Source organism: Gouania willdenowi, chromosome 8 (genome assembly GCF_900634775.1).
Source record: "Gouania willdenowi chromosome 8, fGouWil2.1, whole genome shotgun sequence".
NCBI lineage: Eukaryota > Metazoa > Chordata > Actinopteri > Blenniiformes > Gobiesocidae > Gouania > Gouania willdenowi.
Window position 1 is genome coordinate 33,993,005 of NC_041051.1, and position 253,590 is coordinate 34,246,594.

General features: G+C 40.4%; 17 protein-coding genes and 2 non-coding genes across 47 annotated transcripts; 5 read left to right on the forward strand and 14 right to left on the reverse strand.

Annotated features, from left to right (window-relative positions):
• The first annotated feature begins 6,952 nt into the window (after positions 1–6,952).
• Positions 6,953–8,780, forward strand: gh1 (growth hormone 1). Its single transcript, XM_028454811.1, has 6 exons — positions 6,953–7,049; positions 7,136–7,266; positions 7,474–7,590; positions 8,172–8,303; positions 8,376–8,501; positions 8,587–8,780. Exons 1-6 carry the CDS (start codon positions 7,040–7,042, stop codon positions 8,647–8,649), a joined length of 579 nt encoding a protein of 192 aa, XP_028310612.1. The 5' UTR covers positions 6,953–7,039; the 3' UTR covers positions 8,650–8,780.
• A 4,059-nt stretch (positions 8,781–12,839) lies between these two features.
• On the forward strand, positions 12,840–30,527 carry cdc27 (cell division cycle 27). 2 transcript variants are annotated; one of them, XM_028454339.1, is made up of 20 exons: positions 12,840–13,003; positions 14,464–14,539; positions 18,977–19,124; positions 21,311–21,436; positions 21,558–21,655; positions 21,720–21,850; positions 21,938–22,158; positions 22,223–22,322; positions 23,577–23,686; positions 23,767–23,866; positions 23,960–24,140; positions 26,086–26,258; positions 26,980–27,132; positions 27,198–27,278; positions 27,774–27,901; positions 28,876–28,993; positions 29,059–29,187; positions 29,682–29,756; positions 29,834–29,963; positions 30,188–30,527. In XM_028454339.1, the coding sequence occupies exons 1-20, from the start codon at positions 12,977–12,979 to the stop codon at positions 30,274–30,276; spliced, it is 2,394 nt and encodes a 797-aa protein (XP_028310140.1). In that variant the 5' UTR covers positions 12,840–12,976; the 3' UTR covers positions 30,277–30,527. The 2 variants fall into 2 exon arrangements, with proteins under 2 accessions (XP_028310140.1, XP_028310141.1); XM_028454340.1 differs by having other exon boundaries at positions 30,194–30,527.
• Positions 30,528–34,699: 4,172 nt separating this feature from the next.
• On the reverse strand, positions 34,700–40,371 carry maptb (microtubule-associated protein tau b). Of its 2 annotated transcripts, XM_028454344.1 has the most exons (11): positions 40,304–40,369; positions 39,256–39,303; positions 38,233–38,655; positions 38,001–38,035; positions 37,847–37,901; positions 37,698–37,777; positions 36,204–36,350; positions 36,057–36,138; positions 35,881–35,990; positions 35,357–35,497; positions 34,700–35,291 (listed from the first exon to the last, which is right to left on the reverse strand). In XM_028454344.1, the coding sequence occupies exons 2-11, from the start codon at positions 39,293–39,295 to the stop codon at positions 35,259–35,261; spliced, it is 1,146 nt and encodes a 381-aa protein (XP_028310145.1). In that variant the 5' UTR covers positions 39,296–39,303; positions 40,304–40,369; the 3' UTR covers positions 34,700–35,258. The 2 variants fall into 2 exon arrangements, with proteins under 2 accessions (XP_028310145.1, XP_028310146.1); XM_028454345.1 differs by lacking the exon at positions 38,233–38,655 and having other exon boundaries at positions 40,304–40,371.
• Positions 40,372–40,435: 64 nt separating this feature from the next.
• Positions 40,436–67,324, reverse strand: crhr1 (corticotropin releasing hormone receptor 1). 4 transcript variants are annotated; one of them, XM_028454342.1, is made up of 14 exons: positions 67,211–67,324; positions 64,072–64,162; positions 63,944–63,994; positions 63,752–63,871; positions 50,550–50,632; positions 48,027–48,133; positions 47,673–47,793; positions 47,431–47,584; positions 47,274–47,334; positions 45,940–46,012; positions 44,576–44,661; positions 44,373–44,511; positions 41,482–41,523; positions 40,436–41,405 (listed from the first exon to the last, which is right to left on the reverse strand). In XM_028454342.1, the coding sequence occupies exons 1-14, from the start codon at positions 67,238–67,240 to the stop codon at positions 41,268–41,270; spliced, it is 1,296 nt and encodes a 431-aa protein (XP_028310143.1). In that variant the 5' UTR covers positions 67,241–67,324; the 3' UTR covers positions 40,436–41,267. The 4 variants fall into 4 exon arrangements, 3 of the variants coding, with proteins under 3 accessions (XP_028310143.1, XP_028310142.1, XP_028310144.1); XM_028454341.1 differs by having other exon boundaries at positions 47,274–47,584; XR_003674583.1 differs by having other exon boundaries at positions 41,310–41,405; positions 44,339–44,511; positions 47,274–47,584.
• A 1,671-nt stretch (positions 67,325–68,995) lies between these two features.
• ifnphi1 (interferon phi 1) lies at positions 68,996–71,659 on the reverse strand. The gene is made up of 5 exons (XM_028456031.1): positions 71,543–71,659; positions 70,614–70,697; positions 70,385–70,531; positions 70,218–70,295; positions 68,996–69,178 (listed from the first exon to the last, which is right to left on the reverse strand). Exons 1-5 carry the CDS (start codon positions 71,657–71,659, stop codon positions 69,014–69,016), a joined length of 591 nt encoding a protein of 196 aa, XP_028311832.1. The 3' UTR covers positions 68,996–69,013.
• A 1,552-nt stretch (positions 71,660–73,211) lies between these two features.
• rdm1 (RAD52 motif containing 1) lies at positions 73,212–81,477 on the forward strand. Of its 3 annotated transcripts, XR_003674602.1 has the most exons (9): positions 73,212–73,354; positions 73,581–73,684; positions 73,786–73,965; positions 74,619–74,747; positions 74,816–74,984; positions 78,539–78,637; positions 78,745–78,818; positions 79,914–80,142; positions 80,805–80,862. XR_003674602.1 is itself a non-coding variant. In XM_028454637.1 (8 exons), the coding sequence occupies exons 2-8, from the start codon at positions 73,586–73,588 to the stop codon at positions 81,424–81,426; spliced, it is 819 nt and encodes a 272-aa protein (XP_028310438.1). In that variant the 5' UTR covers positions 73,212–73,354; positions 73,581–73,585; the 3' UTR covers positions 81,427–81,477. The 3 variants fall into 3 exon arrangements, 2 of the variants coding, with proteins under 2 accessions (XP_028310438.1, XP_028310439.1); XM_028454637.1 differs by lacking the exons at positions 79,914–80,142; positions 80,805–80,862 and adding an exon at positions 81,358–81,477; XM_028454638.1 differs by lacking the exon at positions 80,805–80,862 and having other exon boundaries at positions 79,914–80,513.
• Positions 81,478–86,763: 5,286 nt separating this feature from the next.
• LOC114468019 (globoside alpha-1,3-N-acetylgalactosaminyltransferase 1-like) lies at positions 86,764–111,485 on the reverse strand. 4 transcript variants are annotated; one of them, XM_028454633.1, is made up of 11 exons: positions 111,242–111,485; positions 111,044–111,205; positions 110,860–110,889; positions 109,320–109,370; positions 109,128–109,184; positions 106,954–106,986; positions 106,652–106,786; positions 103,443–103,575; positions 101,971–102,166; positions 94,742–94,961; positions 86,764–87,737 (listed from the first exon to the last, which is right to left on the reverse strand). In XM_028454633.1, exons 2-11 carry the CDS (start codon positions 111,094–111,096, stop codon positions 87,569–87,571), a joined length of 1,077 nt encoding a protein of 358 aa, XP_028310434.1. In that variant the 5' UTR covers positions 111,097–111,205; positions 111,242–111,485; the 3' UTR covers positions 86,764–87,568. The 4 variants fall into 4 exon arrangements, with proteins under 4 accessions (XP_028310434.1, XP_028310433.1, XP_028310436.1 ...); XM_028454632.1 differs by having other exon boundaries at positions 111,044–111,485; XM_028454635.1 differs by lacking the exon at positions 109,128–109,184 and having other exon boundaries at positions 111,044–111,481.
• Positions 111,486–115,012: 3,527 nt separating this feature from the next.
• abi3a (ABI family, member 3a) lies at positions 115,013–126,807 on the reverse strand. Of its 8 annotated transcripts, none has more exons than XM_028454626.1 (12): positions 126,715–126,783; positions 126,568–126,618; positions 125,210–125,373; positions 124,208–124,378; positions 123,959–124,135; positions 123,165–123,226; positions 122,952–123,002; positions 119,262–119,506; positions 116,651–116,794; positions 116,450–116,551; positions 116,178–116,267; positions 115,013–115,851 (listed from the first exon to the last, which is right to left on the reverse strand). In XM_028454626.1, the coding sequence occupies exons 3-12, from the start codon at positions 125,339–125,341 to the stop codon at positions 115,703–115,705; spliced, it is 1,323 nt and encodes a 440-aa protein (XP_028310427.1). In that variant the 5' UTR covers positions 125,342–125,373; positions 126,568–126,618; positions 126,715–126,783; the 3' UTR covers positions 115,013–115,702. The 8 variants fall into 8 exon arrangements, with proteins under 8 accessions (XP_028310427.1, XP_028310429.1, XP_028310428.1 ...); XM_028454628.1 differs by having other exon boundaries at positions 126,568–126,581; positions 126,715–126,719; XM_028454627.1 differs by lacking the exon at positions 126,568–126,618 and having other exon boundaries at positions 126,715–126,807.
• On the reverse strand, positions 126,718–132,616 carry dnaaf19 (dynein axonemal assembly factor 19). Of its 3 annotated transcripts, none has more exons than XM_028454640.1 (3): positions 128,616–128,911; positions 128,402–128,532; positions 126,718–126,832 (listed from the first exon to the last, which is right to left on the reverse strand). In XM_028454640.1, the coding sequence occupies exons 1-2, from the start codon at positions 128,846–128,848 to the stop codon at positions 128,430–128,432; spliced, it is 336 nt and encodes a 111-aa protein (XP_028310441.1). In that variant the 5' UTR covers positions 128,849–128,911; the 3' UTR covers positions 126,718–126,832; positions 128,402–128,429. The 3 variants fall into 3 exon arrangements, with proteins under 3 accessions (XP_028310441.1, XP_028310442.1, XP_028310440.1); XM_028454641.1 differs by lacking the exon at positions 126,718–126,832 and adding an exon at positions 132,458–132,616 and having other exon boundaries at positions 128,256–128,532; positions 128,616–128,766; XM_028454639.1 differs by lacking the exon at positions 126,718–126,832 and having other exon boundaries at positions 128,256–128,532; positions 128,616–128,908.
• A 678-nt stretch (positions 132,617–133,294) lies between these two features.
• arhgap27l (Rho GTPase activating protein 27, like) lies at positions 133,295–154,641 on the reverse strand. The gene is made up of 22 exons (XM_028455288.1): positions 154,527–154,641; positions 147,638–147,739; positions 146,475–147,259; positions 142,578–142,748; positions 142,176–142,313; positions 141,767–141,877; positions 139,721–139,783; positions 139,554–139,616; positions 139,379–139,459; positions 139,194–139,271; positions 138,994–139,059; positions 138,686–138,747; positions 137,961–138,048; positions 137,786–137,887; positions 137,411–137,509; positions 137,257–137,323; positions 136,820–136,939; positions 136,662–136,760; positions 135,435–135,512; positions 134,581–134,715; positions 133,963–134,068; positions 133,295–133,803 (listed from the first exon to the last, which is right to left on the reverse strand). Exons 2-22 carry the CDS (start codon positions 147,666–147,668, stop codon positions 133,626–133,628), a joined length of 2,721 nt encoding a protein of 906 aa, XP_028311089.1. The 5' UTR covers positions 147,669–147,739; positions 154,527–154,641; the 3' UTR covers positions 133,295–133,625.
• Positions 154,642–154,938: 297 nt separating this feature from the next.
• samd14 (sterile alpha motif domain containing 14) lies at positions 154,939–162,860 on the forward strand. 3 transcript variants are annotated; one of them, XM_028455391.1, is made up of 11 exons: positions 154,939–155,168; positions 155,308–155,361; positions 157,198–157,384; positions 157,478–157,547; positions 157,610–157,778; positions 157,891–157,981; positions 158,143–158,211; positions 159,176–159,311; positions 159,383–159,481; positions 159,811–159,960; positions 162,557–162,860. In XM_028455391.1, the coding sequence occupies exons 2-11, from the start codon at positions 155,322–155,324 to the stop codon at positions 162,683–162,685; spliced, it is 1,140 nt and encodes a 379-aa protein (XP_028311192.1). In that variant the 5' UTR covers positions 154,939–155,168; positions 155,308–155,321; the 3' UTR covers positions 162,686–162,860. The 3 variants fall into 3 exon arrangements, with proteins under 3 accessions (XP_028311192.1, XP_028311193.1, XP_028311190.1); XM_028455389.1 differs by having other exon boundaries at positions 154,942–155,168; positions 157,198–157,355; positions 157,431–157,547; positions 162,557–162,850; XM_028455392.1 differs by lacking the exon at positions 157,478–157,547 and having other exon boundaries at positions 157,198–157,355; positions 162,557–162,858.
• Positions 159,965–166,376, reverse strand: csf3b (colony stimulating factor 3 (granulocyte) b). Its single transcript, XM_028455393.1, has 6 exons — positions 166,329–166,376; positions 165,614–165,771; positions 165,326–165,433; positions 164,923–165,054; positions 164,133–164,312; positions 159,965–160,062 (listed from the first exon to the last, which is right to left on the reverse strand). Exons 1-6 carry the CDS (start codon positions 166,342–166,344, stop codon positions 159,997–159,999), a joined length of 660 nt encoding a protein of 219 aa, XP_028311194.1. The 5' UTR covers positions 166,345–166,376; the 3' UTR covers positions 159,965–159,996.
• Positions 166,377–173,973: 7,597 nt separating this feature from the next.
• Positions 173,974–187,845, reverse strand: psmd3 (proteasome 26S subunit, non-ATPase 3). The gene is made up of 12 exons (XM_028455290.1): positions 187,522–187,845; positions 183,297–183,487; positions 182,621–182,761; positions 182,424–182,560; positions 180,814–181,004; positions 180,643–180,746; positions 179,640–179,754; positions 178,561–178,680; positions 178,391–178,494; positions 178,167–178,322; positions 176,049–176,099; positions 173,974–174,178 (listed from the first exon to the last, which is right to left on the reverse strand). Exons 1-12 carry the CDS (start codon positions 187,682–187,684, stop codon positions 174,101–174,103), a joined length of 1,551 nt encoding a protein of 516 aa, XP_028311091.1. The 5' UTR covers positions 187,685–187,845; the 3' UTR covers positions 173,974–174,100.
• Positions 187,846–188,129: 284 nt separating this feature from the next.
• LOC114468411 (leucine-rich repeat-containing protein 3C-like) lies at positions 188,130–194,550 on the reverse strand. The gene is made up of 6 exons (XM_028455291.1): positions 194,496–194,550; positions 190,288–190,470; positions 190,020–190,145; positions 189,523–189,687; positions 189,051–189,129; positions 188,130–188,987 (listed from the first exon to the last, which is right to left on the reverse strand). The coding sequence occupies exons 2-6, from the start codon at positions 190,468–190,470 to the stop codon at positions 188,758–188,760; spliced, it is 783 nt and encodes a 260-aa protein (XP_028311092.1). The 5' UTR covers positions 194,496–194,550; the 3' UTR covers positions 188,130–188,757.
• A 1,660-nt stretch (positions 194,551–196,210) lies between these two features.
• LOC114468091 (serine/threonine-protein kinase WNK4-like) lies at positions 196,211–210,799 on the forward strand. Of its 7 annotated transcripts, none has more exons than XM_028454780.1 (22): positions 196,211–196,328; positions 196,637–197,082; positions 197,654–197,826; positions 198,470–198,690; positions 198,995–199,152; positions 199,250–199,338; positions 199,405–199,624; positions 199,689–199,949; positions 200,239–200,389; positions 200,993–201,138; positions 201,989–202,062; positions 202,143–202,272; positions 202,349–202,474; positions 202,542–202,673; positions 202,762–202,816; positions 206,572–206,676; positions 206,753–207,048; positions 208,854–208,941; positions 209,685–210,015; positions 210,120–210,319; positions 210,405–210,481; positions 210,583–210,799. In XM_028454780.1, the coding sequence occupies exons 2-22, from the start codon at positions 196,648–196,650 to the stop codon at positions 210,616–210,618; spliced, it is 3,504 nt and encodes a 1,167-aa protein (XP_028310581.1). In that variant the 5' UTR covers positions 196,211–196,328; positions 196,637–196,647; the 3' UTR covers positions 210,619–210,799. The 7 variants fall into 7 exon arrangements, 6 of the variants coding, with proteins under 6 accessions (XP_028310581.1, XP_028310582.1, XP_028310578.1 ...); XM_028454781.1 differs by lacking the exon at positions 196,211–196,328 and adding an exon at positions 196,341–196,557; XM_028454777.1 differs by lacking the exon at positions 196,211–196,328 and having other exon boundaries at positions 196,621–197,082.
• Positions 210,800–210,872: 73 nt separating this feature from the next.
• Positions 210,873–217,842, reverse strand: LOC114468093 (uncharacterized). Its single transcript, XM_028454784.1, has 4 exons — positions 217,783–217,842; positions 212,537–213,300; positions 212,283–212,452; positions 210,873–212,145 (listed from the first exon to the last, which is right to left on the reverse strand). The coding sequence occupies exons 2-4, from the start codon at positions 213,254–213,256 to the stop codon at positions 211,137–211,139; spliced, it is 1,899 nt and encodes a 632-aa protein (XP_028310585.1). The 5' UTR covers positions 213,257–213,300; positions 217,783–217,842; the 3' UTR covers positions 210,873–211,136.
• A 9,075-nt stretch (positions 217,843–226,917) lies between these two features.
• On the reverse strand, positions 226,918–251,938 carry kpnb1 (karyopherin (importin) beta 1). Of its 2 annotated transcripts, none has more exons than XM_028454786.1 (22): positions 251,582–251,938; positions 250,795–250,853; positions 245,296–245,478; positions 245,024–245,224; positions 244,019–244,171; positions 241,812–241,871; positions 241,646–241,735; positions 241,411–241,521; positions 240,923–241,024; positions 240,624–240,848; positions 236,512–236,703; positions 236,300–236,430; positions 235,692–235,839; positions 233,656–233,727; positions 233,427–233,571; positions 233,260–233,342; positions 232,466–232,573; positions 232,247–232,390; positions 230,844–230,949; positions 230,416–230,530; positions 228,804–228,965; positions 226,918–227,549 (listed from the first exon to the last, which is right to left on the reverse strand). In XM_028454786.1, coding segments are annotated over exons 1-22 (2,631 nt in total). In that variant the 5' UTR covers positions 251,622–251,938; the 3' UTR covers positions 226,918–227,548. The 2 variants fall into 2 exon arrangements, with proteins under 2 accessions (XP_028310587.1, XP_028310586.1); XM_028454785.1 differs by having other exon boundaries at positions 226,918–227,623.
• LOC114469098 (small nucleolar RNA SNORA79) lies at positions 227,722–227,865 on the reverse strand. The gene has a single exon (XR_003674723.1). It is a non-coding gene; the product is annotated as a small nucleolar RNA SNORA79 (small nucleolar RNA).
• On the reverse strand, positions 230,666–230,809 carry LOC114469099 (small nucleolar RNA SNORA79). The gene has a single exon (XR_003674724.1). It is a non-coding gene; the product is annotated as a small nucleolar RNA SNORA79 (small nucleolar RNA).
• Positions 251,939–253,590: the final 1,652 nt, after the last annotated feature.

Here is a 253,590-nt window from a genome sequence, read left to right on the forward strand (position 1 = left end):
AAGGAAAAAACAGTCTGTCTACTTTCTCCTCCCTCAGTGATGCAGCTGGATGTTCCTCGTTGACCAGCTGCTCCACCTGTTACGCTTTCACATGCTCATCCATGGGCTCCTCATGGCCCATCCTCCCCACCACCAAGGCACGGTCCTCTGACGGTCGGGAGAGGACATGTTTCACAGGAAGTTCGGCTCACGCCCCCTTGTCCACAAACACACATCCACCCACATGCATGCTCAAATAAAAATGATGTGTACATTGCCCAAGCACCCCGGCCGAAAGCCAGGGGCGCAGCATGTGAAAGCAAAATCCTCTACTATAAGCAGCATGGTAATGGTACCTGGTGTCTCCACTCGGCCATGGGTGCAGGGGACGATATCAAGGGGTTACAGGCTGCAGTTTGTGGATGTCCCTCCCCGTTTTGCTGGTGTAATACACACTCAGGCCCAGGGAGACCCGAGATCCGGTCTCTGCTGAGCAGAGGAGCTATCTCAATCGTTCCACTCACACTGTCCCAGAGCGTTTTTTACTCCAGATATTTTCTGGTCCCCAAATGAGGGGGCAGATGGGATTTGACCAGATTTCTCAGGAAATATAAGTTCAGGATGCTTACGCACGCCTCCCTTTTACGCCTGGTGCGTCAGGGAAATGGGTTCATGTCTGTCGACCTGAAGGATGCGTATTTCCACATTCCAATATATCCCCCCCACAGAAAGTACCTGAAATTTGCTTTCCGGGGGATATGTTACGAATACTGTGTGATACCCTTCGGCCTCTTTTTGAGCCCGAGGGTGTTCGTGCGATGCACTAAGGCTGTGATCCTCAGCATGGCATTCGCTTGGCCACCTATTTGGACGATAGGCTGCTTTTGGGACAATCTGAATCGGAGGCCACAGCGCGCACAAGCATTCTGTTACGTCACCTATCCAACCTAGGATTCGTGATAAACGTAGAAAAGAGCATGTTGAAACTGTCTTTCTGGGACTGTCTGCGCTCAGTGCATCTCACCGCGCACCTGTCAGCGCAGCGAGTGGAGACATTCAGGGTTTGCCTCATGATTTTTCAACCGGGCACATGAGGGAATTCCGGCTGTGGTTGACCCCTCAGGTCTGCGGCTGCCTGAGGGCCTGCACGCACACTCAACTCGATGTCCTGCTACATCCTGGGTCTTGTTCAGGGGAGTGTCTGTTCAGGACATTTGTGCAGCAGTGAGTTGGTCCTCGCTCTTCACATTTGTCCGGTTTTACATGCTGGACTGTGTTGTGGATTTCCCTTGTTGATGTGAAGAGATTGAAGAATTCTCCGATGACATCTTCATGATGTAAATACAACATTTATTATTACATGATGAAAAAGTCAGATACAGACACCATGGCTTGTTCGGAGAGTGCGAGGTTGAAAGCAGCTCTGAAGCTCCTCTGAGCAGCAGGTGCCTTTATACTTCAGTGATACGTTACATGACATCTGCTTTTCACCTTTACCATTAGCTTATATATCGGAGACTGGTTCTACTGTCCTTGCAATAGATTGGAGAAATACAACCTATCAATCATTCGATAACGGTGGCCCTCTGTGCCTGGTGCCCCTCAGGCTTAAATGTAAACCAGCTTAAATGTAAAAGAGATGGTACAGAAGACGTGTTCTAGAAACGTAAGGATATTACTACAGCCATTATTGACACTGAGCCTCATTCTCTGAAAATATCATGATACACTTACTCAAAAATGAAGGCCTCTCAAGTCTACTGAGGACATACGTGTGTTGAAATTGTTAACGTTAGTTCAAAAGAGTATAAACCTTTTAATATCAAAATGTTAAGTACATCAATACACTACAACTGCTTTGCTGTCCTGATGTATAGCACACTCTGCCTTGTGGGCTGTTTTTTGCTCAATAAGCATGTCTGCACTACGAGAGCTGCCATATCCCATAGTGAAACATCTCACAAAATATTATGAAATATAACTTCAGGTAATATGACTGCGATTATTTCACACAAATTCTATTAATTTCACAGAGCTGTCTTTAATTTCATCCTTTTCCTGATGGTGTCGGAGTATCTCGTTTCTCATGATTTTGTGCGTACGGCAGGGTCAGAGCTGCTGTGGAGGTGGAATATCTTGCCAGGTTTTTTTTTTATAAATCCCAAACTTTGCTTATATGTGGCTTACGCTTTCTTTTGTATGTATGCAGCGTGTCAATAGATCTGTGAGCTCTGGGCTCCACTATCTGACCTGTGTCCATAGATCTCAGAGACCTGCTGGGTTCATACCTGACTAACATCTCACTGATGTATTCTGGACCAAACCCATTCACACATTTATAACCAGCAGCAGAACTTTACAGTCTCCTCTGAGGCTGACTGGGAGCCAGTGTAATGTGTTCTGACCTCTTTGTTCTGGTTCAGACCTGAGCTGCAGCGTTCTGAACCAGCTGTAGATGTTTGATGAAGACCATTACAATAGTCCAGTCTGCTGGAGATAAAAGCATGGACCAGTTTCTCCTGATCTTTCTGAGTCATTAAACCTTTCACTCTGGAGATGTTCTTTAGGTGGTAGAAGATGTTTTTGTGATAGATTTGATCTGATGCTGAATGTCAGATCTGAGTCAATCAGAACACCAAGGTTTTTGACTTGGTCTTTATCTTCTAAAGATCCAGACTCAGATACTTGCTGACAGCAGTCCTCTTTTCCTTGTTACCAAAGACAATCACCTCCATCTTGTCATGGTTTAGTTGAAGGAAGTTTCACTCATCCATCAGTTTACTTTTTCTAAACAGTCACACAACACCTCAATGGGACCATAGTCATCTGGGTTCAGTGATAGATATAGTTGTGTGTCATCTGCGTAGCTCTGATAATCAACCTTACAGTTGTGTAAAATGTGTCCTAAAGGAAGCATATAAAGGCTAAACAGAAGAGGTCCAAGAACAGAGCCCTGAGGAACCCCACAGGACATTGGTAATCTGTCAGATTCAAAGTTTACTATGTTTACAAAATAACTTTGATCCTCCAAGTAGAACTTAAACCTTTGCATTACTTTTCCATATTCATGGTTTTTATACATGTTTCTTCATCCAAATATTATAAATAGTCATTTACTTTGTCTGTTTCTGCACCGAAAACAGTACAACTCAGAGGCAGGTGTAAACTTGCACACAGAGATCATAGCTGCAGTAAATGTTGACACAATACACAGCGGAGATGAAAAAAGGCTCCAGTTAACCTTTCTAGTATAAGAAATTATTTAAATAAAAGTTTATTGAACAGCATATTATTTGTTTATTTAGTTTTCTACATTATTAAATGTTTGTGCAGCAATTTAACTTCTTCAAATGTAATTTGGTGCTTCTGTGCACTCATCTCTTCATATTAAACCAGTAAAATGTTCATTTAAACCACGTCTACACGCCACCTCTTAGCGTTACATTGTGAGTGAATTCACCCACAGCAGGTGAAGAAACAGCTCCACCAAAAGATTTAGAGACGCACCTGGTTCACAAGCCATTATTTACCATCTTAGTCAATACACCCCTATGTGTGTGTGTGTGTGTGTGTTTGAGGTCATAGTGTTGATAATCAAAAAAGGTCTGAATAATAGACACACCCGAATTGGGTTTGCCCTCATTACCACTGCAACCGGACGGAAGGTGATCACAATATACGACTGTATGTAGTTTTAAATATTCACACCAAGAAAGGTTACACAACATTAATGATCTTCATAACAAACACGCTGTTAATATGGAGCAGTGACACCGTGTTTGTTATCACCACACAACAAGACTCATTAATAAACAACTACACACACGCACACACACACACACACACACACACACACGCACACGCACACGCACACACACACACACACACACACACACACACACACACACACACAGCACTTACTGTCTGTTGCGTTGTGTAAACACACTCGTTTAAAAGTTCTCTCACAAATAACATTACCACTAGTAACTTTAAAGCAGAACTAAGTAACTTTATCACTCTAATAAATCCTTCTCATAGTCCCTGTGAGGGTAATACTAGTGTTCATGGGGTGATTGGGGGTCTTTCATCTCCCCCTACTGTCTCTGACCAGAAAACAGCACAACGTTCCTGCCTCTGACCCGGTGGCAGACGTACTGCTTTACAGCTCAATACAAACTAATGCTAGATTATGACCAGTGGCTGCTCATGGTTGTCTATGAATTAACTTTCCTCAAACTTATATCAGGGCGGAGCCATCATAAAAAAGGCAGTGAACACCTTTGTCTGAGGAACTCCATCAGTGACTGCTCTGCAACAACACACAGCAATTACACACACTGTCGTCACGGAAACAGGCATGCACACACTAACAACCCAGCGCTCCATCAGGCAGCACACACACAAATATCCATCCATCCATTCATTTTCAGAGCCGCTTTGTCAGCACACAAAAACACACACATTTCCACACTCCCTTCCGTATTACTCCCACATCATTCATTTATTTTACTTGTCTCTCTTCCTCATACTGTTCACATCGTCTCATGGGACAATATGTGTGACAACACCCTTAGTGTCACTGTTGGATTAGGATTTTTCAGTGATCAGTTGCTACTGTCTTGGTAGAGCAAAGGTGTGCATGTAGCTGTGGGGTGGGGCAGGGGGCGGGGTGTACTGAGTTTTTATGACAGTCACATAACCAAAGGGACATTTGGGGGGGGGGCTTAGCTCAAGTTACTTAGTTCTGCTTTAATATTCTTATTGATTTTAGGCTGTTGAATGTTTTCTGTTGTACTTTTTCATCATGTGAAGCACATTGAGTTGCCTTGTGTATGAAATACACGATACAAATACATTTGCCTTGCCTTACTTTATTTATTACACAAAGATCTGCTGTTACCAATGTGCATTACCAACATGTGTTACCAACGTGTGAATGACCAATGTTTTACCAATGTGTGTAACAAAAGTGTGTAACCAATATGTGTGTAACCAACATTGGGCCTATCGTCTGAAGCTGGATAAACTTATCCTGATAACTCACATGTCCTGTGATACTATGATATGGATTGAAACAGGATGTTTGTTCCAGTAACTGGAAATGTTCCACACAGTGTTAGTCCAGACAGTGTCCAATCACACGTCACTTTATTCCACTGTGTGTTTTTCTGTCCAATCACACGTCACTGAGTGAATAAACAAATCACAGCCGTTGGTCTCACTTTCACAGCTTTGAATAAATTCAGCCTCAAATCAGCCTGAATACATTCACATCTGTTACACCACAACATCCAACAGAACATCCAACATATCATCCAACAGAACATCCAACATATCATCCAACAGAACATCCATCCATCAGAACATCCAACAAAACACCAAGAACATCCATCATAACATCCAACAGAAGATCTAACAGAACATCCAACAAAACATCCAACAGAACATCCATCAAAACATCCATCATAACGTCCATCATAACATCCAACAGAACACCAAGAACATCCATCAGAACATCAACAAAACATCCGTCAGAACATCTACAGATCATCCAACAGAACATCAAACAGAAAATCCAACAAAACATCCATCAGAACATCCATCAAAACATCCATCATAACATCCACAAACTTTTCAATGTTCTGCATCAACAAAATCAAGTACCTCGGACACATCATTACTGAGGACATGTCAGATGATGAAGACAATGCAGAGTGATGTATGGCCAATACTCTGGCCATAGTTAGGCTGTTGTACAGACAGAGTAAAGCAGACTTTATTTAAAGTGTACTGTATTCCCTTGTACATGGCTCATCTCTGGACTCATTTTAAGAAAGCCAGCATGCACAGGTTACAGGTGGCCAATGATGCTTTACGTGTTGTTCTGAAGAAGTCGAGATGGTCAAGTGACACAAAAATGTATGTATGAACACTTTACAGGCCATGCTACTAACTTTGATGTACAGCTTCATGTGTCGACTAAACAAATATAAAATAAAATAAAAAGTTGAACTTGTGGAGACATTGGCATAATTGCCTTTTTAAAATGCCATCTTAACTATTTGTCTTGTCCTTTTATTTTATTTTTAATGGACTACGAGTCTGGAATAAAGTTGAATTGAATTGAATCCAACAGAACATCCATTTGCAGATTCCAGGAGCTGTAGGTTCTGGAAGTCAGTGGTTCTCAACTTTTGGGTCAGGACCTCATTTGGTGTCACGAGACACTGGGAGGGGGTGGCTAGATGCCTTCAAGAAAATAAGACTATTTTTTTTAACAATTTGAGCCCATTTTTGCTTATTTTTACCATTTTTCTGCAACTACACCAAACTTAACATATTTTAACCTATTTTCATCACTTTTGCTCCTTTTAATGTATTTTTGCTACATTTCTCCCATTTCTGACACTTCTACATCACGTTTATTGACTTTTCTACACATTTTTCTACTTTCCAGACATGTTCAGCACTTATAAACCCTTTCCACCACTTTTACACCTAATGTCACATATGTTGACCTATTATTGTCACTTTTAACCTCTTTTCACCATATTTCATTATTATTTTTGCCACATTCGCCATTTGTCATGCCAATTTAAAGTAATTGTTCCTACTTTTTAAGTTACATTACCCCCCTTCCCCCCATTTCTGCCACTTTTCACCCTTTTTACTTCTTTTTCTGTTTGTTTTTATGCACCTTTATTTAGAGGGTCACGGACTGAAAAGGTTGAGAACCACTGCTGTAAGTTACTTGTGAGGTTCTCTTTAGGTTCTCCAGGCTCCACAGGTTGTAAAGGTTCTTTAGGAACTCCAGGATCTGTGAACTCTCCAGATGTTCAGACTATGTTTTAATTAATACTCAGATTACTTTGTTTTCGGCAGATTATGACGTGTAAGCTTCACACATGGGTTATGTTTCTGATGATGAATAAAATAATGAGGTTTTCAGCTATAAAATGTAAATGCCTGAGGGAGGACACGCAGAAAACCAGGACCACAGAGAAGACCAGGACCAGCTCAACAACCAGTTTAAAGATCTGAACCACACAGAGAAACATCCATGGAAAGAAGTGAGACACAAACATCTGTCTGTGTATCTCACCTGTCTGTCTGTGTGTATCTCACCTGTCTGTCTGTCTGTCTGTCTGTGTTTCAGTCGTGCTCCTGCTGTCTGTCCTGTCTGTCACCTCCTGTCAGTCGATGATGGATCCTCAACGTGTTTTTTCCACCGTGGTCAGCAGAGTTCAACACCTGCACCTCCTCGCTCAGAGACTCTTCAATGATTTTGTGAGTCTGTGTGTGTGTGTGTGTGTGTGTGTGTGTGTGTGTGTGTGTGTGTATCACATGAATGGGAACACACACATACACACAAAAACTGATGACAAGCAGAAGTTCCAGGAACTTTTTAATCAAAGCGTAACAAAACTGTTTCATTCATTTCTTCAATCGTGTGTGTGTGTGTGTGTGTGTGTGTGTGTGTGTGTGTTTGTGTAGGAGAGCTCTCTGCAGAACGAGGAGCAGCGACAGTTGAACAAAATATTCCTTCAGGATTTCTGCAACTCTGATGACATCATCAGCCCCATCGATAAGCAGGAGACACAACGAAGCCCCGTAACTACACAACACTACACAACATTACACAGAATTACACAACAGAACAATTTGAGCCCATTTTTTACCATTTTTCTACAACTCCACCAAACGGCATATTTTATTCTATTTTCACCACTTTTTCTCTGCATATTTTTGCTTCTTTTCATGTATTTTTGCTACATTACTCACATTTCTGACACTTCTACATCACATTTTAATGACTTTCCAGACATGTTCAGCACTTATAAACCCTTTCCACCACTTTTCCACCTAATGTCAGATATGTTGACCCATTATTGTCACTTTTAACTTCTTTTCATCATATTTCATGCTTTTTCCCTTTTTTTTTGCCAAAACGGGATATTTCACATTTCACCTCCTTTTCCACCATTTTTATTCACTTTGAACCATTTTATTAGTGATTAAAACCACGATTTCCATCTTTAAGATGACTATAATAATAATAATAAACGTTCCTGGATAACAGTGGATATTATTCAGATGAATAAATAAATGTGGTTATCACAGATTCATAGAACAATGGACCATCATTTTGCATGTCCACGCTGTGCCCTGATTGGTTGGTTGGTTGATTACAGATCCTGAAGCTGCTCACCCTCTCCTACCGATTGGTCAGCTGCTGGGAGGTCCCCAGTGGATCTCTGACTGGTTCCTCATCCATCCCAGCCAAGCTAAGGGAGCTGAAGAACGGAATACAGTGGCTCATCAAGGTGAGACACGCACATACACACACAGACACACACACACATACACACACACACACTGACCATGTGACTCTGCAGGCCAGCACTGACCCAGTGGAGATCATCTTAGATTCCAGTGAAAGCTACTATCAGAGTTTTGGAGCTGAAGATTCTGTGACTAGAACCTATGAGCTGTTGGCCTGCTTTAAGAAGGACATGCACAAGGTGAGGCCGATGACATCACGGGGGGGGGGGGGGGGGGGTGATATGGTGTGACATCATCACCATGCTGCTTTGTGTGTATTTGCAGGTGGAAACCTACCTGACTGTGGCCAAATGTCGACTCTCACCTGAAGCTAACTGCACTCTGTAAGCCCCGCCCCTACCCTAATCTGCTCTGTAGCCCCACCTCCAGAATAGCAGGAGGCATTAGCAATAGCATTAACTTCTAACTGACAGGTTTGATGGCATAATGTGGAATAAAGTGTGTAATGTTGCATTAAATGTTGTGTCTTTATTTAACATCAGTGATTACATTTTCATTTTTTTAAATCATGACCCACACAAAGCTAATGCTAGCTTAGCTTAGCTTATTTTTGGGCTCTCACTGAGGGAACAACAAACTATTGCCATTGAGCATTGACTAGTTCTTAGTAGCTGAAGAATCAAAGTGGGCTCATTCTGAGACAACGAGTAAAACTGCAAAATTTTTCCCCCAAAAATTTTATTGGGTTTGACATATATTCTTCTCAAGGTATACATACAACCCATTTTTTTCATTTTTAAACACACACAAATTATACATATATATATACACACAAATAAAAATAAAGTAATAATAATAAAATAAATTGTATACATATATATACACCTGAAACGGGTTCCAAATACCACAGGTGTGTGCCTCTCTTATTTTGGAGTAATTTGGTGTTGCATAACGTTCAAAATGTTCATTTTAAGATTACGGAACACTCAATAATGAGCACGGTATTGAGCGCGCAACTTCCGGTTTCGGGGTCATGACGTCACTGTGTTGTATTTTGTTTGGGTATAAAAAAAAGAAAAGGTCAATATTAAAAACATTCAACTACATCTTCATCATCAAATTAAAAATCGTCAGAATAGTTTTTTAGATCTGAGCTTTGAACTGTGTGTGTTCCTCTTGAAGAATCAGCACTTTGAAGTGATGCACTTTGAAGTGATGCACTTTGAAGTGAATTTAGAACAAGCAATACTTTACAGTATATAATTAAGTAATGCAGACTTGAAAAATAGGATTTCAAATAAAAAACACTTCAGAATCAGAATCAGAATCAGAATCAGAAATGTTTTATTTGCCATGTACAGTTTTGAGGACAGTACAAGGAATTTGACTTGGTGGTTGGTGCACAAAACAAACAACAAAAAGAAATAAAAGAAATAAAAACAAAAACAACAAAGAACAACCCAGCAACAATAATAATAATAATAATGATAAATATAAAGGATGAGGGATAAATAAAGGATAGATAGAGAATAAAGGATAAATAGGATAAATATAAATATAAATATATATATACAGTGCAGCAGGTATCAAGCTGGTGGAGGTGGTGATCGGGGGGGGGGGGGGGGGGGGGGGGGGGGGTTCAGTGGGTGACTTGGGGTGTGTTCATGTGGATGGTGGCAGAGGGAAAGAAGCTGTTTTTGTGTCTGGAGGTTCTGGTCCTGATGGACCTAAACCTCCTACCAGAAGGGAGAGATTGAAACAGTTTATGACCGGGGTGGGAGGGGTCGGCCACAATCTTTCCTGCACGCCTCAAAATCCTGGAGGCGTACAGGTCCTGGAGGGAGGGCAGATTGCAGCCGATGACCTTCTCTGCAGAGTGGATGATACGCTGCAGTCTGGCCTTGTCCTTGGCCGTAGCTGCAGCGTACCAGATGGTGATGGAGGAGCAGAGGATGGACTGGATGATGGAGCTGTAGAAGTTCACCATCATCTTTGTTGGCAGACTGAACTTCTTCAGCTGCCGCAAAAAGTACATCCTCTGCTGAGCTTTTTTGATAAGTGAGCTGATGTTCAGCTCCCACTTGAGGTCCTGAGTGATGATGGTCCCCAGGAAGCAGAAGTACTCTACAGAGCTCACTGTAGAGTCTCCCAGGGTGAGGGGGGTGAGGGGGGCTGGGTTCTTCCTGAAGTCTGCTATCATCTCCACTGTCTTTAAAGCGTTGAGCTCCAGGTTGTTCTGGCTGCACCAGGACACCAGCCGGTCTGTCTCCACCTGTAGTCGGACTCGTCTCCATCAGCGATGAGACCGATGATGGTCGTGTCGTCTGCAAACTTCAGGAGTTTGACCGACTGGTGAGAGGAGGTGCAGCTGTTGGTGTACAGGGAGAAGAGCAGAGGAGAAAGAACACAGCCCTGAGGAGATCCAGTGCTGATGGTCCTGGAGCAGAGATGGTTTTTCCCAGCTTCACGTGCTGCTTCCTGTCAGACAGGAAGTCTGTGATCCACCTGCAGGTGGAGTCTGGCACGTTCAGCTGGGAAAGCTTGTCCTGAAGGAGAGCTGGGATTATTGTATTAAAAGCAGAGCTGAAGTCCACAAACAGGATCCTGGCGTAGGAGCCTGGGGAGTCCAGGTGCTGGAGGATGAAGTGGAGAGCCAGGTTTACAGCATCGTCTACTGACCTGTTGGATCTATAGGCAAACTGCAGGGGGTCCAGGTGGGGGTCGGTGATGTCCTTGATGTGGGAGAGCATGAGGCGTTCAAAGGACTTCATGACCACAGATGTCAGAGCGATGGGTCTGTAGTCATTAAGTCCTGTGATCCTCAGCTTTTTAGGGACAGGAACGATGGTGGAGGCCTTAAAACAGGCTGGTACGGTGCATGTCTCCAGTGAGGTGTTAAAATGTCTGTGAACACTGGAGACAGCTGATCAGCACAGTGCTTTAAGGTAGAGGGAGAGACAGAGTCATTGGCATTCATTTCTTAAATAAAGATCATATGCCTTCTCACATTTGAAAATGCTTGCTTTTTCTCTGGACAAACGAGGTCACAAACTTCCATCATGCACTTTTTCACAAACTCTCCCTCAATGAAGGGTCAGGCTGATTTTGCGATCTCTGCTGGTCCAATGAAACTAGCCTTTACAGCAGCTTCACTTTGTGATGTGGCTTTTTTTGAACATAGTCTGTTGTGAAGCCAAACGTCTTTTCATGTTTTCTACTTTCTGGCAACTTTGAGTCATGTCCAGGTCCCTACGTGAGGAGATCCTCCGTCTCCCCATCTATACAATCACAATTTAAAAGAAAATGAAGAGCCAGATGGCTCAGAACTCATGGAGTGAAATGTAAACAACTGCCAAAAAGGAGGAGAACGCCATCACTAGACATGGGGGTATATTCGGGATTGTTATGTTACTTTATGGAATACACGCGGACGTATGCAATCGTCAGCACATTGGCGGGCCAGCCCTAGTAATCATTTGGTATTGCTTTGTGGGCCAAATATAATTACACTGTGGGTCAAATTTGGCCCGCAGGCCAGAGTTTCACCCCCATGTTCTAAATTATTCTAAATGCTGATTGGCTGCACCTGTGTTTGCCTTATTGTTGTCATGGTTACAATTCACAGTACAAAGTTTCTGAATGCTGATTGGCTGCTACTAAGAAGCACCCTTTAGTATTATAGTTATTTACATTAAACATTCAATTTGGATTATTCAATATAATTAATAATCCAATCCACTAAATTTATTGAGCAGATTTTATCAACAAGACTCAATCAAAGTGCTGCACATGAGTTGCAAACAAATAATAAAATAAAAAATCTAAACAGGGCAAATATCATAAAAGACAATAAAATAAAATAACTCATGGTAAATAAATTAAAAGCCAAGAAATAAAATTGGATTTAAAGCAGGATTTGAAACTCTTGTAGGGGCCTGTTAGCCGTTGGAGGTTAGTTTGCTCTAAAGTGGTTCCCAAAGCACAAATTGTCCTGGGGTACGTGAATAGAAATTAAAAACACTGACAACATTGAAAACTAGAATATAAATAGAGCAGTTAATGTTAATGCTATGCTAATGCTAAAGCTGGGTTAAAGTTAATGTTAGGTAAATGCTAATGCTAGGTTAATGCTAGGTTATTGCTGAGCTAATGCTATTGCTAGGCTAATGATAATGCTAAGTTAAAGCTCATACTAGGGCAATAATAATGCTAGGCTAATGCTATTACTATGCTAATGTTAATGATTATGTTAGGTTAATGCTATTGCTTGGCTAATGCTAATGCTAGCTAATACCAATGATAAGCAAATGCAGTGTGACATGGGCCAGCATCTGCATCCTCACTTGAAATGCAAATATTGGAGTTAATATTATTATATATTATTCATCAACGGGATAGGTAAAATTCAGGGTAGGGCTACATTGTATATAACATTACATTATTGTGTGTTCTCAGTTTGCAGGAGTAGGGGGTACATGACGGGTCTGTGAAAAGTTTGGGAACCACTGCTCTAAGGATTTGACCTGAGCTCGGGTTCACGTCATTTCTTCGTTCTACCGCTAGGGGACGCGCAGCAGCTTCGGTTCTTTCCGTCGTCCTCCTCGGGATTCCTCGGCTATGTTCGGCTGCTAACGGTCGGTGTGTTCAAATGTTCGGCTGCAGCTCGTCCTGAAGCCTGAAGTAAGGAGATAGTTCGAGGGACGGCCGCGGCGGAATGACGGTGCTGCAGGAACCTGTCCAGGTAAAACCGCTCCGTCAGCGACTAACCGGGAACATACACCGGTCGACCTGCCGCCTCCGTCCCGGCCTCAGCGGCTCGTCCCCCCCGCCACAGGCCCGACAGACGGGGGCAGCAGAAGAAGAGCGGAGCTCCTCTCTGTGTTTGTTTGATTTAACGTTGGTCTGTTGGACACATTGAACTATTCTCTGTTAACGCGTAGGTTTAACGTCAGCTTTGGGTGAAGCTCAGACAGGTGACACCAGACTCCTTCTAAAATCTGTCCAAATTAAGCTTCGGATGGTGCCAATAACGCAGCAATCTAAACAGGGTTGCGCTTGAGGTTTATTATAATCCATCTCACAGCTCACATGCATTCGGCTTGTCTTACAGGCTGAAAATACTTGAAGTTGTAAAAATAATCACGTAAATATTCCCCTCACGCTGCTGTGACCGTCTTACAGCCTGTCTGAGGTCACAGCTTCCGAGGCAGCGAACCTTCCTATTCAAGTTCAATATTCACACAAACAGCCTTTCAAAGGTTCAATATGCATATGCCGAAAATAGTTCCCAGAATAAGATCATGTTTGAGCGCATGCTGTGTTGTTGTGTGTACAAGTGTAGAACTAGGAAACCCTAATCTGATATATTTGCAACGGAGTTCTGTACGGACTGGTTTGCTAAAGCTAAATAGCTAACAGCAGCCGGCTATCCTCGGTGTTAAGCTTTGTGGCTTTTTGACAGCCAACGTTGAGCTTCATAATTTGTCATTTGTGGACACAATCTCTTCTCCGACTGTAAAGGTAAATGTTTAATCATGATTTAAGGTGTTGAGAGACAGATAACTGCTTAGTTTTTCTCTGCTAACAGAGGCTAGCGCTGCTAGCCTGGACCATAGCTGCTGTTAGCGTCTGAAACTCACAAGCTAACATCAACAAAGGTTTTAACCCTTTAAATCAGAAAGATCAAGAACATTTCCCTCCAATGCACAAACTTTCTCAAGAATATTTAATATATGAAACTTTGATTCAATTACAACATCTGGCCAAAAGAAAATACATGAAGTTTGAACATTGTAAGAGGAAAAAGTGCAATCCTTACCTTTTTTTTCACGTAAAAACGCAACAAACATTTTCTGAACTGAAAGGAAGACAAAACCAGTAATTACCACCATTTGTAATGGTGACCAGATGAAGTGATCCACCAGTAAAGAAAGGAACCAGTCAGTTTGTCGAAAAGCCACTGGTACATGTTAATAGTAAATAATTCTAATTATTAATTAATTATCCTGTGACTAATTTTAAGGGTGGATGTCGTAAAAATGTAAATTAATGTAGAGCTTGTAGTGGCAGCATCACCAGTTATGATTAGTTGGAGTCAGACGCCAACCTTTGCATTAAAGCATTATGGAAAAAAGTCAATATTTTGTCAGTTTCTGATGGATCTGAGAGAAAAATGACCAAACAAATGTCTGTGTGTCTCAGGCTGCAGTATGGCAGGCTCTGAACCACTACGCCTACCTGGACGCCGTTTTCCTCGCTGAGAGACTCTACGCTGAAGGTATCATCATCATCGTCCGTCTTTTCCTTTAAATGCTGTTCTTTTACCTGTTGGAGAACATGTAAACCCTGCATGTTCTGTGTAGGTATCATTTGATAAAGTTGTGGAGGGACAATTCATTGCTGAGTTCAGTCACATGTTAAACACGAGGAGAGAAGGGACATTCAGAGATGTCCAGAAAAAAGGTAGTAAGCTTTAAAAAAAAATGTGGAAGGCTAAAACTTGCGGCGAGTTGCCGCCGCTGTGCTCCAATGACGCCCTATCCCTCGGGGAGTCAGGAGGGTTGGGCACCAATATGGCACCGGTTCCGACGTAAACGTAGTAACCAGACCGAATAAGAAGAAACTTTTTGGTGCCCCGCCACCAACCCCCGCAGTTGTTAATCGTGACGTCAGTGCCGCTACTCATCAGATTCAGCACACCCGGTACTTATCACTGATAGCGAGAGGATCAAAGACCACATGGAGTTTACTTAAAAGCTGAATAATGCACCGTGTTTGATAACCTACGTGACCCGGAGCCAAGCACGTCGTCAACAGCAGCAGCCCGTGTTGGCTAATGTTAAGCTAGCAAACGTTGTTGCCGTTCAATGTGTGACAATAACATATGAATTATGTCTATTGAGAATGAGGAGTTGTCGTCACGGCCTAGAACCCCTCCCCCCGATCCTCCCCGCCGCCATGTTGGCATAAGTCCCGCGGCAAAATAGATTGTTTACATGTGTTTTTAACGCGGTAGTAGCAGAGGTACTTGCTATTCCGCACTGTTTGACCATGCCTGGAAGTCACTGCTGCATTAAGAACTGCTCCAATACCTCCCACGATAGCCATGGAAGACGGAGGAACAACGGGATACAGTTTTTTAGGTTACCAAAATGGACACAGCATCTAGGAGAGCAAGTGTCTGATCTGACGAAGAGATGTCGGATTGCTTGGTTGGCTGCAATTAGAAGAATGGACCTTACTTTCGATCGCACACCCCCGTGGATGAGAGTGTTCTCTGTATTTTCATTCTGGAACGTTCTCTTAAAATATCTTTATGTAGTTGTCTCTTAAAGGGAACATATCATGGTTTTAAATCCTTCCTTTTTAGATATAAATCACACAGTTGTGGTCTATATAAAGCAGAACTGTAATGCTTGGGTCTGAATTCCTCATTATTATAGCTCCACCCCTTTTCTACCCCTTTTCTGATGTGCTTCTAAGAGCAACTCGTTTTGGTGCTGTCTCTTTAAATGCAAATGAGACACTTCATACCCCGCCCCCTCTCCAGGTTCAACTCCACCCTGTTCGGCCATTTTTGTAGTTTGATAGAAGAGATACGGCTATGTAGCGGCGCAGAAAATGTTTATTCACACGTTATTTACACAATGTCAACAACGTTAGACTTGTCCATCCAGCCTTACATGTTCCAGCCAGAGTCTGACCCAGTGGAGCGAGATGAAAATGAAGATGATGAACCTGCAGAACCCTAACAAGTGAGCTAACACAAGCACCGAGCTAACGCTAGCGCCAAGCTAACGTCACGAAATGCATTTTAATACAGTCTTTTCAGAGACAAAAACGTCAAAATGAAATGACTAATGAAAAATTTAGACTTAAATTAAATCACGTAGGCCATATCATCAAGGATCTAAAACGAGCACACAGCGCTAACATATGAAGACGGTGCAACTGCTAATGCTAACAAAACAATGACAGGGACGTCTTATCATCACACTTTTTAGCGTTATTTACAGCTTAGCGAAGTGCTCTGTTCATCGTCTCCAAAGATAGAAGGAATTGAACCCTCAATCAGACAAAGTCTTTCTGTAAATCCTTCTTTATACTGGTGGAGGTTGATGAAGCAGTCATCATTGAAGTGCTTCACACACACAAAAATGACCTTATCCACAGATGTGGTACATTTCTATAAAAAATAAAACTCAACCAGACACTTTGAAAAGGTTCTGATGCTGGGAGACGATGTAATGAAGTGTGTGGGTTACTACATCCAACAACCCAACATTTAGACTTATCCTCTCGTAACTTCTGCATCCTGGAGCTTGGACTACAAAATAAAAGCCAGAAATAAAAATGGCGGATCGCTCGAAGTGTTGGGCCTGGAGTCGATGAACTAATTTGGCAGTTCCGCTGACGTTATTGTTCAAAAAACGTAATAGAGAATCTAAAAATCGAAACAGATTGAAAAATATGACCAAAACAGAATATAAAGATATCAGCGGAGCACCTGAAGAGATTAATTTGAACTTTTCTGTACTTCTAAACAATCTAAATATACATCAAAATGCATTTAAGGGCTAAAAAAGTGGATTTAGCATGATATGTCCCCTTTTAAGCTAGGAAGTGTAGGTTACCTTATGTGATTGTGGACGCTGTAGTGCCTTTGTTTCTGACACACTAAAACACATGTGAAGAAACTTACTTTTGCCAGTACACGCTGTTTTCACCAGCTGGAGGCCTGTAGATGACCAAGTCCTGGACTCAGCCGCAGCAGAAAGTCTCGTAACTTTCCAGAGACTTGTGGCTTTTGAACTCCTGCATTGTGTAGTAACTTACACCAAAAACTAGGTAATTTACGATGTCCATGTATGTGCACGGAGGTAAAAGGTCCAGGTCTCTGTGCCATTCCGCTGCAGATAGCTCGTACGGGTCGATGTTGCGAATGTCCACTAGCTTCTCCAAATACCTCTTTTTTGCGCTTGGTATCAGTTTGTCCCTGTAAGGTCCCTTTTCTTTCGCCTTCTCTTTTTGCATTGCTTTTCTTCTTTTTCCTTGTCGTATTCCTCTACGTAAATGCGCAAAAAGTAAAGCTCTGGCGAATGTGTGAAATTCTGGGGGCGTCTACCACCATCATGGCTGATGGGCTCAGACCCCCCCAAAACAATCCAACTCACCACGTGACTCCTCACTCTCAATACTTCAACTCAGTGTCTGCGGACTTTCTGTTTAATGTTAAGCTCATAACAAGTCGTGTTTGTAAACAAAAAGTTGAACTTAAGCTTCAACACCAGATTTAAAAGTCACAGTTTAGCATTTACACAGCAATGCAACAGATTAGCTAGCTTAGGGGTTTACTGTAACCTGTGGCTCAGGAGCCACATGTGGCTCTTTGACTCTTTTGCAATGGCTCCATATAGCTTTAAAAAACATATTGAAAGAGTTTTTTAACAAAGGCTATTAATGATTTTTGACAAATAAAATCATAACAATATTCATCTCCAGTATTATATAGTTTAATATAATATTGTTTTATTTGATATTGTTTCAAAGTTTTTGTATACATATTATCTAAGGTAATATTGTCTTGAATTTGGTCCTGCAGGGTTCTACACTAACTTTCTCAGTTGGTCCACCCAGCATATAAATTTGGTCGCATGCTGTTTTTTTTGGGTTTTTTTTCAAGCCAACTATGCTAAAGAATAGTTGACTTAAGTGGCTGTACATGAATTAATTTAACAGTAACATAACCAACTTATCATCTGCATTGTTTCACCCCATGAATTAAATTCAGAGGGTCCAGCTCTGATAGTGGGGTCTCCTAACCCTCTTCCCCTGGTCAGGGGTCTGTAACCTTTACTCTACAAGGAACCATTTAACCTCATCTCACCTAGATTACATACATGCAAATCAGTCACTTTTTGACGAAATTTGCTGTTTCGAACTCAAAATAGGTACATTATGTGAATCGTATTGATTCGATGAGTTTTTTAATTTTAGGTTAATAAATTGTTATATCATGATTTTATTTGTCATTAATCATTAATAGTTTCTGTAAAAAAAAAACACAACTATTTTAATAGTTTTTTAAAGCTATAGGGAGCCATTGTATAAGAGTCAAAGGGCCACATTAGGCCCCAGAGCCACAGGTTGCAGACCTCTGCTCAGAGAGAACCACAGCTGAACATCTGTCATGGTATCATAGTCCATCAGTTCTGGTCCCTCCATGATGATTCTGATGAGGTCCTCCTCTTTGGAGGAATCGTGTATGTGCTGTGTTTGGGGACATGACAGTGTGTGTAGTTTCCATGTCAGACCCTGATTCACAGGAGGAGGACTCAACAGGACAATGCGACTAGACCAAATTTTTTACTCGCACACACTGAAAAATAGTCGCATATGCGATTAATGCCCATCACTTCTCCTGCTGGCAGCCAATCCTGGGAAGCGTCATTCAAAGTTGCTCCATTGATGAGGATGTCCCACTCTGTCACAGAAACACAACCCAAGCAGCAAACAAACAACAAGAGCACAAACTGAACACTAAAGTGTGTGTGTGTGTGTGTGTGTGTGTGTGTGTGTGTGTGTGTGTGTGTGTGTGTGTGTGTGTGTGTGTGTGTGTGTGTGTGTGTGTGTGTGTGTGTGTGTGTGTGTGTGTGTGTGTGTGTGTGTGTGTGTGTGTGTGTGTGTGTGTGTGTGTGTGTGTGTGTGTCTCCAGTGCACTCGGAGGAGGCTCTCTACCTGTTGGCCACGTGTTATTATCGCTCTGGCAAAGCGTACAAAGCGTATCGGCTGCTGAAGGCTCACAGCTGCTCCACGCCACAGGTTCGATTCCTGCTGGCAAAGTGCTGCGTGGAGCTCAGCAAGTAAGAACACGCACACACACACACACACACACAGTAGGTGCATCACTCGGAGCAGACTGTTCAGTATTGATCATAACATGATGCTTCCATCACTGCTCTCTCTACCTGTAAAAGTCACATGACTCATCAGTATATGATCTTATGGATTTGTGCTGACCACTATTATAATTGAAAACTGAGCAAAGCAAAGGTCTCCACTAAACCTACATCTGTGTAATAGACACTTTTGAATCCTGTGAGCCTTTTTATTCCATATAAAAGGTGAAACAATACTTTCAATATCTTTAAATAACTTTATGTAAGTAGAGTGGGGTACATTGAAACAGAAAAAGCAATCTTTGCAATACATTCATCTTTATTGTGTTAATCCATCCAATAAGAGATTATGGTAAACTATTCTATCTTTCCAAATCTGTTGAATAAGCTGAATAATTAAGAGTGAAAAATTAGCCAAAAATAAAGAGGACATAGTATGTGTAATATTTATCCCTAAGTACATAAAGTCAGTGTCATTAATTTTGAAAGGGATATCCCTCTGCTGCAGCTCCAATGACAAGTCATTTTTTGGGTAACAAACACTTTTAAGCATGTTTATTTTATATCCTGAAAAAGACCCACATTTCAGGAAAATTGTTTGAATGAAAGGTATATTTCTGATCGGGTCGTTTATGTATAATAATAAATCATCAGCAAACAGTGACGATTTAAATTCCTTAGTTTCTTGAGTGACTCTTTAATACAAGGTAGATGTTCTAAACATGTTCTAAACAAAGGCTCTATCACCAGGGGACAACTCTGCCTAGTTCACCAAGACACTTCAAATCATCTGAACACATGTTTGTACAAACACTAGCCTGTGCATCAGTATACAGAAGGCCAATCCAAGATATGAATGTTTTGAAGATATAATATTGAAAAGTATTTTTATGTTAAAAAAGTTGGCGTCCTTAAATAAAACCTGTTTGTTCTGATATTAAATCAGGAAGAAACTTTTCAAGTCGTCTCGCTAGTTTCTTTGCCAGAATTTTTGCCTCTACATTTAGCAAATACATAGGTCTATAGGAGCAACATTGTGTAGGGTCCTTACTGCTCTTCCAGAGTACAGTAATGGATGCCTGGGTTAATGTTTCTGGTAGAAAACTCTCTCTAAAGATTCGTTATACATCGAAATAAGAAAAGGAGCCAATTTATCTTAAAGATTTTTAAAGAATTCCACTGAGAAACCATCCAGACCTGGAGCTTTGTTATTCTGCATTAATTTAATTGATATTATGACTTCCTCCAAGGTCAGTGGAGAGTCCAGTTCTTCTATAGCCCCAGCAGCCAAAGTAGGAATTTCCATGTTCCTGAGAAATGATGTCAAAATTAGTGATGTCAACCAAACATTCTGAACTGTAAAGAGATAAATAAAAACCTTTAAATGCATCATTCATTTTCTTTGAGTCACAGTGCATTGAACCTGAAGAGTCCTCAACCCATTACTGTCACTTTTAACCTCTTTTCACCATATTTCATGATTATTTTGGCCAATTTATTAGAGGTATTGACAAGGATGTTCCAATATGATACGTATCACGATACTTGGGTCACGATACGACATTATCACGATATATTGCAATATTCTACCCAGTTAATATCAAAATTAAACGTAGAGAGGAAAAATCAAGTTGCTGTTTATGTTTATCAGAAGATAATGATCATTCACAGGACAAATTGAGTCAAAACTATTTGCTTCAAAATATTGTATTATTATTATTATATCTATGGTGCGGAAGTGGTACAATTTAAGTTTTTTATGGAGGAACAGGAGCTGGTCAACATGCTCAGTAGTTTGGCTAATCAGCTGAGAAGTGACAATGTCTCCATCGGTAGAAAACACATGTCCACGAAAATGTGAAAATTACAATAAGAAAAAAATTGATTAAATATCAGGGAAAAAAGTTTTTTTTTTTTTTTTTGTTTTTTTTTTTTAAATCGTGTCATTTAAAACCCAAAAAAAGATAGATATATCGTGAAATTGATTTCTTTTTTTCACACCCCTACAATTCACTAGTTGTCATGTCCATTATTTGCCAGTTTTAACCAATTGTTCCTACTTTGTAATTTACATTACCACCCCGCCCCTCCCTCCACAGATTCATATAACAATGGACCTTCTATTAGATGTTTCCTCTGCTGTTTGTCAGGCTGGCTGAAGGAGAGCAAGTTCTGATTGGAGGAGTGCTGAACAAACAGAAGAGCCAGGATGACATCGTCATGGAGTTTGGAGACTCCGCCTCTTTCACGCTGTCTCTACTGGGACACATTTACTGGTAACCACACGTAGAACTGGTTTTCTTCCTTCCTTCATTCCTCTAAACACACTAACTGAAGCAGGAAGTAGCAGCTTTTTGAGCTCTCTAATTGGTCGACATCATCTCTGTGTTTCTGCAGTAAGACGGATCGCGTCGCTAAAGGAGCCGAGTGCTTCCAGAGGAGTTTAACCCTCAACCCTTTCTTGTGGTCGCCTTTCCAGAGCCTCTGTCACCTTGGTAACGCACTCTTCACCTTCATCACCACACGTGACCTTCAGTGAGACAGTGCTTTCTGTTCCAGGAGAGAAACTGGATCCAGACCAGGTTTTTAGGTTGTCCTCTGTAGCTCTGCCCCCTCCTTCTGTAAGCCCCGCCCAGAACTCCTCCCACCGTCTTGACACCGCCCTCATGGAGACGCCTCAGGACACCCTGGTACGTGGACGATGATCGATTAATCAAACGATAGAAAACTTGATAGGATGGGAGTAATCAGATTACTGTGAACCATATGTGTTTCAGGAGCTGAATCGTTTGAATCTAGAATCTTCTAATGGGAAGTTGACGTCTGATTTGTCGGTGTCCTACATCGATTCCTCCCTCATATCCCCAGAAACAGGCTCTCTATTGGCCAACACGGTTTCCATGGCGACGGCAGGTTCCCTATTAGTCAAACAGAACAAGCCCAAGAGTGGGCGGAGCCTTCTGGGAGGCCCGGCGGCCCTGAGTCCTCTAACACCCAGGTGAGACTAAGGAGGAGGAGCTTAGCCTGACCTTTGACCTTTGATCTTCGACCTCTGTCTGCAGCTTTGGCATCCTGCCCCTGGAACCCAGCCCAGGAGACCCCACGTATCTACAGAACTACTCCACCACCATGGAGACGCAAAGCACAGCGCCCAACAAGAAGGTACACACACACACACACTCGAGATGCAACAATACAGACAGTTCAGTCCTTATGGCCCGGATCGTTAAAGTGTTCCCACTGTTTAACGCACCAGTATTTGAGGTTTATCTTCCCAAACTCGCCTGTTTTCTGGAGTTTTAGCCTCTGAAAAGTCACTTTCATGACGCTTCTAAAAACAGGCTGTTTTTGGGGCCTTCATGCATTAGCACAAGTGGGCGTGTCTGTAGACGCTGACATCATGTCACAGCTGATTTTCTTTTGCTATTCACACTTGTTTTTTCTTGTTTTCAGCCAAAAAACTGCACATTACAGTAAAACACGAGGATATTTAAGAGGCTATTGTGATTGTGAGTCAGACAAACACTGCTTCAGGGTGTGTGTTTATCGCAGCAGCAGAGTCAGTCAGCAGTTTAAACTGCTGAGTCACTTTCTTGTCATCCTCACCTCTTCTAACCACTTAAATAGTCTATTTAAAGTGATCTTCATTTTTGTTCAACCGCTGCATCGCATTAGGTCACAAACACGTCAGATCAAGTCAAATGTGATACCAGGCGATATAACGGCTACTAAAAATGGAACTAATTGTGAGCTCTCACACTGCACTACGTATTACCTATATACTGGATTATCTATATATGTAAATATATAATGTGTGGATAAAGGGGCTAGTGGTTAAGGGAGCAGGTTTGTAATTGTAGGGTCACTGGTTCTAATCTTGTTCATCACTGTGGGATGTTGATCAGTTCCTTATATTAACCCTAACCCTTCTCTGGGTGCTAGAGCGTGGCTGCCCACTGCTCCTCAGGGAGGGGTTACTATATGACAATAAAGTATAATGTATATTTTATGTTAAACCACAGTGTTTGTTTCTCACATTCTTATAGGGTAGGAGGAGCCAGGGATTGTCAGGAGGAGGAGTTTCCAACTGTCCTATTTGGAACTGACCTATTATTATGAAAAGTGTAATAACAAGGGAGGGAGAAAACAGAACATTTTTACACTTTGTTCCTCTGAATGAGGCTAAAGGATGTTTATCACTGTAGCAAAACCATTAGAAAGGGAATTTTCATAATACCGCCCCTTTTAACTCACGTTATAATCCCTGCACACTGACTCACAGGCAGAGAGACATACAATGGGTGGAGTCTATATTTTTGTATTGAATCGTGGATGCTGTATCGAACGGTGCAATATATAATAATGAGAAGTGTTGCATGTCCTCTATACACACTTCAGTCTGTTTGTGTGTTCCAGTCTGTCTCCAGGATCAGTCAGTCCAAGTCTGTGTTTAGTCAGAGTGGAAACAGCAGAGACGTCCTCCCCATCCCCTTCAACCAGACACAGACCTCCGCCCCCCACACCAGGTAAATATCAAACCTATGACCTGCCCCCCCCCCCCCAATCCTCCTCCTCTCATTACCCGTCTGTCTGTCTTGTCTGTCAGTGGCTCCCCTCAGGTCCTCAGCACCAGCATGTCGGGGCCCCCCAACGTTCAGCCCAGAAGAAGCTCCAGACTGTTCACCAGCGCGAGCTCCACCGCTAAGGTACGGCTTTACAGCCCAGCCCTGCAGCCGCTACTTTAGCATTGAGTGCTCACGTCTGTCTGTCTGTCTGTCTGTCTGTCTGTCTGTCTGTAGGAGAACAGTAAGAAGCTGAAGATGAAGTTTCCCACTAAGATTCCCAACAGGAAGACGAAGTGTAAATCAGCAAAGACGTCCAACAGCAGCAACCTGAACGAGAGCCTGGACATCCTCAGACTGGACTCTAGCCTCAGTCTGCCCGACACCAAGATACCCCAGTACCAGAGGGCCGCCGCAGGTACACACACACACACAATGCTGTGCAATATAACGTTATATAACGTAGTGTTTCGAGACACAAAGATGCACTAAATGGATCCTGTGGTATGTGGAGGTGAAACGTTGCTTTTTTCACTCAGATTGGGTCATCAATTAGTCTGGTTACTAACTGTGTCACTACTCTTCAAAGCAAAATTTCTGCAATTGTGTTTCACAAATGTTAGTGTTAATTTATATCCTGCTTTCAAATTATAGAACATAGCCTACTATCATACATGATCTTTGATGGAGTCAAATTCACTACAGGTACGGTTAAAAACCATAGCAGTGACATTATTGGTGGTTTTTGCTCCCTTTGGTGGCATTTATACAGACACATTTACAAATCACAACACATGTAAGGGATCAAATTAAGGTTAGGGATGGAAATTGATAAGAATTTAGTGATTCCGATTCCATTATCGATACTGCTTGATTCGATTCTTTACCAATTCTCTTATTGATTCTCATTGGGTGAGGGAATTAAATACTGCAAATTGATTTGTTTACTTTAACTCTTTATTATATTATCTTTGTCTCTTTAATTTCCTGCAGGGATATCGGCTCTTTTAATCCACCAGGTATAGATTGTTTTCACATAATATATACAAAAGCGCTATATAAACTTGATGAATTATTATTATTACAACATATGACACATTTTGGATACAAACATTTGAGAATATTTACAGTGGTCCGTGTGTGTGAAAGATCAAACTAAAGACAACGATCAGTACCAGTCCGTCTCCCATGTCTGATTACTTGCTATGAGGACATAAACTGGTGACCAGGTGTGTGTTTTTTCTGAAGTTTGTTGTTTTTAGAAGAAAAGTTTGTGCAAGAAGCAATTTTAGCGCGAGTTAACAGAACCAGGAAGTGAGTAGTGTAGCAACAGAGACACTACAAACACAGCACAGAGGACAGCACAGCTGTGGGTGGAGGAGGTGGATTCTCCGTGGTGGACCGCAAACAATATATGGTGGGAGGAGCTTCACTTGGTGCTAGCATTAACACAATATACAGGACCTGGAGGAGGTTATCGTTACGTATTTACGACGTAAGAGGAACCGATAAGTAGAATTGAAAAATTAAGGAAACAAACGATTCCTAGGAATTGGATTACTGGGAACCGGTTTTTGATTCCCATCCCTAATAAAGGTCATAAAGATTTTTTGTGTAAAAAAAAAAAAATTGTGTGCGTTAAAAAAAACCCGTGTGTGTAGAAAAAAGTATTTGTATTTGTAAAAGACATTTTTGTCTGCAAAACAAATCTGTGTGGGGAAAAAATATCTATATATATATATATATATATATATATATAGATATTTGATATCAATAGGAGCGTCTGCTGGATATCCAGAATCTTACATTGTTTTAAACAATAGTGAATTAAGAATAGAAAATGCAGCTGTATGTAATAACTAATAATTACTAAACAAAAAGGAACTACGATGCGAACATGCAGCTGCTAAACTGTTGTAACTGTAAACTGCTCCACCATCGTGCAATGAAGGGGGCGTTTCCAGCAGGAAGCCCTCTGATGGTGTTTAGCAAGCTGAGTGCTGATTGGCTGCTCCACCAATGCAATTAAACCAGGGTCACAAGAGAAAAGTTCTCACATGCACACAATGTCTTTTACAAATACAAATGATTTTCACACACACAGATTTTATGATCCTAATTTGATCTCATACACATGTAACAAGAAGATTCTTAAAGAGAAGTATTTTTTATATTGGGATATTTTTTAATAATAAATATAATGAATAGCAATTTTTCATTCATTTTATGTAATTTTAAGGAAGAAATACTATAGTGGGATATACATCATTATCAATATATAAATCTACCTATATGGTGATATAAAATGTCTCCACACACACACACACACTGGACAGACGTGTGTTTCCTCTATGTCCCTTCAGACAGCGTGATGGCTCTGCTGAGGGAGCTGGGTCGTGGTTACCAGGCTCTGTGCTCGTATAACTGCAGGGAGGCCATCAGCGTGCTGAGCTCTCTGCCCCCCCAGCACTACAACACGGGCTGGGTGCTCACACATGTCGGCAGGGCCTACTTTGAACTGGCCGAGTACACTCAGGTGATTCAGTAACACCAGCACTGTTTCACTGAGACACACACACTGAATGATCACGTTTAGATCCTCAAACACACATTTATCCAGCTAAAATGTGACCTTATTGCATTTGTTTCACAATGAAAAACAGAGAATAATGTCGACTTCAGAGGTTTGTTTCAATATTAGTTATATAAGTAACATATAGATAACCAAGACAGGCAATTAAAGACTGAAAACAATTTAACAGTGTCACTTTGAGAGAAGTCAGAACAGTCTTAACTTTGTTGACTAGTTAGATTATAACTAGATCATGACTGTGTTGTAAATGTCCCACTAACCCACATACTCAATGAGTATATAGAGACACGACAGGAAAAAATGCAAAAAATAACTCCAAAAGCACACAAAATAACAGAAAAATACACACAATTATGGAGACATACAGTAGCACTAAATATCAACATGTGCTCACGTAGACATATTTCATTCAGAGACCCTCCATTTGTCTACTGACTAAACCTTCTGTTAACTTTAAAACAAGAGCCCTAGAACAAAAGAGTTAAGAAACTAATGAAAGACAAGAACAGATGCTTTTATTTTGAAAAGAGGATGTTTAGCTTGAAGCTGGGCCTAGGACTATTTTACATTCAGCTCCCAATGCATCATGGGACGGTTGAGTAACAACTGTACTAGTAACAAGAAACAATGAGGCGTGTGTGTGTGTGTGTGCGTGCGTGTGTAGGCGGAGCGTGTGTTCAGTGAGGTGCGTCAGATGGAGTCGTACAGGGTGGAGGGGATGGAGATTTATTCCACTACACTGTGGCACCTTCAGAAGGACGTGGCTCTGTCTGCTCTGTCTAAAGACCTGACAGACATGGATAAGAACTGTCCCCAGGTGCGTGTGTGTGTGTGCGTGCGTGCCAGTCAATCAGTACCTCACGTGTGTGTTTCTGTGTGTAGTCCTGGTGTGTAGCAGGAAACTGTTTCAGTCTGCAAAGAGAACACGACATTGCCATCAAGTTCTTCCAAAGAGCCATTCAGGTACATCAGTGTCTTCTTGTCTGTCTCTAAGGGTTCCTACGGATCCTTAAAAAGTCTTTAAAGTCATTAAATTCATCATTCTAAAAATAAAGCCTTAATTGTCATTAAGTATGATTGTAATTAGTGTCACATTTCAAAATAAAGGGTAACATTCAGTTGGTTTTTGGTCTTTTTTGTGTAAATAACATGGAAAAATATAAATTTAACAAAAATTGCTCGTCCAACAAAGATTTTTCCTAAATGTCTTTTCTTACAGTATATCTTGTATTTTTTAGGAGTGATTTTGATTATGTTTAGTTTGTTTTTTGGTGTATTTTACTGTCATTTTGTATATTTTTGTATGATTACTTTGGAGGCCACCAGTTCCCCATCAGCACTAGACACTGGAAAATGTTCTACCCTAACCCTATGTAATCAATGTGGTGGGGTCCCCCCCCAATTATGTTTACTGTGAAGTTGGACTTTAATTTAATTTCAGATTGTGTGTGTGTGTAGGTGGACCCATCCTTTGCCTATGCCTACACGTTGCTGGGTCATGAGTTTGTTCTGACGGAGGAGTTGGACCGAGCGCTCGCCTGCTTTAGGAACGCCATCAGAGTCAATAACAGACATTATAACGCCTGGTAACACACACACACGCACACACACACACACACACACACACTAAACACAATCAAGCACCGAACGCAAATTCAAAAATCAGACTCGCCACCTGCTGCTCCATCTGGTGGTAAACATGTGAACTGCATGTGTCTGAATGCATAGAGCAGGGGTGTCAAACACATGTTGGTTCAAAGGCCAAGTACGGACCACTTTCATCTCAAGTGGGCCACAAATTTTAGATGGGAAAACAAGCAGTTTTAACAGAGTTCTGCCCTATAAATATATGTAAAGTAATGAAGTTACAGACAATAGCCAATATGCCTTGAGTTTATGACCAAATTTTTACTCCATTTGGGACAATATTGTGCAATAATTTTATTAAAATTGCAGGATTCTAGATAAAAGCGCAGGAGAAATGTTGTGGATATTCATTGAATTTATGTATTTAAAAGAGCTGAGATGCACAGATCCCAATAATGACATGACAATAATGAATAATTACAATACAAATAATGACAATCAAACAGATCACACACCCCCTCCCCCAGACAGTCATTTAATAAAAGAGCACAAAAATACTGAGGTAATAAACAGCTATTTGTGAAAAACTAAATTTGGTTGATTGAATAATAAAAAAGTGTTTAATGTCTGTGACAAAATGTGGGTCTCAGGATGAGACTAGATGAGAACACCTGCTTAAAGGGCCAGATTTAGTCCCTTTAACACAGCTGTGGGCGGAGCTTAGTGTGCACTTATGTAACTTGGCCTAATATTATCTGTGATCCTAATACACATGATTATTTAGTATTTTAAAGCAAATAGTTGAATATGACTCATAATTTACTAAATACAAATCTAATGACATTATCATGCTGCATACTGCGGTAGAACTTTGAGTCTCTGGGTCGGGTTCAGGATTAAAGAGAGAGCGACTTCATTTGGGTTCAGATGTGTTCTGTTGGGCTCTTTACTGAAGGTCTGTGCGTGTGTGTAGGTACGGTCTGGGGATGATCTACTACAAGCAGGAAAAATTCAACCTGGCAGAAATCCACTTTAAGAAAGCTCTGAGTATCAACCCTCAGAGCTCTGTGCTGCTGTGTCACATCGGAGTGGTACGTACACACTGTGTGTGTGTGTGTGTGTCTGACTGACTGACTGACTGTGTGTGGGTGTGCAGGTGCAGCACGCTCTGAAGAAGTCTGAAGCTGCTTTAGAGACTCTGAACAGAGCGATCAGGATCGATCCCAAAAACCCGCTCTGCAAGTTCCACCGAGCCTCCATTCTGTTCGCCAATGACAAGTACAAGGTAGGACGTTAGGGACATCAAAGGACATCAGGGGACATCAAAGGTGTTTTGGATAAGATGGAGTAGAGCTTTAGGGTTGCTGGGCATATGTTGACTCTGGGTTTATTTGGTCAAAGGGTTTTGGGGTAACATACTGGTTTGGGATTTAGAGGTAGACAGGCTTTTAGTGTGTATGTCTTAGTAAATCTGATGTTGTTAGTGCTCTGTGTTATGTATGTTGCTGATAGCGATAGTCATAACTTAGCAGAGCCTTCTCATGCAGAGACCTCGGTGAATACTATCAGTGTATGATGGTATTTGTCCTGATTAGGGCAGTCTGACCAGGAGAGATTCTGTAATCACATGATGTCTGCAACATCAAAGGACATCAGGGACATAAAGGGACAATGGTGACATAAAAGGATATCAGGAGAATAGGGACATATATGGACATCAGGGGACATTATGCCATGCCCTATGACAGCAGTGGTGTTCATGTTGTCCTCGTTTTTCAGGCGGCTCTTCAGGAGCTGGAAGAGTTAAAGCAGATCGTTCCCAAAGAGTCTCTGGTTTACTTCCTAATAGGAAAGGTAGGACATCCTACCTGTCTGTCTGTCTCTGTCTTTCTGTCTGTCTGACTCATGTCCGTCTGTCTGTCTGTCTCCAGGTGTATAAGAAACTGGGTCAGACTCATTTGGCTCTGATGAACTTCAGCTGGGCGATGGATTTAGATCCTAAAGGAGCAAATAATCAAATCAAAGAAGCCATCGACAAGAGATACCTGCCAGAGGACGAAGGTACGCACGCTACATGCAGCTTCTGCAGACGCACACTGACCTTCCACTGTGTGTGTGTGTGTGTGTGTGTGTGTGTGTGTGTGTGTGTGTGTGTGTGTGTGTGTGTGTGTGTGTGTGTGTGTGTGTGTGTGTGTGTGTGTGTGTGTGTGTGTGTGTGTGTGTGTGTGTGTGTGTGTGTGTGTGTGTGTGTGTGTGTGTGTGTGTGTGTGTGTGTGTGTGTGTGTGTGTAGATGGGGACAGTCAGGACAGCAGTGTAATGACGGACGCTGACGACACGCAGCTACACACAGCTGAGAGCGACGACGTGCTTTAGCCTCCTCCCCCTTAGGCCCGGCCCACCAACTCGAGCCAAATCTTTCCTCCCCCTCCTGGAGAAGTACTGTTGCTAGGCAACACTCTGACGGACGGCTCCTCCTCCTGCACTCCACCGTCTGATTGGCCGAGACAAACTGCTGCTGCCCTGAAACCCCACCCCTGTGTGTCTTAAGCCCTGCCCTCTGACATCACAACTGTTTTTTATGTTTTTATCATCGACCAATGATTCAATAAAAACCTGTAAACCCCGCCCACCTGTCTGTCAGCTCAATGTTCAGCCAATCAAAGCCAAGCACAGGTAAGTGTATTTTATACACATTCATCACAAAGATCATTTATTTAAAACTAGGGAACACCGTCATTAAAACTGAGCCCCACCCTTTTACCCTTTGACCCTGCTCAGTCAGTGCTGATGCTTGCTAGGCTAACCAAACATGTAAAGAGGTCTTAATGGAATATGAAAACTACCGCTGCACTTTACTTTAAGTGCAAATAAGCTGTATTTAATGATCCTAAAGCTTAATGAATGAAGTGAGAGTGTAAATGCTGTAGTGAAAGTAGGGTTGCCATGTGTCCTCCATTAGTTTTACTTTGTCTGGGATACGGTGTATTTTTAGTCATTTTGAGGCGCAGTGTTTTCTTTTGTCCTTTTACTTTTTCTTCTTCCTCTGAGTACCAGAAGAAGACGTATGTGATATAATAAAAACGAGCACTTGTTGCCTCCATCAGATTCTTTCCCTTTTTGAGTTCAACGCTGGTGAGGCTGCGAACCTCAACAGGCTACGGGCCCAGGAGCAACTCGGGGTGGGGGGGTTGTTTTATTGCCGATAGAAAGTCGAGACGGACAGCGTGCTAACGGCTAACAGATAGATTCATGGATCCGTGAGGAATGAGCAGGTTGCCTCGACTGATATTTGTCAAAGATGAACTAAGTATGAACTGTGGGAGACTAAAGTAGATGCAGCAGCAGATGTTAAGAAGAATGCCGTTGCGTATGCTGAATTGATGCAACTTTTGGATGACAAGAGCCTCGTTAATAATGAAATGCACCCGACAATGCAAGAAAAGCATTTAAGATGAGCAGTGGCTATCTCTACGTAGCCGTATCGTACGTAGCGCCCCTCATTGGCTAGTTTGCTATTAATATGTAGGGCTATGTACCGACAGCTGTGTAGTGTTGCGACATCTCCGTTCACTCCAATGGTTCGTTTTTTTCTTGTTTGCCTCATTAGTTCAGGAAGTGATCAGTTTACTATTACAGCCAATGGAAATAAAGCGGAGTAGACAGATTGTGATGCACTTTTGAACAGTAAAACATTTAAATGATGAGAGGAAAAGGAGGGGGTTAGATGCCCCCCACAGTGGAGACGTTGGAGCAGTGATACTGTATCTGTCTTAAACGTGTGTGTGTGTGTGTCTGCATGTGAGTCCACATGTAAGTTTGAGTTTGGCCTTGATGGTCGGATGCAGCTTCCGTGTGCGTAGGTGAAAGAATGAGTCGTCCGTCTAAACCCTGTGAAAGGCATCAAACAAGAATCACATCTTATTATACGTAGACACTGTTATCAGAGCTTTGGTATGAGACCTTCAGCAGAGACTGTTTGTTACTGGCACTGTGAATACAGCACAATCTCACACTGACCAAACAAAAGTAAAGGTTGTTTCTGTGAAAATTGCGGAGGAGGGCAGCACATGGCACAGGGCAGCCATCTTTCTTTTTTAGCTCGTTAGAAAGGCGATGAATCTCTTCCCGTAGTTTGGTAATTTCTTTGTTGACGTTTAGTAGCAAAATGTCTTTCTCTGACGGCAGGTGATGAGCAGCGTCTCCACGTCTGTTATCCCTATTATAAAGTGTTTCTAACCCTTGCTTAGGGAGGGCTGCTGATGGTCACAATTATACAGTAAAATAAATTAATGTATTTATTTAGCATGTGCAGAGAAAGGGGAGAAAAAAATGAAGGAAAAAGTCAAAAGTGACACAAAATGTAGTTATTGTGCTCCTAGTGATTAATAAAAGGTCTTTGTGGCTCCACTGACTTTGACCTATTATTGTTTTTCTTATGTTGAAAAAAATTAAAATAAATGGTTTATATCACCTATTGCTATTTAGAGGAAAAATATATAGATATGAATATTGGTCCATATCACCCAGGCCTAATGTAACCAAAGCAGTAACGTTTTATCTTGTAAATGATATGATTGTATAAACTGTGTGAAATGAGGCGTTCAAACACTGTTTAAAGTATGATTTTATTAATATGAGTGTGTTACTCAATAACTAATAGAAATCACTAGACTGATATGATGCCTTGTTATGTAGCATGTGATGCTAATGCTAACGCTACACTACTTTAGTTAAAGTAAAAAGACTGACTATAAGAACATGTCAGACCTTTAGTTTGAACTTAATTGTACTTAGAACCAGTTTGATAAATTACTTACATACATTAAAAAAATTTTTTTTAAAAAACTACCCTGACTTTAAATGATCATTAATCCTTTTTTCCAGTGATGGTGTTAAGAGGGTGAATTGGTTTGTATTATTGGTAAATAACTTTAAAATAGTCTAAATAATCTGAATGAAAAAAATTGACAAAATTGTGAATTTACAAAGAAAAATATATGTATGCAGCCTATTGTGAATTTAATAGTGATTTAGTTGCAAATTCTGACTCGTTGTTGTTCTGTATGTGATGTTGGTTCATGTTGTTATTAATCTGTGTTGTTAACTGGCAGCATTAGTTTGTGATCTTTGAATCTGAGGCTGAAATGTGCACAAAGTCAGCTTCTCTGTGTTGAATTACATATTCATACAGAGGTGTGTTTACATAGCTCTCCTTGTTTTACCCACAGAATGTTGTGGAGTAAATAAATGTGCTCACACGTGTGTCGCGGGTATTTCAGTAGAAATAAAACTGGTAACTGGGGATCCCTTGAGCACCCTCGCTGAAAAACACCTCCAAAAGTAACTCCTGGTAAAAACAGCTGACTTACACATGACGCACCAGTTGACTTTGAGATCTACACTGATCAACCAGAAGGTTATGAAGAAGGTGAACATCTGGTGTGGTCTGAAAACAAACTGGAACATGATTGTTTGAGTGCAGATGATTTCAGAAAAACCCAGCAGGTCATTGTGTATCTGCTAAAGAGACAAAACATGGAAAGATGATGATCATCTAATTATTGCAGCAAGCAATGAAAAGGTCATGGATGATACAAAATAAATACTTTCTGAAAAAATTGAGATGAAAGATTTAGGTGAACTTAAACATTTTTAGGTATTGATTTTACTCACACTGATGGATGTGTAAAAATAACTTATGTTCTACAATATTTATTTGTGTTTGTCGTCTAAACTCCTTCCTGTTTCGTACAACATTGAATTTAGGCAAAGCAAATGTATTTGTATAGCGCATTTCATACTCAAGGCAACTCAATGTGCTTTACATGATAAAACATTCAATTGTTTAAAATCAATAAGAACATTTAAATCAATAAGAACATTTAAAATCATCAGTAAAATCAATTAAAATCATCAGTAAAATCATCATGACATCAACAACATGACAAAAAATCTCTCAATCATGCAATTTAGGCCTTTTCATTCATTTTTTTCTGATGTTTTGATAGTTTTAGAATTTGAATTTCAAAAAGTTAGTGTAACAAACGGAGGCGAGCACTGTTAATGAGCACAAGATTTATTTAGTAGAAAGCACTTTTAGAGCCTGACAGGCAGAGGGTGCACCTTTCATCCCAAGGCATTGTGGGTAATGAGTTAATTCAGACAAATAATGAACTGAACATCAGGGACACTTTGAGCTCAGGAAGATTTTAATCAATGAGTGAGTTCAGTCCATGTTTCTAATACTGCATCTAGTTTCAACCAGAGCCGTTTATAGAGAGTTGTGACTCAGTTCACTTCAATGGTTTGTTTTTTTTTACAGCAAACGCGGCTCATTGAGCCTCACAATAGTTCAGTTTACTATTGTGGCCAATGGAGCTAGAGCTGATTAGACGCTTTGTGATGCACTTTTGAACAGTAACGTTATTATTATTATTATCATAAACGTGTGCATTAAGGCATGTTAGTGGATTATCCCGCGCTATTCTAATACATTTTTATTTTTTATGTTTATTTTTAATTACTATTATCATTTTTTTTTCTTTGAGATACACTGCTGTTGTTTTCATGTTAAAAAAAAAGAAAAGAGAAACAATTCTTTTTAGAAAATGAAGGGATCATTTCTATCATTTCTATATTTATATATGTATGAACATAATATGTTTTAATGTGTCCTGTCTGGATGTGGTGTTTTTTAATGACTCATTTTTTTTAAGAAAATTAAAGAAAATTCAAAGCAATACATCCTGTATACAATACATATTAACACATTTTTTAAGAAAATTAATGTTGGTCGTAACTATGTCAAAAAAGCAGGTAAGCTGTTTACATTAATTATTAATATGAATTTACATTAGGAAAACAAATATTTATAGAACCACATAAACATATATTGTTTATACACATACATATGACAGTGTACTGTATACATGTTGTCAGTCAATGCAGTTATTGATGATAAATAACCTAAAATCCCAGTTATGTCACTAGGAATCAATGGATTCAAATGACTCATCAATAACTTCAGGGAACAAATTCAATTTTACATGAATCACGTGACGGTCAAATATTTTGGACTTCCGTTGTCACAACTCTCTCTTTATAGGGCTCTGGTTAAAACAATGTCACTTCCTCCAATCAGTGGCTGATTTGGAGGTAGGAGGCGGGACATGTTAAATGAGCCAATCAGTAGTCATCTCTGTGTGAAGTTAAAGAACGTTTCACTCAAACCCTGAAATCTTCCTGATGAGTTAGAAAAAAAAAAGGCAAAGTTGGAGTTCCATTCTTTTTTGCTTGATAAAGGTTTCCTTGGTAACCGAGGGGGGCGGGGCCAGCTGGCACAAAGGTTCATCCAATCACAGGGTTTGTTTGGCGATGGAGGCGGACACCTGTTGGAGAAAAGGAAGCAGTGGCTGTTTGTAGCATTAATAACGTAACATTTATACAAACGTACCTGGTCAGTCAGTGCGTCAGGGGGCGGGGCTTCAGCAGTGTCCAGGTCTCCGAGGGAGGAGTCATCCTGGACCACGATGACGGCGCCGTGGTCAGTGCGAGCTGTTGCGTTTTCTCTGAACGACAGTTTCTGACTCTCAATCTGTGAACACACACACACACACACACACACACACGTGTTATTGTGTTAAAAACATGTTAGTGTGTAGCTTGTTTACTTAGCATATTCTTTGTGCTACCTGTGTTCTTAGCATGTTTTTGATGTGTTCTTTGCCAGGTTTTGGCATGTTGTTGCTCTATTCTAGGCATATTTTTAGCATGTTCTTGGCTTGTTGTGTTAAATTCAATTACACTTTATTTATATTGTGCCAATTACAACAAAAGTCATCTCAAAGCACTTTCAAAATATAAAATTGGTAATAAAAAGGAAAAAACACAACAAATGTTGTGATGTTGACATGCTCTTAGTTTGTTTTTGGCGTGTTGATAATGTGTTCTCAGCGTGTTGTTGACATGTTGGCGTACCTTCTTCTTGCCTCCTCCTGGTGTGTGCGTGACGTTCTCCAGTGAACCGACCTTTGACTGAACACGTGTGAAGTCGACCTTGTCAGATTTTATCTCTACTTTCTCTCCACCTGTGAAGCAGACGGATCAGGTGAGCGGGGCGAGCTCTCTGATTGGTCGGGAGCAGCGGCGGTTACCTGGCTTGTGGCGGATGTTGTCCTTAGAGCCACACTTGGAGGTGACGTTGCTGACGTCCAGCTTCTTGTGGACGATGTGAACCTGCAGATGAACATGTGACCTCAGCGTCATGTGATGTCAAATGGTGCTGAGGTCACATGACCAACCTTTCCTCCTCCGGGCGAATGTTTCAGGTTCTCCGTGGAGCCGATCTTTGACCTCACACCGCTCAGGTCGGGCATCGGATGTGAGGGTAGGGGCGTCCGTCCTCGGGATGTGTTAGGGGAGCGAGGCGGAGTGCGAACCAGTGCCACCTGCAGGTTAACCACAGCTAGCTTAACTACTGGTTAATGTACATTGGTTAATTAAAATCTGGTTTGCAAACCAGTGGATAACCAGTGGATAACCAGTGGATAACCAGTGGATAACCAGTGGATAACTAGTGGATAACTAGTGGATAACTAGTGGATAACTAGTGGATAACCAGCGGATAACCAGCGGATAACCAGCGGATAACCAGCGGATAACCAGTGGATAACTAGTGGATAACCAGCGGATAACCAGTGGATAACCAGTGGATAACTAGTGGATAACTAGTGGATAACTAGTGGATAACTAGTGGATAACCAGCGGATAACCAGCGGATAACCAGCGGATAACTAGCGGATAACCAGCGGATAACCAGCGGATAACCAGCGGATAACTAGCGGATAACTAGCGGATAACTAGCGGATAACTAGTGGATAACTAGTGGATAACTAGTGGATAACCAGTGGATAACCAGTGGATAACCAGCGGATAACTAGCGGATAACTAGCGGATAACTAGCGGATAACTAGCGGATAACCAGTGGATAACCAGTGGATAACCAGTGGATAACCAGTGGATAACCAGTGGATAACTAGTGGATAACTAGTGGATAACCAGTGGATAACCAGTGGATAACCAGTGGATAACCAGTGGATAACCAGTGGATAACCAGTGGATAACCAGTGGATAACCAGTGGATGACTAGTGGATGACTAGTGGATGACTAGTGGATGACTAGTGGATGACTAGTGGATGACTAGTGGATGACTAGTGGATGACTAGTGGATAACTAGTGGATAACTAGTGGATAACTAGTGGATAACCAGTGGATAACCAGTGGATAACCAGTGGATAACCAGTGGATAACTAGTGGATAACTAGTGGATAACTAGTGGATAACTAGTGGATAACCAGTGGATAACCAGTGGATAACCAGTGGATAACCAGTGGATAACTAGTGGATAACTAGTGGATAACCAGTGGATAACCAGTGGATGACCAGTGGATGACCAGTGGATGACCAGTGGATGACCAGTGGATGACTAGTGGATGACCAGTGGATGACTAGTGGATGACCAGTGGATGACCAGTGGATGACCAGTGGATGACCAGTGGATGACCAGTGGATGACCAGTGGATAACCAGTGGATGACCAGTGGATAACCAGTGGATAACCAGTGGATAACCAGTGGATGACCAGTGGATGACCAGTGGATGACCAGTGGATGACCAGTGGATGACCAGTGGATGACCAGTGGATGACCAGTGGATGACCAGTGGATGACCAGTGGATGACCAGTGGATGACTAGTGGATGACTAGTGGATGACCAGTGGATAACTAGTGGATGACCTTCTTGACATCTTTGTTGGGCGTGCTCGACCTGCTGGCAGGAGAACGACTTCCTGGACTGTTCAGTCCATCCGTGGACTCTGGAACACATGAGGTCACTGGTTATACTGGTTACCTGTTTAAACTAGTCAGCTGGTTGCTATGGTTACCTGTGCTCCTGGTCGAGGTCATCTTAGCAGCTCGCACGTTTCCTACAGGTTTGTTCTGAACCAGAAGCGGATGTGAGTCAGTGATGACTATATTATTATTATTATTATTATTATTATTAATAATAATAATAATAATAATAATAATTATATTTACCTTCACTGGTTCCTCAGTCGCTTCCTTCTTAGAAGCTGAAAACACAGGTTGAAATTTAATATTAATAGTCATAATATACGTGTTGAAGGAAAATAATGTAGGTCACATGATGGACAGCAAATAAAATGAAAGCAGAGGTCAAAGGTCAGGGCGGCAAGCTTGTATCCATGACGACCAGGAGGAGGAGGAAGGGTTGAGTGGCAACTAAAGAGGAAGTGAAGAAGGTTCCGACCTTTAGTACGAGAACTGTTCCTCCTCACAGCAGAGGAGGAGCTCAGAGTAGAGAGCTGCTCCTCAGGGGGAGGAGCCAATGAGAGGGAGGACCTGGCAGTAGAGAGCTGCTCCTCAGGGGGAGGAGCCACTGAGAGGAGGTTCTCCTGGACGTTAGCATCAGCAGGAGGAGGAGGTGAAGATGAGGAGGAGTGATGCTCCTCTTCCTCCTCTTCTTCACCCTGTGGTTGCTCTCTTGGAGGAGTGGAGGAGACACAGGGGGGTTTAGGTTGACCCTCATCTTCATCACCACACTGCTCCTCCTCTTCCTTCTCTTCTTCTTCTTTAGGCTCCTCCTCCTCCTCTCTGATCTTCTCTTTTCCTCCAGGTTCCTTCAGCTCTTCTTCATCAGCTCCACCGTTGGTGAGGGTCTCCATTACACAGTCTGTGTGTGTGGGGGGGGGGGGGGGGTGTCATCACAGATGGAGACCAACATACAGTGACTCACAGAGACAATGACTGAATGTGGGAGGAGTCAGTTCACTGTGACTCAGTGAGGAGTTATAGTGATTCTGAGGAGTCATTGGGTTTAGGGTCATTCCAAACATTATATTTATTATTAACGTATATCTCATCATCTACATTTTCTCTTTTTTGGAGTGTTTTTCCTTGTAAATACTAACCAGATGCTTCCGTCATGAAAAAGTGTTCCTCACAAAGTATGAATGAGGAAAAACACCACAAAAAACAGATCAAATGTAGAACATGAGAAATGTGTTCATAATAAATATGTTTAAAAAAGAAATGTTTTTCTGATGCAATGGTTTTTATATTTTTACATTATTAGTGATAAATGAATAAATAACAAATGATTATTAGACACAAATGATGACCTCATGTAAAGGATTAAAAATATCCACCAGTGGTGAAATAATCCAAAGTTTGGATCCAAAATAAAATAGAAGAATTCACAAAAAAATATTTGAATGTCCCAATAAAGAGTCACATTTATATTATAAATAAATTAGTTAGTTCTTTAACTGACCTGTCACCATGGTCTGATCCTCAGGGGCGTGTCCATCCATGGTCAGTCCTACACACACACACACACACACACACACACACACATCAAAGACCACCAGCCCAGATCCTGAGAGCACTGGTTTAAGTTAACCTGAGCTTAAATAAGTTTCTAATCTATCTTTAAATCGCTCACTGTTTACAACCGTCTTTGTTTTATTTGAAAGGACTGAGTGAGTCGTTTACACAAATATTCATGTTTCCTCACAACAGTGATTATCAAACTTTTTTGTAAATTAGATTGAACAAAAAACGGACAGAAAAATGTTTAGAAAAAAAAAGGTTCAAAGTGTCAAAACTGTATCAATTAATTTAAACTGTGAAATGGTGAATGTGGTTAAATTGGCAAAAATAATGATGAAATATGGTGAAAAGAAGTTAAAAGTGACAATAATAGGTCAACATATGTGACATTAAGTGTAAAAGTGGTAGAAAGGGTTTATAAGTGATGAACATGTCTGGAAAGTCATTGAAATGTGATGTAGAAGTGTCAGAAATAAGAATAATGTAGCAAAAATACATTAAAAGGAGCAAAAATATGCTGAAATTGTTAAGAAAATATTCTTAGTTTCTTTCAGGATTCTGGAGACCCCCTCCCAGTGTCTCACGACCCCAAATTGGGTCCTGACTCCAAGGTTGAGAACCCCTACATTGTTACCTGGGGGCCACACTGTTGGGCTCCATTGTTTCTAATAGGATATTGATCATGTGATCAGAGGGATGGTGGTAATAAATGTGCTGACTCAGAGATTCTTCTTCTCTGAGCTCGTGGACACCGTGAACACGTGACCATCCGGTCCGGTTCTAGCTCTCTGTCTAACCTCCACCAGTCTGAGGCTAACCTGTTAGCAACACAGCTCGGGGCGGGCGGTGACGGTGCACAAATCAAAGCACAGGCCTCCGCCCGATCGAGCTGCACCCGCCGATGGAGGGGGCGTGGGGTGGGGGCGGAGGGGTGGGTAGGATCCCGGTCTACCGGCCCGGCCCGGCCCGGCCCTAGCCCCCGGTCTTACCTGCTGCTGCTCTCCTCAGTCCGTCTGCGGCTCCGCCCTGATCCGCTCTGACGGAGGGATGCTGTTACCATGGCAACCCGCAGCATCACTGCATCCTGGTCCTGATGAGGTCAGACTCTACACAGAGACTGGTTTTATTCACATACTTTTATTGAATTACAGAGTGAAATATTTACAATAGTTTAATACATTTAACAATGTTTATTATTATTATTGTACTACATTCCATAGCTGTCTGACCAGCAGGGGCGCTCTGCACATGCGCCCTGAGAAGCACAGGGTCAAATCATCTTTCACTTTGATTTACGGATGCTGCTCATCACCATGGTAACCGAGGCCGTGATGGAGGGAGACGTGGAGGCGTCAATGGATCCTGATTGGACGGGGGCGTTAACCAATCACAGCCTCCCTCTGAGCTTCAAATGGTCATCAACACAGGGTCTTGGACAGAAGTCCCGCCCCCTCACCTTTGAGTATTGACTAGTTTAAAGCAGCTGGTTATAGTGAGTGACAGGTGTTTTGAATCTACTGGGGATCATGTTACCTGTTGACTGACACACACACACACACGCGCGCACACACATGCACACACACACACACACGCAGAGGCTGTTTAGTTTAATCCTGAGTTTTCTTTGAAATGACAAACAGTGGCTAACTTTACGGTTGCTATGGTTTCAATGGTTGCTATGCTAACAGTACTGTTTAAAGTGTATTTAAGTCTACACACACACACACACACACACACACACACTGATCAGCCACAACATGAGGAGCAGCAGCTTCATCCAGAGCTTTGGAACAAACATCCTGAGTGCGTGTGTGTGTGTGTGTGTGTGTGTGTCTGGCACATAGTTGAAAAAAATTAGATTAAAAACAGTTTTTGGGTCCTCGTCTGTCATGTGATCCAGTGAAGGCAGTTGATTGGTCCAGTGTGTGAATAGCTGTGCTGTGATTGGTCCAGTCAGAGGTTGGACTGTTTGATGCTGTGGAAGGAGACCCTGCTGGGGGACGTGGGGATGGATGTGGCTCGGACCACGCGACTCCGGATGGAGTGACGGTCCTGCCAACGAATCCAACGCTTCCTGACCGTGGAGCGCACCTGCACAGGTAGAGAAAGATGGGTTTCACTTCCTGTTTCCTGTTGGCCACAGGGCCATGTTCTCATGAGGAGTTACCTCACTGTTCAGGAAACAGTAGAAAACTGAGACGAAGAATCCCTGCCGAAAGAAAAAAAATGTTAGTGCGTCCCAGTTAGCATTAGCAGCTATCAGACGCTAGCTAGCGAGCTGTCTGAAGAAGCTAATCACAGAAATAAACAGAATGACCATTATTCTCGCAATCTTTACGACAAAGCTGCTGGGACGTGATATTTGAATGTAAACCAACCATACCACGTTCGTTAAATATTTTATTAGTACACGTGTACATATGTGACTGTTTTGTGGTGTTTTTAATTTTTAATTTTTTTTAAAAAAAAAGGACAAAAAGGAAAAACCACTGCAAGATGATATATACAAAAACACAATACACAACATTGACAATCAAAAACCAAACAGAAAATTAAAAAAAAAACAAAATAAATCAGAATTCACTCAAAACACATTTCTAATTATTTTTAATTATCAGGTTTTCAACCTTTTAAATAGTACATCAGAGCTGTCAAGGTTCAGAAAATAACAATAGTGAGACTTTAATGACCTGATACGTTCTGGTAAAAAAAAAAAAAGTCCTTTTTTAACATGATTTTGTTTTAACGTTGATTTCTACCTTCAGAATGATGTCATCACCTCCATACCAGCAGCTCTCCCTGCACTGTGTCCTCCTAATGATAGTTTTAATCAACCACAAATTACAAATGAAAACTAACAAGAACTTTGACAAAATCCATTTATTTGTCAATATTTCATATGAACAACTGTCCATCATTTATCTGGGGACATGTCTCATGTTGTAGGTGTTTATCACAGATGTTGATGATGACAGAGGCTCCCACTTAAAACACTGTGGCCCAAGGCAGTGCTACCTTTACCTCAGCTCTCCTTGTCTGCAACAGAAAGGACGTCATTAAAAAGATCATCATGTAAAAAACATTCAAACATCAAGTCATTTTTCATTGAATCAATGTCTATAGAAATACACTATTACATACAATAATAATCATAAGAACAGTTCAAATGAACATTAGATTAGACATTTGTTTCATTTACTATGTATTTATGATGATTTAACCTACAAGTGTAATTCAGCTACTAACAGTGATCATAACACTGCTAGTAGCTGATTAAGAGTTTTAATTTATTTAAGTTAATGTCTAACATAGACATATACATGTAGGAGTGGATGATATGGGGAAAATCACATCACGATTTTTTTCATTCAAATCATTTAGACTATTTTAAAGTTATTTACCAATAAAACAAACCAATTCGCTTCCTTAAAATCATCGCCCTAAATGGAAAAAAGGAATAAAAGATCATTTAAGACAAGGTCATTTTCAATTTTTTTTTAAATTGTATGTAAATATTGTATGTAATTTATCAAACTGGTTTTAAGTATAATTAACATCAAACTAAAGGTCTGACATGTTCTTATAGTCACAGTATTTTTACTTTAACTAAAGTAGTGTAGCGTTAGCATTAGCATCACATGCTACATAACAAGGCATCATATCAGTCTAGTGATATCTATTAGTTATTGAGGTAACACACTCATATTAATAAAATCATACTTTAAACAGTGTTTGAACGCCTCATTTCACACAGTTTAGACAATCATATCGTTTACAAGATAAAACGTTACTGCTTTGGTTACATTAGGCCTGGGTGATATGGACCAATATTCATATCTATATATTTTTACTCTAAATGACAATAGGTGATATAAACCATTTATTTTTTATCAATAGTTTTACAATAAAAACAATAATAGGTCAAAGTCAGTGGAGCCACAAAGACCCTTTTATTAATCACTAGCAGCACAATAACTACATTTTGTGTCACTTTTGACTTTTTCCTTCATTAAGGCTGAAATGTGATTAAATGATGTAGTGTTGATTTTTTCAGGGCAGCTCTGAGTTGTTGAAAGTAGTTTTTAAAGTAAATCACATTCAGGACACTGTCTCTTTAAGAATGTGTAAACAGCCCTGTTAGCAGCAGCAGCAGCAGATCTCTGCTGAGGATAGACAGAGAGTTAGTTAGAGAAGAGAAACACATGCAGTGTTTCCTCAAACATCTCTCAGTGCTTCAACACTCACAACTGATAGAGTTTAACAGACAGACAGACATCTGCACTGAGCCTCTGACAGACACTAACACAGCTGACTGTGTGTGTCTGTGCACTGGGGGGGAGGGGTTAGTTTTTTAGACGAGTAAACTAACACTATAACACACACACACACAGCAATATAAACAGTGAACAAAATTAGGTAGTTACATACCATCTCAGACGGCGTCTGTTCTCTAGAAACACTTTATTTCTGAAAGCATGTCGACGAGTCGATGCGTGTTGTGTGAGGTGTCTCAGAAGGCTCGTCAAGACCCGCCTTACGTTGCTTCTGATTGGTTATTATTGTGTGATGCCTGCCGTGGTTGGTTAGATTTAGGCACAAGGAGACATGGATTGATTATCTTGGTCAGTCAATCAGAGTTACTCAAACTACGGCAAACCGCGAGGACCAAAGTTTATCATGAAAAAAAGTATTGAATGGGGAAATATAAGCGTGAGCAATGTCAAGTGTGGCGTGTGATGTGAGAATGGGTCAAACTGCGTGAATGTTACACTCAAAGGGTGAGGCTTGGCAGCTCTGGTACACAAATTGCCGTAAAATAGGCCAACCTGATAGAGATGTGTTTTGCACATGTGTTGAAAGTGAAAGCAAAATAATCAAGCCCGTGAATGGATTGGGCACTGACAAGCAGCCAACAGCAACTAATATCAGGTAACAGTGGCTAACAGCAGCTAACAGTGGCTAACTGCGGCTAACAGTGGCTAACAGCGGCTAACATCGGCTAACAGTGGCTACCAGCAGCTTACACAACGTTTCTAATCAGGTGTTTTTGAGGAGGACCTGGAAGGACTCCAGGATGGAGTTAAAGTAGATGAAGACGATCTGAGCGATTTCATCATCTCCTCCAGGATTAACGAAGAACAACATGTAGGTGATTCCCAGGAGAGGAAGAAGAACCAGGGTCGCCTTCACCGCCTTCCTGTAGCGAGGAGGAGAACGCCATCAGAACCAGAGTGTGTGCGTGTGCGTGTGTGTGTGTGTACCTGTACTGAATGGTCTCAGATGTGGTAGACGCTCTCAGTTTGGTCATCAAGATACGAACGATGTTAAACAAGAAGACAAAATTTATCTGAAGACAAAGAGAGAGAGACTGTTCATTGGCCCACGCACTTTGGTCCCAAAAAATTACGAAATCTTTACTAATTCATTAATTATTCAATATTCACACTGTAAATGTTTAATTTGATCTGATCAATACTTTTTAAGATATAGATAATATAGGGGGGGGGTGTCCTTATTGTTCTTCCATGTTCATCTTCCAATATATCTGTAACTCCATCACATATAAAGGTAAATATGGTATAGTAATAAGCTCCACCCACTCTCTCAGAATATAGAAATAGATCTGCTATACATCATATCTGGTGGACATGTCAGCTCCTCTAAATAGTCACAAAATCAGTGTGTGTTTGGGTCTGGAACATGTTTGGGTCTTCAGTAAACTACATAGCATATGTCTCAGCTCCCTGTAATGTGATCAGCTTAGAGCTATGAACATAGACTGTTCACATTACAGTCACAGATTATGCATTCGCTTTGGAAATATGAAAATATACTTATTTTTTTTTTTTTACCATTTTCTATGGCCCATAACTACAAAAATGGAAAAAATCTAATTTAATTTATGGTATAAAGGTTACTCTTTATTGAAATATGAAACTATTTTTCTTTATGTAACTTTTTCATCTTTATTTTGAAACCCCAACTTTGGGTTATTTCACCACTGGTAAATATTTTTAATCCTTTAATTGAGGCCATTGTAGCTTGGCTTTGTGTCTGATAATCATTTATTATTTATTAGTTTTTGCATTAGAAAGTAGGTGGAGCTGTATTATATATTAGGGTTATATTTACCTTTCTATGTGCTGGAGTTCCTGAGATATTGGAAGATGAAGATAGAAGAAAAATAAAAAAGTGCAATAATTGACACATTCCCTCTCACTAAATTGTCCATATCTCAAAAAAGTCTTCATCAGATCAAACTAAGTGAGTAATTACAGAACAATTTCAGAATGATTTGAGCCTGAAGTGCGTAGGATGTCCTGAATCTTTTTTTTTATGACAGGAAAGAACAGACTGTATTTAAGGTGGACAGACTGTATTTAAGGTGGACAGACTGTATTTAAGGTGGACAGACTGTATTTAAGGTGGACAGACTGTTTAAGGTGGACAGACTGTTTAAGGTGGACAGACTGTATTTAAGGTGGACAGACTGTTTAAGGTGGACAGACTGTATTTAAGGTGGACAGACTGTTTAAGGTGGACAGACTGTTTAAGGTGGACAGACTGTTTAAGGTGGACAGACTGTTTAAGGTGGACAGACTGTTTAAGGTGGACAGACTGTTACCAGCAGCACCAGGATCATTGGACCCTGGTAGATATAATCCGTGTAGACTCCACTCTTCTTTCCAAACCAGCACCTGTGGATAGAAAAACAAACATCTCAGCGTGCAGTAAAGAGATGGTGGTGACCAGTGACTCAGAGCGACTGACAGTGATGGAGAACATGGTGTTTCAGCCTCTCTGCCCACGCACACACACACACACACACACACAGATGATCAAAGAGCTGCCAGGACATCCTCAGAGTGTGTCCTCTGTCCTCACACTAACCCCCAATTTCCACCACATGTATAACTGCTGAATCATGCTGAGCCCTCTACAGTAGATACTCAGACCTTCTATTTCTGACGGACACTTGAGCTGTCCTGCAGTAATTCAACAAAGATAAGCCCGTGACAGGACAGGAAGTAGTGCACAGGCACAGAATAAATTATCAGGTTCATTTTCAAAATAAAATACTGAGTGTTAAAGGCGGATTGTAATTGCATCCATTTTCGGTGGATGACCGACCCGGACATTTGAGCCAATCAGAGACCTGTAGGTGAACCGAGCCCTGCCTCCACACTCCTCTCATTGGGAGGAATGTACCAGGTTACCCCTGAAAGAGGAAAACACCAACTTACCAGAGCCATTGTGGACTCTAACAACTACTCTACAACTCGCTATATCACGCGATTACACATGAATTAGTGAAATCTCCTGAGTCACTGCAACAGATTCACATCACAGATGGAGGAGGTGGAGATTGAAAGACACGTCAATAATTGCAGCAGGAATGTTGCGATCAGTGGAAATCTGGTGTAAGAGTCATGGTTTAATGGTTTTATTGTTTCATGATTTAATGGTTTAATGGTCCAATGGTTTCATGAGATCATGGTTCAATGGTTTCATGGTCCAATGGTTCAATGGTCCAATAGTTTCATGGTTTTATAGTTCAATGGTTCAATGGTCCAATGGTTTTATGGTTCAATGGTCCAATGGTTCAATGGTTCAATGGTCCAATGGTTCAATGGTTCAATGGTCCAATGGTCCAATGGTTCAATGGTTCAATGGTCCAACGGTCCAATGGTTTTATGGTTCAATGGTTCAGTGGTCCAATGGTTCAATGGTCCAATGGTTCAATGGTCCAATGGTTCAATGGTTCAATGGTTCAATGGTCCAATGGTTCAATGATCCAATGATTCAATGGTCCAATGGTTTTATGGTTCAATGGTTCAATGGTCCAATGGTTTTATGGTTCAATGGTTCTATGGTTCAATGGTTCAATGGTCCAATGATTTTATGGTTCAATGGTTCAATGGTCCAATGGTTCAATGGTTTTATGGAGGCCTGACTTACTTCTCATCATCATAATACAGCTTCCCAAACGCCCAGGCAACAATGATTGGGAACGGGATTCCTGCACACACAGACAGGTGAGCTGAGACACACACACACACACACACACACACACACACACACACACACACACACACACACACACACACACACAGACCCCAGCCGATGCAGATGAACATCCACTTGCGTAGCTTGTCAGTAGAGTAGGTCAGAACTACGGCCGTGTGGAGGTAACAACCTTCACCAAACATCCAGAAGAAGTTGGTGACATGGAAGTAGTTATAACCAGCGGTTACTAGGCGACACCACACCTGAGGTCAGAGGTCACAGAGAGGTCAGAGTGAGGTGACCACAACCTGGCACAGCCGAAGAAAGACGTCATTATGGTTACTGCCTCACCTGGTTGCCCTCGGTAACAGCAGGCGTCATGGTGAGCTGGACCAGGAACCAGGTGGCGTTCCTCAGGATGAAGGCGGAGATCAGATTCCAGTGAATGATGTTCCTCAGACAGCGGATGCTCCTGGTAACACACACACACACACACACACACACACACACACACACACACACACAGAGACAGGGTAAAAAATCGACATTAAAAAACTGCTGGTGTTATGGCTGGATTAGTAATCATGTTATCTCGTGACTAAAGTAATCAACAGTTATAACAATCGCACCGGAATAACTCAAACACCAACACATTAACTGGACTTAGTGTGACACACACACACACACGCGCGCACACACACGTACCTGAGTCTCATGAAGAGTGTGAAGGCGAGCAGTAGAGCGCCCAGAGAGATGCAGTGTCCGAGGTAGTTGATGATGACGGCGACCTGATAATGAACTTTACTCTTCCTCTGAGGACACACACACAGACACACACACACCATCTAGAGATTTGCGCCAACCACAATGTGTGTAACATATACAATATTGCAAAAATGTTCCATATTTCTCATCTAAGAAACGAAGCACTGTCCTGCTGCTGGCTGCTCCACAGTTCTCCCGTTCCTGTCCCCCATGTTATATGTGATTGTCTTTTCATGTTTCTTGGTCGGGAAGTAACTGAAACTTAATTTCCCTTCAGGGGTTAATAAAGTATAATCAATCAATCAATCAATCAATAACATCACTGATAATGTTGACTATAAAAGTAGCATTGATGTGTTGTTAAATGTTGTAAATTCAGGATAAAAATCTTTCTGCTTCATTTCTGCTGCAATACCATACATGAGCTGCTGGGGGCAGTGTCGCTTCACCATTTTCATTGTAAAGAAGAATAATTGCGCAATAGAAGAAGAACCAACCTAAAGTCTCAAAAGTTTGGGACCATTTCACTAAAAACTTCCACTAGAATAGAATAGAATAGAATAAAGTTTATTGCCATATGCACATGCCAAAAAAAACAGGTACAACAGAATTCTTGTGCATGTCCCAGAGTCAGAAAAAAATTAACAAATAGACACTACACACCTGAGGTAGAACTAACATCTGTGACATGAAAGAATCAAAGCAGCAGAAAACTATTTTATACATATTTTGAATTAATTTGCTAAAACTGGAATGAAAACTCTTGACCACTAGGGGGGTGGGGGTGGGGGCAATGTTATCCCTGCCCCATATCAATCTCTTGTTCCTGTCCAAAGTTCTGGAAAAAGTCGTCACAGTTCTTCTAGAACATCTGGAACAAAGCCCACTTTCTGAAAAATTCCAGTCTGGTGTTCTATCAGCCCACAGTTCACAGACTGTCCTGGTCAGGGTCTGGAACCCACCTCCTCCTGACAGCTGATAATGTTCACCACAACATTCTACTCCAACACATACACCTCAATACTGGTCTGTCTGGAATGGTTCAGATCCTCAGCGACAGGTCACAACAATGAGTCCCTCTGCAAAGCTAGATCCTGTATCATCTACTCCAGTGGTTTCCAAACAGTGTGCCGCGGCACACTAGTGTGCCGTGAGGCAAGTCTGGGTGTGCCGTGGGATTTTGTGACAACCATACAATTATTGCAATATACAACTACACAAAATAATTATTTTTTAATTTACTACTTTGTATGCACTCATTTCATAATACAGTGGCAAATTCTATACCTACATTTTTTTTTATTATTCATTTATAAATACTTCATGAGTAATATAGTTATTTTTGTCACATTTTAAATAATAGTTTTAATAATAGTTACAGATATTGTTCATGATATGAGTGATAACACGTGTTGTAAAGGCTACTTTGCACAATAGGTGTGCCTTCAGGTTTTTACTTGTCCTTTGGTGTACCCTGGGCACAAAAAGTTTGGGAACCACTGATCTACTCCACCTGTGGAGTCCCTCAGGGATCAGTCCTCCGCCCTAACCCTCTTCACTCCACATGCTACCCCTCGGACACGTCATACGCAGACATGGAATTTCTTTCCACTGCTATGCTGACGACACACACATTTGTGTCAATGGACCCCTCTACCTCTGTCTCTCTCCCCTCACCATCTGTGACCCACCTGTGATGATGTGGATGAGTCAAACATTTCTACAACTCAACAGCTCAAAAACAAAGGTCATTCTAGTTCCTAATCAGGTCTAGTATATCCTTCTCTGGTCAAAACATCCCACTGTCATAATTGACTTTCATCTGACCTTTGACTCCCACGTCAACCAACTCAACCAGACCACTTACTTCCACCTCAGAAATATTGCCACATTCCGACCATTTTTCACCCTCCAAGATGTAGAGAAATTTGTCCACGCCTTTGTCTCCTCCAGGCTGGGCGACTGCAAAGAATCTGAAAGAACTGGTAACCCCCCCCCCCCAAACCAGCTCCAGCAACTCAAACTACCTCCTCCACCCAGAACTAAGCTCTGCTCAGTGGGAGCCCATGTTTTCTGCTCCTCTGTATCTTGAACATTCTCCCAGACACATCAAAACCCCACAGACAGAGGAATCTTTAAAAAAAACAGCTCAAAACCTTTCTCTTCTGAAGAGCATTCACTGCTTTTTGTTGTAAAGTGCATTATAAATTGTATTATGATTATTAATATTATTATGGTTAGACCTGCCTCGTGATTGGTGGATCTATGAAACATGGACCGGTTTGTGCTTGAGTCCAGATGGTTCTCATTCACAGGTTGATCAGTCATCAGTGCTTTCACACTTGTCTCTGATTGGCTCAGTGTGTTTGTGTACGTGTGAGGATGACTTTGTGTGAGTTTGTGCTTGTATTATATATCTGAAGCTGATCATCGATCATTGATCAGTGTGTATTGATGAATCACCATGACGATGATCTCTGTGCACTGACTGTAGTTTCCTCGAGGGGCCCAACTGCCGTTTGACTGACACTCTCTGAACACTTGGTCTGTGAGACACACACACGAGAAACATGTGAGCATCAGCATTGAGTGACAGTGTAATCATAGCAACACAATCCATCAGTTTGATCAACACACACACACATACACACACAAACACAATGATAAGTAGGTTGGAAGGTAAGAACAGAGCAGGATCGTTTGTATGTGTGTGTGTGTGTGTGTATTGTGTGCAAGAATGTGTGATATTTTATCGTTTATGATATATCGCCAAAAACATTCTCACTGGTAAGAATATGTCATCCCACAATAGATTCCCATGTCGGAAATTAGCGAAGGCCACGGGCCATTTGTTCCACAGTTCCACAAACCGCCGCCCCTCACACAAGCATAAGTGACAGTGGGACTTTAAACAGTTTTTCTTTTAACAGAAAGAAATCTTTATTAGAACCAGAAAATAATTTCATTATAAATGAGGAAATAAATGAATTGTATATAATAACACTAACACAGTGACCCACATGCACTATTATATGGTATAAAATAGCTCTCTGAATCAGCAGTTGTTGTAGGTTTATAATGTGTCTTGTGTTGATGTATTTAAATGTATTTGTGTTTGTAAGAAACCTGTTTACACTTTAAGTTGGGAATTGTTTTCCTGGTAGGTTCAACCAAGGCGGTAAGGTCGAAGGTGAGGTTCCAGACGAAGCGCGATCCAAAGATGTAAACGGTAGAAGTGGTGGAGGATGATCTAGTAAATCACAACGTCACTGAAGGCGGATGAAGGCTGCAACAGCGGGCGGTCTCCAGTCATCATGCCCTTGGATTCAGACCCCTTTCTGCCAAGGATCGTGCGGTGGTAGCAGGTGCATCAGCGTCCTCACGTTAAAAGATGTCATGCGCTTGTGCGACTTCAAGTGAAGTCTGGCAGTTCCTAGCCACAACCTGGCACACAGGAGGTGGGTGTCAGATTCAGTCGGTAAGTTCTTGGACTGAGGCAGAAAGAGTTCTCGGCAGCTGCACCCATGACTGAGCAGTCCTATTCAGCATCCACTCTGCTCACCCCAATAGGGGAGGTAGTTAGAAAAGGTACCCTAAACATAGCCTGCCTCAAAAAATCCTGTCTGGAATACATCCAGAGGGATCATCTCCATGCAGTCAGAAACAAAGAAGACAGTTACACATTGGAGCCTGGAATGTGCAGACCCTCATGGACAACCAAGCCAGTGATCAACCTGAAAGGCAAACTGCTATCATCTCCAGAGAACTAAGGAAATTCGACATCGCAGCACTCTCTGAGACCCGACTGGTTAATGAAGGTGCAGCTGATGGAGGAAAAAAGTGGATATACTTTTTTTTTGGAAAGGAAAGCCTGTAAATGAGCCACAAATCCATGGTGTGGGTTTTGCTATTAAGAACCGCCTCATTTGGGACGCTAGCGAGCAGGTAGTGGAATAGGAGGTGTGTTCAGAGAGCTCTGCACAAAACCACAATTAAGTCTTTTTTAGTTGGCGTTTTGATTAAGAGTGAGAAGCTACGGGATCATCTAAGATATTACCACATCATATGAGACGAATATCTCTACGGAATATGGCAAACAACATGCACAAGTACAAATACATGGGCAAGGGGTCTTCAAGCAAGACGGGCCATGACAAAGCCAGCAATACAACTAGCATTAGCAGGCCGCACGAGGCTGAGACTCCTGCGGACTCTAAGCGACACAGCTAGCATGAGGGAAAAAACTAACGTGGCGGACTTAAAAATGGAACTGCTCTCATCCATTAAAACCGAAATGACTGAACTTTTTCAAAGAGAGGTGACGAAGGTGACAACAACTGAGATCGAGGGCGTTAAAGCGGAGCTGCAATCAGTGAGGCTGAAAATAGCTAACAACACAGTAGCTCTTCGTTCCGAGTTGGAAACGGTCACAACTCTTGTATCAGATATGGAGCAGGGGCTCTCTGGCTGCTCAGATGATATCGTGGTACTGCAAACCAAAGTTCAGAAATTGGAGAAGACCGTGGAGGCTCTGCAAGAGAAATATGTGGACATGGAGGGACGTATGTGGAGGTCAAATGTCCGTATATTGAATGTAGCTGAGGAATCTTCGTGTACACCTGCCTCTGTATCCAGACTACTCAAAGATGTGTTGAAGCTGGATAAGGATGTGCTGACTGACAGGTCTCATCACACTTTACAGGACAGTTGACATCCTTCGCCACGCATGGAAGCTGGTCCACTCCGCCACAACGGTTCAACCATACTCATCTTTCCCAACCTCCCTCCGAGTGTGGCCCACACCAGGTCGGCATTTTACAATGTCAAAAAGCTTCTCCGAGGACGTCCGGGAGTGGCGCTACTGGCTCCTCTACCCTGCCCGGCTGCAGATCACTTGTGATAACAGCAGAAGTGGTTAGTATTTGAAGTTTCGGATCTGTACTTCAATCTAATAATTTACTGAATCGACACCACTGTGATAGGTTTTTTTTTTAAAAATTAGTATTATTATTATTTATTGATTTTATTTTATTTTGTATATATATATATTATTTTATTATTTTTTTTAAATATATATATATAACATTATTATTTATTTATTTTATTTTGTATATATATTTTTTTTCCCAATTATTTTGTATTATTTTTGTATTTTTTAATTATTTTTATTATTATTTTCAATTCTATTTGTGATATCACAACGCATATTCTTGTATTATTAACTCATAATTTTATGTCATATTTAATAATGACCAAACCCCTTTTACTTTTTTGATATTTGGAGAAAAAAGACAATCTGTTTATTTATTATTATTTTGATAAATTGATGCGGAGCTACCTGTATAGCTAGAGTTCTGTTAAGCACGTAATGTGTGGATTTTGTTATAAAGGGTTTATCACCATGTTCTTGTTGGTGACTTTTGGGATTGGGTACCTGTTGCACTGAAATATATATTACAACTACTTGATGTGCTTTTTATGTTAGTGATGGGATTTTCTGTTCTGACTAAACTGCATCTAATTCTACCAATATCTTTGTATTTGAAAACTCATGGTTAATCCATTGTTGAATACGTCAGGCAGTGGTTGCCAGGTACATTTTGTCTCCTGGAATGTTAAGTCCCTAAACCATCCCGTAAAACGTAGGAGAGTGCATGCCCATTTAAAGCAGTTGAACACAGACATTGCGTTTCTTCAAGAAGCTCATTTAAATACATTTGACCATTCAACACTTAGGGGTGGATGGGTGGGGCAATTATTTCATTCAAATGTCTATTCTAAATCTAGAGGTACAGCCATTTTAATTAAGAAGACGGTCTCTTAGTGTGTCGGGGGTGGAGGCTGATATAGAACGTAGTTATAATCATAGTGGGTAGACTAAATGACACTCCTGTTGTTCTAGTAAATGTATATACCCCTAATTGGGATGACCATACATTCTTTAGACTCTTTTCTTGTACACCAAATATAGATACACATCATCTCATTCTGGGAGGTGACATTAACTGTGTGCCATCACCATCACTGGACCACAGCTCAGCCAAAACCAAAAAACCACTCATTCAACACAAATGGTTAACAAGCTCCATAAGACTTATGGAATAAATCATGTTTGGAGTGGGATTACCTTTTCTATACTCTGAAGAGATTTAGATTTGGTGTGAAGTTTATATCTTGGATTTGTACTTTATACTCTTCGCCTGTTGCTGTAGTTTGTACAAATAGTAATCAGTCACATTTCTTTAAACTAGAGCACAGAACTAGACAAGGCTGCCCCCTGTCTCCCCTATTATTCTCTCTAGTAATTGAAACCCTGGTGGCCGCAGTACGCAATGACGTTTGTATTAGGGGTGTGCAAAGACAACATTTTGAACATAAAGTGTCTCTTTATGCAGATGACACTTCTGTATTTGTCTGAGCCACTTCAAAGCCTTCCAAGGTTACTTGACCTTTTGGATGATTTGGGGAAAAAAAAAAATCGGGTTATAAAGTAAACATGCAGAAGAGTGAGTTTAGGTCCATACATTTTGAAGCACAACAGAATATGTTGCGGTCACTCCCATTTAAACTGAGTAAAGATAAATTCAAATACCTAGGTGTATGGAGAACAAAAAATTACAAACACATGTATAAGACAAATTTTATCCCACTACTAGATTCTATAAAGCAGGACTTTGAACGCTGGAATACATTCCCATTATTAGGGGGCAGAATAAATATTGTTAAAATGAATATTTTACCCATATTTTTATATCTATTTCAATCTGTACCATTATTTTTAACAAAATCATTTTTCTCACACAGACAAGTTAGTATCATCACTTATATGGAATGGAAAAAGCATCTCAAAAAATATTTTGCAGCGACACCAGGAACATGGAGGATTCTCACTTCCCAATTTCCAATATTACTATTGATCATCCAGTATCCACTAAATGCTATATTGGCCTCATTCTTTACACAACAGTAGTTTTAAATGGTTGATACTTGAGAACATGTCATGCAGATCTACCTCTTTGCTTTCTTTGCTGTGTTCAAAGTTACCTCCCCCTCAACCTTTATGAGAATTTTCCACAAATCCATTTGTTAAACATTCTTTCAAGATCTGGACTCAATTCAGAAGAAGTTTTGGTTGAAATCTGTCAATTTACGCTCCTGTAATGCAAAACCATATGTTTGTCCCTTCCATTATCGATGACTCTTATGTAGTGTGGTTTGCACATGGCCTGAGGACACTGAAGGACTGTTTACCTCATTTAAACAAGTGAAAGTGATTTTTCTAATTCATGATTCTCATTTCTTCAGACACCTTCAGCTTCACAGTTTTGTGTCTGCTTCACTTAATCACTTCCCATCACGACCACCTGAAGCACTCTTTGAAAACAACTTGGACTTGAATGCAAACTCCAAAGGACTTATTGGTCAAATTTAAGCTATTATTAATTCCTATGATTTGGAAACATTGGCTCGTGTCAAAGGAAAGTGGGAGGAGTAACTTGCAACTGTAATCCCTGAAGATGTATGGCAGTCTGTGATAGATACTATTTATTAATCTTCCTTTTGTTTAAGTCATAGGGTAATTCAATTTAAAATTGTTCACAGATTACATTGGTCAAAAGTGAAACTGACTAAATTTAAACATGACCGAGAACCAACTGTGATCGCTGTGAAACTGAACCAGCGACACTATCTCACATGTTTTGGTTTTGCTCAAAATTGACACATTTTGGGAATCCATATTCAGATTTCTTTTTGATATATTTAGGATTAATGTTTAACCAGACACCACAATTGCAATATTTGGTATTGTACCACAATTTTCTAAATTTAATCAAATGCAGAAAAGATGTGATTGCGTTTACTACACTTATTGCCTGAAGGCTTATACTGCTTAAATGGAAAGACCTCCATCTTTTAGAAAGTGTTTTGTTGAATTTTTATGTCACATAACGCTGGAAAAGATACAATATTCTACAAGAGGTTTTTCACTCTCTGGCAACACATCTTGGATCAAATTAAACAGGTTATCCCTCAATTATTCTAACAGAATGATGTTGTATTCATATTTCTATTCAATTGATTTTTTTTTTTTTTTAAGGTGCAACAGGGTGGGAGTGTTCTGTGGGAGGGGGGAGGGAGAACATCTCCCCAGGCGCCGCAAAATGGCTGCCGACTGCTCCCCAGGGATGGGTTAAATTGCAGAGGACAAATTTCAATATATATGTGTAACAACATATATATATGACGAATAAAGGCTTAAAGCCCAGTTTAATTTAATTTAATCAATCAAAACACTTTGAACAAAAAAAAAAGAACTGCCTCATCAACCACCTCCTGAACTCCCTGTGGGCATCAATGAGTGCCTAATGACCATACGCCTAATGCTTGTCAGCAGTCAGATGGCCACAGTCGTTAGTGCCTACGCACCAACGCTTGATGCACAAGGCGAAGTTGAGGAGGCCTTCTACGCTGACCTGGACAAAATTCTATCTGAAGTCCCCAAGGACTTGGAGACTTCCTACTTGGAGACTTCAATGCCAGAGTGGGAAGAAATCACCACCTATGGAAGGACATGCTGGGGAGAGAAGGGGTCGGAAACACAAATCTCTGTTTTGATACAGGCTATGTCAATTTTCAATAGCCTTCTGTCCTGGGTCTCTCTGCTGTAATCCAATGAGTGGCCTAACTACTACTTCCAAGCCGGGTCTCCAACTTCTCCCAGTTGTTATCCATAACACATAGTCGATCCTTAAGCAGCTCTTGCTTTTGATATCGATCAACACATGAGTCTGAGTGTTCAGAGCTCTGCTACATCCTTCAGAAATCACTGGCAGCTTTTCCAAAACAGTTGCCAGCGTAGTACGGACTTTTCGATAGATTAGGAAACCACCAGCTCCGATCAGCAGCATGCCTACTATCATTATTCCAATCATGTAGATGTCCTCCACGTCTTCTACGGAAAGGATGGACAGACACACAACTCGACACTTGTTCCAAGGGTCAAGTGCGTATCCAGCCACAAACGTCTCGCTTGGACATGTGGATTCACCACCCCTGGTTCTTTTCGTTGAAAAAATCTGGTCAATAGCACTGAGAGACCAACTAATTAATTCCATTATTCCAGTTTTGGATGAGTCGCAGAGAGAGGCTCTTGTTAGGCTTACAGGACCAGACAAAGCAGCAGCTGGGAGAGATAAGGGCAGAAAGGAGGGAGAAACAGAGAGTGCGACTGCCTTCGTCGAGAAGCAGAAGACATCCACTGTAAGGCAAAAAGAGCAGCCCATGCCAAAGCAAAGACAGTTGACAGGCCACATTAACAAGATGGCGAACAAGATGGCGCCAGCATGTACCGGCTGCCGTCTGCCCGCTCTGCTTGAACTTTTGTTTGTCGCCGCACTGATCGGTTTTCTGTGCAAAAACATCACTGCGCTGATAGTTTACGACCATCAGGAACTTGTTCTTCTTAATCGTTCACATGATGTATGTCTGGGCTTCAACTCTAAGGATCAAACATCCAGACTTCCTCCTCACTTGGCGTCAGTACCTGACTTCCTGCTGCGCTCACCTGTCCTCCGGAGGAAGCGTGCCAAAAAATGGGGTAAATGTGGTGGAGTCCTGTTGAGGATAAAGGCGTTCTGGAGGTCAAACCCTGGGACTGATCCTGGATGCCAGTTAACATATGGATTACGGTGGATTCAGCCCGTGGCTCCAGTACGTCTGGTCTCCGGCTTGCGTCACCTGCCGCTCGAAGCGCCGCTCCGCAGATGCCGTCATGGGCATCGGGGTGTGGATCACGGGTGGCTTCGTCCGCTGCGCCGCAGCTCTCCACAGGCCGACGCGGAAGTGACTCTACGCCTCGGCTTGCAGAATGCTAGATCGCTAGCCAACAAATCTCACCTCCTGAAGGACCATTCTATGTCCCGCGGATTGGATCTGATGTTCATTACGGAGACATGGCAACGGGAAGATGACTACGTTCATCTTTATGAGCTGTGCCCTACGGACTGCTCCGTATTTGGAACTCCACGGCTTACACGACGTGGAGGAGGATTAGCGCTCGTATACAGAGACGGTTTCAGCTGCAGACTGTTGGACATAAACACGTTCAACTCCTTCGAGCTCCAGATGTGTAAGGTTGGAAATGAACACTCTTTTTACTGTGTTTTAATCTACCGACCTCCTGGTCCTGCTCGTTTATTCCTAGATGAATTCTCTGAGTTTATGTCATATATTGTTAAACTGTGTATTAATCCTTGGTGATTTTAATCTACATGTTGATAATTCCTCCTGTCCTATGGCAGCTGAGTTGATGTCTCTAATGGACTCTTTTCACTTTGTGCAACATGTGTCAGGTCCAACACACACTAAAGGTCATACTTTAGATTTGGTCATTTCTTTTGGTTTAATGATTGACCATCTAGGTATTGAAGACTTACAAATAAGCGACCATTGCTGTATCATATTTAATCTGTCAATCACACTGGTACAGACTACTTCTAATGTGAAAAAGCAGAGACGCATTCTTAATGAAGCAGCAATCAGTGGATTTTCTGCCTCTTTTGATCCAACTACATTTACTAGTTGTGATGATGTTGACACTTTTATGACAAACTTCAATAGCCATTGTCTGTCTGTTTTGGACACAGTAGCACCAGCTAAAAATACTCCAGGCTCTAATAAGAAACCTTGTCCGTGGATGAATGAAGCTATTTTTAGCTTTAGGAGAAGCTGCTGGAAAGTGGAACGGTTGTAGAAAACCACTAAACTAGAGGTGCACAGACTCTATTTAAAAGAAAAGATAATGGAGCTAAATGAATTAATAAAGCATGCCCGCTCTGCTTATTTTACTAATCTTGTTTTGCGATAAAGAGAAACCCCAAGGTTTTGTTCAATACTATTGAAAATCTTGTTGCATCCTCACCGTCCCATGTGCCTGTACACACACAGGAGGACTGTAACAATTTTTTAAATTTCTTTGTAAATAAAGTACAAGATATCAGGGCTAGCATCACTCCTCCCTTGGTTAGCTTGTGCAGTGCATCAGCCCCTGTGAGCTCATGGTCCTCCTTCACTCCTGTCAGCCTACAGGATGTTCAGATTTTAGTAGAAAGATCAAACCCTCATCGAGCACTGTAGACATTGTTCCTACTTCTCTGCTTTTAAACGTTTTTGATGTTGTTGGTCCTTGGGTGGTAAAATTAATAAACCTCTCACTTTTATCTGGCTCGGTCCCCAGCCAAAGAAAAAGAGGCCGTTCACAGACTCAGAAACTGTGAAGGACTGCATGTTGGCTGTCGTGGACGAAGTCTTAACCGACGATAAAGTTAAGAAGAGTGTTACATCTGCTATCAAACAGGTACCCCTGTCTGACACTTCCAACATTCGCAGGGTTGACGTTCTCACCACAGATGTCTTTGAGACGCTGCTAAAAGAACTCAGAAAAGCTGATAATATGACTGTAGCAGTAGACGAGTCTACAGATAGAACTGACACAGCCCAGCTTTGCATGTATGTCAGTTTTTTTGATGGGAACGTTTTCAAAGAGGAACTGCTGGGCTTGTTGCCATTAGATGGACAAACAACAGGTGAGATACTGTTTGAAAAAATATCATCATTTTTTGAAGACAATGATCTGGACATGAAGCGTGTGCATGTTTGTTACGGATGGGGCTCCATCCATGGCTAGAAAAGTTAGCGGTTTGGCTGCACGTTGGTCCGCTGTTGTGCCTCAGATGACAACCCTGCATTGTATTGTGCATCAGACTGTATTGTGCGCAAAGCTGAGCAATCATTTTAAAAAGACAATGGACAATGTGATGGCTATAATAAACTTTATTCGCTCAACATCGAGCCTCCAAAATCGCTTATTTCACCAGCTGTTGTCGGAGATGTCTGAGGAGCACCAGGACCTAGTGTTGTACAATGACGTAAGGTGTCTCTCCAAAGGCAAAGCACTGGAGCGTTTCTGTGATCTCAAGGAGGAGATAACGGCTTTCCTCCTCCGCAGCAAGTTAAAAAAGAGCAGAGACATACTGAACTCAAATACTGGATGACAACTTCATGGCTGATGTGTGCTTTCTGTGTGACATATGTAGGCATCTTAATGATCTAAATATGGGATTGCAAGGTAGGGATAGAACTGTCATTGATCTTGTTGAACAGATGGGTGGCTTCCAAGTCAAACTGGACATTTTTACAACTGACTTAAGCACTGGGAGAATGCTGCATTTTCCCACACTACGCAAATGCATCTCATCCACCTTCCAAATCACTGACGTGATGACAGGTTTCATTGCACGGTTGAAAGAGAACTTTACCAGTCGACTCGATAAGCTTGTTCTGATCACACACCAGGACTTATCCACCAAAGCAGAGAAAGTGTTCCCCTCTATTGATGAGGGGAAATTCATACTCCAGCTTGTGGATATGCAGTCATCCTGAACCATGGCTCACAAGCTTCACAGCAATGGACCTGCAAGGTTCTGGTGTAATGTCAATGTACACCAGTTCCCTAATATTAAGAAAGTTGCAGTTTACTTGCTCAATATGTTTAGATCAACATACACATGTGAATCAAGCTTTTCACACATGAACATGTTCTCTCTGACTGACACTACTCTTAACCACTGCCTTCAGATTGCATTGACATCTTATGAGCCAAACATTTATGCTCTTGTTCAAAACAAGAGGTGTCATTTCTCCCACTAGAAAAATCCACTAGGGAAGTGTTACACTCACATCTACATAAGTTGAGATGTAATGCCTAATGTTAAGTGCAATAAAGTAGTGTGCTATAGCAGGAACAAAATGTAGTTTTATGTATTTATGTGACTGTTTTCTTTTAACTTATTATTTCACTTAGTTGCACTTTGTTATGCACATTGATGCCAGCTTTATTTCATTTCAATGGGATAGTAACTGTGTCACTGTGCCCACTGTTTATTTTTTTGATTATATGCACTCAGAATGTGACTGTCTCAGATGAGACCAAATATAGACAAACTCTGTTTTTTGTTATTTCAAGAAAAGAAAAATACCTCAAGTTCTGAAAAGTTGCTAAGTTACTTTTTTTTGCACTTTCAGATGTGACCAAATCCAAAGACGTCATTTCTAATCTGCACTTTGTTTTTATGTTCACATGCACCTTAACATGTGCTTGTATTGTATTGTATCAAAATGTGTTTTGTGTTTATGTGTTTGAAATGTAAAATTTTAAGAAACCATATTTCAGCACAGGTTCTGTTGTGTTTATATCCTTTTGGATGTGGCAATACGTTAATAAACATCCAGTGTGTTCGTTATCTTTTCTATTTGTGTTTATTTTAAATGGTTAACTTTGCTCACTGTCTGCTAAAAATGTCCATCCCAGCTCATATCCTTAGTCTGAAAATCCGGCCCGAGTAAATTTTTAATTGAATAGCCCTGCTCTAGAGATTCAGCAGCTTGCTGACTCTGGTGACAAGAGGTTTCTTCGATGCCACAAGAGTGATATATAACCCCAGCTGCTGCTGCCTAGCCCCCCTTTGCTCCAAGGATGGTCTCTTGCAGCTGAAAGACAAGAAGGCAATTGCAAATAGGTGGAAGGAGCACTATGAGGACCTCTTAAACAGGTATACCCTTCCTGAGATGAGGCTCTTGAACAACTCCCTCAACAGCCCATAGTAGAAAGCATGGGAGGACCACCCAGCCTGGAAGAGGTGCGGAAGGTCATTAGGAAGATGCGGAACAACAAGGCTGCGGGACCTGTAGCCATCCCAGCGGAGGTCCTGAAGAAAGATGGACTCAATCTTCTTAAGCTCCATATTTAAGAAGGGAGAGAAGGCAGACTGCAAGAATTACTGTGGGATTTCTCTCTTATCGACCATAGGGAAAGCCCTTGCTCGGATTTTGGCCAACAGACTCACCCCCTGGCAGGAAGCATCTTTCCTGAGTCTCACAGTGGGTTTTGCCCAAGCAGAGGCACCACAGACATGATTTTCATTGCTCGAAAGCTGCAAGAAAAATGTTGGGAACAAAAACAACCATTATACAGTGCCTACATAGACCTCACCAAAGCCTTCGACTCAGTACACCGTCAGGCCCTCGTACCCCCCGGGTACTGAGACTGCTGCATGATAACATGTCAGCCGCAGTACTCTGTGGCAGTGGAGATGTAACGGAACCCTTCAAGGTTGACACAGGAGTCAAACAAGGATGTGTCATCGCTCCAACACTATTCTCCATCTTTGTTGCTGCTATCCTCCACCTCACAAGTAAACATCTGCCCCTGGGAGTCAAAATCGTGTACAGAACGGCCAACTCCATCACTATCACTGCCACCATTGCCAAAAATCAACTCGGACTGGTCATGTCATCCGCATGTCTGACTAACGCCTCCCAAAACAAGTCCTTTATTCCCAGCTTGTTGAAGGGAGGCGGGCCCTGGGAGGCCAAAAGAAGAAGTTTAAGGAAAACATCAAGGCAAACCTGAGGAAGTGCCACATAGACCTCAAGTCTTGGGAAGACAAGGCAATAGATAGGGCGACGTGGAGAAACCTTGTCCGTGAGGGTGCTGCACAATATAATGATGACCTCCGCCATGCTGCACAAGACGAGCACAGACTCAGGAAGGAGGGAGCAACCACCAAACAGGCCCAATCCAAACCCACTACCACTTCATTCCACATTGTACCAGAATAGTCGGGTCCACAATTGGCATCTTTGCCCACCTGAAGACACACAAGGTCCAAGAAGGAGGACAGTCATACTCGACCATGAGTCACCGCCAATGGAGTTTGTGTGTGTGTATAGTGTGTGTGTGTGTGTGTGTGTGTGTGTGTGTGTAGTGTTAGTGTGTATAGTGTGTGTGTGTGTGTGTGTGTATATTGAGTATATTGTGTACAGTAGTCCCTCGCTAAATCACGGTTCACCTTTTGCAGCTTCGGTGTTTCGCGGATTTTTTTTACAGTGCAATTTTGAATACATTTTTTTTACAGCGTATGAACACGCATTGTGTTCTGCGTCCTGATTGGCTAATGCTGCGTTCACCCACCAACAATACATCCAACTCAGTGAGTTTCACTGTCTGCTGTAGTGAGGAGCTGTGCTCCTTTTTCTCCTCATAAACATAAATCACCAGTGAAAAAAGCCAGCGTGATCAGCGGCTAATGCTATGCTAGCTCAGTGCTACAGAGAGAACTTTTACCTGCTACTACCACCTCCTCGCTGATTCTCCTTCACGCCTAATCCTTCCTAGTCCTGGTTATAAGGGGCGTGTCCTACAGCTCCAGGTGGTCACACACAGCTTCTACTCCATGGTTGAATGGATGAACAGACCAGTGTACGTGTTGACGTGACGTCATCGTCATCAAAGACTCTCAGCATCAATGTCTGATCACTAGTAGTGTGACTCTGAAGTGTTTGAAAAAGGTTTTATGTTTTAAAATCTACAAAGGTTTGAACTTTGAGAGAGTTTAAATAAGAGAGAAATGTTCATTGTCTGAGAAAAGTGTATAAAGTGTGTGGTGAGGGTTTTACAGCCTTAAGACATGTAGAATAATAGTAAAAAATGAAGCTGACTACTTTGTGGATTTCGCTTATTGCGGGTTATTTTTAGAACGTAGCCCTGTGATAAACGAGGGACTACTGTATATGTGTGTGTATAGTGTGTGTTCGTGTGTACTTACTGCTGGTATTATACTGTATTCCATTGAACTGATGAGGACAGGCTCTAGAGATTAACTGTCCTGCTGAGCTCCGAGGCCAACACGTCCCGATGCCGTCTACAGACATCTCGCAGTACACACCTGAGAGCAGATTAGGGTCACTTCCTGTTACTGAGCCCACCTGTGGTGGGGGCGGGGCTTAGAGTGACTCACCTGACACATTACTGACAGTGAACGTTTGGTTGAGCAGCAGCAGGGTGCGAGCTGAAAGACAGACAGAAGACAAGTGACATCATAGGTGGGCGGGGCCATCTGTGTGATGGGTAAAGGAGACGGGCTACCTGTGTGGTTGGTGGAGAGCAGGAGGAACATCTCACAGGTGAACTCGGCTGCAAACACTCGTCCTCCGAGCAACGCACACACACAGAAAACCTGCAAACATCACCAAGCAGGACAGGGGAAGTTTTCCTCTGTGAGAGGAGTTTGCATGTTCTCAACATGCGTGTATGTGTGTGTGCGTGTGTGATTGTTTGTTAGCTTCAGTGCAGTGTAAACAGTTTGTTTCTGATTGGGTGGCATCCAATAGCACAGATGGATCAGAGTCACATGACTGTGTGCACCTGTGCCTACACACACACGCACGCACGCACGCACGCAGGCACGCAGGCACGCACACACACACACACACAGAGCTAATTTTAGCGCTGTGAGCTCGGGTATAAATTGCAGCTCTGGCAGCAGCTTCAGTGGGATGAAACATTTTACTGTGACACACAAACAGCAAACAGGATGTGGGGGACAAACAGCAGCAGGATGACTTCACAGGTTTTTTATTTATGAAATGCAAACATTACCAACAGCATGGACAAACACAGATAAACCAATGATCCAGGCTCATCTTCTCCAGTATGGACCTCAGAAAGATCCTGGACCCCAGCCCACGTCTAGCCCCCTGAGATGGAGGGAGTCTGAGGACTAGCATCAGAGCTACTGTCCTGGAGGACATGGAGAAGATGCTCAGAGGTCTCAGACAATCATCAGATGAACAGCATTGACAGACATGCCCCTACACAGATGAACATGCCCCTACACGGATGGACCCGCCCCTAAATGGACAAACACAGCCCCATGTGGACGCGCACGCCCCTACATGGAGGAACATGCCCCTGCATGGATGGACGTGCCCTCACACATGCGGACACACCTCTACTCAAATGAACACACCCCCTACACAGAGGTACACGCCCCTTCACAGAGGGACATGCCCCAACATGGAAGGACACACCCCTACATGAAAGGACATGCCCCAACATTGAGGAACACACCCCTACACTGATAATCACGCCCCCTACACAGAGGAACACGCCCCTACAAAGGAAGTGTCTGATATGAAGAAGAGAGTGGACCAGCAGAGACCAGAGGACAGGGTCTACCACAGCAGGTCACACCTCCAGCACATAGTGACAGGGTGGAAGATGCAGGCAGGCTCCACCTACATCAGTGGTGTCCAACTTGTTTTGTGTGGATCACAGACTTTATAAATGAATGAGAATGGGTCAGAACCCAATCATTGAGCTTCTGACCTCAGAGTGAGGGGGCCCTAGACCACCAATCTGTTCATTTACTACCTCTAATAATCAGTAAATGGACTAAATGGTAAATGGACAGTAGAAGAAGACCCTCCTCCAGCCCAGAGACATTAACAGAACGTCATCATTAGAACGACCTCTGAGGAAGCCATGAAGTTCTTCTAAAGAACAAAGTGAAAGTCTGTGTGACTGACTGGACCCTCCACACACACACACACACACACACACACACACACACACACACACACACACACACACACACACACCTGCTCTATAACTGTGTAATAACACATGTAGTCCCTCACATCCAGATCCTTTGATTCTTCACTGTTTTCCTTTGTTTAATTGGACTTTTCGTCAGTTTTCCTGACTTTATTTTTCTGTTATAAGAACATTAACCTCTCAGAGAACTCACTAGATGTTAAAGCTGACAAGGCGTTAGTTTGTTCTGATCCAGGTCTGGTGCTGACCATCACACTTTCACACATTATTAAATGGAAACGCTACATTTTTACTGTACATTTTACAAACTTTATTTTCAAAATTTTTGTATCGATTGTATTTACATTTTAAAAAATAATAGTTAAAATATTTAAAACAGATTATTAACAGTTATAACCACCAACAAAGTAGATCGTGAAGAGATGCATGTGGTAGAAGTCTGAACTGGTCTGGACTGGGAGCTCCTAGCAACCACCACAGGATGAGGTTCAACAGCTAACACGCTAATGCTAATCAAACAGGCAAAGAGCTGTAGATACCAGGTGACTGTAGCACCAGGAACCACTGGAGCAGATGTGAAAGGTCAAAGTTCACGTGGTTCCCGTTGGAGGAGGAGACCTCAGGGTAGTGACCCCAGAACTAGGAGGACTAGGAAAACTGGTGAGTCCAACAGAATCTATTGGAATAAACACACGAAGCCTCGGGAACAGTTGACACACACACACACACACACACACACACACACACACAGGAGGAGGTGGTGATGGATGAAGGCTTGTCAGAGGCTGCAGATTCATACTCTCCTCATTTCATTATCTGTTCCATGAATGAAGGCGTGTGTGTGTGTGTGTGTGTGTGTGTGTGTGTGTGTGTGTGTGTGTGTGTGTGTGTGTGTGTGTGTGTGTGTGTGTGTGTGTGTGTGTGTGTGTGTGCGTGTGTGTGTGTGTGTGTGTGTCTATAAATAGATGCTGCAGATACTCGTCCTGTTTCTGTCTTAAAGAGCAGAGAAACATCTTGGTCAGGTGACAAAGACGAGTAGCACTGACCTTCACTGAGGCTTCGTTTTACACTAAACTAACATTTCATCTCATGTGTCACAGCAAATTATTATTATTAATAATATATATATATATATTATTATTTACCAATCAAAGTATTGATCACTGTTTAACATCCTTAACAACACTTGGTTTTCACTCAAACATTGTGTGTCTGGTTGTTTTCACTCCTCAGGAACCACTATTGTTATTGTTTAGTGTGTGTGTGTGTGTGTGTGTGTTTTCTGTTACAGGTTTGTGTGTTTTTCTTGTGTTTTTGTGTATCTTGTGGTGTAGTGTGTTTGAGGTAAGATTGTGTGAATTTTTGTTGTGCTTTTTGTGCAGTTTTGTGTGGTTTAGTTATGGTTTTGTGTTTTTTTTTTGTGTTTGCGTGTTGTTTTGTTGTTATTGTTTTTCTGTTGTGTATTTTGTGTTTGTGTGTTTCTGATATGGTTATGAGTATTTTTGTGTGTTTGTGTGTGTGTTGTGGTTCAGTGATGAGCACGTGTCCCTCGGTCCCAGTGCTGCTGCTGACTGGTCCCCAGTGAGGGACGCGGACCATCTGTCAGTCACACAAACACCATCACATCACACGTGTATGTTCACACACCCACGCACGCGCACGCTCCTACCTGACTCAGTAGTTGATGGTTCATCATCATCGCGCACGGCCCGGTCCACGCGCTCCTCTGAGCTCCAAACAGAGAGTGATGGAGGCGCGATTTACCGGTGCTGCAGGGAGTCAGAGTCAGCCAATCAGAGAGCAGCAGGAGGAGGAGAGAGAGAGAGAGGGAGGGAGAGAGAGAGAGAATTTGGACTTCCGGTGCTGCTGTTTTTAGTTTTTAAAATATATACAACAAACTTTATAGATTAGATGAAAAAAGAAATAAAGGTCTCCCTCTGCTGGTCACACTTTGAACTACATAGTCACTAACTCGTGACGTCACACACTCAAAGCATAGTTACAATTTTTACCAATAATTTCATTATTATTCAATATTAACTGTAAATATTTAGTTTGATCTGATCAATACTTTACAGATATGGATAATATAGTGTGTGTGTGTGGGGGGGGGGGGGGGGGGGGGCATGTTTCTTCCATGTTCATCTTCCAATATGTCTGTAACTCCATCACATATAAAGGTAAATATGGTATAGTAATAAGCTCCACCTACTCTCAGAATATAGAAACAGATCTGCTATACATCCTATCTGGTGGTCAGTGTGTGTCTGGGTCTGGAACATGTTTGGGTCTTCAGTAAACTACTACATTTTTTTACTATTCACCGCTTGTGATTATGGAAAGCTGATTGATCATATATTAGATATCTTTGATATAAAAGCTCAGTTTCCTATACTAGTGAGGTCTTTAACTGCACTAGTTTACTAGTAGAACACTGACACATGTACTAGTAAACTAGTAAGGTGCTAGATATCCACTAGTTAATTAGTTACATGTATTTTATGTTTACTAGTTAAACTAGTTTGACTATTTTTAACCTTAATAGTTAACTAGTTAGGATACACAGTTTTTACAAGTTAACTAGTAAAAGCCTAAATGTTCACTAGTTAACTACTAAGAGAACATTAGGTTATGTACTGTATATAACCCCGGTTCTATGAGTAATATGAGTGAGATGTCTCACTATGGGGTCTGCATTCCCATATCTGTCAAGTTTTGGATTTGAAAATAAGGGAAATTTTCAGGCACCCACTACGATCCGTCCCACCCACCCAACCAAGCTCCAGTATCACTTATATTTTAAGATCGGTGTACAAGAAATATAAAAACCATCAAAGAAACACCATCAAACATCAAAGGCTTCTTCAGTGCATAGTTCAGTCCTTTTTATCTCTATGGGCGACCAACTCTGTCATGATTAAAAACAAATAAATGGATAAATACCTATATATAAACAATAAATACATCACTTAATACCTAAATATAATATAATAAATGCTATTTATTTAATTACACACAATGAAATGTTATGCAGATGAGGAGGCAGTGAATGAATGAATAGAATATATTTAGGTTTATTTATTAATCGCATTTATCTGTATTTTTCTATTTATTCATTTATTTACTTAATTTTTAATTATGGCAGAGTTAGTCCTCCATACCCTTCCAGCAACAAAAATACTGTAAAACAAAATAAATAACACAAAAGACCAAAAAATTACACAAACTCTTCTTTGTTCTGTAGTATTTTTTTTTATTGGTTTCAAGTTCATCCAGACAGGGAGTAAACAGACAATAATAGTATACAGTCATATAAAAACTAGCTATGACACGTCCAGTGTTTCCCTTTGATCCAAATGGTCCCAATAAATAACAACATATCCATAAATACTTTTAAATAAATAAATAAATAAATAAATAAATAAATAAATAAATAAATAAATACTAATAATGAGGTTAGGTGTAGTCAGGGTCAACAGGGGGCGCTGGTGGAGACGCTGTCTATCTGTAGCTGTGGAGCGTCCGTAGGGCGTCGCCCGCTCGCCGCTGTTAGCATGTCGTTCACCAGCATCTGCATCTGATCCAGATGATGTTTGGTCTCCGTCCTGATGAACTCCCAGGATGCAACGCTGCCTCCCTTCATACACAACAACACACAGTACACAACATTACTACACAGTACTAGTGCTGAGCGATATGGAGAAAATGTTATATCACAATATACAGTATGTAGATTTATATCCCGATAACTATATATACCCCGATACAGTATTTCTCCTTTAAAATGAAATGAAATGAACGAAAGATGGCTATTTATTATATATTTTATTATATATAAAAACGGTGCCTATTTCTCAGAACAGTTAGGATTTCATGACCAACTTCTGCGATTGTTACGTCCTAAAACGCCTGATTTTGCAGCAACTTTTTCCAAATATTGTTGTGAGTAAGACTATTTATTTTTTTTAATAAGGCTTTATTATTTTCTATAACTTTACATAGACTGGTTAATTTCCCAAAAACAAAATCTGATTGCTTTTAAATTATTTATTTCAGATTTACAACAATTGACCAAGATATGGATCATTTATCAGTGTAAAGGTCTAGTGCAGAGAATATTACACAGTATCAATGTTTGTATAAGTTTTTAACACTACAATAAATGCTACTTCTCCTTTAAGAATCTTCTCAATGAAGGAATATTTGTGACTTTTGCTACATATACTGTTGTTACTAAAACCACCAATAATGTCACTGCTATGTTTTTAACCGTACCTGTAGTGAATTTGACTCCATCAAAGATCATATATGATAGTAGAGGTTTGGTTATGTTCTATTGTTTAAAAGTAGGAGATAAATGAACACTAACATTTGTAGTGACACAGTTTGGAACCAGACTAAATATTACTACAGTATGTACTACAGTGTGTTCTAAAGTGTGTTCTAAAGTGTGTTCTAAAGTGTGTACTACAGTGTGTACTACAGTGTGTACTACAGTGTGTTCTAAAGTGTGTACTACAGTGTGTTCTAAAGTGTGTTCTAAAGTGTGTACTACAGTGTGTATTGCAGTGTGTACTACAGTGTATACTACAGTGTGTACTACAGTGTGTTCTAAAGTGTGTACTACAGTGTGTATTGCAGTGTGTACTACAGTGTATACTACAGTGTGTACTCACAGTGAGACTCAGCGTCCTCCTCCTCAGTTTGTTGTAGTACCGTCTCAGCCTACAGTCAGCTCTGAGGTCCACTGACACCTACAGACCAAACACACACACAAACACACACACACATTAGTACCACACACACACACACACACACGTGTAATGCACACGCTAATACTCACACAGCTGCTGATCTCGTCTCTCTGCCTCCCGATGCTAACCAGGAAGTGCTCTGTGCTCACAGGGTCCCAGGATGCTGAGGAAAGGTTGTCATGGCGATAAAGGCCCAGGATCAGCTCCATGTTGTCTCTGATGAAAACCAGCTGAGTCTGTTCCTGTGTAGAGAACCAGTAACTGGTGAGCTCTACCACACACACACACACACACACACACACACACACTGGTGTACACACTTACCTCAGCTCTCTCCATCCTCTCGTACAGGATGTAAGGAAAAGGAAGTAGACTTTTAGACATGGATATCGCACCACCGCCCTGAAACACACACAAAGAGAGAGAGATAATGAAGACACACTGTGATACACAAAAATAAAATGTCAATACAACAACACTTAAAAACATGACAAAAAGACACAAAATAACAACAAAACTACATTTCTATGTTTTTTGTTTCGCGCACCGACGACCAAGTCAAATTCCTTGTGCTGTCCTAAAAACTGTACTTGGCCAATAAAACATTTCTGATTCTGATTTTGATTCTGATAAAACAACAACAAAAAGACACAAAATAACAACAAAACTACATAAAACAACAAAAAGACACAAAATAACAAAACTACATGAAACAACAAAAAGACACAAAATAACAAAACTACATGAAACAACAAAAAGACACAAAATAACAAAACTACATAAAACAACAAAAAGACACAAAATAACAAAACTACATGAAACAACAAAAAGACACAAAATAACAAAACTACATGAAACAACAAAAAGACACAAAATAACAAAACTACATGAAACAACAAAAAGACACAAAATAACAAAACTACATAAAACAACAAAAAGACACAAAATAACAAAACTACATGAAACAACAAAAAGACACAAAATAACAAAACTACATGAAACAACAAAAAGACACAAAATAACAAAACTACATAAAACAACAAAAAGACACAAAATAACAAAACTACATAAAACAACAAAAAGACACAAAATAACAACAAAACTACATAAAACAACAAAAAGACACAAAATAACAAAACTACATAAAACAACAAAAAGACACAAAATAACAAAACTACATAAAACAACAAAAAGACACAAAATAACAACAAAACTACATAAAACAACATAAAGACATAAATTCTCACCATTCTCTCCAGCTGGGTGATGGACTCACTGTTGAGGTGGTGATAGTCATGGTTCAGCCAATGACAGCAGAGGGCTGGGGTCAGCGTGGCGGCGAAGAGGAGAGTGATGGATACCATGTTCGAGAACTCGTTAGAGAACATGTTAGAGAACATGTTAGAGAATGTAATGTGGACATGGTGCTGCTGCTACAGCTTTTATTGCAGAGAGAACAGAAAAACAGAAAGTCCCTCATACTTTCTACTCTCCTTTTACACACTCACTCTGCTCCCTGTGTTACACACAACTACACACCTGCAACACACAACTACACAGATACACACCTGCAACACACAACTACACAGATACGCATGTTACAGACTCCAAAAAAGGTTGTTTTTATTATTATTATTATTATTATTATTGTTTATTATTATTATTATTATTATTATTATTATTGTTTATTATTATTATTATTATTATTATTACACACAACAGTCTATTCCGTTTTGTTTGTGAGTGTGTTGCACTAGTTGTGTTACTGTGTTGTTGTATTGTTCACTTGCTTTTTGTGCAGGTTGTGTGTCTTTTGCATCATAACCGTGTGTTGCATCATCGTATAGTTGTTTAACTGTGTGTGTGTGTGTGTGTGTGTGTGTGTGTGTGTAGGGAAAGTTTGATGAGATCACAGCGTTTCGTCATTTTCGCTTTTCACACAGCTGGGCTTGTCCTTTCACAATAATAGCCTCGTCCGCGGATCTCGTCTGGTTTGTTGATTGTTTGTTTGTTTGTGAATGTTTGGTGTTTTTTTGTTGATTTTTATGTAAACGTCTTCCATCACGAAGCTTTTAATCTGAAACGCTGAGGTGTTTCCTCTCTGGTTTCACACACTGAGCTTTTATTCTGAAGGCAACGTTACTTTCTGTTTGCCGGTGACGTCAGAGCCTTTTCACTTTTCAGTTGTTGAAGAAAGAAAAAAAAGAAACGGTCGGCTATGACGTCACGGTACGCAAGCCTTAAAACATTATTGTTCTTTCGTAAATAATCAGATTAATGACTTTAATTACTGTAATTCGATAACTTAAATATTAATTTATTCCTTTTAACACTTATGTTTATCTACTCCTTTAAATCCCCCCTTTTCTCTGCGGAATCCCCAGTTATTCCCAGTGTTTCCATTACAAACTATTCCTAATTATTTAAGAAAATGTTCAAAAAATAATTAAAATTAAAATAGGTTTATGAATTTATTTAGGAAGGAAAAGAAAAAACAAATCCTAAACAGAAATGATGTCTTCATGTGCACATGTAAAACATTTATGCAACTGAAATTTAGATAACATGTAATATGATTTTAATTATTATTATTATTATTATTATTATTATTATTATTATTATTATTATTATTATTAATAATAATAATAATAATAATAATAATAATAATAATAATAATAATAAATGCTTTTAAAATACAAACTGAAAACACACATAAATAGACCGGAAGTAATACAGAAACCACCTTTCCTTTCTTTTCTGTAGCTTTGATTACATAATTTTTCCACAGATTAGAAAAAAAAAAAAAAAAAAACCTAAATTCCTCAAATAAAACGTCACTCCCTGTCCCGCTCCTTATTGGCCGTCACTTTTGTTCCCGCTCCTTATTGGCCGTCACTTTTGTTCCCGCCCCTTATTGGCCGTCACCTTTGTTTCCGCCCCTTCAAGGAAGCGCGGTAAAAGTAGTTACTGGTTAAGCTAGCATCACTGAGTTTAACTAGCTAACAACGGCTGGTTAACAGGTTAGCCTTTGAAGCCACGTGACCTTCACTGTTCGTCAGGTTAGTGCTGGTCATCAGCTGATTAGCATCACTAGCTAGTTAGCATCAAACTAGCCGGACTACAGTTAGTCAGTCCACTGCTAATTTACTGCTACACAACAGTAGTGTGTGTGTGTGTGTGTGTGTGTGTGTGTGTGTGTGTGTGTGTGTGTGTGTGTGTGTGTGTGTGTGTGTGTGTGTGTGTGTGTGTGTGTGTGTGTGTGTGTGTGTGTGTGTGTGTGTGTAGCTGTGATGCAGGTGGACATCCTGGAGTTCGTACTTCCTGTGGAGAACAATAAGACTCTGTTTGTTTGGGACATTCAGCCCAATCACGGCCACGCACAGATCCACGTAAGTAGTTCATCCTGTCGTCCTCCTTGTTTTTTACGTGTTGTTGTTGTTGACTTTTTGTTGTTTACGTGTTGTTGTTGTTGTTTACGTGTTGTGGTCAGCTAGAGTTGAGCGCACTCTTCTCCTCCTTCGGCCCTCTCTACCTGCTGAAGGTGAGCCCTAACGCTCCGCTGCAGCCGCTCGGTTTCTACGCCATCGTTAAGTTCTACTCAGCAGCTCAGGCGGAGCGCGCTCAGAGGGAGACGGACGGACGCACTCTGCTGCACAGCTCCACCCTGAAGGTCAGCCTCCACCAATCACAGCTGGCTGCTGTTTATCAGCCTCATCATGACCCAATAACACCGTATATGTCAACATGCACGTCATTAATGTAACAATAACTGACAGTAATGAACCAGTACAAATGTTATTAACCAGTGTAAGGGAGAAGTACTTTAACAAGGAGTGATGAGAATTATATTATTAATATTACCAAATTAATTTGCCAAGAGGTGCCAGTATGAACCAGATTAAACCAGTATGAACCAGATTAAACCAGTATGAACCAGATTAAACCAGCATGAACCAGATTAAACCAGCATGAACCAGATTAAACCAGCATGAACCAGATTAAACCAGCATGAACCAGATTAAACCAGCATGAACCAGATTAATCCAGTATGAACCAGATTAATCCAGTATGAACCAGATTAAACCAGTATGAACCAGATTAAACCAGTATGAACCAGATTAAACCAGTATGAACCAGATTAAAGGGAAATAGAGGCACGAAGTGAAAAAAATGTCTTTCAAAGTAAAAACAAAAGAAATCGATGATGATTCTTTTATTTTGGAAAACGATTTTAGGTTGGTTGTGCTCCTTTGTAACAGGAAGTGGAAGTGTTTTACTTCAACATGTTTGAGTTGTTCTTAGGAAAGCTCTGATTGTGTTTAGGTGAGGCTCAGCACCAAGAAGCTACCTCACTTCCTGTCTGGATGCAGCAGACCTTTAAACCACGCCCGCTGTCTGGAGTTGGCCAATCACTGCCTGGGATTTAATGGCTGGACCTCTGACATCATCATGGTGAGGAACTCACAATTCTTGCCTTTTATTTTGGTCTGTGTGTGTAAGATCACTTCCTGTCCTTTCAGGTGAAGGACCTTCCTCCTGAGGATGAGGAGGTAGTAGGTGAGGATGAGGGGGCGGAGCCACAGTGGAGGAGGAGGCTGAGGATTGGCTGCGTGCTGCGTCTCTGCTTCCCTCAGCATGGCAGGAGCACGAAGGGCGTGTCAGTGATGGAGGACGAGGCCGTCTGCTCAGGTGAGACACTTCACCTGGTCGTCATCATATCCTGTGACTGACTGGTGTTATGTAGTACAATTAATTAATTAATTAAATTAATTAAACAGTCACCACTTACTGTACTGTATATCCATGACCAGTTGAACTGATACACAACAGGTGATGAGCTTTTTTTTTTTTTTAAATTAACTTTTTATTTTTGTTCACAATAACATATACTGTGCAGCAACGTTTCTCAAATGGGGGTACATGTACCCCTAGGGGTATGTGATGGCACTACAGTGGATACTTTAGAGAGAGGAAAATTAACAAATGGGATTTTATAATGTTTATTTTTAGTTAAAAATGATAATCATACTAAATATTACCACAACTCACACACCAAAAACACACACAGAGAATAATTAAAAAATACCAAAAAACACAAAATAATGATAAAAATGATGTTGATTAGAACATGAATTAAAAATACAAGAGTCAGTGTTAATCTCACATCAGGAGTGAGATGATCATAAATAATAAAAAAAAATATAGAAATAAATCTGATCAGGAAACACTGAATACTGTTTATTTTACTTATTTACAAAATGAGATTCTTTAAAATGTGTGTTATCACTTATCCATTCCATCATATGATCTATAGATGTGTTCAAATAGTGTTTTAAGCTAAATGTTGTAGTCAGACAAAAGGGGATTAGAGCTATAAAAGTCTGAGAACCACTGGTGTAGAGCACATATAAGATCTTATAAGAAAGAAAACAAACACAAAAAAGGGGGATGAACTATCTCATCATAGAATAAACAGTTTCATCTTTTATTAAAAATATATTTTTGGAGAATAGTCGAGGGGTTGTACAGCATAGACATACATGCTGATGAATAGTTGACTTAACTGGCTACTGTAGTTACCGTGTCTCTCTTAACAACCTGCGATGGTTTATGTGCAAGAAGCGCGCATGTGTGATAGATAACGCATGGAGGAGATGGCTGACACACAAACACACACTATTTATAATAAAAATATACTAAATGAGTAAAATAAAACTAAAAACTAAACAATATTTATACAAAAAGTACACAAAATGACAACAGAAATGCATAAAAATATACAAAAAGGCTCCAAAAACACACAAAATGACTCCAAAATACATACAACAAACATATGAAAATGACTCAAAATACACAAAACTAAATATTTATACAAAAATACTCAAAATAACAACAGAAATGCACAAAACGACACTAAAAAGATACAAAAATACACAAAAAGATTCCAGAATCACACTGTAATGGCAACAAAAAATTATTATTATACAAAAAATGCACAAAAACACAACAGAAAGATACAAAAATACTCAATTATAGCCCTTATGCTCCCACATGAATGCATACTTTCGACGGGCACTGTACTAGTTGGAATAAAAATATTACAGCTTTGCGTATCAGCCGATACCAATATTGATCCGATATGATATCAGCACGAATCATACATACTTTTAGAACTTATTTTGTAGTGTGGAATGTTAGAAAAGGTTTGATCATGTGATTTTACTCAAACACAGAACAATAGTGAGTAACAGTAGGTTACTGTGTTGGAGTGTGAACCACAGTCACCTATAGATAGACGTGCTGGAGCTGAACATTTTATCAGAGAGCTTATATCAGTGATTATAGATGTAGTTCGATAAAATCCGATATTCTTTTACTGGCTGACATTGAACCGATATTGTATCGGGACAGATATTCTCTAAGGGTCACTATTTTGGAAAAAGGCATTGGCCACTCAAAATTTCAATATGGCGGCCATTTTTTAAGATGGCGGCCATTGCTATTCACTGGTTATTATATAACCAAAAAATGCTCAGATTGGGCCAAACCAGGTGTCAGCAGAAAGGTCTGGTCCTCCTGAGTTCGTGGGAGTTTGGTGTTCTTCTGCAAGAGGGGCAAACTTCCACGGTTTCCTGCGGGCGCAATTCAGCCTCTAGCCTAAAACAAATCACATATTCGGACTCGGGGGAATAAAACACGTCCGCTTGGGCTAGGCGGTATACCGGTTCATTCCGAATACCGGTATATATTGTCGTTATGATGTGAATTTTTAACTCATTCAGTTCCAGCCATTTTCAGATTTTCTACCCCCTCAGTACCAGCCGTTTTTGAGCATTTTGACTGATTTTAAAGACCCACAAAATATTTTCTACTATGACTATATGAAATTGATTCTGAAAGATTGAAGCCTTTACTTTCATCAAAAAAGAACTTTTTTTTCGTTCTTTTGTAATCAGCCGTTGAATAAGCAAGTTTTACACAAATCTTCAGTTTCTAAAAAAAAAATCCCTGTCAGTGACTTAATAAGCTATTTTTTTTTTTGCTTTAGTGACAACTGTAACATCTGAACATTGTTTCCTTATATAAAACATAAAAAAACACTGAGACCAGGCTTTTGATGGCAAAATTATTATTATTTATCTGTCTAGGTCAGAGTTGAATGGATTTCTTACTGTATTTTGGCATTCCTCCAACTTTCTCTCCCATCAGTCTGCACACACGTAACTTCCTCTTCCTCCCGGACATGCAGAGTGTCATTGCTTACCCTGTTTTTTTTTTTTATTGTTTTATCTCACCATTGCCACATTATCCATGAGTTCCACACATGCTCTGGTCGAGTGTGTGCTGTTTTGTGCTGCTGGGAACGTCAACTCTCATACGTAGCGCCATTTTCTGTCTCATAAACTCCTTTCCTCCTCTCCCTCTGAGCTCTGCTGAGCATGGATGATCTCTCATCCAAAGGTGCGCTGCTACCTCCTACATGTCACCTATTATTTTGCTATCTGGCTCACAGGCTATTTTGTACACATTTTCAAACACGTTGCTTTATTGTCATCATTTCATATAGAGATTACAGGAATAATCCATTCAAGGTAGTAGTCCGAGCCGCTGCGGTCGCATTGTGTTGCCAGATTCGTGGTTCGTGTTTGGGTGTTTTTTTATTGAAATGGGCAGGTTCTAATCTGATCTGGCAACCCTTTTACTTGTGACGTCACAAATGTAGAAAATTTGAAACGTATCAATTTTCTCTGTGCCATCAGACTGACACAGACCACAAACAAACGACTGGCTGGTTTTATTAAATATTTTGTGTGCTGTGGACACTCAAGTTACCTCATATGTGATTAAAAAAAAAACTGCAAAAGTAGATTTTTCATAATATGTCCCCTTTAAAGCTAGAAATCAAGTTAATGCTGAAGCTAAACTATTGTGGCAAAAAGCCATTGGGTTGCTGTTGCAAACTTTTATTACTACTAGTGTGGAGTTATTCTACAATATTTACTCATCATGACAGTGAAATAGACCATCCTAAGTCAATCTACTGCAGTAATTATTCTCTCAACCAGTAGAAAATGCTGTGAACACCTAATTATTCATGAAGAGAAAAAATACCTTCATATACCGTGAAACCGTTAGAATTTTGTAAAATACCGTGATGTACATTTTTGGTCATACCGCTCAGCCCTAGCGTCCACTGGTGCCATATTTTTACAAAACAAGCAATTTTGTGTGCGTGTGTGTAGGTCCTGAGGACTTCCTGCAGAGACGTTGCAGACTGCAGAGGTTGGTGAGAGAGAACGCTTTGGTTCAGGCTTTCTCCAACGTTCTGCTCATACTGCTAGGTACCCCCCCACACACACACACACACACACACACACACACACACACACACGCGCACACAGATCAGGGTAACTTGTGTGTGTGTGTGTGTGTGTGTATGTGTGTGTAGGGAATGGTAAAGTGATGGTGGAGCTGAAGCACAACGATCTGAATGCTGATGATCAAACTGAAGAAGTTCTACAGGTAACTGTGTCTGTAATCAGAGGTGACAGGTAACAAAGTATAAATACTTTGTTACTGTACTTGAGTAGTTTTTTTCTGGTATCTGTACTTTACTACAGTATTTATTTTTTATTTTTTTGACTTTTTACTTTTACTTCTTACTATTTTAAACAAATATCAGTACTTTCTACTGCTTACATTTTACAAATAAGCTTGTTACTTTTAAGGCCATCAAAGATAGAGACTCAAACCAACAACCACCAAGCTGCTTGTGAAAGGCTTTTCATCAGCATGACTCATTTTCACACCAAAAACATCCATGTCTCCATTCCACAAACCTGGAGTTTTTCACTAGGGACACTGAAGGCACTGGGGTGTGTATATAGTGGCATAGGTGACAGGAAGGGGAGGTACAGGTAGGAGGAGCACATACACTTCTCACCAGACCAGCATTCATGGTCAAACCAGCACTCAGACAAACAGCTGGAAATGTTATGTTTTGTTCTCATTTTATCCATCAAATCCCTCAAATAAACCATCAACTCAACTACAAAAACATAATATTCATAATATATCTTACATATACCTTTACATTTGTGATTTTTGTAACCCAGTATCCTGGATGCAGGACATTTAATTCATGATGATATTGATCATGAATGTTTAAAAAAAAAAAAAAGCATGTTCAAATCCATAGAGAAGGATTAAAAACCCCTTAAAAATCAGCTTTTTTCAAATTTGGTCTGTGAATTATTACCAGTGACTCTTTTCTTTGTTGAATCATTCTTAAAGATCATGTTTATTTAATTGAGTCAAATTCAGTAATGTTGTGAATGTTAAGATAATTATATTATTGGGGAAATGTTTAGAGAGAATGATTGTTTTCCAGATATTATTTTGGACCAGCAGAGGGCGCTGGTAACCTAGTGTTTGGTTGGGATGCAGCTATTCTGCGCAGTGAAGAAGAGATGCTATGCTAGCAGACAGAGCTAATAGAAAAACTTGACTTTAACAGATATTCACGCAGAGCTGCCAAGCCTCACCCTTTGAGTGTGACAGTCATGCAATTTGATGCATTCTCACCACACTTGACATTTCTCACACATATTTCCGTAGCTCGAGTAACTCTGATTGACTGACTGAGATAACCAATCCCAGACCAATCCATGTCTCCTTGTGCCTATATCTAAACAACCACGGGAGGCATCACACAATAATGAACCAATCAGAAGCAACGTAAGGCGGGTCTTGACGAGCCGTGTCAAGACACCTCACACAACACGCACCGACTCATCGACATGCTTTCAGAAAGGAAGTTTCTAGAGAACAGACGCCGTCTGAGATGGTATGTAACTACCTAATTTTGTTCATTGTTTATATTGCTGTGTATGTGCGTTAGTGTTAGTTTACTCGTCTAAAAAACTAACATTTTGTGTGTTTTTCTCACTCACATTTGTATAAGGGTGTGCGGTCTGACGATATTAGATTGTTAAGGATTAAAACATGAGATCGTAGAACCATCTATAGTTCACATTTTAACTCTTGCAGTTCCGTGTCTGTGTCATATGTCTGTGGCCCATACACAGAAGCGCTTAAACAGAGCAGAAGTACGCTACATACAATTTTAATAAAAATATTTGAAAATGACCTTGTCCTAAATGATCTTTTATTCATGTTTTCCATTTAGGGTGATGATTTTAAGTACGTTTTTTTTTTTTTCCCCCATATTACCCACTCCTTCGTGTGTATGTCTGTGCTAGACATTAACTTAAATGAATTAAAACTCTTAATCAGCTACTAGCAGTGTAATGATCACTGCTAGTAGCTGAATTACACTTGTAGGTTATATCATCATAAATACATAATCTAATGTTCATTTGAACTGTTCTTATGATTATTATTGTATGTAATAGTGTATTTCTATAGACATTGATTCAATGAAAAATGACTTGATGTTTGAATGTTTTTTACATGATGATCTTTTTAATGACGTCCTTTCTGTTGCAGACAAGGAGAGCTGAGGTAAAGGTAGCACTGCCTTGGGCCACAGTGTTTTAAGTGGGAGCCTCTGTCATCATCAACATCTGTGATAAACACCTACAACATGAGACATGTCCCCAGATAAATGATGGACAGTTGTTGATATGAAATATTGACAAATAAATGGATTTTGTCAAAGTTCTTGTTAGTTTTCATTTGTAATTTCTGGTTGATTAAAACTATCATTAGGAGGACACAGTACTAAGAGATTCCACCCACTGCCTATGTTTCTGGACATTCCTGGATAATTGTTCTACTTTTTACTGAAGTACATTTCAATCGATCAATCAATCTTTTATTTGTATAGCGCCAAATCATAACCAATGGTATCTCAAGACACTTTACAGTAGAGCAGTCTTAACGACGGACATTTAGTAGCATATACTTTTTTTTTTTTACTTTTGCTCAAGTAAGGGAGAAACTTCAATACTTTTACCAGAGTCATTTTTTGTTCAAGTATCTATACTTTGACTTGTGTACTGAAGACGAGTACTTTTGTCAGTGACTGTGTCTGTTGCAGGTGAATGAGTTTTCTGTACCTGATGAAGAACCTGATGATGAGGACTTTTTGGATCTGACGGTTTCTTAGAGCAGTGATGGATTTGTTTTTATATTTCTTTAATAAATCAATATTATTGATGATTATGATTAGTGGTGCATTATTTCAATTGGTCATTGTTGCAGCTGGTGACCCTACAAACCCAGTGCAGATGAAGCTAGGCACTGAGTCACTAGATAACACAGTCACTAATCAAACCGTAACACCAAGTAAGATTTGATTGGTCAACATGAGCTTCATCCAAACACACTTTATACACGTCATGGACACACACTGATCACACAACAGGTTCAAACAAGGAGTCACTGAGGTCCCTGAAGGCAACACCATCAATTCACTGTCTGCAAAGGACTCACGTACACACACTGACACACACAGATTTGTGTTCATCTGAGTCAGGTTTGGGTTTAAAGGACTTGGTTTGGGCTGGTCCTAGTTTCCATGGTAACGGCTGGTCCCTCAGCGTGGGTCCGGCCCTCGTACAGCTCTCTGCTGCTGACTTGCCTGAAGAACCCACACTGAACAGCAGGGGACATCAGATGGAAGACTGGACCTGAACCTGGTCCTGGACTGACCTTCCACAGCAGCAGACAGAACAGGGCCCGCATTGATCCACAGGGGGGCGCCAGAGTCCACCTGCTGGTCAAACTCACGGTAAACATGGATCTCAATCTGCGGGGCGAGACCGGAAGTAGAGTTTAGTTTATCTATGGAGTTACAATCCTGACAAAACCTTAATCTGAAGGTTTAAAAATATTCATATCAAAAAATGTAAACGTAAATCGAAACACAAATAGGAGTTTTACCAGCTCAGATCATCAGCCAATCAGAGCGCTGCATTTTTAGTCACTAAACCAATCAGGAGAGCACTTCCCTCTCGGAAGCACCACCCCTTCCTCTTCCGTCATCAGTCGACCGGAAGCTGCGAACGGACCGTTAACGTTCAGTCCTCAGGTGAGTTTATTACTTAGTCTGTTCCTGGTTCAGGATTAACGCTCACTGACGAATTTACTGGTTTGTTACTTGCCTTATTATATAGTCTTATCATTTTTCCATTTTTATGCCTCACTTTATTCTTATCTCAAAAAAATAAATGTCTTTTTCATTTGTATGCCTTATTATAGCCTTATCTCTGAGAAAAAGCATACATTTTCTATTTTTATGCCTTACTATAGCCCTATCTAAAAATATATATATTTGTCATTTTTATGCCTAATTATAGCTTTACTTCAGAAAAAATATTTTTTTCCATTTTTATGCCTTACTTTATTCTTATCTCAAAAAAATAAATGTTTTTTTCATTTTGATGCCTTATTATAACCTTACCTCAGAAAAAAACACATTTTTTTTCCATTTTTATGCCATATTATAGTCTTATCTCTGAAGAATAAATCAACATTTTTTTCAATTACATGTCTTACTATATCCTTATATCAGAAAAACAATAATTATTTTTTTCATTTTTATGCCTTACTATAGCCCTATCTAAAAATATATATATTTGTCATTTTTATGCCTAATTATAGCTTTACTTCAGAAAAAATATTTTTTTCCATTTTTATGCCTTACTTTATTCTTATCTCAAAAAAATAAATGTTTTTTTCATTTTGATGCCTTATTATAACCTTATCTCTGAAAAATAAATCAACATTTTTTTTCAATTACATGTCTTACTATATCCTTATATCAGAAAAAAAATATTATTTTCATTTGTATGCGTTATTATGGCCTTATCTCTAAAAAAAATCAACATTTTATCATATATATATTCCATTTTTATGCCTTATTATAGACTTATCTCAGAAAAAATAATTATTTTTTTTAATTTTTATGTCTCACTATAGCCTTATCAAAAGAAAATATATTTTCATTTTTGTACCTTATTATAGCCTTACCTCTAAAAAAAATCATAAATGTTCTATTTTTATGCCTTACTATAGCTTTATCTCTGAAAAAAAATAAATATTTTTTCATGTTTATTGCTTACTATATTCTTATCTCAAAAAAAAATTAGTTTTTTCAATTTTTTTGCCCTATGTAAAAATATATATATATTCCATTTTTATGCCGTATATAGCCTTACCTCAGAAAAAAAAAACATTTTTTTTCCATTTTTATGCTTTACTATATTCTTATCTCAGAAAAAAATAATTAGTTTTTTTAATTTTTATGCCTTACTTTAGCCTTATCTAAAAATATATATTTTTCCAATTTCATGCCTTATTATAGCCTTACCTCTGAAAAAAATCATAAATGTTCTATTTTTATGCCTAACTATATGCTTATCTCAGAAAAAAATAGTTATTTGTTTCATTTTTATGCCTTATTATAACCTTACCTCAGAAAAAAATATGTTTTTCAAATGTTATGCCATATTATAGTCTTATCTCTGAAAAATAACATTTTTTTAATTACATGCCTTACTCTATCCTTATATCAGAAAAACAATAATTATTTTTTTCATTTTTATGCCTTATTATAACCTTACCTCAGAAAATATTTTTTTTCAAATGTTATGCCTTATTATATATAGTCTTATCTCTAAAAAAATCCTAAATGTTTTATTTTTATGTCTTACTATAGCCCTATCTAAATATATATATATTCCATTTTTATGCCTTATTATAACCTTACCTCAGAAAAAAAATATGTTTTTCAAATGTTGTCATATTATAGTCTTATCTCTGAAAAATAAATCAACATTTTTGTCAGTTCCATGCCTTATTATATCCTTATATCAGAAAAACAATAATTGTATTTTTCAATTTTATGCCTTATTATAGCCTTATCTTAGAATTTTTTTTCTTTTTTCTGCCTTTATTATAGCCTTATCTAAAAAAAATTTTTTCCATTTTTATGCCTTGTTATAACCTTACCTCAGAAAAAAAAATTTTCAAATGTTATGCCATATTATAGTCTTATCTCTGAAGAATAAATCAACATTTTTTTTCAATTACATGTCTTACTATATCCTTATATCAGAAAAACAATAATTATTTTTTTCATTTTTATGCCTTACTATAGCCTTATCTAAAAAAATATTTTTCCATTTTTATGCCTTATTATAACCTTACCTCAGAAAATATTTTTTTTCAAATGTTATGCCTTATTATATATAGTCTTATCTCTAAAAAAAATCCTAAATGTTTTATTTTTATACCTTACTATAGCCCTATCTAAATATATATATATTCCATTTTTATGCCTTATTAGCCTTACCTCAGAATTTATTTTTTTTTTACATTTTTATGCCTTATTATAGTCTTATCTCTGAAAAAAATCATAAAATTTCTATTTTTATGCCTTTCTTTAGCCTTATCTAAAAAAAAAAAATATTTTTCCCTTTTTATGCCTTATTATAACCTTACCTCAGAAAAAAACACATTTTTTTTTCCATTTTTATGCCTTATTATAGTCTTATCTCTGAAAAATAAATCAACATTTTTTTTCAGTTACATGCCTTATTATATCCTTATATCAGAAAAACAATAATTGTATTTTTCAATTTTATGCCTTATTATAGCCTTATCTTAGAATAATTTTTTTTTCTGCCTTTATTATAGCCTTATCTAAAAAAATTTTTTCCATTTTTATGCCTTATTAGCCTTACCTCAGAAAAAAAAAAATGTTTTTCAGATGTTGTCATATTATAGTCTTATCTCTGAAAAATAAATCAACACTTTTTTCAGTTACATGCCTTATTATATCCTTACCGCTAAAAAAAATCATAAATGTTCTGTTTTTATGCCTTACTATAACTTTATCTCTGAAAAAATATTTTTTTTTTCATGTTTAATTCTTACTATAGCCCTATGTAAAAATATATATATTCCATTGTTATGCCTTATTAGCCTTACCTCAGAAAAACAATAATTGTATTTTTCAATTTTATGCCTTATTATAGCCTTATCTTAGAATTATTTTTTTTCTGCCTTTATTATAGCCTTATCTAAAAAATTTTTTTCCATTTTTATGCCTTATTATAACCTTACCTCAGAAAATTTTTTTTCAAATGTTATGCCATATTATAGTCTTATCTCTGAAGAATAAATCAACATTTTTTTCAATTACATGTCTTACTATATCCTTATATCAGAAAAACAATAATTATCTAAAAATATATATATTTGTCATTTTTATGCCTAATTATAGCTTTACTTCAGAAAAAATATTTTTTTCATTTTTATGCCTTACTATAGCCTTATCTAAAAAAATATTTTTCCATAACCTTACCTCAGAAATAATTTTTTTTCAAATGTTATGCCTTATTATATAAAATCATAAATGTTCTATTTTTATGCCTTACTCTAACTTTATCTCTGAAAAAAAAAAAAAATTTTTCATGTTTATTTCTTACTATAGCCCTTTGTAAAAATATATATATTCCATTTTTATGCCTAATTATAGCCTTACCTCGGGAAAAAATCGATATTTTTTTCAGTTTCATGCCTTATCTCAGAAAAAATATTTTTCTATTTTTATGTCGTATTATAACCTTACCTCAAGAAATATATATATTTTTCCATTTTTATGCCTTATTATATCCTTACCTCAGAAAAAAAATATTTTTTCCAATTTTATGCCTTATTATAGTCTTTTTGTTCAGAAAAAAACATTTTTTTCAGAGATAAGGCTATAATGTATTTTTCAAACAAATCTTTTTTTTGTCATTTTAATGCCTTACTATAGCCTTATTTTAAAAAATATTTTTCCATTTTTGTCTTATTATAGCCTTATATCTAAAAAAAATCTATTTTTTTTTTATTTTTATGTCTTACCTCAGAAAAAAAATCAACATTTTTTTAATTTTCATGCCTTACTATAGCCTTATCTCTCAAGACAATTCAATTCAATTCAACTTTATTTATATAATGCAAATTACAACAAAGTCATCTCAAAGTGCTGAACAAAATATAAAGTCTATAGTTAAAAACAAAGAATCCAATAAGATCCACATGAACAAACATTTAGTGACAGTGAGAAGAAAAAACTCCCTCTTTTTATAGGAATAAATCTCCATTAGAACCAGGTTCAGAGGTGGAGAACATCTGGTTCCACTGGTTGTTGTTAGTGAACAGAAGGACAAACAGAATAGAATAGAAGGATAGACCATCAGAATGTTCTAGACTAGTTCAGCTGTGAACCATTGATCAGAAACCACCAGCATCAAAACACCTGAAACAGAAATGAGAACCCTCAGAGTTAGAGGAGAAGACACAGACTGCAGGAAAAAACTGGATTTAAATCTCTCAACATTTTTTTTTTTTTAATTTTTATGCCTTACCTCAGAAAAAAATCATAAGTTTTTTTTCATTTTTATGCCTTATTATAGCCTTTTTTCAGAAGAAATTTTTTTTTTTCCTCATTTTTATGAATTACCTCTGAATTTTTTTTTAATGTTTTTCATTTTTTTTGCCTTATGATAGCCTTATCTCTAAAAAAAAATATTTTTTTCATTTTTATGACTTATTATAGTCTTCCTTCTGAAAAAAGTCAACATTTTATAAAAAGTTTGGACTTGGATTATTGAACCTTCTTCACTGGAGATGCCTTAGCTTTACTTTGTGGATCAAGTATTTTCATTGATCTGATTGATTAACCACAAACGGCTTGAATACATTTCAGATGTACAGTATTATTCTATATCCATGAAGCAGGTCATGCTGACTCATCTGATCCTGAAGAAACTGTGCAACGTCCAGCCAATCAGATGGTCCCTTTCTTCTGAATAACTGCGTAGCCTTGAGGTTAATAAACTAATAACATCTAAATTATTTTAGACAAATAAGAATTTCTCAATGTCTTAATCCATAACGAGAATAAAAGTGGATAAAACTAAGATGAGACATGATATCAAATAAGCAGCTGAAAGAACATTTAGTCTGAATCTACAACACATTAAAACGTATCTCATCAACTCAGAAAAACTGAAAAATATTTGTTATAAAAACAGAAAAACTTCTCAAACATAGAATCCTTTTAAGAAACAAGGTACAAATACAACTGATCTAAAACTGGTTTAAAACTGGTTTAAAACTGATCTAAAACTGGTTTAAAACTGGTTTAAAACTGGTTTAAAAAGTGAAAAGTGCGGCTCAGTCCAGTTCAGGTCCTGAGTCTGAATCCGAGAGTCCTGAGGTGGATTATGGGTAATGCCTTGGTGTGAGATTGGTTATTTGGTGGTGGGCTGGGTGGGCGGGGCTAAGTTAGGCCGGATGGCGGCGTAGTTCTTCACGACTCCGGAGAAGCGGACCAGGCGTATCTCTGGTTCCCAGGCCTTAAAGTCCTGCCACAGGTACTCAGGGGACAGAACCTTAGTGGGTTTGTTGATCCACATGTACCTGAAACACACACAACTGTCACCCCCACATTCTGTGACCACATCAATAATGTACAGCAGGTGTTCTCAACCTTGGGTAGAGACCCCAGACACTGGGAGGAGGTCACCAGATGCCTTCAAGAAACTAAGAATTATTTTCAGAACATTTGCTTTTATTTTTACCATTTTTCTTCAACTTCATTAAACTCACCATATTTTAACATATTTTCATCACTTTTTCTTACCATATTTTTGCTCTTTTAATGTATTTTTGCTACATTTCTCTCATTTCTGACACTTCTACATCACATTTCAATGACTTTTCTTCACATTTTTCTACTTTCCAGACATGTTCATCACTTATAAACCATTTCAACCACTTTTACACCTAATGTCACATATGTTGACCTATTATTGTCACTTTTAACCTCTTTTCACTATCTTTCATTATTTTTGCCAATTTAACCACATTCACCATTTATCATGTCCATTATTTACCAGTTTAAAGTAATTGTTCCAATATTAACACTTTGAACCCTTTTTACCACTTTTTCTCTCTGTTTTTATTCACTTTAATTTACAACTTTTAACAATTTCTGTAGTTTTTAAAATCACATTTCACCTCCTTTTCCACCATTTTTATTCACTTTAAACCATTTTATTAGTGATTAAAACCATGATTTCCATCTTTAAGATGACTATAATAATAATAATAAACGTTCCTGGATAACAGTGGATATTATTCAGATGAATAAATAAATGTGGTTATCACAGATTCATAGAACAATAAACCATCATTTTACTGACTTTATGGATGGACCCCAAAAATCTCTCCTTTATTCCCCCTTATAGATGGTCCTGTCTCCACATGACTGTTCTTCAATGTTCATGTCTGTGTTCAACCACCTTCAGCTACAGTGGGGGTCCCTGCTCTATGGGACCTTTATTTTGGAGGACCCCCACTCTCTGGGACCTTTATTTTGGAGGGTCCCTGCTCTCTGAGACCTTTATTTTGGAGGGTCCCCACTCTCTGGGACCTTTATTTTGGAGGGTCCCTGCTCTATGGGACCTTTATTTTGGAAGGTCCCCGCTCTCTGGGACCTTTATTTTGGAGGGTCCCCGCTCTATGGGACCTTTATTTTGGAGGGTCCCCGCTCTCTGGGACCTTTATTTTGAAGGGTCCCCGCTCTCTGGGACCTTTATTTTGGAGGGTCCCCGCTCTCTGGAACCTTTATTTTGGAGGGTCCCCGCTCTATGGGACCTTTATTTTGGAGGGTCCCCGCTCTCTGGGACCTTTATTTTGGAGGGTCCCCGCTCTATGAGACCTTTATTTTGGAGGGTCCCCGCTCTCTGGGACCTTTATTTTGGAGGGTCCCCGCTCTCTGGGACCTTTATTTTGGAGGGTCCCCGCTCTCTGGGACCTTTATTTTGAAGGGTCCCCGCTCTCTGGGACCTTTATTTTGGAGGGTCCCCGCTCTCTGGGACCTTTATTTTGGAGGGTCCCCGCTCTCTGGGACCTTTATTTTGGAGGGTCCCCGCTCTCTGGGACCTTTATTTTGGAGGGTCTCCGCTCTCTGGAACCTTTATTTTGGAGGGTCCCCGCTCTCTGGGACCTTTATTTTGGAGGGTCCCCGCTCTCTGGGACCTTTATTTTGGAGGGTCTCCGCTCTCTGGGACCTTTATTTTGGAGGGTCTCCGCTCTCTGGAACCTTTATTTTGGAGGGTCCCCGCTCTCTGGAACCTTTATTTTGGAGGGTCCCCGCTCTCTGGGACCTTTATTTTGGAGGGTCCCCGCTCTCTGGGACCTTTATTTTGGAGGGTCTCCGCTCTCTGGGACCTTTATTTTGGAGGGTCCTTGCTCTCTGGGACCTTTATTTTGGAGGGTCCCTGCTCTCATGACCTTTATTTTGGAGGGTCTCCGCTCTCTGGGACCTTTATTTTGGAGGGTCTTCGTTCTCTGGGACCTTTATTTTGGAGGGTCTCCGTTCTCTGGGACCTTTATTTTGGAGGGTCTCCGTTCACTGGGACCTTTATTTTGGAGGGTCTCCGTTCTCTGGGACCTTTATTTTGGAGGGTCACTAAAAAGCTGAACATGTTGAGAACCACTGATTTAAAGGACTGATGTTAACCTTCATTAACCAAACACTTAAAGTATCAATCAATCAATCAATCAATCTTTTATTTGTATAGCGTCAAATCATAACCAATGGTATCTCAAGACACTTTACAGTAGAGCAGTCTTAAGGACGAACTCTTCATTTTATGGATACACACACATGCATATATACGTATATACACATACATATGTATCCCACACCCAACATGAATTCATCATGGCGGCAAGGAAAACCTTCTGTTAAGCAGCAGGAACCTTGTGTGGATCCCATTCCTATGATGAACAGCCATCCACGTTATGCTGTGTTGGGTGTGTGCAGAGGAAAGGGTGGAGACAGAGTTGTTGAGACTCTGTAACTCCACACTGAGGATCCCACGGACCTGCAAGACAAAAGCCAGAAGGAGAACAGGAGCAAACACACAAGGGAAGAAGCAGACATAGAGGGAGTGTTAGAGAGAGGAATGGGACCCTCTCCGGTCCCTCTCTAACCTAAATGACCTCTCTCTTAACGCCCTCTCCAACCTCTCTCCAACCGAGCATGCCAGACCCCCCCCCCGGCAGTCTATGCCTATTGCATCTTAATTATGAGCTATGAGCTGGTTCCTAACTAAAAGCTTTACCAAAGAGGAATGTTTTGAGCCTAACCTTAAAGGTAGAGAGGGTGTCTGCCCCCCGAACCGTGGTTGGTAGATGGTTCCAGGGAAGTGGGGCCTGATAACTGAAAGCTCTTCCTCCTATACTACTTTTAGAGATGAATGGAACAACGAGTAGTCCAGCATTTTGAGAGCGTAGTGTTCTGGGGGGATTGTATGGCACTACAAGCTCCTTGAGATAGACTGGTGCCTGTCCATTTAGGGCTTTATAAGTGAGAAGAAGAATCTTGAATTCTATTCTATATTTTATGGGAAGCCAATGCAGAGAGGCTAATACAGGAGTAATGTGATCTCTTCTCCTAGTTTTAGTCAGTACACGTGCTGCAGCATTTTGAACCAGCTGAAGTGTCTTAAGCGACTTGCTCTGGCAGCCTGCTAAAAGAGAATTACAATAATCCAGTCTAGAGGTAACAAAAGCATGGACTAGCTTTTCGGCGTCGCCCTGAGACAGGATAGATCTGATTTTAGCAATGTTACGGAGATGAAAGAAGGCAGTTCTTGAAGTTTGTTTTATGTGAGAGTTGAAGGATAAGTCCTGATCAAATAGAACCCCAAGGTTTTTAACAGTTGTGCTTTGTGCCAGAGTAATGCCATCTAGGGCAGTTAGGCTAGCATAGGTTTCTCTAAGGTGTCGTGGGCCCAGTACAATGACCTCAGTCTTGTCTGAGTTGAGAAGAAGAAAATTTTGGTCCATCCAGGCCCTAATGTCCTTTAGACAGGCCTCAAGTTTAGATAGCTGATTTGTCTCACCTGGCTTCATTGATACATACAGTTGGGTATCATCAGCATAGCAGTGGAAGTTAACAGAGTATTTTCTCATAACATTACCAAGGGGGATCATATAGATACAGAAGAGGATTGGACCTAGCACAGAGCCCTGAGGAACCCCGTAGCTTACTTTAGTGTACACAGAAGACTTATTATTCACGTGTACAAACTGGTACCTATCAGATAGGTAGGACTTAAACCAGTTTAGGGCAGTCCCTGTGATTCCAAGTAATTTCTCTAATCTCTCTAGTAGAATATAGTGATCTATAGTGTCAAAAGCTGCACTAAGATCTAATAAAACCAGCACTGAGAGTCGTCCTTCATCTGAAGCCCAGAGTAGATCATTAGTTACTTTAACTAAAGCAGTCTCTGTGCTGTGTTGAGCTCTAAAACCTGACTGGAAGTCCTCGAACAGGCTGTTGTTTTGAAGAAATTCACAGAGCTGAGCTGCCACAACTTTCTCAAGAATCTTTGAAATAAAAGGAAGATTAGATATAGGCCTGTAGTTTGCTAAAGTGCTGGAATCAAGAGTAGGTTTTTTGAGAAGGGGTTTGATTACAGCTACTTTAAAGGACTGTGGCACGTAGCCTATTGATAGGGATATATTTATTGTCTCCAACAAAGATGGGCAGACTAGGGGAATAATTTCTTTAAACAGCTTAGTTGGGATCGGATCTGAAAGGCAGGTCGATGGTTTGGAGGATGAAATAATAGAGTTAAGTTCCTGAAGTCCTATATGTGTGAAACAGTTTAGGTTAGGCCTATTTACATTTAATGGTACAGCAGGCCCAGGTGAAGGCAGGGAGTGGCTAATTTTATCTCTAATCTTGTGAATTTTATCGTTAAAAAATGTCATAAAGTCCTCACAGCTGAGGGCTAGAGGAATCATGGGCTCAATAGAGCTCTGACTTTGTGTTAGCCTGGCTACAGTGCTGAAAAGGTACCTCGGATTATTTTTATTTTCTTCAATTAGTGAGGAATAGTATGTAGATCGACTATGTCGTAAGGCTGTCATGTATTTACTATGGCTTTCTTGCCAAAGTATTCGTGACTCCTCTGTTTTATTGGAGCGCCACATTCTCTCTAATTTACGGGTTGTTTGTTTGAGTGTGTGAGTTTCAGAGCTAAACCACGGAGCTTTCCTCTGACGTTTAATAGTTTTTTCCCTCAATGGGGCAATTGAGTCCAAGGTGGATTTTAGTAGACTAGCAGAGCTATCGACAAGCAGATCCAGTTGAGAGGGGTTATAATTAATATCATAGTTATTTATTGGATGGTGCACTGAGTTTAAGGCAGCAGGAATGGCCTCTTTAAATTTAGCCACAGCACTATTGGACAGATTTCTACTCCTAACTATTTTATTGCACAGTGCGAGATCCTCTAGGATAATGTTAAAAGATATTAAAAAGTGATCTGATAGCAGAGGATTTTCAGGGTAGACTTTTAGTTCATTTATATCAAGGCCATATGTTAGAACAAGATCAAGAGTATGATTTAAATGATGAGTAGCTTCATTAATAGTTTGAAAAAAGCCAACTGAGTCTATTAGGGTCATAAAGGCTGAGCTCAGGCTATCACTATCTTTGTCCACATGGATATTAAAATCTCCTACTATCAGTATTTTATCAGAACTGAGGACTAAGTTTGATATAAACTCAGAGAATTCTGATAGAAATTCAGAATAAGGGCCTGGAGGACGGTAAATTATCACAAATAAGACTGGCTGGCAGGTTTTTGATTTGGTATGAGATAAATTTAGAACCAGGCTTTCAAAGGAAGTGTAACTGGCCTTTGGTTTAGGATAGATTAGGAGAGAGGAATGATAAATAGCTGCTACACCACCTCCACGGCCTATGTCTCGTGGCATATGAGTATTTAAATGACTGGGAGGAGTGGCTTCATTTAAACTAACATATTCATCTTGATACAGCCATGTTTCAGTTAAACAGAATAAATCAAAGTTATTTTCTGAGATAAGGTCATTTACTAGTAGAGATTTGGATCTCAGTGATCTAATATTTAATAGAGCACATCTAATGCTTTTATGTTTTGGTGTTTCTAGATTTGAGATTTTAATTTTTTTTCAGATTTTTATAATTGATAGCTCTTTTATTTGATTTTATGTTAAAATCATTGTGAAATTTGGGTCGGGGGACTGACACCGTCTCCATAAAATAATATTCATCACCATCACAACAGTTGTCATGGTGATGAACACAGCTATCCTGATAGCAATGGGAGGGAAACTGTCCTAAGGCAAGCGCAGAGGGGCGTGGAGGACTCCGCCTCTGTAACATGGTCTCATTCATGAGATGTCATAAATGTGCCATGTTTTCTGATAGTAGAGATGCTCCCTCCAAAGTAGGATGGATTCCATCTCTTCCTATCAGGTTCGGTTTTCCCCAGAAGGATCTCCAATTATCAATGAAGCCCACCTCGTTTTCTGGGCACCACCTCGATAGCCAGCGGTTAAATGATGACATGCTATAGGCTATACATGTCATCACTGGTCAGATTTGGTAAGGGACCAGAGAAAATTACGGAGTCCGACATTGTTTTAGCATAAGCACAAACTGATTCAATGTTCACTTTGGTTGCTTCCGACTGACGACGTCGGGAGTCATTAGTGCCGACATGGAGGACTATCCTATCAAACTTACGATTACTCTTTGCCAGCAACTTTAGATTTGATTCTATGTCGCCCGCTCTGGCCCCTGGGATGCACCTCACGATGCCCGCTGACTTCGCTAGCTTCACGTTTCTCACTATGGAGTCGCCAATTATCAGAGTTTGTTCCCCGGTGAGTGTGTTGTCCTCACGGAGGGGGGAGAACCTGTTTGAGACGTGAACATGGTGGTGTCCCGAGTGGCTTTTTGACCTTCGACTATGCTTACCACGGACAGTAACCCACTCATTGCTGGCCGGGGGGGAAGCTGGGCTAGCGCTAGCACGGTCCGCACCGGCTAGGTCCTGCTTGCTAGCTTCGGTTTTGGTATCAGGGGTGCGGAACCGCTTCTCCAGATTGTTGATCCTCGCCTCCATATCTAACAGTACGCTACACTTTATGCAACTACCATTGTCCCTAAAGGAGGAGGAGGAGTAACTAAACATCTGACACACCGGGCAGGAGAGCGGAGGGGAGGAGAGAGAAGCCATTGGTGCTAAATTTAAGCTAAGCTAAGCTAAGGACAAAAGGAAGTTTAAAGGAGATTACACTGCCTATAAGAGGCGGGATTGCTTTTTACTTAACCTTCGTACGTTTAACTCTACGGTAAAACAAGTGTTTTCAAGGCTAAAATATCAATGACAACAAGTTTGATTAGCGTTAGCAGAACACAGTAGTAGAGCGCTGCAAACAGCGGTAGAGTGTAAACAGGAAATGATCGATACGTCACCACGTCAGCACGTCAGCACTTCAGTAGATAAAAGCAACACCAGGCCCCGCCCACTAAGATGCCTCATACCCCACCAACCCCAGGCCCCGCCCACCTGTTCAGGTGGCTCTCCTCCTGCCAGGCGGCCTCGATGCCTTTGGCTGCGTCGGCCTCATAGTTCCTACGACAGGTTGTGGTGAGCTGAAGAACTTCCTGAACGTTTCCTCCAAACGCTCCACCGCAGTAATAAAAGTCCCCCTGGCCCGAGGCGATGAACGCAGAGGAGGAGGCGTGGCGCTCGTACGGAAACCTGCTGCGGTCGTCTTTGTAGTAGCCTGAACACAAAGAGAGCGGAACTAGTGTGAGACGCCCTGACAACAAAACCCGCCCCTTTTCCTTCACTGTTAGCGTGCTGCTACGCAGTGATCCATTACCGCCACCTACCACATCTGGTCCACATGTTATCTTAACATCTGGTTCATAAACTGCAGAACATTAGTTAGTAATTAGATTAGACTAGATTAGATTAGATTAGATTAGACTAGACTAGACTAGACTAGATTAGATTAGATTAGATTAGATAAAATAAGATAAGATAAGATAAAATTAGACTAGATTAGATTAGACTAGACTAGACTAGATTAGATTAGATTAGATTAGACTAGATTAGATTAGATTAGATAAAATAAGATAGGCTAGATTAGATTAGATTAGATTAGATTAGATAAAATAAGATAAGATAAGATAAAATTAGACTAGACTAGATTAGACTAGACTAGACTAGATTAGATTAGATTAGATTAGACTAGATTAGATTAGATTAGATTAGATAAGATTAGACTAGATTATATTAGATTAGATTAGACTAGACTAGATTAGATTAGATTAGATTAGATTAGATAAAATACGATAAGATTAGATTAGATTAGATTAGATAAGATTAGACTAGATTAGACTAGACTAGACTAGACTAGATTAGATTAGACTAGATTAGACTAGATTAGACTAGACTAGACTAGACTAGACTAGACTAGACTAGACTAGACTAGACTAGACTAGACAAGACAAGACAAGACAAGACAAGACAAGACTAGATAAAATAAGACTAGATTAGATTAGATTAGATTAGATTAGACTAGACTAGACTAGACTAGACTAGACTAGACTAGACTAGATTAGATTAGATTAGATTAGACTAGATTAGATTAGATTAGATAAAATAAGATAGGCTAGATTAGATTAGATTAGACTAGATTAGATTAGATTAGATAAGATTAGACTAGATTAGATTAGATTAGATTAGACTAGACTAGACTAGATTAGATTAGACTAGATTAGACTAGACTAGACTAGACAAGACAAGACAAGACAAGACTAGACTAGATAAAATAAGACTAGATTAGATTAGATTAGATTAGATTAGACTAGACTAGACTAGACTAGACTAGACTAGATTAGATTAGATTAGACTAGATTAGATTAGATTAGATAAAATACGATAAAATTAGATTAGATTAGATTAGACTAGATTAGACTAGACTAGACTAGACTAGACTAGATTAGATTAGATTAGATTAGACTAGATTAGACTAGACTAGACTAGACTAGACTAGACTAGACTAGACAAGACAAGACAAGACTAGACTAGATAAAATAAGACTAGATTAGATTAGATTAGATTAGATTAGACTAGACTAGACTAGACTAGACTAGACTAGATTAGATTAGATTAGACTAGATTAGATTAGATTAGATAAAATAAGATAGGCTAGATTAGATTAGATTAGACTAGATTAGATTAGACTAGATTAGACTAGATTAGATTAGATTAGATTAGATAAAATAAAATAGGCTAGATTAGATTAGATTAGATTAGATTAGACTAGATTATATTATATTAGATTAGATAAAATAAGATAAAATAAGATAAAATAAGATAAGATAAAATAGGCTAGACTAGACTAGACTAGATTAGATTAGATTAGATTAGATAAAATAAGATAAGATAAGATAAGATAAAATAGGCTAGACTAGACTAGACTAGATTAGATTAGATTAGATTAGATTAGATTAGATAAAATAAAATAGGCTAGATTAGATTAGATTAGATTAGATTAGATTAGACTAGATTAGATTAGATTAGATTAGATTAGATTAGATAAAATAAGATAAAATAGGCTAGACTAGACTAGATTAGATTAGATTAGATTAGATTAGACTAGATTAGACAAGACTAGATTAGATTAGACTAGATTAGATTAGATTAGATTAGATTAGACTAGACTAGACTAGACTAGACTAGATTAGATTAGATTAGATAAAATAGGCTAGATTAGATTAGATTAGATTAGATAAAATAAGATAAAATAAGATAAGATAAAATAGGCTAGACTAGATTAGATTAGATTAGATTAGATTAGATTAGATTAGATTAGATTAGATAAAATAAGATAAGATAAAATAGGCTAGACTAGACTAGACTAGATTAGATTAGATTAGATTAGATTAGATTAGATTAGGTTAGATTAGATAAAATAGGCTGGATTAGAGTAGACTAGATTAGACTAGACTAGATTAGATTAGATTAGATTAGATTAGATTAGATAAAATAAAATAGGCTAGATTAGATTAGATTAGATTAGACTAGATTAGATTAGATTAGATTAGATTAGATTAGATAAGATAAAATAAGATAAAATAGGCTAGACTAGACTAGATTAGATTAGATTAGACTAGATTAGATTAGATTAGATTAGACTAGATTAGATTAGATTAGACTAGACTAGACTAGACTAGACTAGATTAGATTAGATTAGACTAGATTAGACAAGACTAGATTAGATTAGATTAGATTAGATTAGATTAGACTAGATTAGATTAGATTAGACTAGACTAGACTAGACTAGACTAGACTAGACCAGATTAGATTAGATTAGATTAGATAAAATAGGCTAGATTAGATTAGATTAGATTAGATTAGACTAGATTAGATTAGACTAGACTAGACTAGATTAGATTAGATTAGATTAGATAAAATAAAATAGGCTAGATTAGATTAGATTAGATTAGACTAGATTAGATTAGATTAGATTAGACTAGATTAGACTAGATTAGACTAGATTAGATTAGATTAGATAAAATAAAATAAAATAGGCTAGACTAGACTAGATTAGATTAGATTAGATTAGATTAGATTAGACTAGATTAGATTAGATTAGACAAGATTAGATTAGATTAGATTAGATTAGATTAGATTAGATAAGATTAGATTAGATTAGATAACATTAGATTAGATTAGATTAGATTAGATTAGATTAGTTAACCTGAAGAGCAGTGAATGGACTCACACTTTACTTTCTACAGCTCTTTGCTCTGAGCTGGATTATAAGAATATATTACATCAATCCCAAATGAATAAATTAGATTACACAAATATGGATTATTAGATTACATAAATCCGGATTATCAAATTAGATTACATGAACCTGGATTATTAGATTTCATAAATCTGGATTATCAAATTACATGAATCAGAATGTTTACATTAAATTACATAAATCTGAATTGTTAGATTATAATACACACATCTGCATTATTAGATTAGATTACATGAACCGCCACCTTAACGTGGTGGAGGGGTTTGAGTACCCGAATGATCCTGGGAGCTATGTTGTCGGGGGCTTAATGTCCCTGGTAGGGTCTCCCAAGGCAAACAGGTCCCAGGTGACGGATCCGACTAAGAGCGGTTCAATAGCCATATATGTATATTAAAAAACAACGGCAGTTCACGTCGCCCGGATTGGCGCTACCGGGGCCCCACCTTGGAGCCAGGCCCGGGGTTGGGGCTCGAGTGCGAGCGCCTGGTGGCCGGGGCTTTGCCCACGGGCCCCAGCCGGGCAGAGCCCGAAAGGACGACGTAGGCCCGCCCTCCCGTAGGCCCACCACCCGCAGGAGGGATCATATGAGGCCGGTGCAGTGTGGATCGGGCAGTCGTCCAGGGCGGGGGCCTTGGCGATCTGATCCCCGGCTACAGAAGCTAGCGTTAGGGACGTGGAATGTCACCTCTCTGGCGGGGAAGGAGCCTGAGCTTGTGTGCGAGGTGGAGAAGTTCGGACTAGATATAGTCGGTCTCACCTCGACACATAACAAGGGCTCTGGAACCAGCCTTCTCGACAGGGGTTGGACTCTCTTCTACTCTGGAGTCGCCAATGGTGAGAGGCGCCGGGCCGGGGTGGCTATACTTCTTGCCCCCCGACTTAGTGCCTGTACGTTGGAGTTTACCCCGGTAGACGAGAGGGTAGCCTCCCTCCGCCTTCGGGTGGGAGGACGGATCATGACTGTTGTTTGTGCCTATGGGCCAAACAGCAGCTCGGAGTATCCACCCTTCTTGGATTCCTTAGAGGGAGTACTGGAGAGTGCTCCTTCTGGGGATTCCCTCGTTCTGCTGGGGGACTTCAACGCTCACGTTGGCAGCGACAGTGAGACCTGGAGGGGCGTGATTGGGAGGAACGGCCCCCCTGATCAGAACCCGAGCTGTGTTTTGTTGTTGGACTTCTGTGCTCGTCACAGATTGTCCATAACAAACACCATGTTCAAGCATAAGGGTGTCCATATGTGCACTTGGCACCAGGACACCCTAGGCCGCAGTTCGATGATCGACTTTGTAGTTGTGTCATCGGACTTGCGGCCGCATGTCTTGGACACTCGGGTAAAGAGAGGGGCGGAGCTGTCAACTGATCACCACCTGGTGGTGAGTTGGCTCCGATGGCGGGGGAGGATGCCGGTTAGACCTGGCAGACCCAAACGTATAGTGAGGGTCTGCTGGGAACGCCTGGCAGAGTCTCCCGTCAGAAGGAGCTTCAACTCCCACCTCCGGGAAAACTTCAACCATGTCTCGGAGGAGGCGGGGGACATTGAGTCCGAGTGGGCCATGCTCCGTGCCTCTGTTGCTGAGGCGGCTGATCGGTGCTGTGGTCGCAAGGTAGTCCGTGCCTGTCGTGGCGGCAATACCCGAACCCGTTGGTGGACACCGGGGGTGAGGGATGCCGTCAAGCTGAAGAAGGAGTCCTACCGGGCCTTTTTGGCCTGTGGGACTCCGGAGGCAGCAGACAGGTATCGACGGGCCAAGCGACGTGCTGCCACGGCGGTCGCCGAGGCAAAAGCCCGGACATGGGAGGAGTTTGGTGAGGCCATGGAGAACGACTTCCGGACGGCTTCGAAGAGATTCTGGACCACTATCCGGCGTCTCAGGAGGGGGAAGCAGTGCACCGTCAACACTATGTATGGTGCGGATGGTGCTCTGCTGACTTCGACTCGAGACATTGTGGATCGGTGGGGGTAATACTTCGAAGACCTCCTCAATCCCACCGACATGCCTTCCAATCAGGAAGCAGGGCCCAGGGACCCGAGAGTGGGCTCTCCTATCTCTGGGGCTGAGGTTGCCGAGGTGGTTAAAAAGCTCCTCAGTGGTAGGGCTCCGGGGGTGGATGAGATCCGCCCGGAGTTCCTCAAGGCCCTGGATGTTGTGGGGCTGTCATGGCTGACACGACTCAGCAACATCGCGTGGACATCGGGGGCAGTGCCTCTGGATTGTCAGACCGGGGTGGTGGTCCCCCTTTTTAAGAAGGGGGACCGGAGGGTGTGTTCCAATTATAGAGGGATCACACTCCTCAGCCTCCCCGGTAAGGTCTATTCAGGGGTACTGGAGAGGAGGGTCCGCCGGATAGTTGAACCTCGGATTCAGGAGGAGCAATGTGGTTTTCGTCCTGGCCGTGGAACTGTGGACCAGCTCTACACCCTCAGCAGGGTCCTTGAGGGGTCATGGGAATTTGCCCAACCAGTCCACATGTGTTTTGTGGACCTGGAAAAGGCATTTGACCGTGTCCCTCGGGGATTCCTGTGGGGGGTCCTCCGGGAGTATGGGGTATCGAACCTCCTGATAGGAGCTGTTCGTTCCCTGTATGACCGGAGTCAGAGTCTGGTCCGCATTGCCGGCAGTAAGTCGAAATCGTTTCTGGTGAGGGTTGGACTGCCCTTTGTCACCGATTCTGTTCATAACTTTTATGGACAGAATTTCTAGGCGCAGTCAGGGCGTTGAGGGGGTCCGGTTCGGGGGCCTCAGTATTGCATCACTGCTTTTTGCAGATGATGTGGTCCTGTTGGCTCCAACACACCGTGACCTTCAACTCTCACTGGATCGGTTCGCAGCCGAGTGTGAAGCGGCCGGAATGAGAATCAGCACCTCCAAATCCGAGTCCATGGTTCTCGACCGGAAAAAGGTGGAGTGCCTTCTCCGGGTTGGAGATGAGGTTCTGCCCCAGGTGGAGGAGTTCAAGTACCTCGGGGTCTTGTTCACGAGTGAGGGAAGGATGGAGCGAGAGATCGACAGGCGGATTGGTGCGGCGTCTGCAGTGATGCGGAGTCTGCACCAGTCCGTCATTGTAAAGAGGGAGCTGAGCCAAAAAGCGAAGCTCTCTATTTACAGGTCGGTCTACGTTCCAACCCTCACCTATGGTCATGAACTTTGGGTCATGACCGAAAGAACAAGATCACGGGTACAAGCGGCCGAAATGAGTTTCCTCCGTAGGGTGGCTGGGCTCTCCCTTAGAGATAGGGTGAGAAGCTCAGTCATTCGGGAGGGGCTCAAAGTAGAGTCGCTGCTCCTCCGCATCGAGAAGAGCCAGATGAGGTGGCTTGGGCACCTAATTAGGATGCCCCCTGAACGCCTCCCTAGTGAGGCCCTGAACGCCTCCCTAGTGAGGCGTTCAGGGCACGTCCCTCCGGAAGAAGGCCCCGGGGAAGACCCAGGACACGCTGGAGAGACTATGTCTCTCGGCTGGCCTGGGAACGTCTCGGGGTCCCCCCGGAAGAGCTGGAGGAAGTGGCCGGGGAGAGGGAAGTCTGGGCCTCCCTACTGAGGATGCTGCCCCCGCGACCCGGAAACGGCTAAGCGGGAGAAGATGGATGGATGGATGGATGGAATCTGGATTATTAGATTTCTTAAATCTTGATTATTAGATCAGATTATATGAATCTGGATTATAAGATTTCATTAAATACATTGGTATCATTAGATTAGATTACATGAATCTGTATTATTAGATTATATTACATCCATCTAGATTAATAGATTAGATTTAATAAATCTGGATTATTAAATTGGATTACATAAATCTGGATATTAGATTTGATTAAATGCATCTGGATTATTAGATAACATAAAATAAATCCAGATTTATGTTAATCTGTATTATTATATTATATAAACAGTGATATTTGGTGTTATTGAGATCCTCATTAGGACTCGTACCGTTTCCCTGTGCTGAGAACATGTAAACTCCTGACCTGGGTGAATGACGGCCACCAGTGCTCCCAGTGACTCGCTGCCCCAGCGTCCGTGAAAACGAGAATCAACGTCCAGACAGAAAATGTAGTCGGTTTGATTCATGAGCTCGTCCTCGATCAACGTTTGGATTATCTCCATTCGACGAGCAGAGATGATCTGCCAGCGCCGCGAGTTGGGAACCATGCGCACGAACAGCTGCAACACACGCAGAATACTTCAATAATACTTTATTACCAACAATACCTAAAAAGTATAACTAAACCAATCAAAACTATAGTGAAAAGGCAAAAATGTTGTTAAAATAAACCCAACCCTAGTAGAAAAAAACATGAAATAACTGCAAATACAAAAGAATTCTAAACAATTAAGAAAAATAGAGGCTAAATAAATAATATGAGTAAAATAAAAGTAGATGCCAGAGTCATTGCCATGACTCATTACAATTTTCACCTTTACAAGTATAAAATAGTATGAAATACAATTTTATTTTATTTTTAAACTTGTGAGAACAACTAAATGGTAAAACTAACTGTAATTCAAGCACAAACATCAAAAACAAGTGGAATGTTGATCAAAGTGTCAAATTACATTTTTCAAAGAAGTATAACTTTTGCTTCTACAACAGATTCTGTTAAATTCTTTAATAACAAGTTCTGATGAAGTACGGCTGAGCACCTGCCCTTTAGAGTGTCCAGATAGATATAGATACTATAGATATAGATAGATATAGATACTATAGATAGGTACTGTAGATACTATAGATATAGCTAGATAGATATAGATACTATAGATATAGATAGATATAGATACTATAGATATAGATAGATATAGATACTATAGATAGGTACTGTAGATACTATAGATATAGCTAGATAGATATAGATACTATAGATATAGATACTATAGATATAGATAGATATAGATAGATAGATAGATAGATAGATAGGTAGATAGATAGATAGATAGATAGATATTTGTGTGTGTGCTGCCTGATGCAGCGCTGGGTTGTGAGTGTGTGTGTGTGCCTGTTGCCGTGACAACAAAGGTCTTCTCTGCTTTTTTATGATGGCTCCGCCCTGATATAAGTTTGAGGAAAGTTAATTCATAGACAACCATGAGCAGCCACTGGTCATAATCTAGCATTAGTTTGTATTGAGCTGTAAAGCAGTACGTCTGCCACCGGGTCAGAGGCAGGAACGTTGTGCTGTTTTCTGGTCAGAGACAGTAGGGGGAGATGAAAGACCCCCAATCACCTCATGAACACTAGTATTACCCTCACAGGGACTATGAGAAGGATTTATTAGAGTGATAAAGTTACTTAGTTCTGCTTTATATGTTATTTTTTTCATTAAAAAAACATGATTAAAAAAATTAATTTGGACATTTTTTTGATCGGTACAATAATCACGTGGTGAAATATTGCAATATATCGCAGAATTAATTTTTTCTTACACCCTAAACACACACACACCTTCCAATTAGCTCGCAGTGGGACTGTGGGAACCTCGCTGGGACGATCCGTGAACACGTACATGTGCACGTGAAAGCCTACGAAGAAGTGCTGCTGCGCCGTCAAAAGGAAGTCCTTCAGAAACATGGTGTACCTGTGGGGGCGGGGTCAAAGGTCAAAGATCTTCAACCAGCAGCAGCTCTCCGTCTGTGGTGTGAGGCTCCATGTTAACTCGTGACAATGTTAGCTGATCATCAGTTAACACAAACACCAGTTTGATCAGAACAGCAGTAAACCTCTACTAGTGCAGCAGATTAGTGAAAAAAATCCTTCACTTTGGTATAAAAGCATGAAATTTGGCACTCGCTAAAAGCCACTATTTTGGAAAGAGGCATTGGCCACTCAAAAATTCAATATGGCGCCCACTAAATCACTAAATCACACTCAATCGCCTCAAAAACTTGGGAAAATCCAAAAATGCTCGGATCAGGCCAAACGAGGTGTCAGCGGAAAGGTCTGGTCCTCCCGAGGAAGTGAAAGTTTGGTGTTTACCAGGGGTAACCTTTGAGGAGTATGAGCAAAAGGGAGCGACTTTGATACAGCTTTCTCCCATTGACTGAGGTTACCCCTGGTGCAGGAAAACACCAAACCTCTGTGGCCTCCTGCGGGCGCAATTCATCCTTGAGCTGAAAACAAACCACATATTTGGACCCGGTGGAATAAAACTCAATCACAGGTGCCATAATAACATATGACATAATAAACAATTTTTTACCGCGATTGAGTGTTTTGCCTCTAGTGGGTGCAGTCCTGACTTTACCTGGGGGGGATGCACATATTCGGATTCGGGAGGACCAGACCGTTCCGCTAACACCTCGTTTGGCTCAATCCGGAAAGACTGCGTGGAAGAAAAAAGCACGGAGTCGGCTGAAGGAGGGAGCCCAGATGAGAGGCCACCAAGTCAAGGGAGCAGCGTGTCTGAGTTCAACTCCACGGTGCTGAAGGAGCTGCGTGAACTACAAAAAGAACACTCTGCAGCTGCAGAAGACAACAAGAAAGTGTTGGCAAGACTAGAAACAAGTGTGGTACAGAACTGTCTCCTTGGAGCAGAGAACAACACATGCGGAGGAAAGAATCAGAAACATGGAAGACAGGACGTCACGACTGGAATGCTCTGCGGCATATCTACTCAAACAAACTGCACAACTATCTGAAAAATGTGATGATCTGGAGTCAAGGCTACGATGTAATAATATACGGATACACGGACCGGAGAAAAAGAACACTATAGGCTTTGTGACGGAGCTTATCAAGTCCAAAATACCGGGCATGAGTGAAATGGAGGTGAGCATCGAGAGGGTGCACCGATCATTGGTGATGAAGCCGAAGGACGACGCGGCCCCCACTCGAGTCATAATCGTGCGTTTCCTGGACTACAATGGGAAGGATTACGTGATGAGACAAACCTGGAAGCAGAAGACGGTATATGAGGGACACACCGTTTATTTTAACCAGGATTATATGACGGAGGTCCAAAGGAAAAGGAAAAGGGTGAGGGACGTCATTAAAAGGCTGAAGGAGACGAACGTGAAGGCACAGTCCCCCCACCCAGTGCAACTTAAGGTGTTCTTGGACTCAGGTACTCAGACTTTTGCCACACTAAGGGATGCAGTAAATATGTTACAGGACTAGAAGTAAAAGCTGCATTCAACTGTTATGAAGAGCAGATGGACCACGGCAGAGGAGGGGCCAGGCTGACATCACGGAGGAGGATCTGTGCGCCCTCATGGACTAAAGTTACCACGGGTGTTGTTTCAGTAAGAGTTAAACATATACAGTACACATATACACAAAGGAAAATGAAAAAAATAAATAGTAAATGTTCAGTTAAATCCCAGTTATGTTTACATGTAAAGTAATGGGAAAATTTGCAGAAATCTAGTTTTTTGTTTTACTACTTGTTATATTATCAGAAATATTGGTTTATGAGGAGTAAATTGCATAGTTGAGTTTTTTTCTAACAGAGAGAGAAGTTGTAATGTATATTGTGCTTTTGCCCAGAGACAAAAACCCACCACTCTGTGAGATGTGACTAATGGAAAACCACTGTTTTGTTTTAAGTTTGAGTTTTTTTGTTTCAAGTTGTGTTGGAGATGTTTTACTTGTTAAACAGAGGAAGGTTTAGTTTTTAGGGGGAGAAATGGGGCTTATAAGCATTATCTAATAATATGAATGGGTTGAATTTTGTGTCATACAATGAGCATGGACACAATACCCTCAACCTTCTTTAAAATGTTGTAAAGTCAATTTACAAATAAATGTATTTTGTCATAATTCTTTTCATTTGTAATTTCTGGTTAATTAAAACTAGCATTAGGAGGACACAGTGCTGGTATGGAGGTGATGACATCATTCTGAAGGTAGAAATCTATATATTGGTTTACACTGGTTTACACTGGTTTATACTGGTTTATACTGGTTTACACTGGTTTACACTGGTTTATACTGGTTTACACTGGTTTACACTGGTTTACACTGGTTTATACTGGTTTATACTGGTTTACACTGGTTTATACTGGTTTATACTGGTTTACACTGGTTTACACTGGTTTATACTGGTTTACACTGGTTTACACTGGTTTATACTGGTTTACACTGGTTTATACTGGTTTATACTGGTTTACACTGGTTTACACTGGTTTATACTGGTTTACACTGGTTTACACTGGTTTACACTGGTTTATACTGGTTTACACTGGTTTACACTGGTTTATACTGGTTTATACTGGTTTATACTGATTTACACTGGTTTACACTGGTTTACACTGGTTTACACTGGTTTATACTGGTTTACACTGGTTTACACTGGTTTATACTGGTTTATACTGGTTTACACTGGTTTATACTAGTTTATACTGGTTTACACTGGTTTATACTGGTTTACACTGGTTTATACTGGTTTATACTGGTTTATACTGGTTTACACTGGTTTATACTGGTTCATACTGGTTTATACTGGTTCATATTGGTTTAAACTGGTTTATACTGGTTTACACTGGTTTATACTGGTTTATACTGGTTTACACTGGTTTATACTGGTTTACACTGGTTTATACTGGTTTATACTGGTTTATACTGGTTTACACTGGTTTATACTGGTTCATACTGGTTTATCCACTGGTGGTACTCAATAACTATACTCTAAGTAATAGAGGGTCTGACACACTGACTTTCCCACAGCGAACACTGTAGCTGCGATGCTGATGTTCTTCTGTAAGTAGATGGAGTCCAACAGCTCAGCATTAAACGTTCCCTCCCACACCACAGGAGACAACCAGGGGGTCACCGTCACCACGTCAGTACGCCTGTAGTCACACACACGCACACATTTTTTGCAACATTTAGCAATAAAGCACATTTTAAAAGTGTAAATGAATTTTTTTATGTTACTTTTGACCAGATTTATAGCAATATTTGTGAAATATTAAATGATGATATTAATCCTGACCCTGAGTATTAAAGCTCAACTCACCCCACGATGATGCTCGGCTGCTGGTACTGGAGCCTGAAACACAGGAACAAGGTGTGAGCTCGTCCTGCAGGGGGCGCCGATCAGAGAACAAATTATTTAGGATCAATAAAACTGTTTAAAATCAATCCAATCCTCTTCCTGTCAGTCTTTGCAGCGTCCGTTTCATTTTTCTCCCAAACATGTGTATCTTTCAGGTGATGGAGAAGAAAACATGAAGGTTAATCTTTGAGTTTTATGAATTACAGACAGAAAGGAACTCCATGCAGAGAGAAGTCCACATGTTTGGTTAGCGTAGCCAGGTACGCTAACCCAAACCCTAACCTAGGTGTAACACTGCTCTCTCTTTTTATATTCTCCCTTTAATAAAGTATGAAAGTATGCATTCATGTGGGAGCTTGAGTAGAGTTAATTATGACCAAATGAGTATGTGTTTAAAGGTTGGATATACATAGAGGTGTACATACTGTACTCTGTAGTGTTATAAAGGGTTTATTTGTGGGTGTAAAATAAAAGTGTGTGTGGTTTATCTGATTTAATTCTGAGACATGAACATAATAAATGTTTGGGGTTTTTTTTTACTAATGTTTATAATTTTAGTATTTTTCTGTAATGTATGTTTTTTGGAGTCATGTGTATTTTTGTATCTTTCTGTTATGTTTTTGTGCATTTTTTGTATAATTATAGTTTTTTGTTGTGTGTGATTCTTGAGTCATTTTGTGTCTTTTTTGGTGTAGTTTTATGCATTTCTTTTGTCATTTAGTGTATTTTTTGTATAAATATTTAGTTTAGTGTATTTTGAGTCATTTTCATATGTTTGTTGTTGTTTGGCGTTTATTTCTGTAATATATGTTTTTTAGAGTCATTTTGTGTGTTTTTGGAGCCTTTTTGTATATTTTTGTGCATTTATGTTGTCGTTTTTGTGTACTTTTTGTATAAATATTGTTTAGTTTTTTGTTTTACATCATTATGTGTATTTTTGTATCTTTCACTTGTGCTTTTGTGCATTTTTTGTATAATTATTTATTTTTTGTTGCCATTGTAGTGTGATTCTGGAGTCATTTTGTGTTTTTTTTTTTTAAGTGAAGTTTTTGCATTTCTGTTGTCTTTTGTGTACTTTTTGTATAAATATTTAGTTTTGTGTATTTTGAGTAATTTTCATATTTTTGTTGTTGTTTGGTGTGTGTGGGGGGTGTAATTGTATCTTTCTGTTGTGTTTCTGTGCATTTTTGTATAATTATTGTTTTTTGTTGCCATTGTAGTGAGATTCTGGAGTCATTTTATGTATTTAAAATACATAAAATGTAGTTTTGTGCATTTTTGTTGTCATTTGGTGTTTTTTTGTATAAATATTCCGTTTTGTTTATTTTGAATCATTTTCATATGTTTGTTGATGTTTGGTGTATTTTTCTGTAATGTATTTTTTTTGGAGTCATTTCGTGTGTTTTTGGAGCCTTCTTGTATATTTTTGTGCATTTCTGTTGTCATTTTGTTTCGTTTTTTTTGTTTTCCGTCATCATGTGTATCTTTCAGTAGCCTTTTTGTGCTTAGCATGTAGCGATCAGTCCCACATGTTTGGTTAGCTTAGCATGTAGCAACCAGTTCCACATGTTTGTTTAGCTTAGCATGTAGCGATCAGTCCCACATGTTTGGTTAGCTTTGCATGTAGCGACCAGTCCCACATGTTTGTTTAGCTTAGCATGTAGCAATCAGTCCCACATGTTTGTTTAGCTTAGCATGTAGTGACCAGTCCCACATGTTTCTTTAGCTTAGCATGTAGCGATCAGTACCACATGTTTGGTTAGCTTAGCACGTAGCGACCATTCGCACATGTTTGGTTAGCTTAGCAAGTAGCGACCAGTCCCACATGTTTGGTTAGCTTAGCAAGTAGCGACCAGTCCCACATGTTTGGTTAGCTTAGCATGTAGTGACCAGTCCCACATATTCAGTTAGCTCAGCAGTCCCACATGTTTGATTAGCTTAGCATGTAGCGGTGCTGGCTGAGCAGGGTCAAAAGGTAAAGGGACGGGGCTTTGTTATCATTGGTTCAAACTATCCGCTTTGACTAAATGTCTAATAATTATCATGTAATTCTACATTTAACTTGTGATCATGTGATCCAGGTGTGAAATTAAGCCCCGCCCACTAGAGTGAGAGAGAGGTGAGTTAGAACTCACTGCTCAGGAGCCAGCAGAGGAGAGTTAGGGCAATCTCTGATGATGTCATCAGCATCTCTGTAAACAAACGTCAACAAACAGCCTCAGCCTGCCCAATAAAAGCATCCCACAACCAGCAGCACACACACACACACACACAGTCCCTGTGTGTGTGTGTGTGTGTGTGTGTGTGTGTGTGTGTGTGTGTCGAACCTGGTGGTGTCATGCTGCTTTTTGTCTTGGACTGAGAAGATGAACCAGCGGCTGGAAGAACAAGACAGAAAGTGACATCACTCTCACATGCAATAGCAAAGCTCTCAAGTCTCACACACACTGAGACATGTATTTCAACCTGTTCACACGCTCACACCTTGTATATCTCACGCAGAGAAATTACTCAGATAATAGTGATGTGTCGGTCGCTAACGCTCTGAGAGCCGGTGTAGTGAAAAGTTTTCCTACGCCTCCTACAGGCGCATGCGCACTAATAGCATAGTAACTATTTACACGTATACATGTAATATTTTGCTACCTTCAATTTTCCTACTATGATAAACCCTAACTCAAACCCTAACCCTAATTCCCACCCCTGTTTGTGGAGCGAATATCTCCCCGGCGTGGTGTCTGTTGGACCTGAAACTTTGTCATAGACTTCCAAATACCCCAAGTGTGTGCATCCGTTATTTTGAGGTAATTTGATGTTGCAAATTGTTCAAAACGTTCATTTTAATTTTAAGATGACGACTCCCTCTCGGTATTGAGCGTGCTACTTCTGGTTCCGGGTCAGGTCACTGATCCTGTATCACATTACAATGGCAACAAAAAACTATAATTAAAGAAAAAAAGCACAAAAACACAACAGAAAGATACAAAAATACACATAATGACTCCAAAAAACATACATTACAGAAAAATACACCAAACAAAAAAAATATAAAAATGAATAAAAAACAAACACATTTATCATATTCATGTTCTATAGAATTAAACCAGATAAATCACACACACTATTTTATTTTACACCCACAAATAAACCCTTTATAACACTACAGAGTACAGTATGTACATCTCTATGTATATACAACCTTCAAACACATACTCATTTGGTCATCATTGACAACTCTATTTAAGCTCCTCCCACTATATGAATACATACTTCTGATGGGCACTGTACTAGTTATTCTAAAGGCTTACATGAGTGTTGATCATGTGACCCTGCGATCAAACAAACACATTTTTATGGCCCTGCTGTGATAATAGTTGCCTACCTCTGGTCTTTTACCTGCTTTCTGTGAAGTGTCTTGCGATAACACGTGTTATGAATTGGTGCTATACAAAAAAAGATCGATTGATTAGTAAAGTTATTTTGAGACGTAATGGCCTCTTTCAAGAAAGTTCATTTGTAGTTTTAAACATATTCAAGGTGTATTTTTTACTAACTTTTCATTTCTCCATGAGGTTTTTCTTCTCCTGTAGCGACCATTACAATTACATGCAAATGGTCAATTAATCAAATTAGGTGATGTCATTTCCCCTGAGCTGAAGGCCTCAAAACCTGCCAATAACACCTACATTAAACAACACTAACCATAAACACACACACAATAAGCACTTATGCAGTAAGAAATATTAAATGCTAAATAAATAGTATTTGTACATATTTATGTCTTTTATCAGATTGTACCCTAACCGCCACTGCAGCCAAAGGTGTGTGTGTGTGTGTGTGTGTGTGTGTGTGTGTGTGTGTGTATACCTGTAAGACTGGGACAAGTAGATCAGCCCTCTGTAGGTCAAAAAATGACATTATCAGTGATTTGAAGTTTCATTTACTGATAATCACACACACACACACACACACACACAGATAGATAGAGATGACTAAACACATTTATACACACTGAGCATTGTGTGTGTGTGTGTGTGTGTGTGTGTCTCACCCCAGCAGCAGTACAATCACCACCACAGTCCCTGTTCTCGCATGTTGCAGCATTCTCAACGGATTCTGATCAGAACCCTGAAAACAGCTCCAGCATTCAGTGTCTGTCCTAGTCCTGGTTCTAGTCCTGGTTCTAGTCCTGGTTCTAGTCCTGGTTCTAGTCCTGGTTCTAGTCCTGGTTCTAGTCCTGGTTCTAGTCCTGGTCCTGGTCCAGTTGGTTGAGTTGAGAACATTGAACGTTGTTAGAGACTGGTTCCACAGGGTGTGTGTGTGTCTATGAGTGTGTGTTTAAGGGCGTGATCTGATGATGTTTTATCAGTGTGTGTTGTTGTTCCAACATGTTGAGGCTAATACACAGAGCGTCACTCTCACAATACGACAATCCAAACATCACTTATTCCAGTATAAACTGAACAGTGTAAAATATTTATAATATCTGTGATATCATGAAATAAACAGAACAACTGATGAAGATGATGAATTTAGTCTGAAATAGTTTTTCTACATAACAGTTGATAAGTTGGGTCAGACGATGCTATCTGTAGCAGCGCTTCTAGCCCCGCCCACATCCTCTACCACAGAGTGGTCGACTGTCACTACAATCATTTATCACTGACTTTGTTCATTTGTCACTCATGGATTTATTATTGTTCTGAACCCTGTCTGAGTGTCAGTGTGGATTGGAGACACTGTCCCTGCTAGCTGCTACATGTTAGCATTGATGTGTTAGCTGCTACATGTTAGCATTGAGGTGTTAGCTGTTACATGTTAGCATTGAGGTGTTAGCTGCTACATGTTAGCATTGAGATGTTAGAGGCTACATGTTAGCATTGAGGTGCTAGCTGCTACATGTTTAGCATTGAGGTGTTAGCTGAGGCTAGCAGAGCTCCACTGATCCACAACTTTCTCTAAAAATTTACACACAACTGGGCTTTAGTTTTCCATCCAGTGTTTTTATTTAAATTAAAATAACTCCCATAAAGCACAGCAACAACTTCTCTGAATATCTTGTTCCTTGTGTGGTGGTCTGTGCATCATTATTATGGGTATACCGGGAACTCATAAAATGACAAGGTTTTCGTGCTGTTTGGGGTGAAAAAAAAATCGATTAACTGCATTATTTTTCTGTAATTAATTAATTAATCACAATTAATGCGTTAAAGTCCCAGCACTAGTTATAACTGTGATCAGCTAAAGGACAGATGCTTTATTTAATCCAACACAAGAAGCTGCTGCTGTGTCTAGACTTTAACTTTATGCACTTTGTGTTAAAGTGACACCAAATCACAGGAAACATTTAATCTGTTTAATCTTTGATCAGATGCTGCAGTGGATCATAGGTGAGATCCATCAGAGATCAGGTTTGAATGAATGATCAGTTGTTTCAGTGAATGTTCAGCAGCACTGGACTCACACCCAGATAGCACCTCAGTGGCTCCGCCCCTAAACCCTCAGAAAACAAACATGGACACATTAGCATAGGTCAATCACTTCAGTGAGGAAACTTTATTCAGATGAACAGGAAGTAATTCATAAAAACAGGAAGTCAGCATGAGAATAGACTGTTCCAGTCAGACTTGTTCTATTCAGGATTAATGTTGACAAAAGCTGATCATTCAATGGCTGCCACGTCCAACACAGCAGAGCATTGATCACCAGTTAATTATCAATTCAAATTAATGGTGAGTTCCTTAAGTTATTAATAAGTTAAAGAAGTGCATTTTGTCTTCTTGTTTTAAATAATACGAGTGCAGTAAGTGTTGCTCAATTTGCTCAATTCCTAATGCAAATTTGATTCTGAATCTCACACACACACACACACACACACACACACAGCTCACTGAGGACACCTGCTGGTCAATATTTACGGGGTGTTTTTATTAGACTCACTTTAGTCATTTTAAAAAGCCTTGTGCAGTCACTCCTGTAGATTAAACACAGCTTTCAACTTTCCTGTGTTACCATGACTACCTGTCAACATTTACCAGTTCTGCAAAATTGTATTTAGGATGGTGGTTCCTGATCAATGGTTCACGTCTCAACTAGTCTAGAACACTCTGATGGTCTATCCTTCTGTCCTATTCTGTTTGTCCTGTTCACCAGCCCCAACCAGTGGGAGCAGATGTTCTTCCCACTGTCGGTAAATGCTTGTTTATGTGGATCTTGTTGGGTTCTTTCTTTCTTACTATGAACTCTATTTTTTTATGTTAAGCGCTTTGAGATGACTTTGTTGTAATTTGCGCTATATAAATAAAACTGAAGTGAATTGAATTGAATATGTCCCAACAGCCAGAAGCTGTGGACGCAGACCGGGCCGCCAAGGCACCCCCCCTCGACCTCCACCCAAGTCCTCTCTGCACCCGACCCCTACGGATCCCTCTGCGGGTGGTGGGTCCACAGGGTCTGGGTCGGTGGAGAGGCCTTACCTCAAGTGGAGGAGTTCAAGTATCTCGGGGTCTTGTTCACGAGTGAGGGTTGGATGGAGCGTGAGATCGACAGACGGATTGTTGCCGCATCAGCAGTGATGCGGTCGCTGTATCAGACTGTTGTGGTGAAGAGGGAGCTGAGTCGGGGGCAAAGCTCTCAAGTTACCGATCGATCTACGTTCCTACCCTCACCTATGATCATGAGATTTGGGTAATGACTGAAAGGACAAGATCACGGATACAGGCGGCCGAAATGAGTTTCCTTCGCAGGGTGGCTGGGCGTACCCTTCGAGATAGGGTGAGAAGCTCAGTCCCCCTGGAGGAGCTATAAGTAGAGTCGCCTCCCTTGGGAGGTGTTTCAGGCAGGTCCTATTGGGAAGAGGCCTCGTGGAAGGCCCAGGACACGCTGGAGGGACTATGTCTCTGAGCTGGCCTGGTGTCGCCTCGGGGTCCCCCAGAACGGCTGGAGGTGTGCGTGGATCGGGAGGTCTGGGCATCTCTGCTGAGACTGCTGCCTCCACGACTCGGCTCCGGATAAAAGCGGAAGAAGATGGATGGATGAACTGAATATAGTGGGAGCTTAAGTAGAGTTGTCAATTATGACCAAATGAGTATGTGTTTGAAGGTTGGATGTACAGTACATAGAGTTGTACATACTCTGTAGTGTTATAAAGGGTTTATTTGTGGGTGTAAAGTAAAAGTGTGTGTGACGCACATGATAAATGTGTTTTTCTGTAATGTATGTTTATTTTTATATCTTTTTTGGTGCAGTTTTGTGCATTTCTGTTGTCATTTTGTGCATTTCTTGTATAAATATTTAGTTTTGGGAATTTTGAGTAATTTTCATATTTTTGTTGTTTGGTGTATTTTTCTGTAATGTAATGTTTTTACTTTTTAGTTTTGTTTTACTCATTTTATTATAAATACCTTGTGTGTGTGTGTGTGTGTGTGTGTGTGTGTGTGTGTGTGTGTGTGTGTGTGTGTGTGTGTGTGTGTGTGTGTGTGTGTGTGTGTGTGCCTGTCGTCCTGGTTACTGTGTGGGACTCTAATCTCCTCTGTGGGTTCTATCTCACACACACGCATGCGCATCAGCCGGGCACATACACATACTCACAGTTTGTTGAAATGCGTGTGCAGAGAAAAAAGAAACAGACACGCGGGAACTATTTTGTAGAATGTTTCCCCGACAGAGACGTCCACAGGAGCTCTAAACTTGTGAAAGAGCCTTAAACTATCTTCCTCTCTATCACTCGTTTGACTGCACACAGGTCTGGTGGTACTCCAGGTCTTCAGCGATTGGCTCTGGCCGCACACGTGACTCTAGCTCACCACTATTATTGGATCACCGGAGCCGAGCAGTGAAATAGATATAAATGGTGCACTAGCGCCCCCTCACACACTGAGGTTAAAAGCTGAATAGGTTTCACTTTTTGGTGAATGTGCCGTCCAAGTGAAATAAAATTTAAAAAAACATTTTGAAATGACCAAATTACTCCAAAATAACGGATGCACACACTTGGGGTATTTGGAAGCTGTTGACAAAGTTTCAGGTTGAACAGACACCACGCCGGGGAGATATTCGCTGCACAAACACACACATGCACGCACGCAGACCTTTCTTTCATTATAGTATAGATGTCATTGTTTCATTTTTTCAGGCACTTTTTTCAGGGAAATTTACATTGCATTGACTTTGATCTCTTGTCCCTGATGGGCAGGACTCTCTTTAAGGGGCGTGGCCAACTTGAGAGTTTTCTCAGGCTGGCCACGCCCCTTAAAGAGAGAAAGGACTCATAAAAACACATCGCTGATCGCTTTCATGTGTCCTCTGAGGAGGAAGGACAGTTGGCATTCAAATCATGTCAGGAGATCAAAGTAAATTTCCTCAAAAAAGTTGTCTGAATAGATGAAACCTTAACATATTATGAGTCAAAAAACATGAATTAATTGTGGTGGGCTAATCACATGTAAACTGTGACTTTAAACGAGTTAATTTAGAGTTAATCCAGAGTTAATCTCGAGTTAATCTCTGAACATCATGTGACTTTCCCTGGTCTTTAGTCCCTCCTCTTTCATTCATTGGCTCCTTTCAGTAACGTGACATGATGTAAGCGTGGAGCGCCCCCCACTGGACACACACAGACGTACGTCAGCTTTGATCACAAAGGATGTGATCAATATTTGATCCACTCGCTTGGGATCTGATTGATCCTGATCAATCTGAGCGTGCTCAGTTAAAACATGCCACCTTCATCCAGACACTGAGTGGGGGCGTGGCTGTCATCGTCCAATGGGGGCGGGAGAGGATCTGTCATGTCATCGAGCTCCTTCTCTGCGTCCAACAGGATAGGAGGAGGAGGGGGCGGGGCCGGGATCTCCAAATCTAAAAGCACAGGCACGTGTGATTGACTACAATAGACCAATCATAGAGCTAATCCGACGTCAGCGTTAGAGGGAAGCCCCGCCCCCTCAGTGACAGACAGCCAATGAGTAGTGACTAGTTAGCAGTAGCAGACAGAGTGTGAGCTCGACTCATCAGTTAACACGGACACCAGTTGAGTCAGAACATCAGAGATTAAAAACAGTGATTGGTTTCAGTTTGTCTGCTGTTGTTGGGTGGGCGGGGCTTAAATAAATCTATGATAAAAGTTAAATGTTGCTGACCTATCAGGTTAGAGGGGGCGGGGCTAAGGACTACGGCTTTCTTACCCAAATGTTGGAGACGAGCCAGTAAACAGAGACGAGGGGAAGGGGGCGGGACCGAGGGAGGGGGGTACGAGGGGGGAGGAGGGATCATCACTGAGGGCAAGAGAGAGAGAGGCGCAGTGATCATCTAATCATCAATAAATGTGGAGTGGATTAGAACCAGCAACCCTCCAGTCCATCCCTGGCTAAATGTATCTAAACACAAATTTATCCTCCAACACACAAACACATCCTGAGCCACTGATCACTGTGACTCAGGATCTGAAAGAGCTTACGTGATTGGACAGCAGGCAGGAAGAGCGAGTAAGTGTAGCGGTGGCGGGAGGAGGGGCCTGATCGGGCCCTCAGAGACAGCGAGCGAGCAGAGGGAGAAAGCGCTGCAGAAACACCACAGAAGAAGAGTGAGAAGGAACAAACAGAGAATGCTTCCCCCGGTGGACACATCAGGAACAACAACACTTATTATAGGACGTTACCGTCTTTGTCCTGATTAGGTGGTGGCGGAGGGGGCTGGGTCAGAATCTCTGGGCCGTCATTGGTCAACTGAGGGAAGATGTCGTCATCTGAGGGGGGAGGAGGAGGGGGTGGGGAGGGAGACGAGAGATGGTTCTCCTCCAATACTGAGAGAGAAGAGTGGTCATATATATGATGTCACTGTGATGTCATATGGATGGTTTAGATTAACCAGGTCAAACAGTTCCACAACCACATGATCTCAAATACAGGTTTACACCTGATTAAACGAGTCATCTCAGTGTATAAATATCAAATATATCAATATATTTAAATTAAACTGAAACTTTATCAGGCTTATTTGATCATGATCAGTTTTAATCTATTTTTCAAGTTTAAGTTAACCAGGTCCTTCAATTCCAGAATAATGTGACTTTGTTTCTAATCTATAATTCATGCTGAACTCAAAGGGATTCAGGTGAACCTGGTTTAAACTAGGGATGTCCTGATCAGGTTGATTTGTCCCAGAGTCCTTTGATTTTTAGAAATGGCCGATACCAAGTCCTGATCCGATAATTCTATAATACATTAAAAAGATAAAGAAGAGCAAAAAAACAGATTCAGGATGTCCTTTATTTATTTATTCACCTTATTTTAACATTCAACCCTAAACAGACACTTCTGTGACGTAGTTTAATCAATCAATCAATAAATTAACTTTAGACTTTAGTGCAAGATTAAATAATATTAAATAAAATGTCTAATATAAAAATGAATAGTGCCTCATCTTAAAATACCCAACAGACATGTTAACAAATAAGAAAATAAAAGTACCACAGTGTAAAGTTTAAGTGTAATGTTTAATCTAATAATTTAGTTTCACTGATTAAAATGTATATTTTTATTGATGAAAAGTATGATAACTTCATTATGTTGGTATTGCAGGTTTAGATCATGTAAAGTATGAGCTGTTTATTAAATAAAGTGTGTGAGATCTGTAGATAGAGGTTGATGTAGAACAGGGGTTCATCTGGTCTCACCCTGGGACCCACATTTTCCCACGGTCATTAAATCACGACCCACTTCTTTTTTAGAACTCAACCAATTAAATTTAGTTTTTCAAAAATAGCTGTTGAAAACATACACATATATATCACGTTTTTAAAAGCATATATCCATATATATTTTCCTGTGCAACATATATTTTACAGCATGCCTGTCAAAATAAAAGGTTCTTTAAAAATAAAAATGAGAGACATTAAGTATTTGTTCATTATTGAACAGCTGTCCATGACCCACCCAGTGCAAGTCTTGACCCACTTTTGGGTCCCAACCCACCAGTTGAGAATCAGTGATTTAGAACACACCTGCACGTGCTGCTGAAGGTGTTTGATATAGACATAGTGCAGTAGATTGACTAGGATGGTCTATTCACACACACAAACAAACACTTGTGAGGAGCAGACAAACACACCCTCAAACATCTGTGCACACACACTAGCATCAAGGCTAGTTAGCATCAGGCTGGTTAGCATCAAGGCTAGTTAGCATCAGGCTAGTTAGCAGAGAGGCTAACGATACGTTTGGTCTCTTCCAAACAGAACAAATGTTGTCGTGATTTTCCTGATGTTGAACACCTTTATTCACAAACGTGTGAGAACTTGTGTCTAACTCTCCACCTCCACTCTGCATCCAAATAACAGACAGGCTCCTCCTCTTTTTGACACAACTTCTGCTGTGTCATGTTCTACTAGTTCTGTAGCTTCAGAGTTTTCTGATCCATTTACACCGTAACCATGGTAACCAGAGCGCTACTGTTTACCTTCATAGTGCAACATTGAAAAGGCTCCGGTCTGACGCAGCACAGCGTAGCGTTCAGAATGTTGTGTAATCAATAAACCGGTACGGTGGTTTATTAAACATGTGTATCATAACTAAAATATATACCAATATTTGGTATGAAGCGGTATACCGCCCACCCCTATAATGATAATAAATATACATATAGAGATAGGGTGAGAAGCTCAGTCATTCGGGAGGGGCTCAAAGTAGAGTCGCTGCTCCTCCGCATCGAGAAGAGCCAGATGAGGTGGCTCGGGCACCTAATTAGGATGCCCCCTGAACGCCTCCCTAGTGAGGCGTTCAGGGCACGTCCCTCCGGAAGGAGGCCCCGGGGAAGACCCAGGACACGCTGGAGAGACTATGTCTCTCGGCTGGCCTGGGAACGTCTCGGGGTCCCCCCGGAAGAGCTGGAGGAAGTGGCCGGGGAGAGGGAAGTCTGGGCCTCCCTACTGAGGATGCTGCCCCCGCGACCCAGAAACGGCTAAGCGGGAGAAGATGGATGGATGGAAATATACATATATATCAGAGTCCTGATCGGGAGATAATATCAGATTCTGATCGAGTCTGAAACCACGTGATCGGGCCCAATTTCTGATCGCGTGATTGGATCAGGACATCCTTAGTTTAAACCTAGATCAGACCAAACAAATGTTAATTAACATTTGGGCACAACTAATCCACAACTAATACAGTTTAATAATTAATAATAACATTAGTTACACAAACTCATTCAGCTTTATTCATATTATCTATTTATCCAGATTTGTTAATTCGGGATTATCTGATCCTCACCTGTTTCCAGAGGGAGGGGCATAGACACCAAAGAGTCCTCAGCAGGAGCGCTGTGATTGGTCAGAGACTCAGCGGTGGGTGGAGGGGGCGGAGCCTCACCTTCTCCAGGGGAATCCACATTATTGTCGTCCTCAATGGTAGGAGGGGGAGGGGGAGGGGGCGGGGCCTCAGGCAGCTGTGTGGTGACGATATCACACTCAGATGAAGCGATGGTGGGTGGAGCTACAGGTTTCCCAAAGCTGGAGCTGAAAGAAAAAAAGCATCTAACTAAAAAGCAAGGAACGTCTGTGTGTGTGTGTGTGTGTGTGTGTGTGGAGCAAATATCTCCCCGACGCGGTGCGAGTTCAACCTGAAACTTGGTCAATGGGTTCCAAATACCCCGAGTGTGTGTATCTGTTATTTTGGAGTAATTTGGTCATTTCAAAATGTTTACTTTAATTTAATTTCACTTCAGGACGGCCCCGAAATGAAACCTATTCAGCTTTTGACCTCAGGGTGTGAGGGGGCGCTAGCGCACCATCTATATCTATTTCACTACACAGCTCCTCACCCGAGCAAGAGTCACGTGTGCAGCCAGAGCCAATCACTGCGCACACAGCCAAGCAGACACGGACTGTAAACACGAGTGAGAGAGAAGAAGATAGTTTAGACCGAAGCACGGAGCTCTCTGAATAGATCGTTTGAAACCATCAGCCACTGATGAGTCTTTTGCAGACATGTTTCCCATTTCGTTCAATTCTCCATCTGGAAAACTGTAGATTATCTGTGGTGCCGTGCATGGAAGCTAATCTCTGACCACTCGGTTCAAAGGTAAAAAATGATTTTTGTTTTTTAAAAAAAGACAGCCGAATTATAGATAATACTTTATTTTACTTACTCACTCATGGAGTTTGGAGTTTTATGTTTTGTTTTGCGCAGTTTTGTTGTTTTTCTGATTGGCGCTACAATGTCTATGGAGTTTTGTTATCAGCGTCTCAAACATTTCACAGAACACACACACAGTATTTATTTATTTATAATCAAAATATACTAAATGAGTAAAATAAAACACTAAAAATGCACAAAAAGACAACTGAAAGAATAAAAAATACACGACTCCAAAAAATATACATTACAGAGAAATACAATGCGGGTGCACGGAGGAGATGGATGTAGACACACACACACACACACACACACACACACACACACACACACAGTATTTATAATAAAAATATACTAAATGTGAAAAGTAAAACAAAAAGTTTGCACAATTACAACAGAAATGCATAAAAATACACAAAATTAAATATTTATACAAAAAATACACAAAATCACAACAGAATCACACTACAATGGCAACAAAAAACTATAATTATACAAAAACACAACAGAAAGATACAAAATTACACATAATGACTCCAAAAACCATACATGGGCGACCGTGGCTCAGGTGGTAGAGGGTCGTCTTCTGATCAAGAGGTTGGGAGTTCGATCCCAGTAACTGACTATGTGTCGAAGTGTCCTTGGGCAAGACACTGAACCCTAAGTTGCTCCCAGTGGTCGACTAGTGCCTTGCATGGCAGTCCTGTCCCACTGGTGTGTGAATGTGAGAGTGAATGAGCTGATATGTAAAGCTTTGAGACTGTTTCAGTGGTGATAAAGATCTATATAAATCATGTCTATTTACCAGTTACCATACATTACAGAAAAATACATCAAACAAAAAAATATAAAAGTGAGTAGAAAAAAACAGCAAACACATTTATCATATTCATGTCTCATAGAATTAAACCATGGAAATCACACACACTGTTTTATTTTGCACCCGCAAATAAACCCTTTATAACACTACAGAGTATGTACACCTCTATGTACATCCAACCTTCACACATACTCATTTAGTCATAATTAACTCTACTGAAGCTCCCACATGAATGCATAATTCCGACGGGCACTGTACTAGTCTGTCTATAAAAGCAAAGAAGGTCTGTGTGCGTGTGTGTTCTTTCAATTAGTTACGCTAACGCGGTTAGCAGTTGATGCTCAGGTTATTTGTGTCTTAGGCTCTATTCTCCCATGTACACAAGTATAAAAAGCCGCTCAGCAGCGCTGTTTCTGGCTGTGTGTCATTCTCCTCCTTTATTTAAGTCTGCACGCCTTCATCACAGTTACGCACTGTGGGTGGAGCAGCCCTGAAATGTGGGTGTTCCCATTCAAATCTGGCTTTACGCACATTCTCCGGTGTGTGTAATTCATTTTCCTCTTACGTTCCTCTAACCCTGTAATAAGTGCAGCGCCCCCATAAGGTGACACATTATATTACACTAGAAATATGGACTTAGTCACATTTGAAGCCACACAGACTCGTGCGTCGTACAGCAGCAGCTGTGATCACTCAGCTGCTGCTGTGTGATTAATTAAAACTGTGACAGACACAGACTTCTGTCCACGTTGGTCACAGTGATTCAACTATTTTCATACTATGTCCAACGTAAAGTTTGATCCACTACAGAGTGAAACATGCTGTTATATACAGATGAGGATGGAACACAAACTGTTCCCACACATATTTTAATGAGGCTCAGGTCACTTTAAACTATTTATATTTAAAACTGTGTATTATGGAAGTTAATAATTCTGTTTCACTGTAAACATCCCTCTGTATTAAAGCAGGACGCTCTGTGGACGTGTTATTACATCATATCTACATCATATAACTCTGTCACGCTTTACAGTGATGATGATGATGATGATGATGATGATGATGATGATGATGATGGGGAGATTTTAACTGTGACTCAGTCACACTGCAATAATCTGATCAATAATCTGATCAAATCAACCTGTTACTTTGTTTATCAATGAAGTTTCAAATTAAAAGTGAACTTTATCATTTTCACGGATTTCAATAACATTGACAAGTGTTGGAAAAACTCCATGTTCTGTGATTTCTAGACAGCACAAAAAAAAAAAATGACATCACCGCCTCCTTTCCTTCAGCCCGCCTTCTTTCACACATATGTGCTTTTTGACTCCTTATGTGTGGTGGGCGTGTCTGCAGCCTGGACCAGAGAATACGCATAAGAGAGAAGTGCGTAACTGCAGGCGTACATAAAATGTGTGACGTAGGTGTGGCATAGAAAACAAAACAATATTTATACAAAAAGTACACAAAAAGACAACAGAAATGCACAAAAATATACAAAAACGCTCCAAAAATACACAAAATCACTCCAAAAAACATACATTACAGAAAAATACACCAAACAAAAATTTAAAAAAATAGTAAAAAAAAAACAACAAACACATTTATCATATTCATGTCTCATAGAATTAAACCAGATAAATCACACACACTATTTTATTTTACACCTACAAATAAACCCTTTATAACACTACAGACTACAGAGTATGTACACCTCTATGTATATCCAACCTTTAAACACATACTCATTTAGCCATAAATGGTGACTCTACTTAAGCTCCTCCCACTATATGAATACATACTTCCAACTGTACTAGTCTGTAAATAAGAAGACAAAACAAAAAGCACGGGAAAATATAAGTTATAGGGTACTAAATGTTAATAAAACAAATATGGTTCAAAATAATGTGTTTTGTTAGACATTGATCTACTAATAAGGACATTTAGAAGATTTTAGGCTAAACTTGTAAAAACAGTGGAGGATCAGCTGCATTAGCTTTTACCTGACAGCAGGAGGCGCCACTGGACACAGCACCGGCTCAGGTTTATTATTCCTGAAACAGAAGAGAGGAAGTGTGTGTGTGTGTGTGTGTGTGTGTGTTGTGTGTGTGTGTGTGTGTGTGTGTGTGTGTGTGGTGTGTGTGTGTGTGTGTGTGTGTGTGTGTGTGTGTGTGTGTGTGTGTGTGTGTGTGTGTGTGTGTGTGTGTCTGTCTGACCTGGTTGAGGTCCCCTGTCTCCGAATGATTCCTGTTTTGTCGGCTTGTTTCCCAGCAGGGACCTGCAGGAAGAAAAGAGGACCTGAATGAAATCACCCATTTTCCCACGAGAAACAAAAGACCCCCGAACACACACACACACACACACACACACACAGGCCTTTGTCAGTCCTACTGACGGCTCATTAATTAACCCTTAAGCTCTGAGGCTGATACAGAGCTGGGACACAGTAGTTAGTTAGTGCTACTAGCTAACTCTAACTAGCTAACTCTAACTAGCTAACTCTAACTAGCTAACTCTAACTAGTAGAGAGAGGAAGCTGTGCTTCACGTTAGTTTCTATGGTTAAGTTTCCTGTCAGCAATCGTCACTTCTGCTTTGCACTGTTTCTGTCCTCAAACAGCAGCCGTTAGCAGTATTTAGCAGCCATTAGCAGTAGCTAGCAGTATTTAGCAGCCATTAGCAGTAGCTAGCAGTATTTAGCAACCGTTAGCAGGTGCTAACAGTAGCTGCAGCTAGCAGTAGTTAGCAACTGTTGGTAGTAGTTAGCAGTAGCTAGAAGCTGTTAGCAGCAGTAGTTAGCAGTCGTTAGAAATAGTTAGCTGTAGCTAGCAGCCATTAGCAATAGTTAGCTGTAATTAGCAGCAGTTAGCAGGAGTTAGTTCAGTTTTTTAGCCACTTGCAGCATAAAAACCACATTGGAAAAAATGTGCACGTTAGCAGCCGTTAGTAGTAGCTAGAAGTTGTTAGCGGTAGTTAGCAGCTGTTAGCAGTAGTTAACAGTAGTTACACACCTTCACCCCGTGACCCACAGCGTCCAGCTGCTGGTAGTTGATTGGCCGACGGCTGTACGGTGGGAGGGACTTAGATCCTGAAGGCGGGACTATTTTATGATTCCTGGAGATGCGTCGAACGGACGTGAAGACGCCGATTTCTCTACGAGAAACTTTCTCTTTATGCATCTCCACCATCTACACACACACACAGAAGTTCAGATTCACATCTTTAATAATGTATATAAAAGTGGGCGCGGCCACACTAACCTGACCAACCAGGTTGATGGAGGACTCCATGTGCAGCAGCTGATTGGTCTGAGCATTTAGCAGACTGAGCATCTGATTGGCCAGTGAGCTGATCTGATAGGCCACGCTGGCCAGTGATTGGGTGGTGAAGTTCTTGGTTTCCTCCAATGCCTTCAGACTGCTGTCACCTGACTGGGAGACAACAACAGGCCACACCCACATGAGTCAACTGAAGTAAAGCAAACAACTATTTATTTGTTCATTAATCATTATTTAATGATTTTAGCATCTAATGTAAACAAAGAGTAAGCTAGCAGCTAATCATCGATTAGCTAACAGTACTAAAGTGTCCGTTAGCATCACATTCATTAAAACATAGTTTTGTGATGTGGTTGACAGAGAGGGGCGGGGCCACAAACATGTGATTCATGTCAGCATTCATAATATTGACCAATTCCAGAAAAGACCATAAAAAACTAAAGAAAATTATACAAAAAAAACAACAAAATGACCCAAAATGACAAAACTATAAAACAAAAAACACAAAATTACAACAAAAATTATGCCAAATTACTCCAAAAATCACATGAGACATTTACAGAAGTGCAGAAAAACAAATAAAACGACAACAAAAATCCACAAAAGTGATTCAAACAAAAATGCATTAAAATGAGAAAACTAAAATAAAAAAGTAATATCAAACATTACAACAAAAATACAAATAAATACTCAAAAGACACACAAGAAGTTTACAAAAATACACAAAACAACAACAACAAAAAAATCCTCAAAAATGAATCCAAAAAGAGCTCACACAGTAAAAATTGTGGTTTGGTTTTGTGTATTTTTGTCCGAATTTTCTATATTTGTCTCAGATTTTTTTATTACATTTTTTTGTTTTTTGTATTTTTCTGTCAAGGTTTTTGGAGGGTTTTTCCAGTGATTTTGTATGTTTTTGTTTTTGTACATGTTGAGTGTTTGCTTTGGTGGCCACATGTGGCCCCTGAGCCGCCTGTTGCCTACCATTACGTAGTTGTCGTAGCAGTACTCGGCCACGCTCTGTAGGTTGTTGTAGTTTTCTCTGAGGGCTTTCTGAGCGTTTGGAGCTTCTTCCAGGATCCTCATCACCTCCTCAGAGGAGCTCTGGTCCTTCATGGTGGAACACCGTCTGAGGACCTGATAGAGGACTGCAACAAATACAAGTTTCCATCCACACATTTTAAAGGAATATAAAATGTCAGACAAAGTGTATGAGGTGCTGAATGTTAAAACTCAGTCACTTTTTCATTGCCGACATATTTTGAACATTGAACTCATTTTTCTTTTATTTGAGACAAATTTATTTAAAACAACATGTTCTATATTATTGTTAAAAATGTATACACATGAAAAATACATCTCAATGTAAATGTTAAATGCAAATCTAAATGTTAAATGTAAATCTTAAATCTTAATGTTAAATCTAAATCTAAATGTTTAATCTTAATGGTAAAACTAATTCTAAATGTTAAATGTAATTATAAATGTTAAATCTAAATGTTACATGTAAATTCTAAATGTTCACTCTAAATCTAAATGTTAAATCAGTCACGTGTGTTAAGCTGTCAATCACGAGGCCACGCCCATACTCCACACACCCCACCCTCCAAGGTTTTCTGCACACGCGGTGTCTTCATCACTGGCTAAAGTGAGTTGTCATTTAACATTTAATTTAGATTTAACTTTTCGATTTACATGTAACGTTTAGAATTAAAATTTTGATTTAGATTTAACATCTTGGTTTACATTTAACTTTTACATTTAAATTTACACATTGACGTTTAGATTTAAAGCTGCTATTCGGAGTTTTTGAGAAACGTCTCGATGTCCCGCCCTCAACAGCTCCACTTCCTCCCATGGCCTCTGCCAATCTATTAGAAGCCACGCCTCTATTTTTTGGCACATGCATTAGCACATATTAGGGTTAGAAGTGGAAGCCTATTGGCTGGGCGCAGTCGGTGATTGTTTCCATTTGTATGGCTGTCTATAAGATGAAGGAGGGGCTTATATACATTAATGTATATGAATGACCACCAGCAGTAGAACATAGTTAAAGACTAGTTAAGGTTTTTTTTGCATTTCAAAAGCATTATACATAAACATAGATTTCTCAGAAACTCCAGATATCAGCTTTAACATTTAGATGTACATTTAGCATTTGCATTTTGATTCATCATTTATATTTACATTTAGCATGTACATTGATATGACAATGATATTGAACATGTTGTTTTACATGAATTTGTGTCTCAAATGGAAGAGAAATGAGCTAAATGTGAGGAAAGTGAGTTAAATGTTTAAAATATGTCGGCTATGAGGTATGACGTCACGTGTCCTCTAACCTGAGCTCAATCTACTGATGGACAGGAAAGAATCAGAGAATCTTTTACTTCCTGATGAAAATAAAGTCACACGTAAGGAAGAAGAAAGAGAATGTGTGATACTCAAAGTAATCAGATTACTCTGATAACTTTGAGCTGTGTACTCACCGAGTTGAAGCTGAACTTCTGAGTGAATAAAGCTCTACTCCCTCTCCTCCTGTCTGTCAAACCTCAAACCACGTCCTGTTTCAGCTCAACTACAGACGGTCTACTGACGTCACTAATCCTGACCAATCACAGATCAATCAACCACACACACAAAGATAATAAACATTAAACGCAACATCAAAGGAAGTGATGTTTAAAGCACTGAATAATAAATAAAGTGTGTGTGTGTGTGTGTGTGTGTGTGTGTGTGTGTGTGTGTGTGTGTGTGTGTGTGTGTGTGTGTGTGTGTGTGTGTGTGTGTGTGTGTGTGTGTGTGTGTGTGTGTGTGTGTGTTGCCCCCTGCTGGTCAGATCTGAACATAACCAGTGCTGCACCTGTGGAAATTAGGCTTTTATTTTGAAAGGAGACCTGTTTTAAACTTTAATTTTAGAGGGGAACTAAAACACTTTAATTAATGATAGATTTTGAATAAAATATAAAAAAGTGTTTATGTTTCACTCAATAGTTAAAAATGTGACGTCAGAGGTCACATGACTGATTAATAGCTGATCCATTGGAACAGAACGAGAAGTGAACACAGCAGGTTTCATCCTCTCTATGGTCCAGTTCCTCTGTGATGTCAGGGTAACAGGAAGTGACTACTCTGTTAAAAGCTGAGCAAGCGTTTCAGGACCATCTATAAGGGGGAATAAAGGAGAGATTTTTGGGGTCCATCCATAAAGTCAGTAAAATGATGGTCTATTGTTCTATGAATCTGTGATAACCACATTTATTTATTCATCTGAATAATATCCACTGTTATCCAGGAACGTTTATTATTATTATTATTATTATTATTATAATCATCTTAAAGATGGAAATCTTTGTTTTAATCACTAATAAAATGGTTCAAAGTGACTAAAAATGGTGAAAAAAGAGGTGAAATGGGATTTTAAAAACTACAGAAATTGGTTAAAAGTTGCAAATTAGAGTGGATAAAAACAGTGAAAACGGTTTTAAGTGTCAATATTGGCTTAAAAGTGGCAGAAATAGAGGGAGGGGGAAATAATTTAATGTAAACTGGCAAAAAATAAACATGAAATATGGTGAAAAGAGTTTAAAAGTGACAATAATGTGTCAACATATGTGACATTAGGTGTAAAAGTGGTAGAAAGTGTTTATAAGTGATGAACATGTCTGGAAAGTAGAAAAAATGTGTAGAAAAGTCATTAAAATGTGATGTAGAAGTGTCAGAAATGGGAGAAATGTAGCAAAAATACATTAAAAGGCGCAAAAATTTGTAAAGAAAAAGTGATGAAAATATGTTAAATTATGGTGAGTTTGGTGGAGTTGTAGAAAAATGGTAAAAATAATCAAAAATTGGGCATAAATTAATAAAAAATATTCTTCGTTTCTTGAAGGCATCTGGTGACGTCTCTCCTTATGTCTCATTACCCCAAAAGCGGTCCTGACCCAAAGATTGAGAACCCCTGTTTTAAAATATCCAATGTGGTCCATATTCCCTCCAAATCCACACATTCATACAGTTTACATACACACACTTCAATCACATGACACAAACATTTTTAATCTCATCATCACCGCTGTGACGTTTCTTTGTTTTTTTAACTCAAAGAAAACAAATTCAAAGTTTGATGGAGTTTATTTTTTTCCTGTAGATGTTCATAATCGTTAATCCATCACTGACGTGTGCTGGTTGCTGTGGCGACCACTCCTCACTGGTTGTTAGGGGCAACGGTATTCCAGGGTTGTTTCCTTGCTCCTCCCACTTTATCCTGCTTCTCCAAAGGCTTCAGGTGACTCGTGAGGACCATGTTTCTGACACACGCACACACACACACACACACACACACACATTAGGTATGCACACCCGTCCCACCTGCAGCTCTATCTAAACTCACCTGAACTGATCGTAGGGCGCCCCCTGGTGGACCGCTCTCAGTTTGGCGTCATTCTCTCGTTGGTATTTACGCTCAGACTCAACCGCTGCCTGAAGCTCCACCTCCAAAGCTCTGAAGTTAATGATATCATTCTGTGACGTCATCATCTCATCTGGTGATGTCACAGACAAAGAAGTGGAACTTGTACAGCTTAGTGCCTTCTGAATATTTCCTATTTCAGAAAAAGTATCCATTCATTCACACTAACGTACTACTCACACTAACGTACTACTCACACTAACGTACTACTCATACTAACATACTACTCATACTAACATACTACTCATACTAATGTACTACTCATATTAACGTACTACTCACATTAACGTACTACTCACACTAGCGTACTACTCACACTAGCGTACTACTCACACTAACGTACTACTCACACTAGCGTACTACTCACACTAGCGTACTACTCACACTAACGTACTACTCACACTAACGTACTACTCACACTAGCGTACTACTCACACTAACGTACTACTCACACTAACGTACTACTCACACTAACGTACTACTCACACTAACGTACTACTCACACTAACGTACTACTCTTAACGTACTACTCACACTAACGTACTACTCACATTAACGTACTACTCATACTAACGTACTACTCACACTAACGTATTACTCACACTAACGTACTACTCACACTAACGTACTACTCACACTAACGTACTACTCACACTAACGTACAACTCACACTAACGTACTACTCACATTAACGTACTACTCACACTAGCGTACTACTCACACTAGCGTACTACTCACACTAGCGTACTACTCACACTAGCGTACTACTCACACTAACGTACTACTCACACTAACGTACTACTCACACTAACGTACTACTCACACTAGCGTACTACTCACACTAGCGTACTACTCACACTAACGTACTACTCATACTAGCGTACTACTCACACTAACGTACTACTCATACTAGCGTACTACTCATACTAGCGTACTACTCATACTAACGTACTACTCATACTAACGTACTACTCACACTAACGTACTACTCACACTAACGTACTACTCATACTAACGTACTACTCACACTAGCGTACTACTCACACTAACGTACTACTCTTAACGTACTACTCACACTAACGTACTACTCACACTAACGTACTACTCATATTACGTACTACTCATACTAACGTACTACTCATACTAACGTACTACTCATACTAACGTACTACTCATACTAACGTACTACTCTTAACGTACTACTCACACTAACATACTACTCACACTAACGTACTACTCATACTAGCGTACTACTCACACTAACGTACTACTCATACTAGCGTACTACTCATACTAGCGTACTACTCATACTAACGTACTACTCATACTAACGTACTACTCACACTAACGTACTACTCACACTAACGTACTACTCACACTAGCGTACTACTCACACTAACGTACTACTCTTAACGTACTACTCACACTAACGTACTACTCACACTAACGTACTACTCATATTAACGTACTACTCATACTAACGTACTACTCATACTAACGTACTACTCATACTAACGTACTACTCATACTAACGTACTACTCTTAACGTACTACTCACACTAACATACTACTCACACTAACGTACTACTCATACTAACGTACTACTCATACTAACGTACTACTCACACTAACATACTACTCATACTAACGTACTACTCACACTAACGTACTACTCACATTAACGTACTACTCATACTAACGTACTACTCATACTAACGTACTACTCACACTAACGTACTACTCACACTAACGTACTACTCACACTAACGTACTACTCACACTAACGGACTACTCATACTAACGTACTACTCACACTAACATACTACTCACACTAACGTACTACTCATACTAACGTACTACTCACACTAACGTACTACTCATACTAGCGTACTACTCACATTAACGTACTACTCACACTAACGTACTACTCACACTAACGTACTACTCACACTAACGTACTACTCATACTAACGTACTACTCATACTAACGTACTACTCACATTAACGTACTACTCATACTAACGTACTACTCATACTAACGTACTACTCACATTAACGTACTACTCATACTAACGTACTACTCACATTAACGTACTACTCATACTAACGTACTACTCATACTAACGTACTACTCACATTAACGTACTACTCATACTAACGTACTACTCACACTAACGTACTACTCACACTAACGTACTACTCATACTAACGTACTACTCACATTAACGTACTACTCACACTAACGTACTACTCATACTAACGTACTACTCACATTAACGTACTACTCATACTAACGTACTACTCATACTAACGTACTACTCACATTAACGTACTACTCACACTAACGTACTACTCATACTAACGTACTACTCACATTAACGTACTACTCATACTAACGTACTACTCATACTAACGTACTACTCACACTAACGTACTACTCACATTAACGTACTACTCATACTAACGTACTACTCATACTAACGTACTACTCACATTAACGTACTACTCATACTAACGTACTACTCACATTAACGTACTACTCATACTAACGTACTACTCATACTAACGTACTACTCATACTTATGACCATGTGATATTTCACTAATACATTTGCAAACATTTCAATGAAACAAAGAGTGAAACATTTAAAGGGGTCTGAATACTTTCTGTACCCACTGTACATTTTTTTAACGTGTGTGGATCAACTCGTATTAACTACTACTTTTTTTCCTCACAGGACCTGACGAAATGACCTTCAAATGACCTTTTAAATATTTCTGACCCTGTTATAAAGCTGACATGCTTAAGTTATTTACGGTCTGACCTTACCTCCTTTGGTCTGAAATTCTCTCACAATCTCAGTACGTGACTGCTGCGTACTGAGATGTACCCGTACTGGATTAGCCATACTCACAAATTATTGTACTGATTTTAAAAAATGCTTAAAACATCACATCAGTCAACTATCAATAAAAAAATCGACCAATGATAAAAAAAAAAGTTACATTGGGTTAACTGTTATTTTTATTGCAATGTATATTATAATCATGTTTTTTTGGAGAATAAATTATTCCTATTCGTATTGAGAAATTAGTGAAATGAAGAATACATTCTTAAAAAGTATATACCCCAAGAAAAAAAGCCATTCAACATTAGCTTTGAAAGTGAATTTTCAAACTCAGCACGACGGAAGTAGCAAAATTCACAGCGGAACTAGCAATAATTCATATTCCGGTAGTGCGCATGCTCATAAACGATCTCAAGGCCAGGTAAACACAGACTGACACCGGATAAAAATCAAATATCCTCTTTTCAAAATAAAAACATCTGTCTTAGTTTTTATAGCTCTTTGAAATTGGGCTCTTATTTTGAAGTTAAAAGGAAGTTTAGTCAGTAGACAAATGTGTGAATGAAATATGTCTACGTGAGTTTTATGGATGAAATGAGCACATGTTGATATTCTACTTGGTCACTTTCTCACTTCAAATGTTTTCAGAACTTTCAAAATAAAGGTAGAGAATCAATAGAGATATTTAGTCTCAGTGTGAACAAGGTTTTTAACGCTGAAGGTTCCAGATGCATCTTGGGAAACTTGTAGTATAGTATAAAGTATAGTTCAGTGGGAACACTCATCATCTATAGTAGACAAGCCCCACCCCCACATGACGTCTGGGGGGCCATGACTTCACACACACACTAAACTCTGAGCTCACACTCCGTTACTTTCACATTGACTTCCGGTAATCCAGAGATACTTTACTTACCCTGGTGGAGCTGTCCGTCTCTGATGTCTTTGATCGAACCGTCAACGAACCGTTTCTAGGCGACGGGCCAGACAGCTTCCGGTTCAGGCCCTTGTGACGTCACACATTGACAACCGACACTCCGTGCGTGTGCGTGTACATGTGATGTGAACCTGAACGCAGCAGCACGTGACACTAGAGGGCGCACCTGCAGCCAATCAAACTAGCGTTTACTCATTAATTTAGTGTCTCATTAATGACGTTGTAGAATTAAAAAAGTGATCAGTATTTTTAATATTTTATTATATTTTAACATTTTCTATGAACCGAAAGCCAACGACGTCACAAAAAATATAAACGTGCAGGAAAAGGCTTTTTGGAAGTGTAAAAGTGTAAAAAAATTGTACATTTTATTTAATAATTAAAGACACAATTAATGCAAAAAAACCAGAAATAAAATGCAGTCTGACTGCAGTAAGAGCAGAATATTCCTGTTTTTAATTTAAAAAGGACAAAACCAGTGTTGTAGTTTTAACACTGAGAAATAAATCTGAAATAAAATGATTTATCTGATTATAAGGTTATTATGTTATTGATCAGACGCTTTAATCTAAAGTGATTTGATCAACATCCCACAGTGAAAACACAAGGTTTTATCATGTGAATAAAAAGACAAACATTATGATCAGTAAAATGTTTTTATGAAGTACACGTCGCCTGTGAGAGGCACTGCTGTTACGGTCACAATGGTCATCATGTTATCCTGTGACTGATGTGGTAGAACCGAGAGCAGAGCTTCATCTGAAGTGTTTTATTGTTTTCTAATGAAGCAGTTGTTCAAACTAATGTAACGACACCAAATTATAACGACTACCAGTGGAACTGACACACCAACAGGTAAATAAAACTTCCTTTCTGCCAACAGGAAGTAGTGTCACTGAAAGAACTACAACCTTTGTTTTTTTTTTTACACCTCAGAACATAAGTATGTTCTCTGTTCGTCTTTTAGCAAAAATCTGCAGCTCCTTCAGAGCTTTGTTAAGATCAGTGATAACGTGTTCCACTCTTTGGTAGAATTTATGAAATGTTAAAATATTTAATGAGGAGCAAAGTCTGCAAATGTTTGCACGTCGCCATGAGATGAGATGATTAAAACCTGTCTTATTTTGAAAGGACCAGGTTTGTTCCCCTAGCTCTGAGGGAAAATAACGAGGAACTCGTTGAGCAGCAGCTCCACGATCTGGCTCTGAAACACCATGTTCATGGTCATGTTGGCCGACTCGGTCTGTGGGCGGAGCAACGTCGGCCCGAACACAATGGACATGCCCTGCACCGACATCCTGTTACTGTCCCTGTGCTCGATCACCCTGAGAGAGAGAGAGAGAGAGATCAGGAAACCATAATGACATCATCACCAGCAGGGGGCGCAGACGCTGGGTAAAGGGGCGGGGCTATGTTATTAGCCTTCTCATTGGTTCAAAAATGGCGCTGGTCGCTGTGGTGTTATGAACAAGGTGGTCACTGACCTGCGCAGGTGTCTAAAGAGCAGCTCCATGGTGTCATGATTCGGTAGAGGAAGAGTCTGAACCAGAGCTTTGATGTAGGAAACCCTCTGTGTGTAGTCAGGGTCCTCTGCACACACACACACACACACACACACACACACACACACACACACACACACACACACACGCACACTCAGTCATCATTTAACACATACACCAGTTTGAGCAGAGCAGCAGTGAAGCTGGGACCTGCTCATTGTTATTAGTTGTGTAGTAATTGTGTGTGTGTAGTTGTGTGTGTGTAGTAGTGTGTGTAGTTGTGTGTGTAGTAGTGTGTGTAGTTGTGTGTGTAGTTGTGTGTGTAGTAGTGTGTGTAGTTGTGTGTGTAGTAGTTGTGTGTGTGTGTGTGTGTGTAGTAGTGTGTATAGTTGTGTGTGTAGTAGTTGTGTGTGTGTGTGTGTAGTAGTGTGTAGTTGTGTGTGTAGTAGTTGTGTGTGTGTAGTAGTGTGTGTAGTAGTTGTGTGTGTGTAGTAGTGTGTGTAGTAGTTGTGTGTGTGTAGTTGTGTGTGTGTAGTAGTTGTGTGCGTGTAGTAGTGTGTGTAGTAGTTGTGTGCGTGTAGTAGTTGTGTGTGTACTAACGGATAGCAGTGATGAACTTGTTGAAGCTGCTAAAAGGAAAAAGTGGTTCTGGAAGTTCTCTGAGGAACAGTTTTAAAGCTCCAGTGATGACGTGGATCTCCTCCCACTGGCCGTCCTCCAGGTCCAACTGCTCCTCTACACACACACGCGCACACACGCACACACAGTGACAGTGAAGCAGGAGGCCTCTGGGTGATGGTGGTGGTGATGGTGGTGGTGATGGTGATGATGATGGTGGTGATGATGGTGATGGTGGTGGTGGTGATGGTGGTGGTGATGATGGTGATGGTGATGGTGGTGGTGGTGGTGGTGGTGATGGTGGTGATGGTGATGGTGGTGATGGTGGTGATGGTGGTGATGGTGGTGATGGTGGTGATGGTGATGGTGGTGATGGTGGTGATGGTGGTGGTGGTGATGGTGGTGATGGTGGTGATGGTGGTGGTGGTGATGGTGGTGATGGTGGTGATGGTGGTGATGGTGGTGATGGTGGTGATGGTGGTGGTGATGGTGATGGTGATGGTGATGGTGGTGATGGTGGTGGTGATGGTGATGGTGATGGTGATGGTGATGGTGGTGATGGTGGTGATGGTGGTGATGGTGATGGTGGTGATGGTGGTGGTGGTGGTGGTGGTGGTGATGGTGATGGTGATGGTGATGGTGATGGTGATGGTGATGGTGATGGTGGTGATGGTGATGGTGATGGTGATGGTGATGGTGATGGTGATGGTGATGGTGGTGATGGTGATGGTGATGGTGATGGTGGTGATGGTGGTGGTGATGGTGGTGATGGTGGTGATGGTGATGGTGATGGTGATGGTGGTGGTGGTGGTGGTGATGGTGGTGGTGGTGATCACCATGATCTGCTTTGTGTCGGAGCTTCTGGATCACGGCCAGGTTTCCACTGACTCTGTAGATACCATCAATGTCCAGCCCTGAGACACACACACACACACACACACTTTGCATAACATTGCGTTACATTGCATAACATTGTGTTACATTGCGTAACGTTGTGTTACATTGCGTAACGTTGTGTTTCATTGCGTTACATTGCGTAACATTGCGTTACATTGCGCTACATTGCGTAACATTGCGTTACATTGCGTTACATCGCGTTACATTGCGTTACATCGCGTAACATTGCGTTACATTGCGTAACATTGCACAACATTGCGTTACATTGCGTAACATTGCGTTACATTGCATTACATTGCGTTACATTGCGTAACATTGCGTTACATTGCGTTACATTGCTTTACATTGTGTTACATTGCATAACATTGTGTTACATTGCGTAACGTTGTGTTACATTGCGTAACGTTGTGTTTCATTGCGTTACATTGCGTAACATTGCGTTACAATGCTTCACATTGCGTTACATTGCGTAACATTGCGTAACATTGCGTAACATTGCGTTACATTGCGTTACATTGCGTAACATTGCGTTACATTGCATAACATTGCATAACATTGCTTTACATTGCGTTACATTGTGTTACATTGTGTTACATTGTGTAACATTGTGTAACATTGCGTTACATTGTGTTACATTGCGTTACATTGTGTTACATTGCGTAACATTGTGTTACATTGTGTTACATTGCGTAACATTGTGTTATATTGTGCAACGTTGTGTTACATTGCGTTATATTGCGTAACATTGCGTTACATTGCGTAATATTGCATAACATTGCTTTACATAGTGTTACATTGTGTTACATTGCGTAACGTTGTGTTACATTGCGTTACATTGCATAACATTGCGTAACATTGCGCAACATTGCGTTACATTGTGTTACATTGCGTTACATTGCGTTACAATGTGTAACGTGCTACATTGTGTTACATTGCGTTACATTGTGTTACATTGTGTTACATTGCGCTACATTGCGTTACATTGTGTAACGTTGTGAAACGTTGTGTTACATTGTGTTACATCGTGTTATATTGTGTAACATTGTGCTACATTGCGCAACGTTGTTACATTGCGTTACATTGTGTTACATTGCGTTACATTGTGTTACATTGTGTTACATTGCGTAACATTGTGTTATATTGTGTAACGTGTTACATTGTGTTACCTCTCCTCTCCACCGTTCTGATGCATTTCTCCACAAACTTTGGGATTGTTGAGTTTTCTCTGTGACACAAAGTGTCGAGGTGACAGCCGAACACGTTGTCTATGAAACAGGAAGTGATGTCATCACCTGGACATTGTGTATGTGTGTGGGTGTGTTACCTCTGATGTAGCCCTTCTCCTTCACACTCTGCAGTGTTGGTCTGCGCTGCAGGAAACGTCTTAGTTTGTTTCTGACTCGTCTTTGTTCTGAGTCGTTTCCTGATGATGAGTTCCTATTGGCTGAAACACAACCATTGGATCATTCTTCTTCTTCTTCTTCTACACGTAACATTCATCACATTAGGCGTGGTCTGGATTTACAACACATCACAATACGTTAACCGTCCACTTGCTGAATGCAAAATGGTCCTGGGACCAGCTTCAAGCTAAAACTTAAACATCCCCTTTTCAAAATAAAAGCATCTCTTCTTGTCTTTCATTAGTTTTTAACTCTTTTGTAAATAGGGCTCTTGTTTTGAAAATAACAGGAAGTTTAGCCCAATGGAGGGTCTCTGAAAATGTGTGAATTCAGACTTTCAAAGTCAGCTTTCACTCACACGTCTTCCTTCGCTCTGTGTCGTCTTTATCAGAGTCTTCATCGTCCTCAGAGAGATGATCCTGTTCCTGTAACACACACACACACACACTGAGTGTGTGTGTGTGTGTGTGTGTGTGTGTGTGTGTGTGTGTGTGTGTGTGTGTGTGTGTTACCAGCTGTCTGATGGTGTCCTGGATGACCTTCAGCCAATCACAGATGATGCTCTCCGTGTCGTACTGCATCAGGAACTCACAACCCTGACGAGTCCTCAACTACACAACACACACACACACACACACACACACACACACACACACACACACACACACACACACACACACACACACACACACACACACACACACACACACACACACACACACACACACACACACACACACACACACCGTCTGTTCCTGTACAGCAGAACCATCCTAGAGAGATGCTGTCCTGCTTGTGTCATCATGCAGTCGTGTTACTAATGTTGTGAGATTGTGTGTCGTTGTGTGTGAATAGACAGGTGTGCGGTAACCATGGTGATGCTCTACCTCCAAAACGTTCTTCTTGGACGACTTGTCTTTGGCGGCCCAACCAAGAGAAGAACCTCTGAGCTCTACCGTGAACTCTGGAACGATCTGAGAGGACTTACTCTGAGGAGGAGAACATCTTTATCATCATCACCTTCATCATCATCACCATCATCATCATCAGCATGGTTCTTACAGCGTTCCCCGCCGGAGCAGATTTAGGGTCTCTGTGGAACGTGAGGATTCCTCCGTGAAGAACCGTCCAAGACTGACTCCAGTTCTTCCTGACAAACATCAGAGGAACATTAAAGGAATGTCAGAGGAATGCCAGAGGAACATCGGAGGAACATCAGATAAACATCAGAGGAACATTTGAGGAACTTCAGATGAATATCAGATGAACATTAGAGGTATATCAGAGAAATGTCAGTGTAACATTAGAGGAACATTAGAGAAACGTTAGAGGGACATCAGAGAAATGTCAGAGGAACATTAGAGGAGCATTCGTGGAACGTCAGAGGAACATCAAAGGAATGTCAGAGGAACATTAGAGGAACTTCAGAGGAACATTAGAGGAATGTCAGAGGAACATCAAAGGAACGTCAGAGGAATGTCAGAGGAACATTAGAGGAGCATTAGTGGAACGTCAGAGGAACGTCAGAGGAACATTAGAGGAACATCAGAGGAACATTACAGGAACTTGAGAGGAACATTAGAGGAACGTCAGAGGAACATCAAAGGAACGTCAGAGGAATATCAAAGGAATGTCAGAGGAACATCAGAGGAACATCAGAGGAACATCAGAGGAACATCAGAGGAACGTCAGAGGAACATCAAAGAAATGTCAGAGGAACTTCAGAGGAACATTAGAGGAACATTAGACAGGAACGCTGATTTCCAAACATCATCATCACCACTCACCGGATCCTTTTCCCATTTTCCGCCACTTTGGTTTTATTGAGGATCCCTGCTTTCTCCAACATCTGAGAACATGAGGTTATAACCAAATTAGGTGATCTACAGAAGCTCCATCACCACACATTAGGAATTCATTAAAGGTTTTATCACCAGAACCTACAGTAGAACCCAGAGGAGAACCCACAGTCCCAGCGCTGTAAAACAAGAGTCTGAATCTAATGGTAGTAATGATGACAGGAAGCAGCCACCAATGAGAGGTTAGTGAGAGGATGACAGACACTGGAGAAAGCCAATCAGAGATCAGGACCTACATGTGTATGATGGGAGCCTGTGCTCCGATTGGACAGATTCCTCCTCAGCCTCAACCTATCACAGAGCTTCAGGATAGAGAGGGAGGGGCATCAGAGGATAGATGAATGAATGGATGGATGGATGATGGATGGATGAAGGGATGGATGATGAACACATGGTCGGATGGATGGATGGATAAATGGATGGATGAGTAATGTACCTGAGGACTCTCCGGTGAGTTCTGAGAGTTTGTGACGTCGGTGAAATCAGAGACGTTCCGTCGGTGATTTGAAAGCATCTGAAAAGTGTTATTGTTGTTTTTATTACTAATGTTATTATTATTATTATTATTATTATTATTATATTAATTCATTTCTTCTGCTCCATCTTCTTCTTTGAACTCACATCTTCAGCCACGCTGTGTCTCCAGCTACGAACAGAAGCTTCCTCAGAAACTCCATTACCCATCATCCTCTGGGGCAACATCTGTGACATCATAAAGAAGAGAACACGTCATTGTGTGTGTGTGTGTGTGTGTGTGTGTGTGTGTGTGTGTGTGTGTGTGTGTGTGTGTGTGTACCTCAGACTGTCTCCATGTGGATCCGTTTGGATCTTTGTTTTCCTCTGCTGTCAAATCAACTTTCTGAGAAACAAACACATAAACACAAACATAAACAAACACATGTGTGTATGTGTATGTGTATGTGTGTGTGTGTGTGTGTATGGAACAGTCGCTGTTTCTCTCACCGTGGAGAAGACGTCGTTGTTTTCCTGATCGTTTAATGGATAATCTGACTCTGGCAGTGGAGGCTTCAACAGTAACAATAACAACAGTAACAACAACAACAATAGTAAACAATGTGTAATGATTATCTGGATGGTGTTACACAAAACCAGGATAGGAGATAAAGCCTAGAAAAATCAGCAATCCTGGATTAATTTATCCCCAAGTCAGTTGAACAAAACCGGCCAAGTTTATCCTGGACCTGTAACCATGGTGATTTAGCCTCTACAGCTAATCTGTAACCATGGTGATTTAGCCTCTACAGCTAACCTGTAACCATGGTGATTTAGCCTCTCCAGCTAACCTGTAACCATGGTGATTTAGCCTCTCCAGCACACACCCAACACAGCATAACGTGGATGGCTGTTCATCATAGGAATGGGATCCACACAAGGTTCCTGCTGCTTAACAGAAGGTTTTCCTTGCCGCCATGATGAATTCATGTTGGGTGTGGGATACATATGTATGTGTATATACGTATATATGCATATGTGTGTATCCATAAAATGAAGAGTCCGTCCTTAAGACTGCTCTACTGTAAAGTGTCTTGAGATACCATTGGTTATGATTTGGCGCTATACAAATAAAGATTGATTGATTGATTGAACCTGTAACCATGGTGATTTAGCCTCTACAGCTACATTGAGCAGTTGCACATTTTTGTACAAGAAAAGGATTCATTCAGCACTCGTCAAATAACATTAGCTTTGAACCTTAGCTTTGAAATAATTTTTTCATCTCAGCACGGCAGAAGTAAGAAAAAGCTATGCGGACGTAGCATAAATTCATTTTCCGGTAGTGCACATGCTCATTCCTGATCTCAGACTGTGACACCTGGTTCTAACTGGAACGACCATTTCATCAACGTTAAAACACCTTAGTTACCATAGTAACACATGGTAAAACCTGCTCCTCACTCGGTTTAATCTGCTGAGTCACTCTCATAAAACCATGTCATCATCATTAAAGAAGTCAAAAGTCTGTTATATTTTTTTTTAATACCACTTTAATAAGATATTTTAAAAGGAAATGAAACAGAATATGATGGTAAATGTTTAATATGATTTTAAATCCATACAAATGATGATATAATCATTATTACATGTTTAATGTGTAGCATATTATTAATGATCACAGTCTCCATGTGTTTAAACCATCAGTAATAATATATAATATATACGTGTGTATCATCACCTCTGTTTACCACACGGTATAAATGTGTTAATTTATTGATCAGAGATTAATAATGAGAAAGCTGTGGATGTACAGAGAGGGAGGGGCTTCAGGGACAGGGCGGAGCACTAAGGCTCCCAATGACAAAAATACACTATCACTTTAAGAGATGTGCACACAGTGCACGTACATCCCAATGCACGCTGCACACCTGCATCTGGAGTGTCTGCAGCGTTGGATGTGACATCCAGCGTCACAGAGCATCACTGCTTCTCCCTCTGTTCATTTGAATTTAACGTTTAATGCTGAGTTCATCAAACACTCACTAGTCTCATTAATTACATATTATTTAATTGTGAGTTACGTCATCGTCTTTTATTAAATGCTGACAGGTGTTAAAAAAACTTGTTTCCTGCTGCGTAAATGTTCCTGTAGTGTGTAAAGGGTAAAGGTTCCTGTAGTGTGTAAAGGTTCCTGTAGTGTGTAAAGGTTCCTGTAGTGTGTAAAGGTTCCTGTAGTGTGTAAAGGTTCCTGTAGTGTGTAAAGGTTCCTGTAGTGTGTAAAGGTTCCTGTAGTGTGTAAAGGTTCCTGTAGTGTGTAAATGTTACTGTAGTGTGTAAAGGTTCCTGTAGTGTGTAAAGGTTCCTGTAGTGTGTAAAGGTTCCTGTAGTGTGTAAAGGTTCCTGTAGTGTGTAAAGGTTCCTGTAGTGTGTAAAGGTTCCTGTAGTGTGTAAAGGTTCCTGTAGTGTGTAAAGGTTCCTGTAGTGTGTAAATGTTACTGTAGTGTGTAAATGTTACTGTAGTGTGTAAAGGTTACTGTAGTGTGTAAAACGTACCAGATTTTCTTGACTGGGAGGGTTCCAGCTTGTGTTTCCAGTCAAAGGGTTGTAATAGTAGAACCTTCCAGAAGCTTCATCCACGAGCTGCTCCCAAAGAGATGAAGAACCCTGAAAGGACAGAGACGTCAGCCATGACCTTTGACCTCATGAGGAACAACCCTAGCTTTGCCAAAAACTAAAAAATGATGTTTCAAAATGGTTAGAATGGATCTAATGTTGAGTTCCAACATTGAACGTTTAATATGAATGTGTTTATGAAGCTACAAATGTGTTCTTTACAGATGATGTTCAGAGTTAAGTGTTCAGTCACTGAATGAGGGCACAGCCTTGGTGAATCAGCGACAAGTGTGTGTGTGTGTGTGTGTGTGTGTGTGTGTGTGAGCAGCTGAGAGAAGGCAGGGCTTACCTGGGAGGAGGCGGGGCTTATTAGAGGTGAGCTAGGTTCCGGTCCCTGTGCTGGGGGAGGAGGGGGGCTGCTCCATGTGCTTTGTCTGGTCAGAGGGTGGAAATAAAACCTCTTCCCGCTCTGCTGGTCAGTGTGTACCTGAACACACCACACAGATTTATGTCAGTGTGTACCTGAACGCACCACGCAGATTTATGTCAGTGTGTACCTGAACGCACCACACAGAGTTGTCAGTGTGCACCTGAACGCACCACGCAGTTATGTCAATGTGCACCTGAATGCACCACACAGAGTTGTCAGTGTGCACCTGAACACACCACGTAGTGTTGTGTGTATTTGAACGCACCATGCATCGTGTCAGCTTTCACCTGATCAATCATTGATTCTAAGACACACACTCACCTGCCATCCATCTTGAGGGCTGCGTGGGGAGAAGGCGGGGCCTGAAGAGCAGGGGGTGTGGTCTACAGCTCTGTGGGCAGAGTCTGTGTTCACAGGAGTTTTCTTCTCCTTCGGAGTGTTCGAAGACACGTTAGCATAGATGGGAGAGTTAGGGCCGAGTGAGCTTTGCTCCTGCAAAAAGAGAGAAGCTAGTGGTTACCAAGGCAACAGCAAACCAAACTATGTGTGTGTGGCAGCAGCTCAGGGGTGTCTTTAAATCATTTATTACTCTGAGTGTCACACACACACTGTGCCAGACGTAGCTCCGCCTCTTACTCATATATCTCTAAAAAAGCTTCACACACTGATTCACAAAATGTGAGGCCCTGCAACGAACGTTGATCAAAACACGCTAATTTAAGACAAGTGATGTCACCCTCATACGTGCGCGCTCACGTGAAAAGGGTGGAGCTTGACCAATCAATAGCGAGAACTGACCAATCAATGGAGAGAACTGGCAAAGCGTCTTCACAGGACGAACAGTTTATGATCTTAAATATAATAACTATAAATCCATGATGACAGGAAAGAGCAATAGTAGTGCAGGAGGCGGAGCTTTTATACTCGCTATCAGATCTGATCCATTTCATAACCTGGTCCCAATCAATTACGTGTTGCTTAAGTTTAAAAATATGAAGAATTAAAATTCATAATTCAGACCAAAAACACCAGTGGTGCTGCAGTAAAAGCAGAAAGTTATTAATGAGATTATAAACATTTTATAATATCTACAGCAGTGGTTCCCAACCAGGGGTACGTGGAAACATTGATGAATCTATTTCCAACATGCTGAGTCATTTTTAAGCCTATTTCAGACACTGTACATCAGAATCAGAATCAGAATCAGAATCAGAATCAGAATCAGAATCAGAAATGTTTTTAACGGCCATGTACAGTTTTAAGGACAGTACAAGAAATTTGTCTTGGTAGTTGGTGAACAAAACAAACAACAAAAAAACCACAAAAAACAAAGAACAACCCAGCAACAATAATAATAATTATAATGATAAATATAAAGGATGAGGGATAAATAAAGGATAGATAGAGAATAAAGGATAAATAGGATAAATATAAATATAAATATATATATATATATACAGTGCAGCAGATAATGTCATCATGGAGGTGGTGATCGGGTGGGGGGGGTTCAGTGGGTGACTTGGGGTGTGTTCATGTGGATGGTGGCAGAGGGAAAGAAGCTGTTTTTGTGTCTGGAGGTTCTGGTCCTGATGGACCTAAACCTCCTTCCAGAAGGGAGAGATTGAAACAGTTTATGACCGGGGTGGGAGGAGTCAGCCACAATCTTTCCTGCACGCCTCAAAATCCTGGAGGCGTACAGGTCCTGGAGGGGTTCAGGTCCTGGAGGGAGGGCAGATTGCAGCCGATGACCTTCTCTGCAGAGTGGATGATACGCTGCAGTCTGGCCTTGTCCTTGGCCGTAGCTGCAGCGTACCAGATGGTGATGGAGGAGCAGAGGATGGACTGGATGATGGAGCTGTAGAAGTTCACCATCATCTTTGTTGGCAGACTGAACTTCTTCAGCTGCTACAGGAAGTACATCCTCTGCTGAGCTTTTTTGATGATGGAGCTGATGTTCAGCTCCCACTTGAGGTCCTGAGTGATGATGGTCCCCAGGAAGCAGAAGTTCTCCACAGAGCTCACTGTAGAGTCTCCCAGGGTGAGGGGGGTGAGGGGGGCTGGGTTCTTCCTGAAGTCTGCTATCATCTCCACTATCTTTAAAGCATTGAGCTCCAGGTTGTTCTGGCTGCACCAGGACACCAGCCGGTCTGTCTCCACCTGTAGTCAGACTCGTCTCCATCAGAGATGAGACCGATGATGGTCGTGTCGTCTGCAAACTTCAGGAGTTTGACCGACTGGTGAGAGGAGGTGCAGCTGTTGGTGTACAGGGAGAAGAGCAGAGGAGAAAGAACACAGCCCTGAGGAGATCCAGTGCTGATGGTCCTGGAGCAGAGATGGTTTTTCCAGCTTCACGTGCTGCTTCCTGTCAGACAGGAAGTCTGTGATCCACTTGCAGGTGGAGTCTGGCACGTTCAGCTGGGAAAGCTTGTCCTGAAGGAGAGCTGGGATTATAGTGTTGAAAACAGAGCTGAAGTCCACAAACAGGATCCTGGCGTAGGAGCCTGGGGAGTCCAGGTGCTGGAGAATGAAGTGGAGAGCCAGGTTTACAGCATCATATACAGACCTGTTGGATCTATAGGCAAACTGCAGGGGGTCCAGGTGGGGGTCAGTGATGTCCTTGATGTGGGAGAGCATGAGGCGTTCAAAGGACTTCATGACCACAGATGTCAGAGCGATGGGTCTGTAGTCATTAAGTCCTGTGATCCTCAGCTTTTTAGGGACAGGAACGATGGTGGAGGCCTTAAAACAGGCTGGTACGGTGCATGTCTCCAGTGAGGTGTTAAAATGTCTGTGAACACTGGAGACAGCTGATCAGCACAGTGCTTTAAGGTTGAAGGAGAGACAGAGTCCGGTCCACAAGCCTTACTGGGGTTTTGTCTCCTGAAAAGTCTATTTACATCTCTCTCTTTGATGGAGAAAGGTGTCTCTGTGGGAGGGGGGGAGGAGGAGGGGAAGATAGGGGAGAGAGCCTCTGTACATACCTCTGTATATACTCATCCAACAGCTTTTCCACCCATTGACAATAAACGATATTGTGGCATTAATATCATACTAAATTGTTACTAATATGTTGTGCTCATTACTAAAAATTGAGGTAAATATATTCTCTGATATACAATAATTGTAATGCACGATAATGATATTTAGTGTGCGTTAAACGTACAGGTTGACATTTTCATGCTCTAGGAGATTTCAGAGGCGTAATTTATAATTAATTATTATATATATAATAATATTATATAGTTAATTATTATATATATAATAATATTATATAGTTAATTATTATATATATATAATAATATTATATAATTAATTAATTATTAACATTTTTATTTACAAGTTAACAACATGTAAATAAAACAGGAAAGGTTATTAATTGAAGCGATGAAGGGTTGGAAAAATGCTCTCAGCATTACCTCAGATTACATTAACTAATTAATTTATTGGCGTTAAAGCGCCGGTGCACGCAGGTGTGATCAGCTGATTTATTTGATCAGTTCATCAGATATAAATCTTATTTTTCCTATATGATGTCATCAATAAATGAAAGGATCACATTTCTCTCCTGTCGGCGACTTTTTTTTACCGTCTATGGTCAGCGTCACATCAGATCTACACAGTGACGTGATCACATCACCTTTCATTGGACAGCTCATTTTCTAAGAGATCTGATTGGTCAGAAGGCGGGGCTTTATCACGAGCTAACATTTAAGCTAGAGAAAAACGTGGTCGGGACCAGGTTAGCTGTGAAAGACTAGTTGCCATAGTGATTCAGCTTCAACGACCTTTGTAGTCCAGCACACATGGATTAAATCCTGCAAGTTAGCATGATAAGCGCTAATCTAGATTCATAGCTTACCCCCTTTATTGTACAATGTGAGAGTGACTGCCCTCTACAGGTTCAAACAGGGATATTACAGTTTTCATTTTTCTATTGGCTGAGGATGCTGGTTTGTGACTAAATCTAAAAGTTAAAAATGAATAAGCCTTTTATTGTTTAAAGTCTGGAACAGATTCACTCTTAGTTTGAAAGTTTGACTTTGGAACAAAAACAACATTTCAGAATAAAGTGCTGAATCAGCACTGCTGATACTGCAAGAAAGATACCAGTCAGACCAGTTACACACACGCACACATGCACGCACACTGTTAAGTTGCATTGTTATTATTTAGAGGTTATGATGTCATCACAGTGTGTAAAACGTGTGTGCCTCTCACCTGTGTGGTGGGTGGGGCCTGTTCCTCACACAGAGCCTTCAGGTCCAGGTTCAGGTCTTGGATGGACTCGTAGATGTGATGCGACTCTTTGTCCTTCTCTTCCTCAGCGCTGCCCTCCGTGCTAAGCTCCGCCTCCTCCGGCTCTGTCATTGGCTGCTGGTTGTCGTGAGGCTCAGAGGTAGATGATGATTGGACAAGTATACTGGCGAGAGGCGGGACCACAGGCATCTCCACAGGGATTGGCTGGCTGTGGGTCCGTGGACCAGGTAGTGGGTCAGCGGGGCTGAAGCTCGGGACGCGAGACTTCCCAGAATCCCTGTGGTCATCCTGCAGGCCGTCAGCCACGCTCTCATTGGTTGAATGTCTGGGCGGCTCATGGACGTCCAGCAGGACGCCGAACGTGGACATGCGGTTCTCGTTACGGCGGTACCGTGTCGCGGTGTCCGGACGCACACGGATGGTCACTTGGTCTCCGGCTCTGGTTCTGGACTCATCCAGCTTTGGTACTGATACCGGGACGGGCGTCTGAGCAGGGAGGGGGAGGGGCACAGGCTCTGGCGCCGGCTGGTCGCTGAAGTCCAGCAGTGAGGGGAAGTCGGCCGGCAGCTCTTTGACATACTTGGCCGGGATGTAGAAGGACTTGGAGCCGGCGTCGCTGCGGACCTGCCACCAGTGGGCGTTGGTTTTAGAGAGAAGAACGTAACGCTCGTTGGGTTTGATGGAAACCAGCAAACCATCACGACCTTCATACTGGTACTCATATTCCACCAGAACCAGACCCAGACCTGCAGAATCACAACACACAGATCTACGTTTAGCTTCTAGTTCTATCATTTCTCTCCTGTACCACACATTATTTTACTCTTTTATTTGTAAACAGATTTGTTTTGAAAGCCTGTTTACAAATAAACATTGCTGGTTTTAACAGCTTTACTGGTTTGACTGGTTTAATGGCTTGAAACCATTAAACAAATAAAGTAACCCATTACTCATTTAAAGGAGCACAGGACAGGATTTGAGGAACAATAAACCTTCATTTTAAGTTTTTTTAAAGTTAATGCGTAAGGAAGCTCTAAACTAAAAAGAATCAGAATGTTTTACTGGATTAATGCTACTTGGAGGACAAACCAATAGCGGTTTGTAAATATGTTTTGAAAAATCACCTCTGCTCAGCCGAGACGAAGTCGCCGCCATTTGGACACTGATGACTCAGCAGGCTCCGCCCCCTCACAATGACCGGAGGAAAAGGTTCATCCGTCAGCCGCCTGAAAGACAAGAAACTACCGTAAAACACGCACAGATACCAGATAAACACATTATTATGAACCATATTTGTTTAATTAGCTTACATAAACAGGACTACTTTACAGTGTTAGAGCCTGTGTTACTCCATCTTGAAATCACATGATTGATGATGTCACACGGCTCCACTGCCTGTAAACATCCCATTGTTTTCTATTGGAGTGAAACATTCAGCCTGATTTATAGATTATTTAGTAGATTTTTCAGTCAAAATAACAACTTGTGCTGCTTTTAGTTGCTCTAAATATTCAGATTTACTCTCTAACTTCAGCCACCAGAGCGTGTCAGCGCACTGTTTAAGGGAGAGCAAAGCTGAACATGACAAATGAATACATTTGTAAAAACAGTGGAGGATCCCTTTCACAGTTGGTATCAATGTTGTTCCAATGGTTCAATGAGAAATTGTGCTCCAGGACTAGTTAATGACTGATTTGATGTGTGATCAGTAAGGGTTAAAACAAGTATCCTGTATCTAGAATCTGCAATATTATCTCATTTATTTGTAGAATATTCTTCTGTTTCAGGTTAAATGTCTGTAACACATTGGTTCATAATAAATGAGTCTGACTATTGTTCAGTGTCTTTTTTCTAACATTACATTCTATAAAATAAGTCCTAACAGTATGTACGATTCCTCGTATCGTATCGATGTCAGTATCGTATGGTTTGGTAAAAGTAGAAGAGACTGAGAGCAGAACGCTCCACAGGAATGACGACTATGCTCTGTCCTGCCCCGACACGTCACCATCGCTCCCATCGACTCAGGAACACAGTGTGTGTGCGGTTTGCATGTTCTCAACCAGTGTGTGTGCGTGCTTCCTCTAGAGTTGGTACAAAGTGTGTGTGTCTGAAGTTTGGAACAGAACAATAGCAGGACACACACACTGTGTTTCTAAAGGGAAGTGAATTTCCTGTTGGTGGTCACACACACACACACACACACACGCACACGCACACGCGCACACACACGCACACGCGCACACATGCACACATGCACACATACACGTAACTTTTTACATCCTAATTCATGTCACATGACGAGCGTGCAACACATAAAAAGAGGGAGTGGCAAGTGGCAGAGGGGGCGTGGTCAGGACGAGACATGAATGCATCTGATTGGTGCTTTGCATTCAGACCACATGGCAGGGATTGGTCAGAGTTTTTCCTGAACACAGAATGTGTTACTTTGTATTTGACCTGAATGTTAATGTCCTTCCTTTACATCATCTTCATACGTCAACACTGACCTCTAAATGAGGGGTTCTCAAACTTGGGGTAGGGACCCCATTTGGGGTCGCGAGACACTAGGAGGGGTTCATCAGATGCCCTCAAGAAACTAACAATATTTTCTGAACAATTTTAACCCATTTTGTTTATTTTTATCTGCAACTCCACCAAACTCATCGTATTTTAATCTATTTTCATCACTTTTTATTGCCATATTTTTGCTCCTTTTAATGTATTTTTGCTACATTTCTCCCATTTCTGACACTTCTACATCACATTTTGATGACTTTTCTGCACATTTTTTTAAATTTTAAGACATTTTCAGCACTTATAACACTTTACAACAATAAATACATCCATACATCAGTTCTGCAGACACCAGCTCTAAACAACATGACAAGCCGTCAGAATTAAAAACAGTCACATTGTCCAACACTAGCTCTTTCCTGGTCCCTTAACAAAGATTTTAATTCTCCAACAGTGACCAGATCTGTTAGTTTCATATCAATCTAAAAACTGTTCCATGAAGAGGGGGTGACATATTTAAAGGCAGTGTTACCCAGTTCTGTTCTGACTCTGAGAACAACCATTTTAATAACATCCTGAGACTGTAGTCCATGACGGTTACTGGACCTGATCAAATATGTGGTCAACTAAGAAGGCAGCAGTCCAAGAACAAATTTATGGATAAACAGCAGCCAGTGTGAGTCTACGTACAGACAGGGATGGTTTGCAGCAGCATACAGTAGATAGTGATGGACACTGTATCCACAACCAGTAGGAAAACGTAGAGCACAGTGATACAGAGTCCAACTTCTTTAAGTGTTTTAGGAGCATTCATAAATAAATCACCATAGTCCAGTAAAGGTAAGAAAGTAGTGGAGATTAAATCATCTCTGACCTGACGTTTTTTCTAAAGAAAAATCCCAATTTAAGTTGATACTTAGAGATTGTCAATGTGCTCCTTAAAGGTGCAGTCTGCAACTCTTATAAAAGCTGTCACTATGTAAGGACAGATTTACATTAAACTAGTAGTTTGTGTGAAAAAAACAGGTTCATTGAGTTTACCAGCATTTAACCCCATTTTCAGATTAGTTAAATGTGAGTGAAACTTATCAAAAGCAGACTGAAGAAAATCAAAGACTTGTGTCAATGAACAAGACGCACAGTAGATAACGGTGTCATCAGCATACAAGTGATACATACCATTTGATATATCCTGACAGATTATTAACATAGATAGTGAACAACAATGGTCCTAATGTTCAGCCTTGGAGAACACCCTTTGAAATAAAAAGAGCTAAAGAACAGAACCCAGAGGTATAAACACATTGAGTTCCTGAACCATCCAACAGTCTGGCTTGACAAGCCAATATCAAAGAGCCTATTTAGAAGTGTGTCATGATCGACTCTATCAAAAACTTTTGACACAGCCAGACATTATTTGCCAGTTTAAATAAATTGTTTCAATATTGACACCTTGAATTTGCTACTTTTACTGCCTGTTTTTGCCCACTATAATTTGCTACTTTAACCAATTTCTGTGGTTTTTAAAATCCTATTTCACCGCCTTTTACCCCATTTGTGGTCACTTTGAACCCATTTTATTTATGATTAAAACAAGGATTTACATTTTTAAGATGACTAGATACTATGGCCCAAATAATAGTAAATAGTAAACAATCATCTCCAGCTACTGTGGGGGGTCCCCGCTCTCTGGGGCCTTTATTTTGGGGTCGTAGCCTGAAAAGGTTGAGAACCTCTAATCTAACACAAAATTTCATGCCTGTGAAGTTAACGCAGCGCTAAAGCATGTGAAGCTAACACAATGCTAAAGCCTGTGACGCTAACGCAGCGCTAAAGCATGTGAAGCTAACACAATGCTAAAGCCTGTGAAGCTAACGCAGCGCTAAAGCATGTGAAGCTAACACAATGCTAAAGCCTGTGAAGCTAACGCAGCGCTAAAGCATGTGAAGCTAACACAATGCTAAAGCCTGTGAAGCTAACGCAGCGCTAAAGCATGTGAAGCTAACACAATGCTAAAGCCTGTGAAGCTAACGCAGCGCTAAAGCATGTGAAGCTAATACAATGCTAAAGCCTGTGACGCTAACGCAGCGCTAAAGCATGTGAAGCTAATACAATGCTAAAGCCTGTGAAGCTAACGCAGCGCTAAAGCATGTGAAGCTAATACAATGCTAAAGCCTGTGACGCTAACGCAGCGCTAAAGCATGTGAAGCTAACACAATGCTAAAGCCTGTGAAGCTAACGCAGCGCTAAAGCATGTGAAGCTAACACAGCGTAGCATGAGCAGAAACATCCCACTTCACATAAAAAAATTCTCAAATGAATGAATTTCCTTGACAGCTCAAACACGTATGTTTTGTTTCGCTTGTCTTTCTATATTCACACTCATTCCAGGCTGTTGAACTTTCTGAAATCATTACAAACTTGCTAATATGCTAATACACTTAATAGAGTCAACTATTGTCATTACATTCATATTCACAGAAATGAACTGAAACAATCACGTGAGATTCTGCGTGAGATTCAATGTTCAGCTGTTAGCTAAACATGCTAATGCTTACATTAGCCCACCTGTTGGTTTTTACAGTGAAAAATATAATATATAATACATGAAGAAATGTGTGATATTGTCCGAAAAGATGTCATAGTGTCATAGAGATATTTACATAGAAGCTGAAGTCTGTCAGATTTTGCATGAGAACGTTTCTGTCCTCGTTTACGAAGACAGAACGCTCGATTTTATGTAATAATATTTTTAAAAAACTAACAAACAATATTTCCATTTGTGTTTCAGGAAGTGACTCCAGCTCTGTGATAGGCTGAATTGGTGAGGGGGCGGGGCAGAGAGTCACATGCTCTGAGAAATCAAACTGTTTCCTGAGCTGACCTGTTGAATCTGTGACCAGTGAAGGAAAGGATCACATGATCGCTAAGCTAATGCTAACCAGTAGCCTAGCTTGTGCATGCCAACAACGACCAGTTTATTACTGTGTGTGTGTGTGTGTGTGTGTGTGTGTGTGTGTGTGTGTGTGTGTGTGTGTGTGCGTGCACACAGGACGAGCCCCAAGGCCAGTGTTTGCTTTGTGAGGCTCAGGTGTTGCGGAATGCAAGCTGTAAGCTCCGCCCCCATATGTAACACAAAAACACGTCTGTACTAAAACGTGCTGAGCTCACCTGTGCACGTTTCCCTTCATAAGTCACTGTTACACTTAAGTTTGTTCAGGTGAAGTCACTTCCTGCCCCCCTCCCCCGACACGCCCACTTTCTACCATAAATGGTCAAAGGAGCTCAGGATTGGTTTTATATGTAAACAAACTAGTGACCAATGGGATTCCAGCTCACTTTTAGACCTGTACTATGAAGCTAGATACTGATATCCTGGAATTATCTCCGTTAACTTCACCAAACCAAACATAGTCCGTCAGACAGAAGCTGATTATAGATTATAACTCAATAAATGAACCAGGTGATTTCAGCCTGGCTACGTGTACGCTCCTGTGACAGGGGGCGGAGTCAGTAGCATCAGAGCAATCACAATCACAAAGGAAGGGTATAGAACAACTAATTTGAAGAATTAAAATCCATAATTCAAACCAAAAACAACACTGTTGCTGCAGTAAAAGCAGAACATAATTAATGCAGGAATTAATGAGTGTTAATGATTAAATTAGTGAGATTATAGAGAATAAACAGACACTGATCACTTTCTCTTTTACCTTGTTTGTGTGTCTGATGCTGCGTTCATATAGATCTACATTATAAGGAGAAATATATTTATATTAATATTTATATTACTGAGGCTCTCAGCGTCACCACAGCATTAATTAATTAATTAATTAATTAATTTATGGGTCTGAAAGTGTCCAATGCACACAGGTTTTATCAGCTGATTTATTTTTACTTTATCAGTCCATCAGATATATACAGTATCTTGATGTTTCCTATAGGATGTGATGGTAAATAAAGGATAAATATTCTCTCTCCTGTTAGCAACACATCAGTTACCATGGTGATTTAGCTCCGTAAGACATTAGCCCACTTCATAGTCCAGCACACACTGATTAAAGCTCAGAAGTTAGCACGATAAGAGGGCTTCACAGTACAGGCCCTTAGAACCAGTGATCAATGACATCACTGATCAATGACATCAGTGATCAATGACATCAGTGATCAATGACATCACTGATCAATGACATCACTGATCAATGACATCACTGATCAATGACATCACTGATCAATGACATCACTGATCAATGTAAAGCTGTCTGTGCTCTGAGGGTTGTTAATGTAACTCAAAGTTGTAGAACCTGCATTAGTGATGTTTTTCTTGAAAAATAATCTGATTTTATGTTTAGTTTTATATTTTCTGTTATTAATCAAAATAAAAATGCATTTTAAGGTCACTACAGAAAAAGTTATTTTCATGAAACCATAACATTAGGTTAAAAAGGAGCTGGATTTAACTTTTGGGGTTTTACTAATTATTGTTTTGAAAAACTGTAAACTTTAAATAGACTTGGATTCATTTTCTTTTAAGTTGGACTAATGCAAAACACTGATTTGAGGATAAACGTAGGTGTTAAAATAATTCAATTAATTTGGTCCAAATACTGATCATTGATCTGAATATGTCTGCTTTGTTTTACTTTGTGTTTATGCTAGCTAAATAGCTAATTAGCTAACTAAAGTGCTGATCGTTCTGACAGAGGATAATTTAATTAATAAAAAGGCAAACTGTAAAACATTTGCATTAAAAGCATCCATTTGTATTTATTCCATATATGAGGATCAAAGGATCAAAGGTGTAGAGAAGCTTTGATCTAAAGCAGAGCTGTCAAACTGCTGGTTTAGGGCTCAAATATGGACCAGTTTGATCTGAAAACCAGTCATTCCAACACTGATGTGCCCTGGTTTGGACTTTCATGTAAAGTATGTAAAGCACAGACTGACATGTAAATATTCATCTAAATGATCTATTTTTGTAGTTTGAGATTCAAAGTGAATCATCACTTACTGTTTGACACGTGATCCAAATAAACTACTGTAACCTCTGACCTTTGGAGCTTTATTTTGAAAGTATGGCGTTATGTCATTACTGCTGATATAAAATAGTCATGTGACCTGAAACTGTTTGATATCCTGTTTACAACCAAATTAGGTTTGTTTACATACAACAATATTCATAAAGAACTTAAATTAATAACATCAGTCTGTTAGAAACATAGTTTTTAGGATTTAAAACAAACACATTTATTATGCGTGTGTGTGTGTGCGTGTGTGCGTGTGTGCGTGTGTGCGTGTGTGTGTGTGTGTGTGTGTGTGTGTGTGTGTGTGTGTGTGTGTGTGTGTGTGTTATTAGACACGATCAGACTTGTCGGGAGTTGCTGGCAGTTCAAAACGCACACACACTCCGCGGTGTTCAGACTTTTATCGAAAACGTTTCCAATCTATCATAGAAACAAAGTGTACACACACACACACACACACACACTGTCCTACCTGCAGTAATCCGATCACACATTGTTGCTCCGCTCTTCTTCCTGTAGTTCTGATCGGATTCCCTCACACAGGTTCCTCTGACTGTAGCTCCGCCCCCTCCTCTACCTGCTGTGTAGCTCCACAGCGCCCCCCGCTGCCCCCCCTCCGCCTCACACTCACTGACATATGTACAGTAGATCTGTTGTTGTCCTTTGCTATAGACGTATAACATTAGATCTGTTCCTGTTCTTTGCTATAGATGTATGAATAATAGATCAACCTGATATCACAGCACACCTCACTGCTGTCAGACTTCTATTTTTTGTTGATGTAGTCACAGAATAACGTCCAATCAGATGCGTTGACAGTAATTGTTCTGTTTCCATAGCAATGATCCATTATATCTATCTGTAGTTGTCTATAGATGTCTGTAACTGTCTGTGGTGCTGAATGTGTTGTGTGTGTCAGTGTCGATGTCAGATCTGATGACTTCCTCTCGCTCCATCGTCCAATCACCAGGCTCTCCTCCTCCTCCTTGTCCTCCCAGCAGCCTCTGCTCTCTCTGATGGAGCTGCAGATTTCTGCTGAGTCGCTCTGTGAAGGACAAGAGGCTGACGGCGACTAAAGCTAAAGAGAAGAAGAGATGTACAGGAGACACACAGGGTGAGTGTTTACCTCTGTATTAAAAACATCTGAGTCACTGTGTGTGTCTGTGTGTGTCTGTGTGTGTCTGTGTGTGTGTACTGACAGAATCAACAGACGATGACTCAGCATTAAAAGCATTAACCCTCTCATTGCTCAGATATTGCTGAGTGAATGATGTCTGCTGATCTGTTTGACATGGACAACGTGTTCGGTGAGTCTTTAAAACACTTTAAATACTGCAACGCTCTCAGTGTGTATTAAACATAGATATATAACATATATAACATAGATTTATGACATACATAACACCTCACTCTGTAGATATATAACATATATAACAAATATATAACATTTAACATAATTATGTAACATATATAACACCACATTCTATAGATATATGACATACAGTGGGTACAGAAAGTATTCAGACCCCTTTAAATTTTCACTCTGTTTCATTGCAGCCATTTGTTAAAATCAAAAAAGTTTATTTTATTTCTCATTAATGTACACTCAGCATCCAAAAAGAAAAAGTCAAATATCACATGGTCATAAATATTCAGACCCTTTGCTCAGTATTGAGTAGAAACATCTTCTGAGCTCGTACAGACATGAGTCTTCTTGGGAATGATGAAGTTTTTCACACCAGGATTTGGGGATCATCTGACAATCCTCCTTGTAGATCTTCTCCAGTTCTGTCAGGTTGGATGGTGAACGTAGGTGGACAGACATTTTCAGGTCTCTCCAGAGATGATCAGTAGGGTTTAGGTCAGGGCTCTGGTTGGACCAGTCAACAATGGTCACAGAGTTGTTCTGAAGCCACTCCTTTGTTCTTGTAGCTGTGTGCTTAGGGTCATTGTCTTGTTGGAAGGTGAACCTTCAGCCCAGTCTGAGGTCCTGAGAACTCTGGAAGAGCTTTTCTTCTAGGATATCTCTGTACTTGGTCACATTCATCTTTCCTTCAATTGCAACCAGTCGTCCTGTCCCTGCAGCTGAAAAACACCCCATAGCATGATGCTACCACCACCATGTTTCACTGTTGGGATTGTATTGGGCAGGTGATGAGCAGTGACTGGTTTTCTCCACACATACCGCTTAGAATTAACACCAAAAAGTTCAACCTTGGTCTGATCAGAGAATCTTATTTCTCATAATCTGGGAGTCTTTCATGTGTTTTTTGACAAACTCTATGCAGGCTTTCATATGTCTTGCTTTGAGGAGAAGCTTCCGTTGGGCCACTCTACCATAAAGCCCTGACTGGTGGAGGGCTGCAGTGATAGTTGACTTCTTTGGAACTTTCTCGTATCTCCATACTGCATCTCTGGAGCTCAGCCACAGTGATCTTTGGGTTCTTCTTTACCTCTCTCACCAAGGCTCTTCTCCCACGATTGCTCAGTTTGTCTGGACGACCAGGTCTAGGAAGAGTTCTGGTGGTCCCAAACTTCTTCTATTTAAGGATTATGGAGGCCACTGTGCTCTGAGGAACCTTGAGTGCTGCAGAAATTATTTTGTAACCTTGTTCAGATCTGTGCCTAGCTACAATTCTGTCTCTGTACCCACTGTATATAATACTATAGATACAGTATACCGTACACTGAACAAAAATATGAACGCAACACTGAACTCAAAGATCTAAAACATTGTCTATAATCACTAAAGACATATTTCTATCAGATATTAATGATAAATGTGTGTTAATGAGCAGAGATAATCCCTCCCACCTCACAGGTGTAGCGTATCAACACTGATTAGACAGCATTATTGCACAGGTGTGCCTCAGGGTGGCCACAATAAAAGGCCACTCTAAAAATATTGACTTTAATCACAGCACAATGTCACACACTCATGAAAAATAAGAGCAAAAACAAAAGTGTTGCTTTTATTTTTTTGTTCAGTGTAAATATAACATTCTTCATACACACACACACACATACATCTATTTTATCTCTATCTAAACATGAACAAACGTTTCCTCTGTGTTTTTCATTAACACCTGAGATTGGTCAGAAACCGATGACTCAGACAGTCTGATTGGTTGTTGGTGTGATAGACCTGAACGAGGCCGTCCCAGAGACAGAGCTCCTGGACAACAGCATTCAGAAAGGCCGCGCCCAGCTCTCTGTCAAATCCAGGAGGCCCCGCCCATCCAAGTCCCGGTACAGAGACAGCATGAGTTCAACGGAGGGCGAGGACCGCCCGGAGAGCAAGGTAATAAATAAAGAGCAAATGCAACAGAGGTGAATAACTTTAATCCAATAGCAACAACATGTGTTATTCCGTTAGGACACACCCTCACTATCCATCCAATCACCTTATCACTTGACCATCAGAGGCTCCTCCCCCTCCCCTGAACTGCTGCTGCCTGCTCGAAGCCCCGCCTTCTCCTTTGACACGTCTTTGGTGAGACCAATCAGGACATGGCATGAGCAGATGGACCAATCATCACCTGTCATCTTTTTCAGGGGCGTCGCTCTCCAGAGAACGGCAATAAGTCATTAGCCACGCCCCCTCGAGGGCGGTACCACCAGCTGACCAATGCAACGTCACAGGAAGCTCTGATCGCTGTGAGTAGCTCCAAGAGCGGCCAGTCAGAGGAGGGCGCCATCGTTCACCTCAGGACAGACAGCCAAGGTACACACACACACACACACACACACACACAATTATGGACGTTGTCCTCTTTAATGATTGTGTGCGTGTGTGTGTGTGTGTGTGTGTGTGTGTGTGTGTGTGTGTGTTACAGTGTTGGTCTCTGAAACCAGTCCAGATTCTGGTCCTGATGATCCGACTGCTGTGTTTGACAAAAAGACAAAGAGACGTTTCCTGGACCTCGGGTTAGAATTAAATAATCCTGATTTAACTTTAGTTTGAGTTTAATTTAGTCTCTGGTTTTGGTTAAATCTGATTATAATATGATTATAATATGATTATAATCTGATTATAATATGATTATAATATGATTATAGTCTGATTATATATATACTCTGTTTTTCAGGGTAACGCTGAGACGCTCCTACATCAGAGTGAGGAAAGACAAGTCCAACCGCTTCTCTACAGGCAGCAGGTTTGTTTTCCTCTGGTCTTGATAGTCTCGATGGTCCTGATGGTCCTGATGGTCTCGATGGTCCTGATGGTTCTGATGGTCTTGATTGTCCTGATGGTCTTGATGGTCCTGATGGTTCTGATGGTCTTGATTGTCCTGATGGTCTTGATGGTTCTGATGGTCTTGATTGTCCTGATGGTCTTGATGGTTCTGATGGTCTTGATTGTCCTGATGGTCTTGATAGTTCTGATGGTCTCGATGGGCCTGATGGTCCTGATGGTCCTGATGGTCCTGAATGTCCTGATGGTCTTGATTGTCCTGATGGTTCTGATGGTCTTGATTGTCCTGATGGTCTTGATGGTTCTGATGGTCTTGATTGTCCTGATGGTCTTGATGGTTCTGATGGTCTTGATGGTTCTGATGGTCCCGATGGTCTTGATGGCCCTGATGGTCCAGATGGTCTTGATTGTCCTGATGGTCTTGATGGTTTTGATGATCCTCATGGTTCTGATGGTATTGATTGTCCTGATGGTCTTGATGGTTCTGATGGTCTTGATGGTTCTGATGGTCCCAATGGTCTTGATGGCCCTGATGGCCCTGATGGTCCAGATGGTCTTGATTGTCCTGATGGTCTTGATGGTTCTGATGGTCTTGATGGTTCTGATGGTCTTGATGGTTCTGATGGCCTTGATGGTCCTGATGGTTCTGATAGTCTTGATTGTCCTGATGGTCTTGATGGTCTTGATGGTCCTGATAGTTCTGATGGTTCTGATGGTTCTGATGGTTCTGATGGTCTTGATAGTCTTGTTAGTTCTGATGGTCTCGATGGGCCTGATGGTCCTGAATGTCCTGATGGTCTTGATTGTCCTGATGGTTCTGATGGTCTTGATTGTCCTGATGGTCTTGATGGTTTTGATGATCCTCATGGTCTTGATGGTCCTGTTAGTCCTGATGGTTCTGATGGTTCTCATACTCCTGTCCTCAGAGATACGTCTGAGAGTCCTTCTCGTTCCTCGGGGTCTTTTGTGTCCTTCTCCTGGTTTTCTGAAGGTCGAGGGTCCCCAGAGATTCCGCCCACTTCTCCCAGACTGACGCTGAAGTCTGTCAGATCCGACTCACAGGTACAGACCCTGGTGTTTCTGAGGGTTCCTCTGACCTTTAGAATGAGCTTCTGTTCTGGTTCCTTTTGCAGGACTCAGTGATCAGTGAGGAGTGTCCTCCTCCTCCAGGGAACAGCTCCACCTCTAGATCATCTCATCCCTACCACACTCTGTCTCAGTCCTCAGACGAGGTAAGACCTCAAAGATTATCAACCTTTCACATCAGAGAACATCTCAGAACATACGGAATGCACAAAACATCCCAGATCATCTCCTGCCTTAGGGAACATCTTTATCATCAACTGTAACAATCCTCAAACATCTCCTCCAGCATCTCTTAGACCTACTCACAACAAACATCTCACACCTTCTCCAGCACATCGCCAACACAGTCCAAGCAGGCCCTCACCGAGACTGATCTCTGTTCATGTTCTATCTAATTTCTCCTGGTTCTCCTGGTTACCCTGGTTCCCTTGGTTCCCCTGTTTCTCCTGGTTCTCCTGGTTCTGCTGGTTCTCAGCCCTGTGAGGAGATGTCCTCTCTGGTGTGTTCCTGGTCCAATCAGCAGGTCTGCCAGTGGCTGAAGGGACTGAGAATGGAGAAATATGTCCAAGACTTCACAGACGTAGATGGACCCAAACTACTCACGTTGGACGGGACCAAACTGAAGGTTTGTCTGTGTTATTGACTCCTCCCCTTTTGAGTATCATGCACCTCGTTGGCTAATCCAGCAGCCCAGCATGGCTCCACCCACACACGCGTTTTCATCACTCTGTAATAAAACATGTATACTGGTTATAATTGTTATAATGGTTATACTGGTTATACTGGTTATACTGGTTATACTGGTTATACTGGTTATACTGGTTTTACTAGTGTAAAGTGGTTTATACTGGTTATACTGGTTACACTGGTTATACTGGTTATACTAGTGCAAAGTGGTTTATACTGGTTATACTGGTTATACTGGTTATACTGGTTATACTGGTTACACTGGTTACACTAGTGTAAAGTGGTTTATACTGGTTATACTGGTTTTACTAGTTTAAAGTGTTTTTTACTGGTTATACTGGTTATACTGGTTATACTGGTTATACTAGTTTAAACTATTGTAAAGTGGTTTATACTGGTTATACTGGTTATACTGGTGTAAAGTGGTTTATACTGGTTATACTGGTTATACTAGTTTAAACTATTGTAAAGTGGTTTATACTGGTTATACTGGTTATACTGGTGTAAAGTGGTTTATACTGGTTATACTGGTTTTACTAGTTTAAAGTGGTTTATACTGGTTATACTGGTTATACTAGCGTAAAGTGGTTTATACTGGTTATACTGGTTATACTGGTGTAAAGTGGTTTATACTGGTTATACTGGTTATACTAGTTTAAACTATTGTAAAGTGGTTTTTACTGGTTATACTGGTTATACTGGTTCTACTGGTTATACTAGTTTAAACTATTGTAAAGTGGTTTATACTGGTTATACTGGTTATACTGGTTATACTGGTTATACTGGTTACACTGGTTACACTAGTGTAAAGTGGTTTATACTGGTTATACTGGTTTTACTAGTTTAAAGTGTTTTTTACTGGTTATACTGGTTATACTGGTTATACTAGTTTAAACTATTGTAAAGTGGTTTATACTGGTTATACTGGTTATACTGGTGTAAAGTGGTTTATACTGGTTATACTGGTTATACTAGTTTAAACTATTGTAAAGTGGTTTATACTGGTTATACTGGTTATACTGGTGTAAAGTGGTTTATACTGGTTATACTGGTTTTACTAGTTTAAAGTGGTTTATACTGGTTATACTGGTTATACTAGCGTAAAGTGGTTTATACTGGTTATACTGGTTATACTGGTGTAAAGTGGTTTATACTGGTTATACTGGTTATACTAGTTTAAACTATTGTAAAGTGGTTTATACTGGTTATACTGGTTATACTAGTTTAAAGTGTTTTTTACTGGTTATACTAGTTTAAAGTGGTTTATACTGGTTATACTGGTTATACTAGTGTAAAGTGGTTTATACTGGTTATACTAGTTTAAAGTGTTTTTTACTGGTTATACTAGTTTAAAGTGGTTTATACTGGTTATACTGGTTATACTAGTGTAAAGTGGTTTATACTGGTTATACTGGTTTTACTAGTTTAAAGTGGTTTATACTGGTTATACTAGTTTAAAGTGGTTTATACTGGTTATACTAGTTTAAAGTGTTTTTTACTGGTTATACTGGTTATACTAGTGTAAAGTGGTTTATACTGGTTATACTAGTTTAAAGTGGTTTATACTGGTTATACTGGTTATACTAGTGTAAAGTGGTTTATACTGGTTATACTGGTTATACTAGTTTAAAGTGGTTTATACTGGTTATACTAGTTTAAAGTGGTTTATACTGGTTACACTAGTTTAAAGTGTTTTTTACTGGTTATACTGGTTATACTAGTGTAAAGTGGTTTATACTGGTTATACTAGTTTAAACTATTGTAAAGTGGTTTATACTGGTTATACTGGTTATACTAGTTTAAAGTGGTTTATACTGGTTATACTAGTTTAAAGTGGTTTATACTGGTTATACTAGTTTAAAGTGGTTTATACTGGTTATACTGGTTATACTAGTTTAAAGTGGTTTATACTGGTTATACTAGTTTAAAGTGGTTTATACTGGTTATACTAGTGTAAAGTGGTTTATACTGGTTATACTGGTTATACTAGTTTAAAGTGGTTTATACTGGTTATACTAGTTTAAAGTGGTTTATACTGGTTATACTAGTTTAAAGTGGTTTATACTGGTTACACTAGTTTAAAGTGTTTTTACTGGTTATACTGGTTATACTAGTGTAAAGTGGTTTATACTGGTTATACTAGTTTAAAGTGGTTTATACTGGTTATACTAGTTTAAAGTGGTTTATACTGGTTATACTAGTTTAAAGTGGTTTATACTGGTTACACTAGTTTAAAGTGGTTTATACTGGTTATACTGGTTATACTAGTGTAAAGTGGTTTATACTGGTTATACTAGTTTAAACTATTGTAAAGTGGTTTATACTGGTTATACTGGTTATACTAGTTTAAAGTGTTTTTTACTGGTTATACTGGTTATACTAGTTTAAAGTGGTTTATACTGGTTATTTGTGACTTCAGGCTGATAAACAGCACCAGTAACGCTCAGTGAAACGTATGTTGCTGAGACAGTGGAGCTCAGATGCTAATAAAGTGATTTGTGTTTTATTCTCCTGTTGACCTTTGACCCCTGCAGGCGCTCGGCGTGCACAACTCGGCCGATCGAAGCGTTTTGAAGCGTCGCATCAAAGACATTCAGAGCGCCGCAGAAAAAGAACGAAAAGCTCAGAGCAAACTGGAGAAAATGAGACGCAGACGGACCTAAACGCACCACGAGCGAGGTCCCTGAACGCATCTCTTTGGTTTGGACTTTAAAACCTTGTTTTTTTAAGCTTTTGCTAATAATGTATTGGGTGTACTGGTTACCTGGCTAGTTAGTGTCCCTAATAGTGGTTGTTATCAGACTAGGCTGTGATTAACGCTTTACCAAAGAAGAAGAAAGAGAGACAGGAAGTCTGAATAAAGTCTGATCAATCGCAAACTCATCGATTCCTTTTCAGTTTTACATGTTTGTTTGTCTGATGGCTCGACTCACAAACGTCGCTGCTCTTCAGTTTAAAGAAATCCAAGCAAGTGTTTCTCTTTATTATTAACGTTGTTGTCATGGTAACCAGTGAACTTCCTGTGGGTAGATAAACTCTTTGCTCTCATTGGTTTGCGTTGTTGTTTCCTCTGTGACCAAAACAAACAAATGATAAACCATTATTTACGCTGTGTTTACCAAAATATAAAACACTTTCTACCACTATAGATCTATAGATTTATAGTGGTAAAAATCTATAGATCTATATCTATAATTGTTTTGATGATGAAGGTAATGAAAGTGAATGTTTTGGATTAAAGTCACAGGGTTATCAAGGTTTCATCAAAACCAGTATTTTATTTTGAAACTTTTATTCACAACATTAAAAAGTCACACAAAAAACACAAATAAATAACCAATAAATAACAAACGCTCAATAAATAATACATCAAAAAAGGAATCCTTACTAACAGCATCTCTTTCACAATAAAAGCTGCACCTTTGCGTGTGAAAAACCTATACTTTGGAGTCAAAAATACAGTCAGTCGTAGTGTGGATTACTGAGAGTTTAAAATGAGGAACTATTTCAATACGTTATGATCACATATCATATAAATATAAATTTAATCCATAAATACGAAGTAAAGTTTGCTTCAAATAAAAAACAGAATAAACACATTTCTCTTTCCTCAGGAAAGATGAAATAAATGCATAAAATATTGTTTTTTTTAAAAACATGTAACAATAATCAAAAATATATTTCCTGTGAAAATAAATAAATATGCATGCAGTTTGCATGTTCTCCATGAGTGTGTAAAGGTTTCTCAGACATTATTAAACCGTTCTTTGTTTTTAATGTTTGATTCTTCTTCAGCCTTCATTTCACAATAAAAGCCCTTTTTTACATTTGAGGCTTAATTTCAAAATAAAAGTCCATGTTTTGTAATGATTTTTTTTTTTTTTAAATTCAAATAATAATAAATAATAATTAAAGATGATAATGCATTCAGGATAAAATCTAAGTTCAAATAAAAAGACCCCTGATTATAGTAACAACCAGATTTCAAAATAAAGCTTTCCCATGTTGGTTTTCCGTTGCAGCGATGCTATTGGTCCATGGAACATCAAGGGAAAAATGGGATTCTGTGATTGGTGGAGACATGTATGTTCAGCAGCTTCTGTGACTCACTGAGGACGGCTTGTAGGTGGCCACGGCCCGCAGGCTGCGGATCAGGTCTCTGCAGAAGAAGCGGAGTTGCGTGAGCGTCACGTGGGCGGCGACCTGAACCTCGTAATCTCCGTGAAGACGAGATGATAAATGTGACATGGATGTTTGTTCGAATCCTTTGATCTGAGTCGCCGTCGTCATCTGTCGTCAGGGACAGGAAATGAAATGTGTTAGGGGGTGTGGTTAGGGTTATAGCCCCGCTCCCTGGGCCAGCCTCCTTTGTGTGTGTGTGCATGCTGAGTGAACGGCGTTCTCTGACCACACGTTGTGTTATCCTGTGACTGATTGATTGTGACTACGATGAAATTCATCAGTGGATAAAAAACATCACAAAGTCGTGTCGTTATAATCAGTGAACGTCATTTTACAGATTACAGATTACATGAAGACATCATGGATATGTTGGTGATTAGTTTTTAATAATGATTTATTGGCTCCATCAGTGAAAAACTGAGGTTTAAAAATGACTTTTTTGCATCGACTCTAATTGTTAGAATGAGAGAGAAATTTAGTTTCTGAGATAAAATTCTGATATTTTCTTCCAAACATCATAAATTTTACAGTTTTTGATAAAAACACAGTGATGGACTTCATCATTTATAAAAGGTTTAAATACAGAAACATTTCTTCAGTGTTTTAAGTTTTAAATCTGTTGCACATTTGGTTGATTTGTTGTGAATTTTTAAAATGTTGGAAGAACATGCAGGATAAGGGGTTTGCATGTTCTCTGACCAGCAGTGGGCGGGACTACCTTGGTCAGGTGTGTGAGCAGGTCTCTGAGGTCGGCCTGAAGCTCCGTGAGTCCAAACACTTGCTCTGAGAGAACCAGCAGCAGCTGCTCTAGAACATGGACCCCAGACAGCATACGGGACACACTCTCCTCCTGTAGGGGCCACACACACACACACACACACACACACACACACACACACACACACACACACATGCACACACACACAGTGAGTTTAGTGTAGTTGCAGAAAAATGGTAAAAATAAGCAAAAATGGTATCAACTTGTTCAAAAAATATTCTTAGTATCTTGAAAATATCAGGCGACCCCCTCCCAGTGTCTCATGACCCCAAATGGGGTCCTGACCCCAACGTTGAGAATCCCTGCTTTAGATTCATGTAAACAGAAAGAGAGTGACACTGACCAATGAGAAGTGCTCTGACAGTGGTTTGAGGACGGGGGGAGGGGGGATGCCTAAGGACGCAACCATGGTCTGTAGAGAGCTGAGGGAGGGGGGGTCCAGGCTCAGGCCCTGAAACACCATCATCACCATCATCATCATCATCATCATCATCACCATCATCATCATCATCATCATCATCATCATCATCATCATCATCTTCATCATTACTGCAACATTCCATACTTTGCTTCATTAAACTAAACCCTGAGGTTCTGGTGAAGAACTAAAACAGTTCCAGGAACTTCTTACCTCAGCGGTGACGACCGAGCGATGAACTTGAGGAACGTCAGAGAGGATTTTCTCCACCAGAGTCTGAGCTCGCTGTGCGGTTTCTCTGAGCACCGACAGATCGTCTGATTCTAACGGAGCGGAACCAACGACACGTAGAAGGAAAAGGAGGAGGAGACCTGAGGAGAGAGGGACACAGGAACTATCAGGAACCAACAGAAACCAACAGAGGAACATCTGGAACCTGCTCTTACTTTCAAAGAGTTTCTTGTATATGTTGTTCTGATCAGGACAAACTTATCAATTAACTATTAATCAATAATTTATTACTTATTGTTTTTAGAAAACTTTTCTCTTTAAAGGAACATTTTTGAGTTTCTGAAATAAAAACAATCTGCAAACATTAATTTCCTCTCACATTAATGTGATTATTTTGTTCTATTTTTAATGTAAAATTAATTTTTCACTATCAAACCAGTACAAATACAAACAAGCAAAATAATAATAATAGTTTGATTTCTTTATAAATAAACATATTTTTAGTTTTTAAATAAAGACGCATCTTTTATTTTGAAACCCAATGTGTTGGTTATTTATTTTCTTTTATTTTCATTAGTGCAGTAAAAAAAAAAAAAAAAAAGTATTAGTTATTGTTGGATTTAGTCCTACAAAATAAGAGCGGCTCTTATTAATGGCAGGTGAGTGTCCTGTGGTGCGTTCACGGACCGGTGCATACCTGTGCGTGAGTCCATGTCGGTGGCTGCGTGTGTCCGTTAGTGTGTGCTCGTGCGTCCATTTGCGGTGCTTTGCGCTCTTTAAGCGCGCGGAGGGGGGTTTTCCTCACAGTGTGACGTCATCCCGGTAAACCCAATGATACGTCATATGCGGGGTGGGCGTTACCTGTCTACCTGCCCAGCTGAGCGTCACGTGCTCCGACAGATTTTTTTTAGTGTCATATTTCCTTTAATGATTATTTATCAAAGTTAATATAGATTCACCGACTCAGGAAACGGTTCTTTTATTCATGTATTTAAATATTGACAAAATGTTTTAATTTTTAAACAAATGTATTTAAAAAACATTAATGACTGAGACTGAGGAAGCTTTTCAGAACTTTTAATATATTTATTTAAATGAAGTATTTATGCAAACGAAGCAGTTTTGCCTTCAGGAAACCAGAGGAGCCAGTCAGCAGGCTGTGACGTCAGCGCCCCACGTGGTGACGCAACGGAAATGAAGTGAAATGATGAGTTCAACAGTAACACAAACATTGGAAATTCCTCCAATTAACAAACTGAAAGGAAAACAAATATAATTTAGTTTAATTTATCGACAAAATAAAACTATAATCTAAACTGAAACATGAGCAGAAATGAGAATAAATGTTTGGAAGAGTTAGAAACACATTGTTCATGAAGTCCTGAGAGGAACATTTCCTCCTCATCAAAGAAACAGGAAGTAACTCCACATTTTATTCACAAATGTTTCATCATGAACTTTATGAACTGATGAGGAGCTTCCTGTGACGCACACACACACACACACACACACACACACACACACACACACACACACACACACACACACACACACACACACACACACACACACACACACACACACACACACACACACACACACACACACTGATGAAATCCAGGAAAACACAGGAAGGTGTGTGTGTGTGTGTGTGTGTGTTTCTAGTGAATTCAGTGTTAAAACCCAGTTTAAAACTGGTTTTAGCAACAAATCTAGAGACTTTTTGGGGAGTCGTCAGTCTATGGATGTATGTACAACAATCTTAACATTTTCTAATCAGAGGAAGATTAAATAATTTAATCCCTTACAGACTGGATTTAATTAACAGTCTTTATTTAATTACGTAGGTTTTCTGTTTCTTTTCTATGTTTTAGTGTTTCTTGTTTTCATCTGAGATATTTCTATAGCATCTGTAACAAAGTGATTTCCCCCTGGGATCAATAAAGTATTTCTGATCCTTTAATCCTGGAAGATGTGAGGTTTATTTTAATGGACTGGTTTCCATTAATCCTCAGCAGTTTCACAAACACACAGGATGATGACATCCAGGATTAATCATCCAAACATTAGTCCACACCCCTTTACTTCTAAACCAACATTCACACGTTCAACACAAACATTTCTTTGTAAATGTCTGATTAAAGCCTGGTCTCACAATAACCTGTTAGAGCTAATCAATGATCAATGACCAGATGTTGATCCATGACATCATCACGTCTCCAAACCACCAACTTTCCCACATTACAGATTAAATGTTGCCCAATTTCTCAAAGGCACATGAAACGGAAAGTTACAAACTTCAACACATTCAGTGTGTGTGTGTACACTGAAGGAACACACACACACACACACACACACAATGTCTCTGCTGTGACGTGTCACCAGGTAAACTGATCACCAGTTTAGCTGATGCACCACATGTGACCATCCCAGCCTGTGATTGGCTGATCTGGTTAGATCTGTGAAGATCAGCAGGTCTGGTCCTGGTCAGTAGATGATGGAGACAGTGGGGGACAGTCAGTGCTGTGGTATCTGTCATTGTTTCCTTGGGCAAGGCACTTCACCCACATTGTCTCGTATGAATGTAGTGTGTGAGTGAGTGTTGGTGGTGATGGTGGGAGGGGCCTATGGTTCACTATGGCAGCCTCACTTCCGTCAGTCTGCACCAGGGCAGCTGTGGCTACAATAGTAGCTTACCACCACTAATAGGGCTTTTCCACCAAGAGTTTTTGCTCAGATCAATAGTTGGAGCTAGAGCTACATCAGAGCTAGTTCTGTTTAGCTGAAGTAATTAAAGAGTAATTAAATTATCTGAATAAAAATAAAATGCATGTGTTTACAAGTAGGTATTAAACAATGAACAAAGTCCTTGAAGAATACAAAATAAATAACTTTATTTACACAAAATAAATAACTTTATTTACAAAAAATAAATAACTATTTACACAAAATAAATAACTTTATTTACACAAAATAAATAACTTTATTTACACAAAGTAAAATTGTTTTTACAAACCAACTCATTATATAATAACATTTATTTATAAATAATTGTAGGTTTTCTATTAGAAAGGACCAAAGTCTTCCTCTATCTGCTACAGAACCAACACCAGTCCAACCAGTGCTGAGGACTTCATCATGAGATGAAGGTTATGGACCATGGACGTAGTCCTGGTCCTGGTCCATGAACCGTGTTCCTGATGCATTAACATAGGAGCATAAAAAATAATATTTGAATGTATTTATTTCAGCATTCTCCACAATAAGAAAATACAAAAACAAACAGTTGTGTAACTCTTAAGATAAAAGTGTGTAGTTTGAAGCAAAGCTTATATAAATCTACCTTATCACAATAAAACTAAACAAGCTCTAGATAATCACACATATTTAGTTTATATTACTATCTTAACAATATATTCTACAAGTGTTATATACAGTTTATACATCACATCAAACATACAAACACATGAATGTATATATGACATGCACTTGGTAAAATTGTTACTGTTCTTTCTTATATTTACTAACAATATATGATTTAAAAAACTTTTTAAACTTGTTTAAGTTGTTTTATTTCATCACTTACACAGTTCCATAATTTAACCTGATATTGTTATAATCATCATTTTCACTGTTGTTCTAATATATTTAATCTTTATATGTAGTTTTCCTCTTAAATTATTTTCTCCTTCTCGCTCTAAAAATATTTTCTGCAACACTTTTATAAACATTTACTTTATAAATCATTTGGACAGTTTAGTTTGATGAAATCTGGAGTTTTAAATCTGGTGTTTTTAACAATAAACCATGTGTGTGTTCTCTGTATCCTGTGTTATTGATCAGTCTGATGATCTTTATTACATTATCAATAACGGTTGGATGTTCATCATGTTTGTATTTCTCTAAACTTCTAGATAGTAACTCAGATATGATAAAACAAGTGTATAATAAAGAGTGTGCAATGCTTTATGATTAATAATGAGCCTTGTTTTGTCCAGGAATGTAAAATAATAGTTCTTAATAATAGTTTCATTTATTCATAAACAAATATAAATTAAAGTAAATGGTGTATAATAATATTTCAGGATGAACCAACAGATAATATTGATCATGTTGATGTTTTCATAGCATTAATAAATAGAACTATTTGTTCTGAGATGAAGATGAGCTGAGCTACAGATGAACCTTTAAATCTAACTGTGAAATGATCAGAAACGTTGTTACCACATTAATATTATTATATAATCATTGTGTAACAATATCACAAGTTCTGAATACAGATCAATGATATATTACTGCTGCTTTCAGGAATATTAAAGTATTCAGTGACATGCAGTGACCACTAGGGTTGGGTAGGCACGTTGCAAATGGAGACCACCAATGACAATCAATTTTATTTGTATAAAGCAATTTACAACAAAGTCATCTCAATGTGCTTATCAAAATATAAAATTCATAATAAGAAAAAACCCAACCACATGAACAAGTATTTATCATCTAACAAAATCAACATCATAAACACCATTAAAGAAACATAAATAATTATTAATATAGCCTCCATACTCTCCAACAACATATATCTCATGACACGACAGCACATCTGTTGTTTGTGTTGGAAACACAGAAACATGGAGAAAAAGACAACAACAACAACTCAGAACATCCTCAGTGAGGAGCATCCACAAAGTCAATCCTTCCTTTTGTTCCATTCACTGTAGAAAGTACCAACAATGTTCTGACCTTAGCTTTGCTGAAGGTCTGGTAGCTCAGGTGTTGGTCTCCATCTTTTAAAAGATGTTGTTTTTCCTCAAAACAAAGTTTCTCTATCATCTCTAGCGCTGTCATCCTGACTGTAGTGTTATCCCACTTCTAGCTAAAGAACATAGCAGCAGTGGTCACGTGATATTAATTCACTAATGCACTGTGAACATACATATAACATTTAGCATAGCACGGCTACGTCCAAAGGCAGCGTAAAGAGCTGCCTTTGGAAGTAAATGGTTTTCATCTTGGGGACCTGACTGAGCATGTGCAAACACATAAAAACACGCATTGGGAACGAGGCAGAGCAGCAACGTGCCTTTGGGAGGGGGCGTGGCCTCCCTCTGCCTTACAGCGGAGTGAGACTGTGCAGCCGTACCAGGAAATAGTGATGTTTAGTCATTTGGGCAATGAAACGCACACAATGCTGACACTTTCAAACTGATAGGTACTGTAGACTATTGGAAATGGAAAAATAAATAATTTATGATTATATTATAATTAAAACAAATAATCAAAATATCAACTCGCCCTTGGGTAGGCACTGCCTACCTTGCCTAACCTGACGGCACGTCACTGAAAGTATTATGGTTTCCTAGCTAACCAGCGGCTAACTGGCTAGCCTGTACCACGTTAGACGTAACGTTAATATTGATGAGGGAATATTGTAGCAAGTTAATATTGGTAATAGTTTAATAACAGGGTGAAATAAAACTTACCATTAGTAACAGTTCTACAGGACCAGCTCCTCAATGGCTGTAGTTCTGTTTGGTCCGTGGGGCTCCGCCCACTTTCCCTGAATCTCTTCAGACATCCACAGAACCAGGAAACTATGTTCTCCTCCTCTGACCACTGCTCTGTCTTCTTTCACTCACTTTTAAATGTTTTTTTGTCAGATTTGCGCTAACGTGACCATATGCTCACCAGTTTAAAAAAATGGCTGCTTTTTGTTTTCGGGGGTCCGTCGATAACCCCGCCTTGTATACCTTAAAGAAAATATATACATCCAGGCCTTTATAAGTCCTAATCTTCTCCATTGTGTAGACACCAGGGCTGTTAATGAGCTACTCATAAATATCAGATCATTGGAGATCTGGTCATGTTGTCTGGTTGTTTTTCTATGAACCTTGAGGTGTTTGGTACGGACATGATTCTAAACCAATCAGATGTAACTTCATATCGGTGCTTGGCCTTTGGCTCTAATCTGCTGAAGTATTCGTACAACATTGAGTAAAACCTTCATGTTGTCTGCAGTAAATAGTGTAAATAGCGGTTGTCAGGCAAATGTAAACCCCTCTTAAAATGGCGGAGGGTGTTGTTAAGGCAAATGTCCCGGATGATGATGTCACCGCGAAAAGGTGTATTACAGCCAATAAAAATAGAGCGGAGTAGACAGTTTGTGATGCACTTTTGAACGGTACGACATTTAAATAATCATTTTGGATATTATCATTGTATCTAAACTCATTAATGTGTGCATTAAAGTATGTTTGTGGATTATCTCTATATATTATAGATTAAGGCATCATCAGCAGATAACAGATGACGTTACTGAATAAAGTTAACACAGTCTTAACCACAAGGTTCAATTTATTTTATTAATGCAAAGTGGAATTAGAAAAAATACTTTCAAACTTGATTGATTTTACTTTAGTAAATTAAAATAATGAATTATTAATAACTTAATGCCTGAAAATGCGCCTGCAGAAAAACTTGAGTTTACTTCACAACTCAGTTTTATCTACCCACAAAGGCTACATATCTTTTTTTTTTTTTTTTTTCAAACAGTAGCTTTTTATTTGTGTTAATTGTGAAAAGGTGCAAATGAAGTGTTATGATTACCTCACAGATGTTTTCATAGTTATAATCCTGATTTATTCTTAGATTTCTCCTGCTGATGTTGGTTAAACATTTCTTTCTCCTCTGGTTCTGTTGGTAAACCATACATTTGACCTCCTTTTTCACAGCGACTCAGAATTAAGCGTTTATAGATTTTCAGAGATTCTTAGATAGGAAATGTTCTCATACTGGAAAATGTTTTATTGGAAGTACTGACACAAGCACTTACCTCATTGATTTTTATACACGTCTTTGTACTTTTTTACTGTATGGAAGAGATGCTCCGCCCCAAAAAAGTAACGTTTACTCTGAGTACATTTTAAGTGATCTACCTGTTACAGCAGTAACTTTACTTCTACTTTAAGTAAAACTGAATTCAAGTAACAGTACTTTTACATAAGTAGATTTTTTCTGTACAGTTTCCACCCCTGCAAGTTTCACTTTTTGAATAGAATTACTGAAATAAATCAACTTTTTTATGATACTCTATAGAGGCATATAAAGGCAGTTAAAAATCAACTCATAGGTATCACGATTGACATCGTTACTTTGAAAATTGAATCGCAGTATTTTTTTTAAATAGCAGGGGGCGCTATATATTTATCCCTTCTCTTGTCCAGCAGTGTACGTGGCGGGCGGAATCTGCTACTACTTTCTTTCTGGCCGCCATCTACTCTTAAACATGTTCATAAATGATTCCTTACCCCTTTAGCACCGAAAGAATATTTGTAATATTACGTGAATATCTGTAAAAGTCACGTTTTTGTATTAGCTCTGTCTGCTAGCATAGCATCTCTTCTTCACTGCTAGATTAGCTGCATGCCAACCGACCACTGGGTTACCAGCGCCCTCTGCTGGTCAAAACAAATATCTGACGTAAATCAGTGCAATCACGGGTTTATTTTAAAAGTCCAATTGTTAAGACACAAAATACATTTTCAGTTGCACTTTTAAAAAGAAAAATAACTATTATGTAATTTAAACCAGAATTTAAATGAATCGGCTTCTTCATTTGTATTATTCCTTTATTTATTTCAAGATTTATTTTTAGTTAAATTGCATTGTTTTGAATAGTTTACCAAGGGATTCTTTTGAAAATGAAAAAATAAATGGAAAATAGAACAGTATTTTCTAGTTTTCTTCCCAAAAAAATAAAGGAATATTTTTCATCCATCATTTGACGACAGTCCCATTTTGTAAAATAAATCGTGAGAGAATCGTATCGTGAACCCAGTATCGTGAATTGAACCGTATCGGGAGTTGAGTGAATCGTATTCTACATACATGACCAGCACCTGTAATAATATATATAGATATGTGAAAGTCAAAGATCACATTATACATCCTGTATACAATGATAAATGGACTTGATTTATATAGAGCTTTATCACCACTGAAACAGTCTCAAAGTGCTTTACATATCAGCTCATTCACCCAATCACTCTCACATTCACACACCAGTGGGACAGGACTGACATGCAAGGCACTAGTCGACCACTGGGAGCAACTTAGGGTTCAGTGTCTTGCCCAAGGACACTTCGACACATAGTCAGGTACTGGGATCGAACCCCCAACCTCTCAATCAGAAGACGACCCTCTACCACCTGAGCCACGGTCGCTCAACAGCTCTGAACCCTGTCTGATGCTGCTACAATACACATCAACACGGTTTTTAACCAAATTAATGTTGGCCTTAACTGTGTGTGTGTTTCTCCATCACTGTAAACAAACAACAACCAGGGGAGTGTAAACAAAAACAAGGTGTTTATTGATGTGAGGAACAAACAAACAGATCTCAGCTTTGAGGTCACAGCAGGACACACACACGCACACGCGCACACACACGCACACACACACACACACACAGGCTCATGGGAAACTGTCGTCATCATCTTCAGCCATTTCTTTGGCAAACTCCAAATCCTGCTGCTCACGCTCCCGCCGCTCCTACAGTGCATACACACAAATCAGACAGAGTGCGTTATGCTTCGTTCACACCGGATGCGTCACAAAATGTCCGTACATCCAGATTATATACAAAGTCAATGGATAGATGCATCCCAGATGCAAAATCTTTCCTGTGCGGGAAAAGTGCGATCTGCAAGTCAAGTGCGTTAGCCGTGCGAGCGTGCTCCGATTTTACGCATATCCGCATATTCGCAAAAGTTGAAAATATTGAACTGCTGCGACTGTTTCACATGACAAAAGTCATTCAGAGTCTGTGTTGATGATGACGTCACATCAACACAGACACCGGTCTGTTCACCCATTCAACCATCTGGAGCTGTAGGACACGCCCTTTATAACCAGGACTAGGAAGGATTAGGTGTGGAGGAGAATCAGCGAGGATGTGGTAGTAGCAGGTAAAAGTTCTCTCTGTAGCACTGAGCTAGCAAAGCATTAGCCACTAATCACACCGGCTTTTTTCACTGGTGGTTTATGTTTATGAGAGGAGAAAAAAAGGTGATGAAACTCAAAGAGTTGGATGTGTCGCTGGTGGGCGGGGCCTCGCTTCAGATCCTGCGGACCCTGCGGTACGTTTCGTGCGGCAGACGCGTCTGGTGCCACAGAAGACGCATTCGGTGTGAGTGCACCATCAGACAGGGTTCAGAGCTGTTGAGCGTAGGGGTCCCTAACTTTATAATTCTGCTCTCCAGTTTTCAGCAAAGTAGGGAGAGTTTGTTGTTTTTTCCTTTTTTAATCTGTACCGTCATAACAATTGTTGCACACTTGACACTAAAGAGACTTCCAGACGTGCACAGGTTGTTTTAACTATATTTTTAATCTGAATACCCCAGAAACACATTCATCACCCGCACTGTCTATTTAATACTGGCGATCTGCTCAGATGCTCCTGTCTTTACCTGAGGACCCGTCACTCTTTAGCTGCCCCCGATATAAACAGTTCTTCAACCAGACGTAGCGTGTAGCGACGTCTGGTTGCTACACGCAACCCCCCCCCCCCCCGTCCCTCCTCTGGCACGGTAGCATGGACGTGATCACCAGCTCAACTCGGTTCCCACAGACAAACATATCACAACATTAATTTATGACACACGTGTGGCATTACGTCATCATTAAGCGACTCTGTGTTTGTTGTTGACAGTACATGCTGTTAATTTCATATCTTCTGTTGCTAGGGTAACTATACATCAACATTTACCCAGACACATGCTCTTTTCACGGCTGGATTATACAAACAGACTGGGTTTCCCAGGGCCCCTGAACACAACGTGTTAATTTAAATGACTGTAACTCGTCTCATATTTGCTCTATCGGAGAAATTCCACCAGTTTATGAAAGATAAGAAGTTGCTCTTTACAGCCAGTGTCGGTAAATTGCGGTAATTTTACTCACACGTAACAGAAACATTAAAGATGCCGCTTTGTTTTGACGAAATCGACAAAAGGAACAGAGAGAACCAAGTGAGTGAGAGAGAGCGAGAGATTAAAACAGACCAAATATCAGTGGATTTATTAAAAATGAAAGACTCTGATGATAAAAACCACCATGAATCAAAGGGATTTCAAAACAAAGGAGGAAACTGAGCCTATAAAGGTAAGATCAGTTTAATTTATGGATCAATAAATGTTGTTCTGCTTTTGTGGAGCTAGTCTTTGTGTACAATAATATAAGTGTAAATAGATGCCCTTCACCAAAACCAAACTATACTTTTGTTTTATTCACTAAATTTGTCCCTCAGAGAATTATTAATTTAAAAATTTTCTGATAAACTGACAGTCGCTCGCATACCACACAATCCCCCTATGCTGGGAAATATTCCTGGTAAGAACCAGGGTTACTGTGTGTGTGTTACCTCTGCTGACTCCAAGTCTTTGTTGTAAGCTTTAGGAGGAAACCTCATGGCCTGTAAGAGAGAGCAGCAGTTAGCCTCAGTGTGTGTGTGTGTGTGTGTGTGTGTGTGTGTGTGTGTGTGTGTGTGTGAGAGAGAATAATTCATCAAAGGCTGATCCATATTTTCTTTTTTTTCTCACTGACATTAAACACCTTGAATGTTTTAATCTTATTTTATTGTGAAACAATAGAAACATGTTTTAACTGCACATGAGGTAGTTCTGTCTAATATAAATAAAGTTTAGAACATTGTTTAAAATATAAATATCACTTCCTTTAGTCTTTCATTTTAAAAACAAACTAAACGTGTCCAACACTGCAGAACTGTTTTCAGCTCTTTGACTAAAATAAAGTGCACAGTCAGCAGTATTTAGGTTTTACTAATAAAGAAAATCACAGGGTTTGAAGTAGATGATCAAATAATAATTTACTAAACATCTTAAAGACTCATTAAAGTGTAGAGCAAAAAAAAAACAAATGTCCAGATGCAGCAGCTTTGTGGATATTTAAAGATTAAACTAAAAATTACAGCTACAGAATAAAAGCTCCAAAAAGTCAAACATTCTAGAAAATAAATAAATAAATAAATAAATAAAGTGCAGCATGTGGAAAATTTTCAAATGTCAGCGTGTAATGAGTAAAATTAACATGACACAGGTTTGAGCTAACAGTGGCTAACAGAACTGAAAGACCTAACAGAGCTAACAGAGCCAACAGTAGCGAACAGTAGTTAATAGAAATAACAGGGACCAACAGTGCTCACAGGGGTAACAGTGGCTAATATAACTATCAGAGCTAACAGAACTAACAGTAGCTAATAGAACTAACAGTAGCTAATAGAACTAACAGTAGCTAACAGAACTAACAGAGCCAACAGAACTAACAGTAGCTAATAGAACTAACAGTAGCTAATAGAACTAACAGAGCTAACAGAGCCTAAGAGTGCTCACAGGGCTAATAGAACTAACAGACCTAATAGAACTAACAGAGCTAACAGTAGCAAACAGAGCTAACAGTGGCTAATATAACTATCAGAGCTAACAGAACTAACAGAGCCAACAGAGCTAACAGAACTAACAGAGCCAACAGAGCTAACAGAACTAACAGAGCTAACAGAACTAACAGAGCTAACAGAACTAACAGAGCTAACAGAGCCTAAGAGTGCTCACAGGGCTAATAGAACTAACAGACCTAACAGTAGCTAACAGTGGCTAATAGAACTAACAGAGGCTAATAGAGCTAACAGAGCTAACAGTGGCTAACAAAGCAAACAGTGGCTAATAGAACTAACAGAGGCTAATAGAGCTAACAGAGGCTAATAGAGCTAACAGCAGCTAATAGAGCTAACAGCAGCTAACAGAGGCTAATAGAACTAACATACCTAATAGAACTAACAGAGCTAACAGTAGCGAACAGTAGCTAACAGAGCTAACAGAGGCTAATAGAACTAACAGAGGCTAATAGAACTAACATACCTAATAGAACTAACAGAGCTAACAGTAGCGAACAGTAGCTAACAGAGCTAACAGAGGCTAATAGAACTAACAGAGGCTAATAGAACTAACAGAGGCTAATAGAACTAACAGAGGCTAACAGAACAAACAGTGGCTAATAGAACTAACAGAGGCTAACAGAACAAACAGTGGCTAACAGAACTAACAGAGGCGAATAGAACTAACAGATCCAATAGAACTAACAGAGCTTGCAGTAGCGAACAGTAGCTAACAGAACAAACAGTGGCTAACAGAACAAACAGTGGCTAACAGAACAAACAGTGGCTAACAGAACAAACAGTGGCTAACAGAAATAACAGTGGCTAACAGAAATAACAGTGGCTAACAGAAATAACAGTGGCTAACTGACTGGCCCTTTGCTCCTGCTAGCTTTAACTTTAACATAATTGCTAGCTTCAAATGCTATAAACTCAGTGGTGGTTATTAAATGGTGAATGACGTCATGTTTTATTTACAGCTCCATCACCACTACTTATTATTATTATTTACATGTTACATTAATTATTAACTGCGATCCTTTGTCTATGACTACTATTGATCACTAATAATGATTGATTATGTCCTACCTTCACAGACATGTTGTGTATGTCCAGGCAGAAGGAGATCCTCTGGTGAAAGGCCAGCTGAGGTTCTCTGGTACCGTAGATGTCCATCGTCTCCTTGGACTGAACAAATCCTTTCTCATGGTTGATGCTGGCCTCGATCACACCGTCACGGATCGCCTGGAGCACACACGCACTGTGAGTGTTTAACATCTGCTCACATTACTAACACAACAAAGCTCTGTTACCTTAGCAACAATGAACTCAGCGTCCTCAGGACTGTCCAGCTGTAGCTTCTGAGCGATGTCAGCCAGAGAGATACGAGAGTAGGACAGACTGATCATCCTCACACCTACACACACACACACAGGTGTTAGCCAATCAGGGCAGAGAACAGGCCGGTGTCTGATTGGCTCACCTGTCTTGATGACGTTGTGTCTGAGGCGGATGATGAGTGTGTACGTCCCGTCAGTCTGAAACTTCTCCCCGAACTGATCCAACACCTGATTGAACTTAGACAAGTTTCCTGTTCTCACCGCTGGACACACACAATATATACACTTTATACACAATATTACACAAATAGGGATGGGCGATATAGACTAAAACAATTATCTTGATCATTTCTGGTATTTATAACGGTAATGATAATCACGATAAATAAAAACAATAAATAAATAAACCAAATCCCAACTTAAAGTGTAAACGGGTTCTTTATAAACAAATAAATTTAAATACATTAACAAAAAACACACTCAGAGCTATTTTATACCATATATTAGTGCATGTGGGTCACTATTAGTATTATATACAATTCATTTGTTATGAAATTATTTTCTTAAAAAAGCACATTTTTACAGTTTAATATAAACCACAGCTGCTGAATTGTTTCTTTTATATCTGATAATGAGTTATATAAAGTTATGGTTAATAAATATATCTTTCATTTCCTATAATTAAAGATGATCAGACTGATTATTTAATAATTCAGGATATTTAGGTGTAATAATCACTACAGTCACTCATGGGACCAGCTTTGTCTATGAACTTCTGAAATATAATTAAAATATTGCGTTTCACAAGTAGAGACAGATGAATAGTGAGGTTAGCTTAATGCTAACATTTATTTCACACAACGTTAGCTTTTATTCTCCATATAAGTGTTAAATCTGACCATGAACAGTAAGACGTGAACTTTTTACTGGTTAATGTTAGCTCTTAGACCAGTCTGTGGGTTAGCTTAGCTTAGTTATCTTTAGTCTAGTTTCTAGCTCATAATCGTTGCTGCGGGTTCATCTGTCAACATGTTTGTAGAACTTTATGTAGATCTGGAGCAGGATCGTGAAGTGGTTCACTTTGTTGGATGGTCGTCTGGTCTGAACCAAGTAGTGATCTATGATGTACCGCTAAACGGCAGCTTCAGGTAGGCCATGACGAGCACTGCTGTCTGTGTGTGTGTGTGTGTGTGTGGGTGTGTGGGAATGGTGGAGGACTGACCCTGAGTCAGCAGGAAGTAGGGCATTAGGGAGCGTTTGAGTGAAGGTTGTCTGAACTGGAGTCTGTCAGGAATCTCTCCAAGAAGAAGCTCCACCACAATCAACAGCTTATGAACCTGGACACGTTACACATCAACATCATCATCCACAGTACAACTAGGGCTGTTATTTCAATGCATTAATTTCGATTAATTAATTACAGGAAAAAAATAATGCGCGAAAAAAATAATGCCAAACCGCATGGAACCGTTCTCATTTTAAGAGTTCTTGGTATAGCCATAAAACTGATGCACAGACTATAATAAGACAGAAGACTGAGATCTGCTCAGCTTCGCTTGCGTTAATTTTGGCTTATAAAAACACCGGATGGAAAACTAAAGCCTAGTTGTTGTGCAAATTGTGCGAGAAAGAGTTTGTCTCATCACCGAAGCTTTGTAGCCTCCGCTAGCACCTCAATGCTAAACGTAGTCGCTAGCACGGACAGCTAGCCGACAGTGCTAACTGCTACATGCAACACACACTTTTTGACAAACGAACAAACTCACGTGATAAATATTATTATCTGAAAGAGAGAAAAGTCAACACGTTCCGTGTCAGTAAAGTGTTCTTACTGTTTATGAAATGCTAACTTATAGCTCTACATAAGACGTTTTATATCACTTCTATGTTCTATTATTTAGAGATTGACTAAAGTTCACATCAATACGACATGTAGCCTTTGGAAGTCGTCTCACATATAAAGGAAGGTAAAAATCTTTCTTTTATATCAAATTAATGTTTTGATCTGCCACAATAATATCATTTAAATGAAATTACCTCAAGTTGAGGGCGTTTCTCAGCAATTTCAGGTGCAATTAAAAAATAGATGAATTACATTAATTAATTACGGAGCATGATTGATTAATCACACAATTTTTTTAGTCTCCTGACAGCACTAGTGACATCACCACCACCACCATCCTCACACTTATTCACACTGCACAGTAAGTATATAGCGTACGTACGGTTTGTTTGAAGCCCACTGCTGTGTGTTGTGGAGCTTTCCTCAGGGCGTTGGTGAGAGTCCTGCGAGCCTCAGTGTATTCCAGCTGAATGGCTTTGATCCTCCCTGTAGGAGGTCACATGACAGGCAGGTGAGCTCCCAGCCGCAGACGCACGCACACACGCGCACGCACCTGTGTAGTAGAGGTAGCGGGCCCACTCGTTGTTGTTGGCGAGCTCAGGGAACACAGACTTGGACACAAGCTTCTCGGCCTGGTCGTAAAGGTTGAACTCCAGGTAGTTCCTTAGCAGCAGGTTGAGGAGCACGGCCTGACCGTCAGCGTCATGACGCAGCGTTGCTGTGCGCAGACGAGTGTGCAGAAAGCTGAGGAGAGGACAAACACACTCAGGACTAAACTCTTCCTACCAAGACCTGCCAAGAAACATGTCAACAGTTAAAATGGTCGCCATAGTTTAGTCATCATAAGGATGGAAATCCTTGTTTTAATCAGAAATAAAAAAGAATTGAAAAAGTGGTAAAAAGGGTTTAAAGTGTTAATATTGGAACAATTAGTTTAAACTGGCAAATAATGGGCATGATAAACAGTGAATGCGGTTAAATTGGCAAAAATAATGATGAAATATGGTGAAAAGAGGTTAAAAGTGACAATAATGAGTCAATATATGTGTCATTAGGTGGAAAAGGTTTATAAGTGCTGAACATGTTTGGAAAAGACATTGAAATGTGATGGAGAAGTGTCAGAAATAGAAGTAATGTAACATTTTTGATACCACGGGAGAAAAGACCAAAAATTAGAAGTATAATTTCCTTTCATAAAGTTGACAATACAAACTATGAACAGTATACAAAGTATGTTTAAATTAAGTGAAATGTAGCACAACATTTAACAACCCTGTTTTCTTTTTTCCAAGTTCCATAGATCCGAGAATTGGATTGATTTTTTCAACACCCCTAATGGTGAGTTTGGTGGAGTTGCAGAAAAATGGGGAAAAAATAAGCAAAAATTGGCTCAAATTATTGAGAAAATATTCTTAGTTTCTTGGCAGCACCTGGGGACCCCCTCCCAGTGTCTCACAACTCGGGGTGTGAAGAAAAAAAATCGATTTCACGATATATCGCGATTTTTTTGGGTGCCAATTTAAAATCGATTTTTAATTTAAAATTTTTTTTTTTTTTTTTTTTTTTTTAATATTTAATCAATGTTTGTGTATTTGTGCAATATTTCAATGCTTTCAATGTGTAGTAATGGTTACTTGAGTGTGTAATACGTGTAATATTTATGTATGTACAGACATTTTATTTTTATATAATCTGTTCAGATCAGTGTTTAAACTGATACAATAGAATTAATTATGTATTTCTTATTTTTGTGTATTATCAGTAACTCAGGGTGATTTATCCTTAATGTTCTCACTTACAGTTGTTACAATGCTATCATTATGTTGTCATGGTTACTTTGAGACTTCTACACAGTAGTTTTAGTGAAAAGAAACTTGTTGTACTTTATTTTATGATGGCAGTGTGTGAAAATTTTTCGTATAGAGAGAATTTTGATATTAACTGGGTATAATATCGTGATATCGTATTTTGACCCAAGTATCGTGATACGTATCATATTGCAACATCCTTGCCAATACTAACCCTTACTCACGACCCCCAATGGGGTCATGACACCATCTTAGAACACGTCTTTGTTAGCAACACAATCAGAGAGAGGTCACAATAAGATGTTAATGTTTTTGTTTTTCAGATTAAGATGAAAGTCTGTGTGTGTGTGTGTACCTGCGGATGGTGTCCAGCTGGTTCTGGAACTCATACACTCTGGCGTGGTAATAGTAACATTTTGCCGCAACCAGATCCAGAGCTCTGCGGTTTTTGGAGCCAATCTTCTGCAGCAGGTCGTCAGATACTTTCTGAGCCTGAAACGTGGATCTGGTTTAGTCGTGTGGTTTATTAACATGTGAGTGTGTACCCCTCACCTCTGTGTATCTCTTGGTGTTGGTCAGATGAACCACCAGCAGCAGCTGAAGATAAGCCTCCACCTCGGGCAGCAGAGGAGTGTTGGCTGCCTTCCCCGTACGAGGACGGAACTGGAAGTCTCCATCTGTCGTCTCCATCGGCTGCAACATCAGAGACAGAGAGAAATCCTCTGAGTTATTACACACGCACTCACACATTATTTATTCAGTTTATTAGCCTATAGCTAATTTTTAATTCTAGTGGAACTTTTATATTTATTTAGTATTTATCAGTGTCCTTGTTTAAAGCTGTAATTATGCACTCTGAACACTACACATACTGTCTGTTTAAAAAGTAGTTCAATAAAAATACAGATGTTTTCCCTAACAGGATGAATAACCGTGATTACAATATTGAACCAAATAATGGTGCAGCCCTAGAATTGAGTGAGTAGATTTAATCAGATTGGCTCTTTATAACTAACTCACATTACTTTGTTACATTCTTTAAAGTTGATTTGTTTTGTTCAAATAAAAGAGCTGAAGGGTTTTTAGCGTCACATAACCCTGTTAGTTATGAAATAAAATAAGGAATAAGAATCATTTAGTGTAGCCCTACTCTGATCCCCTGTGCTATAATCAATATGGTTATTGATAGATAATGATTGATCTGTGACCGTTTCCTGATAATTCTGACCTCCTCCAGGAAGCCCAGCAGGAACTCTCTGGTGACGGCGTTGTTGGTGAAAAACCCAGTGAAGGCTTTGTTCAACACGTTGGCGTTGAGGCGACGGCTGGTGGACGGCAGTGCTCGCAGGGCGCGCAGCACGAAGCGCGGCTCCTTCCCCGACACGGCTTTCTCAATCTGCTTCACGTGCTCTTTGATGTCTGAGAAAGATGGGGGAGGGGTCAGAGCCAATCAGCACAAACACTTTAGCCCAATATAAAGAAGGATTGTGAAAAATGTGAAACGTCAGGAAAACCGGGATTTTCAGCTGATGTGCAACATTAGCTTTAGCAGCATTAGCTTTAGTAGCATTAGCTTTAGCAGCATTAGCAGCTCACTCGGTCTTTCTGCCTTGGATGCTGATGCCACGTTTGGGCAAAGAATATATAAGGATTAAACTAGGGCTGTAGTCAACCAACATATAAGCGTAATGTGCCTGTGTTTTTTCACCGTGTCAGGATGGCCGAGTGGTCTACAGCGTCTGACTCAAGGATTCTTCCTTCTGCTAACGTGGGTTCGAATCCCACTTTGATATTCATTTTTTAATTTTCACATATTTAACGCCGCAAATTCCACCTTTAAAAATACATATACAAAAAAATAAACATTTTCTACACATATTTAACATTTATTCTTTGTTAAACGTTTTCAGAGCTCTACTCTAACTTTCTCAGTTGGTCGCACACCTTTTTTTTTTCAAGCCATGCATGCTGATCAATAGTTGACTTAACTGGCGTAACTTAGTTGAATGATATTTGCAAAATGTTTTAATGTCAATATTAAGTTTTCAAGCAGTGGCTGAAATAACAGGTCATTTATTTTATATAATTTCAAAAGACGTAACAAAAATGTTTTGAATAACATGGCTCGTTATCTGCTTCTGCAGAGCTTGATGACAACACATTGGTTTCAACCAGGTGTGTTGGAGCAGGGACACATCTAAAAGTCTCAGGTCCTTGAGGACTGGAGTCCAGCACCCCTGTAATTTATTTTATTTTTATTTATTCAGTTTATTTCCAACATGGTTGCATTCACAGAAGTTTTGTTATTTTTTTGTTTTTTTTTGTTTTTTACATGCCGAAAAAGAAGACGAGAGAAGCAGTTTGCTTATCCAAGTCCCGTCCCCTGTTTTGTACACAGAAAATTTACATCAAAGCTCGTCTCTCTGGTCAAACAATCTTAGGTTGTTCTGAACACAATTTCATTTTTTTTTTTTGTCCTTTTTTATGTAGGATGTATTCTCATCTGTAGTCAGTGTTGTCTTTTTTCATTCCTCCTCTCCATCGTTGTTCGTGTCATCCTTGTTCCCTGCAGATTTCATTCCCCGACTTTGTTTACGTTCCTCCAATTCAAAAGAAAACTTTGTCTTTCGAAGTTCCTTGTTTTGTCTCTGCATCAAGGTTATTCTAGCTGTTAATAGCTATTGACAGTGCTGTGTTTTCCAATGTTAGATTTAACCCTTTCTCGTATAAACACATTACTATGTCTTAGGTTATAAGCAGTAATTTAAATGTGACCCAATAAGGGAAGAATAGTTTATCTTCAGTGTTTTGGTATGTAGTATTTGTTGTAATTTCCATAGGATGTAGTTCTGTTTTCAATGTTTTGTCCTTAAGATGTTTTTTTATATCATGTATTTATTTTTTTTGCATGTGTTTGCGTATGTTTCTGGGTGGATGTTGTTGTTAATATTAAATATTGTAAGTATTGGTAAATGGTCGGAGATGTCATTTATTAATATTTCATCTATCATTTTGGTTAGGTTCTCATTAAATATGTCTATTTTGCAATCAGGAGACAAACAACAGATTAATATGTTCTCTCCCTTTGGTCTCGTTATTTTTACTGTTACACATTAATTCTCCATTTCATTAAAGATTAAGATTAAATCGGGGCTTTCACCTTTAATTGGCCATGTAATGATACTACATTAATGGAATTTGTCCTCTGCATTTAACCCATCCCTGAGGAGCAGTGGGCAGCCATTTTGCGGCGCCTGGGGAGCAGTTCGGGGTTAAGGGACTTGCTCAACATCCCATGGTGATGGCCCAGGTGAGGCTTGAACCGGCAACCCTCCGATTACAAGCCCACCTTAACCACTAGGCCACCACTCCTTATCTTTTATGTATAATGCCTTTTATCGTAAAGGTCATACCTTTTTGTTCATTTAGCCAAGTTTCTGACAGTGCCACATTGAATTCAGTCTCCGAAAAGTAAGCACATTCTGAGTCTTGTTTCCAGTGTTTATATAGATCTGGGTCCATGTCCATGATTACCATCAGTAATGTTGTTGTTTAGGTGGATCCTTCGTATTTTCCCAAGTCTTCCATCATTTTGATGAAGATTGGTTTTCCGTTCTCTTCTCCCAGTGGTGTGATATAAGTCCTGCAGTTTCTTGTCCACGTCTTCAGAATTTTTCCTCCTTTTTTTATTTGGCGTGCCTTCCATGCGATGCTTGCGTTTTGTTAGGTGTTCATTCATGAAAACCTTCGTTTCTTTCAATTTCTTGCCTTGCTTCAATAGTTCTCCTTTAAATTTCAGATTCGTGAAGGTGATTTTTACAGCTCTAGTGTCATCACGCTTTGGCAAGAGTTGATGTTGTTAGGGTTCAGGACAATGTCCTTTGACTCCAGGTAATCAATGACCTGTTGTTCAATCGATTTTGTGTCTTCGTCACTCGCTTCCGTTGTCTGTCTCAACCTGGGTGCTATCTTTAGGCCTATAATGACGACATCTTTCTCTCTTTCCTTTTGTTCCAGCTTTTCAACCCTCGCGTTTAGCAGTTTTATCTCTTCAGCATTGTTTACATTCTGTTGTTCCAGTACCTTTACTTCACTTTGAAGGCTTTCCCGTGATTTTTCCAGCGTCTTTTCCAACGACTTTATCTCGGCTGTGACCCGTGCAGATAGATCGTCTTTGATAGACGATAGATCGTCTTTGATAGACGATAGATCGTCTTTGAGGTTTCGTATCATCTCCTTGACCTCTTCCAAACCCGGATCAGGTTGTGTATGGCCTGCAGGCGGTTTTTTCACCATTTTTCTTTTCGTCTTGGGCCCAAGTTTTATTTCTCAGGCTGTCTAGCTGCAGCTGTAAGCTGTTAATCTCCCAAGGTCGTGTTATCGGAGTGAGTGAACACACGTCCTTTCTCTCCGAAGACCAGAGACACATTCTGGTCCATCAGTTCTGGTCTTTCCTTGCAGGTTCTGATGAGGTCCTCCTCTTTGGTGTGGAATTGTGTATGCGCTGCGCGTGTACGCTCAGCGCGCTCTCCACCCCACATGCACTGTCACTATACCCGGTGAGCTCAGCGTGCTCCCCCACCCTACCACCCTTCCGATCGCCCGCCCTACGTCCGCTCGTCGTGCCCCCCATGCACGCTGTTGCTCTGTGTGCCCAGTGTGTGTTTGTCCCAATGTCCGTGAACGCAGCACGGACCATGTCTCTCCCTAGTGTTGGTGACTCAGCAGTGTGTGAGAGACAACAGAATGAAGAAGTTTCCTCCTTTTGGATTTTCACTCTCACAGATGCGACCAGACAAACTTTTTTACTCGCACACACTGAAAAAATAGTCAGATATGCGACCAATTTACTCACAGTCTCGAGCCCTGGTTTTATTTTTTTATTTGTGATTTTAGTTTTCATAAAGTGGCTGTAACAAAAGCAATTTCCCCCTGGGATTAATACAATTATTCAGATTTTTTCCTGGGTTAGGATTAGAGCTAAAATAAAAAGGTTAGCGGGGTAGCTAAAAATAAATGACAAAATAAAAATGATGTAACTTTAAGTCACGTGGTGCACCTATCACGTGACCTAAACTGGCCAATGAGGGACGCTGCGTTGTACGTACGGATAAACTACCAGTCTATTGACACGTATTACGTACTCATAGTCACTGCCAAACCATAAAGTGTCAGTGACGTCACACTACGCGGTGTCTGACGTTGCAGATTTTGACAAAACACAAATTAAAACAATACTCAGATCTACAGAGAAAACGACACTCATTGTTACCACAAGTTATTGTTACAATAAGGTTTAACATCTTGGGGATGTGTTAAATGGCTAAAGTTTGTGTTGTCAGCGTCATTAGCTACCGGTGCTAAGCGTTAGCTGCTAATGCTAACAGAATAACCGGCTCCAGTACCGGAGCTTGGACAGGTCCAGCCTGCAGCCCAGCACAGGCTTGCCTTACCGTCCAGGGTCAGGCTGTCCTGCTCTCGGGGAGGTTTGGCCGCTGGGCTGGTGTTTTCCTCCGACATCTCCACGTCCTGGAGCTCCGGCTCCTTCGCCTCCTTTGGCTTCTCGGCCTTGGAGTCTTTGTCCCGGGCTCGGCGCTTAGCTGCGGTCTCCTTCATAGCGACGGGCGGATGTCCGTGTGTAAAAGCAGAGATCTGAGCGGGTGTAGTGGGATAATGGAGCTGCTACAGCGGGCACACGGTCAGTTAGTGTCCGTTAGGAGAGCTGCGATGACTGGGCAGGAATTCTTCTTGTTCTGCGACTTTTCCAAAGGTTAGCAAAACAAGGTTGGGGGCTCTACCGCCACCTAGAGCCGTTTAGAGAGAGTTACGACAACGGAAGTACAAAATGCTCGACCGTCACGTGATTTATGTGGATACAAATAGTATGAGTATATATATATATATATAATCCACTAACATGCACACATTAATGGGTTAGCTAATAATAATAATAATAATAATATCCAATATGATTATCTAAATGCCTTACCGTTCAAAAAAGCATCACAAACTGTCTAATCCGCTCAGCAGCAGTATGGAAACAAGGCAGTCCTCGCTCTCACTTCCACACAGGTGACCCCTGGTGCATGAAAACACTGACTACCTGGGTCTCCAGCGGGTGGAATTCAGATTCTATCCAGGAATGATGCTCATATCTGAGCACTTTTAGGAGTTTTTGGGAGTAATAATAGATAATAAACTTAGTTAGAGGCCTCACATAGAGCATGATAAAACTGAAGTAATCCAAGTTTATTTCTGTTCTTTACAAAACAGAGGATTTACTGATTAAGAACAGCCTTCACTTATTGGATCAATTACGTTACAATGTCTGGATATTATATATTTATTTTAAAAAAAACATTAGAAATTTATATTAGAAATTGTTTTGCTTTTTTTCATACTTGGACAGGGGATTTATAATTATAATTTAATCTATAGATGCTATTTCAGTAACAGCAGGTGGCAGCAAAGCCCACTGAAATTATAGGGTTAATGTTCCTTATGGATGCTGGGATGATTTTAAATATTGTGATCTCAGTCAGAATGACCTCTGTCAAGGTTTACTTTATTACGGGATCGTTTTGGATCGTTTTTGTAACCACATCACTTACATCACACTGAGCTTGAGGGTATTTTAAAGGTTGATTCTGAATTTTAAAGGAGATCCAAAGGTTTTAATGAGGTTATGTTCACTGTGGAGAGAACATATGGAACAGCTCTCTGGTCTGCAGGAACTGAAGGTAGTCGAAGTGTCTGCGAGCCACCACTGTGTTCTGATGGATGTAGTAGAAGAAGCACAGCAGGAGCCCCAGAAACCACAGCAGCATGGTGACCAGGCTCAGAACATCAGGGCTCCTCTTCACAGAGCCACACAGGTCCCAGTCCTCCACCAGTGAGACCAGTGACACCCCCACAGCTCCTAGAACACAACACAACACAGGTTCCAGTCCTCCACCAGTGAGACCCCCACAGATGAACGTACCCAGGTTTGGAAGGTCTGAAGTCCTACAAATGACCTCCTCCAGCGAAGAAAAGTCCAAGTCCAACTGGGTCATTGACATCTGTGAGAAGAAGACACAAGAACCTCCTGGTCAGTTCACTCGTTCATCAGTTCACCCATTAACCCGTTTACTCGTTCTCTCGTTGACCGGTTTACCTGTTCACCCGTTCAACCTTTCAGCTGCAGGAAAGTTGTTTGAGCATAACTCTGATATCAGTGATATATCAACCATGGTTAATCTCGACTTGTGTCATTTTAGGTTTACTAGTGCATGAGTAGACTTTACTAGTAAGGCAAAAAGTGTTACTAGTTAGCATCGTATGCTAATGAGAGGGCGGGGTAAGTAAATTCAGGCTTGTACTCCAGAATGTGAGCGTTAGTAGATCCTAATAATGCTTGACATCACTGATATAACATTGATGCTCAAACAGCTGTCCACACACCTGCATCTCACCTGCATGCTGCAGTCACAGTTCCAGATGTTGAGCGTCAGGTTTGCGTGAACCTTCAAACCGCTGAACACTGCTGGGTCCAACGCAGACAGCTGATTGGACGACAGGTCCAAGTGACGTAACGAGGCAGCCAATCCACTAAAACAACCGGCTTCTAAAAAGGAGAGCTGAGGGTGGACATGGTTATACTGGTTATACTGGTTATACTGGTTATACTGGTTATACTGGGTATACTGGGTATACTGGGTATACTGGTTACATTGGTTATACTGGTTATAATGGTTATAATGGTTATAATGGTTATACTGGGTATACTGGTTACATTGGTTATACTGGTTATAATGGTTATAATGGTTATAATGGTTATAATGGTTATACTGGGTATACTGGTTACATTGGTTATACTGGTTAAATCTAAAGTTGAATCTATCAATCTGAGGTTTTCCTTGTTTCACAGTGAACCACTGACACTAGATTATTGAACTGGTTGAACTGGTACCTGGTTGTGTGAGAGGTCCAGTTCAGCCAACAGGCGGAGGTGAGCAAAGGAGCCCGAGGACAGAGAGGTGATCAGGTTATGGTCTAGAAAGAGACGAGTGGTTCGATTGGACAGGCCGGCCGGTATCTGAAGGAACACACACACACACACACACACACACACACACACACACACACACACACACACACACACGCACACACACACAGAGTAATCCAGTAACTAGAGCTACAGTTCCTCGTCTGTCCACTGGGGGTTACATTGTAAACACCTTGGTCAGTCGGAGGTTGGAGCAGCGAACCGTCAGACCTACAGTCGGCATCCTTTGTTGGGGACACAACCTGATGTTTAACACTTGGCTGTCACGACGCCTAGGTGGTGGCGGCGGCGGCAGACGGCGTGATGATGTCATCACTATGTCAGGGAGTAAAAGCAGCAGGAGGAGGTGGAGCATCTGCTGAAACAGAGGAGAGGGGTTCAAAGGCACATAAAGTTTGATCACTCGCTCTTCTTTTCTGGTTTTGGATCTGTTTGATGCTTAAAGAGAAACAAAATACAGAAACACTTATTGGAATTAAGTCATGTTGTTGATTGATTCTAGTCAAAATCTTCACATTTTAGTCAAACTTTTTTATTTTGTTGTAAAAACATCACAGTGACTGCCTTCTATGCATTATATGATGTTATTTAATTCGGAATTAGTTATTCCGAATTAAATCATTCCGAATTAAAGTGTTTTGCTTTGTGTCTACATGAAAATAGTAATTCCAGAACTGAGGTTTACGTGGAAAACCGGTTTATTTGGCTTTATTAAATTGGTCTTTAGGTCTGGGGGTTGGGAAGGCTCTGATTGGACAGGAGGAGAATATGACGTATCACGTCTATCAGGAAAAACACAACAAACCTTTTATTGTCGGCTGTAACACAGAACACCACATGAGAACTGTTTTCATCTTTATTTTGATTGTAATTTTGAAGCAACAGCTCAACAATAACACACTAATTAAAAACCTAATCTGGACCCAATGGACCTAAAAAATTTCAGGCCCATTTCAAAACTTCCGTTTATGTCCAAAGTGTTGGAGAAGATGGTCTCTGAGAAGTTGGTACCTTTTTTGGAGAAATACAACATTTTTGACACTTTTCAGTCCGATTTTTGTAAGAATCACTCCACGGAAACCGCCCTGCTTAAAGTATCTAGTGATATTATGATGTCTGTGGACTCTGGAAAATGTCCTGTCCTGGTCCTGTTAGATTTTTAGTGAGCATTTGACACTGTCAGTCATCAAATCTTGTTGTCAAGACTGTGTAACCTGGTCGGAATGTCAGGACCAGTCCTTGTGTGGTTGTCCTTTTACTTATAGGGGAGGAGCTTTAGTTTCTCGGCAAATCAGATCGTGTCCAATTTGTTGTGCGGGGTTCCCCAGGGCTCTGTCTTGGGCTTGATTTAGTTTTTACTCTATGTCCTTCCACTAAGAAAAAATATCCAGAACTTTGATGATGTTTCATATCATTTGTTTGCTGAAGATATTCATCTTTACTGCTGTTTTAAGACCTGAGACCCAGAAATTAAGCTCCATGCTGAAATGTCTTGTGCAAGTTAAACAATGGCTCAGCGCAAATTCCCTACAACTAAACTCAGACAAAACGGAGATGCTGGTGATTGTTCCTGATGACGCATTCCAGAGATTCATCAGTATCTGAACGACCTGAGTTTGTCTGCTAAAACAAGTCTCAGAAATCTAGACATTATCTTTGACAAAGCAATGTTCTTAGAGCATCACTCAAAACTGTTAGCAAGGAACTGTTTTTACCAACTGAGGAACGTCTCTAAACTTAGTAAAATTGTGTCCAGAGATGATCATGAAATGATTATCCACACCTTTGTATCTTCTCGTTTTGACTACGGTTTATGTTCTTGTCTAAACAAAAAGGATCTGTTTTTGGTTTGCTGATCTCCATGTGTTTAATAAGTCCATGTGATCATGTTTATGCCTCCATCCATCCACTCTTTTTATTATATGCATGTCTTTTAAGGCTCCTATTAAATAGTGTCGGCTTTAGTCACCCAGCGCGTCATGGTCGCAAGTCGCACATGTGCAGAACAACTGGAATTAACTTAAACCGGATTTAAGTTTTGTCAACTATTTACATACTATAAACCAGCCACCTAATTCTGAATTAAACTTAATTTTGAATGAAGCCAGCTCATTTACACAACACCACCTCCCGCCATGGGAAACGTTCATGTTTTTAAGAAAAGGCTCAATGGCATGGTGGAGCGGTGGGTCTCGGGGGGCGTGGGGGGGTGCTGCTGGGGGCTTTCTTCGCGGGTCTCTCCGGGTGGTGTCAGCCAGGCGGGGGGTGGCTGGTGCCTCTTCCCTATGGCGTGCAGTGTCCCCTCATTGTCCTCGGGCGTGCTGCTCCCGGTGCTGCTTCTATTCCGGGTTCTTCTGAACTGGTGTCCGGTCCCTGCTGGCTCTTGGCCCATGGACGGGTGCCCGCTGGCTGCCCGTTCGTTGCGGCTCTGGCCGTCTGCTGGGTGTGGGCCTTGGCCCCTCTGCTGGAGTCTCGGGCGGGGGGCTCTCTGGGCCCTCCCCTCGGGGGATTGGGTGCGGGGGTGGGGTGGATGTCGGTGGGGGGCCTTGGGGTTGGGGGATGGGGGCGGTGGCGGAGTGCGCTGGCTCCTCGGCTTTTGGGTGCTTTCTCGGGTGTGTATGTGGGGGCGGTGGCTGCCTCTCGGCTTGGTATCTTGGGGGCTTCTGGGGGGCTGCTCGGCCGGGGGGGGGGGTTGCCTGGCTTCCCTGGCTCCCACTCTTTCTGCTATTCTGGCTGCGTCCTCGAGTCCGGGGCAGTGCTTGGGTTTACAGTGGCAGTTTCTTGTACATACACTGGTCTACGATGCACTAGCATGTCTTGGACTGTGGATAACACTTGTAGTGGGCGACCGTGGCTCAGGTGGTACAGGGTCGTCTTCTGATCGAGAGGTTGGGGGTTCGATCCCAGTAACTGACTATGTGTCAAAGTGTCCTTGGGCAAGACACTGAACCCTAAGTGGCTCCCAGTGGTCGACTAGTGCCTTGCATGTCAGTCCTGTCCCACTGGTGTGTGAATGTGAGAGTGATTGGGTGAATGAGCTGATATGTAAAGCTTTGAGACTGTTTCAGTGGTGATAAAGCTTAATATAAATCAAGTCCATTTACCATTTACCATTTAACTTTAGACACATTGATCCTAAATACCTGTTTCAGGTATTACCACTCACTCCTTCCCTCTGCCCACAGCCACCACCATTATAGTTAAGCCTCACGTCTACAACTTCACATCTCACTCACTTTACAGTAATCAACTCTTTCCCACCCTTCCACTTCTCTACCTTGAATCGCTCCTCCCTGCTCTCTTCCCCCTCCACCCCCCCACCCCCACCCCCTCACCTAGGTGTAACACTGCTCTCTCTTTTTATATTCTCCCTTTAATAAAGTGTTTCTTACCCTTCCTTAGGGAGGGCTGGTGATGGTCACAATTATGCAATAAAATAATGCAATTTATTTCATTGCAATAACAAAAAACATAAATAAAATGCATTGTTGTCTAAAAAAAGATTGCACTTCTTGTAGTGTTGACCTTTGACAGCATGTGCAGACTAATTATTGATTCATTTTAGAATTGTTTTGTTTTTTGTTGCTGTTATCTTTTGTTGTTTTTATAACCTGTGTCTGCGTGTGGTGGGCAGGGTTTGTACGGGGTAGATGTATTTTAAACTATATAAAAGCACTTTGGGTTACAATTGTTTGATTGAAAAGTGCTTTTTACAAATAAAGATTGATTGATGGGAGGGGCTGCCGTCACAGTCGTCAGTCATAAAGTATTTGATTGACAGGTAAAGCCATAAGATGATAAAAGCAAATTGAAGAAAGAGAAATTAAATAAACATCAAGATCAGACCCAGCATGGATAAACACAGGTAAGACACATTTAAAACACTTTCCAGAAACATAAACAAACTAAATTTAATGATTTTAAATTATTTACTTGCTAAACTAACTAATTAAAAAACAATCTGAAACAATAAAAAAATAAAATGATTTAAATGAAAATAAATAAATATTCAGTAAGTATAATAACCCTGACACACACACTCACTCACTCATTCCATTGTATTTGTTCATGCTTTTTTATGGTTTCTGTGGCAATAAATGTGGTTAGTTTGAAAGCAGTTCTGTGACTGAAATTATCCTTACTTATTTGTTGAAAGCTGCACAAATCCTGTTTTTGGTGAATGTTTATTTTGGAGCTGTAGCCATCAACTCGATCAGATAGAGTTAAGGATAGAACGGGTTGGATTAGAACCAGTAACCCTCAGATTACAGCTGGCTTCATTACCTTTTACTCCATAACCAGCCTTAGACACAGGGTTTAGTCTTTAAAGTAAAATAATGAACTAACATCAGCTGTGTGTGTGTGCGTGTGTGTTCTCACCTCTCTGTGGTCCTAATGTTATGGCTCTTCTGTGTACTCTTCATTTATTATCCTCCGTTACTTTGAATCTGTCTCAGTAATCTAAAGAAGACAGGAAGAGGAAGGAAGGATTAGAGAATGAAAGAGGAAATAAAGAAGAGAAAGATTAACATGTTAATCCAATGGGATTAAAACAAACTGCAGATTTATGATTTAGAGAGAATCAAACAAATAAAAACACGAATGAAACCTTTGATCATCCTGACTGAGCTTTTATTCTGAAATCTGATGTTTTTAACAGAATTTTGTTTCGGCTGATTTCAGTTTTTAAGATGCTCCATGTGTTGATGAGAACAACAAACAAACAAACATAAATGAATAAATAAATACATCAGCTATCAGATACAAAAAACACCTACAAATCACACACACACACACACACACACGTTATATAAGATCCAACTTCTTTGTGTATGTGTTTATCATGTAAACAAAAACTGTGTTATCTGAAAGAGAAAAACCCTCCACCAATCAGAGAGCAGCCTGTCAGGACAGACGCAGGAAACACAAAGCTCAGCTGAAAGTGTGTGTGTGTGTGAGAATATTCATCAAACACTAAACTTTAATGATTAATAATCAATGATACATTCCCTGACTTCCATCCTGTGTATTCGTCATAATCATTAGCTGTTTTATAAAAACAAATAATAATCACTAATCATTGATAAGTCTAATAATCACTAATCATTAATAAGTCTAATAATCACTAATCATTATTAAGTCTAATAATCACTAATCATTAATAAGTCTAATAATCACTAATTATTAATAAGTCTAATAATCACTAATCATTAATAAGTCTAATAATCACTAATTATTAATAAGTCTAATAATCACTAATCATTAATAAGTCTAATAATCACTAATCATTAATAAGTCTAATAATCATGAATAAGTCTAATAATCACTAATCATTAATAAGTCTAATAATCACTAATCATTAATAAGTCTAATAATCACTAATCAATAATAAGTCTAATAATCACTAATCATTATTAAGTCTAATAATCACTAATCATTAATAAGTCTAATAATCAATAATAAGTCTAATAATCACTAATCATTAATAAGTCTAATAATCACTAATCATTAATAAGTCTAATAATCACTAATCATTATTAAGTCTAATAATAAAAACGTCTCGGTCTTCTGTCCACACGTACCGCGTCATATATACTCACGTCACGTCCTGTGACGAGTCATTGCGAGAAAAGAGTTTTTTTATACATTTCACTATGGAAACGTCTGAAAAACTTACATTTTAGCGATATTTGTGAGTTTTTCTAAATTCGGCTGATTTCCAAAGTTAACGCAGCTATTGTGAAGTAGCATTTCCTCTGATGTTGCTGCTCTTGTGTGTATTCAATAGATGTTGTTCATTCTTCATCTGTTCAGTCATTGGCTGTCTGTTTATCTGTATAGCGCCCCCTGTCCTGTCAGTGTGTTGGTGCAGCTTGTGTAGTCAGACTGTCTCCACTCAGGTGAAGCTGATCTCCATGATGGCCCTCCCTCACTGTGTAAGGAGTATGGTGGTCACGACTATCTCATATCATGTCTGCATGTCCTCTGTGTGTGTGTGTGTGTGTGTGTGTGTGTGTGTGTGTGTGTGTGTGTGTGTGTGTGTGTGTGTGTGTGTGTGTGTGTGTGTGTGTGTGTGTGTGTGTGTGCTGGTGGGCGGGTCTTGTGTCTCTGCTCTGACCTGATAGGACTCATCCTGCTGTGATGACGCACATTGAATGTTCACTGTGAACAAGTTTAGTTTAGTGTTCTTCTTCTGACCTTCATTCTCACACAGTGAGTACATTTATTCTACAGTAACAGTAGTTTATCTACAGGGAGGATTTTCACTCATTTCAACATGAATGTTTGTCTTTTGATGAATTTGACCAAAGTTAATTAAATAACACACACACTGTGCATTATACAGGTATTAACTATAATATAATTGTAACATGAGTAAATATTGATTCTGATGTTAAGGCAGAGCTGTAGAAATAAAAAAGTAGAAAGAGAAGGATTAAAGGTAGAGGAGTAAAAATGAATGATATGATTATTTTTATAAAACAGACGATGAATGAAAAGAAAGAGTTTTGTTTACACAGCAGTGAAGGTGATGCTGTTGGGGACTCCGGAGGACCAACTTAAAAACACAAATGAAGAAGACAAAGAAAAAACGCAGCCTGCCATCGTTACCGTGACAACCACAGACGATGACCCCACCCACCTGCCCGAGGCGGCACCTAGCGTGGATGGCAGCTCGGACTCCGGAGACGATCGGGAGGGAACGCTGTCCAACGGTAACAAGGAACCATCACCATGGCAACCCAAAGATGAGGAGGAGTCGTTACCATGGCAACCCAAGGACGAAGAAGAGGCAGCGTTAGCGTGGCAAACCAGGGATGATGAGGAGGAGACGCAGGCGGTCGCCGCATCGCCCGACGGACGTTTCCTGAAGTTCAACATTGAGATTGGACGCGGATCGTTTAAGAGCGTCTACAGAGGACTAGACACGGAGACCACAGTGGAGGTGGCCTGGTGTGAGCTACAGGTACCGCAAACATCTCACCAACACGCTGGATTCATTAAGCCTGACTACGTTTAGCCTAAAACTAGCCTTATACAAGACTCTCCCTGTTACCGTAGTAACTTGTTGTTGTGACCTGTTGCCATGATAACAGCATGATACACATCTATATGAGTCCATTGAAACATATCTCCACACAAACACACAAACAACTATATGGTTTCTCTAGGAATAGTTTGAGCAGGTCATAATTTATTGACTAATGATTTACACGATGAAGCTACGTGATTGGTGGGTTTGTTGATTGGTCCACAGGTGATCATCCGGGAGGAGGCGGGACTTTCCAGGTTCAGTGAAGGTTTACCTATGTGTGTGTGTGTGTGTGTGTGTGTATATCACGTCAGCAGCTCTCCAACCAATCAGGTGTTGCGTAGAATGCAACAAATCTGCTGAGTCACTCTAACATGTTATCTCTCCCCCCCACACACACACACACACACACACATAGTTTGTGTCAGCAGTGTGTCTATGGGGGCCAAGTGTCCTTCACTTGTTAATGTGTGTGTTTATGAATAAAGCTTTAATGTGTTCACAGACTCACCGGCTCTCCAAGTTGGAGCGTCAGAGGTTCCGTGAGGAGGTGGAGATGCTGAAAGGTTTGCAGCATCCCAACATTGTCCGATTCTTTGACTCCTGGAAGTCCACGGTGCAAGGACACAAATGTACCGTCCTGGTGACGGAACTGATGACCTCTGGGACCCTGAAGACGTGAGTTTACATCAGACCAGAGCATGAATGTCAATAACGCTACAGAGAGTTTGGGGAGGCGGAGCCTGCTAAGGACAGGACAAATCAAATCAAATCAACTTTATTTATATAGCACAAACTACAACAAAGTCATCTCAATGCACTTGACAAAAAATGAATATTAAAAGAAACAACCCAACAAGATCCACATGAACAAGTATTTACCAACAGGGGGAAGAAAAAACTCCCTTTTAACAGGAAGAAATCTCCAGCAGGACAAAGGAACAGAAGCAAAGATCTCAGTAACATGACAAGACAATAATCACATACAGACACTAACATGTAGCCACCAGTCACAGATGTTTAGTTTAGCTTAGCATGTAGCAACCAGTCTCACGTGTTTGGTTTAGTTTAGCACATAGTGAACAGTCCCAGATGTTTGGGTTAGCTTAGCATGTAGCAACCAGTCACGTGTTTGGGTTAGTTTAGTTTGTAGTGACCAGTCCCAGATGTTTAGATTAGCTTAGCATGTAGCATCTAGTCTCACATGGTTTGTTTAGCTTAGCATGTAGCGATTGGTGCTTCATGTTTGGGTTAGCTTAGTGGCTAGCAACACTGGCTGCAGGGTGGATAGATCATGGTGTGAATGGGGGCTCGTCCTCAGGTACCTGCGGCGTTTCCGTCAGATGAAGCTGAAGCTGCTGCAGCGTTGGAGTCTACAGATCCTGAAGGGCCTTCAGTTCCTTCACTCTCGCTCGCCACCGATCATTCATCGAGATCTGAAATGTGACAACGTCTTCATCACCGGACCGTCCGCTTCCGTCAAGATTGGAGACCTCGGCCTCGCCACGCTGAAGAAGGCCTCGTTTGCCAAGAGCGTCATCGGTGAGAGCCTGTACTATGAAGCTCGATAAGTGAAGCCTGGATTTATCCTGGTTACCTTCACCTATCCAAACATGGTGATTAAGTCAAAGTTACTATGGTGATTAAGTCAAAGTTACCATGGTGATTTAGTCTAAGTTAATAATAACTATGCATCATAGTTATCAGTAGTTTCTGTTTTTATTGTGTTAATAATTTGTTGATGTGTTTAGTTTGGTAGCAAAAAAAAAAATCATTTTCTTTAATGATTTTTATCTGTATGTTTCATTCTTTCGTCTTCCTTGTGTCCTTCTGGTGATGCATTCAGGGACCCCGGAGTTCATGGCTCCTGAAATGTACGAGGAGAAGTACGACGAGGGGGTGGACGTGTACGCCTTTGGGATGTGTATCTTAGAAATGGCCACGTCTGAGTATCCCTACGCCGAGTGTTGGAACGCCGCACTGATCTACCGCAAGGTCACCAATGTAAGGCCCCGCCCCCATCAGACTTACTGTTCTCGAAGCCCCACCTACCTCTGAGCCCACCCTTGACCTTAGAATAAACCCGTCTTCTGGTGCCCAGGGAATCAAACCCGAGAGTTTCTACAAAGTGAAAGTGCCAGAGCTGAAGGAGATCATCGAAGGCTGCATCCGCACCAGGAGCAGTGAAAGGTTGGTGTAGTGTGTTGACACGCTCAGACGGTCCTTGTCCTCTCACTGCTCTGTGTGTCCTCTCAGGTTCACGGTTCAGGACCTGTTGGACCACCGCTTCTTCCAGGAGAACCTCGGCGTCCACGTGGAGCTGGCTGAAGACGACGACGGCACCAAGACGGCGCTGAAGCTGTGGCTGCGGATGGAGGGAAACAAGAAGCTATGCGGAAAATACAAGGACAACAACGCCATCGAGTTCTTGTTCCAGCTGTACAAGGACGTCCCCGAGGAGGTGGCCCAGGACATGGTAGCTGCTAGCCAACGCTCCGTCAGCTGACCCCAGCTCTGGCTCACCTGTCCTCCATACGCAGGTGGTGCTGGGCTTTGTCTGTGAGGCCGACTACAACCTGGTGGCCAAGGCCATCCGACGCCAAGTGTCAGCTGTGAAACGTCAGCGGGAGAAACGGCGCCATCGGCTGGAAGAAGAACATAAAGGTCAGATGGATGAGCCCAGAGAATCGACCAATCAGAAACCTGAACCCTCCATGAACACTCCTACTGCCATAAAGATGACCAATCAGGTGACTGACACCAGCAGGAGGCGCAGTTCTCCAGAATCAAACCATCCAAAGTTAAGTCATCCCTCAAACTGGGAACCAGCGCCTCCTACTGGTGCACAGGCTGTCTCATGTTTACCTCCTGACCAATGAATGACAGGCATTGTTGCTATGGAAACACAACAACAGTGAAAGTGTCTGTTGACGCTGGTTTGACCACATTAAAGTGTGGTTGTTTTTTGTTGTTTTTCTGTGTTGTTTTGTGTGGTTTATTATTGTTTTTCTGTTTTTTGTTGTTGTTTTGTGGTGCTTTTGATTGTCATCAGATCGCCATTAACAATGTATTATTTCATCGTTCGTGCAGGACCATGTGTCCGGAGGGACGCAGGCTCCGCCCACATCAGTGACCTTACCATTTCCATCAATCAGCAGTGCAATGGATTCTGGGATCAGCGGTCTCTCCAACAAAGACCAGGACAGGACCCCACAACGCGTCTCATACTCCTCAGCGACCTGTGAGAACCTTCACCAACTGTTCGTTGGGGCTGGGACGAGATCTCACGTTTTGTTACAACACAAGACTTCTCACATTATGAAAAGGAAAACTGTTTTATATTGAGTTTGAAAAGCTCGTAAAGAGTTCAAAGTCAAATACATTAAATGTATTAAGTACAATGATATTAATAAATTAATATTTGGTCTTTTTTACTTTTTAAACTATCACATCGACCAAAGAAAACCATCAGGTATCGTATCCTGTCGTGAATCAGCGTATCCTCCCGCCCCTAGCGCTCACATATGACTGTAAATCCTTCTGCATCTTTCAGGAGAACAGAAAAGAAAAAATATTATGTGGGCGGGGTTTGTGTTGATTGACCCGCCTCTGTTCTCCTGAAGAATGTAGAAATCTTTTAACTGACTAATTTAATTTAAACTTAATTAAAGCTGACTTAGGTTATCCTGTCTGTTATTCTGTTTGTTGTCCTGTCTGTTATTCTGTTTGTTGTCCTGTCTGTTATTCTGTTTGTTGTCCTGTCTGTTATTCTGTTTGTTGTCCTGTCTGTTATTCTGTTTGTTGTCCCGTCTGTTATTCTGTTTGTTGTCCTGTCCCTCTGCAGCTGGTGGTGACTCAGACTTGTCCTTCATCTCTCCTGGTTTACCTGAGAACATGCAAACCCCTCCAAGCCCTGCCTCACGTCCCACGGCTCAGAGAATGAAACCTCCATCCAAAGCTCCGCCCTTTCCCATCCTACGCTTCCCTAAGGTACCAGGAGGCGGGGCTTGGTATATACATTGGTCTCATACTGACCAATCACAGCGTCCCTCTGACATCACATGATGAGCATTCAGTGACAAAGCACAGCACTGACCAGTCCTGCCATTGAGTACTGACTAGTTAGCAGTAGCAGTGACTTGAGTGTTCTGAACCAGCTGGTGATCGTGTTAACTGGTGACTGAGTCTGAGCGTCAACTGGTAACCAGTTTGAGCAGAACTTATACTGGTTCATACTGGTTTACACTGTTTATACTGGTTTACATTGGTTTATACTGGTTTATACTGGTTATACTGGTTCATACTGGTTCATACTGGTTATACCGGTTTACACTGGTTTATACTGGTTATACTGGTTTACACTGGTTCATACTGGTTTATACTGGTTTTACATTTGTTATACTGGTTTACACTGTTTATACTGGTTTATACTGGTTTACATTGGTTTATACTGGTTTATACTGGTTTACACTGGTTATACCAGTTTACACTGGTTTATACTGGTTTACACTGGTTCATACTGGTTTATACTGGTTTTACATTTGTTATACTGGTTTACACTGTTTATACTGGTTTACATTGGTTTATACTGGTTTATACTGGTTTACACTGGTTATACTGGTTTACACTGGTTATACTGGTTATACTGGTTTACACTGGTTATACTGGTTTACACTGGTTTGCACTGGTTTATAATGGTTTACACTGGTTTACACTGGTTATACTGGTTTACACTGGTTTACACTGGTTTACACTGGTTTATACTGGTTATACTGGTCTATATTGGTTATACTGGTTAATACTGGTTTAATGAGTCAGTGGTTGGGGGGTGTGTCCTCAGAGCATCGCTGTGTCCCAGAACGAGGAGCGAGGGCCCAATGAGCTGCTCTGTGGCTTCTCCTCACCTGTGGACAGGTAACACACCTCCAGGACCGTCCTCTGAAGGTTTACAGACCAACATCCTCATTAAACACGACCTTTGGCCCTTTCTGCAGCTACGCCTCCGACGTCACCTCCGGTTTGAGCGATGGCACTGACAGCCAATCGGATCGCAGTGTCCAGGAGGTCGTGAGGAGGTCCAAACACTTACGACGACGAGCGAGAGCTCGACTGAGAATCATCGGTGTGAGCGTCAACGTGCACTCGTTTGTGTCCCACTGTGTGTGTGAACTGTCCCCATGTGACCCAGGTCTGTCCTCAGGTGTGTGAGACGGGTCAGAGTGGGGACCGGGTGGTGGAGTGTCAGCTACAGACGCACAACAGCAAGATGGTAACGTTCAAGTTTGACCTGGATGGAGACAATCCAGAGGACATCTCCTCTGTGATGGTGAGTACACGCACACACAAATAAGACAAACACACTCACACTGTGTGTGTGTGTGTGTGTGTCTCAGCTGCACAGAGACTTCATCCTTCCTTCTGAGAGGGGCGACTTCATAATTCGCATGTATGACATCATCAAGAAGGCGGAGTCAATGATGAACAGACAGCAGAGGGATGAGATGACACACCTCAGAGACTCTACCGTAATAATAACAACAACAATAAAAACAGTGCTGGTCTGGGTGAACTGGTACTGGTTCTGACTGTGGACTCACTGGTTCTTTCCTCCAGGTCAGATTATCCACTCCAGTTCTCTCCAGAACGCTGTCCTCGTCCTCTTTACCGGGTAACACACACACACATGCACGCACACAATAATCCACTAACCATAGCTGCTGTTCCTCATCTGTCCAGTGGGGGTTCCTTTGTTACATTACATAACATCTTACCGGCTAAATCACCATGCATTCCCCAACTGATGCCAGGGGAAGGTTAAGTTCTGGATAAATGATTAAAGCCCCGCCTCCTGACCAATCAGTTTGGTTGGCTGGTTAGTTGTAGCTGTAGCTGTACTGGTTAGCTATAGGTGGTTAGCTGTAGCTGGTTGGCTATAGGTGGTTAGCTGTAGCTGGTTAGCTGTAGGTGGTTAGCTGTAGCTGGTTAGCTATAGGTGGGTAGCTGTAGCTGGTTAGCTACAGGTTGTTAGCTGTAGCTGGTTAGTTATAGGTGGTTAGCTGTAGCTGGTTAGCTGTAGGTGGTTAGCTGTAGCTGGTTAGCTATAGGTGGTTACCTGTAGCTGGTTAGCTATAGGTGGTTAGCTGTAGCTGGTTAGCTATAGGTGGTTAGCTGTAGCTGGTTAGCTATAGGTGGTTAGCTGTAGCTGGTTAGCTGTAGCTGGTTAGCTATAGGTGGTTAGCTGTAGGTGGTTAGCTATAGGTGGTTAGCTGTAGCTGGTTAGCTATAGGTGGTTAGCTGTAGCTGGTTATCTGTAGGTGGTTAGCTGTAGCTGGTTAGCTGTAGGTGGTTAGCTGTAGCTGGTTAGCTGTAGGTGGTTAGCTGTAGGTGGTTAGCTGTAGCTGGTTAGCTGTAGCTGGTTCGCTATAGGTGGTTAGCTGTAGCTGGTTAGCTATAGGTGGTTAGCTGTAGCTGGTTAGCTATAGGTGGTTAGCTGTAGCTGGTTAGCTGTAGGTGGTTAGCTATAGGTGGTTAGCTGTAGCTGGTTAGCTATAGGTGGTTAGCTGTAGCTGGTTAGCTGTAGGTGGTTAGCTGTAGCTGGTTAGCTGTAGGTGGTTAGCTGTAGCTGGTTAGCTGTAGGTGGTTAGCTGTAGGTGGTTAGCTGTAGCTAGTTAGCTGTAGCTGGTTAGCTATAGCTGGTTAGCTGTAGCTGGTTAGCTGTAGCTGGTTAGCTGTAGCTGGTTAGCTGTAGGTGGTTAGCTATAGGTGGTTAGCTATAGGTGGTTAGCTATAGGTGGTTAGCTGTAGGTGGTTAGCTATAGGTGGTTAGCTATAGGTGGTTAGCTATAGGTGGTTAGCTATAGGTGGTTAGCTATAGGTGGTTAGCTGTAGCTGGTTAGCTATAGGTGGTTAGCTATAGGTGGTTAGCTGTAGCTGGTTAGCTATAGGTGGTTAGCTGTAGCTGGTTAGCTATAGGTGGTTAGCTGTAGCTGGTTAGCTATAGGTGGTTAGCTGTAGCTGGTTAGCTATAGGTGGTTAGCTGTAGCTGGTTAGCTGTAGGTGGTTAGCTGTAGCTGGGTAGCTGTAGGTGGTTAGCTGTAGCTGGTTAGCTGTAGGTGGTTAGCTGTAGGTGGTTAGCTGTAGCTAGTTAGCTGTAGCTGGTTAGCTATAGCTGGTTAGCTGTAGCTGGTTAGCTGTAGCTGGTTAGCTGTAGCTGGTTAGCTGTAGGTGGTTAGCTATAGGTGGTTAGCTATAGGTGGTTAGCTATAGGTGGTTAGCTGTAGGTGGTTAGCTATAGGTGGTTAGCTATAGGTGGTTAGCTATAGGTGGTTAGCTGTAGCTGGTTAGCTATAGGTGGTTAGCTATAGGTGGTTAGCTGTAGCTGGTTAGCTATTGGTGGTTAGCTGTAGCTGGTTAGCTATAGGTGGTTAGCTGTAGCTGGTTAGCTATAGGTGGTTAGCTGTAGCTGGTTAGCTATAGGTGGTTAGCTGTAGCTGGTTAGCTATAGGTGGTTAGCTGTAGCTGGTTAGCTGTAGCTGGTTAGCTCTAGGTGGTTAGCTGTAGGTGGTTAGCTATAGGTGGTTAGCTGTAGCTGGTTAGCTATAGGTGGTTAGCTGTAGCTGGTTAGCTGTAGGTGGTTAGCTGTAGCTGGTTAGCTATAGGTGGTTAGCTATAGCTGGTTAGCTGTAGGTGGTTAGCTGTAGCTGGTTAGCTGTAGGTGGTTAGCTGTAGGTGGTTAGCTGTAGCTGGTTAGCTGTAGCTGGTTAGCTATAGGTGGTTAGCTGTAGCTGGTTAGCTGTAGCTGGTTAGCTATAGGTGGTTAGCTGTAGCTGGTTAGCTGTAGCTGGTTAGCTGTAGCTGGTTAGCTATAGGTGGTTACCTGTAACTGGTTCGCTATAGGTGGTTAGCTGTAGGTGGTTAGCTGTAGCTGGTTAGCTGTAGCTGGTTAGCTATAGGTGGTTAGCTGTAGCTGGTTAGCTGTAGGTGGTTAGCTATAGGTGGTTAGCTGTAGCTGGTTAGCTATAGGTGGTTAGCTGTAGCTGGTTAGCTATAGGTGGTTAGCTGTAGCTGGTTAGCTGTAGGTGGTTAGCTATAGGTGGTTAGCTGTAGCTGGTTAGCTATAGGTGGTTAGCTGTAGCTGGTTAGCTGTAGCTGGTTAGCTGTAGGTGGTTAGCTGTAGGTGGTTAGCTGTAGGTGGTTAGCTGTAGGTGGTTAGCTGTAGGTGGTTAGCTGTAGCTAGTTAGCTGTAGCTGGTTAGCTATAGCTGGTTAGCTGTAGCTGGTTAGCTGTAGCTGGTTAGCTGTAGCTGGTTAGCTGTAGGTGGTTAGCTATAGGTGGTTAGCTATAGGTGGTTAGCTATAGGTGGTTAGCTGTAGGTGGTTAGCTATAGGTGGTTAGCTATAGGTGGTTAGCTATAGGTGGTTAGCTGTAGCTGGTTAGCTATAGGTGGTTAGCTATAGGTGGTTAGCTGTAGCTGGTTAGCTATTGGTGGTTAGCTGTAGCTGGTTAGCTATAGGTGGTTAGCTGTAGCTGGTTAGCTATAGGTGGTTAGCTATAGGTGGTTAGCTGTAGCTGGTTAGCTATAGGTGGTTAGCTGTAGCTGGTTAGCTATAGGTGGTTAGCTATAGGTGGTTAGCTGTAGCTGGTTAGCTGTAGGTGGTTAGCTGTAGCTGGTTAGCTGTAGGTGGTTAGCTGTAGCTGGTTAGCTATAGGTGGTTTTCAGAGGACCTATTCTATGAATCTAGATTAGATTAATCTCCGTTAGCTGGCTTGAACAAACCAAACATTCTCTGTCAGACAGGAGCTGTTTTACAACCGTGGATTAAAACACGCTAATTTAAGCCAAGTCATTTCACCCTCGCTACGTGGGCATGCCCATAAAAGGGGTGGAGATTTCAGCATCCACCAATCAGTGAGAGAACCTGACAGACTGAGCGTCTTTACAGGAGGAACAGTTTATGATCTTAAATAAATATAATAAATATAAATCCATGATCACAGTGAAAAGCAACAGTGTTAGTGCAGCGCACAGCAGGAGGCGGAGCTTTTATAGTCGCTAAGATCTGATCCACTTCATAACTTGGTACCGACCAGGTTGATGAAGTTTAAAATGATGAATAATTAAAATCCATAATTCAGACCAAAAACAACCCTGTTGTTACAGATCAGACAGTAATGATAGAAGCTGCTGATACTGTTAATGTGTAAAAGTTCTCTGATCAGTTTCCTGTTATTACAGCATGTTTTTCTATTCAAGACCTATTTCTCACACACACTGGGATGACAGTACATTGTTTAACTGTATGTTCGTTGTGATGGTGTCAGTTAGAAGTTAGCGCGATAAGAGCTAACCTAGCTTTGTAGTGTAGCCCTTTAGAGTTTTCTTGTTACTGTTCTGGATCCAGGACTTAGTGTGTGTTTGAACAGATCTGGACAACAGTGGCTCGTTACAAAGCACAGATTTCTACGTCAACCGGGAGGCCACGCCCCCTGTGCGCCCCCTGAGGTCCCAATCCTTCCACACGTCCTCAGGTGTGACCTCCACTCAGCACATGGTGCTCACCACAGAGCGTACCATCAGCCAATCAAGGTTTTTCTTTCTTTTCAGCGTCTTCGTATGCTCCTCCTCCTCACGTCTCTCCTCCTTCGCCCTACCCTAGTCCCCCGGCCACGCCCTGGCCGTCCCCCGACCAGCCTCTCTTCTCTCTGGCTAATGTGTTCTCCTTCGCTATGAGCATGGCCCAGTCCTTCATCCCTCCCCCTGCTGCAGCTAACCACGCCTTCCATGGCCTTGTCCCTCCCTCCTTCCTCCCTCCTTCTTACCCCTCCCCTTCCTTTATCACTCCATCATCACCAGCCGGCCTGCAGGGGGCGTCGCCCCTTCACACCCAGGCTTCCACCCAGGTGAGCTGTTTGACTCACTGACCTGTAACTGTAACCACTGACAACAGTAAGAGCTTTAATATTCATTCATTGATATACAACCAAAGACTGACTCAGCGCCGCCCCCTCCTGGTGGGTCACAGTTATAAAATAATAATAATAATAATTGTTATTACTATTATTATTATTATTATTATTATTATAAATTAATTAATTCACAGATTCAGAAAAAACCTCGACTCCTCAGAACAAAGTAACACACACACACACACACACACACACACACACACACACACACACACACAGACTTACCGAGAACATCTTTAAAGGTTTTTTCAACATTTTTTTACTGGAAAGAGGTACATTAACCCTTAAAATTAGCAGCATTTCACAAGCAAGTACTAAACTACGGGAAACTGCTTTTCTCTCATAATTTTACCCCCAAAAACTCAGTGTTATGGAATAATCCAGTTGTGACTGTTAACAATAAATCTCTGTTTAAAAGTGATTTGTACAAAAAAGGCGTTTGTTTTATATATGACATGTTACACACTGATGGTCTCTTTTTATCATATGAGGCTTTCATTAACAAATATAATGTACAGACTCATTCAGAACAATATGTATCTGATATCATAACCTCACTGCCTACTTTAACTATTGATCAACTTCATCTTGTTGATAAAAAGTGCAACAACAAAATTGTTACTCAAGCTTTCAACAAACAAATGTTTTGTAATTTTAATAGAAATATTAGACATGACCTAGAAAAGTTATTTAAACACAAACCTTTTTCTTTTTACTTATCTTACCCTATTGCCCCAAAAGTCAAAGAAACACATTTATAGATTATTTCTGGTATACACCCCGTTAGTGAACAGAATACATTTTGACACTGAACTCTGCACTTTTTGTTTATCCTCCACAGAAACAAGTGGACATTTATTTTTTAGTTGTATAAAGACAAATGTGTTTTGGACTGATATTAACAGCTGACTGTCTCTTAAAAAATCAATGTACCATCATTTTCTTCCAAAAACATCATTTATTTCATGGACAATTTGAACTCACGTTATAAATGTTGTTATTTTAATGGGTAAATATTTTATTCATACTTGTAAATGGAAAGACTCTACTCCTTTGTGTAATGTGTTTATTATTTCATTGACTACCTACTTCAAGTCTCTTAAATTAATCAAACTACATACCTAAAAAGCAACCAAAATGTACAAAGAAATCAAAATGTCCTTAATCTTTTAAGTTCCCATTGCCTTGTATGTGCCCTTTTGTCTGTATTCATTCTTTTTTATTTACTTCTCCAGCGAGTGTCAGTGTATTATTGTTCCCTGATTTAAAATGTATATCTATTGTATGTACTGTTTGTAAAAAATAAAAAAGATTAAAATAAAAAAGTTAACTCCCCTTAAAACAGGCTACATGTGCTCACGTTAATGCGTTCATGTTTAAACACTAACAAAACAGGACATTTAGAACTGGACAAAACCAGAAGAAATACTTAGAAATAAAATATTATCTGAGAGGAAACACATGTTTTAATCCCATTAGTGTTATTGTTCATACAGTGTCTCACCTACATATCTATAATTCTAACCATAGATATCTATAATTCTAACCATACATATCTATAATTCTAACCATTCTAACATGTAGCTACAGCACCTCTTAGAGGCACTCTGAGCCCAACCTGGCAACCCTGTCTCTGCTGCTCTTTAGTAAACTTTACTCATTAACAGTCACATCTTAAAATAAATGTTCATTGTTTACTTCTATTCATGCCCATTTATTTATTTATTATATACAATTAGAAAACAAGACATACACTGCGTAATGAAGCTCCTCCTCAACTTCAGGCTCCTCCCTTTTCTCCATCGCCTTCATTGTCTCAGAACAAAGGTCAGTTAAACGTGTGTGTGTGTGTGTGTGTGTGTGTGTGTGTGTGTGTGTAAAGCTCTACTTTTCTGGATTTACCAATGAGTTCAAACTGTTTTTTTAATCCATGGGGAAACTTTAGAACAGTAAATTTGCAGAAAGCTTTATTCTGACTGCAAATAATGTGTTGTTTTGAATTGAAGTGTGTTTGTGTTCACCGTGTACGTATATGTTTGTCCCTGATCTCCTCTATTCCTATGCTCTGATTATTATTCACAAGTTTATATTTTATTTATGCTTTTTTTGCTCCTTTATTGAACCTCCTTTTGCTTTAAATGTTTGTTTTTATTTTGTTCTGGCTTCTGAAGCTGTAACAAGTTGAGATAGTATCCTCATCGAGTGTTTGTAATTTTGAAATTGTTCAATAAAAAAAATTAAAAAAGAACAGACAGGAAGTGATGCACTCAGCAACATGAGCAGACAGGAAGTGACACGCACAGAGAACGGCATCAGAAACAAACCACAGTCAATTCAACAAGAACAACAGGAAGTCACATGCACTGAGAGCTAGAGCGCTAATGTGTTAGCATCAGTCACAGTGTAACGTAAACAGTTCATAGAACCAAACCTTTGGTCGTTATTGTTCAAAAAATTCCCCAAATGTAGACTTTTTGAAGAAATACATAATAACACAAAGTGAACTATTTATTGTTATTTATTTTATTTCCTGTCTTTGTTCAGTTTTTTTGTGACCGTCTCCTCCTCAGTTTTCTCCGTCGGTCGTTTCCAAGTGTCGCCATCCTCTTCTCTCAAACATCCGGACCCCTATCCCTTCAGCCATGCCACGCCCACTGCCCACTCCCCGCCCCCGTCCAGGGACGACCAATCTGAGAGCAGCACCGAGAGCCGTAGCAGCGGATCAGAGAACAGCGTTGGCACGGTAACGGCTGGTTGCCGGGATGCCAGCGATCCGGCAGAGAGGCGGGGGCACAGGCTGAGCATCAGCCAAGCGCGGAGTCACCCCGACAACTTCAGCTCTGACGAATCAGAAAGCGAGAACGAGGAGATGTGGGAGGAGCTTCAGGAGCTTCGTGAGAGGTGATTGGTGTAGTAAAGACACACAACCAATCAGCTGAAAGCTGTTTGATCACTTGTTTACTTTGTTGTTTCTTTTATTGCATTGTTTATCTTAAAGTCTGCAGCTCGTGTGTTCGTGTGTTTGTAAACAGACACCTGGTGGAGGTGGCCGACCTGCAGCTCAGTCAGAGGAGAGACATCGAGCTGTTGTATAGCAAGTTGGGTAAAGCTCCGCCCCCTGCCATCCTCCCACCGGCCGCCATGTTGAATCTTCGTCAGCGGCGCCGCAGGAATAGCCTGAGGGCGGAGTCAGCGCCCCCAGCAGGTGGGAGGGCCCAGTGTGCATAATTAGCCCTCATCCTATCAGTGATGGAGAAACCATGTGTGTGTGTGTGTGTGTGTGTTCTCAGGCATTATGAGGAAGAGCTCCTTCAGTGGGTCGATGGATCGAGCAGGGAGAGGCGTGACCTTTGCTCCTGAACACATGGTGAGCTGTGACATCATCAGTGTGTGATGATGTCACAGGTGGGTGAAATGCTCACTTGTTTTTTAGCTCAAACTGTGTTTTTTCTGCTGCTGTTCCATCAGGAACTGAAGGAAACATCTGACATTCTAAGAACTTAAAGCGACAGCTCGCCATCACATGACCATCACATGACCATCACATGACCATCACATAAAGCTGTTTTTATTCGCCATCGTCTCAAATGTCAAAGGATGGATGTGTTTATACTGATGTGTTGTGTTACAGACGTTTGAATGTGTGATGAGAAATATTTATAATGAATAAAAAATAATGATTTAATTGATGATTTTTTTAAGTAAAAAAGACAAAGATGTTCTTTACTTTAATATTACAAACATCAGCAAAGACATCAGACTTTTCACAGGCTTTTTATTTCAATATGTGCTCACATTGTTTTTTAGAGTTCACCTTAAAAACAAATGTTCAAAATCAAGAAAATACAGCTTTAAGTGTGTAACATTATCCATTCACACACACACACATACAGTGTGTGTGTGTGTGTCCCTTTAGAACTGAGTGACAAATAAACTTCACGTGTTACATTGTGATGTGTTACCAGAGGAGGACGACAGCTCTGGACTCTGAGGACTTGTCTTACTTCTTGCCATGTGTCGTCTTACTTTTGGAGCCGTTTGCTTTGTCTTTTTTTCGGCCCCTTCCTTTTTCTCGGTATTGGCCTGATAGTGAAGATGACGGTGAAATGATCGGAGATGTGGTGGTTCCAAATCGATGGCTCTGGGATTTCAACGTTTCTGCCAATGACGAGGTCCAGGGTGTGTCCGTAGCGCTGTGTCGAACCTTCAACGTACTGATTGAAGCCATAACCCCCCAGGAAGTCCAGGAAGCGTCTGGTCCTGGTTCTCCGTTCGTCATCCACCCAGATGTTGAAGTCCCCGACAAGGACGATGGAAGGGTGCTCTTCATAAACCGCATCCAGCAACATCTGGAAGTCCCGCATAAATTCGTCGAACTGGACCAGGTTCCCGCCTGGACGGCGGTACACGTTGATGACAAGGACCGGCTCGTTCCACTGCGGGTGAGTTAGCAGGATGCCCATGAACTCAAAGGTGGTGATGTGGAACTGATGTCGGTGGGTCAGCCACTCGTGCATCAGTCCCCTATGGAAGTGCACGCCCACGCCGCCTCCACGCCGCCCCCTTGGCCGGTGGTAGTAGTCAAAGCCTTCCGGTAGGTTTTGCTGAAGAACTGCGTCTTCGTTGTCTCTCTGTAGCCACGTCTCACACGTCAGCAACGCGTCAAGGCCATTCTGTGTGATCAGGTTTCCGATCTTAGACATCTTATGCTTCGCCGAGCACACGTTCTGAAGGCCAACCTTTACAGGCGTAGCATTTACATCACTGCTCTCTTCATCATCCTTCTCTTCGTTGCTCTCATCATCCTCGGTATCTTCCTCATTTTCGTCGCTCTCCTCATTTTCATCCTCATCTTCGTTTCTCTCATCATCCTCGGTATCTTCCTCATTTTCATCCTCATCTTCGTGCTCCTGGTCTCTTTCACCTGACTCGCTCTCTTCTTCGTCCTCCTCTTGTTCGTTTTCTTCTTCCTTTTCATTCTCTTCATCATCCTCTTCTTCATTGTTGTCTACCATCTCCTCTAAAACCTCCCTGTGAACAAAGAGTATGAACATGAACATGAGGGTTTGGGGTAGAGGAGGAGCTTAGTGTTGATTGGTTAGTCTTAAAGGATCTAAGGTAAAGATGGTGAGAGGGGTATGTGTTGATGATGGAGGTGAAGAACCTACTGAATCTGTTCCAGCTGCTCTCCCAGCATTCTGTTCATCTTATCCAATGTGTCTGCTGTGTCCCTCAGGGATTGGCTGGCCTCAGTCACATGGTTCTTCTCGATTAGCTCGGTCCAGCTGTCGATCGCTTCTTTTAGCGCAAACACCATTCCCACGGCAGCCCCCACCGCCTGGAGACACACATCCCATCACTGTGTGTGTGTGTGTGTGTGTGTGTGTGTGTGTGTGTGTGTGTGTGTGTGTGTGTGTGTTACCAAGGCTCCTCCCTTCATGACTGCCTTGAGTCCGACTGAAGACATTTTCATGGCGAGTCTTCTTGCTCCTTCTGCCAGGAGAATTTCAAATTTCTTCCCTCCAGTTTTGAGGGAGAAGAAGGCCAACACTCCGGCGTAGGTGATGGCCAGAGTATGAGTAAGGACCTGCATTTTCCGATGTTGTCCCACAGAGAAGGAGCCGTGAAGGTAGCGCAGGTTGATGGGTTTCTTCAGCCCTCTTCGTCGCGCCATGGCTGTAACAATCTCCGCCATGACGTGGTGCTCAAGCTCGTCGGGATCGGCGGACGGTTTGGTCTCCATCCTCTCGTTCTTTAGCTTCTGGTAGAGCTCCTGGATTTTCTCCGAGATGGTGCTGCTCTCTTGATTCTGGCTCTCGGCTTCCTTCATGGTGCTGCTGGAGCAGAACTCCTCGGTCAATTTGCTTCCCACCTGGAGGGTCAATCCTGCGCCGCCTACCACCGATCCCACGGTAAGTAAAAGGGGAGCAGCAGCTCCACCGGTGAGCAGGGTGAGCCCTCCTGCACCGAGCAGACAGGCCGAGCCCACCACGGAGTAAACACTGCCTACACAGTCCGCGGCGTTACATTTCTCCCTCAGCGACTCCAGCTCCCGGGCCAGCTTTTTTAGCTCCTTAGCACAGAGCTCCCTCTGCTTCATCCAGGAGAACATCAGCTCCAGAAGCTCATCTGCCGTCCCCATGATGTCCTTGGATTCTCCAATCAGAGAGCAGCGTGCACGAAAACCTGAAAGAAGCAGAGGACACTACCTTCACTAAAACCATTAGATCTACTAATGTTTGGTTCTGGAGCTTTGGTGGTTTATGAACCAAAGTATTGTTAATAAAGGCCCAGTAGGGGGCAGTGATAAACCAAGTCAAGCTGTTGGAAGATTGAAACATTTCCTGGTCCCTGGTTGATGCTTTTATGGAAACACAACAGCAATGGAAACTTTAGGAACAATTCAGCTTCTCACCACTGGGGGAGGGGGCACTAGTGCAAATTAGAGGAGTTGGAAAACAAGACTTCATACAATATTTTTTCTGTATTGTTTTGACAATATTAGACAGATGATACCTATAACTATAACTCCCATGTCCTGGGGTAATCACACACAGGTGAAACTAGTGATGCTGATGAGCTCAGGAACAACAGGAAAGAAAATAAAAAACATCAATGATATCAAGTCTGTATTATTGTTGTGATTTTATGTTTACAATTACCATCAGAGTGCAACAGTAAAGCTGAGTTCATGCTTCTGCGTCACGTCCACGCCGTGGCTACGGCTAGCCCTCTGCATTGACGCAGACCCCTACATCAACATGTGCTCATTTGATCTATAAAACTCACATAGACACATTTCATTCACACATTTCCAGAGACCCTCCATTGGTCTACTCACTAAACGTTCTGTGAACTTCAAAACAAGAGCCCTATTTACAAAAGAGTTTAAAAAACTAATGGAAGACGAGACGAGATGTTTTTATTTTTGAAAAAGAGATGTTTCACTTTTAGCTTGAAGCCGGTCCCAATGCATCATGGGACGGTTGAGTATGACTAGTGTTAATGATGTCTTACTACTAAGAGTTAGGGCTGGGTATCGCCAGGTACCTCACTATACGATACATCACAATATTTTTGCTCTACGACGATGCAGTGATAATCGATATATCAGTAAATTTCATCCGCGATACATTACGATATCTGTGTCATTTATAAAATTCAGAATTTATCTACTGCACTAAATTCATTTCACAGGAATTATAAAACATTGTCAATCATTTTCACATGACTGACAGTAAAACACAGTGTGTACAGCACATGAACACACACTGACCACAACTAGTCACATGACCTTGCGTTATGTTTACGTATTTAAAGGAAAACTGATACTAAATAATGTTTCGCCAAAATAGTGTTAGTAATGTTTGTGCAAATTAACTTTAAATCATATAATTAAAACAAAATTAATGCAGAAAATAGTCATTTCAGTGCTAATATTATTAACTTCTCTGTAAACATGGACACATATCAGTGCTGAATGAAATGGTTTTATGAAAACTGGCACATTTCACTGCATATGAAACATAAACATATCAGTCAGTACATTATCCAGTATCTATGGTCTCATCTACAACAACATGTAACTTTTCCTACAGATCTACTGTAGCTCTGATGAGATGTTAACACACACTGAGCAGGTGAAGCTGCTGCTCTACACGAGAAACAGACGTAGTTTCAGAGACACATTAAAGTTAAGCAGGCACTGGTGGGCTCTGTGTTTAGGAGTCACTGGTTATTTATGTAGTTTTTTGGCAGTTTAAATGTGGTTTCAGGTGATTTAGGAGCTGTTTAACGCAGCCAGGACAGGAGGAGGAGGGTGCCCCTAATAAACACTCTCCAGAAACACGTATTCCCATAAAAAAAGGTTCCTTCCTTCTCACAGAGACTCAATTTATGCCGATTCTGTCCATTTGATTTCGTCCGCGATTGCGTTAACATGGATTTTATATGACCCTATACTTCATTTGTGTAATAGGAAGGATAATATATATATATATTTAAAAATAAATAAAAATAAATATTGATGTTTGGCGCCAGTGAATCGATAACGTATCGCTAGACGAAACATCGCGAAATATCGAGATATTGTCACTCTCCTCGTATGTACGTAGTATGAGTACTACTCATACTACGTACATACGTACTACTCATATTAATGTACCACTCATGCTAAGTGTGATGTCTAAATGAGTATATAGTGCTTTCACATTAGATCGTATGAATAGATTGAGCATGTGGGAAATACCAGGATGTTTACTATATGGGGACATTTTTAAGTATGCACGGTGGACACACTAGTCATACTCAACCATCCCATGATGCATTGGGAGCTGAATGTAAAATGGTCCTGGGACCGGCTTCAAACTAAAAATCAAACATCCTCTTTTTAAAATAAAAGCATCTCTGGTTTTTTAATCTTTTGTAAATAGGGCTCTTGTTTTGAAGTCAACAGGAAGTTTAGTCAGTAGCACAACAGAGGGTCTCTGAAAATGTGTGAATGAATTGTGTCTACGTGTCGCCCTCAGTATGTGATTGGTGGTTATTTTGGTCAACGTATGTCCACACATGCACACGCACATACAGTATACAGTATATATACTGAGTAATACTTTAATTGTAATTGAGCAAAAACATTTAGTACTCGCCCAACCTCTGCTGCAGACAGTGTGTGTGTGTGTGTGTGTGTGTGTGTGTGTGTGTGTGTGTGTGTGTGTGTGTGTGTGTGTGTGTGCGTGTGTGTGTGTGTGTGTGCGTGTGTGTGTGTGTGTGTGTGTGTGTGTGTTTCCTGCTGATTTCACATTTAGATGTGACTTGTAATTTACAGTAATGTCACTGTTATCTCCGCCTGCTAAAGCTATTTTTGTGGTAAACAAGCAGAGACAAGCCCCGCCTCCTGCGTGTGTGTTATCTACTGTACAGCAGCTGCTGGACAGGAAGGGTGTGTGTGTGTTATCCACCCTTAAAAACAACACTTCAAGTCTGATAAACGGAGCCTAAGTTTCATGTTTGATTAAACTCGTACAGTGCTAGCAGGAAGTATGTATTCATATAGTGGGAGGAGCTTAGGTAGAGTTGTCAATTATGTCCAAATGAGTAATTGTTTGAAGGTTGGATGTACAGATAGGTGTACATACTCTGTACTCTGTAGTGTTATAAAGGGGTTTATGGGGGTTTGAATGTTAACAACGTTGTAATGGCGTATAAAGTGATTAGCTAGATTACCTCGTTACTGAAAAAACCCGCTGTTATTCCAAACACTGGTTATTTGTGGAAAAAGTGCAAATTAAGTGTTTGAATATGATCGCTTCACAGATTTTTTATTATTTTAATCCTGATTTTTATTTATTTATTTTTTTAGATCTCTCCTGCTGACTAATGCTGACTAATGCTGACTAATGCTGACTAATGCTGACTAATGCTGACCATTTCTTTCTCCTCTGGTTTGGTTTGAAGCCAAACATTTTACGTCCTTTATCAGAGCGATTGGAGCATCCCCATACAGCACAGCAAACTGTATGACAAGTTATTATTGTTTCTGACTTATTATTTAATGAATTTATCTTGGTACATAAGTGCATAGTAAAAACTCTAATGTGTATATTTATATATGTATGAACATGATAAATATGTTTTGTGTCCTGTCTGGATGTGGTGTTTGTTAATGACCCCTTTCATTTTTTTTTAAGGAAATTAAAGAAAATTCAAAGCAATACATCCTGTATACAACACATATTAACACATTTTAAACAAATTAATATTTCTTAACTATGTAAAAAAAAAAAAAAAAAAGCAGGTAAGCTGTTTACATTAATTATTAATATAAATTTACGTTAGGAAAACAAATATTTATAGAACCACATAAACATATATTGTTTATACACATACATATGACGGTGTACTGTATACATGTTGTCAATCAATGCAGTTATTGATGATAAATAACCTAAAATCCCAGTTATGTCACTAGGAATCAATGGATTCAAATGACTCATCAATAACTTCAGGGAACAAATTCAGTTTTACATGAATCACGTGACGGTCAAATATTTTGGACTTCCGTTGTCACAACTCTCTCTTTATAGGGCTCTGCCGCAGCCTTAAAAGGGCCACATTTGATTGGCTGATGAGGGTGCCCGTCAGACAACTCAGCCAATCAGAACGGGCAGGTGGGCGGGCTTTACCGTTAGGTTGAACAGAAGTTTCCTCTTCACTGCCCCACGTTTTGATTTCACATTGACATATTTTTACAAGAAAAGTAAATATTTCACAAATATTGCTGTAAATCTGGTCAAAAGTAACGTAAAAAAAAAATCACATACGTTTTTTAAACATGGTTTGTTGCAAATAGTTTGTTTTTTTTCCTCTAAGAAACTTCTCACTGCAGGATTACACGTTACCACAACAACCTAAATGTAGTTTATTTTATTTACAAACGCCAACAAATATGAAATGATCTGAGAGCAGAGTTTAATCAGCTTATGTAATATTGATACGTCACGTGATCATTAAGCAACCAAATACCGTTACATGAAGTTACAAACATACACACGTGCACAAACACTAACCTGTGTGTGTGTGTGTGTGTGTGTGTGTGTGTGTGTGTGTGTGTGTGTGTGTGTGTGTGTGTGTGTGTGTGTGTGTGTGTGTGTGTGTGTGTTGACTCACCGTGTGTGTTTCTGCGGCTCCGAACCGAATAAGAACCTTTGCTGCTGAAAGTGAAAATAAGAAGATGATCCACCCCTAAGACCCCCCCCCCCCCCCCCCCACACACACACACACACACACACACACACACACACACACACATTCTTTTTTATTCTTATTTTTAACTCTTTTGTAAATAGGGCTCTTATTTTGAAGTTATATATATATATATATATATATATATATATATATATATATATATATATATATATATAAACTCTTCCTCACCCACTGTGGGCGGTCTCTCTCTCTCTCTCTCTCTCTCTCTCTCTCTCTCTTTTGTCCTCCAAGCTCAGGTCCTCTACCAGAGGCCTGAGATCTTGAGGGTTCTTCAGTATCTTTGCTGTTCCTAGAACTGCACTTTTCTGGACTGAGATGTCTGATGTATTTCCTGGGATCTGCTGGAGCCACTCCTCCAGTTTGGGGGTCACTGCCCCGAGTGCCCCAATGACCACGGGCACCACTGATGTCTTCACCCTCCAGGTTTTCTCCAACTCTTCTCTGAGCCCCTGGTATTTTTCTAGTTTCTCGTGTTCCTTTTTCCTGATGTTGAAGTCACTCGGTGTTGCTATGACAACCACAACAGCTTTCCTCTGCTCTTTGTCCACCACCACAATGTCTGGTTGGTTCTCCATTACCATTCTGTCTGTCTGTATCTGGAAGTCCCACAGGATCTTGGCTCGGTCATTCTCTACCACCTTTGGAGGTGTTTCCCACTTTGACCTTGGGGTTTCCAGCCCATACTCTGCACAGATGTTCCTGTACACTATACCAGTCACTTGGTTATGGAGCTCCATGTAAGCTTTCCCTGCCAGCATCTTACACCCTGCAGTTATGTGCTGGATTGTCTCATTGGCCTCTTTGCACAGTCTACACCTGGGGTCTTGTCTGGTGTGGTAGATCTGGGCCTCTATTGCTCTGGTGCTCAAGGCCTGCTCCTGTGCAGCCATGATGAGTGTCTCTGTGCTGTCCTTTAGTCCAGCTCTGTCTAGACATTGGTACCATTTCCTGATATCCACCACTTCAGTTATGTTTGGGTGGTACATCCCATGTAGGGGCTTGTCCTCCCATGATGGAACCTCCAGCACCTCATCTTCTGTTCCCCATTGTCTGAGACATTCACTGAGCACGTCATCTGTTGGAGCCTTGTCCTTGATGTACTTATGGATCTTGGATGTTTCATCCTAGATAGTGTCTCTCACACTCACTAGTTCTCGTCCTCCTTCCTTACGGCTAGCGTACAGTCTCAGGGTGCTGGGTTTGGGGTGGAACCCTCCGTGCATGATTAGGAGCTTTCGTGTCTTAACATCTGTGGTCTGTATCTCATCCTTTGGCCAGCTTATTATTCCTGCAGGGTATCTGATTACTGGCAGGGCGTAGCTGTTTATTGCCCGGGACTTGTTCTTCCCATTGAGCTGGCTTCTTAGGACACGCCTTACTCGTTGGAGGTATTTGGCCGTAGCCACTTTACTTGTCACCTCTTCGAGGTTGTCATTTGCTTGTGGGATTCCGAGGTACTTGTAACTGTCCTCAATGTCTGCTATTGTTCCTTCTGGGAGTGAGACCTCTTCTGTATGGACTACCTTCCCTCTCTTAGTCACCATCCGACCACACTTCTCTAGTCTGAATGACATCCCAATGTCTGCGCTGTAGATCTGGGTGGTATAGATCAGTGAGTCGATTTCTCGCTCATTCTTAGCGTACAGCGTGATGTCATCCATGTAGAGGAAGTGACTGATGGTGGCCCAGTTCCTGAGTCGGTATCCATAGCCAGTCTTGTTGATTTTTTGGCTGAGGGGGTTCAGACTTATGCAGAACAGCAGTGGGGACAGGGCGTCTCCTTGGAATATGCCATATTTGATGGAGACTTGTGCAAGTGGCTTCAAGGGTGGTTTTCCACAGCCTCATCGAGTTTGCAATGAAGGCTTTTAGAGTCCTGTTGATGTTGTATAGCTCCAGGCATTCAATGATTCCAGGCAGTGCTCAGGTTAGTATGTATATATATTTATATATATATATAGCAACATCGTGAGCACCTCCTAGTGGCGAGAGGGAGATAAAAATCAGCCTTTTTTGTATGTTTTATTATACAATATGAACAGTGGCGGATGCTTTAAGACTACAAGGGAACCTCAGCTTCCCCTAAAATCAGTGGTCAAATATGTAGTGTTGTGTGTACATTTCATTGACTAAATATATGACAGAACACATGTATGTTTAGTTCAGAATCAGCTTCTTATAACAGGAAACTGACAGTGACAGCGTGACGTTCTTCATTCATTACCGCAGCGTCACAGTGTTAATAAACAGTGGTGAAGTTCAGCTTCAATTGACTTCAATGGGAGAAGATTTAGTGGTTGATCCACTGCAGTCAAACTAGACGCTCATTGGATAAATGCTCGGTTATGACGCACTTAGTCCCGCCCATCGGACGCCGGGCTTCACAGGAGGTCTATGGAGCAGTGGGCTGGATCTGTCTGTTCCGGACGCTGGAATAATGGATGATGATTGGATGATCTGTCTCAGGCTAATTCAATTTTGATTGACAGTGAAATGAGCCAATCAGAGAGTATGACGTTGTAAGCACACAGGCGGGTTTTTCAAATATTTCAGTCCGTTGCTCTGTGTTGACACGGAGACTTTGCTGATCCTCTCATAGCGAATCAACTTCTGACAAACCTAGTGTCTGTTTTTGGTGTTTGTGGAGACTGTTACTGCTTGTGTTGTGAGACTTTTGACCAAACACTCACACTCCAGTGCGTGTGTGTGTGATAATCTACAAATAGTTGTTGACAACAAAATGTGAATTCTACTAGAATTCACATTTAAATAAACAGATACATTTTCTGAAGTAGGCAGAAAATGAGCTTCCCCTGCATGAAAGACCAGCAGCCGCCACTGAATATGAACTACTGCACATAGTCAAATAGTATAATAAATAATGAAACTGTTTGATATCCTGTTTACAACCAAATTAGGTTTGTTTACATACAACAATATTCATAAAGAACTTAAATTAATAACATCAGTCTGTTAGAAACATAGTTTTTAGGATTTAAAACAAACACATTTACTATGTGTGTGTGTGTGTGTGTGTGTGTTTACATTTAGACGTAACTTGTAAGAAGTCACTGTTATCTCCGCCTGCTGCTTATTTCTGTTGTAAACAAGCAGAGACAAGACCCGCCTCCTGTGTGTGTGTGTGTGTGTGTGTGTGTGTGTGTGTGTGTGTGTGTGTGTGTGTGTGTGTGTGTGTGTGTGTGTGTGTGTGTGTGTGTGTGTGTGTGTGTGTGTGTGTGTGTGTGTGTGTGTGTGTGTGTGTGTGTGTGTGTGTGATCCACCCTTAAAAACAAGTCTGATAAACAGAGCCAAAGTTTTATGTTTAATGAAATGTTTGTGGTTCTATTTCAAAATATTTCTTTTTTTAATACTTGAAATGTATTAGTTTTTTTTATGAACAGAGAAACATAAACAATAAACAGTGTAACTACGTTAACAATCAGAAACTTGTGCTGTCTTTGTTATTGTTTTGTTTTATTTTTGCCATGTTTATTATTTTTCTATTTCCTCTTTGTTTTAGGGTTTTTCTTTTTTTTTTTCTTTTTTCTTTCTTGTCAATGTACTGTATGTTTATAAAATCGAAAATGTATAAATAAAATATTAAAAAAAAAAAAAAAAAAAAAAGTGACTTCCCAAATATTTTCCCAGAATATTTGAATTTTTGGGCAATTCCAAAAAATGTGGTGGTGGTCCGCTCCATCATTCCCACGACTTCTCCAACATGTACGGCTCATTGATGTGAAATGTGTGGATATTTTATAAAAGTGGACAATAATCTTCTAGCAAAATTTACACCATTACATGAACAGGAAGTAGAGGAGACAGTTTCACACGTTATTTTATCATTCAATTCTTTTTCTCATCTCTCCCTGATGTAGTTTGTGGTCTCTTATAATTCCTTGATAAAGTCAGTTTGTTGTCTGTTATGCTACAGTAGGTGTTAATGCCTTTATTGACCCAGTGTTTAAAGAATCCATCTGGTTGGGTTTGAATTCTGTGTCATAGAACTTTTTTAACCTGGTCCCATAAATGTAGTAGTTTTATTACTTCAAACCAAGTATTTAAGGTGAGTGAGGTGAAGGTGTTTTTGATAAGTTATGGTTAGTTTATAAGGGAAGAGACATAACTCCTCCCTCTTTGCTGATAATTAAGCTACTGTATTTCATTCTTGCTTTTTTCCCGTTCCAATCTGCCTGTCCCACTCCTGCAACAGGAAGTGACATAAATATGTACAGAACTCTGGGTAAAATGGACATTTGTATGCACTGAGGTTCATCAGGTGTGTTGACCAGTTACTGAGGTCTTTGATTGTTTTGTTAATTGTTTCATATTTTTTTGTATATAAGTCAACAATATTCAAAGATATTAAATTGCTTTATGAGTCCAATCAATGGACAGTTTTTGTTGAAGCTCAGGTGGTGGGTAATAATTGAATGTTAATATCTTGGTCTATATCCATAGTACTGTATGTACCAAATCTGTCAAGAAGATCCAAAAGGGTAGGATATTTCATAATATTTCATGAGATGTCTCACTATGGGACGCACTCCATCTGCAACCCCTCAGAAGCAATTTTCTCAATCTGCCAATCCTGATTGGCTAGTGAAACATGTCTGTCCGCCAGGGACACTCCCATCTCCTATAAGAGGAGAAGGCGGACAGGCACACATCATTCAAACACTTCTTCTCACTCTCAAACATATCTTGCATCTTCTACCAGCTCAACTGTCCACAGACGGATCTTTTTCAATCCTCCGTCGATGGACGCTGAAAAGACTGGACACACTTACGTATTCATGAACCACACCAGATCAAAAGAAGCCAACGCTGACCCTGCCTCTGCTTGGTTGGCGATGTTCTGGTTCGACGCCACACCACGATCTTGAACCTCCGAGCTTTGCTGGGTATTACAGGCGATATGTGGAGGGATACTCTGACTTAGCTGCCCCTTTGTACCGCCTCACTGCAGGTGACTCTACGTAGAAGGAAGAAGAGAGGGGGTAAGAGGAGCCTGGAGATGGACCCCCCTTTTCTGTGGACAGCTGGGTGCAAAGAGGCCTTTCAGTCCCTCAAAGAAAAATTCACACCCGTGCCAGTGCTGGGCTATCCTGATTTCAACCTGCCCTTTGTCCTTCAGACTGATGCCTCAGGTGAAGGGCTAGGTGCTGTTTTGGTGCAAGTTCAAGGTGGGGCAGAGCGGGTCATAGCCTTTGCCAGCAGAGGGTTGAGTCCATCTGAAACCAGGTACCCTGCACACAAACTTGAGTTCCTGGCTCTGAAATGGGCCATGACAGATAAGTTTTACAACCACCTCTATGGTCGAAGATTCAGTTTTAACAGATAACAACTCCCTGAAATACGTGATGTCTTCAGCAAAGCTGGATGCCATTGGTCAGCGGTGGGTGTCTCGACTTGCAGCCTTTGATTTTGATGTCCAGTATAAAAGGGGACAGAGCAATGCAAACGCTGGCACCCTCTCCCGTATGTCCAACCAGGAGGTCACCGAGGTCCTCCAAACATGTCCAGAGCTGATGGGGTCCAGTGAACAAAGGATGAGCATGAAGCAACAAGACAACTCCTTAGACATGAACAAACCTGCCTTGGAGAAAGTTGAGTCTCAACCAAGTGAACCAAGTGAGCCATACAGGGACCTGGGGATGCAGTTGCTGCTGGCAAAGACAAAATAAGAGATCCGTGCGGAGCAGAAAGAGGATCCCGTCAATGGCCCTGTCTTGCACTGTAAGAGTCTGAACCAGAAGCCTCGCCGCAGTGAGAGGGTCAGTGGGGGAGCGCAGGTGCGCCTTCTTTTAATAGAGTGGAGGAGGGTAGTGGTTCGGAATGGCATTCTGTATTGCCACATCCAAGACACTCAAGGAAGGGTAGTTGAGCAGCTAGTACTACCAAAGAAGCTACGTGCACCAGTCCAGACCACCCTCCACAATGTCTCTGGGCACTTAGGGGTTGAAAGAACAGTGCAGTTGATAAGGGAGAGAATTTACTGGCCACAGATGTTCCAGGAAATCAAAGCTTGGTGTGAGCAGTGTGAGAGGTGCTGTTTCAGAAAGACTCCAACTGCAAGTGTCAGGGCGCCCTGATCAGTATACATAGCAATGCCCCTATGGAACTTGTGTGTGTGGACTTCTTGACTCTGGAGAAGTCAAAGGGTGGCATAGAAAATGTGCTCATCGTTACTTCTCCCGCTATGCGCAGGCCTACCCTGCAAAAGACCAAAAGGACAGCACAGTGAGAAGGTGCTGTGGAAAAACATTTTCTGCCGGTTTGGCTTCCCTGCAAAATTGCATGCAGACCATGGGCGCAACTTTGAAAGTGCTGTTGTAAAAGAGCTGGTCAAGTGCACTGGAATTGTTAAGACCCACACCACCCCTTACCACCCGCAGGGAAATGGGACCACGGAACGGTTCAACCGCACCCTCATGAACATGCTAGGGATGCTAGAACCGAGCCTGAAGCCAAGGTGGCATGAACATGTGGATGCGATGACTCACGCCTACAACTGTACGGGCCATGATTCCACTGGTAATGCTCTGAACTACTTGATGTTTGGCAGTTTGGAAGTGTTTGTTTCAGACTCTGTGCTTATGATTTCCATCTTTGTGCAGTAAATCTTAAGGCTGTGAAGTTTACACTAAAATGAGGTGTAGCTCCGTTAGGGAGGACAATGTTCATTCAACCCTGTTACAGGATGTGCAGTTTTTGAGACCTACTGTATATGGAAGACCTTTAGTGCGTAGATGATTCTGTAAACAGGATACCAGATGTATGACGTGCATTCTTTAAGTTTGTATACATTGTATCTGCTGGTACAGGCTGGTATTCCGGCCTTAGTTACTCCAGTTTTAAAGTCTTTACACTGGCTCCCAGTCAGCCTCAGAGGAGACTGTAAAGTTCTGCTGCTGGTTATAAATGTGTGAATGGGTTTGGTCCAGAATACATCAGTGAGATGTTAGTCAGGTATGAACCCAGCAGGTCTCTGAGATCTATGGACACAGGTCAGATAGTGGAGCCCAGAGCTCACAGTAACCATGGTGATGCTGTGTTTAGTTGTTATGCTGCAAAGAAGTGGAACAAACTGCAGCAGAGCTGAAGTCAGCATCACATGTGAACATTTTTAAATCAAAGTTAAAGAAACTTTTTTCTCTACTGTGTATGATTGAGAGAGAGATTTATGGTCATGATGATGATGTCATGATGATTTTAATTGATTTTACTGATGATTTTAAATGTTCTTATTGATTTTAAACAATTGAATGTTTTATCATGTAAAGCATATTGAGTTGCCTTAAGTTTGAAATGCGCTATATAAATAAATTTGCCTTGCCTTAGTTTTTATTTGATTAATAGATTGTTTTCTTCATACTAATGTACAGAGTAAGTTGATTCCTTATATGGTGATGAGCTAGTGTTAAAAACATACCCCTGAAAGAGATGTATACATTTTACCTTCCCTGAACCAGTTTAGAGCTTGCAACGATCCGTCCAGGTCCCTCTCTTTATTAACCTGTTGTTTGTATTAATAAACTACCTATTATTTACAATTTAATTTGTCCCAAAGACTTTTCCTACACCACCTGTTTTCTCATCATCCACACACAAGATGCTACAGTCCCCTGCATTAATTTATTTGCATTTGCTCCTCCCATTTTTTTGCTGCCCTTCTGTGATCCTCCAACATTACATATTATTATTATTACATATTCATCAGAGGGAAAAGCACTAAATGGATTGTGGCTCAATGTGACGAACACGTGCTGGTGGAGCCATTTCAGCAGCAGAAGGCGCTAGAGGAGTGGCTCCGCCCTAATTAGAGCTGTAATGAGCGCTTTAATCGCGCTAACGGCACCGCGCGGAATGAGAACAACTGTGGAGTTTACTGTTCTTTCATACCTTGTAATAACTACAAGCTGGTTTTTTTGGTCATTACATCTGCTCATCTCTACAATAAATGGATCGACATCATCACCTTTGGTTTTTAATTTTCTTTATTTTTTGGTTACAATAACATCCACTCGACACAACACACGTGAGCCAACGACAAAGTGCCATTACAACAGGGAGCCATTGCAAAAGAGTCAAAGAGCCACATGAGGCCCCAAAACCGCAGGTTGCAGACCCATGATTTAATTAATGATTAAATCATGTCTGATCTGGTTTAATTATAGGAAACAAACATCAACCATAACTTTATAAAACTCATTATCAGATATATATTTGGTCTTTCATGTGATTTTTTTTTAGAAAATGTATTTATAAATGAATTTCATCCAGTAACACTAATAGTGACCCACATGCACTAATGTAGTATTAAATATCAGTCCATGAGCTGAGTCAGCAGCTCTTGTAGCTTTTTAATGTGTGTTATTATATTAATGTTATTACTGAAGCACATTCTAGTGATTGCGTTTATAAAGAACTTGTTTACACTTTGTAATATATTGTTATATTACATTGTTTATCATAAAAAACCATCCCAGTGCATTATTCATATTTTGTTGGTTACAGTTAAAGCTACTGCGTTATTGGTGTTTCGTATAACGCGTTACACATTAAACATGTAAAGCTGAATCCTTTTTCCAGCCTCATAAAAAAACTCAGAATATTACACACTTTAAGGTGGAAATTTATTTCATTTAAATATAAATGTTTTAGTCTGTATCATCCATCCCTAGTCTGGAGCATTTAAAAGATTATTGCAACATAAAGCAAATAACTGTACCATTATTCATCCAATTAGTCCATTGTTTTAATATTTAAATCAACTATTAAAATAGATGATAGTTGCAGCTCTAGCCTTTAGTGTGTGTGACGCACCATTTAATGATCAATAAGGAACGATTCCGTATTTAAAAGGTCAGGTGGTGTCTCTACTTCTCACATTAGTTATGTGCTAATGGTTATTGTAAGTGGTAACAAAGTGTTGCTATGTGCTAAGCTAACAAACATGTGGGCGTGGTCTCTGGTCTGATGGTAAACAGAAACAAACGTCTTCCCGTAGAGAAGAAGCAGCCACACACGTGAGAACCTTAAAGACTTTATTTTTAGCACTATCAAAGGAAATCAAAGCAAACCAGACACTTTCTTCCCCGTGTGGACAGGCCACACCCACCTTAAGGCCACGCCCCCAACACAAAGTGCGTGTTCGCCCAGTTCGAGGAGCGTCCAGCAGAGAGACGACAGAGGGAATGTTTGATATCACTTTATTGTTTGGAAAAATAGACCTTTTACAAACGTCTTCGATTCTCTGAAAGCTTTAAACAGCAGAAAAGGCGCCCGACTTCTTCCCAAAGCTCCGCCTCCGTTTGGCACGCAGCCCAGGACACGCAGCAGCACCGCCGTTGGTCGCAGGACGGCGGCACGCTCTGCGGCGGGCGGTTACAGTGCTCAGAAGAAGAAACAATAAGAGCAACAAAAAAAGAGTTTCCACAGAAGAAGAAGAAGTCGTCCACCTCGGCTCAACGCTCCTCTGAAGTCTCTGATTGGTCAGATTCAGCCCCTCCCCTCGGCCATGTGAGGTGGAAGGAGAGCTGTCTGAGAGAGGTGGATTGTGGGAGGAGCCTGTCTGAGGGGGCGGAGTCAGTCCGGGGAGGGGTGATGTCATCTCTCGCTCGCTCACACATTTCTTTCTCTCTCTCTCACACACTCCGTTCATTCTGCGACCGACAAACACAAGAGTTCATTCCAGTGAGTCGTCAATGTGTTTACAGGCTGCTGCCATGGCAACCATCTGAGGAAAACACACAGAGAAGTTATTCAAAACATAAGAAAACATTAAATGACCATTAAAAATACATTATCACACACACTGTGTGTGTGTGTGTGTGTGTGTGTCGGGTCCCGCAAAATCCAGAGAAGTGTGTGTGTCATGGCGTAACCATGACGTTCAGCTCTGGGTGAATCAGACCCGTTTCTCTGTGACGGCGTAAAATCCTCCTGCCAGACTGATGACAGGAGGAGGAACCGCCGTCACCTCAGTGTGTGTGTGTGTGTGTGTGTGTACTAAACTGAATTTAAACAATGTTGAAATTTAAAATGAATGAAACTAAGTTATTGGGAGTAATAATAGATGACAAAGTTTGTTGAAGCCTCACATAAAACATGTAAAACAAAAACGATTTAAGTTTGTTTAGAAAACAAGAGCATGACTGAATAACGACTGTCTTCATTTACTGTACTTTTTAATTGTGATGCTTTATGCCACTGTGTTGAAATTAGGGGAAATGAATATAAAACAAAGATTGAGCCAATATTTACGCTGCAGAAAAGAACTATTAGGATAATAAATGACGTTGATACCGTGATTCTACAAATCAGCTTTTTATAAAATCACACATTAAAATTTCAGGATATTGTATATTCACAAACATTAGAAATTACGTTTTGAGTGGTAAAAAATTTAATTCCTGCTTGTATTCAAAATATGTTGAAACTATGGCAGGAGATTCATAACTTAAGGACATTCATAACTTAAGGACATTCATAACTTAAGGGAATTCATAACTTAAGGGAATTCATAACTTAAGGGAATTCATAACTTAAGGGAATTGCTGATGTTTTAAACTTACAAAGTCATAACAAATGTGCGTCATTTAAAATAATGGAATATACTAAACAATGAAATAAAAATGTGTATTTCTATGTCCATTTTTAAGAAGACCTTAAAATGTAAAATTATCAAAGTTTAAAATGAAATTTGATTTTCTATTTTTCAGAACCGATTCTGTGTTTTGTAATGATGTACTGATGTTTTATTGTGAAATATTTCGTTAATCCTATGATGGTACAGGATATTAAAAATTAGCCTTAGGGCTTCAGTTTATTCTTTTTTCAGCTACGTTTTGATAAATTCTGTTGGAAACAGAATGTTTTGTTTTTAAACTGAAATATAAGCATTAATGAATTAATACCAGGCCTGGCTCTTCAGCTTGCGGAGCTCCTTAGTGGCCCAGGTCGCCAGGGTTTTGGTCTTGTTGGTCTTGGATCTTCGTCCCTCCGTCAGCAGGTCGTTGATGAGCGGACGAACCTCCACCAGCTTCATCACGTCTTTCCCAAACGCCACGCACAGATCCCTGAGTGCACACGCACACACACTAGAATCTTTGTATTTCCTGAAGAACATGTGAGGATGAACTAGAGTACACTAAGACCACAAGACCAATATGTATTTGGCAATCGAAAAATAACCTTTATCTGGATTTATTGACAACTTTGTTATTTTTACCTATATCTCCTGTTCCTACACTAAAACATAGACACTTTAAAGCACTAGCTTGATCAACATTAAAAGGTTCAGTTAACTTAAAAAGTTCTGTATAAATCAGTTTTTTGTACGTTTACCTTCTTTCTGATGGAGGTTAGGACGATACGGCCTTTTTTATATCTTGATATTTTCATGCTAATCTTGATATTTTGTCGTTGCCTTGAGACGATGCTTTGATGTAGACAATCAAACCAGAATGAAATATATATATTGATGTATTCTCTGTGATGTAATTGAGGTTTTCTTTAACTATTATAGCAAAAACCATTAATATAATCAACCATTAAACCATTATTTTACAATATTTCATATCAGTCAGTTTAAGTCACATATGGAACAGAAACAAAGAAGCAGACATGCAGGAACTATTTAAAACTTGTCTCAACACACACTCTCTGAACAGCTGTGTGTGTTCAGGTTGGTTATAATGACGTATCCACTGAGAAATGTGCAGATTTCAACAACACGACTGCCTGTCATAACTTCCGTGTAAAGTCTGTTTGGTCTAAATTGCAAACAGTCAAATAAACATGATCAATAAAAAACTGTACGTTTCCTCAAAAGACAAATGCTCTGCACACAGAGGTGAGCTGTGTAGTCAAACAGATATAGATGGTGCACTAGCGCCCCCTCACACTCTGAGGTCAAAAGCTGAATAGGTTTTGTCTTCTGTGCAAACTTGAATGTGCCGTTTGGAAATAAAAATAATTAAAATAAACATTTTAAAATCACCAAATAAGTCCAAAAAAACAGATGCACACACTGTGGAAGCTGTTAAAAGTTTCAGGTCAAACAGACACCGCGTCAAGGAGAAATACACTCCACCCACAAAGACCTTTATTACATCATAGATATTATATAGTGCTATGCTATCTCTTAAATAAATATATGGATACTTATTAAAAAACTCGATATATCGCCCAGCCTTAATGGAGGTTTTATTTGATTTATTTCAGTCTACAGAATAAATAATGATAAATCAATGAATGACTGATTGTGATGTGCATTGTTTTTTTTAACTCTGACATATTTCTAGACGTTATGGTTTAAATAAAATAAGAAAAAAAATGGTGATAATGGTCAGAATCACAGTAGTTGTAAAATGAAAATAAGAATTAAAGGTTGTGGTGCCAGTCCTAGTGTTGACCCTGAACATGTATTTATACAACATATAAAGTTCTAAGTTGGTTTAAAATGTTGAACATGAAGAAAATGAAAAGTTAAAAGTAAAGCCCTAACCCTAAGCCCCGCCCCTTTACCCAATGAGTCCAGCTGCGTAGGCGACGACACCATCAGAGTGATCTTCATCCTCAGCGATGTGATGGATGAACGAGAGGATGAACTCCACCCTGGGCTGGACCAGCATCACATCAGCTACACACACACACACACACACACACACACACACAGATATATGAACACACACTCAGCATTGGAGACTGTTTCATAATCTGTAATTTACAAATAGACTGACACTGTGTGTGTGTGTGTGTGTGTGTGTGTGTATGTGTGTGTCGGGTCCCGCAAAATCCAGAGAAGTGTGTGTGTCATGGCGTAACCATGACGTTCAGCTCTGGGTGAATCAGACCCGTTTCTCTGTGATGGCGTAAAATCCTCCTGCCAGACTGATGACAGGAGGAGGAACCGCCGTCACCTCAGTGTGTGTGTGTGTGTGTGTGTGTCGTACGGTGCACGTTCTCCTGGTCTCCCTTCAGGCCTTGGATGATTCCGGTGTAAGCCTCTAAACATCCTTCCCTCAGCTCGTTCAGGTAATCCACCATGTCATAGTCCGTCTGAAACACAGCAGCAGACACTGAGTGTGTGTGTGTGTGTGTGTGTGTGTAGGGCAATATGCCTGAAATATGTATCATGATATGCGTTTCATATCAGTCGATATATTTATTGATTCTTTGTTTTTTTAACCTAAACTAAAAAACCTCAATTAAAAAGAAAAACTGTTAAATGTATAAATAGACAATAAATAAATGCTTTATCAAAGTAAATGTGCAACACATTTTATAAATAATCACTGCACACCTGACCAAACCAACAGCAGCGTATGTATTAATAACATTTATAATTACATTCTTTTCAAAGAAAAAATAACTAATAGTGTTTTTACTGTTTAATATAAACCAGGGTTTTTATTATCTGGTAATGAGTTATTAAAAAGTTATGGTTGATAAATATAATTAAACCAGATCAGACTTGATGATTTAATCATTAATTACTGAGAGCATTAATAACAGTATATTTAGAAGTAATAATCACAATAGTTAAATTACTGTCTAATGGGAACAGCTTTGTCTGTGAACACATGAAATATCATTAAACAAGTTTAGATGAACTACAGCTGGGCCTGTGGAACAACATCACACATTCATATATATCACATGAGTGGGGTGGACCCCCGAGCCACTAACCGAATTGTGCAACGCATATTTGTGATCTACGTTGAATGATCTTTAAAACAATACATCAACTATGTTCCATAAATTTGGAAATGATCAGAAATGTGGGGTGCCCCCCCCCCCCCCAATGGAGGAGTGCTAGCAAACGTCGTAACATTTGACTCGCAAATAAGTGTGAAATCGACTTCCATATACGGTTTTTTTCGGGGACCCCCTCAGGGACCCAAATCAAAAATTGTGCTTTGAGTGTCAAAGTGTACACATCTATAGATTGTAGCGACCAAATATCAGCCTGATCATTTAATATTATAAATAGTGTACACAACAACAACAAGAACAAAGTGAGGGGTGTTAGGAGTCCGGTAGCACGGCCTATAAATATGAATAGTGATGATGGTTTAATGCTAACATGTTAGCTTTTATCCTTCCATACAACAGTTAAAGCTGACCATTAATAAATTAGTGGCTCTTTGTGGTTTAATGACAGTAAGACGTGTCTCTCTGGTGGTTAGCGTTAGCATTAGCTCTTAGTCTAGTGTTGGTTGGTTAGCTTAGCATGCATCTCTCTGTCAACGTGTTTGTGGGAAAATTGGGTGGATTTGGTGGAGGATCTTGGAGTGGTTCACTTTGTGTGTGTGTGTGTGTGTGTGTGTGTGTGTGTGTGTGTGTGTGTGTGTACCTTGTCAACCTGAGCCTGTGAGGCTTGCTGCAGTGTGTCCAACACGATGTCCAGATATTTCTTGAACTCTCCCCCGATGGCGAGGGCGATGTCACCGAACACAGAGAGAATCTGAGGCTTCACCGAGCGATGCACGTTCTCATTCTGACACACACACACACACACACACTAGAGATGGAGTCCTCCTGCTCTGATTGGTTGATAAAGAGATGAACTCACCCCCAGATTCTCCAGCAGCAGCTGCATGATCTCATCACAGTGAGGAAGGATGTTGGACATCAGAGCTCTGCACAGATCACACACCAGGCCCACAGCAGCCAGACACACCTGCAGCATCATCATCATCATCACTATCATCACCACTACAGTCATCATTACTTGGTGTTAGGTTGGTTTTTTCCGTTTGGTACTAACTGATATGGATTCAGGGCCTAAACGCAGGCTTGTGACTGTGAGGGAGTGAAAGAGTTGGATATTTTCATGCAGAACACAACATTGTATGTACAAGAGCGTCATGGCTGCTTTTTAAAATATGATGCAGACCGAGGTGTAAAAGTGGGAATAACAGAACACATTAATTACATTAAATGTAAAAAAAATCGGCCAATCAGATCAGTGTAAAGCCTAATCATCACCATCATCAATAGTGATGCACTGAAACAGAATGTGATGACTCAGCAAACTGTGACTCAGCGCTCCCTACGTGTCTGATCACTAAAGCCTGTTCTAAGCAGAGGTTGAGACAGAGAACAGCGTGAAAACAGAAACGCTCACTCGTGATTGAAGTTTGTCACTTCGACACTGAGCTGTGCACGTGAACCGACGTGCATCGATCGCCTCCAAACTAAATCCAAGCTACGCGCCCGCAGCACAAATCAGGCTTTAGAGTCTGTGCCCCGCCCCTTTCTACAACTCACTGTGTGTCTCAGAGTTTATGTTTGTCATCACAGTCAGCGTGGTGCATGGTTTCTCATCATAGACACATGCGTGCACACACAGACACAGACACACACCTGATACTCAGCGTAATTCTTCAGTCCGATCACCAGGAAAGGTTTAAAGGCGTCCATGTATTTCTGGAAATCACTGCCCAGCACTGAAACACACACACACACTGAGACCACAGCACCTTCTGTACACGCAGACACACAGAGCGAGAGAGACAGAGAGAGATGCTTACCCTCCACCAGTGTGGACACCGCCATCAGAGCGTCCTCCTGAACGCCACCAGAACCCGCCGTGCTCTGGAACATTCTAAGCAGAGACGCCATCACCACGTCAGAGATCTGCAGAGCGTCCTCATGCTGGACCTTCCTCAGAACGTTCTGTGGACACAGGGGGTTATGGTAAGGAGCAGCACACACTGGGTCTGTGTGTGTGTGTGTGTGTGTGTGTGTGTGTGTGTGTACCTGTAGTGTTGCACACAGCAGTGACTGCAGGTCATTGAACTGGATTCTGTCAGACGTGCTCTGGATATGAGACTACAGAGAGACAGTTAAGCATTATTAATAAGGCTGATGATTAGTTGACATTATCCATGTCAGCTACAAAAAATTTGTTGGCACAGATTTTGTATCATTGACGGGTCGTTGAATCATGTAAAGTAATGATAAATCCAGCCCATGACCACTTCTTTCTTTCTGCTGCAGTGCCTTACACTGCCTGCTGGGGGCAGTGTGTGAAAAAACCTAACCAGACCTCAAGTTTCAAAAGCTTCAAAACTTTTCTGTGAAAACAAACTCCGAAGTTCAGCTCTCATTCATTAAAGACGACTACAGACATTATCTCCTCATCTACAACTCACTGTGTGTGTGTGTATATGGTTTCTAATCATACACACACATCATACCCGATACTCAGTGTAATAAGTTTTTCTTCTTTAAAAACCGTAATTTCCAGACTATAAGACGCTACTTTTTTCTCACGCTTTGAACTCTGCAGCTTAAACAATGACGCGGCTAAATTATGGATTTTTCCCGGTTTTATAAGCTTCGATGCCGCCACAAAATTTCTCTGTCGTTGCTATGACGACAAAATTGTCGTCATAGCAACGACACAGAGAAATGTTGTCAGAGAGAGAGAGAGAGATCCCACAGCAGCAGCATCAGTGTGGATACAGTAAAAGTCAGACAGTTTGTAATAATAACATAACAGCAGGAAGTTACCAAATCACCCTGATGGATTTGTCCAGAAGTGATCACGTCTGTATTCTGACTCACTGTGATCACTCTGTGGTAGTTCACAGTAAGAACAGATGAAGTGGTTTATTAGTCTGGTTACAGTAAAACGTGACCATAAAAAGCTGTAAATGTACTGATATGTAGACGTGGAGCAGTGAGGAGGAGACTTCATGTAGTAAAGGAAACTTATCAGTTTAAACACGGACATTTCTGTGAAACCTAACTTGAGTACAGCAGCCCGCCTACCTGCCCGTTCTGATTGGCAGAGTGGTCTGACAGGCACCCTCATCAGCCAATAGGGTGTGGCCTATATTAGGTTGTGGCATTTGTGTGGATTTTTCTTGCAGCCAATAAAACAGTGTGTTTTATAGCCTGGAAATTACAGTCACTAACATGTTGATGTTTGAAGTATTTTGTTTTAAGAGCGTATTTCTCCCCTTGTGTGACTCTCAGCACTGACCGACTGTAACATGAGCTTCTACAACTATTAATAATAATAATAATAATAAAAACAAAAATATAAGCGAGGACGCAAATGCTGGCCCGCATTGCATTAGCTTAGCATTACTTAACGTTAACATTAGCCTTACGTTACCCTAGCATTAACCTAACATTAGCCTAGCAATAGCATTAACCTAACGTTAGCATTAGCCTAACGTTAGCAGTAACCTACCAAGAGCTTAATATTAACAATGAAGTTGAAAAAAGTAGAAATAGGTTGAGGTAGTAACTGAACATGTTAAAGAATAGAATAAAATAGAATAGAAGGCTTTTATTGTCATCATACATAATGTACAATAAAATTAAAGGACAACTCTGGGGGTGGAAGAGTACAGTTAAAGAAAAAAGAGTAAATAATAAAATAAACAATAAGCTAATAAAACAAAAATAATAAAATTAAATATAATAAAAAATGTACAATAGGAGAGCATTATATCAGCAATGGAACCCAATATATACTGTATATTGAAGAGTGAAATGTAGAATGGTTTGAATCAGTTGCAGAATGGCTGGAGATGAAGGGGTTAAAAGTTCTAATGTAAGTGAATGGGAGCAGATAGTTGAGGAAACATCTATACATATAACAATATGTACAAGTTAAATTTTCTCATCTCTGCCATATTTCACACTGATTGTTACCGTGGGCAACCTGTAATACTAGACTTTCTGACCACGTCACTAACACCTCTTCCTTGTTCTGATATTCTTTATTCTGGTATTTCCTGCTCTGACGGAGCGTTCTGAGTGTGTGACGCTACGCTCACCTCCATCTGCAGCACCTGCTGCAGCCGCTCCATGATGACCAGGGTGGTTTTCTGTACTGCAGGGTAACAGTCCTTAGCACTGTTCTTTACGATCTCCATCAGAGCCTCGTACGCCGCGGAACGCAGGTTGTTCTGGTGACCGTCAGGTCTGAAACCGGTTATTAGAGTTCATTAAAACACAACAAAAAAACGCTTATCTACAACTCACTGTGTGTGTGTGTGTGTGTGTGTGTGTGTGTGTGTGTCTCAGAGGTTATGTTTGTCATCACAGTCAGCGTGGTGCATGGTTTCTCATCATAGACACAACGTATCTGATACTTAGTGTAATAGGTTTTTCTTCTTTAAATTATTAACATGCTGAAGTTTGAAGTGTTTTGTTTTAAGAGCTTAATTTTTCCTCTTGTGTGACTCAGCACAGACTATATTAATAATAAAAACAACAGCACTAATAATGGTGGAAACCTCTATACATATAATACATACAAATGGAACGAAACAGATCATTTGGTCCTTCTAAGGTTGTTTTTACTTTGGTTTAGTGGTGAACTGGTTCTGAATGAGTGGAAAACAGCTGAACGCACACTTCCTGTGTGTGTGTGTGTGTGTACCGGTCAGTAGTTTCCAGCAGCTTCTGGACAATGATCTCAAAGGATGAGGACAGGCAGTAGGTGCTGGGCTCCTCCTGGTCCTCAGCAGCATCGGTGGCTTCATACGCTGCCTCAGCCAGAGACGAGAACGCCTGAAACACACACACACTCAGTGAATGAGTGAGAAACACACACAGTGAATGAGCGTCTCACACACACACACACACACTGACCCAGCACACATTGGAGGCCACGCGAGGCTCCGCCCCTAGGCCTTCGATCAGACACTGCAGCAGTGGCACCAGGTAAACCTCATTGATGGCAGCCTCTGGCAGCAGCTCACAAATCCTGCCCACCGTCCACGCCGTGGTGTCCCTCACCACCACACTGGGGTCCTTCATCAACTCGATCAGAGTGGGCATCGCCTGCAGAAAGACGTATTTAGCATTATTAAGGATGCACTGATCAATCGGACAAACGATCTTTTCTACCGCCGTAAACGTCTTAAAGTCAGCCACTGTCCCCTTCTGCTATGATGTGACTGACAGGCCCCGCCCACCAGCTCATGTGTGCATGAACATGCCTCTAGTACGCAGGATAACAGCAGGAGCAGCCGTTAGCTTAGCATGTCAGCAGTTTTACACCAGTTGTTCACAGAGAGCATTGATCAGTGAAAAGATCAAAGTTACTACGAGAAAAATGATAGAGTTCATGGTTTGAATCTGAATAAAAAGCTTCCACTAATGTATAAGTGACTGTAATAAGTGTGAGAACAACTATAACCTGTCATGTTCATTCTGTTATTACACGTTGACTTATGAAAATGTTACACATGATACACTTTATTATTTCTGTAGAATGTTTGACTTCTAGCAAGTTATTTTTAGGATAATATTTTTATATTTAAATATCCACAAAGCTGCTGTATTTGGACATTTTCTATTTTTGCACTATAAGGAAACTTAAAACTTAGTGGTTTAAGATGTTTTGTTAGTTTGTCCTGTAGATTATTATTATTATATCATCTACCCCAAACCCTGTGATTTTCTTTATTTATAAAACTAAATACTGCTGACTGTGCACTTTATTTTAGTCAAAGAGCTGTAAAAGGTCTGCAGTGGAACCTGATGGACACGTTTATTTAGCTTTTAAAATGTGACAAATGAAAGATTAAAGGAAGTGATATAATTTAGTATTTTAGACAGTAATGTTCTAAACTTTTCATTTATATATGAGATAACGAGCTCATGTGGAGTAAAAACAATATGTTTGTATTGTTTCACAGGTATTGTTCATTGTTTTACAATAAAATTAGATATCAATTGGTGCACCCCTAATTATTATTATTGGTAACCAACGGTAACCAGTCACACAGAACTACACGGTGTGTTCAAAAGATGTGGCTTCCTCTTTAAGATGCACTGGTTTTTTTCAGTGCTCAGTTTGTTATGTGACCGCTAGTTTAGCATTAGCAGGTGTCTGAGTTTGATGCTAACTACGTATCTGTCCTTAAAAGCCTTTAACCGTGTGCTCCACTTTGTTTAGAGTCAATGATCAGAAAGTAAGTCACCATTTATCTGTTCTAAGTTCATGCTAGGTTGATATAAATGTATAAGCTAACAGTTATGGTGATGTCATGCTAACTCACTAATGTAACACTGTATGTTTGGAGTTTACGTTGCTGTAATCACTGTGGTGGAATATGGATTTAATCATCTTTTGATCCAGTCAAGGGTACCATTGCGTTGCACATTATTTCAGTTTAAATACAGGGTCATTTCTTTTCCATTTGGTTGTAAACTGGCGATAAATTGGAGTCATTGAGCCTTTTTAATGTTGAATTTTGTTTCGTTTGTCAGCTGTTCACAGCTTTTGTATTGGCTGTACAAATAATCGTTTATTTTCTCATGTTTGTGACAAATATTACTACTAGTAATCCTATAATCATTAATGCTACAGCATTAAAGGGATCCTCCACTGTTTTTACAAATGTGGCTTAAATACTTTAAAATGTCCATATTAGAAGATCTATGCCTGACAGAACACATTGTTTTGCACCATATTCATTTTATGAACTTTTAAAACAAGGACTACTTTACCTTGTGCGCCGCCATGCTGAAATGACATCATCGGTGATGTGCTAAGCCCCTTTCAGTCCATTGAGTCTATATGAGGTGAAGCATTCAGGATCATTTAGCAGCTTTTTCAGTCAGTCAATGTGAACTTATTGTTTACTGAGAGATGATGAATAAAACTGAACCTTTATTTAACGCACACCGAGCTCTTCTTCTCTCCTTAATGGTGTCTACAAAACAGCAGAGTGGGAACTGTCGCCCCCTGTGGCTATAGATTTTTTTGGGTCATGGTTTTAATCTTTCTCTCAGTAAACAAAACGTTTACGTCGAAAAACTTAAAGCAGAACAAGTTGTTATTTTGACTGAAAAAGTTGCTAAATGATCCTGAAGGCTTCACATCCACAAACATTCAAACACTAAAGTGGGTGAGAAAATAAATCCATGGAACAGGATTCTCTCCCAGAGATTTATTTTATTTGAACACAAATGAAACAATCTCGTATCAAACATTTGTACAGTTACTGGCTTTGTTACTGAACACCAGTGCTGCTGAGCTACTGGTTTTATAGTTTAAGTTTCCATCATGTGTCTTGTTTCAAAACAAACCTCAACCTTTCTTTGTTGATCTATGATATCTTTACCAGAAACTATTTCTTTATCCACAGTTTGTCTTTGTTCTCAGCTACACTTTCATCATAGAGTTGTTTTATTTTACTATGAGTTTTATTTTGCCAAGTGTTTTGAGACGACTGTTGTATTCTGCTCTATATAAATAAAGGTAAATTGAATAGAAATAACTGGCAAACATTAACAGGACTTACATAGGGAATTATAAAATACTTTTTAATGTTCTCCAAACTCAATTTTTTTTCTTTTAATTCTGTGTTTTCCACATTTTTTTATTTTGTTTTTATTTTTTGAAAGAAATGTCATTTCTTTTCAGAAAATATTGGTTTTCAACTCCTATGAGTAAACAAAATGAAGAAAACCATAATTAAACAGAAATGTATGTCAAAATAAAAGTCATTTAAAACCATGTGTAAACTCTAATTAAAAGGTAGTTATAGATTGTACTGATATGGATTATTCTAACTGCTTTTTTTCATTATTTATAATAGGTCATAAAGATGTATGAATGACAGCAGCATTAATGTCACTATATTTCCTCTCAGGATCAATAGATTACTGAATCTGATCAGATTTACTAAGTTTGATCAACTTAATTTAAATAACCTCATTTAAATGATCCTGATATTATTCCAATATAAATAGACATCAGTTATTTCACCACTAGGGGTCAGAATATTAGAAACTATCAAGTTATCAATAATCTACGATGTTTCAGACTCTATAATCTCTAGAATCAGTCTCGTCCATAAAAACAACTTGTTCCCACAGATCTTCTATAGCTCTGATGAGATGTTCATATTAAACACTGAGCAGGTGAAGCTGAGGCAGCTAAGCCCCTCCCTCCCTGTTTGCAGCTTCACCAGAAATGGGCGGAGCTTCACAGACACTAATGTTAAGCAGAAACTGCTCAGCTCTGTGTTTAGGAATGTGTGATGAGTTTCAGTTGTATTTAATTTTTTTTGCAGTTTATTCAGTGTGAGTGGCAGATTAGACATGTATAGCTCTGGAGTGGGAGGGGTGAGGGGCGGGGGGATTAATGACCGGCCCCTTCATGATGATGGCGTTTCATTCACATTATGTCACCTTTAGTGGATTCAGTTTTTAATGGTCGATGAAATGATTCCATAACGTGATAGATATAGAGCCCTACATACCTAATAAGTGTCTGTGTGTTCTCCTGTTCAAGTGAAATCACTCTAGTCCAATCATGTGACCTGTTCCAAGCAGATCCGTACGGAGGGCTACGCACTCACATATTAGTCCTCCGCAAAGGAATATGTAGAAAATGACATCCGTTTGCGTATGGAAGATGATGTGGAACAAATCGAGCAAGGAGTAATAAACAACCTATGATGACAATAATGTGTTTTGTTAGACATTGATCTTCTAAAAAGGACATTTTAAAGATTTTAGGCCACGTTTGTAAAAACAGTGGAGGATCCCTTTAATGCTACAACTAGCATTCAATCTGCTGTTAGCGGGAATAAAAACAGCTGAACACTCCATCTCTTCATTCCTGTGCCCTGATCAGCATCCCATCCAGTTTGCCCTCTTAAAACCTAAAACAACGAGATAATCCTAATTCTTGTCTTTCACTGTGGGTAGTGGGTAACTGGGGGGTAACTGGTGGTCAGACTGACCTGGATAACTAGTGGTTTGAGCTGGTTGGGCTCCGGTCCCTCCAGGATAGATCCAAAGGCCATGACGGAGGCGTCTCGGTAGCGCCAGTCGGGGTGTTTGATGTGCTCTTTGATGAAGGGCAGCACGTGAGGAACCACGTCATCCTCGCAGCACGTGGACAGCAGCATGAGACACACGCCCGCCGCTTTGCACGGGTTCCAGTCATCATCATCATCGTTCTCGTCCTGTGGACACGTTCAGAGTGAATTAGAAATTACCTCTGACCTCAGGGCGGGGGAAGGGGGCGTGGACCACCAACCTGTTTGATGAGAGTCTGGGTGAGGATGGGGACCAGATACTGCAGCGCGCCTTTAGCGTAGAACTTACTGGTGTGCTCGGGGGGGCGTCCCTGCTCTGAGGCCTGAAGAACACACAGAGGGTTTAAAGTTACCTCATTACTTTATTACATGTGTAACAGTTACTTTATTACATGTGTAACAGTTACTTTATTACATGTGTAACAGTTACTTTAATAGATATAAACAACAGAAATTGATTAAAAGTTTAAATATACAGTGGACAAAAACAGACAGAAAAAGCGGTAAAAAGAGTTCAAAGTGTCAATATTGGAACTATTAATTTAAACTGACAAGAAGTGTCAGAAATGAGAGAAATGTAGCAAAAATACATTAAAAGGAGCAAAAATGTCAAAAAAGTGATGAAAATAGGTTAAAATATGGTGAGTTTGGGGGAGTTGTAGAAAAACGGTAAACATAAGTGGGATAGCGTTTTAACTAAAGTTCAAACCTCTGAAGCCTCGATAGCCAGATCCATCTCCTCGTCACACACGTTGGACCAGAACTCGATTCCTTGCAGAGCGACTTCATCGATGTCGCTCTTCATCGCCTCCACCGTGATCTGAGAACATCATTATAATTAACACATTGGATAAAAGGTCTAAAGTTACATCAATGATTCCTGTTTTAAGTGATGCACTGACACTACATCTGAGAGGCTTTTATTTTGAAGGGCGAGGCCTCACCGCAAACAGAGCAGCTCCCATGTATGTCTCCATGTACTGATAGTACAGAGACATGATCTTCACCAGGTTCTGCAGAGCCGCCACACGCACCTGGAAGCAGCACAGGTAGAGGTCAGAGAGCAGACGGGGGCCGGGGTCAGAGGTAAGGGTGTGTTCAAGGACTCACTCTGGTGTCAGGACACTGGGTAGCTTCACACACAACCTGCATGATGAAGTGTCTCTCCGTCTGTCAGAGCGAGGAGAACAGATCAATAATGTGTGGTGGATCACTTCAGATGTGAGAGCTAAACCCACAGCCTCCATCCAACCTAACCACGTTAAAGCTCCTCCTCTTGGCTCCATGTCTGCATACCACTGCTCCTCAGTTACAGCAAGCTCAAGATGCTAAAGAAGCTAAAAGGATCAGTGTTTAACTCATCCCTTACAGTTCTCATCAGGGTCAATTATATTTGTATAATTGATAATTAATTACAGTTATTGCATATTTTAAAATCTGTTGCTGTTGTCATCATAATTAATTTGTAATTGAGTTCAGATGTTTCAGATCAAGCTTTACCACATTTTACCATTTAAAAATAAGTAAATATACAGAGACAAAAAAGGCTCAGACGCCCACTACAAAAATATTGAAAGCTATATTTTCATTGATTGATTGATTTTATTTCTGTGTCATGCACACAATGTGTCCAACCCTCATGGGTTTATAAAATACCAGTAGTTTACATTAACATTTCATAACAGTACAAAGTTACAGACTCCCGGTACAGTTTTATCTTAAATAACGTGTTACGTCTTTTTTCTGAGGAAATAAAATCTAATATGACAAATGTTTTATCTTTAAGTTTTTTGTAATCATCTAACCAAAATAATCTATGTAAATTGAAGAAATTTTTTTTAAAAAGAACATCCTTTATGTTATCATACAATGGACAGTAAAATGAAAAGTAAATCTCATTTTTTATTTCATCTCGATGACAAAGTAAACTAACTGGGTGTTCCTCTATGTGCACATAGGGATCTTTGTCTTTTGGTTAAATTAAACTTAACATAAGTTTTTAGCCTGTAGCAATCTTTAATGAGACTATACGTTCTTAGTTTACAACATATGTTAGACCATTTCTCTCTGTACATAAACATATTACTCTTAACCTCCTGGACATTATATATTAACTTATTTAGAAAAATAAAGGACAAATTCATACGAAATAGACATTTTAACTCATTTGCTTAAGGGTGACAATGACAGGTAACCTAATAAAGTATCTGATCCAATCCCATATCTCCATTCACAGTGAGAAGTGCTGTTCATTGATGGACTCTTTGATGTACAGAATTACAGCTTTGATGTTCCTGGAACCCCCAAACCCCAGAAACATAACCAGACACTGGACACACAATGCTTACCTTTAACAGACCCCAGAGCTCCATCACTGACTGAGTTAGAACACCTTCAGCTTCTTTAAATCATATCTTTGTTTAACGTGAAGCCAAGATATTTGTATTGATCAGTATATGATAGCATATCCACGTAGAATAATATTCCAATAATCTGATCATCCACTTTAACTCCAGCATTAGGTTTTAATCTGAAGAACTAAATCACTGATAAAAATAAAAAACAATGTTGGAGACAAAATGTCTCCTTGTTTCACACCAAAGAGTTGGAAGAACCATCCAGTTGTGTTCATTACCCTGAACACAGACAACAGCTGGTTGTAAAGACACTCCCATTCACACCAGTGCTTAACTAACGGTATACTGTAGGAGTTCTTTATTTATCATCAATACAACAGACAAATGTTGATTTCTTGTCCTTCATTCTCACACGTATTATTGTGGTGACTATATATATATATATATACACACACATACATGATCAATACATGCTCAACTTCAACAACAATTTGCTCATCCACCACCACACCTGTTCTGTCAAGGTGGTCAACTATCCTACAGTTTAAAATAGAACAATAATAAGACTTATACCTGAGTGAAATCCTAGGATCATGTTTCTGAACATTGGTTTAATGATAGTTTTGTGCCACTGAGTGGGAATCATGTCATTCTTAAAGCAGAACTGATCAATAACTCATAGTATACTGAATAACTTTAAAGACTTTAGCAATTCCTTTGAAATGTCATCAATTCCAGTAACTTTTTTCAATTGGCATTTATGTATTATGCTTTTTACCTCCTCTCATTGATTAACAAGGTAACTAATAGATAGGAAATATTAGAGAGATATACATTAGTTTTTAATATATTTTACAGCTGGTTTAGGATCTGTTAGCATTAGAGTGTGTGTGTGTGTGTGTGTGTGTGTGTGTGTGTGTGTGTGTGTGTGTGTGTGTGTGTGTGTGTGTGTGTGTTCACCTCCTTGTCAAAGTTGGCCTTGGTGAACTCCAGTGAGTTGAGCAGAGCGTTGGTGGCGGCCAGCTTCACGTTGTTGCTAGGCTCTTCCTTCCTCATGCCCTGGATGATGGCCGTGAGGATCTGGTTGGCATTTTCCTGCAGCTGCTCAGGATCCTGAAGGCAACACCAACAAGGACATTCCAACCTGCTGTGACCTTTGACCTCTCAGGGCTTCTTCTGTCCTCTAACGCTTTACATTCTGCTCACATATCCATAATTCATCGAATATGAAGACTTGATACTTTTACTTTGAAGGGGTTTCCAACGGTGGGTCACAGCCAGGGTTGGGTCAATTATAATTGTAATTGCATAATGGATAATTAATTACAATTATGGTGTAGTTATAATTGTAAATTTTATAATCTGTTGCTGTCGTAATCAATCAAATTGTAATTGAGTTCAGATAATTTACTTTGTAATTGTCATGAAAATTCTAAAAAAAAAATTGTCAATTGTAATTGAACGTGAAACTGGTGAACCATATGACAGTTCTATACATATGTAGATAATTATTAAAATGTTTCATATCAAGCTTTCACACATTTAATATTAAAAATAATGATTAAATCTAGCAGTATACTAACAAAATATTAAAACCTGTATTTTCATTGATTAACAAGGTCATCAATAGATAGGAAAGATTAGATGATAGATATTCCTTTTTAGTGTATATTACAGCTGATTTAGGACCCGTTAGCATTAGAGATGCTAACAGAAAGCTAACAAAAGAGGTAGTTTAACTTTCATTAGGCTATTTATTTCAGACTCAGTAATTGTGTTTGAACTTCAGTAATTGAGAATATAATTGTAATTGACTTTCTGAGAATAACATTTTTTGTAATTGGAAAAAATGTCAGTCACTGTAATTGTAATTGGGTAATTGTAACTGAAAAATGGTCACAGCCAATGATGAACACTATCCGTTTGTTTACAGTGTGATGTCATAAAGAAGGGGAGGAGCCTCACGATGTCCTGGCAGATGTATCCGATGGCCTCCAGCGTGGACTCCTTCATGTGCTCCGTGCTGGCAGGGTCCGTCACGTTGGCCACCAGCTGAGGGATGAGCTCCGGCCACTGGTTGACGGGGATCTCTGCACAGGCGATACCAGCCACGCACTGGGAGGCTGAACTGGGACGGTACGTCTCCGTGCCCAGAGTCTGGAGAACCTGCAGGAGGAACCGCGTTACACAGCGCCATCTTTCCCTGCTCACCTGCTGCATACCGACTCGTGACTCACGTAGTTCTTGATCTCGCAGCGAGCGTTGGCGTCGATGGCCAGCCATCTCTGCTGGTACTGCGTTTTAACGTCAGGGTCTTTGGACGTCAGAGAGTTCTTCACCTGCAGGCCGGCGGCCACACGAGCTACCTGCGTGTTCCCAGGATTCGCCAAAACACGAGACAGCTCGACCAGGAAGGTTGGCTGAGGGGGTGGGGGTGGGGGGATAAGATATGGATTTTTAACTCGTAACTTAGATTCATTTCAACAACAGAAATCAAGAAAAGCTGCTTTTAGAAGAACGCTGCCCTAATACACCTCAGACACTAGAGGGCAGCAGCTCACTATAGATCTAAGTGTTGTTCATCTATATCAGCGCTAGGCAATCACAGGGCGGCCATAAAAATGTGTTTGATCAGAAGGTCACATGATCAACATTCATGTCAGCATTTAGAATAATGACCATATCTGAGCATTAATACAGAAAAGCACAGAGTTTTTATAGTAATAGTGTGTTTTTCTGTCATTCTGTGTATGTTTGTTGTTGTCTTGTTCATTGTGGGGCACTTTGTGCATTTCTGTTGTCCTCTTGTGTATATTTCCTGTAAAATATATGTTTTTTGGAGTCATATTGTGTATTTGTGCTGTCATTTCTCTGTGAGGTGAATGCACCAATGAGCTCCTCTGGAGTGCGCATGGTCCGTGAACAGAGCCAGACATAACGAGTCGATCACTGAGTTCACGCTCACATTGAGAGCAGCAGTAAAAAGGTAGAATGTGCTGAGCTCAGCAATAAAGCGTACACACTCATCAGAACCATCATGGAGGGACCAGAACTGATGGACTATGATACCAGGACAGATGTTCAGCTGTGGTTCTACCAGTGCAGGGGTCTGCAACCTGTGGCTCTGGAGCCTAATGTGGCCCTTTGACTCTTATACAATGGCTCCCTATAGCTTTAAAAAAGGCTATTAATGATTAATGACAAAATAAAGTCAAGATATAATAATTTGTTAACCTAAAATAAATCACGTTGTACAATGACTCAGCACATTCCTACTTCACCTCCTACAACATCTACAGACCATCAACTTTCCTGCACCTGTGGCTAACCTTAAGTTTTAAATCCCTCAGAGACAAAAACTGCCACGTTTTAATTTTGATCTTTATTTACATTGCACGCCCATTTAAAGCAGTTGAACACAGACATTGCGTTTCTTCAAGAAACTCATTTAAATACATTTGACCATTCAACACTTAGGGGTGGATGGGTGGGGCAATTATTTCATTCAAATGTCTATTCTAAATCTAGAGGTACAGCCATTTTAATTAAGAAGACGGTCTCTTAGTGTGTCGGGGGTAGAGGCTGATATATAATCATAGTTATAATCATAGTGGGTAGACTAAATGACACTCCTGTTGTTCTAGTAAATGTATATACCCCTAATTGGGATGACCATACATTCTTTAGACTCTTTTCTCGTACACCAAATATAGATACACATCATCTCATTCTGGGAGGTGACATTAACTGTGTGCCATCACCATCACTGGACCACAGCTCAGCCAAAACCAAAAAACCACTCATTCAACTGTTCATCATAGGAATGGGATCCACACAAGGTTCCTGCTGCTTAACAGAAGGTTTTCCTTGCCGCCATGATGAATTCATGTTGGGTGTGGGATACATATGTATGTGTATATACGTATATATGCATATGTGTGTATCCATAAAATGAAGAGTCCGTCCTTAAGACTGCTCTACTGTAAAGTGTCTTGAGATACCATTGGTTATGATTTGGCGCTATACAAATAAAGATTGATTGATTGAAATGGTTAACAAGCTCCATAAGACTTATGGAATAAATCATGTTCCAGAAATCCTGACCAGAGAAGTTATTCCTTTTATTCATCAGCACATGACACATTCTCACATGACTTTTTTCTTAATAATTTCCTTCCACTCATCACCAAGTGTAAATATCAGGCAATAGTGATCTCAGATCATGCAAATATGTCAACCTCAAGCAACAGGTACCGACCATGGAGATTTAATACGCTTTTGCTTTCTGATGCAGAGTTTATCAAATTGATCTCAAAACAAATAGATGAATACTTAATACATAACAGGACCCCAGGAGTATCCTCTCGTCTCATTGGTTAATCACTAAAAGCTTATCAGAGGCCAGTTCATAGCGAATAGCGCTAAAGTAAAGAAAACTCAACAAGAGCGTTTCAACAATATTGAAAGTGACATTTTACGACTCGATGTTTTGTCACACTCTTTCTCCTCTGAAATATTTAAACAACTCTTCAGACCAAATTTAATTTGATAACTACAAAACTAACTGAAAACATTTTAAATAAATCAAGACATAAGGTGTATGAACATGGTGAAAAAATTAGGAAAATTTTAGCTCATCAATCGCGACAGCAGCAGATTGACTACTCTATTCTTGCAATTATTAACAAACGTGGTGAACTTAACAGAACCTTTAGAGATTAATAATGTTTTGGTGGTTATTACACACAACTATATACTTGTAAGTACAGTGGGAACAGATTGCAATTTGACTCCTTTTTTAGTAAATTTGGTCTCCCCACTGGGTGATAAGTCTGCACAAGAGTTAGAGAAGCCCGTCTCTAAAAATTAATTTATGAATGCTGTTATTCTCTATGCAACGCGGGAAGGCTCCTGGCCCAGACAGCTTTCCAAGTGAGTTTTTTTAAAGCATTCTCGACAGAACTGTCACAAATTTTGCTTTTTGTTTATGATGAATCTCGATTTCTGTTATATCTCTGATCAATAAGAAAGGTAAAAGTAATCATTTCACTGTTAAATGTGGATAGTAAAATCTTTGCCAAAATATTAGCATGCCGCCTAGAAACCATTGTACCTTCAGTGGTATCTGATGACCTGACGAATGTTCGTAGGCTTTTAAACATTCTTCATTATCCCACTACACCAGAAGTGGTTCTCTCGCTGGATGCAGAAAAAGCATTCGATCGGGTGGAGTGGGATTACCTTTTCTATACTCTGAAGAGATTTAGATTTGGTGTGAAGTTTATATCTTGGATTTGTACTTTATACTCTTCGCCTGTTGCTGTAGTTTGTACAAATAGTAATCAGTCACATTTCTTTAAACTAGAGCACAGAACTAGACAAGGCTGCCCCCTGTCTCCCCTATTATTCTCTCTAGTAATTGAAACCCTGGTGGCCGCAGTACGCAATGACGTTTGTATTAGGGGTGTGCAAAGACAACATTTTGAACATAAAGTGTCCCTTTATGCAGATGACACTTCTGTATTTGTCTGAGCCACTTCAAAGCCTTCCAAGGTTACTTGACCTTTTGGATGATTTGGGGAAAAAAAAAAATCGGGTTATAAAGTAAACATGCAGAAGAGTGAGTTTAGGCCCATACATTTTGAAGCACAACAGAATATGTTGCGGTCACTCCCATTTAAACTGAGTAAAGATAAATTCAAATACCTAGGTGTATGGAGAACAAAAAATTACAAACACATGTATAAGACAAATTTTATCCCACTACTAGATTCTATAAAGCAGGACTTTGAACGCTGGAATACATTCCCATTATTAGGGGGCAGAATAAATATTGTTAAAATGAATATTTTACCCATATTTTTATATCTATTTCAATCTGTACCATTATTTTTAACAAAATCATTTTTCTCACACAGACAAGTTAGTATCATCACTTATATGGAATGGAAAAAGCATCTCAAAAAATATTTTGCAGCGACACCAGGAACGTGGAGGATTCTCACTTCCCAATTTCCAATATTACTATTGATCATCCAGTATCCACTAAATGCTATATTGGCCTCATTCTTTACACAACAGTAGTTTTAAATGGTTGATACTTGAGAACATGTCATGCAGATCTACCTCTTTGCTTTCTTTGCTGTGTTCAAAGTTACCTCCCCCTCAACCTTTATGAGAATTTTCCACAAATCCATTTGTTAAACATTCTTTCAAGATCTGGACTCAATTCAGAAGAAGTTTTGGTTGAAATCTGTCAATTTACGCTCCTGTAATGCAAAACCATATGTTTGTCCCTTCCATTATCGATGACTCTTATGTAGTGTGGTTTGCACATGGCCTGAGGACACTGAAGGACTGTTTACCTCATTTAAACAAGTGAAAGTGATTTTTCTAATTCATGATTCTCATTTCTTCAGACACCTTCAGCTTCACTTAATCACTTCCCATCACGACCACCTGAAGCACTCTTTGAAAACAACTTGGACTTGTATTTACATATATGATAATAAAGTATAATATATATTCTATATTAAATATATATATATAGCAGTGTTTGTTTTAGCTGTTATATAGTTGGAGAGGGAGGAGCTCACATTCTAGAAGGCGTGTTAGGTGACGTCACCTGCCAATGTTTTAAGCTGACATTTTATAAAATATGTAATAATAAGGGAGGAAACAGAACTTTTCACACTTTGTTCCTCTGAATGAGGCTAAAGGATGTTTATCACTGTAGATAAACCATAAGAAAGTCATTTATTCATCATACCTCACCTTTAATGTACTTTAGGTTATTTGGAATGTATGTTTTGTTTTATTTGAAGGGTTAATATAATAATAAACTTTGTTGTGCTTTTTATAAAAAGCAAAGGCTACTGGAATATTGAATAAATGTCAGAATATTGAATAAATGTTTACTTTCTTTAAAAAAAACATGTTTAAAAATGTATTCCACGTCATTTATGCACTGTTAAAAACTTAACAGCATTCAATATTTGGTATTCCACCAAGTGTTTATATTTTATTCAGCTTCGGCCTCAAATTTTCATTTCGGTGAATCCCTAGTGATTAGACACTATCGTGTGTACATTGGATTCTCTATGCAATCTAGACCTACGCTAATGCTAACCAAACCTGTTCGCCTCAGTATGATATCATCAAACCTCCAGTACAAAAATGAGCTCGGCAATACATCAAGATATATTGAGTTTTATACTTTGGAGATATAAAAAAAAATTACAATATTACCTACATCGACACATATAGTTATTATAGCTTATTTTGTTTTCAAATACTTGCTTTAGGAGTCGCTGCTTTCACTACTTCTCAGATCATCATAAGAAGCAGTTTGATGGATTTCTGAGTGCATCCTAACACAGACCATCCCTTAAATCACACTACAGAACTCACTCACATGTGCTGTCCCATAGAGGAGAAGTGGCAATTAGCCTGTGTGGCATTTGGATCATTAAATTTAACACAGAATTGTCCTTTTGGTCAGATTTCATTTGAAATAAAATTGTCAAAATTTATATTGTAACGTATATCGTCTTTTTGAGAAAAACTATTGAGATATGAGTTTTGATCTATGTCGACCAGCCCTAGAAAAAGATATTTATCATGAGCTAATGTGACTGATGTGCATCAGAGATTAGTGTGTGTGTGTGTGTGTGTGTGTGTGTGTGTGTGTGTGTGTGTGTGAGAGAGAGAGAGAGAGAGAGAGAGTTCGGACTCACCAGGTTCTCTATCGCCGCCTGTTCCAGAAACTTCTGAGCCGCCTCCAGTTCATTTCGATCTGTGGGGTCAGGGTCAGAGGTTACTCCCTAGTGTTAGCTCGATGCTAACCCACGCTATTAGGTTGATGAGCGGCTCTGCTCCCTGTTAACAGTCTCACGTGCGCACTCTCCCTCCCACGGATTCGAACCCGCAGCCCGGGCTGACAGCCTCTCAAGCCCGGCAGCACGCGTGTTAGCACGCCGGGCGGCACACGCTTTCTTGGGCCCGGGAAAAGTTAACCGATGCCGTAATGGAACAGAGGGAGGTCGGACTGAGGTGTGTCAGTAAAGCTCTCACTCTGGCCCGGGGCCTCCGTGTGATGACCGTGGAGTTTGGGCGGTTCTAACACGGGGAAGGAGCTCGGCAGGCGGCCAGCGGTTTGAATGGTACCGGCTAACATGCTAACGGAGCGGCTAGCTCAGGCATGGGCAGGGTCGGAGCTCCGCGGCAGCTTCGAGCTGCGCAGACACCGACTACACATCCTGGTACCACCGCTGTTTAATGACACCGGAAACAGAGAAGCACTGACGGTGTGAGGAGCGGTTACGTCGGATAAAAGTTACCGACACGCCCGGTGCTCAGCGGCTAGGCCGCGGCGTTAGCTCGGTTAGCGCTTCGCATCCTCCCTCAAACTTTCACCGGCTCACCGGAGCGGCCTCCAGCCGCACAGACAGCCCTGCTGGCCTCGGGACCGATAGCCCGGAGGTCCAGCCGGGCTATGAGCGCTCCAACCCGGCCCGTTCTCACCTGGAGAGACAGTTTTTTCCAGAATCGTGATGAGCTCCATTCCGTCCCGCGGCTGCCGTTCGGCTTCACTCGGACTTCCTCGGGATAGTTTCGGCTTCAGTCGGATCCTCGGCTGTTGTTCGGCTTCACTCGGACTTATCCGGTTGCCGCGCGGCGCCCACAGCAGCGAACCAGGTGTTAACGGAGCTCAGCCGGTACCGGACAGGTTGTTTTTTGGTACCGGACGGGTTCGGCCCCTGCGCTTAATCAATGTGACGTCACCAACTCCACCGCCGCCCGGTCAGCGCGTGCTGTTGGAGGGAAAAGGGCGCGCGCCTCTCACAGAGGAAGGATATTACGTCTAACGTGCTGCGTTCGGGGCCGCTGGGAAATTTTAACTTCAGTCGTTTTCAAATCACGGAAACTTGGTTGAAACTTTAGAAACAGGAAGAAAAACACAAAGGCTGCGTCCAAATAGTCCCTCCTATCTCCTTTCCTACCCACTGTTCTTTAACCCCCGGAAGTGTTTAAGTGGTGGCCATGATGAATTCGAGAGGGAAGGCGGCGCGGCCGTTGGATTATTACGTCACCTAGTGGAAGTAGGCTGTCAAAACAAACGTGATCACCTTTTCCTAACTCCTTTCCTTAACCCCGTGACGTCATCTACGAGTTTATGGAAAAGTGGATAGGAAAGGAGATAGGAGGGATTATTTGGACGCAGCCGTAAATTCACAACTACTAACACATAATTCATAGCACTGCAGTTAAAGTCTAAAAAAGTTAAATAAATTAGGCAAGAACATTAAAATCAGGTCAAATCAAGGTTTGTTTCAAATAAAGATTCAAATGTGCTTATTCACGACTTTTTAACAATGTCCTGCTGTGATAATTTTTATGGTTTATATTCACATCAATTACAAAGTGTTTTCTTTTATACAAGGTGAAACTTTTTAGTTTTATTAAGTGGGGACTGAGAATCAAACGCAGCTTTAAAAAGTGATTTTAATTCAAATCTACTCTATTCCGAGCTGTACTTAAACGCAGCAGGACACTCCTCAAATTCTCCAACCCGCGCGCTTCCTGCCCACGTGACCATTCTTCGGTTTTTATAGAAATTACTTCGTTTGAATAATAATACGAACAGTAACTGTTTATTTACGAAGGAATAAAGAATATATGGTTTGCCTTCAGTAGGAATAAAAATGATCTTTAATCGGAAAACATACGGCCAGATTTATAGAAATATTTGTGATATTTACTTTTCTCGAGGAAATATGTTAATATTAAATCTAAATGTTAAAAATTAAATCTAGAACTCAAATATTAAATCTAAATATTACATTTAAATATCAATGCTAAATATAAATGTTAAATTTCAAATCCAATTATTACATTTAAATATAAATATTAAATCTAAATATAAATGTTAAATTTGAATCTGAATATTAGATCTAAATGTTAAATATTAAATGTAAATATTACATTTAAATATAAATGTTAAATTTGAATCTAAATGTTAAGTATCAAATCAGATTATTACAATGAAATTTAAATGTTAGATATCAAATCTAATTATTAGATTGAAATATAAATGTTGAATTTGAATCTAAATGTTAAATATTAAATCTAAATATTAGATTGTGTTTCTTTAAAACTTTTCAAAGCAAACCTGGATCTCAGTGAAATATTTCAGATAATGCACCACACTGGTGTTTGAAACCAGCTGGTGATCGCGTTAATTGATACTGATGACGTAAGTGATGAGCGTCACAGTTGTAGGCGTGTTTGTAGTTTCAGGCATATGCCCTCAGGTGACCAGCCCAACACCGCCCCCTGGGGGCCACACGAACCACGTTTTTTCAACATTTGTGATGTTTACTTTTCTCCTGAAAATATGTCAATGATGAATCTATATCAGGATGCTAAAAGATGAATCTAAATGTTAAATCTAAATGTCACGGGTGAAACTAAATATTTCGCTAATATGCAAATTCAATGGAAGTGCCAAAATAAAAGCTCATTACTGCCAA

What these genes read in the sequence shown, in the direction of transcription:
- gh1 (XM_028454811.1), top strand. An exon ending in AGGAGACACAACGAAGCCCC is followed by an intron (nt 7,591 to 8,171) that starts GTAACTACACAA and finishes GGTTGATTACAG; the next exon opens with ATCCTGAAGCTGCTCACCCT. An exon ending in TTAAGAAGGACATGCACAAG is followed by an intron (nt 8,502 to 8,586) that starts GTGAGGCCGATG and finishes GTGTATTTGCAG; the next exon opens with GTGGAAACCTACCTGACTGT.
- cdc27 (XM_028454339.1), top strand. Translation starts at nt 12,977, where the DNA reads ATGACGGTGCTGCAGGAACCTGTCCAG. An exon ending in TGCTGCAGGAACCTGTCCAG is followed by an intron (nt 13,004 to 14,463) that starts GTAAAACCGCTC and finishes TGTGTGTCTCAG; the next exon opens with GCTGCAGTATGGCAGGCTCT. An exon ending in TGAGAGACTCTACGCTGAAG is followed by an intron (nt 14,540 to 18,976) that starts GTATCATCATCA and finishes GTGTGTCTCCAG; the next exon opens with TGCACTCGGAGGAGGCTCTC.
- maptb (XM_028454344.1), bottom strand. Translation starts at nt 39,295, where the DNA reads ATGGATGGACACGCCCCTGAGGATCAGACCATGGTGACAG. An exon ending in ATTCGCCCGGAGGAGGAAAG is followed by an intron (nt 36,139 to 36,203) that starts GTTGGTCATGTG and finishes GTTCATCTGCAG; the next exon opens with GTTCACATCGTCCACAAGAA. An exon ending in CTGACGCACTGACTGACCAG is followed by an intron (nt 35,292 to 35,356) that starts GTACGTTTGTAT and finishes TTTCTCCAACAG; the next exon opens with GTGTCCGCCTCCATCGCCAA.
- crhr1 (XM_028454341.1), bottom strand. Translation starts at nt 67,240, where the DNA reads ATGATGATGAACCATCAACTACTGAGTCAG. An exon ending in GCACAGAGATCATCGTCATG is followed by an intron (nt 48,134 to 50,549) that starts GTGATTCATCAA and finishes GTGTGTCCTCAG; the next exon opens with AGGAAGAGTAAAGTTCATTA. An exon ending in CCATCCTGGAGTCCTTCCAG is followed by an intron (nt 41,524 to 44,372) that starts GTCCTCCTCAAA and finishes TTCTTTCGGCAG; the next exon opens with GGATTCTTCGTCTCAGTTTT.
- ifnphi1 (XM_028456031.1), bottom strand. Translation starts at nt 71,659, where the DNA reads ATGGTATCCATCACTCTCCTCTTCGCCGCCACGCTGACCCCAGCCCTC. An exon ending in TGGAGAGAGCTGAGGTAAGT is followed by an intron (nt 70,532 to 70,613) that starts GTGTACACCAGT and finishes ACACAGGAACAG; the next exon opens with ACTCAGCTGGTTTTCATCAG. An exon ending in GAGACGAGATCAGCAGCTGT is followed by an intron (nt 70,296 to 70,384) that starts GTGAGTATTAGC and finishes TTTGGTCTGTAG; the next exon opens with GTGTCAGTGGACCTCAGAGC.
- rdm1 (XM_028454637.1), top strand. Translation starts at nt 73,586, where the DNA reads ATGCAGGTGGACATCCTGGAGTTCGTACTTCCTGTGGAGAACAATAAG. An exon ending in TGCACAGCTCCACCCTGAAG is followed by an intron (nt 73,966 to 74,618) that starts GTCAGCCTCCAC and finishes GATTGTGTTTAG; the next exon opens with GTGAGGCTCAGCACCAAGAA. An exon ending in CGTTCTGCTCATACTGCTAG is followed by an intron (nt 78,638 to 78,744) that starts GTACCCCCCCAC and finishes ATGTGTGTGTAG; the next exon opens with GGAATGGTAAAGTGATGGTG.
- LOC114468019 (XM_028454633.1), bottom strand. Translation starts at nt 111,096, where the DNA reads ATGCTGCAACATGCGAGAACAGGGACTGTGGTGGTGATTGTACTGCTG. An exon ending in CCTCTGCTGGCTCCTGAGCA is followed by an intron (nt 106,987 to 109,127) that starts GTGAGTTCTAAC and finishes CCTGTGTTTCAG; the next exon opens with GCTCCAGTACCAGCAGCCGA. An exon ending in GGTGGCCGTCATTCACCCAG is followed by an intron (nt 94,962 to 101,970) that starts GTCAGGAGTTTA and finishes CTTTGTGTTCAG; the next exon opens with GCTACTACAAAGACGACCGC.
- abi3a (XM_028454624.1), bottom strand. Translation starts at nt 125,404, where the DNA reads ATGTGTGGATGGAAACTTGTATTTGTTGCAGTCCTCTATCAGGTCCTC. An exon ending in GTGGCGCCTCCTGCTGTCAG is followed by an intron (nt 119,507 to 122,951) that starts GTAAAAGCTAAT and finishes TTTTTCTTTCAG; the next exon opens with CTCCAGCTTTGGGAAACCTG. An exon ending in GGCTCGTCTCCAACATTTGG is followed by an intron (nt 115,852 to 116,177) that starts GTAAGAAAGCCG and finishes CTGTGCTTTTAG; the next exon opens with ATTTGGAGATCCCGGCCCCG.
- dnaaf19 (XM_028454640.1), bottom strand. Translation starts at nt 128,848, where the DNA reads ATGGATACTTTTTCTGAAATAGGAAATATTCAGAAGGCACTAAGCTGT. An exon ending in GCGCCCTACGATCAGTTCAG is followed by an intron (nt 128,533 to 128,615) that starts GTGAGTTTAGAT and finishes TGCGTGTGTCAG; the next exon opens with AAACATGGTCCTCACGAGTC.
- arhgap27l (XM_028455288.1), bottom strand. Translation starts at nt 147,668, where the DNA reads ATGGCGGCGACTTCGTCTCGGCTGAGCAGAG. An exon ending in CCGACACAAAGCAGATCATG is followed by an intron (nt 134,716 to 135,434) that starts GTGATCACCACC and finishes GTGTGTGTGTAG; the next exon opens with AGGAGCAGTTGGACCTGGAG. An exon ending in CAAGTTCATCACTGCTATCC is followed by an intron (nt 134,069 to 134,580) that starts GTTAGTACACAC and finishes GTGTGTGTGCAG; the next exon opens with AGGACCCTGACTACACACAG.
- samd14 (XM_028455389.1), top strand. Translation starts at nt 155,322, where the DNA reads ATGATGTCTGCTGATCTGTTTGACATGGACAACGTGTTCG. An exon ending in TGACATGGACAACGTGTTCG is followed by an intron (nt 155,362 to 157,197) that starts GTGAGTCTTTAA and finishes TTGGTGTGATAG; the next exon opens with ACCTGAACGAGGCCGTCCCA. An exon ending in AGACGTTTCCTGGACCTCGG is followed by an intron (nt 157,982 to 158,142) that starts GTTAGAATTAAA and finishes TCTGTTTTTCAG; the next exon opens with GGTAACGCTGAGACGCTCCT.
- csf3b (XM_028455393.1), bottom strand. An exon ending in GCTCGGTCGTCACCGCTGAG is followed by an intron (nt 165,434 to 165,613) that starts GTAAGAAGTTCC and finishes ATGGTGTTTCAG; the next exon opens with GGCCTGAGCCTGGACCCCCC. An exon ending in TGTCAGAGCACTTCTCATTG is followed by an intron (nt 165,055 to 165,325) that starts GTCAGTGTCACT and finishes TGGCCCCTACAG; the next exon opens with GAGGAGAGTGTGTCCCGTAT.
- psmd3 (XM_028455290.1), bottom strand. Translation starts at nt 187,684, where the DNA reads ATGAAGGAGACCGCAGCTAAGCGCCGAGCCCGGGACAAAGACTCCAAG. An exon ending in TACACAACATGTCTGTGAAG is followed by an intron (nt 176,100 to 178,166) that starts GTAGGACATAAT and finishes TCTCTCTTACAG; the next exon opens with GCCATGAGGTTTCCTCCTAA. An exon ending in AAGACTTGGAGTCAGCAGAG is followed by an intron (nt 174,179 to 176,048) that starts GTAACACACACA and finishes TATGCACTGTAG; the next exon opens with GAGCGGCGGGAGCGTGAGCA.
- LOC114468411 (XM_028455291.1), bottom strand. Translation starts at nt 190,470, where the DNA reads ATGCTCCACCTCCTCCTGCTGCTTTTACTCCCTGACATAGTGATGACA. An exon ending in CCAACCTCCGACTGACCAAG is followed by an intron (nt 190,146 to 190,287) that starts GTGTTTACAATG and finishes GTGTTCCTTCAG; the next exon opens with ATACCGGCCGGCCTGTCCAA. An exon ending in TTCAGACCTTCCAAACCTGG is followed by an intron (nt 188,988 to 189,050) that starts GTACGTTCATCT and finishes GTTGTGTTCTAG; the next exon opens with GAGCTGTGGGGGTGTCACTG.
- LOC114468091 (XM_028454780.1), top strand. Translation starts at nt 196,648, where the DNA reads ATGCTGTTGGGGACTCCGGAGGACCAACTTAAAAACACAAATGAAGAA. An exon ending in TCTACCGCAAGGTCACCAAT is followed by an intron (nt 199,153 to 199,249) that starts GTAAGGCCCCGC and finishes TCTGGTGCCCAG; the next exon opens with GGAATCAAACCCGAGAGTTT. An exon ending in AGGACATCTCCTCTGTGATG is followed by an intron (nt 202,475 to 202,541) that starts GTGAGTACACGC and finishes TGTGTGTCTCAG; the next exon opens with CTGCACAGAGACTTCATCCT.
- LOC114468093 (XM_028454784.1), bottom strand. Translation starts at nt 213,256, where the DNA reads ATGGGGACGGCAGATGAGCTTCTGGAGCTGATGTTCTCCTGGATGAAG. An exon ending in TCATGAAGGGAGGAGCCTTG is followed by an intron (nt 212,453 to 212,536) that starts GTAACACACACA and finishes GTGTGTCTCCAG; the next exon opens with GCGGTGGGGGCTGCCGTGGG. An exon ending in GAGCAGCTGGAACAGATTCA is followed by an intron (nt 212,146 to 212,282) that starts GTAGGTTCTTCA and finishes CTTTGTTCACAG; the next exon opens with GGAGGTTTTAGAGGAGATGG.
- kpnb1 (XM_028454786.1), bottom strand. Translation starts at nt 251,621, where the DNA reads ATGGAGCTCATCACGATTCTGGAAAAAACTGTCTCTCCAG. An exon ending in CTGCTGGAAACTACTGACCG is followed by an intron (nt 235,840 to 236,299) that starts GTACACACACAC and finishes AACCGGTTTCAG; the next exon opens with ACCTGACGGTCACCAGAACA. An exon ending in TACGCAGCTGGACTCATTGG is followed by an intron (nt 228,966 to 230,415) that starts GTAAAGGGGCGG and finishes GTGTGCACTCAG; the next exon opens with GGATCTGTGCGTGGCGTTTG.